This window comes from Castor canadensis, chromosome 2 (assembly GCF_047511655.1).
Source record: "Castor canadensis chromosome 2, mCasCan1.hap1v2, whole genome shotgun sequence".
Lineage (NCBI taxonomy): Eukaryota > Metazoa > Chordata > Mammalia > Rodentia > Castoridae > Castor > Castor canadensis.
Window position 1 is genome coordinate 35,807,853 of NC_133387.1, and position 247,908 is coordinate 36,055,760.

The 247,908-nt window shown below is 36.1% G+C and overlaps 2 protein-coding genes across 6 annotated transcripts in view; one reads left to right on the plus strand and one right to left on the minus strand.

Annotated features, from left to right (window-relative positions):
* The window catches only part of Cttnbp2 (cortactin binding protein 2), a 156,317-nt gene extending 128,524 nt beyond the window's left edge, over positions 1-27,793 (plus strand). The window contains exons 15-23 of one of the 5 annotated variants that reach the window (XM_074064485.1): positions 7,020-7,172; positions 8,004-8,191; positions 12,720-12,898; positions 15,053-15,258; positions 15,612-15,788; positions 18,035-18,098; positions 19,892-20,024; positions 21,274-21,375; positions 27,663-27,793. In XM_074064485.1, coding sequence (XP_073920586.1) covers positions 7,020-7,172; positions 8,004-8,191; positions 12,720-12,898; positions 15,053-15,258; positions 15,612-15,788; positions 18,035-18,098; positions 19,892-20,024; positions 21,274-21,375; positions 27,663-27,668 — 1,208 coding nt within the window. In that variant the 3' untranslated portion in view covers positions 27,669-27,793. Of the gene's footprint in view, positions 1-7,019; positions 7,173-8,003; positions 8,192-12,719; positions 12,899-15,052; positions 15,259-15,611; positions 15,792-18,034; positions 18,099-19,891; positions 20,025-21,273; positions 21,376-27,558 lie in introns of those variants that run through there. The other 4 variants (XM_074064484.1, XM_074064483.1, XR_012444791.1 and 1 more) reach the window with 4 other exon arrangements.
* Positions 27,794-73,511: 45,718 nt separating this feature from the next.
* Positions 73,512-237,790, minus strand: Cftr (CF transmembrane conductance regulator). The gene is made up of 27 exons (XM_074064486.1): positions 237,653-237,790; positions 212,835-212,945; positions 208,804-208,912; positions 196,800-197,015; positions 193,506-193,595; positions 192,441-192,604; positions 191,531-191,656; positions 188,004-188,250; positions 186,084-186,176; positions 179,915-180,094; positions 175,311-175,502; positions 146,271-146,365; positions 142,738-142,824; positions 141,081-141,804; positions 139,069-139,197; positions 134,125-134,162; positions 133,080-133,330; positions 128,612-128,691; positions 122,813-122,963; positions 121,784-122,011; positions 118,767-118,867; positions 106,281-106,532; positions 98,278-98,433; positions 84,404-84,493; positions 77,115-77,287; positions 76,414-76,519; positions 73,512-75,149 (listed from the first exon to the last, which is right to left on the minus strand). The coding sequence occupies exons 1-27, from the start codon at positions 237,703-237,705 to the stop codon at positions 74,949-74,951; spliced, it is 4,443 nt and encodes a 1,480-aa protein (XP_073920587.1). The 5' UTR covers positions 237,706-237,790; the 3' UTR covers positions 73,512-74,948.
* Positions 237,791-247,908: the final 10,118 nt, after the last annotated feature.

Sequence of the window (247,908 nt, forward strand, 5' to 3'; positions counted from 1 at the left end):
GGCCAGAGAGCCACATGCTCCCACCCTAAAGGGCAGGCCAGAGAGTCGCGTGCTCCCATCCATCCTCAGGTGCTGGCGGGGCCAGCAGCCCTCCCCCACTGATTGTGGTGGGGATGGTGCAGCAAGACTCCATTCCCTTTATCGCCAAGCATTTGCCTGGCAGGTCTAAGTACCTGTACTTTTAATCCCCAGGGGCGGGTGCTAGGCACACAAGTCCCCCAACCCACATGTAGCAGTGAACTTGGCTCCTTGTCATGCACCTCCCACTTTTCCCCTCCAAACCACACCAGCCAATTGGGGGTAGAGAAAGAGAGAGAAAGGGAGGAAGAGAGGGAAAGAAAGAAGAAAAAGGGGGAAGAGAAATCCAGCCTGAATGCCCAGGGCATTCCTATTTGTTCTTCGCCACATGGGGGTTAGAGACCTCATATGATCTCCCACAGCACGACTATTATTAGCAAAGGACAGGGGAGGGAGGTGAAGTGTTAGGGGCACTAGTGGGAGCTTGTGAGTCCTGCAGTTGTAATTCTTGTAGCACTCATGCTGCTGCTGCCAACAGTGAGGGTGTGGTCCCTCTCTACCACTCTCAGGGCTCTGAGTGAATCCCGAGCATCAAGGGGATGGATGTCCCAGCATGAAGATTACACACCATGCAAGCCATGGTGGTGTTTGATTCCGAAGTATCAGGTGGAGGGGTGTGAGGACAAAGAAGGATGAATTAAAATAAAAAGGATTAGCAGAGATATCATATTGGGATCTCACCCCTTCCTCCTGGATCGCTGTGCCACAAATGTTATCAGCAAACAGTATTTCCAGATCTTGGTCCTTGTGTTCTGGGTGGAAGAATCCAAGCAAAACACGTGGATGGGATGAAGTAGAATAGCATTATTAAGGGAATGTGAGTTACCAGTTCGCCAGGTGAGGGAAGAGAAGCAAAAAGGGCCAAGTTCTTTGGGTAGGTCATTTTTATATGACCTTGAACTTGGAGGTGGGGAGAGAATAGTCATCACCTAGCTTCTCTGACCTATGGGCTAGGGGGAGGAGCTCTTGAGTTAAAAGGGGAGCAGTCCCAGACTATCCATAACCTGCCTCAGCAGAGTTGTCAAAGAAAGGAAAGCAAGGAAAGGGTGGGAGAGATCAAACAGCGAAGAGGGAGAGAGGCAACGGGATGAGGAAAGATGACTCCATTGTCCACTCACGATCTCAGAGTGAACCTGGGAGAGCTACTGTTGCCCACTGCTTTCCAGGTTGCAAGAGCAGAATGCTGACTCGATCCTACACACTTGTCCAGGGTTTTGGCATCATTGTTAGACTGAAAGAGGTACAAAATAGATAAGCAGGAGACAACTCAAACACCAACACGAGCACAGGGTTTGTTGCTCATCAAGAAGCCCTGTGAAGGGGAGTAACCAGCCAAAGCCAGAATCCCACTGCTGTTTACAGACTTGGGGTAGATAATTGGGGAGGGGTTTGTAGGGGAAATTTTGCTGGGTAGGAAAATTTTGGAGTGGCATTAAGGCTTGCTAGAAGAGATAAGTGGTAGTTAGGTAGATAAGTTGCTCATCTCCAGACCACCAGGTGAGGTGGCATCTCTGGAACTCCAGTGAGGTGAGGGTTTGTCATTTCCTTGAGTATAGGTGTGATCCTTCTAGTCAGTGGTGGGGTGTTTCCAGTAAGCTGCCTGCAATGGTAGGGGTGGAGGGGGGGGCTCTGAGCCTAACATGGCTTCCTTTTTGTTTACCCTAACAGTATCATCTTCCATGAGGCTCACTCACAATACAAAACGATTCATGGCTGTCTCCTGATATTATACAACAAAGGCTCCATAGTAAATGCTAAAGTTCTGGAAGTGTTATGTTAGGAACATTGTGGTCTAGCCTCTCATCTTGCCCCAACTACTGTCAGTGCCTTAAACTCCCTTCACCACCACCATCTTCTCAGTTGGACCCACTGCTATTGACTGGTGACCAGTGAAGATATACTGGAGAGTACATGCTGCAGAGGAGTAAGGGGGACACCAGGGCCCCTGAGCAATGCAAGGACATCTCAAGGGATCCGTGGGCAGGCAGGTTTCCATTCTTTCCTCATGCACAAAGTGCATAGCAGGTAATGATTGTTTAGTGAAGGGGTGAAGGAAAAGGAAAGAGTAGAGAAGGCAGAGCCCTGACAGATCAGAGAGAGCACCTCTAGGCTGTTTTGCTCAAGCTTTCAAAATAATAAGGGGATAAGAATTACCTATCAACTACACTTTTGCCTTTTTACCAAGAAATGAAAGTGATCAAATGACATTACTATAAGTGAGAGAAGTATACTGATTTGTGAGGTATTCTATATGCTTTTAGATTTTAACCTTATTTTCTCTAAAGCTTGAGACTTACATTAATTTGAATTAGGCTTGAGTTGACATGTTGAACTTTTATCTCCTATCAAGCACAGCACATATATTACCTTATTCTCTGACTTTGTAGAAGAAACCCGTTGAAAAGAGTCAGAAAGAATGAATAAAAAAGTATATAAGCAAAAAATACAGCAGGGAAGAGAAGCAGAAATAATTTTAAACTTAGCTTTAAGAATTTAAATTACTTTGTGGTTATTTCAAAATAACATTTTCCTTCTCATACTGCCTTTCATGAGAGAGAGTCACATTAGATGACTGTTATTTGCTTAGAAGGGTGTGAACGAATACTAGAATCTGCTCAAGTTTCTTACATAAGGCATGGAGCTGGGTTAGCATGACAGATTCCTTTTAAAACTGTATGTGACAATAAGTAGTAAAAAAAATTCAAACACTAGATCATCATTTTAAAACAACAATTCCAGTTGTATTGATGTAATACAACTGGAATTTAACAGGAATAAGGTCAATAGTGTGTTCAAAAGGAGTAATGTAGTACACATTATAAAAGTCATGTAATAATATAAGATTTTTCATTGGATTAACAACTTTGTAATAGTATATATTTATATATTTACTATTAAATAGTGAAAATATAAAATAAAATAACAATTTGACTTCCTGAGAGAACTTTCCCTTTTAGAAATAATAAGGAATGGAATTACTGAAATAATGGCAGGAGAATATAATTGGTGTCTCCGTAAGTGAGTGAGTTTACCTCCGTGGACCCTGTTTTCCTGGCGGTCCATTGAAGTTTTGCCCTATGTTTGTCACTTGTACTGAGCATTGCTCCTTGCAGAGCCTAGACTTAAGTGAATAGCATACAAAAGAGGTTGTTTTCAGTCCCCAGTGGGGAGATTATAGACTTGGGTTCAACTTAGATACAGATGAGTTTGGGTTTAACTTGTAAATATGTTACATTAATTTTTTTGAGAAAAAGTGTTACTATATAGCCCTAGGCTGGCCTCAAATTTACAATCCTCCTGTCCTAGTCTCCCAAGTACTGGGATTATAGGTGTGTCTTACCATGGCTAGCTATGTTAATTATTTTTAAACAAACAACTTTCATGGTAGAACAAACTATCCAGGACATTATAATAAGATTGTGCAAAACTGAGATAGCCCTGGACTTCAGAGTGTCAATTAAGATGACCAACCTACAGGAGAGGATCAAGCTGATATAGCCTCTAAAGTTGGAAGAAAAAAAAAGACATGAAGAATAGAGTAGACTTGTTTCAGAAATAGAGCTTTGAAATAGCATAAAGCAAAGGGAATAAATGGCTGACTTTTCTGGCCACCAGTCAAAGGGAATCTGCAGATACAGAATAGAATGTGTGGCCTTCTTTCATGTTTCCACATTAAACCTCGAAACTCAAAAGTGTAATGAAATCTTAATTCTAGAGTTGGTTAATATTTTAGACCTGAAGCCATGCTAAATAACCTGAACTAGACACATGCTTTTTCTGAACTAAAATTAAATTTACATTTGTACCACCTTGCCTGAGGATGTTGACCAGAAGTAGTCAGATGGAGAAGTAGGTGCTGGTGAAAACTTGAGAGAATGAGACCACCAGTGTTGAAGAAAAAGCTTTTCACCAAAGAAGCTCAGACTATTTGATCCCTGATTGGGACCTCATGGAAGACCAAGATGAACACAGACGAGGTAGAACCCTAACCTCATGGTTATTAACACTATTCCCTACACCCGTGTGTCTAAGGTAGATTCTGAGAATCCACCATAAATGTGGAATTCAGTTATTAGCAGTAAAATCCCTGATTGTGGACCCAGATACTGAGTTTATCTTTCCCTATGAGACTTCCTACACTCCTGTCAGCTCAGTTGTTTTGCCTCCGACCCTAATCCTCTCTCCCATCACTACCATCCCTTTTGCAAGCATGCTTTTGGTCATGTGCTGTCTGCCTCCATTAACTGTACAACTTCTTCTCTGGTGGGGACTTCAGCATTGCCTCTGATATTTCCTCTCTGCCTCTTTGTAAGTCAAACATGGAACCTTACTGATGTTTATCTCAGATGCCTTTTCTTTCTGTGCCTTCACCCTAGAGGAGGTTCCCCTCACCTCTTGCCTTCACCACAGAAGATCCTAGTATAGATGTCCCCCTGTTTCTGTCCTCTCCATCAATTTCTTTACACCAGTGAGTACCTCAGAGCAGGAGTCAAATCCCGTTTAGTTTCCTCCTTCAAGACTTCCATTGATGCCGAGAGCTGGTAGTGACTCCTCTTAACATCACATTCTGAGTCTTCTGCTTTTCAATTTTGGCTGGGTTCTGAGATTTTAGAGCTGCAGGTCTCAGTCCTAATGCACATTCTAGTCTTGGGAGGCTTTTACAATGTGCCAGTGCCTTAGGCCCTGCACTGACCAACTAGTCATCTGAAATGAGTCCCAGATGCTTCTATCGTGAGTCCAGAGTAAAAATGCAGCCTGCTGCTCTGATGTTGCCCACAGCAGAGTCACCACCGTGTTGTAACTGCTCTATCCACTGCACTCGTGAGGCACCATCAGCTCGGAGCTCACACTCATGCCACTCTTGCAAGTATTCTGACCTGGATTTGATGCCCCAGTCCCTTCTAAGACTGAGCCATGTCCAGCCTCCATTCTTCTGCAATGTCCTTTCTTAGACCTAGAAAGTTTTTCTCAGACCTGTGCATCTGTTAAGATGCCATTCCTCATCATAGGTATAGTTAAAAATGCCCTTCCTCCCCCACTCCCCATTACAATAGTTACCTCTGGCCATAGCACTGAGCACCAAGAGTACATGCAGCAAGGGGGCATTGTATAAACACTTTCTGAAATGCAATCAAAATTTTCCTTTTAGAAACATCCTAGATGTGCAGCAGCTTCAGAGGTACTGGAAGTAGCCATACACTAAACACAAACCAGGGGGAAACTAGAGTTTTTCAGTCCTAAGTTACAGAAAAATACATAAACCATCAACCTGGTGAGGTTTTTTTGTTTGTTTGTTTTTGTTTTTGTCACTGACTAGAAAAGCTTTGTTAGTTTGTCATTGTTTTCACTGATTATGTGTTTATTATACATTCACAATGCATGCATTTTTGAAATAACATTTGAACCTTGAGAACAATAGGATTTTAACAGTCTTACTAAATAACTAGGTTGAAGGGGGGATGGCACACACATAAGACCCTCATTAATGGCCCCCCACAAGTACAACTAAGTTGGGTGGTGGTTGTTATTGATTCTGTTCTTCTAGTTTTTTAAAACTTAATGGCATCCAGAAAAGCTATTTCAGTCTGAGAAGAGATTCATTTACAGTGTTCAGTGATTTTTTTGACAGTGAAAATGCCTTGTGTCTATAGTAACAAGAAAAAGAAATACAGAATATGTTCTCATGAGTATTTGTGAAGAGTGGAATGCTTGACAGTGTTGCTCTCAATTACTTTAAACTGATCTGTTTTCAAGGTTATTTTGGCAAGACAGTACTTACTAGAATATTCTAAAAAATAAAAAGGTATAGAGGAAGTGGTATACATTTTAACTAAAGTATTAACATATAAGTGCTTAGTAGTTGCCAGGTACTGTGTTGAGTAGTTTTCCTTTCCTATATATGATAACAATCACCCATTTACTCTACATTTCTCAATTTGGGTCACTATGAAATCAACCCCTCCCATCCTCAGTGGAAGAAATACTAAAATAAGACCCAGTAGTCCTCCATTTTTCTCCTTCTCCTCCATTGTTTCTGAAATTTGAGCCAACTACTTTTAGCCTCTATGAAATATTTAAAATGAGGGGAGGGATCTGCAAGTCTATGAGGTCTTGTTTACATAATTATATGAACATCTGATGTATGTATAACTTAAAGATTATTTAAGAGTTTTTAACCTTTTATACTGTGAAAGAGACATACATAATAACACACTACTGATACAGATCAGTGAATAATTTTAAATAAAATAACAACTTAGACTAAAAACTGGAATATTCTCAGCATCCAGAATTCAACTGTGTGCTTCCTCCCCGCTGATCACTTCTGGAGTTAACCACTACTCTATCCTTTGTAATAGTGATAGTAATTTCTTAGCATTTCTTCTTTTTTATTTATTTATTTATTCATTGCTAGGGATTGAATCCAGGGCCTCATGTATGCCAGGCAAGGACTTTACCACTGAGTTATACCTTAACTTTTCTTTAGATTTTTTATTACCTACATATGTGTCCCTAAATTAAATATTTAGTATTGCCTATTGTGAACTTTACATGAAATCATATTACACATATTCCCTGGTGTTTTGCCTCTTAATATGTTGTTTATAACAGTCTTCCATGTTGTTGTTTATTTACAGTTGTGATTTTCTCACTTTCATAACCATTGTATAAATATACTCCTACTCATACATTCCATTGTTGGTGGACATAGGGCTGGTTCCATTTGGAATCTGTTATGGAAGTAGAAGTGATGGTGCACTGTGTCTTCAACTGTGTTAAGTAATATGAAACTTCCAGTCTTTTTACTACCCCAGCAGTTTCAGAGTATGCCTGTCAAACCACATCTTTCTAACACTTTATATCTTCTTTATTTTGAATTTTTGCCAGTTTGTATAGGCTTCCTTAGAAGCTTTAAACCCTAATTTCCTTTCTGACCACAGCTTGTCTGATCCCAATGAAGCAATGTCCCGTTAAGAAGAAAATCATCATCATCTTAGAGAATTTGGAAAAATCTTCACTGTCTGAGTTACTGGGGGACTTTCTGGCACCACTTGAAAACCGGAGCACTGATTGCCCATGTACTTTCCAAAAAGGTAAATATGGTGGAGAAACCAGACTGAGAAGTCACCTTCGTGATACCCTGTAACCTTCCTGTCCCCCAGAGTACAGTTACACGTCATGTTCTTTATTTTTTTTATTATCATTGATTTACCATTTTTTTTCCTTTATTAAAACATTTTATTAACATATATTAATTTTATAGGGGGTTCATTTCAATATTTACATGTATGCTTGCAATGTACTTTGGTTAGATTTCCCCCTCCATCATTCCCCCTTATTTCCCCTCTCTCTTCTTAAAACAATTTCAATGGTTTCATTGTTTTATTTTCTTTTTTTTTTTTTTCATTTTTCTTTTATTATTCATATGTGCATACAAGGCTTGGGTCACTTCTCCCCCCTGCCCCCACCCCCTCCCTTACCACCCACTCCGCCCCCTCCCTCTCCCCCTCCCCCTCCCCTCAATACCCAGCAGAAACTATTTTGCCCTTATTTCTAATTTTGTTGTAGAGTGAGTATAAGCAATAATAAGAAGGAACAAGGGTTTTTGCTGGTTGAGATAAGGATAGCTATACAGGGCATTGACTCACATTGATTTCCTGTGGGTGGGTGTTACCTTCTAGGTTAATTCTTTTTGATCTAACCTTTTCTCGAGTACCTGTTCCCCTTTTCCTATTGGCCTCAGTTGCTTTAAGGTATCTGCTTTAGTTTCTCTGCGTTAAGGGCAACAAATGCTAACTAGTTTTTTAGGTGTCTTACCTATCCTCACCCCTTACTTGTGTGCTCTCGCTTTTATCATGTTCTTTAATTTGCATTTGGTCCATAATATAGCTCGATGCGATTGGACCCTGGCTTTGTTGTTTTAGGAAATGGAACATCTGAATGTTACTACTTTCATGAGAACTGCTTTCTGCTGGGAACCATTGCCAAGGCCTGTCTCCAGGGCTCTGACTTGCTGGTGCAGCAGCATTTCCGCTGGGTTCAGCTGCGGTGGGATTGCGAGCCCATGCAGGGACTGCTGCAGAGGTTCTTAAGAAGGAAAGTTGTAAACAAGGTAACAGTGTCAGCTGCAGCCTATTGGCAGGATAGCAGGGGAGGTTTCAATTGTCAGGAGTTTGGGGCTGGAGTTCACTTAGAATGTGGCCTTAGGCAGCACCATCAGAGACTATTCAATAAGATAATAAGATAACAAATGTGGAACTCATAACAGTGTCTGGACTGTATTAAGGATAAGAAACTGTATGGAAATTTTACTGTGGTTATTGTTATTAGATAAATGCTTGTGAAATTTGTAATAGTTTTTGGATGATACGAAGTACAAGAAAAAGTGAATAGGTTTTTAGCAGTCATTAACTGTTCTGTAGGAATCTCACCAAGTTCTCAATGCTATAGAAGGGTGGGTTGGAAATTAATCACTGTTCTTAAGGAAAACTTCCTTAGAGTCTTCAGAACATTATCCATCCTCTCCAGCAAGGTTTAATATATGACTCTTAAACTATGTTATGGCAAAATTTACAAAGTCACACAAAAAGTTAGAATTCTTTATCTCTTGACACATTTTCAAGAGTAATAATGATTTTTACTGATTTCTTTCACAGAATAATAAGTATAGTGTAGTCTCCTAAATAAAAATAATGTAGTACTGAAGAAATCTCACACATTATTATTTAGTTTAATAGTCTTAAACTCTACTAACAGCTGAATGTCAAGGTGTTTTTGAAATAACAGAACTCAGTTTAGTAAGATTTTCTCATTTAATCCTGCACAGTGGGACATACTGGGAGAATAGTACCATCACTTTATCAGTTTGGTATTTTTGGCTACAAACTTGCCGCTGCTAGCTGCTTCAAAAAAAGGAGTCTCTTTTCCCTTCAGATAACCAGGTGTCTCATGGTAGGTGTTTCAGCACTTCTATAGCCTCTGGTCCCAGGTCTTGGTAACCCTTGATTTTTCCCTTCAAGCCTACAGCATATTCACAGGGCATTAGATGGCATGCCCTCATCCCAACACATTCAAAGGCAATAAGTGGGGTGCAGTGAAGGATGGAGAGCTTTGACTTCCTCAGTTTCCTTATCAGGGAAGAAAGCATCTTTTCTAGAATCATGACTTCTTTTTACTGTTTTAAAAACCACATCTAGTTTCATGTCCAACACCCAGTTCTAGCCTACTGCTTGCTAGACCTTCTCAAGACCTAAGCTCATTACCAAATACTGGAACAAAATTCGGCATCTGTTATGTTACAGTGTGAGTGCCCATGTTTGAGTGCATGGGTAGATCACGGGAGGCAGGTAACGGAAGCATTGTGAGATGGGAATGGCTTTTGGTAATTCACTGATCAGCGTCTGTCATAGTGATTTGAATTGGTCTCAAATTCCTAATTAGAGAACTCTACCCCAAGTTACATTGAAATTAGTTGCATAGTTATAAATATACTCCCTTGGCCAAAGCACAGCCATTGTACAGGCTCAACAAAAAGGAAGAGAAATTGGGTAATGAACATTGTTCCTCTATAGATTTTCAAATCATTCATACTTCCATTAGCTTATTTAAATGACATTGCTAAAGGTAATTCATATAAGTCACAGAAGATACCAGTTTTATTCTGTAGGATTGGCATACCCTCCCTCAACTCTGACACAGTTTGAAAAGGAGCCCTTCTCTTTTCCATACTGCTTGAGAATGTGATGTACTATAATGAATAGAAAGAAGGAAAAGGGGTAATGCCCTTCCTCTACTGAGAATCACTTCAAATAGTCTAATAAAATGAATTCCTGGGGTACATGTACTATTGCAGTACATGACTACTGCAAAACATCAGAAATCTTGTAGCATCAGAGAACCTAATCATTGTAGGCACTTGGGTACATGCTGGGGCTTGATCATTTCTTCATTAATACTTTCAGGGGTATACGAAAATAGGACTTTCAGGATAATACTAAGCTTCCTACTAGTATTAATAGGAAATAATTATGCATTTTTAGCAAGAAATTAATATTTAGTTCTCTTTAATTGTAATACTGATCTCAGAATTCTTGCTGGAAGACTATCAGAGAAAGTGAGGGATACATAATGATTATTTCTGTTGAAGAGAAAGGAAGTTATTATAACAGAGCCCAAAGCCTCATGTAACACAGTGATAACAATTTAGCAGAGCTGCTCTATCACTGCACCACTCTTGCTTTTCCTCAGCCAAATTATTTCCTTCATGTGACTATACCAGTGTTCACATTTGTCCCATGTCCCAGTATCATGATTATTGGTAAAGCCAAAAGGCCTCTCTGTGGTCACATGTAAGGCCTTTTAGATTACACTAGTCTGTGATCTAAAGGGGAAGAGTTACCTGAGAACAGGGAGTCAGGGGATCCAGGCAGGAGCAACAGCAATCACAACAAATCCTGAACATAGGGAAGAAAGGCATGATATGTGGGGAACTAGAGGACAGTGTGATGGTGCAGTTGTTCCTTGGGGGATGTGCTAAGCAGAGAGATTAAATCCTTGAATTAATAGAAGTTACATAGATTGTTTATTTGCAGAACCATGTCATTTTTTAAATCTACTTCAGCATCCATTTTCATGCTCCCCCCCCGAACAAACACACAATCTCCAGTTCCTTCTCCATCCTATGTTTGAAATACCTCTCCTCACCACCAAATGTCCTTTACATCCTGTGAGAGATCAGACATCCCACCACATCTCTTTTTATCTTCCCTGACCTTGCAGCATTGAGTCGTTTCTTCTTTTGGATTTTCATAGCAGCTTATATCTATACTAAACAGTTGTCAGAAGGGATCTGTTAAGAATAATGAGCCTGGCCCAGATTCAAAATTTTACAACTTGTGAAACTTAAGAGCCACCACCAAAGGCAGGTACTTGTATTACCTGTGGGTGGCTGGCTCTCCTCCCTCAGACCTCACCATACCCAGAACTTACCACTGACTCCACAAGCCCAGGGCACACCTTTTTTTTTTGTCTTCTTCTGTAGCTCATGAGTACACAAACTGTGCTGGGGATGTAGCTCAATAGTACATCATGGTCCTAGCATGCATGAGGCTCAGGGCTTCCCCCACAAAAACCCTAGAGTGGCCTCGAACTTGAGATCCTCCTGCTTTGCCTCCCAAGTGCTGGAATTACAGGTGTGGCCTTTTTTTTTTTTTTTTTTTCCATTCTCAGCAGTGGTAATTCATGCTTCTAACAACTCTATTTTTAAAAATAGAATTTTAAAAAATATCTCTACAAAATTTTGTTTGTGTTAAATGAAAATGAATGAAGGAAATAAAAACATACAGTAGCTTGAAGGTTTACTTATTGGAAAGACCCTTTAGGAAAGTCTTCTAACATACTGTCATATAATAACCACAGTCACCATAAAACAGCCAACTTGCAAAATGAGAAACTGCATATAATCACCATCCGTACTTCACAGAGAAGTGGTGCCCACCTGTTTCTTGAGGTCCTCTGGGTAGGCAAATTTCAGTCCCCTTTCAAAATTGTCTTTCTTGGTCAGATACCTACATTCTGATTTTTGAAAGCAGTTCATTGGATAGTCATTAAGAAAATAATTCAATCTTCCTAGGGGGAAAAATTGTTCCCCTAGGGACTAGGTTTAATTGAGTGCTCTGACCTCCTCCTCCTTATTTTACATATGCTCCTGAGGAGGCAGCTGGGGGAAGGGGGAGTCTTGCCCCCTGTCAGTCATCTATACAACTGTGCCTGTTCCTTCTTTCCATTCAGCCTGGCTAACCACAGGGAGGAAAGCGTCCATAGAGATCATCAGAAACACTAAGCTTTAGGAAGAAAAGGGTGTTCTTTAGCTTAAGAATTATCAACTTCATTTTAAGTATGATAAATTACTCCTTTATTGTTTCAGCTAAATGCCATATCCTCATACCAGTTGTTGCTCTATCAGAAATAAATATCCACAGTTAATAGTATATACCTGAAAATTGCTAAGAATAGATCTTAAATATTATCAGCATTAAAAAAATAGTATGTATGTGAGGTAATGAACATATTAATTAGTTTGAGTTAGTCATTTCATGATGTATACATATACAAACATCACATTGTGCACCATAAATATAATTTCTGTTTTGCAATTATATCTTAATATGAAAATAAACCTGGTATGGTGGCCCATGCCTGTAATTCCAGTACTGAGGAGGCTAAAGCTGGAGCTCTCAAGCTTGAAGCCAGCCAGGGCTATATAAACTGTAAGACCCTTTCTCATAAAACAAACTCACTCTAGCCTTGACTTTGTCACCTGTTAATCTTTGAGACCTTGGGTTTCTGCATCTTATTCTTATTTCTCAGTTTCTTACTCTTGATATGTAAAATGAGGATAAAATGCCTACCTCAGGCATCCAGTGAGAATTAAATGAGAAAAACTTTTATCACACTAGCCCATGAACAAACCTAATAGTGTCTGCTATTTGTTATCCCACCTTCAACTGCCTCAAGCAAAGGAAAAGTCAGATTCAGATTTATTTTATACTTTTAAATTTCTGCATTTCAACTTTGAACTTCAAAAGCAAAAGGGAAGCAGTACTGTACTAAGTCAATCCCCTGCATCCCCCTGTCTCCAGTTCAGAGGTCAGGTGCCCTCACCCTGTGACCCCGTGTGCAAGATTGTTGACTGGGCTCTGTCTGTCTGGCGTCAGCTCAACTCCTGCCTGGCCCGCTTGGGCACACCTGAAGCTCTTCTTGGGCCAAAGTTTTTCCTGTCTTGTCCTGTAGTCCCAGGACATGCCCAAGCAACAGTGAAGTAAGTGCCATTTCAACTTATTTGAGTACTTAATAGAGTACATAATAGACCCATGGCAAATTTGGTAGTGTTTCACGGTGAAAATGGGGGCCAGATTGCATGTGCCACCTCCCTGTCAATAGCACGGAATGTTGCTTCTCCACTCTTGTCACAGGGTGGCCAGGCCTTGTCTGTTAGGTAGTTCCTAAGGCAACTGTACTTTTCTAACAGCTGGGTAGCAGGTTTTCCTTTATTTAAAAAATAAATAAATAAAAACTCTTATCAGAGTCATTCACAGCTTGCTATGCAGTCTTGCTGCAAGATTCCACACAAGAAACTGCCTGAAGTATTTTATGCCCACTCTCCAAAAACAAAAAACCCAGCATTCAATGATGAGCTGAAAATCTTCCTCCTTTATTGGATAGTAACTTATGAGAAACCTATACGTAACGAATTAGAAAAATCAGGAGTGAGTGGAAGGGAGGTAAAAGGTAAGGATTTTGTGATTAGCTAGCAGATCAGCATTTTCTGGCATCCTGAACAAAAATCCACTTTTGGAAAGCAGAGGTGCAAATGATATTGCTCCCCTATTGTAAGAAAAACCATCAGTTTAAAAACAGCTAATTGGAAGGAAAGAAATATTAGACAGCTTTTCTTACAAAAAAACAGAAATCCATGTATTGATAGAATTACTCCTCCCTTCATCAGTATTGCAATTAATCTAAGGCTCTTTTACATCCACTGTCAAGATTGTTAGAATCCAATTTTGGCCTTTCTCATGTGGAATGTAAACTCTGATAAGCACTTCAGAGGCTCAGAAATTTTTGCTGATTGAGGGCAGACAAGTTAGACAAGAACTTCATCACCCATAGCAGAGCATGCAGCCTGAGCTACATCTTTATGTAGGTTCCCCTCAAGTTCCACAGGTAACACTTAAGAGGCCCAGGTAATGCTGTAGTAGTATCACAGCTGTGAACACCTCTACCCTAATCTTCTGAAGAGGAATGCTGGCCAATCTATCTACTCTTGCCCCTACAGGAAACATTACCTTTATTGCCCTGGTCAGGAAACACATCTGTCCTCTGCTTCTAAACTCTATCTCTATTTTCCAAATCTAAAAAGATAGTTGAAGCAAGATGGGCAGAAATGCCAGGGACAGTTGTTTCCCTGCTTTTTTTGTTTTTTTTTTAAACCAGCTATCTTTATCCCTTTTGGGAATTGCTGCTATAGTTGTATAAGTTTGATTCATATTGTAAAAGACCAGAATTTTCTATGCTCTGTTGTAGTTTTACCTGTTTTAAAAATTACTTACAATTAGGCATTAATAGAGAAGCTTACAATAGATTGATGCTTTAACAGTTTTAACAATGCTTGAAATTTTATGCCACTGTCTCATAGCTTTGAAAACATATCCTGGGAGATGTAGTTTTGTTTCTGTAGCCTTTCATGATATTAGCTGATTGTTTGGGAGTTTTGAGTTGTACTTACTCTTTTTGTGATTCTGAGTCCTCATGAATGCAAGGCCAGTGCTCTACCACCAAGCTATTTTAATGTTGTGGCAAAGTAATCTTTTTTTGAAGGAATAGTAATTGGCATCGAGTGCTCCATATTTGTGCTACAGTCCCATGGCTTCCAGAAACTGATGCAAATCATCCACCTAAAGCAATAACTGGCTCTATGGGGCTGCACACACTCAAATGCAACAGGGAATGAGACTTGCCTCGGTGCAAGCAGATTTAATTTGCCAGTGATACATCCCAACTTCAGAAACATTAAAATGCAATGTATGTGTCTTATTAAGGAGATGTGGCAAATTATTAGAAGATATTTAGTCATGGATTTTATGAAAATCTGATTTATTTTTCTTTCATGTACCTTTCTTTCCATGGGTTTATTTACTCATGTATTCATTCATTCTACAGATACTTAAGCATTGATTCCAGGATCGAAAGAGATATAAATAATCAGTTTGTGTGAAACGCATTGTGTTTTTGAGGCAAATTCATACTATTTTGGTATTAGTTAATTTCACTTATCACAAAACTACCCAGGAAAATAGCAAGTCTATAGAAACACTAATTTTCCCCCCACGGTCTTCATGCCTATCCTTTGTAGAGTTGTGTGTCATTCAGGAGAGGCCTGTTCCTAACTGGTGATTTGCCCCTCTCCCGCAAGGTGGATGTCTAAGCTGTGGAATGCTGTCATCGCACCCAGAGTTCAAGAAGCAATATTGTCAAGAGCCTCTGTGAAAAGGCAACCTGGCCTTGTGCAGACAGCTGCTAAAAAGCACCCTAGCCAAGGACAGCAGGCTGTGGTTAAAGCTGCACTCAGCATCTTGCTTAATAAAGCCGTTCTGCATGGCTGTCCCCTCCCAAGGTCAGGTATGTGGGACTGTGCCCAAGGAGAGGAAATTCACACCCTTATATAACACTCCTTGGAATTTGTTTTTAGAGAGTTCTCTTTTGTCTCTTTGAAACTAGAGAAATAAATGGACATTTCACAACATGGATCCACAATTCTGTTTCTACTTTTAATTACTGACTCATGTTTGAATGCTGGACTTGCAAGTGAGGTGTGGGCCAGTTCAAAAAATCCAAACTTAGATATTAAGCAGGTCTATGATTTTTAGAGTTCATCTCTCTGAGAGGTGAAAATGTATTTTGCTTTACACTGTGAAACTACATTATCTGTGCCTTCTTTTTGGCAAGGTAAGGTATAATTTGTGTTGTTTCAGAGCTAGAACAGCATACAGCACACTTCAATGGAGGAAGTTTCCCTTTGTCCATAGTTTCAAGTTATAGCAAGAAGAAAGGAGACAGTGGTGCCTGGAGAAAGGTGAACACCAGCCCTCGCAAGAAGCCTGGCCGTTTCTCTTCACCCACCTGGAACAAGCCGGACCTGAGTCAGGAAGGTAAGGGGTGAGCACTCCTGATACAGTTTCTGAATGTAGAAGAGCTTTCATCTTTATCACTGTGCATTCTGTATCCAATGCATATTTTCAAAGACTAAACAAATTATGCAGTAGGTACATTTCCAAAAATGTTTGGGAGCCCTCTTCCTGAAAATACTGGTTTCATGCTAGAATTGCAAAGTTAAATTTATCTCTAATGGTTATTTTAACGGTCATTTTTAAGTTAATTTTTCTTGGTGTCCACAATTGCATTTATGGGACAAAATCATTGCATTGCCATATTTCTCTTTTGTTACATGTAAGCCAGCCTTACATTTTAGAAAATACATACAGAGCTGTGTTTGGAACCAATTAAATGCTTTCTGAGTGAATCAGTCTTACATTTATCTTCTTCATAAACAGCACATACCATGGCTCAGATTCTACTCTGGGCTTCTGGAAATGGAGCAGGAAACTCCTCAGGGAGTTAACATTCTAATAAACCGTTAGTTTCTTTCTTGAGCTAAGTAATTACATAAACTATCAGCACTGTCACTTTATGCTTTAGAGCTGATAAATAAAATCAATAAAGGGAATATAAATTAAAGCAATATTATGAAATTAAGGAACTCAGAAAACTGGACTTTGCTAAATATTTAAAAATTTTTAATTATAAGTGATTTTAAATCCATTTTAATAATTTCATAATCAGTTACATCAAAACATACCGTTGGAAACATGAAAACTTCCTTGAAAGATTAATAAAACTGTACTGCACTAGTTTTCCCTGACTTCAGCTTAGAGATTTATAAAACATAAAAGCTAATTTTACAAAATGTATGTCATGGGCTGGTAGTTTGATTATCTTGTTTATTTCCCATAATGGTAATGTTTTTCCCATATTGCATTGGGTAATTACGACAGTGTTTGAGTTGATTTTGGGTTTTGGCACGTTGTTTACCACATGACCTAGGGATGTAGTTTGGTGGAAAAGTACTTGTCTCCATACACGAAGTGCTGGAAAGAAAAACAAAACACCACAACAGAAATCCTTTTGCATGCAGCTCATCAAGGAACCTGATAAATTAGTAAAGACACAGCCCTTTCTTTCCTGACTTAAACAGAAAGGCCAGTGTTGTTGGATCACATGGCTTCTCCAGAGCAAGGGCCCAAGCCCAGGCACCTAAGGAGTAATTAGGGGAAAGCTACAAGTCAGTGCTTTCAGACAATAAAAAATATGGGTAAAGAAACTAGTGTACCAGTTGTCTTTGGTGACCTGCTTTTAATAGGGATATATTAAACTCAATTTACTTTTCAAAAACTTTTTTTGTCTTTTGCAGTGCTGAGGATCAAACCCAAGGTCTTAGGCATGCCAAACAAGCACTCCACCACTGAGCTGTATCCCCAGATCCTCAGTGTCAAAACCATCCTTTAGAGAAAATATGTGCCAGCAACATTCATACAATTTTAGAATTCACTCAGAAGCAACTAAATGTTTTATTATGTCTATGAATAACCTAGTGAAAAATATCTGGCATTGTGACCAATATACAGGAACCTATACACTTTCCTGAGTATATATAACTGGACCAAGTCAATATTCTTGTGCAAGCAATACAGGCTAATTATTTCTGTTCTGTTTTTCTTAAGTGGATCACAATTTCTAGGATGAAAGACATTGGTATGAGTTCCATGATCCTTAGCATACAGTTCATATTTTCTAATAATCCATACCTATTAAAAGTTAAATTTCTGTAGGTGTATTGGTAATGCCCTATATACTATAATAGATAAACAGACACATCAAAAACTGCATTTGCTTCCACAGTCAGTGATGTCAGAAGGCAATAAAGGGTAGAGAAAGGAAAAGTACCTTTACTTTTAATACCTATACCCAAAAGGCAGGTATTAAACTCTTCTTTTGGTACTTTGAAAATAAAGATTCATAATAGGTCAACTAGTTAGAAGAGCCATTGATAATAGTTCAAAATTCCTGAATTGAGCCTTAGGTGGTGTTATCTTACTAAGTTCATCATAAAAGTACATAGGAAGTTAGTAATTCCCAGACCTTCCAACAATGCTTGCGTCAGTGGTTGTGCTGGAGCCACAGTCCTGGGGGAAATCTCCTCATGAAGAGGATGTTAACCCAAGAACAGCATGAAAATACTGCAGAGCAGAACCCAAAGTCTGTTTCTTTTAAATAGAGTTCAAGATGCTCAGGGACAATAATCCATTCTATTGAAAATAACTATACATATTTTTAACAGGTATAAAAAACAAGATAATACCACAGCTGAATTTTAACAGAAACACTTCTCTGTCAAAACAAAAGTAAGTTTCCTTTCAAGTTTAACTTGTAGCAAACAATAAAGATAAATCAAGTGACTTCAGTCATTTTAAATGCTCCACATTCTCTAAACATTAGTCTGTATAGCTGTTATGCTGTTAATATGATTTTTTTAAAGCCATAGATTTCATTCAGATGCTGGCATTAAACTGAAATGAAGTGAATGAATTAGACCTTCAAATGAAACCTAAAAAATATATCTTAAACTTAACATAAATTAATACAAAACCTGTTTTGCTTTTAGTTTGTTAAATAAAGCTGGAAATATAGGCTTATTTTTAAAATTTTTTATTAGGATATATTCATTATGAGGTGGGATTCATAGTGACAATTCCAGTTAGGCTTGTATTATAAATTAGTTATATCTCCCCCATCGTCTCTCCCCCTCAACCTCCTCCCTGCCTCACTTAAAGCAATTGCAAGAGGTTTCTTTGTTCTGTTTTATATACATATAGGAAGTCTATCAACCAGATACCCTCACTTTAATCTCCTTCATTCACCCTTTCCCTCCCACTAGTACCCCCCCACACATACACTGTACCTATTTTATAGTCTTGTCTTTCATTCTGAATATTTAAGTTGATGTCAAAGGGGTTCCTCAGTGCATCCCTGCTATGAGTATACTTCACTTTGGTCCATTCAATCTCTTCCAGTGCTCCCCCTTACCCTTTTACCTCCCTCCCACCCCTCATTATTCAGCAGGTTTCACTACATATCCTTATAGCCTCTTCCTTCACAGATATTATGTTCTATGATATTAACTGATGCCCCTATCATTCTTTTTTCCTTTCCTTCTTTCCCTGGTTCCATAGATAGTTCCACTAGGCTTCTTTTAAAATCAAACTTGATCACTTTTAATGCGTTTGACCAATATATGGTACAGTCATACATTTGTGAACCTTTAGACAGTCTGCAGATGATTTTTTTGAAATTCATGTAGCATGACTTGTTTACCTTTAAGTGCTACATGTTTGCAGCCACAATTTCAGTTATTTTCTTATGTTTTCCCTATGGAATTATTTATTATTTCAGCTGCCACATTTTTGAGCTGTTAAGGATGACTTGTTTATTTATAGAACAGAAATATTTGGGCAGTTTGCAAATAGGTCCCATAGTAGCCCATTGAATCTTGTCCCCTGTGATTTGACAAGTAAGATTTAGGGCCCTATGTCCTGGTTTTCAGCATGTCAGAAACTAGGAAGGGGAAGAAAGACAAAGGGGATAAAGGAAACTGGATTTCATGCTTCTTTTTGCCAAGCATACTATCATAGCATGTTTTCCTATTAGTCCTAGAAGTAGGTATAAGGAGTCTTTACAGGGAATAGAACCCAGGAACTGAGGTGTAGGAAAAAAAGGCAACCTGACCCATGGCCATATTGCTAGTGAGAGGTACAGCCAAGTTTGAAATTGGTACATTGTCCCCCATACCACAGTACTTAATGTCTTTTTTAACATCTGGCTTGAGAGACAGAGTAGAAAAGGGAAGAGAAAGGAGACCGGAATGGTGTAAGTCCAAGTAGATTTCTCTGTGGAATAAAATTTTATCTTATTGAGAATTTTGAGTGGAATTAGCAAAATCCTGTGGAGATTTTTTTATTAGTATTCTTATCCCTAGTTTGTTGCACTAAATGACTTTTATAAAATACTTAAAAGGATATTAAAATCCCTTTCCCCATCCTACATCAAATTAAAACAAAACAGGTACAGTGTTGATTCCCATATTGGGAATTGGGTTTTTGTTGCCACTTTGAAAACTCCCTTCTGAACTTTGTGCTAGGTCCTTAGAGAATGACCTGTCAGTGCCATTGACTTTGGATCAGAGACTCTCTCTTGGTTCAGATGATGAAGCAGATCTTGTCAAGGAGCTTCAGAGTATGTGCTCCAGCAAATCTGAATCTGACATAAGCAAGGTAAGCCATAGCCAGGGGTGAAGGCAATGACCAACTTGCTCTACACAAAACAGAGACTTAACCTTTATCAAAGAACACTTGGAGCCACATCAGTAAGTTTCTCATTGAATAATATGGTGAACACTCCAAATCAAACCATCCCTCACTTCACTTAAAAAAGCTGTTTTTCCCAAACTATTAGTTACACATTAAGGGAGTTCTGCTTCTCTGAAAGACCTGAAGTTTAAATTTTATGTTAATTGTATTAGGACAAATCACACCAACACATTTGGGAAGGTTTTTTTTTTAAGTGGTGCTGGATATTGAATGTAGGGCCTTGCTCATGCCACACAAGCACTCTACTACTGAACCATATCCCCAGCCCCTTGTGTTTTAACACAGGGTCTTTCTGTGTAGACCAGACTGGCCTTGAACTCATGATCCTTCTGCCTTGGCCTCCCATAGGCAGCTTTTTATATAAGCCTAAATTTGAGTTTCCTCAGACATTCCTTATAGATAACTTTGGTATATAAACCGTCTGTAAGAGGAAATTGTAACAAGCTTCATGGCAGACTCAGATTATAGATAGAACAACAGCACCTTTTTTTGTAAATAAGAAAAGGCATAAGCCTGTATAATGCATATTGTCATGGTCTTTAAGCTGTGAAACTTGAGATCCATATATGGAAATCATTGATTTTAAATCTCAAAAGAAAACATTATTAGCATCAAGTTCAACCTGTTTCGGCACTCTGATATATCTTCAGCAGGTTTGACCAATCTTCCTCCATAAATGCCTTTTACTTGGAAGGGAGCATGCAAAGATAGTCACAGCTTGCACAGATTCCACCAAAGACTCAACAATTACATGTGATTAGAAGTAATCTCTAGGACAAAGTAGAATTCAGTATATTCTTTAACCTTGCTGGAAATGAACTGAAATTCTTACCCACTGGAGAAATAAGGTAATGATTAAAAACTGCAAATTTTGTATCTTCTCTTTATTTGCCAATTGGCCTTTTTGTTTGTTTTTAATGTCTGCAGAGTTCTGCTCTTCTTTTGACCTTTTTCATAAACTCTTTCCTTTAGTTTCACAGAAAACTTCAAGCCATTTATGTGAGCAGTACAAGATTTGGGGTTATGCTCTATAGAATTCTGTCGGGTCAGGGAAGAAGGGAACACTTTATGTTTCCGACTGGGACATGTAGTATGCTTTGAGTGTGTCTCAGTATTACTGCATATACCTGACGGTAAATTGTATGTTTTTCAGATTGCTGATTCCTTGGATGATTTAAGGAGGTTTGATAGCTCAGGAAACAACCCTGAATTTTCAGAACCTTTTAATAATCCAAGAATGCCAGTGTCACAAAAGGTAAGTGTCCCCAAAATGGGACAAAGAAGGATTGTTATGAAATCGATTTCACAAACCTTCTTTCAGTTTGAATCACAAAGTTATTTTTAAATCACACCTAGGAATTGAGAAACAGGATAAAGGTAAAAGTGCTCATTAGTCAAGATAAGGAAGATTGTAGTTTGGATAATATCTTGAAATAATGACATAGAAAGGCATTACTTTCATTCCTTCTATTTAATATTTGAATTTTGTTTTTCAAAATTTTGGGTGTCTTTTGAGGTTTCCCTTTGCTTTCATTCTTTTAATGCCAGAATATAAATAATGTAATTTCTGTCTTCTTGGCTATTCTATTTTAAAGTGTGGTGTTTTTCATTTAAGAACTTGTAAGATTTCTTGACTTTTGAGACATTTATATTCATTATAGCAAAGGGCTGAGTGATCAGATATTACACATTTTTTTTTAAACATTTCATTTTTTTTCAAATTTCCTAACCTGCCAAAAACATGCATTTCATTTTAGTGAGAGACTTTCCTTTAAAAACAAGTCAGAATGGCAAACAGAGAGCCAAGATTCCAATAGATTCTATTAACCTCTTGCAGTTGCTTCCATGACTGTGCCATGTTCCATTGTTGACTGGTTAATAAATGGCAAGAGACAGCACAGCATGGTATTCCTGAATGAATAGAAACAATGAAATGACTCTATGCCCACCGTTATTTTGTGAGGATGCAGATTTTATAAAGGCATTTAGTAATATGTGGTTTGTTCACCAAGCCATGTCGATTGCCATTCACATCCTGTTCTCATCTACTCCCATGGTGGCTTACAAAGACCTGTGAGTGTGATGACAGGCAGGGTGCAGAGCGGGATTATAATGTAAGTATGGTGTGACTATTTGAATTACTAATTTTTACCTGAGCACCTGGCATTCCTGGGCTCCCAGCCTCTGCTATCTCACTGCTTCATTAGATTTCAGTTCTTGTTAGTTATATATGAAACTGTGAGAGCTGTACACATTGAAGGAAGAAGGAAGGAGCTGCAGGGCTGCTGTCCCTAATAGAATAAACAACATGACAGGCTTTGAAGAAGAGCATGACTTCCCAGCTCACTCTATCTTAATGTCTGCCCCCACTCCCCATCAGTTCAGAACAGTTTAGAAGCACAGCTCAATATAAAGAACACTTAAGGGCAAATGACCCTAGAAAGTGACCTAGGGTCATTTCTGAGCATTTTAGTAAGAAAATACCTTGCTTAGAGCTGTACTTTTGCTATCTTTAAAGCCTCAATTTGTATATGACAGCCTGCTCTGAGCTTTGCTTAATTAGAGACCAGAGCGTGTGTTTTGATTCACTAGGACCATTCTACAGGGACCATTCCTTGTAGAATATAGAGGAAGTGACCATGAGGGACTAGGGAGTGGAACAATGAGCCAGTTTCTCCACAGGGCAAAGTCACTGCCTTATATTAAAATATTGGTCTAGTAGAGGCTGGTTGCTGTTGTTTAAATGTTTAATGGAGAAATATTTTGTACCCCTGTTTCTCTATGATATAACTATTCTGGACTGCTCCAATATGGTATTGTCATTAAACATAGTACTGAAAGTGGTAGAAGCTCTAGGAGCGCAGAATAGTTTTGTTTTCAACAAGAACTTTAAAAATAAAGGGGCCCTTTATCCTATCTGTGCTCTTAAGAAGAACTATATGGTTATTTAAATGTGCAGTTTGATGTGAGTGTTAGGACAGCTGTCTCCAGTCCTTCCTTCTTTGCCCGCTGAAGATATTTGGAGGGGCTCTTCCCCAACAACTAGAAGGTGTTCTCCGATCCTGCCAACAGATGGCAGAATGTCACTCTGAAGCAGCCTTCTGAAAGCAGCCAGGCTCTTTCCTTTTTTATCTTCCTGGTAAATCAACTAGCATTTCTTGATTCTATGTCCAGTTTTTTCTGTTTTCAGGAAGTAACCCTTTTTAGAGGTGAAACCACTCTGGGTTAGTTAAAATCACTCTCCTTCACATCCAGAAGGCTGGTTATGTCTCCATCAGAGAGGGGCCTACAGCTACTATTCTCCATCAGAAAAGAATTTCACAATATAACTCCTTTTGGCTCTAACAGTAAAGGACTGTAAATGAATTTATTAAGGGAATGTTAGTTAGAATTAGAACAACAAATGTACACTTACATCATCAATAGAAAGGACAAATACTAATAAATATTTTCCTCTTAAGTAGGTTCAAACCAATCTCTTAAACTAAGGCAAAAGTTCTCCTCTTGAGTAGCATAATGAAATTCATTTGAAGACTTTCTTTTAAATTCTCACTACCTAGAGTCTGCCCCTAGAAGTTCTGATGTAATTGATGTAATTGAAAAACTCTGGGTTTTTCAAAGAACCCTGGTGATCTACGTGTGCAGCCAAGGCTGAGACCCACCACTCTGAAATATACCGTTGGTCTTTCATCCTTATTTTCCACCCAGTTTCTTTCCAAATGTATGGTTAGAAGAGTGGACACACCTTCACATGACTCTGTACCTTTTTACATGTAACCTATTCTCCCCACACCACACTATGTACTCCCCGCCCTTTCACCCATTTTCCTGCCTCTAGCATACACTCTCACCTCTTCACCTTTAAAGATCCATCTCTATACGGGTTTTCCATTTCTTCTTACCCACTATTTTCCCATCCAGAGGGATTGCAGTGTCTGCTTAGCTTCTGGTAGACATTTAATATCGAATGAATGGATTGCTATAATTTAACAATAATTCTTTAAGGATAAATCATTAAAACTACTTTAGGGAAGTGCCTTTCTATACAAATTGGAGCCTTTTCCTTTTTAGTTAAACATGCATAGCAACATTGTTAGGAACTTTATATGTTTAATACAGCCAGCTTTGAAGTTTTAGCCTGGGGATCATTAACCACCCAGTTAACTTTCCTACTCTAAGGATCTTTGGGGAAAATTCCTGGAGACCTATGCTTGGCTGCCAGAGTGTCAGGAACATTGCTCTTTTGTGCAGGACACTATGCACAAGTACTCTTTTCTGTTCATGCACACCCAGCTTTGAATTCCTGTGCCCCACACTAAGCCCAAGTACTTCCCCATGTCTTTATCCACCTCACATCCTATCCTCACACCTCCAGAGACTGACTCAACCTAGACACCCAAACTACATTTTTAACTGTTGAGGTGGCTTTTTGGCACTTCATTTTATGTGGGCATTTCCCCTAGCCCTCATGATGCAAATCAAAGAACAGAATAGGAAAGAACACACTGCATCTCCTTTCCTCCTTTTGGGTGTTGGCACTAACCGTATGAACTGCCAAAGGGAGTTCACAGTAATAGTAAAATTATAGTTTTGATTCGGTATGCCAGCATTATTTTATCCTTTTTATTTTATTACATACTTTTGTGTGTGTGTGTGTGTGTGTGGTGGTGGTGGTAGAGATGAAACCCAAGGCCTTGTGCATGCTAGATAAGTGTTCTACCACTGAGCTACAACACCAGCCCACAGTGTTTTCTGAATACTGTGTATGTGTTGAATTTGCTGGTGTTTTCAATCAGTCTTTCAGTTGGAGTTGGCCTTGGTAGACCCATGTTTAATTCCCATTTTACACACTTAAAGTAATTTCTTATAAGGAGAAAGGAAGTTAGATTATGGTGCCTGCACTGCTTTTTACAATCACATCTTAGCACACGACTGTAAACATCCAACTTACAATAAGCAATACAGTTATTTCTCACTTTCTGGCAACTTGACAGTTGTATCCAAAACAAAAACAGAACATGCTAATCAGATTGAGTTTCATTTTCTTTCATTTTCCACTTCACCTTTAAGTTTCCATAAAGTACAAATGGAAGTGACAAGTATCTACTGGTACATGTGTATCCTAACCAGCTGTGGCTCAGTCTTTTTTTCCTAGGCTTGCTTGGATGTCATTGGTCTTAGTACAACAGACTATAACTATTTCATGATCCCATGCAGAAGGAATTTTTGTCTGGAAACTATTGCTTTCTAATCACTTTTGCAGTCTACTCTTATTTCCTTTCCTCTAAAAACACATGGGATCTGGATCCCTCCTTACTCTTCATTTACTACATACATGATGTTTGGGAAAAAATAAGAGTGATGAAACCTCTAGCCAAAGGCATATTAGAGTTGCACAGCTGTCTTACCATTTAGGATTAGCTGGCTCTGAAGATCTGGTACCTGTAAATTTCACATTAATGATTTAGGGGTGCCTTAGTGGACATGTGCTGGGCTTCATAGAATTATATTAGGATTTTAAAAGGTGGAAATAGAGGGAAAGAGAGATTGGACCCAAACTTAGCAAAACCATTAGTGGCAAACATAGGGGTTTGGGACCTCTATAGTAAGTGAGGACTTAAATGATCCCTTTTCTTTCTATCTGCACCAACACAACATAGTTATCTGCCCATTTTTCAGGCAACCTTGGATTCATTGGAAGAAAGAGGTGTTGTTAAAAGTAACTAAGTTTTCTGCTCAAGGTAAATGATAGCTAGAGGTGGAATTTGGTGAGCTATTTTATTCATGCTAATAATTGAGACACACAGAATGGGCAGAAGGGAAAAATTAACTGTGTGAACAGAGAAGGCTCAGAATTAGGCCACCATTTAATAGGTGAGAAAAGATACAGTGAGGAGTTAATGTAGGGGTTCTCAACTTTGGCTGCACATTATATTTGTGTAGGAAACCTTTTAATACCATGTGTCCATGCAATTCCCCAGACCAATTAAATCTCAGACTTTGTGGATCAGCTAGTTATCAGTCAACTTGAGAACTACAGACATCAGGAAGAATACAACTGCCAGTTGAAGTCAAACTGTTACTTAATATGACTTTTGGTAGAAAGTATTTTGCCTGTTGAATTCTAGTTTTTAAATGTGTAATGGTTACATTGTTGTTTGGAGCATTCATTATTACTATGAAAGAGGGGAAATAATTGATGTTAATTCTTTCAGAGGTACACAGAACAGTTCAGTTAGGAGGTCTCATATCCCATTTGCAGACCGTGAAGCAACAGAATATGATACAGTACAGGACAAAACACCTTTAGTGAAATTAGAGAAACCTGAGATCTTGTTCCAGCTTCCTGACTATGGGCAAATCATCTTACCTATCCAGATCTCACATTTCTCAGAAGCAAAATGGGAGAAATTGGCCAGGGGATCACAAGGGTTCTGAGGCTTAGGAAAAATGGAAAAATGAGAGCATGCAGTTTGTCAGTGTGGAAGATTTTGAATCTCCTAGTCACAGAATTGCTGAGCAGGAACCTTTATTCACTTGAAGAGTAAGCTCCAGTTAGGCAAGAAGGTATCTTTTATGTTCTCTGCTATATGCTACACCAACTAGAGCAGTGCTTGTTTTGTACTAAATGCTCAAACAGTAATCGTTGAAATGCAGAAAAGTAACTTACCCAAGGTGACATAATTTGTAGAGCTTCCTATAAATAGTTGGTGTGTTAGCTTTTTTGTCATAAAATCACCTGAAAAATGATTTTAAAGAAAAGGTTTTGGCTTATGGTTTCAGAGATTAGTCTATGGTAGGCTGGTTGCATTTTATCAGGCCTGTGGTGAGGCAGAACATAATGGTGGAAAGGTATGCTGGAGAAGAGCTGCTCATATGGTGGCCAGAGAGGGGTCTAGGACAAGATATAACCCCCAAGGATACTCCAGTGACCTCCTTCCTCCAAATAAACTCCACTTTTGCAGGTTTCTATCACCTCCCAATAATGTAATCAAATTATTAATCCATCAGTGGATTAATCCATGAGGTCAGAGCCCTCATGAGCCAATCACCTCCCATTGATTGGATCCATTGGCTAGGGACCAAGCCTTCAACATGTGAGCCCTTTTGTGGGGGTAGGGGCAGAGGGGCAGGGTAAACTTCATTTCCAAACCATAACAATTGGACTAGTCCAACCATTTTGGTTCTTTCCTCAGGCTTAGAATTTGTGAAATTCCTGTTGGTAAGGTGATTCTCGACTCATTAACACTCATTCACCAACTGCTATATTTGGGAGGTTTGTGATACCTGGGAGAACCTCATGAAAATCAGGCAGTAGGTCTATTGGATTTAATCATTCCTGAAAATCTCTTTGTAGGGAGACAGAGAAGAGAGAATGAGGACTGATAACAGAAGTTTCTTGTAGTGATAAGCTTGTTTGGTATCTCTTCTCTTATAGGAGGCCAGTCCTCTCAGCAGCCATCAAACTACTGAATGCAGCAACAATAAATCAAAGACTGAGTTGGGTGTCTCAAGAGTTAAATCTTTTCTTCCTGTTCCTAGAAGTAAAGTCGCCCAGTGTTCCCAGAACACCAAAAGAAGCAGCAGCAGCAGTAATACAAGGCAACTAGAAATCAACAACTCCAAAGAAGAAAATTAGAACCTACACAACATGAACAAGCTAAAAAACCTAACCAATAGGCCTGCCTACAATATTCTCACTATCAACTAACTTCTGTATATTTCACACAGAAAATAAGATGTAAATACCTTCAAATGCATAAAATGTTTTCACTGTAATATAAAGTATGAGTGCAGGACCACTATTCAAAATTTTGTAAAGAATGTATTTATAACCCAACATTTTTTTTTAATTCTGTAGGATTAAACTTCAATACCAAGAAGTATGGCAACTTTTCAAGTAGTTTTATAATAGAAACATTGTAATAGTTTTAATCAAGATGTTCAGGGGTATTAAAACAGAACTGTCTGTGTACTGTATATCACTATATATGTGTACATATGTATGAATATTTAAGGAAATACAGAAATCATATTATATACATGTTACAAAATATATACAACCTTGACTTAGATAACATGCACCACCTTAAATGGTGATCATAATTTTATGTTCACCTGATGGGGAATGACTAGAATGGGGCAATAACAAATCATTTTTAAACAGTTATTTTCCATTAAAAGCCATATTAAATATTTTGCCTGTTAAAGTCCAGTTTTACATTTTGGATCTTTTAGTGGTTACATTGCCATTTGGTTGCATTATGTATATATTTATGCTTATGGGTTTGCATTATGACTCTTGTAAAATATGAAATTATAATGCAATAAAAGTGTTATCTTTCTTATAGAAGTTTTGTACCTAAGTGGATATAAAAAAAATCTGTGTAAAGACTTCAATAAATAACTTCCTCTTCAGTATTATTTCTAGTAGCACAACTGATAATAAAATTGTTATTTTCTAGAGGTGTTTCTTCTAAAAATTACCGACGAAATCACTTATTTGCTTTGACACCAAATAAAATAATTGAATTAGTGAAATAATTTTCCTGTACTTTTTATCTATAGCTCTTAGTAGTACATCTGTGCAGCAGATAGTTTGTGTTCAATTTAGGAATGTTCATAAAACTTACGCTCTATACCGTTATTTCACTAACTATTCACAGAAAGACTTGCCACCCTTAGAAAGTGTCAGAGAGTTGGTTGAAACAAAAACATTTAAGTGGAGCTCCAGCAGTAAAACATTTCTCCCATACTTACAAAAATTATGATTTAAAAAATCATACAGCCCTTTTGAGGCCTGGTAGTTATTTACATTGAATTCTACACACCTACACCAATACGTTAAACTTTACAAAAATGTCTGCAAATATTTTTTTAAAAATGTGTAGTGAAGATATGTCACATGGGTGAAGTTTTCATTAAGGATGAACTAGATTTCCACTGTGTCAGCATTCTTCCTGGGTTTCATCTCTACAAGGGAAATCCTGGGGGTGCCCAGCTCCAACCTCATGAACAAGGATGGGTACAGTGGGATGGGAGAACCAGAGCAAGGGGCAGAGAGCAGGGAGGAGAGAGAGACTGAGAAATAGGTTTAGGCTTGAACACAGTGCTCCCTTTATGCTGAACTCAGATTCTAGGTGCTTGGTAGTCGTGATACTCTCAAGTGTTTTCAAAAAAAGGTGCTTATCATGGGAACAAAACTGCACTCAAAATTATAGACCAACATACCTAGATTCAGTTGACTTTTATATACTTTTCTCCTGCTTAAGTACAACTACTTAGATTATATCTGAGTTGGTAGTAATAAGTCATTGTGTTTTATGTCAGCAGCTTTCTTAAAAATAAAGACCATTAGTGTACTCAAACATTAGAGGTGAGAAAAGAAAACGAAACTTGGAAAACATTGAGGTGACCTATACATAGTAATTGATCCAGACAGTTGTGTCAATAAATCTCAACATGCACTTTTGTAATTGGATGGCAAACACTAAAATATCTTATACATGCATTTAGATCAAGGGCTTCCAAATTAAAAGACCTACTAATCCATATCAATTTAGTGAGGCATAATTGCCATTAAACAGAATGGTATAAAATAGAAAATGTCAAACTCACCACCATCAATAAAAGTAGCAACTGTGTGTAAAACTCTTTCCATTATGTGGATGTGTGAGTTTATGTCCATGTAATTTAAGGTATAATCCCTGGGTGATGGTCAAAGTATATGTCAATGCCATATAACAGAACCTACTGGGATTGGGGTGCATGTAAGTAATATGGACTTTGTGACAAACAGTCTTGGGGTAAATTAAATACTACCATTTATTAGCTACTATGTGGTGTAAAACAACTTTATTCAGTTTCTGGCGTAGTAAAATAAGGATCATGACAGTTGCAGGTTGTCACTGAGAATTAAATGAGAGCACAGTAAAACATTCCTACTGACATTGAACCTATCTCAGAACTTTTTGTGGCATTTCATATAAAGCAAATTTAATTGATCTGAAGGAAGAGACTAATAGAATAATAGTTGAGGTCTTCAATGCCTACTTTTACCAATGGAAAGATTATCCATATAGAAAACCGAGGAAATAACAGACTTAAACTACACTTCAGGCCCAATAGATGTAACAGACATGTATAGATACTCCATCTCACAGCAGTAATACACAATTCTCAAGTTCATGTAGAACATTCTCCAGAACAGATAATCATTAATCCATAAAACAAGTCAAATATAAGAAAGTGTAAATCAAGTATTTTTCAAACCACAATGATAGGAAATCAGAATAAATTGCAGAAAATTCACAAATACATGGAAATTAACTCACTCCTGAACTACCAATGCATTAATGAAATTAAAGAGAAATTGAAAAGTATCTTGAGACAAATGAGGATGGAAACAACATACCAACACATGGATGCAGCAAGAAAAGTTTGAGGAGAGAAGTTTATACCAATAAACATCTATATCCAGAAAGATCCCAAATAAAGCCAGTCATAGTGGTACATACCTGTAATCCTAGCACTTGGGAGGCTGAGACAGGAGGATCATGAGTGGGAACCCAGTCAAGAGCTTGTCAAATAAAACCCAAAAGATCCCAAATACCCTAACATTATGTCTTAAGAAACTAGAAAAACTAAGACAAACTAAACCCACAGTTGGTGTAAGGAAGGAAATAAAGGTTAGAGCAAAAATTTCAACTTAACTGTGATATTCCAACATCTTTTCAAATTGTAATAACGAAAGAAATATTGGCAGCAAATTTATGAGTATCACATTTTGTACTATGGGTATATGAAACAAACTGTAGAAATGTGTGACTAAAAATAACTATAAAACACATGAGCAATTTCCATTTTTCTTCTAGCTTAAAATTATTTTCTCCAAAATAGACTTATACATTTCATGTAAATGAGAAAGCTCCTGTTTGCTTGAGTTTTTGTTCTGTGTCAAGGGCTCTAAATGATTAATATTTTATTTTCAACCTGACAAATCCTTCCAAGGGTGTTTAAGTCCAAATATAATAATATTGCCACTTAGATTTTTTGAGCGAAAGCAGTATGAGTTGGTTTTGTCAAACCAGTTTGTTCAGACCTTTCTGACAATTTATTTTGGAATTTTCAAGATTGACCTTCTAAATAATGAAATAGGAACTAGTGTAACATGTAGCACCTGTGTGTTGTAATTTGAGAAGTGAGTTGTCCTACCCTACCACCTTCTCTTCTTATTTCTGAGTCATCTTATTAAAATGTGATATTCTTGGTATTTTGCGATATGGTAAGTAGAGCATAGCAATTGAAATTATAAAGCTCCTTGTTCTGCTCTTGAGTGATCTGTCATTGACAGTATGATACATAACCTTCCTAAGCCTAGGTTTTTCATTTGGAATGAAGTCATATTTAAACTTCTGAAATCTTTGCTTCTATAAGGTGTCAGGTCCAGATACTTTTTTTTTTCTTACAAAAGCACTGAGGGAATAGACTCAGAACCCCTACATTTAGTTAGAAGGAAAGAATGAGACACAATCAAGGAAACAGAACTCTTACCCTCACGTGATGTCCCAGGTGCATGTTCTTGGGAGGAGAATAGTGAAAGAATGTTCTGGGACAAGTGGTAGACAGCAACAAGCTAAGGGGAAAATGGGCCAATATCTAAAAACATAGACAAGAGAAAAAAAGTGGTCTAGTCTGAAGAATAGAGTTTTGGTGAAGAGACATTTAATCTATACGATCCTAGCTAAGTCTAAGAATATTAAGGGGGAAAAAAAGAGAAAATCTTTAATAACAACCAAACAGGAGGTTTTCTTTCAGCTACTTGAACACTAAGTCCATTCATTTCTCACTCATTTCTTTTTACCTGTAATGGTAGTACTGTATACTAGTACTATAATAAGTGTTTGTTAAGAACTATAAAAATGAAGAAGATGATGATGAAATAATGATAGTGTCTTAGCCTAACCACAAACCCAGCTGACTTCAAGTTCTTCTCCAGCAAAGTTGAGAGTTTTCTATCACACCATAGTAGGTGGTGTCTTTTTTAGGCTTTTAGAAATCCTGAAGTCATTACATGGAGTAAGTAGACTCTAGCAAGGCAACAACAAAAGAAATAGAACTAGTGGTCTTGAAAGTGTGATCTGCTTCTAAACATTCACTCCATCATACTTCCTGAATGCCCAAAGAGAGGCCATTCTCCCTGGTCACTGGCAAGCCCCTTGTAGTGGCTTCTTTCTCAAACCATGTTTCCTAATGATCCCTCAGTCTGTGGGCTTTGAGGTATCCTAACCACACTTCCTTTTCCCCTTTACCACATCTAGACAATCTAACAAGAATGCTTGGATATCCCTCTTTTGCCCTGAGGAGAAATTCAGACCACACAAGCCCTAGCCCATACAAGAGAACCAGAACCCTCTATCCAGCCCCAATACTCTTACAACCCCAAGTCAATTGGCTTTCCCCACTGTCACAATCCCTTTTTAGACTTGCTTAAGATCATAGCCTGCTTCACCCAGAAGACCTTATAGGTTGGGTGAGAAGTTCCAACTTCCTCTGTGGGATAACCACAACACCATCTTCCTTCTCATCCTTTGAGGTGTTAAATATCAGTTTATGCCTCACTTAATCCTGTAAATACTTGCACATTAAGTATCTTTGCCTTCAAACCTAATATTTACCCAATGTACTTGAGCATTACCAGCTAATCTTGTGTGCAGTGTTCATGACTGGAATGTCAAGTCAGTCTTGGAAGTCCTGTGCTTTGTATTTTTTTTTTCATAAGAAGCCTACACCCTATAACGCTCAAATCCACCAACTTCCTCTTCATTAGAGCTTTGTATAGAGATAAAATCATTATTTGTTCCTTCTCCTACTTTCCTCAACAGATGTATTTCATTATTGCTTTAACCTTCCCAAAAATGAAGCCCAGATTCATGAAATCACACAGTACATTGGGGGAAGGCGTCAGACAAGTTGTTTGAATGTCTATCTTCTAATTTCAAATCTTGCCACATTTCACATTAGCAATAGTCTACTTGAACATTGAAGAGTCTAATGAGCTAATCTTTTAAAAGCCTTATACTTCAGGAGACAATACTTCTATAGAATTTCATGTGAACAGTAATTCCTTGGGCTGGGAAAAATAGTGACCTTCTAAAAGTGTCTGCCATTCATGTCTAAGCTGAGGAAGAACCAGGTCTAAATTAAAGAGGTATTGCTTCTGCTTGGTGTGGTGGCACACACCAGTAATACCAACTACTCCAGAGGTGGAGATGGGAGGATTGCTCCAGCAAATAGTGAAACCCTATTTCAAAAAACAAATCAGGGCTGAGCACTAGTGACTCACACCTATAATTCTAATTGCTTGGGAGGCTGAGATCATGAGGACCACAATTTAAGGCCAGTTCAGGCAAAAAGTTAATGAGACTCCATCTCAACCTATAACACTATGGTGGTGCACATCTGCCATCCTGGCTATAATGGGGAGCATATCCTGGATCATAGTATAGGCTAGCCTGGGCAGTATAAATGCAAAAAGTTATTCACAAAATAACTAAAGCAAAAAGTACTGGGAATGTGGTTCAAGTGGTAGTACACCTGTCTAATAAAATAATGAGGTATAGCTTTAAACCCTCAGGTGAGTTATTCATATACATCAAAGCCAAAAGACAAAATGCATGATGCCAAAATCACATAGATGAAATATGCAAGTTTTGGTATAATTTCTAAAACTGTGAAAGCTCTTTATTTTAATTGATATCAAAGTCTTCACAATCTGTAGGGGATTCAGATATTTGCTCTTTTTTTTTTTTTTTTTTTGCAGTACTGGGGCTTGAATGCAGGGCTTACACTTGAGCCACTCCACCAGCTCTTTTTTGTGGAGGATTTTTTCAAGATACGGTGTCTCAAACTACTTGCCTGGGCTGGATTCGAATCTTGATCCTCCTGATTTCTGCTTCCTGAGTAGCTAGGATTACAGATGTGAGCCACCAGCGCCACTGACATCTGCATTTTTATTGAAAACTTTTAAAAATAAGGCTTTTAATACCCAAACTAGCATCTCTAGTTGAGGAAACTCCTGTGCCAATCTCCTGTCCTCCCCATCTCCTCTAAATCACACTATGAGACAGCTCAGCTGCTGTGTTGACTAGTAGGGCACCAAATATCTTAAGAACCTTTCTTTGGGGATTCCCCATTTGCCAGCTTAAGTCCGTAGGGTTTTTTTCTTTATAAAGAATATCATAAGGGTCAATTATTCTATCTCATTTTTTCCTAATTGGTTCCTGCTATTCCCAGGAATCCTATGGTTCCCTAAATAACACTCTAAAAGTTAACATAATATTAAGGAAGTACTGGAAGCAACTTGGTATGTAGCATGGATTTTTTTGGAAAAATAAATAAACAAATGAGATAAAAATTTAAAAAATTAAACTTCTGGATAATTCAAAGATGAATTAGGAACCTTACTTCCACCTAGCTGATAATACTCAGTATCAAAAACAACATACAACCTCATGATCTCCAGACAGAATTATTTTAGCTGTAAGGCATTGACCTATTTGATTGCATCAAAGAAACCCAGATGTACTTAATACCAAAATACCTAGCCAATTTATCACTGGATTAGAATTTCAAACTAGCAAAGATCTTTGAGAACTTCTTATGCAAGTCTGTAATTTTACAGAATTGTGAATCAAGACCTACAGGGATTAAGAGATTTGCTTAATGTAATGAAACTTCTTAGTGACATTAGACTAAAGCCCACATTTTATGACTCATTCTGCAGCACTCTTTAGTCATGTAATGTTAGGTTTTTTTGTTTTGTTTTGCCTTTTGTCTGTCCACAATCTGCCCTTTTAAGATCTTCTAATAATATACTCCCAAGTTCCCTTGGACCTCTGTAATCAGGTAGACCAGGTAGAACCAACTCCTCCTAAATTTCAAGAGTTGGCATATGACACAGACCAGGTCAATCAAAGCCAAAGACACTCAACTCTAGGGCTATATTTCATGTTCAGTTAGAGACATTCTCCTCACTACTAATGTTGGGTGGACAGCTTGTAAGCCTGATGCTCCTGATACATCTTGTCAGCTCAGTGAGCAACCTTACCTTAGAAGAGAGTCAGAACAAAAACAAAAGCAAGTAGAGAAAACAAGCTACAGCCTTAATGACAGGGTCAGAGCATCTAAATATAGCAGTACCGTTCCTAGGATAATCACATGACCCAGAAAATTCCTTCTTTTGCTTAATCCAGTTTGGTCAGCCTACTTTCTGCCCTTTGTGATTGGATGTTCTGAGTAACACACCCACTACTTTACCATACCATACTTGACTAAATTTCACACAAAGGAAAGAAAGCCTGTTTCAAACTCAAAGTGCAAATGAAATGTGTTCCTTTCTCAATATGTGTTTTGATATGATTTAAAACTTTGAGGCATTCTATTTTGTTCTGCCTAAATTTTGAAGGAAATGGTATGTTTAGTTAGAGACACTAGAGCAAACGGAGTGTAGGACCTAGTGTATGTTTCTTTATTGCATGGAATTGGAAAAGAGGAAAATCCAAGTTTGAGAATATATTAAAATAAAATTTTAAAATCTTGTCATTGAACACTAAATCTCTTCCTAAAACATTATAAATATCTAGAGACATAAAGTGTTTAAAGGCATATGAAGTTTCCTTTTGAGGTGATGAAAATGCTCTATAATTCACTGTAGTATTAGCTGTATTAGTTGTCCATCTCTAAATATTAAAAACCATTGAACTGCATACTTTAAATGGGCAAAGAATGTCACACATGACACTATTCATATATGTGAATTATGTTTTAATAAAGCTTTTGTGTGTGTGTGTGATACTGGGGCTTGAACACAGGGAATACACCTTGAGCCACTTCACCAGCCCTCTTTTGTGTTAGGTATTTTTGTGATAGAGTCTCACAAACTATTTGCCTGGGCTGGTTTTGAAGCTTTTAAAGTAAAAAAAAAAAATTAACAAAAATTGCAACCTAGGGATAGGGCTATCTTTTTAATAGACCACAATTGTTTCCTTCTTAATACAGCAATAGTATAAAATGTTCTATACAAAATAGGAAGACTAACAGTCTTATCTCTAAAAGAGGTGTTCAATTTAATTTTATTGATAGTATAGCAAAGATGTTTTTAGCATCATTGATGTCTCTTGCTAACATGGTACTTCAAACCATGGACAAGATGGTCAGTTGATGATACAGACAGACTGAGCTACAGCAGTCTGGATCAGAAAGCAAAATCTGATTAATTCAGATATTTTTTTCTTTGGGGCAGAAAACATGGTTTGATTTGAGATGAGATATACCAGGACCAAGCTGAGCCAGAGGCTAAGTATGGAGGTAGGGTTGGTCCAGGACCATTAAGACTTCTCAAAAAAAGTGTCCTAAATCTGTAGCATGTGGCTGTGACCACTGTATTATCTTGCACCCTTTAAGAACAATCTTTGGAGGCTTGAAGAGGGTCAGAACAACTAAAGGTACATAAACTTTAGCTTCATGGCAAATTCCTTTGTCAGATCCCTAGCTCTAGGACTGAGAATTGGACAATTATCTATATTAAATGGCTACAAGGGTCTCTCAGGGAGAAAGAAGGAAAATGAATGAAACTACTAAGGCTTGAGTTACAAGGAAGCACACAGGTAAACTTGGAAATGAGGCAACCAGAATACTTCGATGGTCCATAGACTGGCCATTTTGAGACACCAGTCAAATAATCCTTTTATTTTAAGAAGGAAACCTAAAGGAAGGACATCAGTCCAATGACACAAATGATTTAGCAATCACAAGCAAACTTGAAAGGTTACTGAATATTGTTATGTGAACTTCCTACAACCATGGTTCAATCACTCATGTCTTAGATATTGCCTTGCCAAGCAAGGTAGCATGGAATGTGTTTGGCCATGTTTATTCACCTGGCACTTACCTAATGAAAAGGGATAGTTGTAAGCACTATTTGGAAAATATTTTGGAAAGGACTGCCAAATCATGATTGTAGAGGATTATTGGATCAAAGGTGCAATTGCTTGTTGAAATAGAGCTCTGAATAGCCACTGTGTACTATTCAGACAGGCAGAGACTAAGAATTGTAAACTAAAAAATTGAGAACCCTAACTCAAAGGAGGGACAGCTTGCTTCCCCAGACCTCAAAGAATAATATAAAATGCAAAGAAAAAAATCTTAGAATTAGACTTACAGAGAATGGAAATAGAATTCTCCCATGGGCCAGAGAATGTTCTCACCTGGAAGTTTCCAGCACATTCAAGAAGAGAATAAACCTCATTCATCACCCTCTTTCCTGAGCTGCTCTAAGGTCCTATCCATTTCTTTAGGGCACAAAATTTCCTGCCTAATATCCAACTCTAACATACCACATACTTCTTCTTCTTCTTCTTCTTTTTTCTGGTGGCAACAACCCAGCCTGCTGCCAGAGAGGATAAATAAAACTTCATAATCCTAAAAGTAAACACTGTTAATACAAAAGGATTACAAAAGTAAATCCATTGTGTTCTGTTGACCTTGACTAAGTTTCCCAAAGGTGGTATCTTTTCCTCTAAAGGAAAGGTACCTTGATAGACCAATGATAGCAACTTAGGCAAAAGATTGGAGCTGAAATCCCTCTTTTTAGAGTTTACCTCTAAATAGAGAAAAAAGCCCTCTACAAAGAATGTAAAATCATTAATTATGAAACATCTAAGTACTGGCTATGTGAGTAAACACCATCAGAAAAGTCTCTTAGTGGGGCTTATTATGTTGGACAAGAGTTCCATGACTTTTATTTTATTCACAAAGTCACTGATACTCTGCACAGCATTGTGAAGACTGGAATGAATCAGTCAACTGTGAAGGGTTTTAAATGTGTTCTCTTGACTGAAGTTTACTGTGTAGCATTAACAATGAAGGTAATGAAGCCAGGCATAGCTTGCTGAATTGAGCTTCATCTGAAGAACTTAGAAATAGCCTTGAATAATTTCCTTGCTGTACAATAGGTGCATTTCCCAGAAAAGTTAGCAAATCATTTTGATGTATAATATGGAGGCCCTAATTATACAAGGTTATACTTGCTACAACTTACTGGAAAGGTGGGGGAAGAACTCATCATAGACTTATTACTGAGGAATGAAATCATCATTCAGATAATTCATTGGGAACCAAAGTAGGGTCCAAGCGAAGAATCAACATTCAGGATTTGTTTATTTTTGGAGACAGGGTCTCACTATGTAGCCCAGGCTGGCCAACTCACAATTCTTCTGCCTTAACTTCTCAAATGTTGGGATTACAGGCCTGTGTCATCAAGCTCTAGAATTAGTTTGTTTATTGGTAAAAGGGGATTAAATAATGTAGAAGAACTACTTCCCTCCTTCTTCAAACCAAGACTCTGCCTGTGATTTTCAGACTCATTGGCAGGTGAGAAAACCCAGTACCTAAGACCTAGCACTCACAGTGCTGTGTGTGGAGCATGTGTAATTTCCTGCCCAGGATCACACTGAGTAAGGTTGCCACAGTCCAGTAGAGGGAAATAATTCAGTGCAACAAATGTGCAGAACCTGCAAATGTAGCAAAAGAACAAAAGATAGCATCAGTTGTGCTTCAGAAACAGGGGAAGTTCCCCCAGAACTTCTGGACATATGACATCATAATTTACTGGCTGGGTTTGTAATCAAGCATATTATAGAGCAATTCAGATTTAAAGAGTGACTGAGCAGTTCAATTGCAATCCAGGTATGACATGGTCATCAACCAGCCCAGAAGAAGGCCCTGAACAGGAACCTCTGAGGATAACCACAACCGTGCCTTGTCAGTACAACTGCACACCACCGTGCATTGCAGTTTCCATTCTTGAGGAGACCTGGTATGACATAAACTCTTCATTCCCAAGGTCCCTCCCCAATTCTGCTCTCTCATTTTCCCTCTTCTATCCAGACCAAACAATAATGATTCTTACTTTAAAGATAAATGTGGCCATCAGCTGGAAATTCCCTTATCTGTCTGTTCTCCTTATTCCTTGATATTCAAATACAGCCACAGTTATGTCAGTGTTTAGGAAAATGCACTGCTCAGATATTCTGACGTCCCAAATGTGATTCTGGCAACTCCAGCTGCTAACCTCTGGGTCTACTTCTGATGTGCTTTGAGACCATGCTCCTGCATGCTGCTCCCAGTCAGCAACCCAGCATGGAGGGGAGACTTGAAACTCCTTTTCAATGAGACATAGGGTGTGTTTAATCAGAGACTTTTGCACACCAAAATTTTGGCCTGGCCGAAATTTTATTTGGAACTGTCACAGCTAGAAACACTTCCTATCTGGCCTTCCTTTCTCCCCTTTCCTTCATAAATTTCAGACCTCCACTGAAGAGTCTCCCCACTTTATCTTGCTCCTCCCCTTTATCTTCCTTAAGTGTTTTCCCCAATAAATCTCTTATCCATCTAATCTCAGCATGGTATCTGCTTCTGGAAGAACACAAATTAAAATGCTTCTTGTCCGGCATGGCAACTTATGGTTTAATTCCTTTACTCAGGGAGGCTGAACCAGGAGGGTTGCAAGTTCAAGGTCAGTCCGGGCTACATAATGAAACCCTGTTGTTTGGTGTGTGTGTGTGTGTGTGTGTGTGTGTGTACGTCTTAAAATAACCAAACTTCTTATCACAAAAAATATGAATTTCTTTTTCATATGTACAGCTACTTCAGGACTTTGCTCCTTTGATGCTCTGCTTGGCCTCTTTCATCTGCCTCACTGTGGTTCTCTCCATTAAGTTTCCATGTAAGTTCAAAAAGCCCCTATAAAAAAATGAAAGGAACCACTACCTTCTGATAATTGACATCTCTCTCTCCATTTCACTTCACCTAGCTGTTCATTCCTCTCCTTTATTTTTTAATCAACTCCTTTATTATTTAATCAACACTATAATCTGTGTTCGCCATGTTAGCAAACAAAGTACTAAAATGTTCTCTGTGGAGCTTAAACTTAAAAGGACCATCTGTTCCCTTTTCTGCCTTAGGCAAAAATGGAAATAGTATCCATATTCCCAATGAAAAGATGCATCGTCTGGACCCAGAGTGATAAATTCAAGGCTGCCTAGCAAGTCTGTTGTAAAGGGAAACTAAGACCCAGGATTCTGTTTCATTTAGGCAGCATACCTCATGCTACACAGACAGTAAATGCAGCAAAGCCTGCCTTAACAATAATAGGACACAGACATCCTTCAGTGAGACCTTCTTGTTCTGGCAGCTCTGAGGATAGGGCTCAACTCAAACACCACCTGACAGTGCATCTGTGTAAACAGATCAAAGAGCAACTTAACCTCTTCTGCTGTCACCTGAAAGAATGTTGTCTATGGAGATAACTGACCACACTAGCACAGTGTGACAGGCCATTTAGGGTGAGTCATTCTCCTATTGACAATGAACATTTATGAGCATCTTGTCACCAGAGCAGTGTCACTGCTGCAGGGAAATCCAGATGGAGGAAGTTCTGCCCGCCTTAATTTGACAGCACAAAGCTTAAAGAATTATACACTGTCTAATGAAACACAATAAAGATCCCACTGGGACATTGGAGAGATGCTGTAGTCATTACAGATTCAATTTTTAAAAGCCTACCAAATCACAACATTGGAAATTAGACTTTTATCAGTCTAGAATCAGGACTTCTTAAAAATCATGTAGGCCAGCCACACAAACAAGCACACTGCTTTTACAATCCTTGAAAAACAAACAAAAACTTGCTCTACCAGAAAAAAGAAGACTGGAATTAAAATTCAGGGGTTTTTGTTTTTGTTTTGGTTCTGGGGACTGATCCCAGGAATTCATGCACAATAGCAGGCTAGGCAAGTACTCTTATCACGAGGTATATCCCCAGACCTAAAATGCAGGTATGGCTGAACTCAAAGTTCTTATTTTTACACTATGTTCCAGGAAAGCTGTAAAAGGATAACGATCCTTTTGTTGCTGATCCCATGGGTGGCCTGTGTTTAATTTCAGCATATCATTATCATGCTAAAGTAGAATTCTGTCACCCACTCTTATACCCACATACACAAAAAGGACTTCCCTTCATGACCAGTCCAAATACTTACCCAGCTCTGCTCTGTAGACAACAAATGTGTGTCTTTACACCAAGACATTTTGGCTGGACAGGGCTTGGGGCTAAAGACAACATAGGATTATACCTAGAGGTATAATGGGAGAATGTTGTACATAGAAGGTAATAGGAGCCAGCAAGCAGATACAGCACAGGTGAGATTTTCTGCTCCTCAGAAGAAGCTGTAGAGCTAACAAAAGGAAACTCAGAGTACCAAGCAGGAACTTTTCAGCCCACCTGATACTGCCCTGCCTACCTCTTTACCTTTGTCACCTCTAGAGCACCTTCTGGTTTACTAGTTTTTAGTTGTCCTTCCTCATCCTTAGGCTTAGGACGTCCACGATTTCTATTCCTTCTCCTTTAACATGCCTTCCTCAAGATCTTTATAAGGCTGGCAATTTACAGTCATTTCTTATGAGCTAAAATGTCACTTTTTCAAGGGAGGCCTCCCTGGCTACAAGTTAACCAATGGAGTTGCTTTCCTTCATACCTGTCCTCTCCATCCTACATGTTCACTTCACGGCACTTTCCACTATCCAAGTCCCATCAGCACCCAAACCTGACTTTTTGTCTACGATTGTCCTCTACAGAACAGGATTCATCCTGTGGGGTTCCCTTTTAAATTCAAGAATATTCACATTATTATACTACTCAAATGCTCATTACTTTCCCGTGGCATTTAGAATAGTAGCTCTTAATCTATTTGAGCCCCAGGTTACTGCTCTCTCCCTTCCTTTCCTGGTTCATACTCAGGGGACACAATGATCTCCTGATGTTCCTAACTAGCTCAGGAATTTGCTCTTTTCAGGATCTTTCTACCTGAAGCCTCTCCCACTAGAACGTCAAACCCAGACAAGAATCATGCCATGACTTCCTGCACAGTGCACATCAAAAGATACATAGTTCCCTAACCTTGTTCCCCTCTGACTTTCTTTGTATTTCTCCCCAGCACTAGCTAATGTTCTTTTATTTATCTGAGTCTTTTTTGTGATCTGTCCTTCTACCAATAGAGTGTAAATTCTGTAAAGGCACAGACACGGCTCATTTTTCATTATCCTCAGTGACCAACACATAGTTTTCAAAGAACAAATGAATTATATTTGCTTATCTCTCTCAAACTATGAAGTAAGCTTCTTATAATAGAGACCTTATCTCTGGCTCATTACTGTGTTCTTAGTGCCCAGCATTGTTAATGGCTGTAAGTATTTGTTAATTGAGCAAATGAATGAATATAAATGTGGAGCCAATGGAACTTGAGATATATTGGTGATTAATTACATATAAGTATTGATTAGATCATATTTAATTTTGTTTGAAGAGATTTAGCATATTTAGAAGAAATTTTCAAAACTACTTGCAGTGAGTTGAATCGTGTCCTCCCACAATTCATAGTGAACCAAACTTGTAAATGTGACCTTATTTGGAAATAGGGCTTTTGCAAATGTAATTGCATTAAAATAAGTTCATCATGGATGGAGATAGTCTCAAAGATAAAAAAGAGGAAAAAGGAAAACTCAGATCCACAGAGACCAAAAGAGAGAGAATGTCATCTGATGACAGAGGCTGAGAGTAGAATAGTCCATTTATAAGCCAAGGACGCCAAAGATTGTTGTCAACCACCAGAAGTAAGAATGGCTCAAAATAGAGCCTTCAGAGAGGGCATGGCTGTGACAGTGCCTTAATTTTGGACTTCCATATATATGAGGGAATGACCTTCTGTTGTTTTAATCCACTCATTTGCAGCACTGTATTTTTTACAATAGGCCTAGGAAACTAGCTCACTATGGCTCTGTATATCTAATCGAAAGATATAGTGGTATTGATGTCAAAAGGATGCTGAAAGGTGTTTGATAGTGATAGGGAAGTTCCTCAACTAGGAGTGTTGAAATAGTGTGTAAATAATAACTGGCCTGGCGTGTTGGGCCTTTACCTGAAAAAATTAGAAGTTATTTCCCCAGTGCTGAGCGGAAGGGCAGATTAGGTGCGCAAGCACACTTTGCTACTACTTTTACTGACAGGAAGACAAGAACATTCAAATAGTTGAACATATGAATATTCTGAGATAGCCTTTAAGAAAGTAAAAAATTAATCTAAATGTGACATGTAACACACCAAGATAGGTATAGCAAATTAGATAACAATTTGTAAAGGATGGTGCTTACTTGGCCTATACCCACTAAGTACAAAATCTTAATTGAAATAATCAGTTAAGGTCATAGATGCATATTACTAACAATTGGTAAAGGAGTTCTTCAGTCCAAGACACTATAAAACAAGAATGGAGGATAAACTAAATCATATCTTCCACCAGGGAAAAATAATTTTATACATGTAAAGCACTTCCATGTCTGTCCAGTGCTCCCTTCGCCCAGGAAAATTTATGAGGCTTAATGAGGAAAGAAAGTTGAGGTCAATTGGGATGGAAGACTGACTCCCAGGAGAAAGCAGACATATTGCTGAAGTCTCATGGAATACTCCCAAGATATTTCTTGATAATACAGGAAAGGGGAACAGAAAATAATTCCCTGTCTGCTCAAATGATAGAGCAAGTTTGACTCTCTACTGGAAAATTCTCCTCAAGCCTAAGAAAAATTTGGAAAAATCCACAATTTTCCTTGTAAGAAAGAGTTAGTGATTTAGTGATTCTATTGTGTTGATCAATATGACATAGATATTTTTCTTGGGCGAAAAAAAAAATGGTCAAATAGCAGCTCTTTCAAAGGCTTCAACCTTATCCATTCTATTTGGAATTTTCTGGCATGTGACTTCTTTCTCCACACCTTTTGGGGGAAGAAGTAGCTGCCACATTCAGTCCAAAGTAAGAAGGATTCTTCCAGTATGCATAGTGCTATTAAACAAGTCCCTTGATTTTGAACTTGGGGGCTTAACTCTTTTACCTCTTCATATTTACCTTTGGGGCAGGGATCACATTAGTGGAACTCAATTGTAATTAATTCTAAGAATGAAGATTCTTCAATCAATACCAGGTGATGATATTGCTTTATATTTTTTCTTCAACTCATAGATAACTTCAGTTTTAACACAAATTGTTAGTTTGCTACATTATTATCATTAAAATGACCCATTCTGCTTTAAAAACATAATAGATTCTTTATTCTCCCCTTGCTCTTCTCCAACTAAAGCTAGATCAAACAGGTGCCTCCATCCATCTGGGGCAGCGCTCCAGAGATGGACAGCATACCAAAAAAGAGCTTACTGTCTCACACATGTGGTTACCCACAGTAACCTAATCCAATGAAGCAATCACATTGGGCATAACTGTTTGCCAGAGGAAATAAAATTTGTCACTAAAATAACATATAGTTAACATAAGTGCTATTATTTTTGTCTTTACAGCAAAAAAGAAAAGGTTGACAATAACCTACTTAATTTGAGAGAGAAAGAAGGCAACTTTCACACTTTGAAAGAATGTGGATGGAAATGAATAGTACTCAAGAAGTCCCTGTAGGAGAGTTGCTTAGTTCACATTTACCAATAGCATTCTGGTGGCTTCTTCACTTCATAGCACTCAGTGGTTATTTTACATGGCTGTTCTAAAGAAAAACTCATTCATTCTGAGACTCTATATAGGCCAATCCACCTTTTCTTGGACTTTCACAAAGGCAAAGATTCACAGGACACAGGGTGATGATCTTTCAAGAAGATCCAGCACACATTCCTTCAAGGGCTCTGCATTTATCCTGGGTTCTTATAAACAGAAAGCAAGATCCATGAAAACATAAGTTTGGTGAGAACTGACAAGATAATTTAGTGGATATTCCTCTAACAAAATAGGATATATATTCAAATAAAATAGAAGAACCAAGCCCCTCTGAAATCAAATAGGAACAACATAAAAAGGCAAAGCCTTAAAACAGAGCCAAATAGTTTTATTTTTGGTTTTTTTTTTTAATGCTGAGAAGATAAACATGATGCCAGCTGGTTGTGTTGATTTGTCCTTCATAGGAATATTGTCTCTTCTTGTTTTAATTTAAACATTCTTCCAGCCTCTGCCAACCCCAGAGTGAAGTAAAATATAGTCACCAGGCTTTAATGTGCCTTTTTCCTGGATTCTGCTCTGTATTTATATGGAAACTTTAAGATTCATATAGAGCATGTTATATATTGGCTTTTTTTTTAACTTCAGAGGATAAAATATTATAACAAAAGTCTCAGTATTGGTAAACATTAAAAAAACACCCTCTAAAAATTCAGAAAAAACAAATAAAATCCCTAAATGTCCTTTTGATTTAAAATAAATTTGATTGCCCTTTTAAACCAAAGAACTTAGCTTTCTCTAAGGATGAAAACTAAGGGTAATCTCTTATAAATTACATTGATTGTAGTTTGAGAAAGGTCTTATGAAATTTATAAATGATCCTCAATGCTAGTGGAATTGAAAAGTGATCACTGCTGTGCTCAACATACTTGTCTCTAAAATTGTAAGACTCTTATGTGTGCATGTTACTGAGTCTCTAAAGCCTTTCAGTGTCAGTGAATTGAAAACTTTGAAGTAAATTTTGTTCCCTACTCTGTTGGCTTTGGTAGGCATGGCTGGTTATAATGTTCCATTCCCGTTAACAGCATCGGCTTCAACTTGAATCACGTATTACAAACAGCACATGGTGCAGGTCCTCCTTAACATTCTCTGTAACTCAGCCTCAGGTATCTGGCCAGCTATGAAGGTCACTGATTACATTGAAAGGTCACCACCTTTAACAAACAGCACAAGTTCACATCACTGAAGTCATTTTATTGATCAGAGAATAATATTTGAACTTCCTCTCAGACTTGGTCTTCATTTATTATAATATTGCTTTTGACAGGGAATGAGTCAGCGCTGGAAAGAATGAACAACCTGTTGGAGATAGTTTACAATGGAACTCTGTGTAGAGAATTGGGTCAGTAAAACCTTAGAAAATGACTGGAATTTTTAAAGTTTGAGTGTGCAGTTGTAGGACATTTTCTATTAAACTATCGGAGATTGAAAAAGTATCTGATTTCTGTGAAGTGAAAATTCTGCAATAGCATTAAACAAACTTATTTGGCCATGGAACCACTCAAGACCAGCTTTCAATATTCTGTCACTAAATCAAAGCTAGTGTGTGAGCAACTGTAGACAGCAGAGGACAGGGTCATTGTTAATGCTAATGGAAGAAGATTTCAGAAGTCAGTGGAAAAGTAACCTCAAAGGAGAGAATTACCTCAGTGACAGAATTACCTCAAATACCATTCTGACATATGACCAGTGGCAGAAATCTCTGAAACCTGCTTTGCTGCCAGCACAAAGGATCCCTTTGAGTGTGGTGGTTCAAATGGACTCCTTCCTGCCTATTTTACCATTGTGCATGAGTAAAACACGAATCTGTTACACTAAGTCACAGTTATTTGAAACAAAGAATGAGCCCTCTTTAGAAATGGAATCATATCTTTGAGCATGGAAATGTACATAGGGACAGACTCCCATGGCACATAATGTCAGAGGTGGTCCATGGATCTCTAAAGACTCAGGTTAAAAATTCCTTTTGCTGGAGAAGATACCCATCACAGAGGTGATTTGTTGGTAACCATTTGTACTTGGGGAGCACCACAGGGAGAAGCTGAAAGCTGACTCGATCATATACTTTCCATTGAGTGAGGGAAAGAAAGTAAGACCTCTCTGCCTTCTGACTCTTGGTAAGAAATCTGTAGTGTATCGTCAGCTCAGAACCCCTGGATGCAGGAGGAGCTATGTAGCTGATGAGGAAATTTCTCATTCTTCCTCTTTTAATTTTTACAACATCTTAACACTAAACTCCTATCACTGAAGGTGGTGTGTATAAGGTTCTTCTCATGACCTAGAGGAATCCAACTAATTTAACTGTGCAACATAATATAGGACCTCCCTCTGGGATAACCAACATTCCATATGAAAGGCAACCTCTCTCCTCCTATCTCTTCCCTGTGCATCACAGCAAAGATATATCCAGCCATATTTTATCCTGCTGCCTGCCTTTTGTGCAAAACCTTCTTGTTGTCTCATAGTGTAGGCATGAAAGTAGGTAGTTTCTGAGTCATTGAATCCTGAAGTGAGTGATCTGATTACTTGGAAAATAGGTGCTAATACAGGTTGCCTAATAAAAGGTTAAGAGAGAAGGGAAATGCAGCTCAATTAGAACTTGGACACAATCCTAGAATTTTCTATCAATCCTCCAGTGCACAATGTTTTTGAAATATTATTTGTCAGGTTGGATCAAACCAAAGTCATACAGGTCACTGGAAATAGAAATATCATGCATATCCACAATGAGCAACCCATCATAAAGAGCATTCAGGGTGATACCAATCTCCTCTCCCTACACCTAACAAACAGTGGCACACATCTGTAGCAAAGGCTTATGTCTTGACATGTAAGATTAAGGCAGAATGAAGGCGCTTATGATTTAAGACAATGTTCAAATCATAAAGGAGATTCAATAAAGAGTTTTTAAGGAGAGAAATATGAAGAAAATGAATAATCATTTTTCTAGGATGAATTATCTTAAGGCAGGGGGTTAAAACAAGGTTCTCTCATTTCTGGATTTGATCTTTTTGTGGAAAGCGTCAAGAAGGAGCAAAGGAAGGCTAAGCAGTTTTCTAAGATTATGGGGAACGTGTGTTTTGTCTTCAGAAGAAATATGTTCTCTCTTTATATACACATATGGAACTACCACAATGAAACCCCTTTGTACAACTAATTGATGCTAGTAAAATATATTCTCTCAAAAGTGATGCTAGATATCCCATAGTTACTTAGGCAGAAAACTCTGGCTTTGTTTGTCTGGAGCTGTTTGCTCATCAATAACCATAAAGACAGCAGTAGCAGTAGCAAGAAGCCCACTCTCTCAAGTTAGGCTCCTGAACTTTCACCCCTGTGACTCCACACATCCTCCAATTGGATACTGTCTCTCAAACTTCTTGAACTCTGTCACACCTCCTACTGTGCCTTCCCGAGTCATGACTTTCTCAGCAAAATCTCCTGCATTTTCAAACACACGGCTGACTCTTTCCTTCACCACATCATTCTAATGAAATTGCAGTCATCCTTTCTTCTTGGAACTCTCTCAAATGGCTGGTTTGTTCCCCAAACATCTTGTATCACCACGTGTGGAGGCAAAGAATGATGTCTTCCTTGCTTTTCATTATCATTTCCACACATTGAACCTCCCTACCTCAAAAACGTCCTTCTTTAAAGTTCTGTCATCAGACTACCAACAGACCTGATTAGTCTATTAGTCTACATTAGTCTATTTCCTTTTTTAGTAATGTACTGTATGGCTTTGGGATTGCTTTCTTCCATTTGTTGAAGGTTTTATCTCTAGGTTCAGTGTTACCCTCCCCTGGTATTAATTTTGGTGATTTTAATGCTAGTATAAATAATTATTTCAATACCCTGACTTCTGAGTTTATCAACTTATTTTCTTCTGTGTTACTTTAGCTTCTCACTCCCATGCAGTGCTCTGAGTTTGCCATTAACAATACTTGATACCTGATCGCAGTCTTCAGCATTTTATTCTGTGATCATCTCCTTCTTTCTAAAATTCCAACTCCAGAAAACAGTGGAACTCTACCAATATGACTAATCCATCTAACTACTCACCTTTCCGATATTTCCTATTCCATGTCCTGATTCTTTACCCAGTTTATAATACATGATCATAATTGTATTTATTCCTTTGCATCTATCCTTAACTCTCTCATCCCCTCTCATATTCCTGCTATATGTGCTAGGCATAACCCCAAACCTTGTTAAATTCAGATCACCTATTATAAGATTATGATGGTTAAATACACAACCATTCTGACCAGGCTCTGTTTGGACACGGGAATTATACTGCGTGTGGGTCCTTTCATGCTGTCTGACTATCTTGATGCCTATCTTTGATCCATTCATTCCCATCTCTGATTCCAAAGACCCCCAAATCACGTTTCAACCAGAACCAGGATTCCAGGCGATGTAATTTTCTTTAACCATATGAACATACAGGCAGGACCTACGGCAAGCAGGTCCTGAGCCAGTTGCTTCCCGCTTCCTTATCCAGAACTCCAAGTCCCTTCCTGAGTGCCACCCAAATAGTCTTAATTTTTGTATCTTCCATGACTTTAAAAGATTGGAAGAAACTGTCTTAGACAACAGCCCATATTTCCTTCTCCTTACATCCTCAATATTTTCCTGCCTGATCCTCATTCTCAACTGATGATTTTCTACTTATTTCACTAATTTTTTAAAAAGTTTATCAAAAAGAAAACTTTCAAAAAATTTGAAAGTTAAGATAATTTCCCATCTGCATATCTATCAACCTGCCTCTTCTCCTATTCCTGTAGCTGTGCAGCCTCTCTCTAAACGTGATTTTCCCCTCTTATGCTCAGTGTCCCTTCCCTCCAACACCTACTCATGGAGAAGAGCTGGGCACCTCCCCAACACCAATTTTAGACTCTCTCCCTAGCTCTACGAGCGCCCTTCTCCTTGTACTTGATTGTCCCCATGTCCACTATTCCAATGTTATTTTTTCCACCTTAAAAAGCAAACTTCACTAGACTTTACTTTCTCTATTCAGTTACCACCCAGTCCTCTCTTTCTTTCAGACAAAACTAATGAAACTCTACTCATTGTCTCTAATTTCTGTCTTCTCAATGTCTTGAATCCTACTAAAACTCAAAGAAATAACCGATGGCATTCACTTTTCTAAATCCAGTAGTCAGTTCTCAGTTTCTCAACTTAATTGACCTACAGCACGTGTTTAAATCAATCACTCCTTTCTTCTTGAAACTCATGCTTAGCTTGGATTTTAACACAGTTCTGTCTGAATTCTCCTTTCCCATTTCATCTCAATCTCCATTTCTTTTTCCAAGGTCTCCAAAGTTTGATTGTTTTAGGCCCTCGGTTCTTCTCTTCTACATTCAGTCAGACCCTAGCTCATTCTCAGACTCTACCTACTCTACCTACTGACTACTTGGGGACTGTGATAAAATGCCAGTACTGACTCAATAGTTCTGAACAACATCTGAGATTCTGCATTTTTAACAAGCTTCCCAGTGATGTGGGAGATATAAGTAATAAGAAGCCAGTCCACTATCATGGTGTTAAAAATGACACATTTTGAGGACTTTTGTATTCATCTCAGCCCTGAATTTCTGACATATAATCATCATCTTGGTTGCCATTCCACTTGGATATCTTAAACTTAACATGTGTAAAACATTACTCAAGCCTAACCTCCATTCCTAGTTTCTCCTCTATTCTTCCCAAAAATTAGCAAACAATTTCGTCCTTATAACTTCTCAGATAAAAATCCTAGCAGCCTGCTCTTCTTGTCCTCAGCTGACCAGTTCATCTCTGGTCAAACTTTTGCCATTTTGATATATGGATTATTTTGAGCTAAAAGAAACTGAAAGGTAGTGAATGGAGGAAAAGCTCAAGCTGCAGGAAAAGCCCTCAACTTATTAAAATATAAATGTCCCTTTCTGTAAGGGATAATTTATAGCTTTATAGGAAAAGCTATCTGTAATCTGGAGAGAGCTACTCCTCAGAGATACCTGAGAGACTTGTATGTATCCAAAGCAACTTTTACTGACCCCACATTTCCTCTCTTCACCTTCCTGTGATTTGTCCACCCCCGAGGATCCCAAGCTCAGGATGACATACAAGTCTTAATCATCTGCCATTTTTTGAGGGGGGGGAATGCCAATGGATACATATATAATTAAAACTGTTTTTTCTTTTATATCTGTCTTATGTCAATTTAATTTATAGACCAATGAAATGGCTGAAATGGGTAGAAGTTACTAATTCTTCCTCCCCTACAGAGAAATTATAAGGATTTCCAGTGTCTTTTCTTTGCAGAATAAATATTTCAGGCCAACCTTGTCCAAAGAACAGTGTAATTGACATGAGGAAATGTGAAACGTGGCCAAATAACCAGAAGAAATGTTGCATATGATGCCCTACTCTCAGAGGCAAAATGTACCTTTGTACCTTAAAGGCTCTGAGAAGTCCTGCAGTGACTTTTAAAAGTCCACTAAACATACCAACGTTGTTGACTTATGTCATTTCAAACTCAGTTAGTACATCTTTACAGACTGTGTTATGTAGACAGACTCCCCTTGACTGTTAAAAATCAATGAGAGTCACAAGCCTGAATTTTGGTAATGTTAGAAAACATTAGCTTTATCCAGCAGTGAATTTTCTGGGTTTTTGAGATTGTCTTCCATTTGAGACACCATGGGAGAGCAGAACAAGGCTGGCAGGCTCTCTAGAGAAGAAAACACAATGAGGAAGTAGGTCTCTGCCTCTCTGTGGTGAACTGTCAAATGACTTCCCTCTGATTAAGGCCAAGTCTAAACTTTTCAGTAAGTAGATAAACTTTCTCATAGTTCAAAATCCAGGAGTGAGATGTGATTCCTGGGAAAACCTTTCATCTTTCCATACTGCAGAATTCTTAGAACCTCCTTCATGGGAACTGTGAGAGAAAAACAAGACATATATATAAAAGCTCCTAAGTGTCAAAAAAAAAAAAGCAAAAACGAAAGTTGTTTCAAATAGTTGTCCTGGAGGTGTAAGATCAGAAAAACTGAAAGCCACAGGAATTAATGCTAAGTTGAAGAGCCACATTATTTTGTTTTTGTTTGGTTGGTTTCTTTTTATTGGTAGGACTGGGTTTGAACTCAGGGCTCCATACATGCAAAGCAGCAGCTCTACCACTTGAGCCACACCTCCAGTCCTGAAAGACCACATAGAAGAAGAGCAACAACCCCAGTCCCAGTTTTTATTATTTTCTCATTTCCCTCCACAAAGGGGAAATTTTTCATTTCCCTCCAAAGGAAAGTTTTTAATGCTTAATATTTTTAAAGGTCATTAGAACAATAATAATTTTTCTTATCAATTATTTAGATTAAATTTTCTGGTCACTCTTAGAAATCCTGTGCAAAGTAAAGACTGCTTATATTTGAAAAAAAATTAAGACAATTTGCTGGGGGTGCAGCTCACCCTGCATTCTATCCCAAACACAGATACTCACAAAAAATTAAGACAATGATATTTATCCAATGAATGAGTGCTTGAGGGTATCAAGGACAACATTTTCAGTTGTAGTACTTATAATGTGCCTGTGGTTTTTAAAAGATGAAGGGAAAAAGTTTTGCCTTTAGGGATACAGTTAAACTCATATGCTGTTTGGCTTTGTTCACAGAGAGAACTGTGAGGGAGCACAGAGAAAATTAGACTGCCCATGAATTGACAACTACCACACTCAGTGAGAGGGAAATGAAGCTTATTACACTGTATGTGTGCTCTTGCATGTGTTTGAAATTTTCAAGAAACAGAAGTTTCAGTTGACCAAAGAATATATAACTGTCTTGTAGGCATCTCAGGCTCAATTGGAATGTTTAATTTTACTTTTGGCAAGATTGCTTGGTTCAAGTGCAAGTGTCTAATGTAGGCTCCCAGAAAGGAAGGAAGCTCTGTGTTAGGACATTCAGCCTCCTGCTATGGCTCCTCAAGGTCACTGGAGCATCCAACCCAACTGGGAGAGAAGAGAAATGAAATTAAAATGTCTTTCCTATGACAGACTTGATTACAATCACAAGTCTGCTTACACAAATTTATTTTTCAGAATGTTGATAAACCTCTGGAATTGCACCAGTGAAGAGGCAAAGAGAAAGAGACAATTGTTTTTAAAAAGTAGACTTGTTTTGAATTAGATTTAGAACTTTGACAAAAATAGTAGCCAAGTGATTAACTGTGGCCAAATATATCAATCTTTTCTTTTAATGAAACAAAGACAGTTTATTTGTTTATATTATAATTTTTTGGAAAATTATTTCTTTAATTTCATAGGGATTAATCCCAATGTGGATTATTTTGGTATTTCATCTTTAAAAGCATTTGCGTTGACATTTGTCAATTGAAATACAATTCAGTTTTAGTTTCATTTACATCTATCATTATTATAGTTAAAAATCATTCTTTCTAAAAAACACAGAAGTCAAACTATTTATTATCTGGATAATGGACCATTGAATCTGGTATATTCAAACAACACAATATCCTACAAAAGTAAAGATAAATATATTAGCTAAATTTAACATGGATGAATCTTATATACGATACTGGATGAAAATCTTGAATAAAAAATTCCATCTGTAACTACATCAGTAACAAAGGTAGATGGTAAAGGACTATTTGTTTTCCCCAAACTATTCATGCCATGCTTCTTTTACAATATTCAACATGGCTTACTCAAAATGTCTTGCATGATGGAAGGAAAGATAATTATCAGGGTCTTGGCGAAAGGAAATCATTCAGATGAAATTCTAGAAAAGAAGAAACAAATTTTATAAGGCATAAAGAAAATTCACTGCAACATGTCTGAATACTTCTTAAAGAAAGATGCCAATACAATAATATACTCAAATTCTCAAAAGAAAACAATCTGGTGAAATCAAATCAACATCTCCAAAGACAATCTGAGTGCTAAGGGTGAGTGATCACTTTCTCATAACCTAGCTTATAATCTTGATGTACATGAATATGAGCAGAAGATATAAGAAATGGAGGAACTCCAAAAAAAAAAATCACATGGAAATCTCCTAAGACAGTAAGGACATGTTTCAAGCTTCAGGATGTATCTGGCCTACAGCACTGAAATTTCATGCAAGTGTTAATAGAAATATACAGACAATATCAAAGAAAAATGCTTTCCAATCTAAATAATTATTCTGTGAAGAGATAAAATCTAATCAACATTTCCAAAGAAAAAAAATAAGTGGATAAGGTGAATTATCAAGTTGTCATAACCTGGCTTCTAATCACACTGCCCAAGAAGGTGACAGGGTCACACCAGAATTTATGGTACTCAGGGAACTCACAAAGAATTCTCCTTAGATGTTGAGGGCATGCAAAAAGACAAAGGAAGGGCTTGACGTATGATACCAAATTTTCATCCAAGTGCTGATAGAATTGTACAGACAAAATCAAATAAAATGTTTTCAGATATTAAGAAATAAATTACAGTAATTTGGGTGTGTCAATCACATGTTGAATAGTGTACATGAGATTGCTAAAGTTTAACTGTTACAAAATTGATCCTAAAAATATGGAAAAATACCTAAAGAAATGTATTTAAAGATTGTTTTTTGTACAAAAGACAAAGATTTACTCTTCAGAATAAAAAAGTAAAAAATGATGGCCACATTTCCATGTGACAAATTGGGTAAAGACCAAGTATAAAAATATTTATAGCAACAGATAGAAATTAATTTAAAAAAACCAGTCACTCAGATAATACAGTAGAGTATACTGTGGTTTGAAAGAAGACTTAATGGAAGGAAAATATATACAAGAAACTGGACAAAAGAGGCCATAGCTACTACATTTTCTGTAACATGCCTAAATAATTATTAAAGAAATATGCCAACACCTTGATTCAGTACACTTAAATTTTCAAAATAGAAGTATTTGCTTGAAATCCACTCAGCATCTCCAAACCAAAAACTAAGTGGAGAAGTGAATTACTAGCTGTTGTTCACAGTGCACATGTACATACATGTTTTGTACATCTTTAATGACTAAAATAAGCCCACCATGCCCCTGAGAATATGTAACCCTCTTGGTTGAATTTTTCAAGTGCAATTACAATCTCTGTCAAAATATTAACTTATTTAACTAATCTTCATTTAGACAGAAAATAAGAATCATTTGAAGCCCATTTTATAACTCACTCTACATACTTTGTTTTATAATTTTTCTTGATTTGTATTGGCTTTTACTTTTATTTTTGATTTGAAAGTTATATTGCCTAATAAATACATCATTGCATCAAAAAAAGAATAAAATGTCTTGGAGATTCATTTAAGTCAGTGTGTAAGATTCTGTACTCATTTCTGTGTTTTTAGCAGGTGCTGTTTTGGGAAACTATCTTTAATAATAGAACAAAATCTCCACAAGGGGGCAGTTTTTGAAAGTAAAGCTGTACTTTTTGCACAGATTTTGCACTTCAGTCAAAGGAAGATATGTTGGAATTGGATCAAATCTTTTGATTCAAGTGACTATTTAGCATTATTGCTGCATTAATTTACTTTATTATGTGAAATTAAAGGTTAATATCAGCACGTTCATTTCAACAAAATTTTTAAAAATATTTCACAATGCATCATACCATTTTACAACCAGAGAAAATGAGTTATTAAAAAATCAAATGTGTATTCCCGCTATAATGAATTAAGGATGAAGCCAAAACTTTTGCCAAGAAATATTTATCTTAGAATGTACCAAGATATCAGTTCTTTGTTTCTTGAATTGACAGTGACTCTGAGCTCAGATTCTACACAGTAGAATTAGCTTATCATTCTAAGTCTATCAATGTGGAGTTCTCATGTATTTGTCTTGCATTTATAGATTTTTTCATTGCAGCTTTTTGTAGGGAATTATAATTCTTCACACCTGTTTTAACAGGTCAAACAGGTTTTTACATTGAGCTCTTTCTAAACCTCGTTCTAAATTGTCTTCTACATGGTATGTGAATATTCTTTTTTTACCAACTACTAAAATATTTACTTTGGGGGTGTTATTAGTCTTTCACTCTAACAGGTAGCAATTTCCCAACCCTGGAAGGCCCCGGGTTACTGAAGAAAATGTATTAGCGTTAAGCTTTTGCTTTTTTCTCATACTGAGGTGAAAGTGAAAGGGCTGAAAAATCGATTTAAAAAATGAAAGTAAGTAAAGCCTAAAAACTCAAGACTTTACGAGAGAAAACAAATAGATAAAAATAGAATGCCTGTGGCTAAAATAACCTTATTTAAAAAAAAAAATAAGAGAACTTGCTATGAGGAAAGGTCAAGAGTTGGAATGAGCAATAGAGCTCTGGTGACCAATATGGACTTTCCCTTCTTTTCTCAGTGTTTTTCTTTGATGGGACTTTCCTAACTAGGATTTCTTTTGTCTACTAAGTTTGCATTTGATTCCATCCAGCTTTGCAAAGTTCTGGTTGTTTTTAACGAAAAACGAACTACAAGGATTTCCACTTTCAGTCCAGCATTTCAGTCCAGCATGGAGCTTAGAATTCATCATAATCCCAAGTGAAAAGGTGAATAAACTGAAAAACTTACAACTCTTTTCTGACACATCAGAGAGGGTGGAGCACAGGACAAACCACTGCTTCCCAAACTGGAGAAGCAAATAGGTGGATAGAAGAATCATACTTACCTGTGCAGAAGATGCCAAGCAAAACCCTCCAAAGGAGCCAGTACAATGGTAGGAAAACCTAAACTCTAGGTGATAAATTTCTGGAGGTTCAGAATGGAAAACACTAAGTGTTTTAAACTCTAGGGAGACCTAGTTAGTGGTGAGGGGACCACATTTTCATGGGTATTCCTGTAGGAGCTCTGCCAGGAACATTGGAAACGAATATTGGAGAAAAATCCCCTCTTGTTTTTGCAGGGGGAAGGGAAAAGTAACCATTGTGAAATATACCACAATGTTCTGTTGATGTTAAGAAGGCCTTCCCTTAGGAGAAACTATCATGCCATAGGCTAATTTGCTAGGGTCTTATCAGATATAATCTACCCAAGGAAAGAGAAATAACCATTTTCAGCCCCTTCTAGCCATCCTGACTCCCACCCCCAAAAAAGAGGAAGAAAAACTCTAAGAAGTACTGGTGAAATTCACAGTCCAAGAGCACAGGTTCACAAAAGACCAAGACCTAATCATAAGACTGTAGAGCATCCCTCTCAAATTATTATTATATAATAAAAGCCTATTTGCCACAATTCCTTTTCCCAGGAAATCTTGTCTGACTTTCAACAAAAAATTGTAAAACATACTAAAAAGTGTGAAAACATAGTTTGAACAAGGAAGAAACAGACATCAGAACCAGAGTAGGTAAGAATGTTTTAATTATCAAACCAGGACTTTTGAAACAAGTCATTAATATGCTGATCCTTTCATGGAAAGAGTAAATAATATGTAAAGAATAGGTAGATAATGTAAGGACAGAGTTTGAAATTCTAAGAAAAAGAAAAGTACACACCCAAAACACTAACAAAAATGATGAAGGCCTTTTCTGGGCTCATTAATGCACTGGAAATCACTGAAGAAAGAATGTCTGAACTTGAAGATTTGACAATAGAACTCTCCAACACTGAAAAAAAAAGAGAAAGAAAAAAAAAAAAAAAGCCAACCAGAACAGAACAGCTAAGAACCATGAGACAGACACGAAAGCTATAACATACATAATATAAGAATATCAGAAGAATAAGAAAGAGAAGAAATATCTGAAGCAATAGTGACTGAGAATTTTCCTCAAATTAATCTCATATACAAAACTACAGATTCCAGCAGTTCAGAGAATATAATGCAGGCTGACTGTTAAAAAAAAAAATAGTCATATCATAGTCAAACTTCAGGAAATCAGAGATAAAAAAAAGCTTGAAAGATGCCAGAGGAAGAAAGAATCTCATCTAAAGAGAAGCAAAGATAAGAGCTACATCCATCTTCTCCTTAGAAACCATGTAAGCAAGAAGAAAGTGGAGTGAAATATTTAAAGTGTTAAGAGGAAAAGAACCAAACACACCAACCTAGAGTTCTATACTCCCACATGTGAAAGAGAAATAAAACTTTATCAGAAAAAAGTTGAGGGAAATGTGTTGTCAGGAGACCTGCCTTGCAAGAAAAGTTTAAGAGAAGTTCTTCAGAGAGAAGGAAGATGATAGAGATCAAAATTGACTTATATAAAATAGAGCAAGCATCAAAAAATGAATCATGAAGGCAAAATAAGAACTTTTATTTTTCTTATTATTAATCTACCAGATAATCGTTTGTTCAAAATAATAACATTATATTCATATGTAAGTATATAGATATATATGCTTAGGTATAAAATGAATCAACAGCAACAATAAAAGGGACAGGAAGGAAGAAGAACACCAAAAGAAAAAAACAAGTGGAAAACAAAATTAGGAACAAAGAACAAGGACAAACAGAAAATAGTAAGAAATAGGGTAGCTATTAATCTATATTAATAATCATTTTAAATGTCAGTGGTCTAAATATACCCATTAAAGAGAGATTGTAAGAGTGGATTAAAAATCAAGGCCCAACTTCATGTTATCTTTAAGAAACCGGCTTAAATTTAAAGCCACATAGATTAACAAGGAATGGATACAATTATACCATGCTAACACTCATTCAAAAGAAAGTGGGAGTAGCTACATTAATTTCAAACAGGGTAGACTCAGATCAAGAAAGGTATTAGAGATCAAGAGGAGCATTACATAATGAAAAAGGGATTAATACTTCAAAAAGACATAACACTTCTTAGTGAGTATGCACATAACAGCAAAGTGTCAAAATTCATAGGTAAAAGCTAATGAAAATGCAAGAAGTAGAAGACTCAACTACTGTATTTGGAGACTTAACTGAAGGAGAAGAACAAAGTCAGAGACCTGACACACCTGACTCCACGACTTTGACTTATAGTTGACTTAAAAGATTGAGGCAGCAACAAATCTTTAGGTGGGAACCACCCTTCGTTTTCCCCATTCTGTGCTTAAAGGTCCTCTTTAACTTCTCTCCTCTCCTTTCTGCCTGTCTCAGAGAAAATCTACTCTCCTCAGTGCAGAGGCAATGCTTCTACATTGCATCTGATCTCTCCACCTCCTCAGAACACTGTTCTTCCTTCTTACTTCCTATCACTAAAGTTAGTGTTTATATGGCCTCTCACCTCCAAACTCACCCATTTGCAGCCACATTTCTGCCTTCACTCCCCTGGACCAAATGGCCCTAAGACAAGATTTCTCACAGTGGGCAGGAATGCATCAGCACCATTGGGAGGGTATTAAAACACACATTATGTCCCCACCATCACAGTTTCTAATCAGTCTGTCTAAATAGGGCCCAAGAATGCATATTTCATACAAGTTCTTAAGTGAGGTAGAGAGTGCTGATCCAAGGACCAGATTTTGAGACCCATTGCTCTTGAGGATGACTAAAGAATTTTTCTAAGTATTTAGTTCCTTTGCTGTGTTGGCTTTCAAGATCCATAATCTCCATCATCTTGCTTCAGTCTATGCCCCTTTACTTCCTCTAGGTATCCACAACCAGATTGAACCAGAGACTGCTTTCTGTGGATGCCCTAAGCCTCCAGGCTCTTTGCCTGGAGTACCAGTCTTCACACCTCTACTTGTTCAAATATACAGTTCAAGTCCCCAAGTCTCATTCAAAATGCCACTTTCTATACACACCTGCCCTGAATAGCCTACTTCTCCACCAACTGACACTGCTTCCTCCTCTGAATTCCCATCTCTTAATCAAGGACATGTCAAGGGTTTTTAAGAGCCTATACCTTTTATAATTTTGTAATTTTTGAGGAGAGTAGCTCTTTCCAAAGATTGCAAAAGTATAAATACAAAATTAGGTACATGGCCTTTGGAGGTGGTAAGACAAATGAATTTATTTGAAATAGCAGCTTTGTTATCTTCATAATAAAATAAGTTGGCCTCAGGTCCCATAGGAGCTCATATTTCCTCTTTTAGATTGCCCTCTCCTGAGACAAAGACTTTCTGCCTAATATCTCCTCCCCTCACCTTCTCTTCTCCCTCTCTCTCTCCTGTTCTCTTATCTCTCTCTGATATAAATAGATAGATATCATTGCACTCCTGACTGGCATTATACTAATCAACACAATGTGGTATTGGTAAAGAAAAGAAAATTAGAAAACTAGATCAGAGGATCCCAAGATGGCAGCTAGAGGGAGGAAGCAGAAAGTGAGCCTCCTATAGTGAAATCTTGGAGAGACGCTGGAGACACACTTTGCAGGCATAATCACTGAGAAGAGGCATAACTTTGACCCCTCCACACCTCCAACCGGCGCAGAGAATCTCCACTTCACGTTAAACGGAGAAACCAGGAAGGCCCCCAGGCTGCCAGTCACCGGCACCCAGAAGGCTTGGGAAGATGCAGACCAGGTGAGCTTTGTGGTACCATGGTACTCCCACAGACAAGCCTGGGCCAGAGCAGCATAGCCCCCTGGACAGACTGACCTCCACCCAGGGAAAAAAGAGAAACTGACTAATAAGCAATAAGAACAATAAAGACACGTGGGAAAGAGGGTGGGGAGCACTGAGCGCCAAAGATTGGGGGAAGAGAATCCTTCCCGGGACTGTAAATAAACAAGCCAGTCTGGACTCTGGCGGGAGCGGGGGCGCAAACCCAGCAACCAGGAGCAGGAAAGCTTGTGAAAGCGGAGGTGGGAGGAGAACTGCACAGGAGAGGGGAGAAGACTCACCTCCCACATGAACTGTAAATAAACACGCAGGCCTGAGAACGTGGGTGCAGTGTCACCTTTCCCAGTGCTTGGAAAGGGGAAAGCTTGTAGCTGAGGCTCATGCACAGGAGAAATCTGAGCAAACAAAGCCTGCAAGGCCAGGTGAGTGCTAAGCTCACCCCTGAGATCTGCATAAATAACGCCTCCAGCAACAGCAGGCTGACAGCAGCAGGCAGGCAAGCCACAGTTGCAGAAACCATTCTCAGAACTGTCTCCAGACTTTTTTTTTCTTTGTCTCCCTACCTTTGATGAGAGAACAACCGAATTACACCTGCAAGCTGAAAAACTTACTGAAACTGTATTGCATGTGAACTTGGGACACTTGGTGGGTTTTTTTTTGTGCGTGTGTGTGTGTAGTTTTATTCTACTTTATGCATCCCCTTTGATGAGACAACTACAAAACAACATCTGAAGCACCATCTCCAGGATTGGGGACTGAGGTGGACACCCAAATTATTAAGACTGAAACTTCATTGTATTTGAACTTGGAGGTTTTTTGGTTTTTTGGTTTTTTGGTTTTTTTAAATTTTCTATTTTTTCATTTTATTTTAATACATTTTTATATAGAGATTTTTCTTTCATTTACTTACTTTTTATTGTTATTCTTTTTTTTTATTTTTGATTTTCAATCCTCTGTCTCTCTAATGTCTGTTCAGCTTACTGTCAATTATACACTAAAGCTCCCTGTTTATACCTTTGAAACCTTTTTGTCTAATACCTTGTTCTGTTTTCTCCCTCTAGTCTGAGTATTTGTTTTTCCCATTTCTTTAACTTCTTGCTTTCCATCTCAGCTCACCCTTGCATTCTAAATATTACCATTGTTATTATTACAAGCTAGAAAATACTTAATTGCACACAGTACAGGGACAGTAACAACACCAATGACAATGACAGGAAGACAGAAAAAACAGGGAAATCAGTTTCCCCACAGCAAAAAATTAGTACAGGAACCAGAGGGGAATGAAGAGAACAGAAACTCAGATCCAGACTCCAACAAAATGAAGATAAACTATGCCAAAGGACCCAATGAAGCCCACAAGAATAATTTAAAAGAAGACATACTACAGGTACTCAACGAGAATTTTATAGAGATGATACTGGATAGGGTCAACCAAAATGTACAGGAGACACTCAAGAAATTCCAAGACAACAAAAATAGAGAATTTGAAAAAGCAAAAGAAAAAATAAAGGAAACCATAGAAGCACTGTATAAACACCAAAGTGAAAGAGAGAACACGATGCATAAACAGATAAATGAACTCAGGACAAAAATAGACAACATTAAAGAGGAAATGACCCAGGATATGGAAAACCTCAGAAAAAAAGAACCAAACAGAACTGCAAAACAAAACAGAAGGCCAATCCAGCAGAATAGAACAAACAGAAGACAGAATCTCAGAACTTGAAGATGAAATGGTATTTAAAGGAAAAACCGAAGAACTATTAATTAAACAACTCAAGACCTGTGAAATGAAAATGCAAGAACTCACCGACTTCATCAAAAGACCAAACTTGAGAATCATGGGCATCGAAGAAGGAGAAGAGGTGCAAGCAAAGGGAATGTGTAATATAGTTAACAAAATAATAACGGAAAATTTCCCAAATCTAGAGAAAGATATTCCCATACAGATGCAAGAGGCCTCCAGGACACCAAACAGACCAGATCAAAATAGAACTACCCCGTGACATATCATCATTAAAACAACAAGTTCAGAAACTAAAGAAAGAATTTGAAGGCTGTAAGAGAGAAAAAACAAGTAACATACAAAGGTAAACCCATCAAAATCACAGCAGACTTCTCAACAGAAACATTAAAAGCAAGAAGAGCGTGGGGTGAGATCTTCCGGGCACTGAATGAAAATAACTTCAACCCCAGGATACTCTACCCAGCAAAACTATCATTCAAAATAGATGGAGCAATAAAAGTCTTCTATGATAAGCAGAAACTAAAACAATATGTGACCACAAAGCCACCACTACAAAGGATTCTTCAAGGGATTCTGCACACAGAAAGTGAAACCCAACTTAACCATGAAAAGACAGGCAGCACCAAACCACAGGAAAAGAAAAAGCAAGACAGTAGAGAGTAACCTCAACTTAGGTACACACAATCAAACCTTCAAACAACTAAAACAACTAAATGGCAGGAATCACCACATACCTATCAGTACTAACACTTAATGTTAACGGACTTAATTCACCCATCAAAAGGCACCTTTTGATGAAATGGATTAAAAAGGAAGATCCAACAATTTGTTGCTTATAGGAGACCCATCTCACTGACAGAAATAAGCATAGGCTAAGGATGAAAGGCTGGAAAAAGATTTACCAAGCCAATGGCCCCCAAAAACAGGCAGGAGTAGCAATACTTATCTCTGACAAAGTAGACTTCAAACCTACATTGATCAAACGAGATAAAGAAGGACATTCCATACTAATAAAAGGGGAAATAGACCAAAAGGAAATAATAATCATCAACCTGTATGCACCCAATGTCAACGCACCCAATTTCATCAAACATACCCTGAAAGACCTAAAAGCATATATAAACGCCAACACAGTGGTTGTGGGAGACTTTAACACCCCATTATCATCAATAGAGAGGTCATCCAAACAAAAAATCAATAACGAAATCCAAGATCTAAAATACGCAATAGATCAAATGGACCTAGTAGATGTCTACAGAACATTTCATCCAACCTCTACACAATATACATTCTTCTCAGCAGCCCATGAACCTTCTCCAAAATAGATCATATCCTAGGGCACAAAGCAAGTCTCAGCAAATATAAGAAAATAGAAATTTTACCTTGCATACTATCTGATCACAATGCAGTAAAAGTAGAACTCAACAACAAAAGTAAAGACAAAAAATATGCAAACAGTTGGAAACTAAATAACTATTACTTAATGAACAATGGATCATTGATGAAATAAAGGAGGAAATTAAAAAGTTTCTGGAAATCAATGAAAATGAAAATACAACCTACCGGAACCTATGGGACACAGCTAAGGCAGTCCTGAGAGGAAAGTTTATAGCCATGAGTGCATATATTAAAAAGACTGAAAGATCCCAAATCAATGACCTAATGATACATCTCAAACTCCTAGAAAAACAAGAACAAGCAAATCCCAAAACCAATAGGAGAGAAATAATAAAAATAAGAGCTAAAATCAATGAAATAGAAACCAAAAAAACCATTCAAAGAATTAATGAAACAAAAAGTTGGTTCTTCGAAAAAATAAACAAGATTGATAGACCCCTGGCAAACCTGACTAAAATAAGGAGAGAAAAAACCCAAATTAGTAGAATCAGGAATGCAAACGGGGAGATAACAACAAACACCATGGAAGTCCAGGAAATCATCATAGACTACTTTGAGAACCTATATTCAAATAAATTTGAAAATCTTAAAGAAATGGACAGATTTCTAGATACATATGACCATCCAAAACTGCACCAAGAGGATATTAATCACCTGAATAGATCTACAACACAAAATGAAATTGAAGCAGCAATCAAGAGTCTCCCCAAAAAGAAAAGTCCAGGACCTGATGGATTCTCTGCTGAATTCTATCAGACCTTTAAAAAAGAACTGATACCAACCCTCCTTAAACTGTTCCACGAAATAGATAGGGAAGGCAAACTGCCAAACACATTTTATGAAGCCAGTATTACACTTATCCCAAAACCAGGCAAAGACACCTCCACAAAGGAGAACTATAGGCCAATCTCCTTAATGAACATTGACGCAAAAATCCTCAACAAAATAATGGCAAACCGAATTTGACAACACATCAAAAAGATTATTCACCATGACCAAGTAGGCTTTATCCCAGGGATGCAGGGGTGGTTCAACATATGAAAATCAATAAACGTAATAAACCACATTAACAGAAGCAAAGACAAAAACCACTTGATCATCTCAATAGATGCAGAAAAAGCCTTTCATAAGATCCAACACCATTTCATGATAAAAGCTCTAAGAAAACTAGGAATAGAAGGAAAGTACCTCAACATTACAAAAGCTATATGACAAACCTACAGCCAGCATTATACTTAACGGAGAAAAATTAAAACCATTCCCTCTAAAATCAGGAACCAGACAAGGATGCCCACTATCTCCACTCCTATTCAACATAGTACTGGAATTCCTAGCCAGAGCAATTAGGCAAGAAGAAGGAATAAAAGGAATACAAATAGGTAAAGAAACTGTCAAAATATCCCTATTTGCAGATGACATGATCCTATACCTTAAAGACCCAAAAAACTCTACTCAGAAGCTTCTAGACATCATCAATAGCTATAGCAAGGTAGCAGGATATAAAATCAACATAGAAAAATCATTAGCATTTCTATACACTAACAATGAGTAAACTGAAAAAGAATGTACGAAAACAATTCCATTTACAATAGCCTCAAAAAAAATCAAATACCTAGGTGTAAACCTAACAAAAGACGTGAAAGACCTCTACAAGGAAAACTATACACTTCTGAAGAAAGAGATTGAGGAAGACTATAGAAAGTGGAGAGAATCTCCCATGCTCATGGATTGGTAGAATCAACATAGTAAAAATGTCGATACTCCCAAAAGTAATCTACATGTTTAATGCAATTCCCATCAAAATTCCAATGACATTCATCAAAGAGATTGAAAAATCTACCTTTAAATTTATATGGAAACACAAGAGGCCATGAATAGTCTAAGCAATACTCAGTCAAAAGAACAATGCTGGAGGTATCACGATACCCGACTTCAAACTATATTACAAAGCAATAACAATAAAAACAGCATGGTACTGGCACAAAAACAGACATGAAGACCAGTGGAACAGAATAGAGCCACACAGATATGAAGCCACACAACTATAACCAACTTGTCTTTGACAACGGTGCTAAAAATATATGATGGAGAAAAGACAGCCTCTTCAACAAAATCTGCTGGGAAAACTAGTTAGCAGCCTGCAAAAAACTGAAACTAGATCCTTGTATATCACCCTGTACCAATATTAACTCAAAATGGATCAAGGATCTTAATATCAGACCCCAAACTCTAAAGTTGATACAGGAAAGAGTAGGAAATACTCTGGAGTTAGTAGGTATAGGTAAGAACTTTCTCAACAAAACCCCAGCAGCACAGCAACTAAGAGATAGCATAGATAAATGGGACCTCATAAAACTAAAAAGCTTCTGTTCATCAAAAGAAATGGTCTCTAAACTGAAGAGAACACCCACAGAGTGGGAGAAAATATTTGCCAGCTGTCCATCAGACAAAGGACTGATAACCAGCATATATAGGGAACTTAAAAAACTAAATTCTCCTAAAACTAATGAACCAATAAAGAAATGGGCAAGTGAACTAAATAGAACTTTCTCAAAAGAAGAAATTCAAATGGCCAAAAAACACATGGATTAATGCTCACCATCTCTAGCAATAAAGGAAATGCAAATCAAAACCACACTAAGATTCCATCTCACCCCTGTTAGAATAGCCATCATTAGCAACACCACCAACAACAAGTGTTGGTGAGGATGCGGGGAAGAAGGAACCTTCTTACACTGTTGGTGGGAATGTAGACTAGTACAACCACTCTGGAAAAAATTTGGAGGCTACTTAAAAAGCTAGACATTGATCTACCATTTGATCCAGCAATACCACTCTTGGGGATATACCCAAAAGACTGTGACACAGGTTACTCCAGAGGCACCTGCACACCCATGTTTATTGCAGCACTATTCACAATAGCCAAGTTATGGAAACAGCCAAGATGCCCCACCATTGACGAATGGATTAAGAAAATGTGGTATCTATACACAGTGGAATTTTATGCAGCCATGAAGAAGAACGAAATGTTATCATTCGCTGGTAAATGGATGGAATTGGAGAACATCATTCTGAGTGAGGTTAGCCTGGCCCAAAGGAGCAAAAATCGTATGTTCTCCCTCATATGTGGACATTAGATCAAGGGCAAACACAACAAGGGGATTGGACTATGAGCACATGATAAAAGTTTTAGCACACAAGAGAGGGGTGAGGATAGGTAAGACACCTAAAAAATTAGTTAGCATTTGTTGCGCTTAACGCAGAGAAACTAAAGCAGATACCTTAAAAGCAACTAAGCCCAGTAGGAAAAGGGGACCAGGAACTAGAGAAAAGGGTAGATCAAAAAGAATTAACCTAGAAGGTAACACACACGCACAGGAAATTAATGTGAGTCAACTCCCTGTATAGCTATCCTTATCTCAACTAGCAAAAACCCTTGTTCCTTCCTATTATTGCTTATACTCTCTCTTCAACAAAATTAGAAATAAGGGCAAAATAGTTTCTGTGGGGTATTGAGGGGGTGGGGGGGAGAGGGAGGGGGCAGAGTGGGTGGTAAGGGAGGGGATGGGGGCAGGGGGGAGAAATGACCCAAGCCTTGTATGCACATATGAATAAAAAAAAAAAAACTAGATCAACAGAATAGCAAGCCCAAAAATAGACCCATATAAATATAATCAACTGATCTTTGACAAATGGTACAAAGATGATTTTTTCAATAAATTGTGCTAGAAGAACTCAATATTCATATGCTAGACAAATAATCTAGACATAGACCTTAAACCCTAAAAATTAACTCAAAAATATATAATAGATCAAAATATAAAATGCATGACCATACAACTTCTAGAAGGTAACAAAAAAGAAATTCCTAGAAGACCTTGAGTATGGCAATGACTTTTTAGATACAATGCCAAAGGCAAAATCTTTCAAAGAAGTACTTAATAAGTTAAAATTAATTACAATTAAAACTCTACTTTGTGAAACAAAAACTCAATAGAACGAAAAGACAAGTCACAAATTGGGAGAAAAATATCCAGAAAACACACATCTGATAGAAGACTGCTCAGACAAAAAATTAACAAATAAATCCTAGAACTAAATGATACCATAGAACAAATGGACCTGACAAATGTCTACAGATTATTCCACCCTCCAATAACACAATATGTATTCTTCTCAGCAGTTCATGGACCTTTCTCCAAAACAGACCATATCTTAGAGCACACAGCCAGTCTCAACTAAGATAAGAAAATTGAAATAATTCCCCACATACTATTTGATTGCAATGCAATAAAACTAGATCTCAACAACAAAAGCAGCAGCAGAAAATACACAATTGGAAGCTGAACAATACATTGCTCAACAATCAGTGGGTTATAGAAGAAATAATAGAGGAAATAAAAAAATTTCTGAAATTTAATGAAAATGAAAACACAAGCTATCAGAATCTATGGGATACAACAAAGGCTAAGAGGAAAGTTTATAGCATGAGTGCATATATAAAAAACAAAGAAAGATCTCAAATAAATAACCTAATGCTACATCTCAAACTCCTAGAAAAACAAGAATGAGCTAAACTCAAAACAAGAAGGAGAGATAATAAAAATAAGGGCCAAAGTCAACAAAATGGAGACCAAAAAAAAAAAAAAAAACAAAAAAAACCATACAAAGAATCAATGAAACAAAAAGCTACTTCTTTGAAAAAAAAAAAAAAAAAAAAAACAAGATTGACAAGTCCCTGGCTAACCTGACTAAAATGAGGAGGGAAACGACCCAATTAGTAAAATCAGAAACTAAAAAGAAGAGATAACAGCAAACAACAAGGAAATCCAGGGAATAATCACAGACTACTTTGAGAACTTATATACAAATAAATTGGAAAATCTTGAAGAAATGGACAAATTTCTAGATACACATGACCACCCAAAATGAACCAAGAGGATATTAATCACCTAAACAGATCTATAACACACAATCAAAATGAAGCAGCAATAGAGTCTCCTAAAAAAGAAAAGTCCAGGCCTGACAGATTCTCCACTGGATTCTACCATACCTTTAAAGAACTAACCTTTTCTAAGAAATAGAAAAGGAAGGAACACTGCCTAACTCATTTTATGAAGCCAGTATTACACTCACCCCCAAACCAGACAAGGACACATCTGAAAAAGAGAATTACAGGTCAATCTCCTTAATGAATACTGATGCAAAAATCCTCAATAAAATAATGGCAAATCGAATCCAACAACATACTGTAAAGATCATACACCCCATGACAAAGTCGGCTTCTTACCAGGGATGCTTCAACATATGCAAATCATTAAATGTAATATAGCACATTAACAGAAACAAAGACAAAAACCACTTGATCATCTCAATACATCCAGAAAAAGCTTTTGATAAGATTCAACACCATTTCATGATAAAAGTTCTGATGAAACTAGGAATAGAAGGAAGGTACCTCAATATAATAAAAGTTATACGACAAACCTACAGTCAACGTCATACTTAATGCGAAAAAACTGAAACCATTTCCCCTAAAGTCAGGGACAAGTCAATGGTGTGCACTTTCCCTCCCCCTATTCACCACAGTCTTGGAATTTCTAGACAAAGTAATAAGGCAGGAAGAAGAAATAAAAGGAATACAAACAGGTAAAGAAGTAGTCAAACTATTCCTATTAGAAGATGACATGAATTTATACCTAGTAGACCCGAGAAATTCACCAAAAAACTCCTAGACACCATAAATGGCTTCAGCAAAGTAGCAGGATATAAAATCAACCTACAAAAATCAGTAGCCTTTCTATACACCAACAATGAACAGATTGAGAAAGAATATAGGAAAACAATTCAATTTGCCATATCCTCAAAAAAGAAAAATACCTAGGTCATTCACAAAGGATGTGAATGACCTCTACAAGGAAAAGTATAAGCCACTGAAGAAAGAACTCAAGGAAGACAACAGAAGAGGGAAAAATCTCCCATGTTCATGGATTGACAGTATCAACATAGTAAAAACAGCTTTCCTACCAAAACACTCTACATGTTCAACACAATTCCCATCAAATTGGGAATTTCTACTTTAGGGTAGAAAACCCTAAAGTCCATTTAGAAACACAAAAGACCACAAATAGCCAAGGCAATACTGAGCAAAAGGAGCAACACTGGAGGTATCACAATACCCAACTTCAAACTGTACTACAGAGCTGTAGCAATAAAAATAGCATGGTACTGGCACAAAAACAGATATGAAGACCAGTGGAACAGAATAGAGGACCTGAATATGAATCCATCCAGCTACACCTACCTAATTTTCGACAAAGTTGCCAAAAACATACAATGGAGAAAAGGCAGCCTTTTCAACAAATATTTCTGGGAAAACTGGTTATCTGCTGGCAGAAAACTAAAGCTAGATCCATGTTTGTCACCTTGTATAAGTATCAACTCAAATTGGATTAAGGACTTTAATATGAGACCTGAAAGCTTGAAGCTAGTATAGGAAAGAGCAGGGAATACACTGGAAGCAATAGGCATAGGCAATAACTTCCTCAGTAGAACTCAAATGACTCAGCAACTAAGAGAAAGGATTGACAAATAGTACTACATGAAATTTAATAACTTCTGCACAACAAAAGAAATGGTATCTAAATTGAAGAGGCTATCCACAGAATGGGAGAAAATCTTTGCCAATTATACATCTGACAAGGGACTGATAACCAGAATATACAGGGAGCTCAAAAACCTAAACTCCCAAAAATTCAATGACCCAGTAAAGAAATGGGCAACTGAACTAAACAGAACTTTTTCAAAGGAAGACATCCAAATGGCTAAAAATCACATGAAAAAATGCTCACCATCCCTGGCCATAAAGAAAATGTAAATCAAAACCACATTAAGATTTCACTTTACTCCTGTTACAATAGCTACCGTCAAGAACACCACCAATGACAAATGTTAATGCAGATGCAAAGAGAAAGGAACCCTCATACACAGCTGGTGAAATGTAAGCTAGTACAACCACTTTGGAAAACAACATGGAGGCTCCTTAAAAAATTAAAAATAGATCTGCCATATGATCCAGCAATCCCACTCCTGGGGATGTACCCAAAGGCATGTGACTCAGGTTACTCCAGAGGCACCCAGACACCCATGTTTACTGCAGCACTATTCACAATAGCCAAGTTATGGAAACAGCCAAAATGCCCCACTACTGACAAATGGATGAAGAAAATGTGGTATTTATACACAATGGAATTTTACTCAGCCACAAAGAAGAATGAAATTTTGTCATTTGCAGGTAAATGGATGGAACTGGAGAACATCATCTTTTTTTTTTATTGTTTTATTATTCATATGTGCATACAAGGCTTGGGTCATTTCTCCCCCTTGCCCCCACCCCCTCCCTTACCACCCACCCTGCCCCCTCCCTCTCCCCCCCACCCCCTCAATACCCAGCAGAAACTATTTTGCCCTTATCTCTAATTTTGTTGTAGAGAGAGTATAAGCAATAATAGGAAGGAACAAGTGCTCCTGGTTGAGATAAGGATAGCTATACAGGGAGTTGACTCACATTAATTTCCTGTGCGTGTGTGTTACCTTCTAGGTTAATTCTTTTTTATCTAACCTTTTCTCTAGTTCCTGGTCCCCTTTTCCTATTGGCCTCAGTTGCTTTTAAGGTATCTGCTTTAGTTTCTCTGCATTAAGGGCAACAAATGCTAGCTAATTTTTTAGGTGTCTTACATCATCTTAAGTGAAGTTAGTCAGGCTTAGAAGGCCAAAAGCCGCATGTTCTCCCTCTTATGTGGATTATAGACCTACAGCAAATGCAGCAATATTATGGGACAGGATCACACTAAGGAGAGGCTGTGCAAGGGAGGGATAAGGCAAGGGAAGGAAACCAAAAACGTGAATGAGGTTGATGTGCTCACTGTACAGGAATGAATACAGAAATCTTAAACTAGCTGGGGTCACCATGGAAAGGGGACTAGGAGGGAGAGAAGAGGACTGGAAGAAATGAACCAGTGGGGGTTTTAATACACATTTGCAGGGAAACAACACAAGGAAACTCTCTGTGTAGCTATCTTTATCTCAAACTAGTAAAACGTCATGTTTCTCTTTTTATCTTTTATGTTTTTTCTCCTACAAAATTGTAGAACAGGAAAGTGGAACAGGTTCTGCAGGGGGAAGGGGTAGTGACACTGGTTGGGGGAAGATGTGGCAGAGAAAGGGGTAGGAGGATGAATATGGTGCAAGTAATGTGTACACATGTAAGTAAATGCAAAAATGCTACCTTGTTGAAACTATTCCAGGAATCAGGGGAGGGGAGATGAAGGAGAGCTGCACAGGAGGTGAGTTCAAGTACGATATATCTGATATATTGTAAGAACTTTTGCAAATACTACAGTGTACCCCCACCCAGCACAATAAAAATACTGTAAAAAAAAAAAAAAGGGAGACTGTTATCCAAAATCCACAGACAACTCTTAAACCTCAACAATAAGAAAATAAATAATCCAATTAAAACATGGGGCAAAGATCTTAGCAGACACTACACCAAAAAAGACAAACAGCTGCCAAACAAGCACATGAAAAGATTAGGGAAATGTGAACTAAAACAACGACATACCACTGCACAGCTGTTAGAATGGACAATCCAAAACACTTACAAGGGCCACATGCTATTATAGAAGAGAGACAGAAAGGATGAACTTGTTCAAAGTACACTGCAACACTGTATACATCTGTGGAATTATAATAAACCCTCTTATACTATTAATGCATGCTAATAAAAGATAGTTTTAAAAGAGAATTGTTCATTATTAGTGGGAATTCAAAACGGTACAGCCACTTTAAAAAACAGTTTAGGACTGGGCATGCTTGGGGGAAAAAGTTAGCAAGACTCCCCATCTCAACCAATAAGCTGAGTCTGATAGTACACATCCACAATCCCAGTTATACAGGAAGCATAAATAAGAAGATCACGATCCAGGCAGGCTGGGACTATAACACAAGACACTATCTTCAAACAACTAAAGCAAAAAGGGCTAGTTTGTGGCTCAAGTGGTACAGAACTTGTTTAGCAAGCACGTGGCCCTGGGTTCAAATCCTGATACTGCAAAAGCAAAACAAAAACAACTCAATTTCTTACAAAGCTACATATTTTTACTTTATGATCTAGTAATTATGCTCCTTATTTACTCAAAGAAGCTGAAACTTATATTTACACAAAAACCTACACACTCATTTTCAGCTTTATTCAAATCATCAGAATGATTAAGAGTGAGCCAAGATGTCTTTCAGTAGATGAATGGATAAACTCTGGTACATCCAAACAATGGAATATTATTCAGTAGCAAAAATAAATGAGCTTTGGAGTCATGAAACAATATGGAGGAATATTAAATGCATATTATTAAGTGAACAAAGTCAGTCACATACTGCTTGATTCCATCTTGATGACACTCTAGAAAGACAAAGCTATTAAAATATAGTAAGAACAGCAGTTTCCAGGAGTTCTGCAGGAGGGAGGGAGGGAGGGATGAAAGCAAGGACTTGGAATTTTTAGGGCAGTGAAACTACTCTGCATAATGCTATGCATTTTATTTTACATTTGTTAAAACTCAAAAAGAGCCCCCCCACCACCAAGAACGAACCCTAATGGAAATCACTATCTTCAGGTGCTATTGTTATGTCAATGTAGACTCATTGACGGCAAAGTGTAACACACGGGTATGGGATGTATTGCTAGTTCTGTAAATCTTTTGTGTTCTACAAGCCTCCATTTTTTAAGCAAAAATAACTTCAAAGTGTCCTATATCACAAAAGCAGGAACTTGTAGGGGTAGCTGTACACTCATGCTCGCTCGTGGAAGCACTGTGCACCATATTCAAAGAGTGGAAGCAGCCCAAGTGTCCATTTCCAAGTGAATGAATAAATGTGATATACACATTCAAGAAATACTACTCAGTCTTAAAAGGGAAGAAAACTCTGACCAATGAGATAACATGGTTGAGCATTGATGATTTCATGCTAAATTAAATAAGGCAAGCACAAAATGACTAAAATCATATGATTACGCTCTTATGAGGCACTTAGAGTTGTCAAAATAACAGTCATAGAAGGCAGAAGCATGGTTTTATTTTGTTGACACATAATATTTTCTTACAGTAATAAATATAATGCAATCTCCTTAAGGGTTAGTTTGAAGTTGGGAAGTCGGAGTGCCCTTGATAGGAGTAGGCAGGCTTTTAGCGCCATCTTCTTCACAACTGCATCCAAGAGGAAAGAGGCCATGTGCTGGCTGGGAACCACACAGAAGTGCAACGCCTGCACCCCAGGTGTCTCTCCTAAATCACACCGGTGAATCATGGCTCCTGGCCCACGTCAACCTACCGCTCCCATCTTAACACAATATATCATAAAAATAGCTAGTGCCAAAAAGTCAACATTTCAAATATAAAAATTCTTTCATACAAATATAATTCATGATATAATCATCCTTAAATGGAAATAGTATTAAAATAAATATTTTCTAGAGAAAATTTCATTTGTATTACAAAATTATAAAACAGAAGCATATAAAACTAATCTATGATTGAATCTTCAGGTGTCTCCCATTCTCTCCCCCACTCTGTGTAGAAAATGTGAAAGTCTGAAAATGCATTACCATTGCCCTGTACATCACAGTGCTCAGACTTCCTGCGCATCTGCCCACGGTGTCCATGGCCTATCTTCTTCCTATGCAGCCTGTAGCTGGAGCTTTTCTAGACTTCTCCAGTTCAGAGGTCTTATGAGCTTGTTGCTTTGTGGGGAGAAAAGGCATGTCAATGTATGCCTTGAGGGAGCTCTCCCATCCAGTACTTGGCACAGTTAACAGCCCGTTTCCCAGGTCAGGGATGTAGTTCGATTATCTGAATCTTTGTATGTTTGATAGAACTGGCTGGTACTGACCTTGATTTCCAAAGTCTGGAAGTTCTTTCCTGACCGATCACTAGAGGTTGAAAGGGGCATATTTTAATCAGCTGCCTGATAACTCCCCACCGTATCCAAATATTTGCTTAGAAATAAGACAGCCAGAATACTTGGCAAACAATATAATTGTGTGTCTAAATATCTCAGGGAGAGGAGAGAAAAGGGGATAGAAAAAATAGTCATTCAAGTTTCCAGTTATCATTACTTAATCGTATCTCTAAATGGTATGATCTCATTTCTTCAAAAATACAAATTAATCAGTTTCACTAAACAATAAGCTGAACAACTAAACTGGTTGACCCAGCTGCCTTTCCACTCTTACCAAATGGCAAGTGTTTTTAAGAACAGCCAGCTTGCAAAACCCAAGTGGTAAATCTTCAAGGATTTGAAGTACCTTTCACACAATTAGACCATTGCCAGGAAGCCAGTTACCCAGACCCATAAGAATGTCCTTGATTCCTTTTACCAAAATGTTTCCTTCTTTTTTTTTTTTTTAAAGCATCTTTCATGCTTGTTTTCTAAAGGCACAGGCAACCAAATCTCTCCTTCAATTCTGTGAACAGATGTCCCAGGCAATCATTTGCTCTGTTCTTTAGAGACGGGTGTCTTGGACCTCTTCTTCTGTCTCCTCCTTCAGAGCAGCAATTTGGGATCGAGACTTGTGCTTGCTGGAGTTGCGGTGTGGGAAGAGCTTTACCCTGTCAGAGGAGCTGATGGCCTGTCGGAAGAGGCTCTTCTCATTCAGCAGTTTCTGGATGGAATCGTACTGTCGCACTTTGTTCTCTTCTATGACCTAAGGAAGGGGTCACTAGTTAGATCTCAGACAGATAGCAGGTCAGACAGAGAAGGAACAGAAACTGGCATAGGCTCAAAGGAAAATAAGAGCCAAAAGAAAACAGCATACAGAACTTTGCATTTTCCACAATACTTCATATGTTGTTACAGCCTCTTGCTTTAAGAGATTCTACTATCCATGAAATTAGCTGTAATTTTCTTGGCAGTACTGGGGTTGGAACTCAGAGCCTTGCGCTTGCTAGGAAGGTTCTCTACCACGTGAGCCCCTCCACCAGTCTAGCTGTAATTTTCTATGCAGCAAATGGAATTTTTCCTAGCATACTACTAGGAAGTGCACTTCTTCAAAGAACTTTAGAAGAACCGAAAGTCCTTCGAGAACAACTCAAAAACAAGGTAAGTCCAAAGCACCACCAAGCCTTGAACTTCTCCAACACTGGATCTGCAGCTTAGCAATTCCAAAGTGGCCAGATGTGCCTGAGTCTAATTGCCTGCATTGCGTGTTAAAGTTGAGCCAACCCAAGGCCAGTGGGCAGAGGACCTTACACAACTCCCTGGAACTTGTCTGTGGCAAGGCAAGAGGTGATGAGTCTGCTCCCTAATTTGTCACTTCGAGCTTGTTAATAAAAATGGTAATAAGAATCCTTCACAAAGGAAAGCATTTATCTCCAGGATGGTCAAAAACCTACACCGAAATGGCATGGGGTATTATCCTCAGAACTTCCTTGGCAATAAACCAGAGAGAGAGAATGCATAAATATCACCTGAAGGAACCTGTGACTCTTTCGATAGCACAGTGAGAAGACGACTGACAGATGACTAACCTGAGCCCAAACAGCAGCTCAGTAATAAAATAAGCCTCTCAATTACACATTAAAACCATAAATAGGATTGTAAGACAACCAGCCTCACCTGTACCCAACCAGGGAGAGTTAGTTATTGAATGAAACAGAAGGACTTTTTATTTTTTAATAGCAGGGTATTTTTGTGACTTGGTCCCCAAATAAATCCTCAAAAAGCATAGATATCTAATTCACAATGTCTCTGTTAGTGCTGCTATTTAAAGTGCACTGTCAACCTCCTCTAACAGCACAAATCAAAGCAAAACCCTGTGCAGCTATTTTGAGTAAAGCTGGGTGGTTTTGTGATACATGTTTCAAGTAAGAACCTGTATATTGCTGCAATTTGCAGTAATTATCACGTGGGAGATTGTTATCAAGAATTATAAGGGAAATGAAATTGTAAGTAAATGTATAAAGACTCACCAAAAATCGTTGACATTCTAACATTGCTTCTATCCTGTGTTCACAGAGGATTACTGTGCAATCAGCGAATGCTTGTTTTATAGTTCTTCTAATTATTTGGTATGTTCTAAAAAAGAAAGAAAATTCCACATATAACATTATCACAGAAAATAGATGGTCTGCACTTATTTTTGACAACATGCTTAATGTTTTATCAATTTAGTTCTTTATGTCTTTCTTAAAATACTTTTTAACATAACATTGATAAAGAGTTAGCCATAATCAGCTTTCCAACCATGAAGTAGACACTAAGTTTTCATAAATAAATAGGACAAATATTTCAAAGAAAATTTCATGAATAAGTATGTTTTTCATTATGCAGTATTAATAGCAGTTCTTGATTGTGTGCTATAAGTATATTTATGGTATAAAAAGAATATAAGGATCAGAGTGTGCCCATATAACTAAATAGTTCATTATGTGAAAGGGCTTGTGTGAAATTTTAAAGTACATTAAGAAGAGAACACAGGGCTCTTAAGCAAGGAAATAAGTATTTTTGCTCATATCAAATAGTGACTTTTCCACTGGGCAATTACGTAGTACCTGAGGACTCTCCCTCTACTTGAAGACATGACAGCCTAATGGGAATTCATGTCAATATGAAGTAGAATTCAAAGAGTCTACTCTCTCTGCCATTACCTAACAGGGTTCTTGAAACTCACATGGGATCCAGATGAGCACTGGGCTCATCAAGCAGTAAGATCTTTGCCTTACTGAGAACAGATCTGGCCAAGCACATCAACTGCTTGTGGCCATGGCTCAGTACATAACCCCCATCCACAAGGACAAAGTCAAGCTTCCCGGGAAACTGCTCTATCACAGATCTGAGTCCAACCTGCAGAAGAGAAAGGGAAACACCGGCTTAGAAAGGGTACTTGAGCTACTTCAGGGCTGATATCATTCAAGAGGTTGACAATCCAAAAATATACATAAGAGTTCAGACAGCTTAAATTTCATATCAGCCTCTGCCCACAACTCCCACTACCTGAGTTGATTGAGCAAAAGACTGTTCATAATCTTGACAGCTCTCAAGGATCAGTCAAGAACCCATTTCAGGTTTGTACTTCATTCATTCAGGAAACTTTCAGTGTCAGGCACCCCAATAGGCAGTGAGGAAATGATACATGATAGTTGGCACCTGAAGGCTCCAGAATGCAGGTTAGAAAAGGTAATATGTGCAGAGATCAGTCATTCATGCGATCATGACATCCTATGTGAATGGTAAAGGGTAGCAGGGACTGACATGACATGATATGCCACCTTCCATCTCTACTCTGTCAATAACAGGAGATGAGAGATATCATGAAAGAATCATCTGGGGAGGTTTTTGAAATTACTTATCTCTTTAATTCATAAAAACTGATCATCAGGTATTTAAAAATATTTTAATGAAGTAAAAAAAAACCCTGGAGTTAAAATAGTGGTATATGACAAGGAGATTTAAAGGCTTTTAGACATTGGAATAGAATATGAGGGTTAGGCTAGAGTCAATGGCTTATTTTTTTTGAAGCTAGAAAACAAAAAAAATCCTTGAAAAAATATAAGATGTAGAAACCCATTAAATCAAAATAAGACAAAAATTATTGAAGTCATGGTCCTTATCATTTATTCAAATAAATGTTCATTCAATGTTTCTTCAAATGCCAAGAACTATAAAGGCCCAAGAGATACATATAGGATTGTCTCCTGCCCTTAGAGAGTCTGGATTTAGTCTGGGGGGGTAAGGTATGTTCCCATGTAACTTTAATAGAGGCAGAACTGGATAAAGGCCTTAACAGAGAATCTCATGATTTCAGAGGTGAGTTTAGATGTGCTTTACATCACTATTTAGTTAGCAAAAATTGTGTGCTCATGTGTATACTGCAATGACTGGTTTCTCATCAAGACAATCTCATTTGGTGAGAATTCATTAAAGTTTGGAAAGATTTTCTGAAATGAGAGAATACGTAAGCACATTAGACAAGGGGCATTATACTCTGATGTATCCCCAAAAGACTCAAGCATAAAACCACTTTGAGATACGAGTAGCTGAGGATGGATAGAAGGCATTAGGAAAAGAGTTAGTGGACCTGTGTTCTTTCTGTCTTCAACTTCTAGCTTTTTATTTTATCAGCCTGTGACTTTGCTGTGGTTTCTCTCTTTTTAAAACAAAAACAAAATCCCTCACTTCCAGGTTCTCTTTCAGCTATCCTTCAATATCTACCCACTTTGGCATCCAGAAATCTCAAAAACTTAGTGTGTATTTGTTGTCTTGGACCACAGAACATTTTTCCTTCTTAAAACATTTATTCCTTGGCTTATGAGAAATTGAACACTCTATGGTCATTTCTTCTTATTACTGCATGTGGGAAACTCTCCCTCTTCCTGTCCTTTGAATATTAATCTTCACCCCAACTTTCTCAACTCCTGTCTGAGAGTTCACTCATTTTCAGGATATCAATTATTATCTATAAACTAATGATTTTAAAAAAACCTATCTCCAGCCATGGCCTTCTGAACTCCTCTTTGCCAATTCTATCACAGTGACCTCAGATTAAGTGATCAGTACCTCTTAAGCATCATATTCCAAGTATCAATCAGTCAGAATGTCAACCCACCATGCAAACACTCCAGAGATCTCACTAAAATGAAGGCTTGAGTATAATTTCTGTTTTACCAGTTCTCATTCTGGTAAAAAATAAAATATAAATGCTCTCACATGGCATCTAAGGCATTTGACCACCCACCACTAATTTACCCAGTAACACAAACAACAACTTACATTTCCCTGACATATTCACCTTGACATTCTCAGCCAGGTTTGTACTACTGCTCAGCCTGGAGTATCTTTCTAAATCTCTTGATCATTAGTGTAATCAGGCACTTAGTCATGGTAGGATTTATACAGGTTTCCCTCGTTAGACTATCAACTTCTTGAAGATAAAAATGTACTTTTCAGCTGAGCACATTTGTCAGCCTCAGCACATTCATTCGTTCATTTACTCAGCAAAAATATATTCAACTTCTTGAATGCCGGTAGCCAAACAGAACAGAGGTATGATGAATCACAACTTAAGGATGAATGAATGAGTGCTGGTTTTAGCTCTGCCATTACATAGTGTGATGTAAGACATATCACTTTGCTTGTGAATCTTTTGGACTCTATGAAATCTCCCCAAAATCAAATTATAAAACTAGAAGTCACCAAACACTATTAGATAAGAACTTTATTTCAGATTTATCAGCAGTGTTTAAGGGTTGTTTTCTTTAATTAAATTAATCATCAAGAAAAGTTCTGGTTAAAGAGATCGGGCATGATGCCTGTATCCCCAGCTATGTGTGGGGTAGAGACAAGAGGATCACAGACTTACAGACCAAGATCAGCCTGGGCAAAAGCATGAGACCTTCTCAGACAAACAAAATAAAAGCAAAAGGACTGGGAACGTGACTCAAGTGATGATCACTTGCCTTGTAAGCCCTGAGTTCAATCCCCAATATTGCCAAAGGGGTGGGCAGAAAGAGTTGGGGAGGGAGAGAGGAGAAAAGAAGGAAGAAGGAGGGAGGAGGAGGAGGAAGAGCAAGAGGAGGAGGAAGAAGAAGGTGAAGTTAGAAAAGGAAAGCAAAGCACGGGTTAAAGACAGGAGCTCAAACAAAACTGGCCTTGAATCTGCATTTCTCCACTCATTTACTGATGAAATTAGGAGTGTTACTTAAGTCTCATCACCTCACATGTAAAAAAATGGAAGAAAATTGCCAGGCACCAGTGGGGCATGCCTGTAATCCTAGCTACTTGGGGGCTGAGATCAGGAGCATTGTGGTTTGAGGCCAGCCCCAGCAAATAGTTCATGAGACTCCATTTCCAAAATAACCAGACAAAAATGGACTGGAGGCGTGGCTCATGTGGTAGAGCACCTGCTTTGCAAGTGTGAAGCTGTAAGTTGAAAGCCCAGTCCACCAAAAAAAAAAAAAAAAGGAGGGGAGAAATAATAGCATTAATCTCAGAGTTGCTGTAAGGATTAACTGAGATAATCTGTGGAAAGAGGTATTGTTGGAGCCTGAGAGGAACAGGACATGGCCAAGGACATGGGCTTATTTCCTGAACCACAACCTTAGTGTGACAATCAGGCTTGCAAAGTTTACTCTTCACAAGTAACCTTGGGAAGTAAGATGGCAGGGAGTTTCACATAACTATTAAGTTAAATCATAGCCATAGTAACAGGGTTAAGATTTGGATAAGAATGGAGTATTATTCTAGATTCACACCAATCACACACTAATTTCCTAAGGCCATACTACAAAAACTACTGAGTTACACTTTGCACTTTCCCATGGTAAAGACTGAGCAATGTGTGTTTTTCCCTCCATATGAAACTCTTTACTGTAAGTAAATAATAAGATATTTAAATATATATATATATATCATTGTCAATATTTAAAGAATGGAATTTTAAAAGGGAATGATAGTGAGACTAATCAATCTAGGGGATATTGTGCAACATTTCTCACGTAAAACTCTTCTAGAACCACCTTCACTACAGAAAGGTCAGCATAAGTTAGTAGAACTTTAACAAACTTTTAGAGTACTCATTTCCTGCTAGGTGTTATAATAGGCTTTGGGGACAAAATTGGAAATAAGATAGACAAGCAATTGTTTTGGAAAAGATACACCATTGTTTTTTTTTTTTTAATTACCAACCTGTATGTGCTGATAAGAATAGCTTAAATTTGCCTGTTGATCATGTAGAGTTTATTAAATTCTAGGTACTATGACAGACTTAGGCGTTCAAAGATGAATAACACTAGGTTTATCCTTAAATGAACTTATGGTCCAGATGGGGAGAAAAAATAAGTGGGAAATTTATTGCTCAAGAGATAGGCACAATGGGCAAAGAAAAACAAAAGACTGAAATGGAAATTGCCATAGGCATTATTAATTTAATGATGCTTAACAACAGAATCATAAGTAACAAACACACATACATATATCTATTTCCAATACAATCTTATAAATGGTGTTATCATCAAAAACCATTTTTCAGTAGATTAAAAGCAAATACAAATTTTTATCTCTGATTAAACTAAGATAAATTTAAAATTACTGGCACTGGGCTAGAGGTGGGGCTTAAGTGATAGAGCTCCTGCCTCACAAGTGTGAAGCCTGGAGTTCAAATCCCAGCACCAACAAAAAAATTACTGGAATCTAAACTTTTCTAATTATTTTCATTCCCAATCCAGCATTAAGAGTAAATAAATAAGTAAAAGCAACAACAGTTTGTGAATATAAGGAACTTTATAATAAAAAAAATTCCCAACTTTATGCTGCTGAGCTAATAAACCTCATATACTTCTCATTAAGAAAGAAGAAACTCTATTTTGTAACATACCAAACTAAAAAACGTTGAACAGTCTGTAAAGGACCAGGTATTTTATTCAAAATTTTAGCTTTTACTATTGTTTTACTCTGGAATGTTGTTATAGAGCAAGAGTTTGCTCTTGTGATAAGGACAGAATACATCAGAAAAGTGAATTGTGCTTTAACTGAACAGTCCATTAGTGGGCAATTATAAAAATATATACTCTCGACTCCTTTTGATACTCCTTTTACTTCTTCTACGCAGGCTTCCCAGGAAAAAACTTCAACTTACAAGGCAAATACTTCTGCTGTTCATCCTGCTTCTGAAATAACTTACCTAGCTATCAATGTAAAAGCAAACAATTACCAAAAGGCCTTCATTCTAAAACCAATAGTCAATGGTACTTAGATTACGAATATCACTGAGACAACTTGCTGTGGTGAAACAGCCTAGGAATCAGAAGTCAGAGCTGCAGTTCTGCTCCACATCCACCAGCAATCCCAGTAAAACCTTTTTTTCTCAAACCTCAGTGTCCTCGTTACTAAAATTGAGATGGTAATACTGGCCGAGTATCATTCACAGGCTGTTTTCATGACATGCCACATATCAAGAGAATCCTTTATTTATTCATTCAATCAGTATTTAACTCTCCATGTGTTCAACGCTATTCAAGGCACTAGAAATACCACAGTGAACAGGACATGACCCCTAACCTGAAGGAATTTACAGTCCTGTCAGGAGCATGGACCAGTTATGAAGTAAATCTCCATCCATACTGTAAAGGGGTGAAGATATAGTATTTACCTAGGAAAGGTTCCTTTCTCTAGCTGGAGTATCTAGGTAAGTTTCTGGAAGTAATGTATAAGGACAGTCCTGAATGCTCAGTAGGAATGGCCAGTGACAGGCTAGGAAAGTCTCCAGCATGTGAAAAAGTCCCTGGAGAACAGAGAGCACTAGGTGCTTTACAGAAATTCAGCATTGCTGATGATGGGAAGCACAGGAAAACCAGGAATGAGGTTAGAGAAGTAGACAAAGACCAACATCACAAAAGCCCTCACAGGCCACTAAAGGAGGGCTTAGAAAGATCACCAGAGCTGCAAAGAGGAAGGAGCTGTACTGTTAGGAGCCAACCTGGATTTACACTTTTTGACCCAGTGTCTATCAGATGTAGAGTTTCACACACCCCAAAATATTCCTGCTTGCATAAATTTTGTGATCAATTTAAAGCCTAAGCCTTATGCCTTTTATCCCAAATCCCTTTTTCTACTCTAGGCTATTGGTTAGCTACTGCTTGTGCTACTTTTGGGCCTTTTCAACAAAAACTTACCACTCCTACTCAAAGCACACACATTAAAGTTAGGACGGCATCATCATCTTTGCTTAAATTGTTGAAAAGGAGATCAATTGAAAAATACCGACCAATAAAAATCTAGGCATGTAAACATTTGTATTATATTGGCATTTAAAGTTTTAACCACATATTTTAAAATTTTAGATTATTTTATGATCTTCCTTTTCTACAAATTTTATTGTAGCTGGGCAATACTTGCAGACTTTATAAAGTCTAATGTCTTCCTACCCAAGTTCTTTCCCATCACACTGTGTTCCTATAGTTCACTCTGTGAAATCACATCAAAGATCTTAAAATGTGTCACTTGCAATTTAGTTAATGTTTTCTTTAAAATGTCTGCGTTTATTAGGTAATAAGGAAACTTTGATAATGACAACGGTTAACTTAAGTGCATTTTATTAGGGGCATGTTAAGGTTGGGCAATCAATGGGTAAGTGTTTAGCGCTCACAGACATTTCAAAGCTCCTGGCAAGGTCTACTCTGGAGGGAGACAGAAAAGACGAAGAACATTTGGGATAAACAGTAATTGGGCTACAAAGAGCACAAATGTCGGTAATAGAGGAATTTACAAAATCTACAGCCCAAAGTCTCATGTATCTGATTTAGGTGAGACTTTAGGCTTCAGATTTTTTAAATGATGCTGGAATGAGTTAAGACTTTTGGGACTATTGAGATGGAATACGTTATTTTGCATGTGAGAAGGACATGGATTTGGGGGGCTAGGGATATAGTGCTAGGTCTAAATGATTGTGTCCTTTGAAGACCTGCATGTTGAAATCCTAACCCCCAAGGTAATGGTATTAGAAGTTAAGAGGTTTGGAAGATAATTAGGTCATGATGACTGAGCTGTCATGAATGGGATTAGTGTTATAAAAGAGACCCCAGAGAGTTCATGCACCACTTAAATCACAGGAAGATCCAGAGAGAAGGCATCATCTTTGAATGGTGGGAAGCAGGCCCTTACCAGACATCAAATAGTATCAGCTGGCACCTTGATCTTACATTTCCCAGCCTCCCAAACTATAAGAAATACATTTCTGTTGCTTATAAGCCACCCAGTCTTTGGTATTTTGTTATAGTAGTCTTAATGGACTAAGATAGGGCCTGTGTCCAAGGAAGAGAGTGGGTCTAATACAGGATGGTTCTGGTAGATTAGTGTTCTCCACTTAAAAGTTATGTGTGCTCACACACACTCAAAAGTAAGAGAAATTCTCTAAGCTATGACAACTGCTCTTGAGTGTAAATTATTTCACCTCATCATCCTTACCTCATCTGCAACGTTCCATATTTCTTGATCACTCCATTGTTCATATGGATCCAAGTTTTTTCTAAATGTTCCAGAAAAGATAAATACTTTCTGTAACAACAAAGAAAAGAAGCATGAATAACCTAAAAACCTTTTTTCCTTATTTTATTTTGAAATATTTTAAGCAAAAAAAAAAATTAAAACAATTTAACAAACACTCAGGAACTTACCATCCAGTTCTCTTAAATTTCAATATTTTATTGTTTGCTTTGTCAGTTTAAAAAAAAAAAACCACATGTGACGTCCCCCTGTGAACGTTTTTCTAATCCCAATGTCCTTAAGAACAAAGAAATTGAGATCGTTGTAAGTTGTGGGAAATTTTTTTTTTATTCCTAGAAATATTCCTCACTATAAGCTAATATTAAATGGACAATTAAAAAACACAGTAAGCTTATGAGTTATAATTAACATGTCAGAGTAAATTCCTATTTTGTTAATGCATTTTCTTTGGATTGCTTTGATGAGCCTAGGATTGTGGCAGGAAGGCAAAGAGGGGGAAGGGAGATAATGAGAGACAATGAGAGAGATAATGAGTGCAACAGTGAAACAAAAAAAAAAAAATCAGATTTGAGAAATATCAAGTAGCACCTGGGGTGAAACCAGAGAAGGCTCACCTCACCCTACAGGTTAAAATAGCCAATGAAATAACATCTGACCATGTATGGTACAAGCTGTACCCCGCATTTCTGTAACCTGCTCTAAATGGTATATAAGGAAAGCCCCCTTTGTTCTCCGGGCTCAGCCTTTGGATTTGAGTCTGCTGAGTCTCTGCTGGTCTGCTTAATAAACTTGCTTCCTGAAAGCTTTGGTCCCCAGTCTCTCTGTCTGAGCCCATCTTACATTTCTGGGGGCTGGTATTGGATTCGGAGGGCGGTGTTTTCACCTCCTTGTCACTGGTTCACCTTCCTTGGCCCACTGGCATGGCTGTCCCTGCTAGGCACCACCAGACTGTGGATCCAAGGTGAGAGAGCCTCTCTCCCAAACAAGGAGGTGAGCTTCAGTCTCACAAAGGAACCCAGAAAGGCTTGGGAACCAACTTGGGAGCCCCACTTCTCAGACTGGTAAGAACCCAGGTTCAAATTCAGGCCTGCTTCAGGAGGCAGACTCCTGATCAACTCCCAGCAGAGACACCTTTTGTGTTGAAACCGTGTCTTTCGGGTTCAGGGAATGGGATGGAAATATTGTTATGTGTGAGAGTGTGTGAAAGTGTGAGCCTGCTATGAAGTGAATCCAGAGTTTTAATCCATGGGTCCATGATGAACTCACATGATTCAGGGTGAGCCCTAACAAGACCTCTGATCTGGGGTTTACAAAGACTCACTACGGCTAAGAGACATCTAAGACCCCATGAGGGGAACAGCTGGAGACAGATGAAGTGAGTGGTGTTATTTGTTTTCCCCTGTGTGTCAGAGAAGAGGACCCCTTATCTCCTCTCCAAAACCCTCAACCCTTCCATTTCTGTCTGTCTTGGCATCTGGGAATGGGAAGAATGGGAGGAGGACATAGTAAAAATACCCCCTTAGAGTGCATGCTTAAGAACTTTAAAAAGGAATTTAATGGAATTACAGAATCAAGTTGACTCCTGGCAAACTTAGGACCTTCTGTTAAATAACCGCTCTGCTTTTGGTGTAGGATGGCCCTCAGAAGGGTCATTAGATAAGGTCATAGTCAATAGAGTTTCTAAGGTGGTTGTAGGGGATCCTGGACACCCAGATCAGTTTCCTTATATTGACTGATAGCAGGATGCAGACCTCAGTTGGCCCATGTGGCTAAAGCCCCACCTAGAGGAAGCATGTAGGTTCATGGTAGCCAGGGTGGCAGCAGCTTCCAAGTGCAGGGAAAAATGTAAAAAGCCAGAGAAACCCATATTAACCAGGGACCCCGAGAACTCTGCTTCCTTTTGTGCCACTGTACCCCCTCCCTCACAGAAAAGTCTCAGGCTCTGATTGATCTAATTCAGTCCATCATCCAAGCTCATAAGCCCACCTAGACAGCTTCTTCTGACTCTAAATACAATCTTGGAAAGCATGAAGTAAAGCACGAGTTCCTCCACCTTCCTGATTGCCCTGTGGCCTTGATAGTCAGAGATTTGTTATGCAAACTAAGGGCACAGATAACTTTTAATTCTGATGGCACAGCAGCCTTAAAGCTGAGGAACTGAAGCCAAGATTCTAACTCTCATAGTTGCACAGGAGGAGGAATGATGACACTATACCTCTAAGAAAGAAATTCCTGAGATGCCTGAGCTTCCCTTTAAGATTCCAGGAGTATGGGTCAAGGACAACCTCCCTTGCACCCCTACCGCATGGCTTGGAACATACTTCCAGTGGTGGTAAAATTGAAGCCGGGAGCCATTTCTGTTAGCCAGAGGCAATACTACATTCCTTGAAAGGTCCAAATTGAGATTCAAAAACATCTTGACAGACTACCTCCATGCAGTCATCTCAACTACTGTTACTTTACACCCTGTGGTCCAAAACCCATACATGCTTTTGGGCCTTATCTCAGCTGAGCAAAGTTTTTTGTCTGCCTGGACCTTAAGGACACATTTTTCTGCATCTGCCTGACCTCACAGAGCCAGCCCATCTTTGCCTTCCAATGGGAAAGTCCTAGTACCGGAGAGAAGGGACAATTGACTTGGACTTGGTTGCCACAAGGTTTCAAAAACTCTTCCATTATCTTTGGGACTGCCTTGGCATCCCACCTAAAGGCTTTCTTGGCCAATCAGCATGGTTGCACAATCTTCCAGTATATAGATGACCAACTCAGGAGGATTGTATGGAAGGAACTCGCCTCTTCTCTCTTTTGTGGAAGACAGGATGTATGTCTTCCCGAATGAAAGCCCAGATTTGCCAGGATATTGTCAAATACCTCAGGTTTTACCTGTCACAAGGACAACATAGACTGGGCCCTGAGAGGAAACAGGCCGTCTGTTCCATTCCAGCCCCCAAGACCCATCAACAGATTAGAGAATTTCTAGGGGCTGCAGGTTTCCGCTGGATCTGGTCCCCCAATTACTCCTTCTTGGCAAAAGCCCTTTATGAAGCCACAAAGGGAGGAAAACAGAATCCTATGGTATGGGGAGAGGAGCAAAAAAAGTCCTTAAAGAAATTAAGAGGACACTCACAAATGCCCCTGCAGTGGACCTGCCAGATGTGATAAAGCCCTTTTTCCTACATGTACATGAGAGACTGGAGACAGCTGTGGGAGTCAAGTGGCATATTTATCAAAGCAACTTGATGCAGTTCTCTGAGGCTGGCTGCCTTGCCTGCGCACCCTGGCGGCCATTGCTGTCTTGGTGGCTGAAGCAGACAAACTTACTTTGGGACAAGAACTCACAGTCCCAGTTCCCTACTCTGTTTTAAAGTATGGACAAGAAATTTTGGGAATTGCTAGAAGCTGTATGGACCCCTAAGTGAGTAGCATTTATGCACTGCTGAGGGCACCAGAAGGGGGAGAAAACAGCTGTTTTTTTAAACCAAAAAGCTGATAGGGAAGCCAAGCAAGCAGCCCTCACAGGAGGACCAACCTCAGCCTCATTGACAGCTGCCTTGTTCCTGTGCCCCTTATCTGAATGGGACCCACAGCATACTTCACAAGAACAGGCTTGGTTTGTGAATGAAGAAGGAAATTTCCTGCCAGACAGATGGTGAAAATTTGCAATGGTCGTGTTACAATTCCAGACTCACTGGCTCCCATATTTGTCAAGCAGTTCCATGAAGGAACTCACTCAGAATGGACAGCTCTCAAGACCACCTTGGCCTAGCAATTTATGTTCCCAAGCTCTCCAGCATATGTAAGAGGTACAGTCTGTGTGCCAAAAACAATCCCTGACAAGGGCCAAGAGCACCACCCTAGGTACAAAGTGTTGAAGGAACTCCTTTTGAAAACCTGATTGTGGACTTTACTGAGATGCCACAGGCCAGAGGATGTAAATATTTGCTGGTGTTTGTCTACACCATCTCAGGATGTATGAAAGCCTTCCCTACTTGGACTGAGAAAGCCTGAGAAGTGACCAGGTGCCTGTTAAAGGAAATAATCCCTTGGTTTGGAATACCTGTGTCTATTGGATCAGACTGTAGGCTGGCCTTTGTGGCTGAGGTGGTACAGTTAGAGGCTAAGGGCTTAGGAATAACTTGGCTACACGTGGCCTACCGCTCCCAGAGTTCAAGGAAAGTAGAATGTATGAACAGATTCTAAAATTGCATTGGAAAAACTATGCCAGAAAACCCATCTGCAGTGGGATCGGTTACTGTCCATAGCTTTGCTCAGGATTAGGTCTAGCCTCACCAAGAAGACAGGTCTCCCCTTTTGAAATTCTTTTTGGGCACCCACCCCCTTTAGTCAAGGGCCTGAGAGGGGACCTTAAAGAAATAGGTGACCTCACCCTGAGACAGCAGATGAAGGCCCTTGGGTTGACTCTCTCAAAAATCAATGACTGGATAAGAGAGAGACTCCCCGTTAGCCTGACCACTCCCACACACCCTTATAAACCAGAGGATACTATTTGGGTAAAGAAATGGAATGTTCAACCACTAAAGCCCCCCTGGCAGGAGCACCCCTCCCAGTGGATCAGGGACACTGAGCTGGCAATAGGAGGTGAAATGCTTTAAAATATCTCAGAAGGAAATCACTGTCTCATTGGGAAATCTCTTGTAATAAATAATAATAATAATTAACTTCTTTGGGAATAAGTGAGTTGAAAAAATAATTTTGATGTTAATGCCTAGAATACTTTTTTCTTTCTTTTTGGTTTTATAATTTTTATTTGTTTCTAAACATTTGTATTAGTATATGATAGTTATACAGGGGGGTTCATTGTAACATTTCCATATATACATATACGGTACCCTGGTTTGGCTCATCCCCTCCATTATTCTCCTTCAGTCTTCACTCCCCTTCTCAAAGTGACTTCGACAGGTTTCAGTATTCATGTTCATACAGATATAGAAAGTACCTTAACCATATTCACCATCCTTTATCCTCCACATATTATTATTATCTTCCTCTTAACATGACCTGTTTTACAATCTTGTCCTTCATTGTTTAACTGTCTGGACATTGTTCAGTGAGGTTTTGCCTGGTACTTTCCCTGTAAATATATTGTATTTTAATCAGTCAACCCCTGCTCCCCGCCATTACTCTTCCTTACCCTGTTCCTCCTACCCTGAATTGTTCAACAGTTTTCAGTGCATTTTGTTGTGTCTTATTTTATATAGATGTGATGTATTTTAAATATTATTCACTGTATCATTCTTTTCTTCTTTTCCTCCTCCCTTATGAGTGAATTGAAAAAATGATTTTGATGTTAATGTTTAGAATAATTTTTTCTTTACCTCTTTTTTTATCTTTGGTTGATAATATTTACTAGGGGAAATTGAGAATAAATTTTTCAGCACCTTAGTTTTCATAAATTACCTTAAAGTGAGAAAGATTGCTCAGCACCCATCTGGTCTGAAAAGAACCATACAAGACAAGTTGGCCCAAGATTATGGTGTTTGTATTGCTCAAGCAAAGGGTAATATCCTCAATGCAGCCAAGCTGAAGGAAGGTCACAGTTAGAGACCTTGTATTCCAGGGCACAACATATGGCTTAAAGAGTGGTGGAGGAGGTAGATTCAAGTATGATATATTGTAAGAACTTTTGTAAATGCCACAATATATCCTTACTCAGCACAACAATAAAAAAAAAAAGAAAGGAAAATATTATTGCCAAATATCTCAGGAACTCTCTGGAGAGGGCAACCAGAAGTCTTATGCTGATATTTCTTAACTTGCATTAAAATCACCTTCCTGAAGGGCTCCTACGTTGCTCTACAGAAGTGGACTGAGAAGAATATATGACTCACAGGATCATAAGATATGTGATGGATATTATGTGTATCTACCTCCACATTTCAAAGAAAATGAAATCAATGTACAAAGAAGCTAAAGAGAGTAGACAAAGGGAATTTTTGAGTAATTCTGACCAACTAAAGAGAATAAAACAAAAAGTGACCCTGAGAACTTGAGTCAATTGATTAATTAATCTGCTTTATCTAGTACCTGAAGTTCAAACACTTGCCAATAGAATTTTTCCACTTGCTGTTTTTCTTTTCATATCTTTTTATATTATGGTCCTTTCCATTAAGAGTTTTAGAATTGCTGAGAAGGTCAGAAAATAGCAACTATGAGGCCTAAACAAGTATCAGACAATATATTTAATAATCAGAAAAGTGATCTCCACTAAGAGGCTGGGACACAGACCTCCCCTTTATGGTAGGTTTACCATGGACTATGCTCTGGGGCAGGCTCATTATATGTGTCATCTGCTTCCATCTTCATATCAACCTCATGAAATAAATTGCATTGCTGTACTTGGAAAAGGCAGTTCAGTGACTTTGCAAGTACATGGTAGGAGCAAACTCAGGCATGGTTGTCTCCATACTTGTGCTCCTAATCACTACATCAAAATGCCTCAAATCCTTTGTGTGTCATACCTTCACCAGCACTCTCCACCCAAATCACTCCAGTGATTTAGAGCCAGCAAAGATTAAAGGTTGGGCAGTTTAGCTTTTGGGTACATAAAGATAGTCAAGACTCAGGAGCACATTCTTTACTTGAACACCCTGATTCATCACTCTGGCCACACACTCAGTTCCTGGAAAGATTAATTTCCTCTTTCTATGAAGGATCTGAGTTGAAGGGTTTCATATAGTCAAGGAGACTTATACATTTAGGGGAAGTCCACAATAGAAATGTTAACTTGGGCCAAATAGAATAATGCTGTTATCCTAAAAGACTGCAGGTGAGAGGTCAAAGTTCTCATAGCATCAAAGCAGACATAGTTATTAAAGGCAAAGATTCTATAGTAATTCAGTTCAGGCCAGGTGGGTAGGCATGGCTCTCAATAGGAATCCAGCCTCTTTCATTTCCATATTTTGTCAAATGGAGTAATACTACCTTATTTCTCAAAGCTCTTCCACCACTATGCTGTCCCATTTCAGTATATGGCACCTTCATTTCCTCAGTCGAGGAACTTGAGAGTCACCCATGATTTCCTAGTACACTCAGAGCAAAATACAATATCCTCGAGTTATCCCATGACATTGTATGACGTAACCTCTTCTATTCCTTCTGGCTCATTTAGTGTTCTTCTCTACTCCATTCCCTTTTTACTTCAACCACACTGGCATTTTTCAATTCCTCAGCTTCTTCATGTATTTTATTCTCTTGCCTGAACATCTAATCTTCTACATTTTTCCCATGGCCAATTGTATTGTTCCAGTTCCAAACTAAATTTCATTTCCTCAAGGCATCTTTCTCGATCCTCAAAACCAAATGAGGCTTCCCCAAATATGGTCTCACAATTCCTATATTTTCCTAGCTTTTTGTGAGTGCTAAGATTATATGCACATCTGTATTCTGCTTTTAATGGTCATCTCTCCTATTAGACCATAACTTTGCTGTGTATCCTGTTGTAAGCACAAACTTTGTACATAATAATTAATAGAGCTTAATAAATGTTGCCTGAATGAATGAGTAAACTGATGTTAAGATAAAAAGTACATATAAAAGATCATCAAATAATTCAACATGTTACTTTTCTTCCATTTTGAAGAATAGCTTCTACAAGCTAGTGTCTTGACTCAAGAAGTACTCTTCTCTCTCTATCTCTCTCTCTCTCTCTCTCTCTCTCTCTCTCTCTCTCTCTCTTTCTCTCTCTCTGTGTATGAGGTGTATAGTTGTATTAAAATGTAACCCAAGCACTTACAAGTATTTCAGTCTTTTAATAATACTAACAACCCATTAAAACTTTGATAGCTCTTTATAATTGCCTAAGAAATGGCTTCCCTAACTTCTATTCATAATAGTCTATAGCTTATATAAACTACCAAATGTGTGAATGATATGCATATGCACATACTAATTTTATTTAGAATAGATATATATTCAAAAATTTGAAGGAAAAAAGCTATTAGTTGGAATTAGACAACCAAAAGTTTTAAGTGTGGTAGATTTGTTGCCATTCAGAAGTTCTGTAGGTCTTTTGTGTATAGTCTATCGTATAGCATAAAGTAAACCTAAGTACCCATCAACTTTAAAGAAAAATTCACTGAACAAATTGGTTCAGCTAGAATTCAATCAGACTCTCCATTCCTACATTACAAACAGGATCTGTCACTCTCTTGCTTCCATGGTTGCCAGTAGGTGTTTTAGTACTGTTTTCTAAACTGTTTGAATTTCCACAAACTCATCTCTATAGCTGAAAGATTTTTGGAGATCACTTAAGTCCTTTCCCCCTCATTTATAAATGCAACAGCTAAGTTCCTGAGAAGTTCTATGGTTTGGACACCATGACACAGTCAGATCCATTGTGCACCAAAATATGTCACTGAAACTCACTCACAACGATCCTCTATTACTCTTTTAAGAAACTATTCACTTATAAGAAAGTTAGGGTGTGCAAATATTTGATATTTATTTAACGTCATGTATGGTATAAAGAGCAATTCTTAAGACTCAGGACAGAATAAAGAGATCGCCATTGTTCACCACATGACTAATCGCTTCCCTGAAGCTGACTCCTCAACTCAACTCACTGGAACAGCTGAGCCTACATGGAGTTCTCAGAGTTGGTCATGCATCACTGCAACAGGCACTATGCTTCAGCACTGAACGTCGAATGAAAAAAAAAAAGCAATTTGCCTTTTGTGGTGACTGAATTTAAAATGAATTACATAAGTGGGAGGAATAAATTTCTACCTGTAAACATACAGTGCTGTTTAATTTTGGCTCAGAACTATATTGTGCATAGTTGTACTAATATGTGGCAAAAGGGCCAGGTGTGGTGGTTTGTGCCTATAACCCCAGCATTTAGGAGGCTAAGGCAGGTAGTCTAAGCCTGCTGAGGACACGTAGTAAGTTCAAGGCCTGTCTGGGGTACAGAGTGCCCTGTCTCAAAAAAACCAAAATAACAAAACTGTCCCAAATGCTTATATCGCAAGGGTTGTGATCCCCCTTTTTGATAATGTCTGAACATTTTCTAATAAATCAAAAGCATGCAATAAAAATATGTTCATTGTGAACAATTAAGATCCCCAGATTACATTAGAGAAATGTGTAACAATAAGCACTGCTTTGCCTTTAAGAACAGCCAGAGCAAGGTGAACAAAATAGTTGTCAGTCAAAACTATTAAAGATTTATCACAAATAAAGACTAATTTTATATTAATATACATGTTACAGATTTATATATAAATGATTGCATATAAGAGTCAAGTTATTTGTTATTTAATGCCTAACAACCTTTTTATGTTATAATTTTTTTTGATGACACCTAGGGTTTGAACTTGGCTCTGCACTTGCTAGGTAGGCACTCTACCACCTGGGCCACACTCCCAACCCTTTTTGCCTTAGCTATTTTCCTAATAGGGTTTTGTGTTTATTCCTGAGCCAGTCTTGACCGTGATCCTCCTATTTATGCTTCTCACATAGCTGGAACATAGGCATGCACCACTGTGCCCAACTTTTTATTGGTTGAAATGAGGATCTTGCAAATTTTTTGCCTGGTCTGGCCTGGAGCTACAACCCTCCCAATCTCTACCTCCTGAGTAGCTAGGATTATAGGAGTAAGTCACTGTGCTTGATTACAACTTTTTAGTATACATTTTTTCAGAGATAACATTAAAAATATTTTCCTGATTAGGAAGAGTGTCAAATTTTTAGTCTCAGAAATAGCAAGTTATATTTGTATCCTCACCAGTTATTTTTTCTTCTCCCTTGCATTGAGCACTGAACTCCACTGTCCTTACTTTAGTCCACACTCATACCACATCAGAAGTGGAGAGTTCTGGAATCTTCCCATTTCTCATTCCTCTCTCCAAACACCATCATCCAAACCCTGAGGCTCCAACATCAGGGTTTTGGACTTACCAGGCTCTTCCTCACTTAGGGAGAGTCAGCCCATTCCTCAGTGGACCATGTCAGAACTTGTCCAGGCTTTCCTCTTTTTCATGTGGCCTCCTCTGACCCTTCATCTCCCTGGCTTTTTCCAATTCCCATCTTTGTACATGTTCATAATCCCCCTGCCTGGAACTCCATGCACTCAACCTTTCTAAAACCTACAAACTTCATATCTTTTGGACCCACCAACATTGTCACTTTCTTTGTGAAACTGTCCATACCCATTTGTGTGTTCCTATTGTATATACCCCAAATCTAATATAAAGATAGATGAAATATACCTTACCATCAAAGAGCTATAAATAATAATAACAAACACCACAGCACAGTATATTGTACTTGCTATGTGCCAAGCAGTAGTCTAAGCACTGGACATGTACTTACCTCATTGTACAAATGTACAAAAGTACAATGAAGCGATTACTACCATTATACCCTCTTTATAGCTAAAGAAACTATATTAATTAAATAACTTGACTGAGATGACACAGATTAAAACCCAAATTCTGATAGAACTACAATACCTTGTAAAAGAGAAAGTATTTTGTGAGTCAGCACAAAGCAATGTATATTGAATTCCTCTCATGCAAGTTATTATGTGCTTTTTAGGAGACAGAAGAATTTGTAAGAAAAATCTGTTTAATTTAGCATTTCTGTTATTCTTTTTGTTACTGTGCTTCTATTTTTGCTGATTTTACATTTAAATCTTGTTTCTTTAACTAGAACATTTTCCAAGTATTTACAACCCAGAGTGAAAATTAAACAGACACATGAATTATTCTCACATAAAACATATGAGAGGTGTCAGAGAGATGTACAAACACGGTTCTAGATTCCATGTGGGTATGAATGTGAGAGTGAAGTATATACAGTTGGAGTCAAAATCCCCAAATTCACAAAGTCTTACTTTAAATTAAGCTTTAAGAAAGCTTAATTTTTGTGCCACATATAATGGAGAGAAGTAAAGGAAAAATGAGGAGAAAAGCACAGCAGTGAGAGTAGGAGAAAAGGAAAGGCACCCTGGGGAGGTAGAAATGGTGAAACAGGGCTTGGACTCTGGACACTCCTTCAGAACTACCTACAGCAGTCCTTGGCTAGCCCAGCCCTTGAGCCATGGCTGTGATTAATTACCCACATTTAATTTATCATTTTGGTCATATTCTTTCTTCTTTGATCTCTGATTTATGACAATGAGTGTAATTCTGAGTGTCTCATTAGAAGATTATAGGTTGGATTGGGACCTCGCTGGGACATATTAAGAATGAGTGATGTCTTTATTTTTTATATAACTAAGGAATCTATAATATTTATAATTTTAAGGTAAATAACTATTAAATTGCTAATTGTTGCCTATTAAACTGAATGATAGCTGCTGTATTGTCAGTGTTGTTGTTCATATCCATACCCACATGTTTTTAAAAGGCCCTATCTTATATTCCCCAGAGCAAAGGATGCTCCAAGTCTGTGGTGGGAGTCGCATTTAGTCATGGATTATTTTCAGATTATAAAGTCTTGTTGCAAGAAAAAGCCTAGTCATTTCCTCAGAATAAGCTTGCAGCCTGTCAAATCTGTAACCAAAGCCTTAAAATGTATTTAAAAATTACTTGTATATTTTTTATGAATGAAGAGTTTAACAAGGTCCAACGTTAATGAGCAATTTTAATCTTGGTGTCCAAATTGCCTAAACCAAAGGTACTCTGACTATAAGCCTCACTGCCTTCTCTTACTGATCTCACAATTCATAGGTGAAGTAGAACAAATTAAAGGATGCTATACCTTGCAATGTACACAATAGTCTGTCTACCAGAATGGCATGTTCTCCAAAGTTGCTTTCTACTATAGGAGGGAGGAGAATAGAAAAGAAAAACTGCAAGGACCTGCCAAAATGAAGTGTATTCTGTGATTCCACAGCTAATGTTTCAGGGTCACTATAAAAGAAAGGGAAAGTTTCTCATTGAAAGTCCCTGTTTAAGTGTCTAAAAACCAGTGACCAACTGACCTAGAGTGCTGTAATAGGTTAATGCCAGGAATCTGCAGAACTTGCAAGGCTTGAGAGATAGGAAGAAGAAAAAGATGAAAAAAACAAATAAAAGAAACTTTCCTTGGCTATTTAATTCCCTTTTCCTTCTTTTTTCTTTTAAAAGATCAAACGTCAGGAAAGGAAAAAAAATCCTTTCTTTGAACTTTCTAAGAAAAGTCAGGAAAATAAAGGCATCTCTTAGTTTAGACAACAAGAATACATTAGTAGTTTGTCCTTTTTCTTTCTTGGGCATTTACATAACATTTGAAAGCTGTCACTTTAGAAGAAACTGTACATTCTGTTGAAAAATGAACATCCCTTGTCATACTGAGGGACATTCCCAGAAGCCAGGATCATAATCATACATGTGAGAAGTACAAGCATCACTGAGCATTTCTGATAGAGTCTCTGAAAGTATTTCTTCATTACTTTATATAAAGCTTGAAGTCACACAGGAAAGAAAATGAAATAAAGGCAAGTTTGAAAAACTCATTTCAGAAGAAAGGTAAGATAAAAAATTTCCATAACTTTGGTCCACTGAGTTTTCTTCTAAGTTGTGCATATTTAGTTTCCTAAGCAGAACTCACAAGAAACAAAAACCTCTCTCCCACATAGAAAATAAAGGATTCCCAGAAAAGCTGAAATTAACTTTTAGAGCTTGGCTTTTTCTAATGGACAGATTTGTGTGGGCAACAACAACAAAACCAAAAGCTTCATTGTTGATTAAAAATGGGACTAGTGTTGTTGAATAACAACCCTGTTCTGGCAACAAGATTCCATTCCATGTTCTTCAGCATTTTTATTTTGCCTAATACTATCACCTTGGGATACTTGTATTCCACTGTGTCTTCATCTTTAGATCATATGACAATCTCTTTTTCTTTTTGAAAAGCCAATAGTGTTTCCAAAACTACAACCAGGATTAAACTTCTGGCAACATGACAAAATCTAGACAAATGAATTAAAAAGCATCAGTTTAGCAGTTCCAGTATTTAGGGCCTCATTAGCTTAAAGGAGCAAATGTTTCCACAAAGACAATCTATCAAGAAACTCAAGCTTTTCTCTTGGTCTAGGTTTGTAGTCAGTCTACCTGGAGATGCTCCTGGAATTTTAATTTTGTGTTTAAAGTAGAGTTGTGTTAAAAAGAACCATGTTAGCAGAATGGACTCTGTGCCCAGTAGCACAAAGGGAGGAAAATGATTTATTAAAGCAGTGGGAATACCCATAGAGATAAGAGCAAATGCAAGCAGGAATACAGCAAATGCCTACCAGCTTTGGCAACAGAGAAGACATCTCTTGGTTTTCATTTAGATTATTTTAAACTGGAACTGTTGCTAGTTCCCTCATAAATAAGAGGTTCACTTGTACAAAAATATACATGGTACTGTCAGTGAAGCTAGAGATCCTTTGTTACCCAAAACAAAAAGGGACATTTTATTAAAAAGCTACAAATTAACACATAATTCTTCCTATCAAAAATCATTATATTTTCTATTTCAATTCTACCACCTCATGTTTAAACATTTGTTATTTTCCAAATATCTTTTATATCTTTCAAAGCATTTTCTCAACCAGCTGTGGTTGCTAACTTGGAGCTCAGACTACTGAAGTTGAAAACAAAAAGCAATTGATAAAAACAAAGGCCCTGGACCCCTGCTTCAGACTGTGTTTCTGGGAAACACTATCAAAACCAAGAATATTTTAGAACTATCTGTCACAGAGAATTCCAAACTTCTAGAGATATTTTTGTCCTATGTCATTTTTTCTGGCACTGCAGAAAAAGACAGCAAGGCACAACAAATATATTTTGCAGAGTAATGTAAATGGCTTAAGTATAAGTGTCATTTTAGCTGCTACATCTTTTGCTCACCTGTGGTATCACTCCAAAGGCTTTCCTCCACTGCTGCAAAGTTATTGAATCCCAAGACACACCATCAATCTGGATTTCTCCTTCAGTGTTCAGCAGTCTCAAAAAAGCTGATAACAAAGTACTCTTTCCTGATCCAGTTCTTCCCAGGAGGCCCACCTATAAGGAAAAGTGATGGAATTACTCTTGGGACACACAAATATCATGCCATTAATATAATCTAGCATTGTATTTCAATAAAAATCATTGGAATTGTTTTCTTCTGTCACCAGGGAAAGATTTTTACCTATTCATTCCAACCTTTTCCCACACTCCCAATTTTGATCACTATTGATATAGGGAAGAATAATGGAACAGAATTCAGGAGCAGGCCATATGGAAATAGACTTATTGTTCAGGCTTCATTTATTACTGACCTTTACTAATGACAAAAAGTCTGAAAATACCCATTTTTCATTAAGAAAAAGCAAAGACAGAGTGTTTTAATGCATGTCATTTCTAAGATGGGCTCAAGCCACACAGCCTGATCTAGTTACACACGTGGATACAAACATGAAAATTAATCTAACATAAGTCTAATATTTAGATAGCATCCTTAATAAATTAAGTGAGTGTCAATTTCATGCCTGACAATAAAAAAGAATATGTTTGGGGAGCTGTATTTTCACAGAGAAAGGTTGTGTATAGGCCTCACCATTACTCAGTGGATAAGTTCTTGGACAATTGTCAAATCAAATTCTAACTTCTGACCCTATTAGCAAAAAGGGAATTTTGGGAAGAAAAGGCATAGTAAAGAAAAAAAAAAAAACTATTCTTGCTATCTAAAGACCAACACTATAGGAACATAGTGTAGAATTTAGGATGTCATGCCTTGCATGGGGAGAGCAGTGCTATGGTTGGCCCATAGAGAGCCTCAACTCTGTATCCTGATGTCAGCTCAGTTCTCAACCTTGGAGGAAGGACACTCCTGCACTCATTACCTGACCACGGAATAAACTTCCTGGAAATTCAGCAGCACTGAATAAGTATTCATTTCATTCTCTTTACATCAGACCTTTTAAAAAAAAATCATTTAGCCTCTTTACAGTATAGCTGTACTATAAAGAAAATGTTTTTTTAAAGAAGTGATTTTCATACTATCCAGGTGGAGGACTGTTTGGTTTTGCTTTTTAAATTTCCATTTCACTGCAAATTAAGATCTTAAATATATAATAAAATGTATTTTAAATACTTAGTCTCAATTTTTATGAACCAGTGCATAGACCATGATATGTTGTAAGTATGTATAACAACCAATAATGATAATAATAATACTACTTGTTTGATACTTATTAAGAGCTTGGTATTAAGCTAGGCCTCTAGGATAACTTGGTAAATACTAATGACAATAACAATTGCCTTCCTATCTATCTTAAGAGCTCTACAATGGAATTTTCAAATGTTTGTTCTCTGAGAAAACTGAGAAGGCCAGATCAACCAAATATCATATAGAAGACCTTCATAGGTGTTGCTTGTTCATAGTACACAAGAAACAATTAAGAAAAGTAAATAAATATTACTTGATCATTTCTTGTGTTCACCTCATGAATATAAATTCAACAACGATAGGATCGTCTATCTTGCTTTCCATTCTCATCACCTGACACAATTGTTGGCTTACATAAAGTACTCAGTAAATACTTGTTTGGATTGAGTGAGGGATAGTCAGATGGAAAGATGGGTAGATGCATGAGCAGATGAATGAATATATATATTTAGAAGATTTTATTAATAAGTGGATTTAGTTAATTTTGGTCAATTACCAAATCAACTCTTAGTTTTAAAATATTGTGGAATTACATATGCACATTTCCATTTCTGAATTAGCCCATGTTACACAAACATATTCACTATGTATCATGATTTTTCAAACATAACAGTAAAGCTTTGCATAAACAATCCAGCATAGGTGAGGAATAGTGGAAGAGGAGAAAAGGAAGTTCAATAGATAAAAGTGATTTGTTCTAAGTTCATATCAAGAATATTTGGTAAAAAGTGCCCTGAGGTCCAAATGCCTACATCCATAGTCAGGGTTTTAACAAGTAGACACTTGACTAATTGCCTTTCCTTCTGAAGGAAATACTGAAATTTTTAGAGAACTCAGTTTCTATCTTGGGATAACACTGGACTGAGAGAAAATTTATTAATCTTTTGTTTAGCTTTAAATTTTTTAGCTATTGCTGTGGTTTCCTCATACCATTTAACTGCTAGCAATGAATTAAATCTAGCAAGTTTTTCAACAGCAAGGTATCTGACTAGTTTCTACTTAACAAAGTCTTTTTGTTTATATAATTGGCACATAATAATTCTTTTTCAGGATTTTTTAGGGGTGCTTCCTGCAAATAAGCTTCAAAGACATAACCTAAGTTCAAGTCAATGTTTTCTAGTAACTTCAGTGCACCTTCTCTCTGGGAATTTTGGATCAAGATAAATCAAACTATCATGTGGAGAGTTAAACAGTGTTGAGTTTGGTACGAGTTGTAATTGCACTGTAGCATGAATAAAAGTCACAGAACATTCCTTTCTTACTTGCCATTTTCATACTTCAACAGATGGAAAACTGTTGTAATTATTTTTCATTTCCTTATGGTTTCCAGAAATCAAGATAGCAAAAAAGGTAAAATTTAGATCCACCAGGTGACTACAATTGATCCTTTTTATATGTTCATATGTCTGTATATAATAACACATGTGTGCTTCTCATATTACTAAATGATTCAGCTACTTCACACCAAATCAAATAGGCAGTCAGGTGCTTGGTTGATTTGATCCAAACACCAGATATTCTTATGAAGCATTTCTGGCACTGTCATGTTTTGAAGGGACTACAACTGAAGAAAACAGCTAAAGTCACCCAAAGAATAGATCTTGAAGTACTAATAGATATCTATTTAATCACAGGACTGTACAGGACTATAATACATGCAATATGTCCTCTGATGAATTTGGTCATTTATCATGAAGAACTTGACTCCAAATTAAAAACCAATCTGCATTTTAAGAGGAAAAAAGAAAGAATGGGAAGGTGACATAGCTGTAAAATTTAAACAAAAAAGGAATCCTTTTAAGAAAAAGTATTTGAGATTGAAAAGAAAAATAGATTTTTTAAAAGGCAATGGTTGTGCAATAATTGCTACATTCCTCATGCAATGAAAATAAAAACTTTTAAAGTATAGATTCTGTGAACTAAGAGTTTTGATTAAGAGCAAACAAAAGGATAGGGTTTTTTTCATCTAAAGTAATTGCTATGAACAAAATGTTTTAACATTAAGATTGGAAATTTTTATGTACAAAATATTGATTTTTTCATATATTTCTCAGGCAGTTAAGAACACTGAAATTCATTAAAAATTAAAAGATGTATGGACTTAAGTTCTGAATTTTCAACTGTCTTTTTAATATAAAGAGTAATTAACAGCTGAGTATTCGGTAGCTTTGAATACCCAAAATATTACAATAAATTTGAGTCTGCTTCTTAATTCACATAAAAAATGTGTTTGTAGTATCCTGCTATACTTTGCAAGATGCTGCTACAAATTCCAAGGGCCAGGCTATAGAAATGACATTCTTAAAATAGCTACTCAGAATGACATTTTAAGAACCAATTCTTATTCTAAGGAAGCATATGATCTAAAAATAAGTATAAGACTTATACTTATTCAGTCATTCATTTAAAATTTATTAAGCTAGACAATGTGTTAAATAAAGAGATAAAAAAGTAAAAAGCAGGACTTCAGACTCTGGTCTGACATGTATTGAACTTGGAAATTCTTACTCAATCCTAACATGTAAAAAGCTGAGCAAACTAGAAAATGAGCAACTTTTCCTGGATCCGTCAGAGAAGTTCATTAGAATGCAAACCACTATCTCTCCAAAACTGGAGAGACAGACAATCAGAGGCAAAGAATCACAACTTACCAGATAGAAACTTACTAAGCAGAAACCTGTGAGGGAACCAGAACCAGGGCAGGAAAGCCTAAAGGGTAACTGAATACTTAGTGGGGACTCAGTGTGGACAAGGCTGAAAGGAAAACAATTCCGGGAGACACAGTCATCAGGGACCTCCAAACTTTTTTGAATTTTATTTTCAAGAATTTTAGCTCTGCCACATTTTCCAAGAATATGAAAAAAAAATCCCTTATGTTTCAGGCAAAAATGGGGTTGTAGCCATATTGAAATATATGAGAGCATGCTCTTCTATTCTAGGCACACTCTTAAGAGAAAATATTGTAGCATGCCAAGTCTATTAGAAATTTTTTTTCAAAGCCTAACTTAACATAAAGGAAAGGAAATATTCAGCTTTTCAGCCCACTCCTGCCATCTTGTCCTTTCTAATGGCTAAAAAAATCTGAGTGTGAAATTCAGAGCTAAGGGCACAGGTTCACTAAAAGATTAAGACATAATTGCAAGACTATAGAATAATACCTCACTTCCCAACACCTTACCACTACATTAACAAAAGCCTATTTGCCATAGTTCCTTTTATCTAGCACATCATGTCCACCTTTCATCAAAAAAATCACAAAGTGTTCTGAAAGGCAAAAATAAATGAACAGAAAGCAATAATTTGAAGACACAGAACAAGTGTCACAAGCACAGTAAGATATGACAGAGAAATTGGAATTATTATAATGGAAATTTAAAACAACCATGATTAACATTATAAGGGTTTTAACTGAAAAAGTAGACCACATGTATAAACAGATAGAGACTATAGACAAGTGGAAACTCAAAGGTAGAATCCAAAGAGATTCTAGAGACCAAAAAATACTATAGCAAAAATGAAGAATGCCTTTGATGAGCCCATTAGAAAACTAGACATAGCTGAGAAAAGAATCTCTGAGTTTGAGGACACGCTAATAGAAGCTGCCACTACTGAAAACCAAAGAGAAAAGGACTGATAAAAAGAATGCACAAGAACTGCAAGACAACTGCAAATGTGTTACTCACATGTAATGAGAATGCCAGAAAGAGAAGAAGAAAGAAAAAAAAAGGAAGGAAGGAAGGAAGGAAGGAAAAAAGGAAGGAAGGAAGATTTAAAATAATGACTAAAAATTTCCACCAATTAATGCCAACTACATACCACATCTGCAGCGAACTCACAGAAAACCAAGGAAAATAATGTTAAAAGCAACAACAAAAACTTCATTGAGCCATATCATGTTCAAACAGTATTTTTTAAAAAACAAAATAAAGAAAAATTTTGAAAGAATCCACAGGAAAAATGCCTTATCTATAAAGAAGCAAAGACTAGAATTTTATCTAACCTCTCCCCAGAATCCAAAATGAATGGAGTAAAACATTTAAAGTACTGAAAGAAAAAAAAACACACATCAAAACAAAACTCTGTACCCTGTGAAATTATCCTTCAAAGTGAAAGACAAAAAAGAGTTTATCAGACAGGCAAACAAAAATTGAGAGATATTGCCAATAGACATGTCTTGTAAGAATGTTTATAGAAGTTCTCCAGAGAAAAGGAAAATGAAACTCAGAACTACACAAAGATCAGAAATGTTGATCTATATTAAGAAAGGAAGAATATCAGAGAAGAAATAAGTAAAGGCAAAATGAAATCTGTAATTTTTCTAATTTTTAGTTCACATAACAAAAGCCAATTTGCTCAAAATAATTATAGCAACAATGTATTTGATGTTATATGCATAAGCTTATGCTGGCATGTACATATAAATGAAATGAAAGACAACAATAACACAAGAGACAGGAGGAAAGGTCTGGCATAGTAAGAGATCAGAAGGATTGAAGTTTGAGGTCAACCCTGGGGTGATGGGGTTCTCAAGACTCCATCTAAATCAATAAAAGCTGGGCAGGGTGATGGTTCATGCTTATCATCCCAGCTACACGAATTGGAGGATCATAGTCCAGGCCTTGCTGGGCAAAAAGTGAGACCCTACCTCAAAAATAACTAAAGCAAAAAAGGGCCAGGAGCATGGCTCAAATGGTAGAGCATCTGCCTAACAAGCATGAGGCCTTGAACTCAACCTCCAGTACTGCTGCACCCCACTTAAAACAATACAGAGATGAAGAGAGGAGGAAGGAATTGTGAATATTTTGTTATTATAAGGTATTTGTACTTCCTGTGAAATGACATAGTATGATTTGAAAACAAAATTCAATTAGTGTTAAAGGTATATTGCAAACTCTAGTGAAACCACTAAAAAAAGTTTTAAAATGCTTAAGAAAGGAAAAAAATGGAATGATAAAATGCTTATTTGAACTAATGAAAAGAAAAAGGGTTGAAGATAAAAATAGGAGCAAACAGAAAACAGTAACAAGTAGACACTAATCTATTTATCCCAATAATCATTTTAAATGTTAATGATCTAAATATCTCAATCAAAGCACAAAGATTGTCAGAATGGACGGGGGGGGGGGGGGGGAAGACCCAACTACCTGCTGTCTACAAGAAACCCAGTTTCTTGTAAATTATATAAATTAGTAGAGGGATAGAAGTTGTACCATGCAAAAGTAAAGTTTGCCAAGCATTTCCATCCTAGTTTATATTAACCTATTTGTTGTTATTATATATAATGATGATTGTACTTTTGTCATCCATTTTGGTGATTCCAGGGGAGGGACACTCTCAGCCCCCTAGGCTATGCACTGATGTCTAAAGCAAAACAGATTAATTATGCTTTTCCAGTGCAAGGGAGGAGCCAACACAAATCATTAATCTTACACAGTTCCAACATGTAACTAACATTTCCTCACATTTGATAATGAAGCAAAAATATTAAAAATTTACAGATTTTATCAGGGCTTTCAACTAACCCACATACTCATAGACATTTATAACCACTTAAAACTGATTTTCCTTAACAATAGGAAAAATCAAACAAACCCAACTCTTGATAAATAGGAAAATAATAAGAATTAATTTAGTGATATGTGAATTTCTTTATCCTAAGATGAAAAGTTTAGTCAAAAATTACCAGTGTTCCACTTTAAGCCACTTATCATGGTACACAGGGACTTTTTTCTCATCCTATAATTTTTTTAACAGAACTTGGTTCAATGTATTGAATGCTTATTAAATAGTCTGAAAAGCAAGTGAAAATAGTCTATTTCTATGTCAGTGTTAGTATTTACTGACTATATCTCACTGATTTCTTTGAGAGTCTATTTAAAATTAACTACAAAAAGATGAAGTTTTAAAATTCAGTTTTCTCAAGAGCTATCTTCTTCACAATTTCATTAAAAAGAAAATCAATCAAAAACATATAATATTCCAATGTAGATTTATAGAGTGGTCCAGAATAAGGATTTGAAGACAATGAAAAACTATGTTTATAGAGCATGAAGTATGCAGAAAACAACTATCCCCTTTTCCAAGAACCAATTCAAGGAATCTGCAGGTAATGAATTCCTCCTGTGACCAGCCCAGTGCTGGGATCCATAAGAAACACTTCAAAATAATGCAGTTATTTATGCTTAATAAATAATAAAATTAGTAAGTAAAAATATTGCTTAGTTTTATAATTTTATTAGTGTATAATTTGAAGGCCATGAAATATACTTTATGGCAACTCAAAACATAAACTGGAAAAAGCTAGGAAAAATGTTCCACTTGTTTGATAAGAGTGTCAACCAAATAAAATCAAAGAAGACCCTAATGATGTAGTCAGGAGTGAAATAACCATATTTTTAGGTGGAATAGTTGAAGCATTTTATAATTATGGTTTGTTTAATGACTTCTATGGTAAAATAGCACAGTTAATTAGGTGTTCTGCAAGTACAGTCACTTGTGAGCCTATTATATAGATTCAGGACTCTTTAAGTTAAATTTCATATTAAACATAATGACTCCATATAATAACAACTTGAACTGTGTATGCTCAATACTGGTTCTAGTCTATAATAATAGTGTTCTACCAACACATTGCTTTAAGCTGTTGGGATTCACTCACTGAGACACAGGTATAACAAAACAAGTAACATTTAAATCTCACCCTCTGGCCAGGACTTATTGAGAAGGAAATGTTCTCCAATATGGCATTTCCACCATCCACATATTTTGCTGTGAGGTCTCTGACAGTCATTTGGCCCCCTGAGGGCCAGATGTCATCTTTCTTCACATGTTGATTCTCAATAATCATAACTTTCGAGAGCTGGCCATTCTTGGATGGTTTGATTGATTTGGTAGGTTGACCTTCTTCTGTTGGCATGTCAATAAACTTAAAGACTCTGCTCACAGATCGCATCTGAAACAGTAACAACAACAAAATTATCTTATTTTGTCGGTTTGGGAACTACAAACAGTACCATGACTAGTTTGATGTTTCCTAAAACTACAAAAAAAAAAAAAAGAGTAAATTTTGATGCAAGCTATTTGTCACTTGGTTATTTTTCAGAGTTTTGAATGAAATAACAGGAAATAATTGGATATAATTAAAAGCTTACCCAGAAAGAATTAACTAAGACTTAAATAAATGGGCTCTATACAGACCCGTTCCTGTCTGTTTTTGTGATCATTTAATTCTCAACTACACAAGCCACACATAAATAGCCAAACTATTCTCAAGAGAACAGATGATGTCAAAGGGAAATTTTTTCCTACTAAGAGCAGCAGTATACAATGCTGTACAAGTGGTACGTTATAATAAAATGTACCACACCTCAAAACCCCTGTGAAGATTCTGCCTTCCTCTCCAGCTACTTTAATCACTATCTATAATTCTACATGTTAACTGCATGGTAAGTAGACTCTTGTTTAGTCATTCTAAATAACTTCACAATAATGTTCAAATTTAAGTCCTTGGCATATATCTGTAGCTAAATATTTATATTTTTAATCCAAATTACTTTATTTAGCAATTTCAATTGCTGAGAAAAATGTGACTATATGTAAGAGTTATGTTTAAAATCAAGTATGTATCTGTTCTAGAACAGGTCCTGCTGGGGGGTTGGTATCAGTGGAAGGGGGAGGAGATGGAGGAAGGGTGTAAGAGGGTGGATATACTTTAAACACTGTGTACACATGTATGTAAATGGAAAAATGAAACTGTTGAAACAGGGAAAGAGGGGATAAAGGAGAATGGTGCAGGGGGTGAATTCAGCTATGATATATTTGATATATTGTAAGAACTTTTGTGAATGCACCAATGTACCCCCAACACAACAATAAAAAGTATCTGTTATATAAATCTATTGTTGTGACATTTAATAAAGTATATCTTTAATCTGCACAGAAATGAAGGAGCTCAAGCTCTTTTAAAGGTTTTTAAATTCTTAGCAAAAATCTATTTCTCTGAATAATTATGATTTATTACAATTTAAAATATGATTTTTAAATGGCCTGGCATATAATAAGTACCCAGTAGATATTTGAAAAATTAATAAATGAATGAATATGTTAATGAGTAAACAAATAAGAGTTTGAAGATTTTGAATGACTCATAATTTCTATTTTTAAAAGTTATCCTTAAGCCTTTTGCTTAGCTTTTCTCAGATGTTAAGAGAATATAAGACAGTTTTAGTGCTTTTCTTGAGTCTTAGTAGTAATTGTGATGTTGACTTTACTCAGTCAAGAACTGAATTAACATCCTCCTTTACAATATTAATTTATTATCAATGTATTTATATATCTTATTTACTGCTGAGACTCAGGAAAATAATTCTTTCTAAATAAATGTAGACAGAAATTTATTTGAAGCATTTGTTTTCGTTATTTCTATTTTTCATCATCAAAAGTTAAAATGTGAAAACTTTTTATCTTTAGTATGGAATTATGCAGAGGAGTTTAGAAAATTGATGCTTAATTGAACATTCAAAGCTCATCTTAGCAATTCTAATTTCAATGCCTATTTTCTCATTCCACCGATCAGGCATGTTTTGTTTATGAAGTTCTTTCTTCTTTCCAGTGATTAAACATTTCAGTTTCCTTCATCTTGAAAATATCCTTGAATTATCTTCAATAATCATCCTGTGTTCAGAATAAAACCTTTTAAGTCAAATCTACAGTTAATGGAAATGAAAAGGTCCAAAGCCCACACCCATCACGAATAACTCTGGAGGAAGAAAAAGTGATATAACTACAATTGTTCCCCCATGTACAATTATAAATTCTGAATTCTGAATGACTTTATGGGGCTGTTAAATCTTGATTTAGTTATTCTTGGTTAATTTTGAATTAAACCATACTCATGCATTTCATTGTCATTAACTTTCATTGGGAGCTGCTAGTCTATATAAGGTCTGGAAAATTTAGAACAGTAGTTGTCATTGGGATGGAAGTGCCAGAGAACTAGCTAAAATATATTTATGACATCTTATTGTAGTTATCTTGCATAAGAATAGCATCTCTCTCTTAAAATGATTTCAAGAAATCCACAAAGTTAGCTTAATTTTATAAAATAGACACTTATTTCTGCCTGTGAATTTTGTGAAGAATTCTAAGCGAGTTTTTTTTAAGCATTTTAGTACAGCAAGAAAGATATAAGCTAACAAAAATCTTTCACCCTTTAATACTCCTAGCAACCAAAAAAACATTTAAACATTGCTTCTTAAACTACTCAAAATTATATGTAGTGTTATTAGAAAATACACAAAACTATTTTGGCAGCTTTGGAATATAATATATAATTTTTAATTCATATTAGGTCTAAGCATTGTAAATGATAGTCTCTAGAAGTAAGGTTTACCAAGGAGGGTGAATCTAATGTCAAATATGGAAAATGGAACATACATTTCAAATTTAGAAAATGAAACTTTCCAACTTCCCTTTTTTGGAGTCTACATGCATAAAGGAACTCCAGGCCAAGTTATTCTAGTTATTCCCAGGATGGCCAAATATCCTTGACCAAGAACATGTTACTTCTTAACACTGGGCACTCATTCATACTATTTGGGCAGATATTCTTTCAATTCAATAACTTAGGACATTTTCTGACAGTCGAAAAAGTGGCTAGTGCAGACATTTCATCACAGTCAGTTTTGTAGCCACTGAAATGCCATTCATTATTGGACAGCTAATGTAGCAAATAATATTACATGTTACTAAGTAATTCCTTGTACTTTACAGTACATTGCCCTGAGTGTGACATTCTACCTCACCCTGGATATTTTATTCCCATTGGCCACCTCAGTACCAGAGCAGAGAAAAATCAAGTCCATTAGTTCAAGTTTCAAAAACTGGCTTTTGAAATCAGGCCAGATATTAGTAGTTTGACAGTTTTGAGTCATATATGTCTATTGGCTTTAAGTTTCAGGAGGCTGAGGCAGGAGGATTGCTCTAGCCCAGGATTTGAGGCCAGCCTGGGTAGTAGAGCAAGACACCCCTTCTTAAACAAGCAAAAACAACTAAGCCTGAAAAACTTAAAGCTAATGCTTATGCAAAAATGGTAGACAAAGATGAACTTGTGATGGCTGAGAAATAGCCTCTCTCCTCACCCCACTATCTAACTCAAGAAAGGTTACACATAAATGAGAGCAATTAGGGGATTAGATGCCAGTCCCTCTAACAAGGAGTCCTGTCTTGCAGCTTAACCCTGATTCTAGCCTAAGCAGATTTGGAGGACTTTAGAACATGGGAGGCCTGTGCCTCAATTCCAATGGGGGAACCCAGGAAAAGAAGCATGCTGGAGAAAAGCTTCTGGTGTTGACATGCATAGGCACAACTGATTTGATACAGGTTTATATAGCCCCACATTTGCACAGTCATGCTAAGGAGAAGCCAGATTGAATCTTTTGATATCTTAGGGACATGGAAGAAGCTGAAAGTTCAGCAAAAGTGAACTCACAGTCAGGACAAGAAGGACAAACAACCCTACCTAGCTGGGTCAGACAGGAGCATCAGTGAGTTGGTAACAGTGAGCTTGGACAAAGGACACTATTTGGCCAACACTTCCTCCATCCTGATAACTTGGAACTCTGTAAATGCTATTCAAAACCTGCCCAGTAAGGTTGTTTTTTGTACTTAGTAAAATTCATATTCAAACTGGAATAAATTCACCTACTGAAAAATTAAAGTCATATTTCTTACATATTTTATTTCTTGGTCAAAAATTCATATCTACTATCAGAAATGGATCTAGTGTTGGCAAGTCCTAAAGCTTAGGTAATTTGAGGGATTCTTCTTAAGAAAAAGAATACAAATTATACATATAAAATGAAGTATAGGGCTTTTATGGTTTGGATCTTAAGAGTCCCCAAAAGGCCATGTGTTAAAGGCTTGCTCCTTAACTGATGGCACTGATGGGAGGTGGCAGAAACATTAGAAAGTATGGCTTAGTTCAAGGAAGTTGGTCATGGAGATGTGTCCTTGAAGACCTTATTTTTTTTCTCAGCCCCTTCCTATCCTTCTTTACTATCTTTGTTTCCTGGCTGCCATGAGGTGAGCAAATTTCTCTATTACGCATGTCTATTGCCATCATTTCTGCCTCACCACAGGTCTAAAAGCAATAGAACCAGCTAACCATGGACTGAAACCTTGAGCCAAAATAAATCTTTTAAATTGTTATCTCAAGTATTTTGTCACAGCAACAGAATGCTGACTAACACAAGTACCTTTAAAGAGGTCCATGCAAATAAGAGGTTCTTAAGCGTCTGTCTCACCAGCTTGGTGATAAACCCATTGTGCCTTTTATAGTAACCTTTCAAAACTTTCCTGTAGTGCTGAAATGATGAAATATTCAAAGCATTCTTCTCCAGCTACTGCTTATCACCAAGCAATCACTTAATAAATCTTCGTTAAGAATGAATGAATTCATTGTTCTCCCTCCTATGCAGAAGGCAGCATTTATGCAGTGAAAATGGTCAGACTATGAGGATGCTAGTGCATGTTGTCCAGGCTGTAATTTTATTCCTCAGCTTCTCAGTCTGAAAACATACATTGCTGTTTGGATTAGACAGGAGTCACTACACACCAAATTCTTTTTAGTCTCATCTGCTTGACTTCAATGAACTTTTTGACCTCAATTAATTCTTTTTTAGAATGTCTACTATACATTTTCACATGACATGTGAAAATCACAGTGTCATTGTCTAGCTACCTGGATTGTGCTGGAGAGAAATTCAGAATAACCAATTACCAGACTGACCAACAACTTAACTTTAGGCTGCATAGAAAAGAGTTTCAAGAGAAGGAATGTGTAGGCAGCCCTGTCTAGGCAGAAAGTTAGCCCCAGGAATAGGATATCTCCTGTGTCTACCACCATGTTAGATAATGGCACCTTTCTTAGACTTTGAGAAGTAAAAAGATAAAGCTACAAAGACAGCCAGTACTAAAACACCGAACCTCTTCATATGTGGAAAGGAAAACTTGACATTAACTTGTGCAAATTCTACGTAATTCTATAAAATTGAAATGTAGCCAAAATGAGATGAGACTTTTGCTTGAGAATCATCTGTTTTAAATTCTGAGTTCATTATTTAATTTTATTTGGATCCAAAAATTCCCCTGAACATCTTGAGAAGGAGTCTAGCTTTAAAACAGAATCTCATTATCTTTATAAGTATGTCTAACATTACTAATCTAAGCATCAGGAGAACAAAGTCTTTTAAGAAGAAGACGGTCTTAACAAAGAGAAAGTTCCACAGTCTGGTCTCAACTTTATAAGGGATGCATTTAAGTTAAGAAGAAAATGAATCCTGATTCTCCTGTTCACCCTTTGTGGCCAAGAATGAAAGAGAAGTCTTCAAAAGCCTTTTTGGGAATCTAGACTCCCCTCTCTCACACAGAAATATTTGCTATAATTCCTTATATCTTTCTGCTTGTTTAGAAGCCAGGACATCAAAATTATGCATCAACATACAAACATGCCATACTATCACAAAAGCCATGATAACAGAAAATTCATTTCCTATGCCTAAGATTAGCCTGGCAACACTGAAAAAAATGCCATAACTATTGTAGGAAGATTGTGAGATATAAATGTGGAGTGATCACCTGGGAAACAGATACAATATGAAAAACACACAAAATTTACCAGAGAAGATTTCAAACTGTGAAGTATATGAAAGGAGACATTAAGGTACTTTAAATCAGAGCTCTTTCAAGTACACTCAAGCTAAATGCTTTTTACACTCAAACACATCTGAGACCTCAGGTCATGTAGGAGCTAATAACACAATCTTTGGACTTAAAATAAAATGGGTATCAAGAAAAGTCTATCCAAAATATATTTTTAAAACTCTGGGTTTTTGTTCTGCTTCTATTACTTATGCTGCTATAGCACATAAAAAGTCAGTCAAAAACTATGTTGGTATAAATTGATAGCATTAATGAGTTACTTATACTACAAACTGAAAGCTTCAGTCAATTATTATAGTTTGCTTTCTACCAGTATACTCTAACCTCTATCAAATCACATGGCAAGTCAGTATCACTTTTTTCTGACTGTCAGAGGTGACAGATATGGTGATCTGAAATAAGAGAAAGAAAATCTGTAGCCACTAATAACAAAAGGCACACCCCAAGCAAACACGGAGCTTTTAAATATAATGCAAAGAAAGATTCTCAATTTCCCCTGCTTTGTTAAAGTCTGACACACTCTGAATCTACTACTTATACTGGAATTTACTTGCACCCTATCATGTGTCATTATTTAGAGGCACATGGTAGGCCATTGGCAAGGACATTGGTGAATGCTATTCAATATATGTGATTTCCATTAATAATATTTCCAAGGAAATCTCAAGGAGTCTAAAACAACAAATCAAAACATTCTTATCAAGGTTTTCAATATTATAATAAGACTTTTCTCTAAGTATATTAATTTTTAAATATTATGACTTCCTCAAAGTACTCTGTCATTAAGCATCATCTTTTATATGTCTTATAGAGCTTTATGTATGCTTCATTAATTGACATAGGACAAAAAGCGATTTGTTGGTGGTCCATCAATTCAAAAGTAAATTATATTCCCTAGACTAAAGTTCAGTAGATCTATGGTGCCCAGGCCGCATTCAGAGATATCCACTTGTTTATACATTGTCCAGGGCTGCTTTGCCCTACACGGTTGAGTTAAGTAACTGGCATGAGATCATATAGCATGCAAAGCTGAAAATGTTTCCTATTTCACTCTATATAGGAATCGTTTTCTGACCCTCTTGCCATGACTCACAGAAAATCAGAACTAAGATGAATCTTGGAGAAGCCCTAACCTAGTGATTCTAGTGGATGCATATTAGAATCACCTGGAGCGCTTTTAAAAATGTAGACAGCATGCCCAGCTATCCTGTCCCCCACCAAAAGAATAGATTTCATTGGTCTTAATGAAATGTGAATAATCTTTGTTTTTATAAAGCTTCTTCATGTGCTGCCAGGTTGAGAACTTGTGGTTTAATCCATTCTTTCATTGTACAAATGAGAAATGTTAAACCCAGGAACAAAGCCCCAATCAATTTTCCAAGCTCTCCAAACATTTTTTCCCCCTTAGGGCTCTCATAAGTCTCTTACATTAATTCAAGACTCTAGATCATCATAGTGTCTACTTTTTCTTCATTGGCTTTAGTAACGCATTGTGTCAGAGTTGTTTGATCAGTTCTGGTGGGTAACTTACTCAATGGAGTTGGCACTCATGCATAGGGCAGGAATGTGCTTAGCCTACTTATATGCTAAGCAAGAGTTGAGGTTTTTTTATACAAAAAGATTTCAGAAGAGGGACTGTCAGAACTAAGAGGAACCTTAGAAATCTCCTAACAAAATTGTTTCATTTAACAGATGAGAAAAATGAGGCCCTGGATGGTGGTGGGGGTCCTTGATAAGCTTAAAGCCACATGACTTTTCAATAGCAAGGCCAGAATGGGAGACAAATTTCTCCCTAGTACAGCCACCCTATGAGATGGAAAGAGAATGGTTGAGTGGAAAGAAGTCTTGAGACAGAATCCATGAGAATAAAATATGCTGCACTGATGTATGAGAACAAAAAAACAAAGACATGATCAAGAGACTACTAAAGGAGGTAAAAGAAAAACAGGACAAATGAATCCTCCTCTCAGATTCTTTTATCAGAAAGTGCTTTTAATACAAAAGCATTAGGCATCAAGAACCATGAAGAAAGGCCAGATTGCCCTTCTCCAGCAGGTTTCACATTGGTGATTGTACAATCAGTTACTTGATCTTTACTGGAACCAAAAATAAACAAAGGCAGTGAAAGAACAAAGAAGAAACAGAGGGAGTTTCTATTGACAGAAAACTCTTCTTAGATTGCATCAACCATGCAAGAACCTTTAGGAGCTTCAACTCTTGTTTATTTGTTTGTTTAATATTTCAGAAAAATTGGTGAGTAGAATGGAAACTTTATGTTATTTTAATGGTCCTTAAGACTCTCAGTATATTTTGAGGAGAAACTGTACAGGAATTCATGGCCCAAGAGGTCATACTGGAAAACACTATAGTATTGTGTTTTATGAAAACATGGATATGTCAAGATAGTAGTTGGGTTTAGAGAGCAGCAGAGAAGCCTACATTAAGGATATGAATCTATGACCCACCAAAGAGACTTTCTGTTTTTAATTTCTTTTTTATTATATTATTGTTGCACTGGGGTACATTGTGACTTTTATAAAAGTTGTTACAGTATATCATGGTTGAATTCACCCCCTCCATCATTCTCCTTTATTCTCCCTTCCCCTCAATCCTGGAATAGTTTCAATCAAAGATAGTTTCTAAAACATGACATTAGGTGACAATAGCTAGAGAATGCAGATAGAAGAAATCTACATTATGGATGATTTTTAAAAATCTGCAAAAAAGGAAGGACCAACAAAGGAGTAAGGAGGAGGGCTGATGGAGTGGCTCAAGTGTTAGAGTGTCTGCCTAGCAAGAGTTAGGCCCTAAGTTAAAACTCCAGTACCACAAAACAAACAAACAAAGGAGTAAGGATGAGCAAGGAATAGCAGAAAAATAAGGTAGACAGGCATCAGGATTGGTCCATGGCAAATAGTGCTCAGCAACTATGGGAAGCAAGGACATCAGCTTTTGGCAAAATGTTGGTCATGAGCCAAGTGGGTGATGGAAACCAAATGAAGCAGGTGGGGGGAACAATGGAGAAGGAAACTGAGAGAGATATTCTCTAAAGAAGTTTTGTTTGTCAAAGAAATAGGATGGCAATTGGAGATCAAGGGAGAGTATTTTTGGGCTGTTGAGAAAGGACCCAGAATGAGAGGCAGGGCACTGGAGGAGAGGTTCAATAAAGTGATGCAGCTGGCCGGGAGAAGTGAAGACTTTCTCTCCTGTCACACATATTTATTTCTATGAGGTATGTCATGAGGTCATTAGCAGAAAGTGCAAGGAATGGAATTACTGGATCACTGAAGAGGAGACAGGAAGAGAGGAAAGAAATATCTTTGAGAATAAATAAGTAACCTATTAGGAAAACATAATCAAAAGGTTAATGAACAATTTCCAGCACTAGTATTTGAGATATGTGATCATAAATACAAAGTAAGTTGAAGTAGCAGTTAAGTGTTATCATCCAAATATTGTCTTTACTAGTTGAAAACTAGGTATCTGGGGATAAGGAAAGGTGGGAAATGAAAGAAAAGCCACATTCCCACTTTTATAAATTAATGGTCCTGTAGATGTTTGACTCTGCCTACATGTTTAAACTAGGCCACATTGGTTTAAAAAAAAAGATCTTTTTCTGAATGGTCCTGTACTTTAAAACTAAAATGGTGTATAAAACAAACCATCCTCTTTATTCTCTTTTTAATTCAGTTTGCTCTAAATGCAGGTAACAGTTCAGTAAAGTAAAACAACATGAGATTTTGCTTTGGAAATCATAGGACCTTTGGTGTTAGCTTCACACAAACATAAAATCTAAGAGCATCGCTTTTTCTACTCTCAACGAATGCCAAACTGAAAATAAAAATATCACTATATAGCTTTAGCCTATATAGATAACAGTAATATGATAATATGATGGGAATTAATACTTAAATAAATACCCATGAACACCCAGGAAAGGCCACTACTGGTATTTGGCAGGGAAATGAAAACTCCCATATTTACTTGGATAGTCAAACAAAAGAACATTACTTTTTAAAAACGAAATCAAATACAAATATTAATACTTTTCATATAACATGATTAGGTCCTTGCAAAGGTTCTTTTATGTGGCAAGATGAAAGACACAATGTCAAAGCACAGGTCACAAAGCCCAGGATGCCCATGCGAAAAACTACAAAAGTAAAAATACCTTAAAGCAATTACAGTGGAGATCACCCCTGCAGAGCAGAAATGCACTGAACAAAGGTTTTGACATCACTGTATTATAGGCTATTACACAAACCAAGAAAAGTAAATGACAAAGAGAAAGAAATTGTACATGTACAGGGTAAAGAGATGTTTTTACATAAAGAGATAGGTAATGTACACAAGGATTTTATTTTATTTATTTATTTTTTTTTCATTTTTCTTTTATTATTCATATGTGCATACAAGGCTTGGTTCATTTCTCCCCCCTGCCCCCACCCCCTCCCTTACCACCCACTCCACTCCCTCCCGCTCCCCCCCCAATACCCAGCAGAAACTATTTTGCCCTTATCTCTAATTTTGTTGTAGAGAGAGTATAAGCAATAATAGGAAGGAACAAGGGGTTTTGCTGGTTGAGATAAGGATAGCTATACAGAGCATTGACTCACATTGATTTCCTGTGCATGGGTGTTACCTTCTAGGTTAATTCTTTTTGATCTAACCTTTTCTCTAGTACCTGTTCCCCTTTTCCTATTGGCCTCAGTTGCTTTAAGGTATCTGCTTTAGTTTCTCTGCATTAAGGGCAACAAATGCTAGCTAGTTTTTTAGGTGTCTTTCCTATCCTCACCCCTCCCTTGTGTGCTCTCGCTTTTATCATGGTACACAAGGATTTTAAAATGTAAAGTCAAGGTTGTAGAAATTTGAACAATTAAATTCAAGAACAATTTTTATTTGAAATTCTCTTGCTATATTGTAATAGAAATATTTATACATATGTTTATGAGACCTAACTCCAAAAGTACACTGGACTAAGACTAGGAAGAAAGGAGATGCTAAAAAGAACTAGTCAAATGAAAACAAGTTAAAGGAAAAGAAGCAAAGTCTACCATAAATATGTTAAGATTAAATGACATTTCAATGAATTATTTAAATTATCAAAAAAATGTAAAGACACATAGATAAGAAGAGGGTATTAAAAGGTTTTGCCTTCCTGGAGATATTACTATAATTTTAATCACTATTTCTTCTGATTACAAATTTTATAGTTGAATGAATGTACTAGTTTGAGACCATGTAATGGATGGATGATTTTCAATACAGTTAATCCAAAAATCCTAAATGAAGTCAATGATAAAGTACTCAGGCCACCTATACAGTCTGACTGAAATTGTGCCTTAATTTTTTTTGTAGGGGTAGTACTGAGATTTGCACTCAGGGCTCTGTACTTGCTGGGCAGGAGCTCTATACTCCTCCCATCCTTTTGCTCTAGTTATTTTGGAGATAGGATCTTTTTTCCCCTACTCTGACCTGAACCACAATCCTCCTCTTTTATGCTTCCTGCTGTAGCTAGGTTGATAGGCATGGCCACCATACCCAGCTATTGGTTGAGATGGAGGCTCACAAACTTTTTTGCCCAGACTGACTTTGAACTGCTGTCCTCTTGATCTCAGCCTCCCAAGTAACTAGGATTACAGCATGAGCAAAGGGCACTTGACACACTTTGATTTTTCTTTTTAAGCAACAGTGGAAAATTCTGTGTAGATTCCTTACATCCCTAATTCTTGCCACCATGGGATTTGTATTCTTCATTCAGTGTCAGCACATAAACATCCCTGAAGGCACTATATTCTAGGGATCCAAGACAAGAGAAGCAATACAACCAAAATACGGTCTTTGTACACACTTATAAAGTCTACAAGTGTATGACAACATTGATAAACAAGAAGAGGGAAAAGGCAATGTAAACACTGGAGGAGGAGAGCTGTCACTAAAACTATGGAAAATTTAAAAACAAGAAAAGAATATTTGAAAAGTGTTATGATGCTGACTTTAAGATCCCAAAAGAGGGAAGGATTTCTTAATTAAAATACCAAAAGGATAAGCCATAAAAGGAAAGGGTTAATAAACTGATCATCACTACACTTAAAAATTTATTTTCATTAAAAGACATAATAAGCAAAGCTACTGACTAAAAGGCTGTATTTTAAATATATAAAATTGGCAATGGATTCAAGATACATAAACTCCTACAAATCAATTAAGAAAAACCCCAAACCAGTCTAGTTAAAAACTGAGCAATCCACATGAACAAGCAAAATTAAGGGAAACAGAAGTTCATAGTGGTGATCTACGTGGAAGAAAGATGAGATGTGCCTTAATGAGAGGTAGAGTGGCCTTCAAGTTATCTACAATATTTTAAGACATAAGATGATTTGGGGCATATACTGAGTCCTTACATTATTACCTATACTTTTTGAATTGTCGGAATTTTTTCATAAAACAAAAAATAATGACTTACCAAGCTATCCACATCAATACTGGAGTTTACAGCCCACTGCAATGTATTCATGATATTCATGGCTAAAGTTAGAATAATACCAACTGATCCTTCTCCTTCACCTACGTGAAAAAACATGAACAAATCTTGTGTTATTCCTCTCTTCTGTGAATGACTTGATGCATACCTCTTATGCAGCACATCACATTAAATTCACAATCAGTTTTATGCTGACTTTGACCTTGTTTCATCTACATTTACCACAACATTTATCAGGAGGAATAATATCCTTATACAGTAAACATTCAACCAGTGTCTTAGAGTAACTGAAGGCCATGTGTGATGCCTTGCACCTACATCCAAGCTATACGGGAGGCTTATAGTCTGAGGCCAATCTGGGCACAAAACACCAAAAAGGACAGGGAAGCACTGCTCAAGTGTTGAGTTCTTACTTTGTGAGTGTAAGGCCCTAAGTTCATACCCTAGTACCAAAAAAAAAAAAAAAAAAAAAAAGATTGTTGGTATTGGGTAGATACCACCATGTTTCTCCCTTCAAATATTTGCATGGGCAATGGAAAAGAAAATCCTGTGTCCAGATGATCTCCTCTACAAGAAAGCCAAAAACAGAAAAAGGATGCACTTGAGTAGCATCTGTAGGATATTTAGATGTGCTTTATATGTTTGCAAGGATGACTTTCTCTGCCAATCAGATGCTGTTGGAAGAGAGGGAATTTAGTGCATTAACAGACAGTCAGAAAAACTAATATGTCTGCCATTTGGAAGGAGATTGTCCATTCTGTTAAAAAGAAAGAAAAAAGTTTAATTCACATGGAAAGGACAATGCTATGTGTTTATTAGAGCAAATATTTTTAAAGAGATGGAAGGGATCACTAATAAAAATTCAAAAATATTCCATATTATGGTTATACAAATTTTACAAAATAGATTGTAAAAAATTAGATTTTAACTCCCAATTGATAATTCTTTCATCTATAATGTATGACAAAATTGTCATAAGGTTCAAAAGTTGGGAGAAATACATCCTATTATTAATTGACATTTATATTTCCACAATAGCCCCAACAAAAGGTATGCCATAGAAGAACATATCAGCTTTGTTACTAATAAATAATTTATTTTAAATATTCAAGATTCATCCAGGGTTCCAAAATATTACTTGTTCTGAAGGCTAAGAAGAGAATAAGATAAAAAATTAATAACAACAAGTAATATAAGTTATTGGGCATTTGCCATGGCCTAGGCACTATACTAAGTATAACAGACTAAATGTGTGCTGCATTTAACACTTACCACAAATCTATGGGCTGTGTATTATTACTGTGTCTCTTTACACAGGAGGGATTTAGGGACATTAATTAAAGTATGCAAGTTAATATAGCAGAAGACCCAGGGACAGGGATGATAACAGCTTGGTGACCAACATTCACTCTAGCTGGGCAACTTATTGATTGTGTGGTCTGTAGTATGCTGATTGCTAAATGTTTTGACTATTGCTCATGGAAAACTAGGACTCAATTACTTAACCATTATGTTACAGCATATGATATATTGGTTAAAATTAATTGTTAATAAATCTTCATTCATATAATTCAGCCATCTTTAATCATGCTTCAAATAATTTAAATGAAAATTTAAATATTTTGAATTTTTCTGAAAAGAAACTTTATTTTTAAAAAGTTGCAAAAATTACTACATAATGGGAGATTTTTAAAATTTGCTTGTCCATTTAAGTTCTTTTCATAGATTCATTTCCCATTGTTCCAGCTGAAACAACAATAAATGTGGAAAACCAATTATTCTCACAACAGTTGTGTGGTCTGCAGGTAGACCCCTGAGCTAGAAGGAGCTTGTTTCCTGTTCTCTCTAGGACTTAGTAATTGGACAGAGGAAATCTACTGATAACTCAAGGGGCCAGAATGGAGAGGCCACATCAAGCTCATGGGACATGGCCTTGGTTCAACAAGAAAACTATTCTTCAGAGAGAGAGAGAGAGAGAGCAATGAATGAAGCAGCCATAGCAAGCCAGTAGTTGGACTTGAGAGATGGGAAGGACACATGTATCTGACGTTCCAATGCCTGTTCTGCTCTCTTCAGGGGCCCAAGGCTGCCACTTGCCCTGGGGCTTTCCTGTTACTCTCCAAATGATGCCTCCTTTCAGATTGAGCAAGATTTTGTTCTTATAATCAAACAATCCTTTGACATTTGATCTGAATCTTTGCCCATTCTCATTCTCTCTCTCTCTCTCTCTCTCTCTCTCTCTCTCTCTCTCTCTCTTTTCCTCTCTTTCTCTCTCTCTTTCTCTCTCACTCAAACACACACACACACATGCACACAAACATATTTCAACACTTCTTATAGCTCAGAAATTCAACATGTTAAGTAAAGGGAACTCATTTATCTATACAGATTTTTTATTTGACTTATTATGAAATACATTGTGATTTTTTCACCCCAAAATGCTAAAATTCAGAACCTGTATATTGGAAAAATACAACAATTTGTCTAAGTCATTTTCCTTCAGTGGTACTTTTTCTTCATGAAATATTCATATTAGATAAAAAAATTTCACCAACCAGTAGTTAAAAGGACGAAATTTACCAGAAAAGGGGAAAATAAGAATGTGCACTTATGCATGTGGGTAGTTCTTTCCCACTACTTAGAAAGTGCATTAATAAAGAAATCTACTACTTTTGAAGACAGGAGCCTTTGCCAACCTTATCATGAAAAGATTTTTACTATTAATCACGGATTTGCTATCTGACATTCTGAATCCCAGTTTTTTTAAATGTAAAAGCAGGAATAATATTGTTTATAAATAAATCAAAGAAATTATTTGTTCAATAGAAATTCAAAAAATCATTTGTCCAATGATAAACCCACAAATTTCTGATTAATAAACTCCAAAAATCTGTTTAAAGACATCTAAATATTTTAATCTATAAGAATATGTAGCATTTTATTCATTGACACAGTTTTTACTTAAACGTTTAGCTAAGAAGTTAATGAATTCATAATACCTGTTGTTAAAATGGAAACGAAGGTAACAATAATGAAGAAGATGACAAAAACCATTTCTATTCTCATTTGGAACCAGCGCAGTGTTGATAGATACAAGAACCAGTTGGCAGTATGTAAATTCAGAGCTTTGTGGAACAGAGTTTCAAAGTAAGACTGCCGTCCAAAAGCACGAAGTGTCCATAGTCCTTTTAAGCTTGTAACAAGATGAGTGAAAATTGGACTCCTACCTGTGAAATATTCCCACATAAAACAATGCAAATCATGTAAACACAGAATGCAATGTCACAGTACCATGTTTGTTCCTAAAAAAGACTAACTTAACCAGACAATAGATGTCACTGGCTAGAGAGGTCTTTCACTTAAGTGAAATACTTTGAATAGCTGGGATTCTTAAAATTTCTAGTGAGTTACCCTTCCTTTTTACTTGGCTACTATGGATGCTTATTAGAAGATCATTAATTGTTTATTCACATTTCTGGCTACCACCGGGCATTTTTTAATTATTGTTTTTGGCTGTATGGGGTTTCAATTAAGAATTCATATGACTTGATTTAGCTCATAACCTTCAAAGCAGAAACTCATTAGAAGTTTACTCCTTGAAAATACACCAACGCAAAGGCCGTAACTGAAAAATACGCTTCCCAAAGTGCTCAGTAGAATTTGGGGACACAACAAAAGCTACCCCCAGAACATAAAGAAGGATCTGAAGCCAAAGGGAAGAGTTCTGTCTAGTATGATTTGGAAACCCAGAGAAACTTTTAGTAAAGCAGCACTATCATTGTTAATTTAATTAATGTAAGTAAATTGTGAATCAATGGTCCTCACACTGACCTTTGTAAGACTCTATACACTTGTTTCAAAACGAAAATAAAGTCACATGGTCACTAATTAAAAACAATCCACATGAACTTTGTAACTTAGTTTCCTTTGATATACATACACATTTCAAAAATCATTTACATTATAGAGAGTCCCCCAAAGGTCTTGTGGCTTGTTTCCAAAAGAGCACAGCACATTCCATGTCATACCTTCAGATTCTAGTTGTTTGAGCTGCTGTGAAGTATGGAGGAAGTATGCCCGAAGCATAACAAAAGCTGCTATCACTGGCACAGTTGCCAGGAAGATGTAGGGTTGTAAAACTGAGACAACTGCTACAGCTCCGATCACAATTAATAACAACTGTAGGATCAAAGAAAACATGTCGGATAGTGAACATTTTCATGTCATAAAGTGGACAAGGCACATCAGGGACTTACTTCTACTTAAGTTCTTCCCACTCCACTCCATTCTTACTAAGGGGCAGCTGTGTTCCTGCTGGAAAGGCAGTCATCTCAAAGGAGGGTTTTTTTCTAGATCTTATGAAAATTCAAACAATTGTTTAAGTTGCTGATAGTTAAATTTTTGACTTTTTGAAAACATGGTGCTCTCTGATCTCAGGATATTCTCATTTCCAGATACTTTAAAAGGATTGTATGATAAATAAATTTTAAACGAATATTATATTTTTGCCTTGCCTTTTAAAAACTATTTTGAAAAAATTTCAGTATGCATGAATGTACATTTTAGGATTTATTTTGTTGAGACAAATTTTAAAAATTAAGCATACATCTTGGAGCTTTTTGACTCAAATATCTGGTTTAAATGCAGGTGTAGTCACTTAGGCAAGCTATCTAACTTCTCTAAGTGTAGTTTCCACAGGTTTAATATTGAAAAAATTATATTTAATAAATTTTACTCCCCTCACTAACTCTTGTTCCCATTCTTTGAGATAATTAGAGATTCTCTAGTAGCTCAAAAATGATTTGGGAAGATGGCTAATTTAATTTGAAATTAGTTTTTTCTGTATTATATATTGCTCAAATGAATGTTGCATTTTGGTTAAGCCCACCCATTATAGACATCTCTTCATATTATCCACTAGAAAAATAGAACCTATTGGCAACCATAGCCACAAATTTACCAGTTTAAGATCAAGTTAAAGACTCAAATTCTACATTTCTACATGACACCAAATATATATTTTAAAAATATAGTAAGTGTACTCACATTTACTCTACAATAACCCATTTCAACAAAGAATAAAGAAAGTATTCATCTGCAACAAGTGTCAAATCTAATTGCTGGTACATGCCTATACTCCCAGCTACCTCTCTGAAGCTAAGGCATAAGTTCAAGGCCAATATGGGCAACACAAAGAGATCCTATCTCAAAAATAATAAATAAGCAAATGAATAAACAAATCTGTTAATCAATTTGCTAATCAATGAGCCAGTTCTCCTTCCTTTCCATGGGTGACTCACACATTTTCTAGCTAATGTAATGAAGCACATTCCATTTTGGTATATAGGGTAGGGATGGAATGTAGCTCAGATCTACATAAATCTTTAAATGAGTTGCTATTTCCATAAAACTTCAGATGATCATGCCTCAGGCATTCTTTGCAAAGGGAAACACTTTTATATCTCCAATCATCTAGTTCTGGAATGTGAGCCCCTCACTCATTTAAGAGGTATTTGGACAAATCTTTTGTTATTAGCATATATTAGTTGTACAATGAGGTTTTATTGAATATTTGCATATATGCATATTGGACCAATCTTTGCTTTACCAGGTATTGGACTAGGTACACCACTCAATAATCTAAAGAGAGACTTTCATATTCCATTCTTGGCCTACAAGTACCACTCATGAAATAAGAAAGCCCCAAGTGCCTCCATGACGAACTACAGTATTTGCTTTTTATGTTTTTAAATTGGGCCAATAATTTCTCAAGCAACAGAGCACTGAGAGAGAAAATAAAGAAAAATTAAGTTCCACTCATGTTTAATGAGGGAATATGATTTAACTTAAGTGGATTATCACATTAAATATCAGAATGCTTAAAATGTGATTGCTGTTGCATTGGTAATGTTAGAAACATTCTGTTACTTCATTAGGATCAGGAACTTGTTTGTTGTAAAATGCACTAAGTTAATTTTGACTTATGCTATTTTTACCATATAATGCCAATTGATTATGCTTTAATTGAATGCTGGGTAGGAAAATGATTCTCTGGGTATGAAAAACATTCTAATCTTTAACTTATTTTCTATTAAAAGCATCATTCCTTTGTAAGGATTGTTGATATGGTGGAGATTCTTAGGAATGAAACTAACTATTAGGCTAGAATAGAATCCAAATATAGTTTGGATTTTAAACACCCATACATTAAAAGCCTATTCTCCAGCTTGGTGCTATGAAAGGTGATGGAACATTTAAAGGTAGCACTTCGTGGGAGATCTTTGGGTCATCAGAAGCATAACATTGAAGGAGATCATGGGACCTCAGCCTCTTCCTCTTCCTCTCTTTTCAGTTCCTGGCCATGAAGTAAGAGATTTTGCTCCACCACTCACTCTCACCATGAAGTGCGTCATAAGGACTAAAAGCAACAGGGCCAAACAATCATGGACTGGAACCACTAACACTATGAGCCAAAATAAACTTTCTCTCTTTATAAGTTGACTTATCTCAGGTATTTGTTACAGTAATGGGAAGTTGATTAACACAGGTGGGACTGGTTAGTCACCTGACCAAGATATCACACTGGTTAGAGAAGGATAGAGAAGGGGCATACATTTGGAAAAGATGCCACATTCACAGGGCAGTCAGTTTTCCAGCAACTGCAATCACTCAGAGCATAGCTAAAACCAAAAGGTGAGTGAAAAATAAATTTCAGCCATGAGAAAAATAACTCCTTTTTCTCCAATAGAGGCCATCATAGAGACAAAGGTCAGAGACTAAATTAATGCACAGTACAAAATTAATGCTACTGGTTTAATTTACTTAAAATACTGTAATTATACAAATGGATCTTAAATTCTATCCAAGCTTTTAATGCATAGTAGAAGGGACAGGAGGTGTGGCTCAAGCTGTAGAACAACTTCAGCTTGCAAGCACAAAGCCCTAAATTCAAACCCCATTCCCACCTCATAATAGATTAGAAAGAAGTAATTTCAGGCCAGGTATATTAGTGAGTAGAGGTTAATAAATAAATAAATAAAAATGGAAGGACTTCAGGACAAGATGAAATATAAGCACACATGTCTAATTCCTGCTGGGGATATAGCTCAATAGCTCAGAGGTTGAGCACTTGCCAAAGTGTGTGCAAGGCCCTGGCTTCCATCCCTAGCAACATAAGCGCACACTTGCACACACACACACACACACACACACATACACACACAGAGTCATTTTTAATTCTCATTCATCTTTACCCAAATCCTAAACATCCCTGTGGGGGGGGTGTCAGAATATGAAAAGACTCCAAAGGGTGCCACATAACCATGCTCCTGTAGAGTGGCAGCACACTTTACCCACCAAAGCAGCTCAGATGCATTCCTGACACAGAAGGCCTCACAGAGCTGCCTGTGAACCAGGGGCAGGTAACAATGAAGGGTCACTTTGTAATTGGTTTTTTAAAAAAATTAAAGGCTTATTTAAAACCATGCAATGAACACCAGATATGGCATTTAATTCACAAATGATAGGGATTCCTTAAAAATGTCTAAGCAAGAGATTAGGGGGAATTAATATGATGGATAGAGATGCTCGGGAAGCTGAAAAAGTCGCATTGCATAGATCACAGAGCAGGTCTTACTGAGTAACCACACACTGAGATATGAAAGAAGCCCTTAAATTTGTGAAGCAGAGAATAGAAAGTTTTAGTATTTGGGTGGGTTTTCTTGTTTTGTGTTTTTGGTGGAACTGGGCTTTGAAGTAAGGGCTTCACACTTGCAAAGCAGGCTTCTACTGCTTGAATCACATCTCCAGCCCAAGTTTTAGTGTTTTAAAATACACATGCTTCTGTTTCATGGAAAATATCACTCCCTCAGATATAGAGACAAGTAGGGTAAAGTTTTTCCTCTGTGTGCCTTTAAAACCAAATTTGTCATGTACCTCTCAAATCCAGCACGCCAGCCTGAACCATTTAACTTTGTAACTGAAAGGGGTTTGCAACAGGATTATGTCCCCCCTTTTGCAGGTGGTAAAGCACTAGTATCTGCAGAATAGAACGCAGATCTTCCATTTTTATTATACAGAAAGCAGACTTGTCAGAAAATCATCAAAAGTCAGAAACAGAATGAGAGATTAAGCTTCTTTTAAAAAGAGAAATTTATGGTTATGCCTTATTTTGTGCAATAGACTCTTACCTGAAATGTGAATAAAACGAAATTTGTGTTGTCTGAACATAACTAAATAAATTTAAAGAAACGCTGTGAGGATTTATTTAACAAAATCAAAGTCGATCAGATTTTTACTGTACTTGGATCATATATTATGCTTCCTTAATGTGAGGACCTCTTCTATTATAAATAAAATGGGTAAATTGAGATAAGAGTTCTGCCTAACCACTTCTGAAGCAACAACAAATGAACCTCAACAGCATTTGTGCAGGAACTATTCAAATTGGCATGATAGAAAGGATCTGAGAGTCATCACATATGTCAAAACATTAAATTATAAAATAAATATCTAAAAATTAACTTTCCCAGAGGATGTTTGAGATGAGCTTCAACTAATTTGGGAGATACTCAGTTACACCACAAAAGTAGAAAAATAATTAACAAGGGCACCATTAGCAAGATTTTTTTGCAATCAGATGAAGATGTCCACATCCCAGTTTTTACCTGATTTAATAATTTATATTTGGAACCAGTCATTTACACTCCTAGAACAAGCAACAAGTGTCTAGAGTTTCAAGAAACACGTTGAATACCTGAACACAAAATATGAATTAAAAAATTCCAGCAGATGTTGCTGAGTTACATATCTAAACACAGCAATTAAAGGAAATCCAAAATGCTAAAGGTCACTTGGAACACTAAATGTATTTGACTGTCAATCATTTCAGATGAGGCAAATTCAAGGCTGGTTTTTCTGCATCTGCCAGTGTTGTTTGTGTATACACACGTACATACCAGTGCTTTTTAATTTTTTAATAAGTTCTCTCAATATAGCATCATTTTGGAGGTATATGGAAGGGGCAAGATGTGAGAATGACTTGTCCCAAGATGGGCAGTGTTTTTTCCAAATGTTTCTCCAAACAGATCCTTGGGACTGTGGCATTTACTTCCTGGAGCTTCAGCTAAACCAGGCAGGAAACTCAGAAAGCTGTGCTCAAGCCTAGTCCAATAGTCAAGAGTATCAACGTACAAATCTCCAAAGTCCTGTCACTTTGAAGTCCTAATGCAGTGTCCCCAAGGTCACTTTCATCTCCACTTTCCTTCTTTACTCTCCCTAGAGAAAGCCTCACAGCCTGGCTGCCATTCAGGCTTATCCACAGCAGTCACTCAGGGATGGCCTCACATAGCTTGAATCCTTTATCCTCTCACCTGCTCAACAATTTACTTAACTTCTGTTTCTTCTCTGTGGTCCTTATTGTGTGGAAACTGGGTGGCTAATTTGTGCCAAAGTGTTCATAGGTGAGGTGGGGCCTTTGGGAAGCAGGGAAACTTCAATCACATAGTGATGCCCCAAATGTCATAGCTTGTGGGTAGTGATTTGCTAACAAATGGTCTTTAGTGCCGTCCAAATCACTTCCAAACAGACAGTTATCATATCTAAAGGTGGTATTGCCTCAGGCTTGGGCCAGGTAAACAGTTCTGACTTGCTACTGGATTTATTATATTTGTGCTTATTTTAAATACTTTTGATATTCACAAAATTTATGCAATAGGAAGGACTTCAACTCTTAATCAAATGAAAAATGAGCAAAACTTCACTTAATTCTTTTTGTAATTATTGAAAAAACAACCTAACAAATGCAAAGACAGTTATTTTTTACAAACCTGGATGAAGTCAAATATGGTAAGAGGCAGAAGATCATCCAAAATTGCTATATCTTTGGAGAATCTATTAAGAATTCCACCTGTAACACAAAGAAAATTTCTCAAAAATCAAGTAGCTTTAAAAAGATTTGTCAATACATTTCATGATAAAGTTGTATCACAGCATAAGAATTAAGAATTCAAATAAGAATTAGCATTCAATAATATAAGGAATTAGAACTTTCTTATTTTGTTCAAGGTGCTAAATAACTATGTGTTCAAGTTATTGTCTCTTTGTTTTGAACTTTTATAAAATAAAATACTGATTTCTGTAAGATTCAGGTAAAAACTGATCTGTTATCATTAATTATGTCAGGAATGGGTGCCCATTCTACTATTTCAAACTTACTTTTGCAACTTTGAGTTTAAAGATAATTTCCTGGTGTCAAACACCAGTTGCTCACATAATCCTAGCTACTTGGGAGGCTGACATAGGGAGGATCATGGTTCAAGGTCAGCCCAAGCAGAGAGTTTGCAAGATCCCATCTCAACCAATAGCTGGGCATGGGTGGCATATGCCTGTCATCCCAAGCTGTTTGGTAGGCTGAGATCCAAAGGATCACAGTTCTAGGCCAACCTGAGGCAAAAAAAAAAAAAAATTTGGGAGACCCCCCATCTTCACTTAAAAAAGCTGGACATGGTGGCCACACTTGTCATTTCAGGGACAGTGGGAAGCTTAAACAGGAGGATGGTTAGCCAGGCCATCCTGTGTAAAAACTGAGACACTATCTCTAAAATAAGCAGAGCAAAAAGGCATGGCTCAAGCAATAAGAGTGCCTTCTTCAAAAGTGTGAAGCACTGAGTTCAAACCCCAATACTGCCCCAAACAAAGAAAAGATAATTTCCTGGATCTGCTGTCACCATTTCCTTTGTCTGTATTCCATCACAAGAAGCTCTCCCTCTCCTCTGACTTCCATGCAGAATCCATGGCTGCTCTCCCTCCCTGTCTGCCCATTACACAGACTTCTTTTGCAATATTCTCTCTCTACTCTCCTCATTGACAATCTCAGCATCAGTCTGTCTTAAATCCTAAACTCACATTTGTAAGTCTGATAATTTGTTGCTTCAATGTAGAAAACAGTTCTGTATGGAGTGTCTACTAAGCACCAGGCACAAGATAATGGAGGTGAATAAGCCACACTCCTTGCCCTTGAGGAATTCATTGTCTAGAGAGGAGTTAAACAAGCAATCAGATAAAATGTAATGTGACACTGCACAAACAAAGTAATATTGAATCCTATCATTTGCCAGCTATTAACTGCAGGATAAAGTCCAAAATTCTTAGTTTAATATTTAATGCTTTCTATAACTTGACCTTCACTCACTTGGCTTGTACTAGCTTCCTCTACTCAAACATCTTGGTTTTGTACAACTAGTCTATTCTTTAAACACACTGTACACTCTCCTACCTCCTTACTTTCCCCATGGTTCTTTCTATTGAAAATCATTTCCCCTTACCACTACCTGTCAAAATCTGTATCTCCTCTCAGGCCCAACTCAAGTGCTCCCCACAAGAAAGGACAGGCATTTGCTGCAGCTGGAATGAACCTCCTTCTCCTTGTCTGTAGGTCTGTTTCACAATGACTACAGGCATGCTGTAAATCCAGCTCACTGATGTGTGTGCATGTCCTATCTTTTTCCTAGATTGTAAATTGCTAGAAGTCAATGAGATTGTTCAACATTCACTTGGTATCACCCATAGCCCCAAGCAAAAGGCCTTATGTAGGAGTTATTTGATAACTACTTATTGATTAATAAATTCTTTCACACAGTTCATTAAACATACTTATGTATCTTTCTGTAAATAACCCAAAAGTTGAAAAATAGTCCATGGTATTTAGAATTAGTGTTTAGAATTTAAGTTTGCTTTGGTAAAAAAAAAATCTGTCATCTTAGTGATAATATTTATGTTTCAAATTTATATTTCAAGTGGTAGTATTCTGTCAAAGGACACATTTACACTTGGATCCATTCAACCTACCTTGCTGAGAACCTACTATGTGTCTGTATAAGCTAACAGTCATTTAGAAGTGACACAGGAGACTGAAGCAAGGTGTCAGAGAAAATCAAGGTCAATGTTTGATTACAAAAGGGAACACTGGGGAAAAATTGCAAGAGAACACTGCACTGGTTGTTGCCAAGTATAGTAGAGAATAAATAGGTGACAGAATGAGTTCTAATCAACTATGAATCAGTAACAGACACAGTTTTTTAATAAAAGCATAATCTGTTTATATAAAAATGGAAGGAGTAAAAGAAGGAGATATAGATGTTGTAAGAGCAACTTGCTACTTAACTTGTCAGGAGCATAAGTAAGAAGGAAGACAAACCACACAGAGATGTTTAGAGGTCATCCGGCAAAGCAGAGGACAGCGCAGAAAGTAAGTCAAATGAGAAAAAGGAAATGAGTGGTAGTAATTTAAGCATGAAGTTGAGAAGGCTCAGAACCAACTGTGAGCAGTGTTTAAGGGAACAAGAGACTCAGAAAAGTAGAGGTGGAAAGGAAAGTGCACCCCCTGTGGGAAGAACCCCAGACAGAAGGGATAACATGGAAGCTAACATTCATCTCATTCTGGCTATTCACAGGCAAGTAAACCGCCTGGTTTTATTCTCTTGAGAGCCTGTGAGATCATTGTACTTTTCCCCATCTTACAAGGGAGGAGGCCAGTATTCAGAAGGTAATTTGTCCTTGATCACCATTTTTTTGGGGTAACTAGACCTCAAACAATGTCCCTTTTCTTTCCACTGTATTTCATGACTCATTTCTGGCTCCCAGAAATTCGGGCAAATCCCTACCCTGTCTGGATCTAAGATTTCCTTCTGAAATGAATTCACTGGAACAAGCAAATTGAACATCCCCTTAGGTGTAAAATTCTTAGTTCTAAAACAGAAGATGATAATGAGTGTATCCAAATGATGCAAGCCTATGGTGACACACAAGGGCTTCAGAATAGAAAAATTCTTCCTGCATACCAAGACTGATATTTTGTCACCCAGAAAAAAATGATAGGTTTTTCTTACTTGAGATTTTCTTTCAATGCAAATCATCTAAAAATCTCAATCTCATATTTTATTCCTTGTTTCATAGTCAAAAGTTTCTGTATCCACCTTGTTCCTGTGCCTGTGAGCTTCTCCAGGTCAAACGGTAACTTATTCAGCTTTGCATACCAGTTCCTTCCTGGCTTAGTGCCACACAGAGGGACAGCTTGATGAACTGTTGTAGGAGTAAAACTTGTGCAACTCCTTATCAACCTCAGAGTCTTTAAATGCGAATTTATCTAAAGAGGAATCAGTGGCATTGATTACTTTCAAGGTACCTTATTACCCTAAGTTTTGAAATATTTTGGTCCCTTGTTTCCACTACTCTTATTTGTAGTGACTTTAAGATGGTCTCAAACATAATTTTAAAAAACACTCACAGTTAGGGACTGTACCTCCAGCCTATCATCCCAGCTACTTAGGAGGTGGAGCTAGAAGGTAGCAGCTGGAGATGGGCCCAGTCGTCTTGTCTCCCCAACCCCCACAATACTGTCAGTAAGATCGTATTTCAAAGAACAAGCCATATACAATGACTCATTCCTGTAACCTCAGTTACATGAGTGGCATAGGTAGAAGGATCATGGTCTGAAGCTGACCTGGACCCTATCTGAAGAAAAAAAAAATAGATAAAGCAAAAAAGTCTGACGGCGTGGCTTAAATGGTAGAGTGCTTCCCTAGCCAACAACAAGGCCCTAAGTTCAAATGAATGTATGGATGGATGGATGGATGGATGGATGGATGGATGGATGGATGGATGAATAAATAAATATATTTAGAATCTCTCCCACCCCCCCAAAAAAATTGAAGCAAATTTATCTGATCATCCTTCAACTGTTATGTGAAACTAGTTTGTTCTACTCTATCAAAACACATTATTAGAGGCTGGGGATGTAGTTTAGTGGTTAAGTGTTTATCTAGCATACATGGGGCCCTGGGTTCAATCCCCAGTACCACACACACACACACACACACAAAGTGAAACAAAACAAAAGATGTTATTAACAGAAGAATTTTGAGTTTTCTTTGATCACTTCAAATCTCCTCTCCTTTGAAGAGTACTATATATTGATAACAAGATGCCTGGAAAGAGGCTTGACCAAATATCTGCAAAGAGAAAGACAGGTGATACAGAAGAGACTAAATTTGTTACCCAGTCCCATTAGCATCACATCTGACAACCTCAGTTACTCCAATTAGCTGATACAGAAATACCAGGAGTTACATCTATGACTGCCTATAATATCTGAGAAATGCACCTGCCAATCAGGAGACTCAACAAAAGGCAGATGCCTCTGTGCAAAAGCCAGCACCACTGCTAGAAAGCTAAGGAAAGTGCAGGCCCTCATAGATGATGGGTGGGCAGTTTCATTCAGTATACCTAGTCAGGTACCTGTTTTCAATGTGTTGAGGGTCGACATGGGTGCTTGAAGAACAGAATGCAACATTTTCTGGTGTAAAATTTTCGACACTGTGATTAGTGTATGCACCAGTGGCAAACCTCTGAATAACCCCAGAGCAAGCAAAGAGTCAGCCACTCCCACATAAATGTAAAAAATGTAATAGAAGCTGGTGTTGGTGATAATCACAGCATAACTGCTATTTCCACTTTTAGTAGTGTTCCTTTCATCTTGAGGAGGGTTGCTGTAAAACAAAAGGGAAAATGTTATTTGGCAACCAAACTTGTTGATTGAATTTCCAGTGCATGTAAACAACATAAACAACACTAAATTAGAATCTAAAGAAACACAACACATTGGTTTAATAGTTTGTGCTCTTAATCTCAAGAATTTTCTATTACCAGAAAGTGGGTTAAGTTTTCTTATCATTTAAATAGATATAATTGAAACTTACTTGATCAGAATACTTAGAGTAAAATACTAAATGTGTAATGCTGTTTCACATATTTTATTGCACGTCATGGAAACTGAACACAGCCAATTCCTTTAAAAATGGGCAAAAAGCTGCAGGAACCCCATGAGCTCACAATTTGAACAAAATATAAGTGACCCTCTGGACCCGGGTGTTACATATCTATGGATTCAACCAGCAGTGACCAAAAATATTTTTAATTGCATCTGTACTGAACATGAACAGACATTTTTCCTTGTCATTATTCTCTAAACAATTCATTGTTGCAACTTTTTACATAACATTTACATTGTAGCAGGCATTATAAGTAATCTAGAGAGGATTTAAAGTGTACAAGAAAATGTGTATAGGTTATAAGCAAATACTATATAATTTCAAATAAAAGACTTCAGCATCTGCAGATTTTGTTATCCATGGGACTCCTGAACCCTGTGCCCTTAGAAACAAAAGGATGACCATAATGCTGGCAGGCGGGTGGATAAGATATAGTGGATATTGAAATATTTTATGAGAACCAAGTAATCAACAGAAACAAAACAATCCAAATTAAGACATGCAATACTCACTTTCTGAGTAACCACAACACAACCAAAGAAGCAGCCACCTGGAATGGAATAAAACAGTTGATTTTTTCTAACACCTTTACCTATCCTCCCAAGCACACTTCTAAACTCAGTATGACCAACATCAAAGTACACACACTTTCATTTTCTTTGCTTTCCTGGATCTAGCAGCTACAACAATTGTTCTAAGCACCATTATTTGTGGCAAGAACACATTAATTTTATGGAGTTCATTTTTCCCTGAAGTAAATACTTTACCAATTCTCTCCTCTATTCAACAGGGACTATTGACTGAACGTCACAGGAGATCTAAGACCACAGCTAAATGTTTTAAATAATACTTTACTTTTTATAAAGAGATTAATATCAGTCTGTTGGCAGATAATTAATCTCTTTGGTTGTTATAAATAATTCCACTTGCTGTGCAGTGATGAAGAAGGCTTATAACTGTGAGACCAGTTAGTTATTGGAAAAGGTGAGATTAATATTTATGAAAATCAATTAAAGTTTTAACAGTATAAAATTCATAGTTTATGTATAAAAATAAGGTGCATTCAGGTGAAAGCACATTATTGGTACTAGTATTATTTAGAATGTAAGGCCTTCTCAGTGAAAAAATTTGGCTAAGGGAGAAATGTTCTTTACATATGTAAACAAATAAAAACAACTTTTAAACAACTATGGTTTTTACAGTTCTTTGATATTTAAATTCTTTGTTTTGGGAATATTTTGATTATATTTCTGTTTATATTTTGATATGTTTTTATTCTCATAAACCCTGTGTAAATTTAATCTTATGTTGATGCCATTCCAATTGTAATATTAGCAATGACTCCGAAATTATATAATTTGACCAATAATAATTTGACCAGAGAATAAAATAGAAAAGGAAAGCAATTATGGGTAAGATGATTTGGAAAATGAACACAGAAGAAAAATAAGTAGACGGAAAACAAATATGCTTGGAATAAAATACCTGTAACTCATATTTTATACTTGAATTTACCTAAAATATTTTAAAATGTTATAAACTTTTATAGGAAACTGTAAGCATTAATTAAGAAATTACATTCTGAAGCACAAAACTTTAAAAGGTACGTATATTTTAGCTAGATTCACTTATCAGATGTGAGAAATCTAATGGCATTATTCTTACTTTCCTACTTTTGTTCATTGTGCATATAGCCTCTATGCACTATCTCAATAAAGAGAAAAACAGTTTCCTTGAAATTCAAATAAATTCAAAATGACACAAAACACAGCCATAATTGAATCTTTCAAAAGTCTTTGTTCTCATATAAATGTCTTCCTATTTCTTAAGATTAATCAAATTACTCAAGATCCTGGATAAGGGAATATATTCTGAGTCACTCTTTGATTATTGCATTCCCCGTTGTTCTAATTAAAGGAGTGTCAATAATACTGGTGTTGCCAATAACCTCTGATTGTGTTAAATCTCGGAAATAAATATTTTATAATATTTACTAGTGGAACAATAGCCAAAGCAATATCTGAAGAACTAGTCACCAACACATAAAGCCTGGTCATCATAACACAAACTTATTTCCTGGCTCTCTCCACATCGAATCACCAATCCAAACCACCTATTGACCAGAATGAAACCATTTCCAAGGGCTTGATATAATGACTTGGGGTTTATAGAAACAATTGAGTATATGCTATCACTTCATTTCCAAATGTTTTCAGGTTGTAATGTTCATGCAGTTTTTGATAGAGTGACAGATCTTCTTGAATAAGGGGAAGAAACAAACAGGTCTTTTTCTTCCATTTTCCCCAGAGTTTTGAACATCATTCTACATCATATAGAGCACAGTATACTTTTGATTTTTTTCAGTTTATTTTTTTAAAAGACAGGATCTTGCTATATAGGTCAGGTGATCTCAAACTCACTACAGTAGCCCAGGGTAACTTCACTCTTATGATCCTTCTGCCCAGGCTCCTGAGTGCTGGGATTACAGGCATGTCCCACACTGCCCAGCTAAAATACAATATACTATAATACATAGATTTCAATGCTTCATGGGTTAAATTATGTCCTAATACAGGTTAGGGTAAGTAAAGTGTACTAAGAGGATTACTATCAGCCAACAGCAGAAGTGGTATTATGGAAGTACACTACACCCTCATTTTATTAATAATGTAAAGCACATGGATTTCTCATGAACAAAGAGAAATGCAAGTCATAAAAGAACAGAAGATGACAATTCTCTGGCACAGTCTTAAATGCCCTAGAATGGAAGCACCATACAGGAACTTCTGATGTTCCACTCAGTAACAACCTCTGGCTATTGTGTAAGAACAAGAAAAACATCTCCTAATTTTTTATGTGCATTTTTCTCTATTTAGTCTATGTACAGCCAATCAGGGCCACTAGAAAGACCAGCATAACAGAAATGTTATAGGCCTTTTGCTTGGTTTTAATAGTTAAAAACCTACAGAAAACATTGCTTTGTAGGAAAGACGGTATTAAAAACACAAAGGTAGACTTATTCCCTTCTCAAATGGCACAGTAATGATGAGTGTCAACAAATTGAATAGACTTTTTTTCTTCAATTTAATAAGTTTGAAGAAATAGGGCAAAAAGAGCTAAGTATTTCATATTGCAAAAGGAGGCATACTGAACCTACTCTGTAAAAACATATATCTAAATGGAAATGCAATTCTTATTTATACTAAAAGTATATAGATCACTTTTATCAAGGAAGAAATGTAACTTACCATGTCTTTAGGTTCTCTAAGTATGAGGCCCTAATGAGGGTTTAAAAGAGCTAAACTATCATTCGGGATGAGTACCTGTTCATCGTGTGAAGTAGTGTTTCAATGGTAAATAGAAATGGGTACACTGATATTAAGAAAGAAGCTCAGTCTAAAAGAAAAGCTGTAAATTTTGACTGGAAAAAGACAATAGAATTGTGAACACTAGCGAATATAAACTGCTCCTATATATGATTTGACACATAGCTAAAATTTTTCTATTTTTCTATTACCATTTTTTTTAATTCAAAAATTGGATAGTTACTTTGGCAATGCAGACAGGATGTTGGCTATAAAAGGCACATTGTTTATTATATTATTCTTGCCCACAAAAGGGCATTATTAATCATTTTGACCATTAAGAAGATAATTTTTATAATAATTGTGAAAGCTCAACTAATAATGGGTAGTTACACTGCATTTATTCTCTTGCATAATTTAGTTTCTTGCCTGATGACAAAGGACCATTTTCCTCTTCTTAGGCAAGTTAATAATATTCTATATATGTGTAACAGCTCACCACTTATTGAAATAATTATATGTCATTCTGAAAGGTGATTAAGTTCAATTCTATGGAACTGCATGAGACAAAGTTCCTACAAATCAACAGAAATCACCACCACATTCAGACCCTTTTTTCTTACATAAGTTGAAGATAATAAAGTATGTGATTTTTCAACACAAAGGGTTCAAATCATTAACGATTATAAAGGGCTGGTTGAGATTACATAGGTCTCAGGCTGGGTTTCATTCACGTTAATGTTAGTCATTTGGCAGGAATAGCAGAGATTAATGGGATAAATTTGAAATACATTTCAAAATACTACTTATTACTCATGTGTGAGTTTAACATTACCCAACCTTATATTCTTGTTAAAGTGTAAAAGGAATTATTGAAATCTTCATATCTCTGCTATGGACTTGTTCACCTCAAGCTATCTTAAGCTTCATAATAATGATATGACATTAATGATAGCAGCAATTAGCATTGCTGATTATGTAGTAAACCCTGCATTAAGTGCTTAATTATTCGCAACGTCTCTTTACCCACAAATGCCCTATTAATCTGGAACTATTTCAAACTCCAGTTTATGGATAAGGAAATTAAGTCTCAGAGAGGTAACTATTTTTCTCAGTTTTGTAGAGTGAATAAGACAGAGTCATGGTTCATGTCCATTGTCAATCTTACCCCACTAGTGTTTCCTGAAGATCCCTTTAGGCATTTATATGGCTGTCCTGATCTAGAAGAAAAGCCTTATCTACACTGGGTGATCCTGTGCTGTGGCCTACTGTGGTTTTTGCATCTTTCTCTTTTATTTTTAAATCGGTGATATGAAGGACAGCAGAGGCATAGTACAGGAAGCACAATGGTACTATTAAAACCAACACTTCTGTCAGCAAGGGCATGATTTGAATTTCTGAAAAGGTTGCTTAAAAATGATTAAGTCATTAATGTACATTTATCTCATTTTATGAAACAATAGTCATTTAAAGATTCATCACCTATATATTTAATAATGTAATACCTAGAGTTAAATGAATTTAGAACTCAGTGTAGAGTTATTTTCAGTGCTTAATTTCAATTTATATAAAGGCCTCTGTGAGTTTTTTAATTTCTCTAATAAAAACTCTTCATATCTAGAGGTATAATGTACAACATGAGCACTATATTTTATTTATAGACAATAAAATTTTACTACATTTGGGATCCATGCTAAATGTGTAGATTTTTAGCTGCTCTTGCCACAAAAATAAACAAAAAGAGGGGTAGCTATTTCAAGTTATGGATATGTTAATTTGCTTCACTATAATAGTCTTTTTATAATCAATATGAATCCCAGGACATTTCATACATGTTAAAATATACAATATATAAATATATTCAAAAATCGTATGTATCTTAAATATATAAAATAAAATTTATTTTAAAATAACTTTTCATATATAGTATTTGTGTTTAAGCATATTTTACATGCTATGTATGACATAACAAAATATTAGCAGCAATTCCAGTTGTTGATTTCCATAAGCTAAGAACTATACATGAACTTTACCACTATACACACATATATAAACATGCACAAATTAATATGTATGTGCATGTGAATGCATACACCCTTCCAAGTTGTTCTTAATTTATTTTTGAATGACAGCAATATTTTATATCCTTACCTCAGCCAGAAAAATAACTAAGCACCAAATGAGCACAAAAATTAAGCTCTTATGGACAGTAATATATCGGAGGTATGTGTTCCAAGTGGTCACTGTTGGTATGTTCTCTATATCATCAAAAAAGCATTCCTAAAAGAAAAGATGGCTATTATAATGAGACCATACAATTTCATATCATCACTGTAGTTTATTTCGAATTCATAGAAATAAGGGAATATTACTACTTGGAGCTAAGTGAATTTTCACAATTATAAATCATTATGAATGCCATATGATATCAGTTTATAGTGTGATATCCACTGGAGCAACACAGTTTTTTGAAAACCGAGAAGCACCAAAACTCTTCAAAATTCTAAAAACTATATAGCTGATTGTAATTGTATCATTGCAGGGCAGTTTTAGCATGTAAATACTTGACAGTGTCTCACCTCTTATCAAATGAATGATACCATCAAAATGAAGCTCCCCATAACTGCCTTGATTTAACTTGTTTCTTGGGGTGTGTGTACAAACAGTTTAACATTTCGCAGGCTATAAAGGTGTAAAAGCCAACTTCAGTTTGAACAGACCTCAGTATCACAGGATTCTCTCTCTTTTAGCTCTGATTTATATTACATAATTCTAATTTTGGTTATTTTACCATAAAAGCCTTTATTTTTGAGCAAATACATTTCAGAAATTTGAAAAAGAGATATTCTAGATTGTCCGTAGGGAAAAGATAGGTTTGTTCTCATGATGCCCACAAGATTCATAGAGGAAACACTAGAATCACAAAAAGGGGTCCTTGAAATTGGAAAAGAGAGCACTGGATATAAGTACAGAGTTGGAGTTACATATGGCCTGTACATGAATCCAACTTCCACCACTGTTATCCTAGGAGCTGCTTGAATTGGGACAATGCGTTTAAATTCTCTGACCTTTAGTTTCCTTGTCTGTATATGAAGACAAATGATGTTTAACATGGTGGGGGGGGAGGAGTAAGTATATACTGTCAGGAACTAGAAGCAATTGAGAGATAGTAACCTCACTGTTCAAAGAAATCATTCTTTACAATGAAATGTATAGGCTCAGGATTGGGAAATTTACCTAGATGGGTAGTAAACCACACAGATGAATTATCCTTTACAAAACCTATTTTTAATTATAGAAATAGAGTAAGTGTTTCAAGGATCACTTCTTCCTTCATTTCACAAAGGAAGAAACTCTAGCCTGGAGATATTCAATGACTTGTGACTTGCCAAAGGGCACACTGCTCTTAAATGACCTGTGCTACCAAACATGTCAGTCCACACAACTCTATGATTAACTTTAGCTGCAGCTCATAAATTTTCCAGTAAGCAGAAATCCTTCTATTTTGTATTACTTTCTATTTTAAAAATAAGTCATTTTGCTTCTTAAAAAAATGTAACAAATGTTTCTGTCTGAAGACTGGCAGGACTACATGTTGAACTTCACATATCTTTTTCAAAGCAACCTTTTCAGAAACCCATTGTAAAAAGCAAGTTTGAAAGATCAGAAGCACCATGCTAAACAAACTCAGGTGAGACCAATGTATAAACCAGAATATGAGTTAGTTCTGTCAAGAGACTAGATGTTTATACTCCTTATATAATAGGTTACTGCCATGTAGAAACAATTCTTATCTGTATATAACTGGAGCTATTTGTTTATATGTTTATTTATGCTCCATTTCACCCCATGGAGATAATAAAGTAGACACTCTTTAATTTATAATAACAAATACCATGGGTGTAGTAAAGGATCCAAAACTAAGCATTCGCTTTTACTTAAAACCCATTTTATATGAAGAGATATATCCACTGCAAATGGCAATAGTTGATTCTTTTATATTTGAAGTTGCAGGCATACTTTATAGGTTTTGGACTCTCCAGGTCTTAAGATAAAATTCATCCTAACCCCATAATTTAAGAAAATTTTACCACCTACTCTATAGTACAATCCATTCAATTGCAATCTGGGGATTGCGGGGGACACTAATAATTTATACATACCTTTAAGTCTTCTTCATTAATCTCTTCACTGATGTCTAAGCCACTCTCTTGAGATAGCCGTCTTGAATATATATCCATCTCAGTAAAGCTGGTCTGCGGGGCAAGGGACATTTTTCGTGTGGCGGCTGTTGTCTTCCGGTGGATGCTCTGGCCCTGGCTGACTGAGTGTGTCATCAAGTTCAGAACAGACTGTCTCCTCCGGCCCTGAAATGTGGGGCCTGTGTTGATCACATTGCTGCGAGGTAGGATTGCATCTCCTTGCTCAGAATCTGGAACCAGAGACAGCCTTCTCTCTGACGACTCATCAGAATCCCCTTCGATGCCGTTCATCTGTAATGGAGTCTTTTGTACAATTGAAAATTTCCTTACAGAGTTTATTGGATTGAGAATAGAGTTCTTCCTTTTTTCCCCAAACTCTCCAGTCTGTTTAAAAGATTGTTTTCTGGTTTCATTCCAGGAGACAGAAGTGTCTCCTTCTAATGAGAAGCGGCGTAAGGTCTCAGTTAGGATTGAATTTCTTCTTTCCACACTAAACTGGTCGAAGGAATCAAATCCCATGAGTTTTGAACTAAAGTCGGGCCGTAGATTTTGTAGTTCAGAAAATGTCCCATAAAAATAGCTTCTACCCTCATGTAAAATTAATATTTTGTCAGCTTTCTTTAAATGTTCCATTTTAGAAGTGACCAAAATCCTAGTTTTGTTAGCCATCAACTTACAGACACAGCTTTAAGAATACAAAAAGATAAAAGTAAGATATCAATTTCATAAATACCATATTATAAAATATATGTATTTAACTTTAGCATTTTACTAATGCTTCATTGTATATAATCTCTATCATACCATTTTATTGCTATACTTACAATGAGTCTAAAAGTAAGTGCAGGATTGAAATATTTTAGCACATTATAAAGGAAAGTAAGCAGGGTTCCAGAATATTTTCAAATCTTGAGGATGTGCTAAAATAAAAATTTGAACTAAAGCAAAAATTTTAACTAAATTCTGAGAATGGTGCTTCTAGGAATAATGCAGTCATTTTGCACACACACATATTCTTATTGCTTAAAATTTTTATTTCTAGAATAATGACTATTCTCTTAATAACTATTTTGTAGTCCATGAAATCATTTCATACATACACATATTCTTATTGCTTAAAATTTTTATTTCTAGAAGAAAATAATGACTATTCTCTTAATAACTATTTTGTAGTCCATGAAATCATTTCAAAGGATTGAAACCAAGTCAGATAACTGTTGTTGGGGTACATAGTTTCAGCATCACTACTAAACCATGAAACCATGCAGCATGGGTACTTCCTTGAGCAGCTTGCTGCCTAATGAAGACATAGAATCAAATACTATGACACAGAAAAGTAAGTCAAAATTTTAGGTATAATAACCAAGGAAGCCAGGCACCAGTGGTTCATGCCTGTAATACTAGCTACTCAGGAGGCAGAGATCAGGAAGATCACAGTTCCAAGACAGCTCAGGCAAATAGTTAGAGAGACCCTGTTGTATATGCCCTGAGTTCAAACCCCAGTACTACACAATAAATAAATAAATAAATAAATAAATAAATAAATAAATAAAAAGAATCAAGGAAAATAATAGAAGATATACCACAAAATGATAATAATATAGATAAAATAACATACCTTTCAAATATCTGTTTCTCAGTTAAAACATCTAGGTATCCAAAAGGGGAATCTAATAGGTACAAATCAGCATCTTTGTATACTGCTCTGAAAAGAAAATGGAAATTAAATTAAATTTCCTCAATATTTATCATGTCATTTAGAAGAGATGAATTTTGTAAATACTCCACTGCATATGCTACAGTATGGTAGTCTCTCCCATTCATGTTCACAACATAAGGCAGAAGTAGCACTGTGAGAAACATCTTTCATACATATACCTTTAACAATGTACATGGTTTTAAATGAGGGATAATGAGATAAGCCATGGATGATTTTCATGGCTTTTTACAATACTCCAAGCACATCTGGAAGAGTCTTGCAAACTCTAAAGTAGCCTAAATGAGCAAAAGTTACAAACCGACTTCATACAATTTAAAATATTAACTTAAAAAATAAATAAAACAACTGTTTTTAGCAATAGTGTCTACTTAGAAATAAGAGCCATGCTATTTGCTGAAAATACAACTGTGAAAATTACACAGCCACTACCCTCAAAGATCTTGCATTTTGATGGGGAAAATAAAGAAGAAAGCTATTTCAAACTGTAAAATGCTAAAACAGCAAATAAATTATAGCACTTAAGTGAAATTACTTTTTAAATTTTTTCAAAGTGCTAACCACTATCACCAAATTGATAGCTGTGCCATCATGGTTATATAAGTGATCTCACATTTTGGTCCCTATAATCTCTCTGTACCACTTTCATAAAGATTTCCAAGCAAGGAAAAAAATGAATAATTCACAATAAAAATTTATACCCATATTATTTTACTTTTTAAGTTAAAAAAATAAAATTTTATAAGCAAGTAAAATCCCCATTGAGTTGATGTAGAGTAATAAGATAAGCATAGAGTTTCCATGCGAAGAGGAATGAGATGGTTTCCTAATAACATTTAAATGTTTCAAGTATGATTGTTAATAACTTTACTTCTACCCAAACTACATAGGAGTTTCTGCTCCTGTAGGTAATTTTTGGTAATTTTGCAAAACAAGAAAATTGTATTCATCATTATATAATTAAAAGAAGTAATGAAACAGATTAGAAATAGCAAAAATTCAAAGTAAAACTTAAGAAAAACCTTTATATTATAAGTTATTTTGAAGACAATATGAAAGAACCAAAGGACTCCACCAAAATGTAATCTCAGGGTCTTCCTTTACTCACATTGCTTTCTTTCTTATCTCTCTGCTGTGGTTTAAGTATAGTTTGTCCCCTACAAAACTCATATTGGAGTTTAATCCCCATTGTGAGGTAGGAAAAGGGCAGAAACTTAACCCAACTACCACGCTTAGAGGTGGGAGCTATGGGAGGGGATCAGGATTAGATAAGGTTATCAAGGTTGAGCCCCTATGATTAGATTCTAGTGACTTTTTGAGAAGAGAGACTAGATACAGACAGAGAGAGAGAGAGTGAGAGAGAGAGGAATTCTATTTTTTGACATGTGATGCCTTGCAAAAGACCATCAGCAAAAACATCCCCTTGACTTGGACTATAACATGAGACAAAATAAACCTCTTTTCTTTATATTTACCTACCCTATGGTATTATGTTATTAGTAACAGAAAAAAAGACTATGCACTCTCCACATCTATGACCAGCACAAGATTAGAAACTATATATTATCATCCTAAAGTGAGCAACAAATTGCACACTCTGAAAGGACAACAATGGATATTTTGTAGTAGTACTTTAAACTGTGTGTACCTTACAAACTCTATGTTGAAAGTTTAGAAGTCATATTCCATACCTTACCTAAATTTGAAACAGAATGCTTAAGTCTGATGAGCAGACAAGTTCATCAGCTTCCAATTCTTTAGAAGCTATTATTGTGGCTTTGAATTATCCATATCTATTATTTCATAGTATAATTCCAAGATCAAGGCATAATTTAACGTAAAGAGTCAAGATGACCTTGCTTAAATAGTGACTGTATGCTTTCGCTGTGTAGCTTTTTGTAAGTTAATGTCTAACAGCCTTAACTACTTCATGATTTCTTCTATAAAGAGAACAATTCTTTCTTTGCAGAGCTGTATTGGGAATTTAGATTACAGACACACACACACACACACACAGCCCTTAGAATGGAACCAGGTAATTATAGTTACTCAGTGATTGTCCAGTACCTGTCTCAACTTTTGGAAGCAGGAGAAAGTAAGGGAAAGGAGCCAACACATCACTGAATCAATGTGACTTCTATTTGGCAACACAGTGAAAAGAATTTTGTTATAATAAAACTTGAGGAACATTTGATATCCTACATCACCAATAATTTTTTAAACAGAAAGTTAAAATTTAAACATAATGTTTTCTTCTTGACACAAATTAACTATATTCACTTCTTTTTGACAACTCCTAAATGATTAGACCAAAAGCATCTTTGTCAAGGGACCTCCAACCCCACCCCCAATGTCAGATGTGCTTTTCCTATTTATTTTTCTTGAAAGATTACAGATTTTTAGCCTATTGACATCATTTGCCTTACTATTTTGTTATGAAGATTATAAATGCTATCAAAAAATTTAAATATATGTTTGTCTAAACTAAGGAGCATAAGTAGAAGCCGAAAACAGGTGTGCACACTGTGGAAGCAAGGCGGATCAGGGAAGTACATGATGGGACTAACTAACTTTCCTTGTTCTCTGCAGAATTCCAGTGTTTTCTGCTCATAGTAAACCACGCCTAAAGTAAACAATAAAAGTATACATTTTGAAAAAAACAGCATTATCTTTTCCTTTTTTTTTTTTCTTTTATTATTCATATGTGCATACAAGGCTTGGGACATTTCTTCCCCCTGCCCCCACCCCCTCCCTTACCATCCACCCCGCCCCCTCCCTCTCCCCCCCACCCCCTCAATACCCAGCAGAAACTATTTTGCCCTTATTTCTAATTTTGTTGTAGAGAGAGTATAAGCAATAATAGGAAAGAACAAGGGTTTTTGCTGGTTGAGATAAGGATAGCTATACAGGGCATTGACTCACATTGATTTCCTGTGCATGTGTGTTACCTTCTAGGTTAATTCTTTTTGATCTAACCTTTTCTCTAGTTCCTGGTCCCCTTTTCCTATTGGCCTCAGTTGCTTTTAAGGTATCTGCTTTAGTTTCTCTCAGCATTATCTTTTCCTATCTGAATACTATGTCATAAGTTGATTAGGGCTAGAAAAGGTCATCAAGGCTGAGTCCGCCTTGACTGGATATTGAAGGTTTTTGTGAAAAGAGACAAACCACAGATACACACACATGCACACACACACACACACACACACACACAGATTCCCTGTTTCTTTCCATGAGAAACTGTGCATATTTATAAAATCTGAGTAATGTATCATCTACAGTTCTTAAAAGTAATTCTTAATCCATTATAATGCAAAACCTCCTCCACAAACTTTTAATTCTAGAAACAGATTATAAAACAATAGGGAAATGTCACTTATTTTTATATGCATGATACTTATATCAAATGCTCACTGAACCAATATTAAGATATTCACCTTGCTAAAGAAATTCTTGCACGCTGACCTCCACTCAGTGTGATTCCACCTTCTCCAAGAACTATATTATCTTTCTCTGCAAACTTGGAGATGTCCTATTGTCAAAAACAGAAAATTAATATTGAACCTGAAATTGAAAAGTAAAACTTCCTCCAAATGTAATTGTAAATCAGACCACTGCTTTCATAACAGTTGAAATTTTGAACACTGCATCTCAATTATCTCAAATATAATTGATTAAAATAACATTGCAAAAATTTGTCTTTCATTTTTAAAATGTCATTCATCATTAAATAAAAATTGGAAAATATAATAAACTAAAATACATATGTATTTGTGGGTATATAAATACATGCATAGATTAACCATAGGCCCATTACACAAACCCAAATGCTATTAGCATGCAAAAGTGTACTTCCCTCTAATTTAAATTCACTCTTTAAAGGAAATCTCAAAAAATGAATGAAACTCCTAATAAGAGAAACTAAAAGAACACTATTAACCCCTGGCAGTACCTAAGCATCTCAGTGGGCTGATATTGGTACAAAGCAGTTTCTTTCCTTACTTCTCTCACTCATCCTCCCAAGCAAAAGAACCTTCTTCCTCATCCATTTCTGTGTCCTCTCCCTATACAGTTTACCTCTCCTGTCATCTCCCTGCCACACCAGTCATCCTTTCTCAAAGTTAATTAACTTCTCTGTGAGAACAATCATTGTAGACATTGTAAAAGAAGATTTGAATTTATAAAAAATAGTCCTTTACTCAAGACATTGTAAATCTAATTTGGAAGGTAAGACATAATCTTGAAGAAGGCTAAATGGCAGTACAAATATTTAATCAACTATTTTAAGGTAGATTATAAATCAGGACATAATTAATTGTAAATCTATTGTTCAGATAATACAAGGATTTATACAATAAACAGAAAATGCTAGAGGTATTCTGGTTGAGATGGAGTTTAAACTGTGACTTAAAGAATGAGAAGAGTTAAATGGGTGGTAATCTCTCTTTAGTCCAAAAATCTCCTCCCTCTTTTCCCCTCCCAGCCCATACATCTATTCTTTTCCTTTCTTCTCTTCTCCCCTACTTAAAACTCTCTTCCATCCTCCTCTTCCTTTTAATTATAATCCAACAATAATCCATCAATATTACCTATATTTAAGGCATCAAAGTGGCTACTTTTGCCATTCATTTGTTTCTTTTATCTACTATATGAAATTAAGAACTTCATGCATAAAACTCCAAGCACAAAGCAGATAAAGTAACAAGTGCTTGATTATGTTAAGAACTACTGTCAGATCCTTGTAGTCTGCAGCCATGCTTATCATTGCTCCAAAGGAACTGCTGCTATCAGCATTCCTGACCTCAGTTGACCAAAAGGTCTTTGATAAAAAGTGCTGATGTATCCTTGGAGATGCAGCAGGACCCTGTGGAGTCTGCTATTTGGGCAATAGAGGCATATAACAAAAGGAAATCATTGAAACCTACATAGTGCTATATACCACTGCACATGAAGAGAACCTTCCAGAAATATGAGACAGGTGAAACCAACTGCTTCTTGGGATTAATGGCCATTCTTTTGATCCACTCATCTACATGGTTCCATACAAATGAAAAGGACTACAACTAAGCTTCACACACAGAGGCTGAAATCTTTAAGCCTGGTTTAAAGAACACCTGGTTCTTTAAACCTTACTATGTTTCTCTATGCATCCCACCCTCTGTTCTTATTTTATCACAATTAGCAAGACAGCTCACATGTATATTTCCTCTCTCCTGCTCCCTGTTTCCTTCTCCTAGTCCTATCCCCTTTTATAAACTAAATAATTTTGGAGATTAAAACAAAGAAGGAATAAATGCCTTATATTAATAGAGTGAGTGCAAGCTTTCATAAAAGAGGCAAATTTTCTAATATATTACTAGAAGCCCTGCTGTTTTTCTTAAGAGGTTTTATTCACAGGTTACTGAAATATTAATTTCCCCTTTTTCAAATTTGAATTCAGTAAAATATTATTTAAATCATTTAAACATTTCAATATTTTAAAATTAAAGTATCATTAGTTATCTTGAGGATATGACTATGACAGTTAAATTTAAGGATAGGATCATGCCATTTAGAGGGTACAGAATCCTAGCCTGATGCAAGCATTTAATAATTATTTGCAGAATATGAAAGAAAGGAGACAGATGGAGAAGGGAGGTTACTCAAGCATTAAGTTATAAAGAAAGGGGTTTATAGAAAAAAGAAAATGAAAAAGGTGCACAGAGGACAGAAAAAAACTAAATTGGAAAAGTAATAATTGTCAGAAAGAGAAGTAGGTATCTGCTTAAAAGAAAGAAGATACTGACAGAATAAAAGAGATACAAAAGGTGAAGTGGAAGAAAAGAAACAAGATAAACTACAGCCTATATTTTAGTACACACACTGAATTTGGATGTTCAAAGACAACAAATGCAATTTTATTACATTAATTTTCTTTTTCTTTTTGGCAGTCCTGGGGTTTGAACATAGGGCTTTGTGCTTGCTAAGCAGGTGCTCTACAACTTGAGCCATGACTCCAGCCCCTATTAATTTTCTTAAGAGAGGGTCAACAAAAGACTTTTTTAGCCAAATTTCTCCATTGGGAACCTATTTACCTCTATCTTAAACATGTCATGGAAATTCACAAAATAAGTAATGAAAACAATTTTGACAATTCAAACAGAATATTTTAAACTCTAGAACAAAACTTTAAACAAAATAGAAAACATGTATGCACAATGGCCAGAAAGAAAAATGATGTGTTTTTTGGTCCTGTCTCTACTACCAACTGGCAAATAGCTTTAGGCAAGTATCTTCCAGGACTAAATCTCTCCAACTGTAAAATGAAAAGTACAGACGTTTCTTCCTTAAACTATTGTAAGTATTTGAATTAACTTAATATAAACAGATCGGCTCATAATATACAACAAACATTTGGTGACTCTTGAAAGTTCATAATGAGATATTTACTAATGATCTCAGTATGGATGCGTTGACCTTGAATAGAATGTTTACCCAATGTGATTATATGCCCTGTTCTCCCATTAGAGGAAAAACAGATTCTTAATGACATAGGTTTTGTGAGTATTTTAAACAAAGAATATACAAGGGATGATGTAAAGGAAAAGGACTGGACTTGGAATCAGAAGCCATGGGCGCAAGTCCCAGATTTGCATGATCTTGGCAGATATACTCTTGTGGAAACTGCTATGTATGATGCCATGTGCTTTTAAACAGAAAGTCAGGATTCCAAAAGGTGAGATATAAATAGACATGATGTTCCTAGCCAGGATCTTGACTTCTTTCCTCCCCTTCCAAACATCACTGAAGGTAGACAGTTAATTTTATTTCACAATGCTAAATTATGCTATGACTTTTTAAAGTTTATCTCAATACATTGTTATAAAGGATTTGAGAGAGGGGATACAAGTTCTTTTCCTTCTTTTTCTGAGAAACATCATCTTGCTTTTAGGATTTCTATGGAATAGTTAATTTAAAATTTCCACTAGAATATGTTTCAGCAGTAAAAAAAAAACCAGAAATTTTAATCCCAACACTTTTCTGCTAGTCGACTAACATACTATGAATGAAAAACACCTACTTAGATACATAAGTATTTCAGTAATCAATAGCACAATAACCTTGATAAATCAGAATCAGAATACTACAAAGAGAAAGTAGTTCTATGCATGCTGTCTTCAGGCAATTCTCTAAGACGTTGCTTCTGTTTGTAGTCTGAGTAAACTAGAATTACAAGGTTTTATACTTTATATATAGCTCTATTAGATGCTGTGTGATTTTCCCTGGCATTTGATACAACCCCCTTCTAAAGAAAACTACCAAAAATATCATCGAACATTGTCTCTATGTGTTTGTGACTTTCTATTGGTGAGATATATTCTCCTAATCAAGATAGGTAGGTCAAAGGCACATGTTTTATTTCTAAAACATAAAATCAGATTCCTTTGCAAAGCAACTAAATGAAATTGCATTTTCACCAGTAAGTTTTGATAGTAACTCTTTTCCTCATGCTCACCACCAACAATACATATGATCACATTTTGATTTTTTCCAACTTGCCATTTTAATTTGTATTTTCCTTAATTTCAATGAGATTTCAAATATTTACTGTCCTTATGGATTTTCTCTCCTGTGAAATGCCTATTTTTATTGGAAATTGTTCCTTCTTACCAACTTTTTTTGTTTATAATAGATTTTTAGCAACCTTTTTGGCTGCATATGTTAAAAATATTTTTCCATTTCTCTTTTCACTATTCATATATAATCCATCATATGCAGTTTTTTAATTTTTCATGAAAACAATGCATCTATCTAGAATTCTTATATTTGTTAAAAGTTGCCATACAACCTTCAGATAATATAGAGTATTCTAAATTTTCTTTTCACATATTTACTGCTGTCTTTTAATTAAAAAATTTACTCAAGATAGAATTTATATTTATGCATAGTATAAAATATTTGTACCGTATCTACAAATATGTGTTCATATGCATGCATTTATAGACCTTGATCCCACATTGCCTTTATGGTACTTAGATAGAAAGAGTTATTTAGCATGAGTAAAGGGCATGATTATTCTCTTTTTGAGCTAAGTTACTAATTCTTATCTTATCAAGAACATAAAATATATGTGAAAGACATGGAGTTTATAAAAATGTTCCACTTCCAAAGATTTATTCTCTCCAATCCTTTTATATAACATAACAACAGATGACTTATTGAAAATGCTTATCACAGCTCATGATCCTGAAGTATAAGAAAACAAACTTTTTTCTCAGATGATAAAATTCAGCCACTTAACTTTAAAGACAGTAGATTCTGTGATCCACTTTAAACAATTCAAGTAGTTTGTTCATTCAAGATGATCATGTCATGTCCTTGTTTAGAACAAAACAGCAGAAAATAAGAACTATTGGATCCATGTGAAATACAGAATAATAAAAAATGACATGCAAGATTTTTCTCAATTTATTTCTTTACCCATACCTCTTGGCCCTTCTCTATGATCACTTTACCCTTGGGTTAGCCACACTGATTTTTTTATGGTACTAGGGTTTGAACTTGGAGCCTCACATTTGCTAGGCAGACATTCTTCCATTTGAGTCACACCCCTAGCTCTTTTGATATTGGGTCTCACTTTATGCTTGGGTCAGCCTAGACTGTGAGCCTCCTATTTGTTCATCAGCATACCTAGGGTGACAAGAGGGCCCACGGTGCCCAGCCATTTTTTAAGATGAAGTCTTGCAAATTTTTTGCCTGGGCTGGCCTCAAACCATATTCTTTCTAATCTCTATCTTCCAAGTAGCTAGGATTACAGGCTTTAACCATACCATCCAGCTACCACACTGAAGCTTTATAGTTCTCCAAAATTACTGTCTTTTGTCATTCTGTAATTTTGCATCTCCTCTTCTCTCTATCCAGAATGTCTCCTACTTCTTCATTGAGAAAATTCCTTCAAGGTCAATAAAAATTTACTTTCAGCTCCCTGACAGTTATGCCTTTCTATTCTTATGTGCCATTTATTTTCTTCTTGTCTGTTAACACATCTCTACTACTGAAGATTGCAAGCTTCTCAAAGACAATAGGAAGACAGATTTGCTCTATGCTTTGGAAGTTAGGGCAGAACATATATGTAGATATACATGTTCCAAGCAGTGATGAAGTATTTTAGGTAACAGATAAATGGTTAAAAAGAAAAACAGCTTCTAATTTTAAGAATTTATAATCTAGTGGTAGTGTAGAGGAAAATTTAATGAAGAAATTGGCTTTGGACTGAGCTTTTATTTCATGAATGGAACATCACTTAATTTTTCCTCTGCCCAACCTTACTGATCCCAACCATCTTTCATCTTTGTGGCCAGCCTACAAGCCTAGGATGTTTCACTAGAGTATACTCTCTAATCCTAAGTACTAATAAAGTTAAATCATAAAGTTATTGTCATCATAAAGTAGGCACAGACATGAAAATAAACAACTAACTGAATGAGGCCAGGTGTAGTGGTTAAAGCCTGTAATACTAGCTATTCAAGAAATAAAGATCAGGAGGATTGTGGTTCAAGGCAGCCCAGGCAAAAAAAGTTCACAAGATCCCATTTCAACCAAAAGCTGGGCAGAATGGTGCATGCCTATTATCCCAGCTATGTGGGGAAGTACAAATAAGGAAAATCATAGTACACACTGGCCCAAGCATAAAGTGAGACCCTATCTCAAAAATAACCCAATGAAAAAAGAACTGGCAGCATGGTTTAAGTAGTAGAGTACCTGCCTAGCAAATGCAAGGCCCTGAGTTCAACCCCAGTACTACTCTGAAACAAAAATAAATAGAAGTCTTTAAAAGTAGCTGAATGGAATAGAATAAATTTCCATAAACAAACTCACATATAGATGTGAACTGGAATAATGCTAGTAGAATGTTAATTTGTATAGGAAAGGAAAGACTACTCAAAAAATTATCTTGGGATAAATAGCTTTCCAAAGGGAAAATAAAATTAGATTCCTAATTCACACCATATACAAGAAATTAATTCTAATATCCTAGTCTTGAAAAATGAAAAAGAAAATGTAAAACTGTTGAGTAGATAGAACACATTTTTAAATTTTTATTAACAAGGATGTCTTAAAGAGAAGACCCAAAATTACAGACCATAAAGGAAAACACAGATAAAATTGACTAGATGAAAATTAAAAGACTATCTATGCAAAGGACATAACACTAGAAGATGGTAATGAAATATATATAACTGTGTTAGTCCAGATCCTCAAAATTATAGATGCCAAAGTGGTATTGAATGTGCAAAGACTTTATTAGGGGAAATGTTTGTGTAAAAGGAAACAGAGAGTGAGTCAGAGAAGGCTGTATGATGTCAATACAAATCTTATCCCCATGTGAAACAGGAAAGGATAGAGGGCTGGATGAAGGAACACTAGACCATTGTGAGGTATAAGGAATGTTTGGCCAAACTATCTGGAAATGTGTGAGTCAAAAATCAATAACAAAGTATAATGTCTCCCAAATGCAGATCTGCTTTATTGTTCCTGCCACATTCTTTCATTCATGTGAAATAGTTGGAACAACTCAGGAAAGGATTTCAATACACCACTGGAGCCTCATTGAGTTAAGTACCCTGTAGCATTGGTCTGTAAAATACATCTGGTGGCCACCATAATAGCCTACATACATAATAACTTAACTTGGCCACCATAGTAACTGTCAAATTGACAAATGATATTAAAATATAATGGTTAACAAGCATGAAAGTATGTGTAATATCTCAACTAATCACTGAACTACAAATTAGAATAGAAATAGAACAAGAGAGAGTCTGATTTACAAATCAGAAAGGCAAAAATTAAAGTCAATAACAAGAGCTTTCAAAGATGTGAGAAGCTGGTGGAGTGTTTCAAGTGGTAGAGCACTTGCTGCTTAGCAAGCATGAAGCCTTGAGTTTGAACCCCAGTACCACCAAAAAGAAAAACAAAAATACAAAACACAAAGTAAATGAGGAAATGAAAATTCTCATAAATGGCTGTTAGCATTGTACAGCTACTTTAAAGTTCAAAAAATTTTAAATATGTATAAATATCCTATGGCTTTTCAATTGAATTGCTAGGTTTTTAATGCTGGAAAACTCTTGTATACAAGAGATTTGTAGGCAGAGGAGACAAATTCAAAGATTTTCATTGTGGTATTAAACAATTTAGATCTTCATCAGTAGTAGAATGGTTAAGTAAAATATGACACATTGTGAGTATAACACAGCAGTGACAAAGAGAATGAAGTAGATTCCTTTTTTCCATGCCCTTTCTTTTATGTTATTCACTTGTAATTACTTTTACCATAATTAATTTTTTTAACTTCATATTTTATTCTATGTTATTCTTCACATTTTTTTCCTTTTTCCTTTTTTTGATTTTTTTATTAATTTTTCAGATGTATATACATTGTTTGGGACATCCCTTCTCATTTTCTTTTCTTTTTTTTTGTGGCACAGGGTTTGAACTCAGGGCTTCATGCTTGCTAGGCAGGCACACTATCATTTTCCTTTGTATTGTCATTGCTGATGTAATAGCGTCAATTGATTTTAATTATATTTCTGTATCTATTTTGGTTTGGTGCTATGTTGTTATGGCAGATTTTTTTCTACTCTGTAATTAGTACTGGCTTCATGAGATGGCTGTTTACTAAGAAGAACCCCAAATAAAACCAGAAGAGATATCCACCCTAATAGATGCACAAGTTAACTTAGAAACAGAATGTGAAAAAAAAGGAACATGACTCCTCTAAAAGTTAACAGTTCTTCAATAATTGAATCCAAAATTATTGAAATGTTAAAGAACTTAAAAGTCTACTTTTTAAAATGACCAACAATCTCAAAGATAATTCAAATTAGCAAATGAATGAAGTAAATTCAAGACTTGGATGAGAAATCCAACAACTTGGATGAGAAATTCAGCAAAGGATAGAGATTCTGGGGGAAAAAAAAACAGAAATCTTGGAAATGAAAAGCTCAATGAATCAAATAAAAAACAAAGTGGAAAGCAACAACAACAGACTTGATCAAAGCCCTGAGTTCAAACTCCAGTACTGCCAAACAACAACAACAACAAAATAGACTTGATCAGGCAGAAGAAAGAATATTAGGGGTTGAAGACAAGGTAAGGTAATTATTACATTAAGGCAGCAATAAGGAGAAAAGAAATCACAGCCACAAAATCCAGTATCTCTGGACATAATTAAGAGATCATGACTCCACATCTGTGGTATAGAAAGGGGAACTGAGATATAAACTGAAGGCATAGAAAACATATTCAATGAAATTATAGCAGAAAATTTACCAAATCTAGGGAAAGAAATGGACATCCAAGTACATGAGTCTTTTAGAGCCCCAAATAGAATTAGTAAAGAACCTCTCCACATCATTGTATAGTTAAACTTCCAAGAGTACAGAACAAAGAAACAATACTGAAAGTTGAAAGAGAAAAGCATTAAATTATTTAAAAAGAAAATCTATCAGAATAACAGCAAACTTAATCAGCAAAAACTCTATGCAGGATACATGGACTGATGTATTTCAAGATCTGAAACAAAATAACTTTCAACCAAGATTACTATATCCAGAAAAGTTATCCTTTAAAATCAAAGAAATAAACAATTTCCATGATAAGTATAAATTAAAGCAATTCATGATTACTAAGCCAGATGGCAGAAGTACTTAAAGAAATACTACACAAAGAAGAGGAGAAATATATGCACAAGCATGAAAGCTCATAAAAGAAAGATTTCACTAGTAGAATAGATAAGTGAATTAGAAATATGAAAAAAAATTACTATCTCAGTAATCCAACAAACCTCTAAGATGAAGAAGGGAGAAGTTAGTACATACCTCTCAATAATGATCCTAAATGTGAACAGTTGTAACTCTCTAATATACACAGATTCATTAAATGCATTAAAATAAGACCCAATTATATGATGCTTACAAGAAATTCACCTCACTAGCAAGGTGCACAGAGACTGAAAGTGAAAAGATAGAAAAGAATATTTTAAGCAAATGGAATCCAAAAGCAAGCAGGAGAAGCTATACTATATCAGAAAAGGCATACTTCAAGCCAAAATTAGTCAGAAGGGATAAAGAAGGTCACTACATATTAATAGGTAACAATCCATTAAGAAGATATGACAATTTAATAAATATATGCACCAAATATAGGGGCACTCAATTTCATAAAACAAACACCACTGGACATGAAGAACAGATAAGTTCAAATTCAATAATACTGTATCTTGTCAATAGATAGATCATCCACATAAAAAAATCAACACAGAAACTTCAGTGTTATTCTGCACTATGGATAAAATGGACTTAAAAGACATCTACAGAACATTCCATCCAACAATTGTAGAATTCACATTCTTCTCAGGAGCCCAAGGAACTTTCTTCACAACAGATCAAAATCCCAAAAAAAGTTGAAATAATTTCATGTATCTTATCTTAGTGAAGAGAAATCAATAGCAATAGAAACTATACAAACGCATGGAGATTGAACAATATACTTTTGGATGGTCAGTGGGTCATTGAAGGAATCAGGGAGGAAGTTAGAAACTTCCTAGATTCAAATGTAGATGAAAACACAACATATCAGAACTGATGGGATATAACAAAAGCGGTTCTAAGAGGGAAGTTAATATCTGTAAGTACCTATATTTAAAAAATCAGAGAGGTCTCAAGTAAACAAACTAATAATGAACCTGAAAGTCTTAGAAAAACAAGAACCCCAAATTACTAGATGGAAAGAAGTAGTAAAGATTAGGGTGGAAATTAATGAAATGGAGACTAAAAGATTGCAAAGAATCAATGAAAGAAATAGTTGGTTCTTTGAAAAGGTAAACAAGATTGACAAACCTTTAGCCAAATGAATGAAAAGAAAGAGAGAAAAGACCCAAATCAATAAAATTAGAGATGAGAAAAGGGAAATTACAGTAGACAACACTGAAATCCAGAGGAACATTAGGGAATATCTTTGAAAAATTATATTAAAGTAAATTGGAAAAATCTAAAAGAAATGGATAAATTTATAAACACATATGAACTACCAAAATTGAACCAAGAGGATACAAACAAGCCAAACAGAACTATAATAAGCCATGAGAGTAAAGTAGTAATAAAGAATCTCCTAGCAAAAAAAAAAAAAAAGGCCAGGACTAGATGGATTCACTGCTGAATTCTACCAAACCTTTAAAAAGGAAATAACATGCTTCTCTAACTATTCCATAAAATAGAAAGGGGAGGAATGCTTCCAAACTTATTCTACTTAGTCATATTATCCTGATACTAAACCTGGATAAAGACACAACAACAACAACAACAAAAATAGACCAATTTTGCTGATCAACATAGTTGAAAAAAATCTCAATAAAATACAATGAATTCAACAACATATCAAAATGATCATGCATCATGTTCAATTTGGTTTAATTCCATGTATGCAAAGATGTTTCAATATATGCAAATCAATGAACATAATACAGCACATAAATAGAATCAAGGACAATAATCACATGATCACCTCGACAGATACAGAAAAAGATTGTGACAAAAATTCAACATTCCTTCATGATGAAAGGCCTAAAGGAACTCATAATAGAGGATAATATCTCAACATAATAAAGGCTATGTACAATAAATCTAGAAGCAACATTACACTAAATGGGGAAAACTGAAAGGAGTTTCTCAAAAAATCAAAGAGACAAGGATATCTGCTCTCTCCAATTCTTCAATATAGTGTTGAATTCTTAGCCAGAACAATAAAGCAAGAAAAAGAAATAAAAGGAATGTTAATAAAAGAAGAAGTCAAACTAACCCTGCTTACAGACAATAAGATTGTGTACTTAAAAGGCCCTAAAGACTTCACCAAAAAACTGAGATCTAATTAACACTTTCCTGTAGTACCAGGATACAAAATTAATGTACAAAAATCAATAGCTTTTCTATATAATAATGATCATGGTGAGAAAGAAATCAGGAAAAAAATCCCATCTATAATAGCCCAAAAAAACTTGCAGTAAGCCTTACCAAGGAGGTGAAAGACCTCTACAATGAAAACAACAAAACACTGAAGAATTAAATTGAAGACACTAGAAGATAGAAAAACCTCCTGTGTTCATGGATCAGCAGAATTAACATTGTTAAAATGACTAAACTACTGAAAGTCATCTACAGATTCAATGCAATCTCCATCAAAATTCCAATGACATTTTTGCAGAAAAGAAAAAAATCCTAAAATTTATATGTAAGACCCCAAATAGTGAAAGCAATCCTGAGCAAAAAAAGAAATGCTAGAGGTATCACAAAACCTGACTTCAAATCAGACTACAGACAACAGAGTCATAGTAACAAAAAATAGCATGGTACTAGCACTAAAACAGACAAATAAGGTAGAATGCAGGACTCAGAAATGAAGTCATCCACATACAGCCATCTAATTCTTGACAAAAGTGCCAAAAACATACATTGGAGAAAAGACAGCCTCTTCAATAAATGGTGCTGGGAAAACTGGATATCCACATATAGAAGACTGAAACTAGATCCCTATTTCTCTCCCTATCCAAAATCAATTCAAAATGGACCAAAGACCTTAATGTAAGATTTCAAGCTTTGAAACTACTAGAAGAAAACATTTCAAGACATGGCCAGAGGCAATAACCTTCTGAATAGGACTCCAACAGCTCAAGAAATAATAGCAAGAATTGACAAATGGGATTGCATTAAATTTAAAAGCTTCTGCACAGCAAAGGAAACAATTACCAAAATGAAGAGACAGCCAACAGTGGGAGAGATTATTTTCCAGCTAGTCATCTAACAAGGGATTAAGATCTAGAATACATAAAAAACTCAAAAAATTAAACATCAAAAGAACAAATAATCCAGTCAATAATTCTGCAACTGAACAGATAGTTCTCAAAAGAAATATAAATGGCCCATGAACATACGAAAAAAAGGTTCAAAATCTTTAGTCATCAGGGAAATGCAAAGCAAAACTACACTAAGATTCTGTCTCATTCTAGTCAGAATGGCAACAATCAACAAAACAAACCACAAATGCTGGTGAGGATGAGTGGCGGGGAGAAGGAGTCCTTGTACACTATTGATGGTAACATAAATTACTCCAGCCACTGTGGAATTCAGTATGGAGGTTTCTTCAAAAAAAAAAACCTAAAAATAGGACTACCATGTGATACAGATATATCACTCTTGGCATATACCTGAAAAAGTCAAAGTCAGTATACAATACAGATACCATTTTTATTTCAGCACTATTCACAATAGTCAAGTTATGGAATCAGCCTAGGTGCCCATCAACAGATAAATGGAAAAGAAAATATGGTATATAAACAATGGAGCATTATTCAGTCATGAAGAAGAATTAAAGTATGCCACTTGAGGAAAAATGGATGGAACTGGAGATCATAACATTAAGTCAAATAAACCAGACTCTAAAAGACAAACATCACATTTTCTCTCATATGTAATCTAGATTTTTTTCAAAGACTTGAAAGCAGAAGGAGAACTATTTGGAAAGAGGAAGACAACCAGCAGAATGGGGAGGGAGGCCAATGCAGGGGCGTGAATATGATCAAAGTATATTGTATACACATATGAAAATGTCAAAACAAAATGCATTATTTTGTACAGTTAATATATGCTAACAGGTTCTTTAAAAGTATGATGTGCACAAATTATGCCATGTATATAAACTTTAAAGCTAAACAAACAAAACTACTAAATACGTTCATAAATAACCATATGTATATATGCATGTAAATTCATTTAAATGGATTGGAATAGTATATACTTCATTCATAATAGTGATTGCCAATGCTTGGAGTTTTATGGAAGAATGATGGTGAGAGGAATGAAGTGAAAAATCCTACTAAGAATTTGCTAGACCCCTAACTATGCAGTTGAGAAAGTAGGGGTGTAGTCATGTGAGTGTTCCTGTCTAAAATGGAAGTCAGTGGCACAGATTACCTTTCAAAGTACAAAGAAAAAAAAATTCCTACCTTTGAAAAACTTTAATAATCTGAGCCAGGGTTTCTAGTCTCTTTTCTGGACTGAGACCATTTGTGAAGAGAAGGTGCACATTTGCATAACTTCAATAAATGTCTTAAAGGTCATAATTAACATCAAGCTACAGTGACTGAAATGAAGCCAGATAGTAGGGTGCATGAAGAGAATTCTGATTAAGCCATTATTCTAAAACCAAAATACATTAACAATACCAGTATCCTGCTCTCAATGTGAGTACCTGTTCTGATTACCTAGTTTATTGTTCGTTTGCAGATTTCTTTATTAATGTTTGTCTTTCTCTATTTGATTTAACATAAAGCACTCTGTTTTGTATGCACTGTTAAACATTTATCTCTGCTTGCTGACTATTAAGGGCACTCAAACCTGGTAATATATTTATCTTAAGGGTGTTGCTTTTCTGACTTCACAGTAGGTTTTCCCTTGTGTGAAAAGTTATAATGCAAAAGAATGTTATACGACTTGGTGCTACTACAGGTTTGTTATAAGGCCACATAAGAGCACATGCTGATTAGAAAAGTCCTGCACACACAGACAAATGGTATTTCTTCTTGCTCACACCACAAATTCTCTTAAGTTCATTTGGAGTTATCCACAAAAAATACTGGAACTCATCCATTGGAATTAAGCACTGGAGATGATTTGACCTCTTGCATAAAAATTAACTACTAGGATTTTTAATGAACAAAACATAGTCATAAATCAAATAAACTTTTGTGATTATTTAGTTTACTTGTTGGAAGAGACCCTGGAAAAACTTTTAAACTATCCACCACAGTCACTTCAATTTTTGCTCATTTTTTCAGCATAGTTTATCTACAGATAAAATCAAATATCTGAATCATTAATTCTTAAGGTATGGCCCTTAGATCAATTATCAGAATCAATTAGGGATCTTATTAAAATATGATGCACATACTCTCACCCAGAACAATTTGGACGGAGCCCAGGAATCTGCATGTTAACCTGTGATGACAGTGCCTACCAGTGTTTGAGCAGCTCATCCTCTTCTTTTGGTTGAGTTTTTTACAATGCACTAGTCAGAAAGGTTAAATGCCACCTCCAAAGGATTCTCTGCATACAGCACACTAGCTTTGTTCAAGTTGTAAAACACTTGAAAATACTTAGATAAAGAGTACTAGAGAGGTCAAAGTAATATTTTAGTAACTGCAATAAAGATTAGCTTATTTTTTTTATTAAGGAAGGTATAACATAACCAATGTGATATAAGACCTTTTCACATGCTTACTATTCTATTTTTTTCAAAAATATGCTAAGAGTTATCATTCTAACATTATTCATCTGGACCAAAAAAACCAGAATTAGAAAGCAGGAACTGCTAAAATAAAGCTCTTTAACTCCAAGTTGAACATGCAACAGGGCAACCACACAGGTGGGATGGGGGAGGGGGGAGAAATAGAAAGAACTTCAAAGAAAGGGTGGAGTGTTACATTTAATGGTTCTGTGTACTTTTGCAATACTTACTGAGTACATTTGAGCTTCCTGTAGCTTTGAAGATAGGAAAATACCATAAACTTTATTTTATGGCTGGCTTATCACTTTTAGAACAATCTTGACAATACAGATGCTTGTAGTCCAGGAGGAAACCAGGGGTAAGGGAACATTAGAGTAATGCTGTCCAGTAAAGCATATCTTTAACAGTAAATCATTCCATGGTTAATGTCACTGTTATTAATATTTTAAAATTATTAAATACTTATATCATGCTTTATGCACAAAGAAATTGGGCAAGGGAGATATGGGGGAAGGGGGTGGAAGGAACCAATAGGGAAGGGTAGACAGTGTGAGAGAGCAAGAAAAGTACTGAAAAGGAGAAAATAAATGAAACATTTTTCACATAGCTGCTGTATATGTTAGTGCTTATTCCAGAGAGGTGCATAGCTCTGTGTGATATATAAACAGAGGGAAACTTCCTCAGAAGAAAATACACACTAATGAGCTCACAAATTAAAATTGGGGTGTTTACTGAGTAAGATAATTCATTCTTCTAAGTCAAATATGATTACAAGTAGAAATATAGAGGAGTACTGGCTGAAGACTAAGCCCTGCTAGAAGGCCTGAGAAGCGAGATTTTTTAAATTAGGATATATTTGTTGTATAGGGAGGATTCGTTGTGATAATTTCAAATAGGCTTATATTGTACATTGGTTAGATGACCTCACTATCTCTCTTTCCCAAACCCCTCACAACCGCCTTTAAGCAATTGCAAGAGGTTTCATTGTTCTATTTTTTGTATAGGAATATGAAGTCCATCAATCATGTTCCTTTACCTAATCTCTTTAGTTCACCCTTCCCCCAGTCACAAGTACCCACACACACACTGTACCAATTTTATAGTTCTGTCTTTCATTATTAATTTCTAAGTCAATGTTCAAAGGGGTTTCTCAATGTATCCCCACTGTGAGTGTACTTTACTTTAGTCTATTCAACCCCTTCCTTTACTCTCCCTTACCTCCTCTTTTTCAACAGCTTTCAGTACATATTGTTAGTCCTCTACCTTCACAGATGTTATGTTTTATGATATTGTTGATGCTCTATCTTTCTCTTTTCCTTTCCCTCCTTCCCCAGTTCCATACAGTAGCTCAACTATTACAAAAATTTTCCTGCATATGAGTTTATATATGATCAGGTTTGTTTTTATGTATATGTTTAGCTTTTGGATTTATCCTCCATATATGGAGAGAAAACATGTGACTTTTATCTTTTTGAACCTGGCTTACATAACTTAACATAATGTCCTCCAGTTGCATCCATTTACCTTCAAACCACATGATATCATTGAGAAGTGAGAATCTTTAATCAACTTGAAAAATAAAAAGATTTTCTTCACTTACAGGTGTTAACAAATTTTATAGCAGAAAACTCAAATTTGAATACAATTTTTACTGGAACCAACAAAACTACAAAAATGGGTGTTATAGTCATTATTGTCACTAATCCTGGCTCCTGTACAGCTAGAGGGCTCTATGAGAATTGGGTTTCACCAGTTATATGAAACATGAAAAATATTTGAAACATATAATCTTATTTAATTCATTCCAGCTCTACATTAGACCAATTTAACTGGAGATTTCTGGATAGCATATTTCAGAATCTCTCAAATTACCCATGAAATATAGTTTTTTTTTAATTTTCTCTGAATAATTTTGATTTAGTTGGTCTAAGAATTAGCATCTAATTCCTTAGCTATCTCCTCAAAGTTTGACCACCCAAAATGTTGGGACAAATCCAATCCCTAAAAAAGATGTCTTCTCAGTACTTCATCAGTACATTACTGTGTTATCTTGGACCTAAGCCTGCCCTGGATTTCCCAAGATGTTTTCCAGGTCCTGGTTAGTGAGTCTCCTATTTCATAATTCAGTTCCTTAGGAGAAGGAGATGGGCTTCATACTTACTCCCCCATTGCCTCCAAAGTTCTTACCATGATCCTTAGTCTCTCAAGAGCTGCCTTTGCACCAGGAGCTACTCAACTTTCCTTGAGAGGCTTCGTCCCTGTGCTGACTGCCCACCTGCTCTTGCACATCCACATTTTAAATTTGAGGTAATGAGGCATGAAGAAGAGATTCTGCCCCAAGGGATGAGGAAAAAGAGAAGATAATTTGGCAGAATATCTGAAAAGAAATTTCCTGACTTATTTTGAACATGTTAGAACAGGTGGGTGGTTTTCCCAAGATACACTTATTTAGGATTGTGGTGGCTTGAAAGTATTATTTCCATGAAAATAAATACTGTGTCATGGAATTCTCAATACATTGTATCAATGTTATCATAACCACCTTTACAAATGGAAAATTCACAAATTCATAGTCTTCTTGTTTTTGTTTGTTGGTTTGTTTATTTGGTTGGTTGGTTTTTTGGGGGGCTTTGTTTTTTGTTTTTTTTTACAGTACCAGGGCTTGAACTCATGGCTACCTGCTTGCTAAGCAATCACTCTACCACTTGAGCCCTTTTGTTTTTTTTTTTTTTTACTGATTTGAGATAGGATCTTGTGCTTTTGCCTGGACTGGCCTCAAACCACAATCCTCTTCTCTCTGCCTCCTGAATAACTGGAATTATAGGCATGCACCAACATTCCTGGCTCAAATTCATAGTGTTGATGATTTATACTGTTAACAATCATAGTGAAATTAACTAGCATGAAGTTCTCACTTAAAGTCAGCAATATTCAAAGAGTAATTCACTAGATTTTAAGATAGCTTCTATTCTAACATCTGAGTAGAGAGCATACCAAAGACAAATGGTCAGAAGATTTGAATTCTATTGCTAGTCCCAACAATTTTGAACTTGTGATCTTGAACAGGTCTCAAACTTTCACCCATTTTTCTTTAAAATAGTGAAGATCTAACCACATCTTCATTATTCTCCTCAGTTTGTATATTGACACAAGATGAATCTGCCAAACATATTGTTTTGATTAGGACATATCCTCAGTAAGGAAAAGCAACTGTGGAGGACACTACAGACCCACTTATTGTCCTCCTGGGCACTTTCCCATGTTACCAAGGCTAGAATGCTAACCACTCAATTTAGCTCAAATGCTCTGCAGCTAGAGTACTTACTGTGTGAGAACTGGGTTTCTCCAGCTATGTGAAACATGAAAGTAAAGTAGAAGTCTTTTGCCTCGTTTTTGTTTGGTTGGTTTTTGTTTTAATTTAGGACATTGGGGGACAGACACTATCACCTTCATTAGGAAGATGACTATAATAATGTGATAAGGACTACACTGAAAACATAAAGAGAGACACATGGAAGCCCAAATAAAGGAGTATGATGACAAGGTTAAGGAAAGTACTCTCACCAGTACTCCACATACCACCCTCTTTTTGTGGTTTTTCCTGTATTTATCACTGAAAAAAGCATTATTAAATTTACCTATTATAAGCCATCTCCTGTATTTATCACTGAAAAAGCATTATTAATTTTACCTATTATAATCCATCTCCTCCATTTACCACTGGAAAAAAGCATTATTAATTTTTACCTATTATAATCCATCTAGAGCTAAGCCACCCAAGACTAGGGATTCTATAGCTGAACAGTGTGCCCTCTGTTTCTAGAACAATGCTTGTCACATAGAAGCTTAACAAACATTTTCAAATGAATGACTAAATATGATTCCTCAACTTCTCATTACACCTGACCTCAGATTTGTATCCATGATGCTTTATCCTTATCTACCCTACTTCATCAACAGTAGGTCACCTTCATCTGCCTGTGTCTAACCCTCCCAACACAATCTACAGCTTTGGCCTCATTGCACTGTAAGTCACCCCTTCTCTTCTGTCCCAAGTCTGCAACTGTCCCCTATTCTTGAGCTCCTTCCTATTGTAATTCAGACATGTTTGTTAAATTTTAATTTATTTTTTCTTTAATTAGGAATCAGATTGAGTACTTTTGTTCAATGACTTTGTATGTTTTTTAATAAATTTTATTCTCAGATGCATTGTTCTTTTTACATTAAGTTGTCCATCTCCTCATTAATTTTTGTAAAATTAAGAAAATTTATCTAGCAAGTTCTTATTAATCTTACGTGACCTCTCCAAGGAAGTTCCCATTGTTGAGCATTCTCCTTTACTTAAAACATTCTCTTTCCTTCCCTTCCACAACACCACACTCTCCCAGGTTTATCCTTCCTGACTTTCAGTCTCTTCAGCCTCCTTCCCATGACCCTTTCACCTTGCTACCTCATAAGGATTGATATTCTGTCTTCATGCCAGTTTTTTTCACTGTACTTACTTTAGTGATATCATCCACTTCTGTGACTTCATTTACAATCAACAGACATATCTGTATCTAACCAAAAATCTTTTCTAAACTCTAGACTCAGAAATGTTCCTTAAAGAGTTCCCTAATCACCTCAGCATTTCCAAAATGAAGTACATCATTTTCACCATGCCAACATGCCTCAGCAAGTGGTACCACCATCCATCCAACTGCCCACAATAGGAACATGGCATAGGGAGGGGAGAAGAATGGGAATGTGTCAGGTAAAGTGTTCAGTGTTTCAGTTATACAAGATGAACTAGTTCTGGACATCTATTGTATGTGACTTTAGTTAATACTGTTGTATACTTGAATAAGTTCTGGACATCTATATATGCCATGGTTAATAATGCTGTACTGTATCCTTGAAAATTGCTCAGAATAGATCTTAAAAGTTCTCAAAACACACACACACACATACAGACAAATGGTAACTATGTAATTAATGGATATATGAATTAGCTTGGTTGTAGTAATCATTTTATATTGTATGTAGCAAACATACACAATTTTTACATGTTAGTTATACCTCAATTAACTGGATAAAATTCTAAAAATAATTATACAAAATAAAAAATGTAAAACGACATTATCTTTGACTCATTCCTTTTCCTTACCTTCCATATCATCAGTGACTAGGCCATTCATTCTTCTAATTGACTCAAGAGACACTTTGCTTCTCTTTTCCTACTTCCTTTGACATAGCAGATCATCACCATCTCTTACCTGAAACACTGCACCAAGCTCCTAAAATTATTTCCCTGCCACCAGTATTGCCCCTCCTTCAATTAGCATACTCTATGTTGTAGTCAGAACCATCCTTATAAAATGTAAATCTTACCACATCACAACTCCCAAACCCTTCCATGAGTCTTGTGACCCTTAATATACAGTTCAAGTTTCTTAATGCAGCATAAGTTTCTTCTTGATATAACTGTCCTATTCCAGTTCAGCTCTCACCATATTGCCCTTCCTTTCTAGACTCTAGCTATACTACACTACCTATAGGTCCACCAAAGTGACAAGTGCTCTCTTGAATGCAGGCTCATTTAATTCTTGACCCCAGCCATATAGAACTGACTATAGGTCTCTGAGTGTACAATGTTCTCTTTTGACTCTAGGCTGTCTACATTCTATTCTCTTTCTGGAATGTTCTCCCTATTCTTCTTCACTTGTTCTCACCCATCACCTCTCAGTTTAGATGTCACTTCCTGCATGGATGCCTTTTGTGACCTTTTAGTGTTACTTGTCTATACTTATATAAGTACTCAACACTAACTGAAAAAGAACATATTAAACTGCATTGGTTTTTACTTGTTCATCTTCTCCACTAGAATGAAAGCCCTTTGAGAACAAGAATTGTGTCTTGTTCACCAATATATTCCTTGAGTTTGGCACACTCCCTGGTTCAATGTTTGCACTCATAAATATTTACTAAATGAATACGTTATCTTTTCCACCAAAATCTCTGTAAGTCAAAATCTCATTACAGACAGGGACTTTGTCCTACTGGCAGGCAGAATACAGAGTGCTTAACATGGTGTTGTGTTTAAGTTAGGAATTCATCAGATATTTGTTAAAATCCATTTGTAAATTCATTCTTAATTCAAATCTGAATCAAAGGTAAATAAACCTTGTAAATGAAACTACTTTTAATTTCATTTGATACTTGGTTCTGAAAGATAACGATACGATCTTCCATTCATGGAATATTTTGTCTAGAAAAGGTTTATTCTCAATTTTTAGAAACACCCTCCCTGGTAAGGACTTTCTGAACATTTCTCGGTGGCTATAATGTCAGAAGCCTAGTAAGATCTGTAGATCTAGTTGAAGATGTTAATTTTAGCCAGAGATTTCTGAAGTCCCTACTATGTCATCAAAGGTTCTATTTAAAAATCAAGGATAAGATCTTCTCTTGATTTCTTTCAATTATACATCTCTTAAATATGAATCCCAGTTCTTACACAGGGTTGCAACATTGGACACATACATAATGTTTTTTATAATATGGAATTTATTTTTTGAAATTTTCATGATTTTTAAAAATTTTGTGTTTAAATGTGAAGGCCTCACTTAAATGTCCTAACTTCATTATCCATTCATCAGATAGCTTGGTCTCAGACAGTTATAATTATATTTGTATGCTATTTTTCTGTTGTCTTCCCCAAATCTTACTAGGAGGGCCATTTTGGTTTTAGAGACGTAAGAACTTTCATTTGTTAAACTAATAATTAGCTCTAGAATTGTGATCTTAACCCCTAAAACCAAGTCTGCACTTCAGCAATCAGCACATTTTTACTTTGACTGTAAACTCTAGGCAAAGTTGTCACTAGATAAATTGAAAGAGCAGATTCAAGGGGTCAATTCACGCAAAGTGCTTAGCACAGCGCTGAATGTATATTCTGTTCATAGAAATTATTTAGCATTTATACTTTAAGTTCCAAGGCTCAAATGAAGTGAAATAGCAGTTTAATTCACAAAATACTATGCCATTCCTACTTAGTTCTGGTTCAATAGTCTTGTAAAATAAACATGGTAACTTCATATTAAAGTAAATAAGTATCAATGCTTTCCACTTTAATTACCTATCAGTAGAAAAATATATGTAGTTCAAGATACTGTCAATGTGACTTATCTTGGTTTAGGGGACATAGTTCAATGTGTTTTAAATAATGTTTTAAATGTCCATTTGTCTTGGCTACTACTGAATGCAAATGCTTGATGTGGATTGACCACTCAAAGGTTAAGTTTCAGCTTTTTACAGGTTAGTTTTGGCTAGACCTGGAGATCCAGAGGTCAAATTCAAATTCAATTAGTCATTTGGTATCTGAATAATGGACTTTATTTTCCAGAACAGTCATTAACTCATTTCTTTGCTTACTTTCCTCCTAAGTTTTTTCATGCTTCTTGCCAATTTCCCTCCCAAATTTTTTTTTTCTTTTAGCAAATTCTTGCCAAGTTCCCTCTCATTTTTTTTCTTCTAGTGACTTAGATATGAAAACTATAGACAGTGGTAGAATAGAAGACACTTGGAGATTTTACCTTCTTCAACTTATATAGTAAATATTTTTATCACAATGGGTATGTAATAACTGTCATGACAGATACTTACTTAATGAGGATCATTTTGTGGTTTGAAAAGTATCGCAACAACTTTGTGGAAATCAATTACATATCCTAAGCCCCAACCTCCCTCCCACATTCCCCACCCCTACTCCCCACCACACTATTATAAAAGTCAATTACTCTTCCAAACCCAGGTACTTTTACAAGAGAGTGAGTCACTGAATAAAGACAGTTCAATTACTTGTTATCCAAATACTGGCTTGCCTAGGATTCTCTCTCTGTCAACCATGGGGTTATGTGGTAGCCTATGATGTTGGTGACATGTTAGGAGAAGCAGGCAAGAGAACAGTATAGTCTGTCTCTCTTTCACTAATGAAATATGAATATAATTTCATAAAGGATAAGTAATTAACTAGGACTCAATTGTATTAATTCCTCTTTTTAAGCTAGCACAGTCTCCAGTGCTGGTTATAGTAGCTACAAATATGTAGGAGGACTCAGGAAAGTTTGGGTACATGGAGAAAAAAAATGAGAGAATAAGTTAAAGGCCACAGGGTCATATAACAGTATTTTAGAAGGAACTATCAATTTGCCTAGGAATTCATTTTACTAAAACCTAGATCTAAAATAGGTTTCATAAAGCAGGACATGGAAATACGCCCAAAAGAGGAGGAAGAGATGAAGAATCTGAACTTGACTTGCCCACCTGTGGCTGCACAATACAAATTAGTCAACCAACACAGATCTATCTTCATGCCCTTTTCCGTGATAATGTCTTTGAGTTATTTCACTGAGTAAATAATTTCCAACAACAAACTGAAATCAGAAAACTATGTGAAATATGTCACGCATGCTATTTCCTATCTAAGCAAATTTACACCTACCTGCTTACTCCTATGACACTGAGCATCATTACATATACAAGTGCTATGAAGATATTAGTGCTCAACAAAACCACAAACATGAGGAAGACACTTGTGTCCTCCTCTCCAGCTCCAGCTCTAGATGTAACACATTAAGAGACAGATTGACTTCAGCAGTCAAAATGAAAACACACTAACTCATGAATGTTTTGGTGATAGAGTCCTCAGAGAGACTGTGTTGAGGAACTCTTACGTTGGCACCAGCTACTTACACATCAAGGACACTATAGGTATCTGGTGTTCCTGTGATCAGAATTATTCCACATTTTAAAAATAAAATCTTCCATTGGCATACAAGGATCATACTGTATTCAGTTTCTCACTGGACCTTATCAAAGGTGAGAACATTTATACAACTTAAGTCTCTGAAAATAGAGAAAATTCTACTCTTTGACTGTCAAGATAGAGAAGCATTGCCTGTTATTTTTGTTACTCCCAGCAGTCACATGTCATCATGTAATCATCTGTTCAAACTGAGACTGAGGCTCACCAAAAAATATTTTCTGAGCAAAATTCTTGCAACAAAAACATCTATCTACTTCAAGACATTTCTGAAACAGTCATCCAACAAGAATTTGCTTCTCTATCAACGTGCTAGGTAGAGTAAGTCAAGGTAATGTTTTTGGAGTTGCTGTGCTCAAGGAATTTACCCTGTAATTGCTAAGATAAGAATATATATCAAACATTCAGCACAGAGAAAATGCACATACTAATTTACTCATTGTACACAACACATTTGCCAGTTTAAAGAACAAGGAATTTAGGAAATGCCTGCGTTTTTGCCTGTCAAACAGTAAATAGAAAGGCCTAATTCAGTCACAAAAAATTAACAGGACAGTTAGGAGCAAGGACTTAGAGAAACTTTGAAATTAAAAGGGGATGTAGGAGAATGTTGGAGGGAGTGAATTCAAGTATGATAAATTGGTCAAATTTCAAGAACTTTTGTAAATGCCACAATGTACCCCCAGCACAACAATTTAAAAAATCACTTAAAGAGAAAAAAATTTTTTTAACGATTCTGCGAGATCTTTTCTAGGGGTAGGCTACAGTGGATGGGTGGTGGGTATAACGAAAGGGTGAATGAGGGTAAATATGGTGGATGTATTCTTATACGAAAATAAAAGAACAAAATCTGTCGAAATTGTCCTAAGAATGGGGATAGGGAGAGGAGGGAGAATGATAAAGGAGGTCAAAGCAACTAAACTACATTATAATCAGATATATAAATATCAGAATGCATACCCTGTGTACAACTATTATATACTAGTAAAAAGGTGAATTTTTTTTGGCACTGTGGGCAAAGAGGGAGAAGATTAATTATGTATTAAAAAACAAAACGGAGGTCCTGGCACAGTGGCTTGTGCCCATAATCCAAGCCACTGAGGAGGCAGAGATCAGGAGGATCACAATTCAAGGCTAGCCCAGGCAGAAAGTTAGCAATATTCCAACAACAAATGCTGACTGTGGTGGTTCACACCTATAATCCCAACTATGTAGAATGCCTACGTAGGAGGATCACAGTGAAGACCCGCTGGGACAAAAATGTGAGCATCTATCTGAAAAATAACTAAAGCAAAGAGGGCTAGTGGCCTAACTCAACTGGCAGAGTGCTGCCTAGCAAGCTGAAGGGCTTGAGTTCAAACCCCAGTACCACCAAAAGAATGGGGGTCATCGTCATTGTAATGATTATTTATTAAATCTTACTTAGTGGCATCCTCCATCAATTCTCTTATCCAAACCTATGTCTCTTGGCCTTGATCACATGTCTCAGTTCTATGTAGTTCACTTTGTGTCCTTCTTTCCTAAACCCAAAGCCCATCTACCTGTCCCCTTTTCTGACTTCTGTTGTGCAAGGAATCCTTAATTGGAAGACAACTTTTTTACTTGAGAAAAAAATTCATTCTTTCCTGAAAGTCCATTATTCCTGATATTCTTTCCCCCAGATGCAAAAAATACATAAAAATGACATTCCTTATCTTCTCACAATCTCTGTGCTTAACCTTTACCTCTTCTTGACCATCATGATTATTATTTACATTACTGAAATAGGTTCCTCATTAGTTGCCTCCCAGTCAGAATAGCAAATAGTACTGACAATAACAATAATAGTTATTTTATTTATTAATAGTATACAAACTTTCTATGTGCTAACAGAATCCCCACAACCTCTATAAAATATGTAATATTAGCTTCATATTGCAGAAAATTAAACAGAATATATCAAAGCTAAGTAACTTTCTTGAATAACTGGCTTTGTTATACTTTAAAATCTGTGCTCTTTCAGTTACCCCACAAAGCTTCTAATTATGTCCACCCTAATTCTGGTATTCATTGTCACAAAGTGATATATATAAACTCTAAAGTGATTATATCATTCCCCTACTTAAAGTTCTCAATACCAAATTCCTGACATGGTTCTTCAACTCCATTCCTGTCCACTCATGGTCCCTGAATTACACAAGTTGCTAGTAATTCCCTGCACCAGCCAAGTTTTTACAGGTTCTGTGTTTCTGATTATACAGTTTCCTCTGGCTGGAATACATTTCTTGTTTACTCATTCTTCAAATTCTTCAAGGCATCTTCTTTTAGAGACAGACTCTGAACTGCACAGGTAGACTAAAAGCCATCTATTGGGCTTCTTTCATACCCTAATAGCACATCTAGCCCACACTTGCCATATCATTTTGCAATGGGGTCTTTATGGATATTTTCCCTCAAATCAGCCTATACATCCTTTGGTAAAAGGGACAGTAAAGCTTTTATTTTTTTGCCCAATAGGCCTCACAGCAGTGAACAGTGTCCAACATAAAGATGTCACACAAGTAATGTTTGTAGGTCTGAAAGGGACACAAAAAGTGGGATACTTCCCAACCCCATCGCCATTTCTTGAGTAGTGAACCAATGTGTCCAAATTTCAAAACTTTAAGAATTTATGTTGTCTGGTTTTTCCCACCGACCACCTCAAATTTTGTTGATTGTGTCATGCAGAGCAACTGCTATATTTCTATATGATCATCTTTATAATGTTCTGTTATGAACAGTTTGTTGATATCAAAATTCACATTCATAACTTTGCATCACACTTGATTTCATGGTTCTTCTGTCCTTAATTATACTAATCTCTGTATTATCTCCTCAGTAGTTACCCACTAGCAAGAATGCATCTCAGAGGCCTTTCTCCTGCCATGCTCAATATTCCATAGCTCATAGGGAGGTAGAAAGAAGTTAATATTTACTGATTGAACTTTTTGCCAGATGCCATGCTGGGCACCTTATACGTACATCTCATTCAGTCTTCTAATCATCTAACCCAGAGACTTTTTTTACTTATCAATCTCTGTAACTTTCTCTATACTTTATTGACAGCTCTGATGTTCTTAATCAAAAATCCCTCTGAGGCTGTAAGTTTCATTCTTGTCACCCCTGAAATTCCACACTGAATTATTCCATCAGAGGACATTAATCTTGGTTCTCTATTTGGAAGTTGCCCCTTAGGCAGATCCAGATAGAGCCCAGTCTCCTCTTTTTACTTTTATATAAATCTGTTTCATTTTCTCTTAGATTCTTTATTGATCTCTCTCCCACAGAACGTGAACTCCCGAAGTACATAGCTCATGTTCTATTCATACTTTCATCTCCAGATCCTGGTGTATTCTGTAAAGTACAACAAGTCCTAATAAACATTTGCTAAATGAAACTTTCTCCTACTTTAAAAGATTATTTAGGCATAAAAACCTATTATATGATTCGCTTTTGTGAAATGTTAAGAATAGGAAAATTTAAAGAGACAGAAAGTGGATTAGTGGTTGCTTAGGTCTGGCAGGGAGAAGGTTAGGTAGAAAAAGGGAGTTGATTATTAATGGGTATGGGGTTTCTTTTAGGGAACACAACTGGGATGATGTTTGTATAATCCTGTGAATACATGATACATTGAATTATACACTCTAAAATTAATTTAAGGTGGGGCATGCAATCAGAATAAATGAAAAATATGTTCTGCTGCTTCTTTCATTATTTTTTGACAGCTTTGTTAAGGTATAACGCACATACTATACAATTCTTCCTTGTTAATGCAGGGCATTCTATAATGAACCTTTAAAAAGTAGACACTATTTTATTCAATTTGTTATTCCCAGGCCCTATCCCAGTGATCAGGAGTTCGCAAATACCTGTTCCATGAATGAGATGTTCAAAACTCAAAATTTATTACTAGTGATATAGCTAAGCTATATTTGGTTAAATATATTTGATAGTTTTACTTGGGTGATACAAAACACCATTTATAAAATCATTTCTATGGGAAAATATATACTCAAAGCAAAAAAAAAAAATAAAGCTTACTGGAAACGCCAACACCTTTCCACTCACAAGGACTACCATTCCTAAACCTCAGTTTCTTCTCAGATAATTACCTGGTTCTCTAGCAACACTTTTTTTTTTTGGTAACAAACCCAGGCATTATAACACCCAAGTTGTGAAATACTGTTCCTAAAAGAATGACTTTTGAGGAATGATGGATGTCTTCTTCAACATAAGCCCAATAATTTTATCAGAGAGCTTTTCTTTTCATTTTGCTCTCAGAATATACAGAAAATAATAGTAGTGAAATATAACTACTGTCAAATGTGTCAGTACACACACGGAGAGCCCTTTGTATCCGTATACAACCCTATCTAATCCACAAGTAACCCTTTGAACGTTTTTGTATACTGTATTATGCTTCGTTTTATTCTCACTGAAATTTTTCACAGAAGATTATGTAAAGGAACTCACTACTACCAAATGCCTTCTATTAAAGACACTAGTTTTGAATCAGGACCACAATCCAGACAATGTCACCAATAAATTTCATGATAATATATCCTCTGTCTTAACATTTACATAAATAATTATTGAACCCACCATCATACAATTTCAAGATACACATACTGACTTCACCTGGAATACTGAGTGGATTTCCAGACAAATTAACCCATTCCTCAAATTGCTATCAAATCAGCTAAGGCCATCATCCTTCTTTTGCCTCTAGTTCAGAGACTTGGGTATGGCTATATGTTCAAGGCCAGAGATAAGATATAATTTTAAGATAAGATAACTTTATCTCTCTAATCCTCTACTAGCAGATCAATGGTCATTCCATTAAGCTATAGTGTTACCGAAATTGTTAAACTCTTCTTACATAATTAAAATTGTTTCATTCTTCTTATGTAATTCTTGAAGTAAAAATCACATGCCATACAATTGCCACTGAGGACATTTTTCTCATTAATGTGTAAAAAATTCTCATCATTTTATGAAGAGTTTTATTGTGATCAAGCCAGCCCATCATTTAAAAAATAAATTTCAGGGCTAAGGGCAAAGCTCAAGTGGTAGAGTGCCAGCCTAGCAGGTAGGAGGCCCTGAGTTCAAATCCCAGTACCACCAATAAATAAATAAATAAACAAATAAACTGCTTTTGTTTTATGTATTTGCAAGCTTCTTAAAGCAGAGTCATGTGTTCTCTTAAGTAATCCACTCACAGTAGCTTTCTCCTAGAAGAAACCTTAATGTGCATAAAGAGAATAGAGAGCTAAATATATAATTGTTCAGTCTGAAGGTTTCATGTGCATAATCAGCAGTTTTTCACATCATTGCTTACCTCTTCCAGTTGGCATGCTTTGATGACACTTCTATATCTATACTCATCATAGGAAACACCAAAGATGATATTCTCTTTGATGGTGCCAGGCATGATCCAGGAAAACTGAGAGCAGAATGAAATTCTTCCACTGTGCTTAATTTTACCCTCTGATGGCTCCAATTCTCCCAGAATCATCATTAGGAGTGAAGTCTAGAAATAAAAATCATTGTTACTAAGCTGTTTGATCAAATCATTCAACTCAGGATTCACTCACCTCCAGTTTTCATTCTAAGTGAAGGAATCTATTCTGAGTTTTAAGTAAAGGAATGTTTTCTGAGTTTTAAAGCATCTGTTAACTCATTTGATTCAAAGTCTTTGATGTTATTTCCTGATCCAGGCACTCTGCTATGCACAAAAGATACAAAGAGAATGAAAGAGACCATTACAACACAGAGTGACAAGGGTTAGGATAGAGGTTCACAGAGAAGGAGACCCTATTTCAGATAGGTGGTATGGGTTTGGAGGGGGTCTAGGAAGATTAGCAATAGCTAACATTTGTTGAATGCTCACTATGTACTGGGCTGTCAATGTGCTTTAAACTATATTATTTATTCTTCACAATAATCATACGAAGTAGATTCAGCACTATCTTTGACTTGTTATGGAGAGATTTGGTAAGTTCAGGTAATATTGTTCCCATGGGCCTTTCTTGAAGTACAAGATCATCCAGGATATAGTCCCAAAGAACTATCATTGAACAAAGATGTGAATCAAAATTACAACTATTTGGAAGAATTAGAATCAAAGAACAAAAGTTAAATATGTTATATGCTCTGACAAAAAAAGAGAAGATATACATAAAAATAAAGTTTATAAAACAAAGGAAATAGAGTATGGGTGTAAGATATAGAGGAAATTTGCTGATTGCCTTGTTAAAAAAAGCAAGAAGTCAAAGGATATCATTTAAAGTTAACAAATCAGTTCAAATAAGCATAAGCATATTAACAAGTACAAAAACAAACATTGAGAAAGATAATAAAAGGAGGTTGCCAACCTCAAAGAAATGAACTAAAGATACAGGGAATGAAATATTTGACAGACTTTGTTGTCATTATTATTATTACTATTACCACTAGAATAAAAATGTAGACTTTCCTAAAATATCAAAATACAGTCATCCTTTGATATCCTTGGGGGATTGGTTCAAGAAGCCCCTGTGAATAACAAAAACCACAAATGTTTAAATCTCTGATATAAAGTAACATAGTATCTGCATGCAACCTGTGCACATCCTCCCATACACTTTAAATCATCTCTATATTACTTATAAGCTAATACAGTGTAAGTGGTTTGTAAGTCATTGTTATACTGTATTATTAATACATTATTATTAGTAATAATGACTCCAAAAGTCTATATATGCCAGTATAGGCACCATTTAAAAAATATTTTAGGTTTGACTATATATGTATCTATATATCTATATATATATATATGATGTTTTCATTCAATTTCATATCTTCCTAAACTCCAAAATGTTTAAATAACTTTTGTAGACACTTGTAATTTGTTTTAAAAATAAGCAAAATCATGGACTAATAGCTTATTCTATGCATCCGATGCCCAATTATAAGACCAAACTTTAGCACCAGCAGGAGGCAAGGATAGAGGATAGAAACAGTATGGAAAGAAGATGTGAACAAGGTCATAGAACTGCTTTGGTTGTGGTTGGGAACAAGAAGACTGAAAAATCCCCAGACCTAATAAAATGTGACATACCAGCTTTCAGTCAAAGGCACCCATGGTACAAACTTCTACACTAACATCATTTCATAAAATACCCAAGGAAGTTTCTTAAGTGCAAGACATTTCCCCCAGTTAAATTTTGATCACTGTGATAGTCCTTGGAATATAAAAATGAAGAAGACAACTTCAGACAATTATAGGAGAGTGATAAAGTTAATCGTGACTTTATTGTTTTATCAATAAAATAATATACCTTAATTGTTGAGAGTTTGGAAAATCCAGAGATGTAAAATACATGCAAAACCTCAGAAATAACAAGTTGGCATATTTGTCCTTCCAGACACACATATATACATGCACAGATATATTTTATAAAATATGGGTCATAATATACACACCATTTTCTAACCTGTTGTCTTTCTCTACCTAACGTATATCATACAGAGCCCTCAGAGTCATTTTTTAACATCCCTTTTATTGACTGCCATTATATAGCTACACCAAAATTTATCTAAATAATCCTGTATTATTAGACACTTGTGGGGTTTTCCTCACAATATTGGTCACTGAGATCAATGTTGTGAAGCTAACCTTGCTGATTATTTTTAGGATGTTTTCATGCATACATATCAATATTTTATTGTTCCTCACATCTCTGTGTATATAAAAAGTAGCATGCTGCACACATAGTTTTGTTTCTTGCTTTTCTCACTTAAGTATGTATTTTGGAGAACTTTCCATATTCAAAGAGTAGAGAACTTCAACATAAAAACATGTTGCTGTGGTCTGCTGATGATACTTATTCAAAATCTATAAAAACATATTAGGATATGTCAAACAAGTAGAAGAATTCTTAGGTTATTTTTAAGACTGGTACAAGTTACCAAATGATGTGGGATGAAATTATCTTAAAATGTTACTACTTTATGTTACACAACCTTATATTTTAGCTAGATCTTTTGTCCAGAAGATAATAAAGTACTCCATTCCAATACTACAAGAAGTAGCCTCCTCGGCTGAGTTAGTGAACTATTTCTCACAAGTATGTAATTATTCCTAAGGGACCATGGCCTTCGCCTAACTGTCTTCATAGCTACTTCTCATAATATGCAATGGTAGCTCAAGCCAGTAATTATCTAAACATCAGTTTTAATAGAACTGCCTGAAATGTAATTGCTAGTAAATCTGTGATTTATAATTCCAAAGAAATTTTTTTACACATCTTTCAGAATTTTGTTTGTTGTTTGTTTTGTTTGTTTGCAGTACTGGGGATCAAACCCAAGGCCTCGCACAGGCTAAGTAAGCACTCTACACTGAGCTACACCCCAGTCCTCTTTAAAATTTTATTTTGAGACAGGGCATCTCTAAGATACCCAGGCTGGCCTTAAATTTGCAATCCTCCTGACTCAGTCTCTCAAGTTGCTAGGATTATAGGCATGCACAACCATGTCTGACAGAAGTGATCTTAAGTGCACAATTAATTTAAAAAATTCTATGAAGCACAAATATTACCATCTCAAAAGCAAACATCCTGCTTTACAGCATCTGTACCTTCTTTTGTATCAGCTTTTCCAGGTTGGCAAAGTGGCTCAAGTGGTAAGAGCGTGTGCCTAGTAAGTATAAGACCCTGAGTTCAAGACCCAGTACTACCAATAAAGAAAGAAAGAAAGAAATGAAGAGTATCAGCTCCTCCTTTGGTATAATTTTCTTTTCATAGTAAAAATTGCTAATATATAAGAAATAGAGGGGAAAACACTCTGGGAAAGAAGGGTTTTTTTTGTAAGAGAATGCACAATATAGCTACTTTATTTAGAAAGGTCTGATGTTGGAAAACAATTGGAGAGAGAAATAAGCAAATTGTATTAATGGCATTGGAAGCACCACATACACTGACTGGATACTTTCTGTGGCATTTTGTTTCCAAGTGTCAGACTAACTTCTTCAAAATATAGCTCTCCACAGCTTAGATATTAATAAATAACTGCCTTTTAGAAGTTTTTATTTCTTCATTTATATTCTATTATTTTACCTTATAGCAACATGGCTTTTTCTCTATTTCCTTCCTTCCTTACTTACTTCTTTCCTTCCTTCTTACCATCTTTTCTTGTGTCTTGGTTAGAATTCTAGAAAGAACTTTGAAAAGTTTCAATAGATCACTTAACTTTTTCTTGTATTTCTAAAACATACCACAACTAACATGGTAGTGAAATGAGGACAAGCACCTATTTTTATAGACCTCCAAAATAAATGCTGCTGTCCTTAATAGCCCACGCCATTGCACTTTCTTATCTCTAATTTGATTTCTTCATATCTTTTAAATATATTTCCTTGATTGTTAAAAGAGAACAACAGTGTATCATTAATGTACGATAGTGATACACTGCTTATATCTTTCAAGATCACTATTATGCCTCGTCTTCTGACAATCAAGTTTGGTTCTTGATCTGTTTTCCCTTCTAACCTACTAGATTTGGCCAGATGTATTCCATATACACTGAGACTATATAAGTATAAAATGTTCAGCTGAGTGGAGAGGATGATCACTGTGTAGCATCTCTGAAAAAAGTCTCTGTGCTAAAGACTGGTAAAAATGGATGGTTAATTTGCTCAGTAATGTTATTGAAAGCCCAGCTTGTGCAATAAACTGTGCTGAATTCTATGTAAAATATAGAGTTGTAGAAAAAAAATCACTGGAAATAATATAAGAAAAATTTAAAACTAGAGGAAATTATCAGTGGAACAATTTATATTAGAAGGGACACTATAGCCAAGCATATCCAATTTCCCCAAAACATTGGGGAAGACAAACCCAAAAAAAAAGAAGGAGAATTGCATGTCAAATTAAGTTCTCAATGATAAAGAAGGAAAGGAACTACCTTGCCTGCTCCAGTGGATCCAGCAACTGCCAACAACTGTCCTTTCTCTATCTTGAAGTTGATGTCTTTCAGGACAGGAGTGCCAAGAAGGGAGAAGTTACTGAAGAACAGGTTGCTATCACCATTGGAAATCTTTCTGTCATTGTTTAGTTTTGCTTTCTCAAATAATTCCCCAAATCCCTGTCAAAAAATAATAAAAGATAGGGTTTTGGGGTATTTTCAATAGATACTTATCTTTTGCATGATTAGTTTGAAGAGCACATGGCACATGAACTATTATAAAATATACATATGACTTTACAGAATATAATTAAAAAGTGTATGGTTACCAAAGGACATGATCCAAAACATGTGAAAATTGTAGATATAGTATTTGAGAGAAACATAGGTGCTTTTTCTCAGAACTTTGCCTATTATCAAGTACAATTTAAATTTCATTAAAGACTTTCTCCTATAAGCTGGGTACATAGACATTATTATTTAATTCCAGCATAATGTATGAGGTATATTTTACAGACTTACTCTTACGCTTTTAAAGCTATAGAGTGACTCAGAAAGAAGTCATAGCCAGTAGGCAACAGTGGAATTACAACCCAAATCTGACTTCTACTCTATCACATTGGTAGGTTGTTCCCCTGAGAAGTTCGAAGCATTTCTTTAAGTAATATTGTTGACTATAACTGATGAGGTTGTCCGAAGATTCAAATGAATTCATTTGCTTCAGGGTATCTGGGAAGGAAGAATTCCCTTTTGAAAATACCTTGCCCCTCTATTGCAACCATGGAAGCTATGGGGTAATGGTTTTCAATCTAAAGTAAACAGCCCTAAAGACATGTCAGGAGGAAGTGGGGTGCCTAGATTTAAGGGAATCTGTCTCCAGATCCTCCACATTCGAAGGTACTCTTTCCAAAATTAACCTGACAGAGAATTTTTCTGCTGTCATTACTCCTGAGTCATTCCATTTCATCATTGTCCTTCTGTCACCTTAAAGAAAAGTTATGGCCTTCTCACCTACTATGAACATGAGTGCTAACCTCACTATGTAGCACCCTCCAGAGTATGGAAACCTTTGAGAATTGAACATGGGGACCGTAAAGGAATGATTTCCTCTTGAAAGAGGCTCCCACAAAAACAAAGCCAGACATACTGAAAGAGGCAGCATCTTATTTCACCTAGATTTCAGACTTAAGGAAATCTATGTGATGTGTCTTACCTATTTGGAGTCAAATTTCAGAATAAAGCATTTCAACTAATAGATTTTAATAATTATCAAATACAGATTATTATTTATCTGTATATAAAGTCTTGCTTTTTCTGAAAGCAAGTAATTTAGCTAACTGGCTTGACAATGAGAACTGCCTTCGCAAATTTATTTATTTTCCTCAAACTGCAAATTGTAGCTCCAAAGTTTTGACAATGGACAATAAACAGGAAATACCAGCCTTTGCCACCACTTAAACTTATGTTGAAAATTTTATGTCAACTAAAACTGCATTTGAAGTATGTAGTTTTCCAAAATTCTTATAGAGTATAGATAAGCAATTAAGCTTGAAGGCTACTGTTTGAGCTCTTATGATTGAGTGTCTAATATTCCCTTCAGTCACCAGACAAATAAAAGCAGAACTTTTAAGAAGTCCTCAAAAACAAGGCAAAAGCATCTATTTTTGCCAAGTTCTTTTCTTTGGGGGGAGAGCACAGTGCTTGGTTTGAACTTAAGACCTCACACTTTTTAGGTAGGTGCTCTACCACTTAGCCCACCCAGCCCTTTCTTATTTTAATTATTTTTTACAGTCAGTGTATCCCATGTGTTTTTGCCAAAGACCAGCTGTGATCCTCCTACCTACATCTCATGTGTAGCTGGAGTTATAGATGTGCCCTACCACTCTCAGCTTCTTAGTTGAAATGGAGTCTGTCTTATTTTTTGCCTGGACTGGATTCAGACCATGATCCTCTTGCTCACCATCTCCTAAGTAGCTGGAATTACTGCACCCAGCCCACATTCATTTGTGAGCCACTGTACCCAGCCCATAATCATTTATTAACATAATAATTATTTATTGAACACCAACTCTGCATTACAGACCACTTCAAAAATCTCACAAAGGAGAATGATACATGAATAGACATTAGTATTACAATGTGAATGGTCCTACAATTAAAAATCATAGCAGGTCTAATGGAGTATATTTGAGAGAGCTATGGACTATGACATATATTCTAGCTCCAAAGGATAGAAGTAGATTTTCACAAAACCAAAAAATGCTTCTCTGTGATCCAGGAAGACAGATCTCCATGCATAATTACTTAGTGTTAAAAGAACAAAATATGTCTTAGGAGTGGAATGGTGAGAGCTAGCTGTTAATGGGCTTGAATGGTAATGCTTAGAAGTAGGATTTTATCTAATAAGGACTTGGATGGAAGATTGCTGTTACTAATAACTCTTATTTCTAATTTAGAGAACACTTATTTCAGGAAATTGGAAAGGAGAAAATAGAAATCACCTCAGTTGTACCACTGAGAAATAAACCAACTTAATATTTCAGTTGATACCCACTACTCTTTTACATATATAATATATATATATATTCATGTACATTAAATTATATACATTATTTTTGATCCATAAAATTAACTTTAAAGTTTATAACCTGTTTTCTGATGTAATATAACACAAATATTTTCATATATGCCATTAAGCATATAATTTTTAATTTCAGGAGAATATCACAGATTTTAAACTATAAATAGTTATCAACAATTCTATGATGTACAATTTGCTATAAATCTTTTTTTGCTCTTGTTGTTTCAAATAAATTCCCACAAGTGGAAGTTCCAGAGAATAAGTATATAAAACTCCAAATCTTTCAAAATATAGTTCCAAGTTTTCCTCTAGCAATCTATGAGAATGCTAGTTTTGCCCTTGGGTTTTAAAGTCTTTGTGTGTGAGTAGTTTTATATGTGAAAATGGAATTTCATCATGGATGCTAGTTGTATTTATTTGATTTCTAGTACAACTGAACACTTCTATGTTTTGGGCCTCCTAAATTGGGAGGGAGGGGTTATGATCCGCTCTGTCTTTGTCCCAGCCTTTCTTTCATCTTCTTAACTAGATGAGTAAATATGACAAGTCCTAAGACTGAGCTTCAGTTTCCTGAGTTATCAAGGGCACTACACAAAATAATGTATGGGGAATCATTCTGTACACAGTAAAGCAGCACTTTTTCTTTTTTTCAGTAAGTGTCAGTATGGAAGTTGGAAAGGGTTTGGGAGACAGAGACATGTAGGCTGACATATTAGCTCTGCCTTACCTAGTGGAGCAACCTTGATCTGCTAATGTAATCTCTCTAAGCCTCCCTTTCCTAATACGTGACTTATAATCATTACTGATTTGTAGGTTTGTCATGAGGGAGGAGCCATGTAACTCATCAGGTACTTGTCTCTCAGGTGATGCCATCACAGGAGATGGAGACTACATGGGAGCAAGTGGGATAATGATGCTTGGGGAGTGACGAATATGGAGTGCATGGGGAGATGGGAAAATTCAGGAAAGAAACTGGGACCAGAGATTTGCATTTGAGAGTCATCAGCACATGGATGTTGGTTGAGGCTGAGTGAAGTCACCCACAGAGAACATGAAATGCTAGAAGACACTCAGGGGGACCCCTAACCATAGAAATGACAGGCAGGGCAGACTTAGAAGTCATGATCTGAGGTTAAAATAATCTGGAAAGAGTGGCTTACTAAAGCTAAATTAAGTGATAAATTTCAGAAGAAAAGGACAGTTGTAATAGACTGATGACAGTGAGTTCCCGGTTGCAATGGAAGAAAGCCCACAGGGAGGCAGGGAGAATAAATTTGTCAGCCAAGAAGAGTTGGTAAGGTTGGGAAATGAGGTTGCCTGGGCAAGAACCAGAGGGGAAATTTTTAGCTTGGAAATATTTAAATGTGAAAAGGAAAAAGTAATTCCAAGGGTCACGGGAGAAGTTGGAAACCCTCTCATGCAATGAGGTCTCTATTTTCTCTATGTATTTTAGAAGGCAAGGTCATCAACTGCAGGTGGGCAGATCCTGACAGAGGTTGGGTGTTTCAGGAAAGTATTAAAGATCTGGAATAATTTATAGGGAAGTGGTAAAAGAAGTTAACTAAAGACAAATGGAAGGATTTTTCCAGAAGGATTACAGGCCCAATTGATATTGAAACAATAAATATACAAAATATATTATATATATATATATATATAAAATATATAAAACTACAGTTTTATATATTTAATTTCCCCAGATAACACTTCTTTCTCTGAAGCTGATAGAGCAAATGTTTTCCAGGAAAAGTGAATTGAATGTGTAGCTGGAAAAAAGTGGACTGGACTTGGAACAAGCAAAGAATAAACCAAGAGGGATCCAAAAGGGAGAATTAGAGAAACTAGAACTCTTAATAAAACTGAAAGGCAGTAAAGATAGGGATTAGAAACTGAGATAGTTGGAGGGCTGGCAAATTCTGGACTGACTTCAAAATGTGACAGTTCCTAAGTGGGGCAAGTCTGATGCCAAAAGCTCAGTATATGACTGAGAGAGATTTCTGAAGAAGTCACTGGAAAATACAAGTTCTAAGAACAGTATGGGAGGCTCATCCATGTGCATGTTGAAGTCTCAGACAAGACAACAGAGGCTTAACAAGCACTACTACTATGACTTTAAGAAGCATCAGAGAGTTTGACAGGTGATGGTCACACACTGGAGGGGAAGATAAGCCAGATGGGAGACAATGGCTCTATGAAATGGCTCTAGGCTGTGAGAGTGCACGTCATTTGTGTGAGATGAGCCAAGTCCCTTCATTTTTTAAAGCCTCCATTTTCTTAGCAGTAAAATGGAAATATTTATATTATTTAGGTCATATGAATGTTGTGAAGATTAAATGAGAAAAAGCCTATGAGGTACTTATCCTACTATCTAGCTCAAACATGCTGCCTGCTTCATTAGATGGAGTGAACAAGGAATGGAAGGGTTTTGCACCAGAGTAGGGAAAAAAATCTGAAAGTAGCAGTGAAAATGTCAGGCTTCATATTTTCCTACATGTTTAAAAGGGCATGTAGGAATTTGAAATTCTTAAAGGAAAGTACTAAAATAAATCTGACCCTCCCACTTTTCACAAAACAATTGCTAGGCATATAAAATTTGTTCTCTTACTGGTATCTTTATAAAAATGAAGTAAAAGGATGCTCTGGTCATCTAGTTACTGATATAAATAAATCCAATGTAAGATTGTGAAAGATTTAGAAACAGGACATTAGTTTTGTAAATCCTACCTTTACTGGACAGACTTTAAGTGATAAAGAAATAGAAACTCAGTAGGCGTTTTCAAATACTGATTTTTTGATTTTCAAAAAATCAAATACTGTGTCTTTATTTTTTTTACTTTTTGCTTTTTTGAGATGTGTTCTCACTGTGCAGCTCAGACTAGCCTCAAACTCATGAATCCTTCTGCCTCTGCCTCCCCAGTGCTGGGATTACAGGCATGCATGGCCACACCTGGGAAATATTGCTTCTTTACAGCCTAAAAATTACAGTAGTTTTTTTCTTTTTTAACAGTTTGTTTTATGATGGAGAAATGTAAGATAATTTTAGTAGTCAATAGAATAAGTAAAAATAGTAAAAGAGATTGATATATTTCCCCTACATCTTTTTTTTGACTGGTGTATGTGGACACATTTGACTAGAACTTGGGATCAGAGAAAGCAATGATCATTGAGGAACCAAGACATGTATAGAACTCTATTGAACACTTTACATAAGTCATCTCAGTCTTCACCACAAATTTTCAAGGTAGATATTAATATTCTCTATTTTACAAATGAAGAAGAAGGAGTTCCTCAAGTTTAAAGTAACTCCTTTCGTTATGGAGAATAAATGGGAGAGACAGGATTCAAACCTAGCCTTGAATATTATAATCTTTATATTACTGCCTGATCTATTATGACTTAAAAAGAAATAAAGAGACTTTTACACTACTTTTAATGTTCCTGGGCCTCTGTTTCTTATTTTATAAAAATAAGTGGAAAATCCTTTCCAGTTCTATCAGTTCTAACCCTGTTTTACATCACGATGAAATCTAGAGTCACAAAGAAAAAAGACCCAAGTATCTAGAGAAAACAATTTTTAAAAATTCTTACCTCTTCCCAAAAGGCTGTTACATTCTCCATCACTACTTCTGTAGTTGTTAGGTTATATTCCAATACCTTATACTCTTGCTTTTGTAAGAAATCCTATTTATTTAAGAGAGCAAAGACATATTGCAGAACCAAAATAGCACTAATGTATTATTACATCTATTTTACATTCAACAGTGCATCTTGTACATGGATTGTAACAATTAAAGTAGATATTATTTCTTAATAAAATAACTTTATAGCAGCATACTAAAGTTAATTTACCAAGCATGAGGATTGGTCTTATTTGAAACACACTCTGAACATGCTATTTTGTAAAACTTTTCATACATTAGATTTTAACATACAGCTGATTCTGCCTTACATTATTACATGTTAACCTTAGAGATGAAGTTATAAAGCAACCTTGAGCCTCAGTTCAATATCAGGACAAAGGAAAAAACATGTCATCTTTCTAGTATCGTCCTAATGAGAGACATCTTAGCATCACTTCTGTGAGTTAAAAGGTAAACACTTTATATAACTGCTTTTAAGGCCTCCAGCCATGTTCTATGAGAAGGGCTTTATTAGAAACTCAATGATACTTTTCCTAGGGAAGGAGGGAACATAAGAAAGAATTAAGTTAACACATCCTGAAGTCTTCACCATATTAAGTCCTGCAAAAAACCTGGTCCTTGTCTGGCTTCCCTTTCTTGTTTGCAACCCCCTCTCTTTCCTTCTTTTGGTTTCAATTCCAATTTTGTTTTCCCATGTGTTTCTGAATTCCTGTTCAGTGACTCTGTGACACATTCTCTGAGTCTATTTCTCTCTCTCTCTATCTCTCTCTCTCTCTCTCTCCCCTCTCTCTCTCTCTCTCTCCCCCCCACTCCCTCTCTCTCTCTCTCTCACACAGACACACAGAGTTGTGATGGGGTTAACAGAGGAAATAATATTATTCCTGGAGTCAATATGGTTCTTCGTCCAGTTACCACTGTCTAAATCCCAGATCTCAAACTCAGTCTCAAGAGTCAAACTCAGGTGATCTAAGTAATGAAGGGGGTGACAGAGATTGTGATGACCTGAATAAGGCAGGTACTCTGTGAGGAGACAGGTGCCAGAGCTTATGAGGAAGGAGGATCAGATAACAAAATATTCCAATTTTTCAAAAGAGGCTGAGGTATGGTTTTGTGTGCATTTGTGTTTGTGCTTGGTATCTCCCAATTTCTAATTTCTGGCACCTACTTCAATTTTTTTTTAATGTAGAACCCAAACAGAATAGATCTAAAAGTCAAAATTAGGGGATGGACACCATTTGCAATCTCTGGCCTAGATAAATAATGACAAAACTACATAGAAGTGGCTCAACCTTTACCCCTCATTTGTCTTTCTGGCACAGTGATTTATTTTCTGTGTTAAGTACATATTTTAAAGTGTAATAAACATTTTATCTGCTTATTTGTTATACTTATTCATTCAATTAGCTCTGCATAAATTGAATCTCATCACCTAAAGACTTTGCTAGGATTTTAAAATACTTAATGTGGCATGAAATGCCATACTCATCCATCATACCATCCAAGGAAATGCTGGGAAACATCAAAAGTGAGCATTCCTAGCACTGACTGGAAAGTTTTCTAACTTCTGAAGAAAAAAATTTGGTTTTCAATCTATTTACACATTTACAAAGTTCATTAGATCGGTCACTGACTACTTGGATGAAATTTTCCAGATTATAGAAATAATTAAGTTTCTTTGACTTATGAGAATCTCATAGGTCATTATTTTATTTCTCTAGGCTTTCATTACAAGAGCTCATTACCATGTAGGAAATTATATCCGTTAGTAGGTTCAAGACCAAGAATTCATCTCTAGAGGGTTTACTTGCTAGAAAATTCCAAACTGTTTCAAAATCATAGTACATCATTCACAGTTATGGCACGTTACCTGTATTTTGTTTATTGCTCCAAGAGAGTCATACCATGTTTGTACAGCCCAGGGGAATTGTCGAGTGACTGCCATACGCAGGACAATGCAGAATGAGATGGTTGTGAATATTTTTCGAAGGATGATTCCTTTGATCAGTGCATAGGGAAGCACAGATAAAAACACCACAAAGAACCCTGAGAAGAAGAAGGCTGAGCTATTGACGTATCTCACATAGGCTGCCTTCCGGGTGAATTTCAGTTCTGTTCTATAAAAAATAAAAAGAAGATGCAGGGTGTTATTTTATTTTTCAAATATTAGGCATGTTGGAGCATAAAATCTAAACATGTGCTCTAAAGTCTTTCTCCCTGTTTTGTGATCCTGGCTTCACCTTGTATGAAGGTGATCTGCGTGACTGTGGGCAAGTTACCTTATCTAAAAAAGGAGATAGTAATAAATTTACCAGTGTTTGACACAAATATCTCTAAAAATTATTTTTAAATTATAATTTAATTATTATCAAATGAATTTTATCTCTTCATTATAACTTGTATGATTTTTGAGACTGATGATTTTTGTTTGTTGGTTGATTGTTTTGAGTAATTAAGTGTGGAAAGGAGGACAATGTCAAAAGATTTATAAAAAAAAGTCTATTTTGTGATTACCTAATGGAGTCTTAACATTTTAGAAATTCTAGCTTAACTTTGAATAACACTGAAAGCATGAGTAAAAATCTCCCAAGAAATTTAAGAGGCCTTCTCAGACTCACCTCTAGAGATACTGATTGAGCGAGTCTACAATGGGTTTCCAGAAGCAGCATTTTAGAAAAAGAAGTCAAATATTCTGTGGCAGATGTTTCTTAAGAAATTAGGGGAGTAAATACTGCATCCTCTGTGTCTCCTTCATTTCAGTGTGATTATTTGTAATCATACTTCATTAAAGTTTCAATCCTCTAGTCTGAACTGTAAGTGCAAATTATTTTTAACACATATATAAGGCTTCAGTGTTCCAAAAGGCAGAAAACAAGGAGTGTAGAGGCTGGTGAGGACAGAGGACAATGCTGCCTTCAAACTCAGTCTCATTCTTTTAGGAGCTGTAAAAACCGGAATCCCTTGTGATGTAGAAACTAGAGTTGTGATCCTTCCCAAGCAGGCAAAGAACAACAAAGCTATAGGCAAATAGATGACTTTGGGAGAGGGAACAATAGCCATGCTGTGACAGAGTGCAGGAGGGGGCTGAGGGGGGCACCTGGCATTCAGGTGCTACTTACACACTCTTGTGTAGTTCAGAGAAGCAATACTCACTCTCAATGGGTAGAACTCAGAGGGAGTATTTTCTCTTTTTAAAATCTTAAAAGAAAAAATATGTAATCCTGAGCACCATGATGGAAATGAAGTTCAACGTGCCCAACCGAGATTGTGATCAGTCTAACAAGGTATAATGTTTACAGATTTCAATATTTTGGCACTGAAGACAGATTGATTTTGGAATCTCACCTGGGTTTGAACTCTGGCTTTGCCAGTTAAAGCTATGACATCTTAAACAAGTCATTCTTCCTTCTGATTTAACATGACTCTACATCAAAAGAAGAGAAACATAACACCTCCCTGGTGGAGGAATTAAGCTTAAATGAGTGTACTGCACAAGGTTTAATACTTAGAGCCTGCAGCATGTGTCCTTTCTCCTCAACAGGAAAAATATGTATACTGAGTAGTTTGGTATTTATATAATGATAGGAGATACTGCTTACAAAATAGTTAACAAAGGTGATACAATTGTTGAAAATCTATGAGAACAGTTGAGAAAAATAGGAAGAAGTCATACAGGAAAAAAAGTAATGGATCCAAGAACACTTATAAGAATCATCCAGAAAGCAGTACTCACAATAATAAAATCCCTAACACTTTATGAGTCATAAAAATATTTTATCAGGTTCTTATAAAAAATTGAAAGGGACTTTATTACCAAAAAGCAATAGGAGTAGCTTTTCAAGGAGCTTTGCATGGCCTTTTGCCCAGTTCAACAAAGCCCTGGGCTGAGATAATCACCCCTCTGAAGACTATTCTGTCAATCTCTTCCAGAACATTATATTTGCTCTTGAGTAGAAGTGATTCCTGCTTTCCTATATTTACGTCAGCACTTCCCAGCCTTTTCAGGTAACAATTTCAGCTGGATTATGCAAGTTATAACCAGACATTTGTTATCAGAATTGGTCAACAGAAATGCAAATGAGGAGGGATGAATTTTATCTTTTGGTGGGGGGGAGGAAACAATGTCAAAAAGAGTCAGCCCCAAAAATGACCTGGCCATGAGTTCATTATGAAGCCTGAGCAAACCAGATCGTCTGAAAACCTCTGCATCACGCATGTGATACTTACGTTTATAAGCAAAGTGTGATGGAGCGCTCACTCACTTGTTACCACAAAAAACAACTTTTACTAACTGAACAATTCCCCCATCTTTAAGGATGTTTCTGAAAAGAAAATGCAATTCCTTTCCTGGATTTATCTTGAAAGACATAACAAAAACAGGTGACCAATATTTGGGAAATAAATATCCTTTTACTCTTTCTATTTACATGGCAAAGGACTTAAATTTTCAGCCTTTCACTTGTTGTTCCAATCACACACCTGCTGCTCAATTCATTCAAGCAGCCTGAATACGTACTAATCTATATTCACACCACCCAAAAGGGTACTCTTCATTTTTAGTATATTTTCCACTGTGAAACTTTCATGTGACATATGTCTTGAAGTCAGTTGTTTTTTTAATGACGTATCTTCCACCAGTAAGTCTTAGAGAAATTTTTTTATTATAGTTTCAAGAACACAGAACTAAACTAAGGAAATTGGCTTCTGGGCTACAGAAATGTTCTAGTTTATATATTGCCCCAAATTATCTTAGTAATTATATTTCGGTTTGTGCTATACTTGTTTTTACTGGATATAATCTTTGCTAATCAGTGGAAGGTAATCTGAGGTGAAAGAAGACTAGACACAGGTGCCAAATATGGATTCTAGCTCAGGAATGGCTTTCATTACATGTACTGACCTAGCTCAAGTGGAAAGTCAATAGGAATACAATTTATGGATATTACCCTGTGTAATTGCTCCTAAATTAAGGAAAAACAAACACAACTTTCCAAATAAAGAGATTGTTTTCACTTTTTGGTGTGTCATATTACATTAAGTAAAGTATCATAATAGAAGATCATTTATTCCGTTCAGAATTATCATTTATTTGGTTCAGAATTGCACATACTAGCAGTTCCATTTAAAGTCTCAGTTACCTTCTAACATCATGATTATTTTAATCAAGTAAGCGTATTAAGCAACTATGAGACATGCAGGTATAAATATCCTTACAGTACAAATAACATACTGGATCAACTATGTAAAACTATAATCCATCAAAATAACTTTATGCAATGAGTGCCTCAGTAAGATCATTTGGTTGTCAGAAAGTTCAAATATGAACTAAAAGTCCCCTGTAATAGAGTCATTTAAAAATACTAAGATAATATTGTTAACAATATCATAAAATCTTACTGTCTTAGATTTTCAATCATTTTTTCCATCGCTTCTTCCCAGCAGTATGCCTTAACGGACTGGATATTTTCAATCATTTCTGAGGTGATCACGAGTCTCTCATTGATCTTTCCAGCTCTCTGATCTCTGTAAATCAATGAATCAATCAGTCGTTAAAAACAAGTCAAATTATCCCCTAGGAACTACTCAAATTTTTAAGAAAAACTACACTTCTTTTATTATACAGTTGGTAATTAGTTTTGTTATCAGATAGATGGCAATCAAAACGATAGTTAACACTTAGTAAATGCTTCCTCTGTGATGCCCTAGATCCATTCCACCATGTTCTTAATCCTTGTCAGTCTGTAAGCGAGAAATTACCTCCATTTTAAAAACCAAATGAAAAAAATCTGTGCAATCTGAGATTTAAGCAAAGAGTATCTGACTCCAAAATTTGTAAAATTTCTGCCATACTCTGGGTGAAAAGTTCTATAAGTCCTCTATTATAAGCACTGACTACTATTACTGATTCATCTGCAATAAAAAGTAATTAAGACTCTGGAATGATGATCCATGCATTCTCTCTCATTCATATAAATGTTGTACCCATTACTGTTTCAATTTTATGAACTATAAAGAAATTATATATAATGACAAGCAAAAAAAATGGTCCCATTGATTTAAGAAGTGTTATTTGCACAATTAAAATAATGCCTTTTGGGGCTGAAGGGGTAGTTCAAGTGATAGAGTGCCTGCCTTGCAATTACAAAGCCCTGAGTTCAAACACCAATACCACCAAAAATAAATAAGTAAATTATGCCTCTTTTAGTGACTAAATCAGTACAGTGCATAGCGAAGTTTGGAATTTACTAGAATGCCTTTCTTAAAAGCCTGATTTAAACACCTTCAAGCCATGACAATAGATTACTACCTGTACTTCATCATCTTTCTCCCTAATCCTGCTTGAAGGAGGGCAAGAACTATCAAGAAAGCCAGGCCACAGAAGGCAGAGGCCTGTAGCAAATCCCAGAGCAGTCCCATCAGGACAGTCACTTGTAGAGGAGCAATCCACACAAAATGTGCCAAGGCAAGTCCCTGGAAAACAAAAGCACGGAGAAAACAAGTGGCATGTTATCCTCCACCCCCCAAATCAAACAATTACATATGGAAGAAAATGAGCACTTGGAGCACATGTAAACAACTCACGGTTCTGAGCACATTACCGTCTAGGTATTCATTACATGGAGCACATAGCAATGGGCTTACACAGTCTACACGGAGACTAGGTTTCTCTGAGAAATGAAGTTAAAGTCACTGCATTTCAAGGTATGCTTTTAGTCAGTTGAACTGAGAATGGTTGAACTGAGATTTTTAATTTTAAGTATCACGTCCAGAATTTATTTTAAATCACATCTTTTTTGAATAAAGCAAGAACCCTCATCTAGAACATGAGAGAACAAAGGACTCTTTCTCCGAGACTCAGTCCATACCCAACTTCATAGTTCTATTATCTGACAGAGATATTTAGTATAAATATATACCCAATTCAGCAGTAATTTATTTAGCACTTGTTATGGGTCCAGTACTAAGTTAAGTACTAGAAATGCAAAGATAAATAAAACATAATATCTGTCCTCAAAGACCTTGAATTTGTTACATAAAACAGCACAGAACAAAAATTCCTCAGAGTATCAAATTCAAACAAAGTAAATAACCAATTTGAAGTATTAAAAGGAAGCCAGGTCTGATAAGGATTAAGTTTTTAAAAATCTTATTAAAAGCAAGCTCTGGTGCGTGTGAGTTGGGCAGACCCACCAGACCTCAGAGTGGTACTCTGCTACATGAGTTACCATTCTCAGTTTCCAGAAATAGCCAAGGTATAGATGGGTAGCCTGTAAATAACCACTATTACTGTTGTCTGGTGCAGGAAAACTCCACCTTTAGTCTGTGTGATTTCTAAGATAATGCGTAACAGATGTAATCAATAGGTACATACTTCATCAAATTTGTTCAGGTTGTTGGAAAGAAGACTAACAAGTTGTCCAATACTTATTTTATCTAGAACACGGCTTGACAGCTTTAAAGTCTAAAAGAAAAATGGGAAGTTAGATGATGTGATCAAACAAAAGACAAATATATTTATAAGTAACATTATAATAAAGCTGAAGAACTATGTTACTGTGCATGTACTTTAAATGAAGATGATAAAAATATTTTATATTCATCTTGCTTTATGTCTTCTCAAATTTATAAATATTTCTATTAATAGAAAATATTATACTGACATACTTCTAGTTTGTTTTATTTTCCAGCACATAGACAGTAATAACCATTTTTCTCTTACACAATAAAAAGTAATATTGTATTTAAATTTCCATTTACATTATGGTAGGTTAAGTTTTTGTTTTGTTTTGTTTGCTTTGGTTTTGCTTTTGTTTTAAAAACTAGACCCTAAAGCACGGAAACATGAGATTAAAAATGTAGCCTTAAATTTTTTATGAAGTCCTAGTTAATTCTTTTGAATAAAACTACTGTTAAAGTAAATAAATGTATATTATGAAAAATTGAATTATCAACAATTTTTGTGAAAGATTATGTTAACAATACAAAATCTTGAAATTTTCCAAAGAAAAATTCTGTTGTATGTGCAAAATACAAAAGTAAATTAATTATTTGCTTATTTATCTATAAATTAATGATTTTAAATTACTAGATACATAAATTATGCTATGAAAGATCACAGTAACACTTTGCCTAAAAAGTTAAAGAAGAATCAATTTTCTATTAGATAGCTTTGCTTGGAAAACACTCATCTATTATTTGTTTCAATTAAATCCATCACAGATTTATTGACCATTTAGTAGATGCTAATCATTGTACTTGATATCTCAGAAATTAAAATTCATTAAAACAGAATTCTTGCTTCAAGGCATCCAAGTACATAAATAACTAAATATGACAGTGATAAATGAATTAAAGAAGGTAGAAAGTAATAAGGTGGTGAAGAGAAATTTCACACTTCAGGTTAGGAAAATCTGGAAAGACTTTATAGAGTCAGGTTCAAATAACGGATAGTGCTTAGATAAGCAGAAATGAAGAAGGAAGTGCAATGGTTACATTCCAAAATGCTATCAGATCAATAACAGAATGGGAGTGGGAATCCACTGAGCTGGATTACATAGGAATTAGTAGCAGACTTGGTCTCTGGTGAATTTGAGATCTGCACAGGGTAAAACATGGAGATGTGTACACAACAAGCAGTTAGTGAATATTTGTTAATTTAGTTGTTTCTACATCCTTGAAATTCTTAGGCAAAGCAGAATTTTGTTTGCATTTAAATTCATTATTTCAAGGATAATGTGCTATGTTTGTGGAACTTGAAACAAAGCAAAAGAGTGCTCTATTAAAGAATTTGAAATATTTTAGGAAGGGTCTTACATGTCCCTGCCATGAGGATGAAACAGGTCGGATATGGAAAAGGGTGAGACCAGGAAGGAACCAAGACAAGGTTCACTTTAGGGATCAAACCAGAGCCACATGGAGATGCAGTAGCGTTCTTTGGTGATGATTCCAATGTAAGCAAATGAGTGTGGTCCCGAGATAAAGCAAACTGGTTAAGAACAAAGTCATTCCATATTGAAAAAGAAATATATCTACACTAGCCTGGAACTCTTCAGTAATGTGTTCGGGTTCTGATGCATATTCTGTATTTGTGCTGTTACACGTGGACTTGTCTACAAATCCCCTGCTCCTTATTTGACCTCACATCCCCTTTGCTTCACTGCTGTATTTCAGGACTTCATGTGCCCTAATGGTTGGAAACCCCTCTACTTTAGAGACTGTGATTTACCTGTTTTGAAATTTTGAAATAGATTTTATATACTGTTTTAGGTCTTTGTTTCCTTGTTCATAAAATAGAGGTAACAGTAGCTACCATATGGAGCTGCTGGGTAGATCAAACAAGATCATAAACCAAAATATTATCTATTATCATTATGATGTTTTTAGAAATATGTCTTAAACTAAGTTCAATTATCTTTTATAGCAAACTGTGTAGATTCTACATACCAAATAATACCTAATAATTTCTTATGTGTAGTTTCTGTGTTGACATTCAATTTTTGTTGATTTGTTTGTTTGTTGCCCACATTTTCCTGGGACTTGAAAACTGATGAGGTTGCCACCAGGGAGATTCAATTAAACTATTGACTCTTTTTTGATCTCCTGCCTCCATAAAAGGCTGTTTTGAACAATAAAATATGGTTATCAAAATTTTACAGCACAACTGACCTTGCATGTATATCATAGAGGTGTTAAGGGTTATTTACTAGAGGTGAATTTCAGATCCACAGCCGTTATAAAGCGCAGTATGTGAAATTTTTACATTGGGGGAAGAAAGAAGATTAAAGCAGTATCAAGACAGCTTTCTTTAATGACTTGGTATACCAAGCAGATATACATGGTATTGTATCAGATTGGTGAAATCACGTGCCCTTGAAATGACATTCAGTTGTGTTTGTCAGGTAGTAAAAGTTCATTTGAATTCACCTGAACCATCCCTCAGCAACTTAAGGGTCTTGGCTAGACAATACACACAGAAAGGCAGAGTAAGTTCTCATGATTTCAATGCTGTTTCAAAACCTTTGAAGTTACAGGACTCCCAGGATAACAAAGATCCAACTCAAAATAAGGCAGTGAATAAATGTTACCACTTGTAACTGTATTGCTACTTCTGACAACTAGTTAAGGTGGAAACTTTTATTGCTTGGGTTGTCTTTAACAATTATAGATTATATTCTTGTTAGTGAACATAAAGACAGATGGCATTTCACCATAAGATATTTTGTTAATGGTTTTATGCAGACTGTGTGTCATTTAAATGAAGAAACATGGATTCAAAACCATAGTGGCTAGATATCTAACTCAGCAGTAGAGCACACAAAGAGGTCCAGCACTGCAAGAACAAAAATCCTCCAAAATTCCCCCTGAAATAATGGCACATCTAAACTAAAACCTTCGATACAGGCAGTTAACAGAATGAAGCAAATCAAAATATCAAGGGAAACTTAAAATATCACTTGTTCCTCCATTTCTTTCACAGGCACATGAAAACAGTTTCAGCATTTATCCTTCCTTATGTACCAGCACACTATCTAATTCAAGGCGTTTAAATGTGTGCCATACAGAATACCTGGGGACTGTGCAAGCTAGCTCAGTGATAGTGTTTGCCTATCATATGCAAGGCTCTGGGTTTAATCTCCAGCACTGCAAAAAAAAAAAAAAGTATTACCTTTTTATAAATCAAACTGAACATAGCTATTCTCATCTGCATTCCAATGTGATGAAGGCCAAAAATGGCTGGATGTAGGAGCAGTGTCCTCACAATGAAAAGCAGGCATAAGCCTATGGCTAGGTAGATGGCGATGGAGCGTTCAGCCTGGTTATCTGGATCATAGGAAGCTATGATTCTTCCCAGTAAGAGAGGCTGTACTGCTTTGGTGACTTCCTGCAGAAGGGGAAAAACAGAAATTCAATTTCATTTCCCTGATTTGGAATGCTCACAATTTCAACACAAGACGTTTCATCTTTAGAGAAGGAGTTACAATGGGCTTATACAAGGTCAATCCATCTGTGAAACTCCTGACACTATTTTTATCTGGATACTTTAAACTAAGATTTGATTTTTGGTTTATAGCAAAACTAATTTGGAGACAAGTGTATGCATAAGGTATTTGCTAAAAAGTAAGTGAATAGTGACCATAAAGTAAATGTGTGCTTTCTGAAGTGATTTGTTAATTAGTAACACCTGAAAGGCACTAAACAGTTTCTAAAACATTTCCCACTTGATTTCATGACAACTTTTGGAGTCAGAGAAGGCATTATTATTTTCATTTTGCAAATGAACAAACAGAGGCCTTAAAGACTAAATGACCAAATGAAGTAATTTCAAAGTAGAAACTACAAGTGTTTTTGAGCAATGGCATTTTTTTTTCAGAATGAACATAGCTGCTCAAGGCAGCTACCACAAAGTGGAGCAGGCAACAAGAAGAGCAGTACTGTCACCAGTACTGTTTAAAGTTAGCCAGGTCCTACATGATAAAAGCGAGAGCACACAAGGGAGGGGTGAGGATAGGTAAGACACCTAAAAAACTAGCTAGCATTTGTTGCCCTCAACGCAGAGAAACAAAAGCAGATACCTTAAAGCAACTGAGGCCAATAGGAAAAGGGGACCAGGAACTAGAGAAAAGGTGAGATCAAAAAGAATTAACCTAGAAGGTCCTTCAAGCCTAGCAGTTTCCAACAGCCCAACAATTCCTCAAAGGTTCTCAAGTGACTACTAAATCAAATTGTCCATCAAATTCATTACCACTTCTGAATATATGGGAATAGATTGAACCCAGGAGGTCTAATTATTACCCATCTTGAAATATAGCCTTCAAGTGGGAAAGATATATAATCTCCCATTTTATCTAACAATGACTTACTGAAAGGGAGATCTACAGCTAAATCATGTAAGTAGATGATGTTATGCTAACTGGTTCCATTTCAGATGTAGATTTCCAAGCCTGGCTGCCTCCCCACCTGAGTGTTGCTCAACCTTACTCTCTCAGCCCTTTTCTTTTTTTTCATCTCTACATCCTTTTCTAAACCTCAAGTGCCCATTACCACCAGCTCTCTCATTCTCAGTAGATTACCATGTTTTCATCATCAACTTTATCCCCACAGGAAATCGTAACCTACATAACGAGCTGTCATTGACTGACCACTGGCTTTGTGTACATACTACTTCATTTCATAACTGTATAAACAAAGTATTCAAAGCTGTTAAAAAAAGCTTCAGAAGTAATCATAAGCATGAATTATTATAATTCGTTCCTCTCACTTGACAATATTTTTAGTGAGTTTGAGTTACAGCAGAACAGACAGGTTCTGAAAAGAAAATTGCTTACCTCCTACCTAGATCTAACATACTGAGTTAGCCATATCCACCAAAGGAAAGTTGTTTTTGAAAAAATAAACAGTTGCCCGAATTACTGCTAGTGTCTCACTTTATGCATGTTCCATACTTTTATTGCCTAACTATGCACTTTAAAAATATATACGTAGAATTATTTTTGAGATTTTAAATTTTATGTAAATCATACTATACTTTTTGCAATTTTTTCTTACTTAATGCTGTGGTTTCATTGTGTCTTCAATGATATTTGTATAGGTAACTCATGTATTATAAGTGTCATCCTATGAATAAATCTGGTTATTTGCCGTTGTCTATACTGGAGTCATTGTGCTGTTTCTACTCTTCAGCTATTAAGATCAGTGCCAGCACTGCAATGGCTATTCATATAAAGTTCCAAATGTACATGCCCAACTTTCTCTAGACCAGATGGTTTTATTTCAAAATCATCCTAAAGTTGGGAAAATGCACACTTAGGAAATATCTTGAATTTAAAATTACATGTATCAGTGTATCTGCACTGCAAATATAACTTTTCCTACTGTACTTATGATGACAATATTTCATCCTCAAAATTATTTTTAAATCAGTATTTTGTCCCAGAATTTTCTAGATTATATTGTCTTTCATAGACAAATGTCTTTCATAGACAAATTTTGGTTCATTACTCCATTATTAGTGGGTTTACACTTGGCTAACGAGCTCTTTTGAGTTGTAGGTGCTACTCACGTTAGAAGAAATCTTATGAGGTCATGAAGCAGAGAGCAAGAATCAATTATGCTTTCCATAAATACACAATAAAGCAGAATTCTTGTTCACTGTGAGACAATAACTAGAGGGGTATGATTCTTTACTGTTTCCTATGAAATCAACTACTTATATCATATTTATCATAAATACTTTCTCCCTTTCCCAGGATCCATTTGAAAGGGATAGGATATGAGAGAGAGAGAGAGAGAGAGACCTGTTAAAAACTATATATGTAAACATTTCTAAGGAGTAGCTCCTGTCTATGGAATGCTAAAAAGACCATTCTAAGAAAACAGATGATTTAGCAATGAACTGTAACACAGAACTTTTCAAGTTAGAAATGTATAGGCTTGCATAAGATTATTTCCTATTGAGTAACTTGAATGGAATTCTCTGCCAGTGGATCTCCATTATATTTTTCCATACCTTGTCAACTCTCCTTCAAGAGATTTATTTGCTGAATTAGTATTTTATTGCAACTTATAATAAAATAATTAAAATTCACATCAATCTGGATGGGATGCTTATCTTACATACTGTTACCTCTGAATTAACTGTCATCTTGCCTCAACCAAAAGAGGCCATACTCATCTTTAAACAAGTGGCTATTTCACAAAGACATTAGTAGTATAGCTCTGGGAAGCATATGCTCATACAATAAAATAGGTTGATTTTACTGAAAAAAAATTATAAGACTTTGTGCAAATAGCAAACCAATATGAACCTCACCACAACATAGATCTGCTACCATTCAAGTATAAAATCAGCATGTTGAAGCTCCCTCCCTTCTACACTGTTGTCTAATCTGTCTTATGCAGCATGTTCTCTGATATTTACAATGGAACCATTTACAGGTATCACCTGATTTTTTTTTTAATTTGGAAAAAAAAAATGGTAACTGATACCTAGCTTAATCTATGAAGTGTGGTCTTTTCCAAAGATCACCACTAGGAAAACATAGTCCTATACATTGGTACATGAAAGTTGCATGTATTCTATTTCTCAGACTATTTTCATAAACACAAGAAGTGTTCTGATTTGCCAAATCATGAAATTTACAAGCAAACTGAGGCTTGTGTGTAATGAGGAGGAATGCCAAATTATTGGAATACTTAATAAAATATTTTATTACTTTTTATCAGATACAAGTCAAGATGGAATCCACTTAATGGTTCACTTAGATAATAGAAGAAGTCTGATATCAATGTTATATCAATGCTTAAGCCAGTGTGATGGTGAAATGAATATTGAATTCAGGGTCATGAAACTCAAGTTCATATCCCAGCATAGTGGCTACACTGTCACCTTAGTCACTTCCCTTCTCTAGACATTTTTTCTCACTAATAAACTGAGAGGTGGAGTAAGCTGGTCTTGAAGGTGCCCTCCAGTATTAACATCTCTGATTATATGATCTGTATCTGTGAAGTCCCAAGGCAGAGATCAAAGATTCCTTGGGTGATTGTCCTGGTCCACACCTTGCCAGAATTGTGGATGTTTTCTGTGCAGAGGCATGCAGCTCTGAACACTGTGAGTTCAGAAGACCATTTGGGTAGAGGGATCAGGTAAGAAAGTGATTCAAGTGATTGCATTCCTGGTGGAAATAATACTAGGTCTCAACTTAGACCAGCCTCCCAGGGAAAACTTGGAAGCCTTAAAAATACTTCCTGGGAGAAATACCTAGTCTCTCACAGGACTTTCCAGACCAGAGCTCAAAGTTGCAGTAGATGAATATAATCCATTTCTGTTCTACCTGCATACCAAGGTTAAGGTTGGAGGTTTACAGAGGTGGGGAAATTTGTTTTTGCTGGATATTCAAATCATAAAGAAAAGTTCAGGTAACAACTTAAAACTGGACTTAGGCTTGAAATTATATCAATTAATCACCAAACAATTTTCTATTAAAAGTAGTAAGTTTAGGGGCTAGAGAGTTAGCTCAGTGGTAGAGTGACTGGCTACATATGAGGTCACAGGCCTGATAATCCTGACCTGAAAAAAAAAATACAGATTCAAGTTTAAAGTATAGTTGTTTCTAATACAAAGAAGAATGTTTAGTTGAGCTTCTAAGGTTACTTTGTTCTCTCTTGTCTGTGGTCACTTAGTAATATCATCATCATCAACTCCAATTGTTTTAAATATACTTTATAGGTCTTTATTCCAAGAATATTGGGATAGGTAATATTGAGAAATCAATAAACAAACTACCAATAGACTAGAGAAGAACCCAGTATTATCATAATAACAACAGAAAAGGAATCTGGTAACCCTCAATATAAGTCTAATAAATGTTCTTAATAAACTTGAATATAAAGATACTTTGTAACCAAAAAAAAGAATTACTCTGGAAACAACAATCAAGACCATTGTTCATAAAACTCTAGGAACATTACCTCTAGAGTCAGGATAACAATAATAAGGATACTGGCTATTATGACCACTTGGCATTTTTCTGGAATTTCCAGCTAATGCAACTCAATAAGAAAAATGACTGGGCTATGAATATTGGAAAGGAGAAGCAAAAACATCATCAGTATAGAATATTATTGTCTGTACAATAATAAAAAATAACTATATTAAGATTCCTATATGCTAAAAATAAGTATTAATAAAATAAGTATCCCATTCATAGTAACAATATAACAAAAAGATACATTGTAATGCCAATATTTGACATTACAATAAGTATGTCATATATAACATACAAAACAAATATTTTTGCAAAACATTGCTAGAGCATAATTTTTAAAGTTTCAAATAGGTTTAAAACTTTCTAAAAAAGGAAATAAATATTACAAAGATCACATTCTCCTCTAACTTATTTTATAAGGTTAATGCAATAGTAATCAAAATTCCAAGTGGATGTTTTGGAAGTTACATTTTAGCACCAAAAGATCAGGGACTGTCTATCTTAATTTTTGCAACAATCCCAACACCATATAATATTTATCACAGAATATCCACCCAACAAGCATTTCTTGAATCAACAAGTGAAATTATTCTAAATTTAATTTGGAAAAAAAGAGAGTAATCAAAAACATTTGAGGAATAAGAATAATGTGTGAGAGAGTTTACATTACTGGATATTAAATCATAAGCTATGTGGCATGACAAAGAAATAGACTGATTTATGTGGAAACTCCAGAAACAGATCCAATTCATGTAACAATCTAATATATAGTAAAGTATGGCATTTTAATCCAGTGGAGAAAAGGGAGATTATGCAATAAATGATGAAAAAACTAGATCTCATCTTTTTAAAATTAAATTTGCATTTCATACATACATCAAAAGCAATTCTAAATGGATTAGACATTTAAATGTAAAAGTTGAAGTAATAAAAACTTGGATAGTTTCTTGTATAATATTTTGACCTTTATGAAAATATGATGCTAAAGCAGAAAACAAAACAATTGCATAGATTAAGCAGCACATTTTTAAAATTGAATTTTAATTGTTAAAAAATAAATAATAATTAAATAGAAACAAAATTACAAGTCAAATGACAAACTAAGGAAATATTCTGTTATACACCAATAAGAAAAAGATAAATACACCAAAATAGAAATTAATAAAGAACACAAAAAGGCAACTCACATACAAAAAAGAAGTATAAATGCATAATTAATGTATAATTAGGAACTGAAAGTAATGCCAATAAAAATAACACCCAATGGCTCATGCCTATATTCTTAGTGTCTTGGGAAGCTGAGATCAAGAGGATCACAGTTCTAGAACAACCAAAGCAAAAGAAAAAATTTCATGAAACCCTATCTCTACAGAAAAAGTTGGCCATGGTGGTACATGCCTGTCATCCCAGTGATGGTAGGAAGCATAAACAGGAGGACTGCAGTCCAGCCTGGGCAAAAAACAAGACCCTATCTTCAAAATAATCAGAGCAAAAGGTTCTGGAGGCATGGCTCTAGTAGTAGAGTGCCTGCCTACCAAGCACAAAGCTCTGAGTTCAAACCTCAAGATTGTTAAAAAAGAAATTCTTTTTTTCACTTAGCGACTTGGAACATTTAAAAAATGGTAGTATCTCTTGTCAGTGAGGCTGAAAGTTCATATTGCATACTAGGAAGGCAAATAATATGTCTCCTGTAGATGGCAATTTATTTGTATTTGAGCACTTAGATGCAGTCTAGACATCCTGTTCAGTTTTGGAATGTAATTAAAGGAGTGTGTATTAAAGGACTATTGATTGTAATAAAAAATGGAGATAATATAAATATCCGACAATGAGGAACTGATCAAATAAATTATGATACAGCCATATGATTCAATAAATACTAGATAGAAAAACATCTAAGACATGGAAAGGCATTCACAATATGTTAAGAGGGGAAGTAAAATGTAGCACATTATATAGAGGAATGATCCCTCCCCTTCCTCAAAGGGGGAAAATGAAGGGTAAACATCAAATTTAACAGTGTTTATCTAATTATTTTCATAATCAGAAAAAAATACGTAATAGAGATGGGCACGGGTGGCTCACACCTATAATCCTAACTTCTAAGGAGGCAGAGATCAGGAAGATCACGGTTTGAAGCCAACCCAAGCAAATAGTTAGCAAGACCCTACCTGGAACACACCTAACACACAAAAAAGAGGGTAGTGGAGTGGCTCAAGGTGTAGGCCCTGAGTTCAAGCCCCAGTGTCAAAAAAAAAAAATGTGATAGAATGAGAAAAATTAGGTAGAAAATTTCACATACCTTGTGACAATAAATAATAAAAAGAAAACATGTAAAAAATGAAAAACAGTAAATATTCATGCCCTCTGAAATTATCAAGAAACACCATAGTATATATTAAAGCAAAGACTTAAGGTCTGCTTTTGACATGGTAAACATGAGTGTCAAATTCTTATTTATCTTGATACTTTAGAACTTGATGGTAATTTTTGGTTTCATACTAGTTTTCAGGAGGAAGAATTTTCCATATTTGGCATAGTAAATAAAAACTTATTTATGTTTAATCCACTGAAGAATTGTTCAAGAGGTTTATTTTTAAATATTTCTTTCACCTTACCACAATAATTTATAGTTTTTGCAAAAATATATGTGTACCATAACCAGAGTAGGGTCTAAAAAATATACTTTTGAGTCATGTTTTTATGTTTAATGCCTAATTTAAAATAGATTTTTTGGTGTGTTCCATTTAGTGTTTACCAGTTTCATTATCACTAGTAATATTCACTAGAAACTTGTTATATTCTTCATATTCTATAAGAAATAGTTTCTGGATTTGCCAAGATAACAATAATAAGTAATGCTATCATTACTTATTATTAGCTATCATTCTTAAACACTGGCAAAGTATTTTCTCGTGCCGTACAAAAATTGAATTGTTATTTCAAGACTTACTTATAGCATATCTAGATAAATAAATGAAATTAATGAGTACTTGTACACTTAAAGAATCTATTTTTAAAACATAGTAATAGTTAGCAGATATGAATCACTTAACTATGAACCAGGATCTCTTCTATGTCTACGTGCTTAATTCATTTATTCTCAAATGAAATAAGTGCTACCATTATCTTTTCTTTATAATAAAGAAAGAGATAAAAAAATTTAAACAACCTGCCCAAAGTTACACAGCAAGTAACTGGCAAAATTGGAATTTGAACCAGACAGCTTGACTCTAATTCTCCCATCCTCTTACTCATTACCCTAAATTGACATGAAAATGTGATAAAATAATCTGGCTCTTTCTCAGTTGCTCAAAACTTCATGCATCACAATCAGTTCAACATCAACCTAGCAAAACAAGTTATAAGTTCGTATCAGTATAATTTAACATAAATATCATTTCTCTAGGCCCATTTTGTAGACACATAATTTAAGGGAAGGGAAGAGATCATAGAGATGGGACATTACCCTGGCACCACTTTGAGTGTACAGCTAAGAAAACTGAGGTCCTGACAAGTTCCTTGATTTGCCAAACATCATGCAACAGGTTTGTGGCATGGCAAATTTTTCTTTTGGGAAAAATTCATGCTTAAAAGTGTCACATATATTTTATGTTTCACATCATATTCATCAGTATCAGTAGGATACATCAGTAACATTAGATTCTATATATTGAGAGAACTCATAGCCTCCTCTTTTCTAGTCCAAGTTTTAAGAACCTAATCACCGGCAGTTCCAAATTTACAAATCTATTTTTGTTCCACAATTCCCCATGTAAGAATAGAGATGCTTCTGCCTTAGACACTGCATTCTACAGAATGTAGTGGTGTGTCTACAGCCATACCACCCTGAAAGCACCCGATCTCATCAGAATGGGTTTGCCTCCAACTCCAAAAGCTTATATAATACAAAATACTCTTGGATCACCCTCTATTCCAACAGCACCTGTAAAACCTTAACCAACCTTTACACCCATGTTTCTAGTGGGAAATCAGGAACATCTCCCCCTGTCTTGGCCCATCTTTCACTGTGATATCAGAGAAGCCAACCAGAAATGAGGGCATGTGAGGAAGAGAGAGAAAGATGAGACAGGAATTCTACACAAATCTGGAAGATTTGCTGAAGAAAGCAGTTGTTAGGGAGCCAATCACATGGCAGGAACATACATAAGTCAGTGCCTACAGCAGAGCCTGTCTGGGTACAGAGTTCCCCAAAATACCCTTCCTTCTTTAGCAGTAGGCCTATATTGAAAGACTGCCTTTGTCTGAACATAAGGAACAAAGATCTTCCTTTACAACATGGTCTGTGAGACTCAAGAACTCTGGCAATATGAGTAGCAGTACTTCATTATGCACTTAAACTTCCTGAGCCTTAATAAAGAAAAGTAGTCTGACCCAAGTTGAACCTCAGTGTGATGGTGGAAACATGCCAAGAGCTGTGTAAGAACCAAGAATAGTTTTGAAGAATCACTTGTAAACTTCTTAATATAACAAATGCATTGTGATAATCACATTCTCTCACTCATACACTTGAAGATTCCTCCTGTTAAGTTTCCCTCAGACTATCCTTAATTGACTCACATTCAGTTTTTCAACAGTCACTTTCTCTTCTGTGCTGGGAGTCTTAAATAATAAAGACAATGTGTTATCTAGCTGCTGAGTCAGATGAAGAAAAAAACAAGTGCAAGTTAATGGTGACATGCCGTAGCTAATATGATTTAAAAGTGTATCAATATTGCCGAGAAATAAGCTCCTTCATGATGGCATTTCCTTTTTTTTAAACTTTCACTGTTAACAGAAAATTTTATAGCACTTTTTTCTATCAGTCTTGAAACCAACCAACTACTTATTATACCACGATTATTCTGATGTAGAGAGACTAAGAATATACAGACATTCTGAAAGTCTGTCCATCTCTTTCTAATAGAAGTGTTATACCAAGTTCAAGAATGCTGACTAAATGGAAAAAAGGAATGCCCAAAAAGAAATCTTACAAATAATAAGGCATTCAAACATGGTTACTTAAAATGATAAAGGTCTTATTATAATGACTAAACTTTCTCCCCTTATTTTCTTCCTATAAAGGATAAAAGAATGAAGTCAACAGAAGCTAGGAAGGGTAATGGAAGAGGTTAGCTAATAGGTACAAAATCACAGCTAGAAAGGAAGAGTAAATTCTAGAGTGACTATAGTTGACAATAATTTATTGTATATTTTAAAATAGTTAGAGGAGAGGATTTTTTAATGTTCTCACCAGAAAGAAAGAAAGCATGTCCCCACCAAGGAAGAAAAAGTCATGGATATGTTGCTTATCCTGTTAGATCATGACACCTTATATCCATTATTGAAATATCACACTTTATCCTATAAATACGTGCAATTTTAATGTGCCAATTAAAATTTTAAAGAATAAAAATTTAATTGAAAAAAATTTAAATAGAAAAGATGCCTGAAAAGCTACACTTATCTAATAACCACTGTGGCTATCTAAATTCTTTGAGAATTAGTTTCCAACATTTTCACTTCGTAAAAACCTACAAACATCACACCCACTTGGGCCCTTCCCAGTGTAAATATTCCTTTGCATGCTTTCCCACCTTACACATTTCAGTTGCTTTTTTCTGTCGAGATCCTTTTGTCACCAATATTCTATTTGTTTCCAGTAGAAATTAAGCTGGTGGAAGCAGAACTTTCCCTTCCAAAGTTCTGTTGGTCCTAGAGATTAGCACATGGTCTCTTGCACCAACCATCCATGGATAATTAATATACCATGAAAGGCTCTAAAATATCTTTTCCTGCCACATTTTTAATGTTAAGAAATTTAAGAATAACTTAGTCCCTCTTCACACCTACTCCATTTCCCTGTCCCTTAATACTGTCTATAGTTTTCACCCCTAGCACTACTGGATTTAGATTTAGATTTTTAAAAAATTGTTTCCTAATACTCTGGGTGTTCTCATAGAAAAATATGATCTCAACAACATCTCAAAAGATAATTCTTGAGCTATCTTATTCATATTTACCAATAAAATATTTTTCACCCTAAACATTTGCATAATGTTTATATGTATATATATACATACACACACATATATACATACACATCTAATCTCTTAGAAGAAATTCTTTTGGCTTTTTGAAATAATAGATCTACTATGTATAGATGCATTGATAGATAATAGATTATTAAAATATAATAATGAATCTATTAAAGTATATGTAGATAATATATATGAATCTACCCATAAATGTATATAAATAAATATATGCCCATATATATATATAAATCTATCCATATATATGTGGATCTATAAAAGCCAGAAATTTTCTTTTAGAGATTATCAAGAGCATTAGGAACATTCTGGACCTAATTATAGTCATCTTTGTCAAGATACATTTTTAAATGCATTTTTCTTGGCCTGTATGAATTAAAAATATTAAAGCAGTTCAATTCAGAAGGAATTTGAAGAAGACACTGCAGCACTGTTAACTCCCCAAGGCAGAATGGCTGGTATAATGACAATCCATACAGTTCGGAACATTCCAGAGCAATATTGGGCACAGCCATTACTGAAAGACTAAACACATTTTCCACTTGTCACCTTCTTTTACAGGTTCTAACCAAGGATTCAAAGTGACTCTTAGATAACGTGAAGTCCCATCTGAGATCATCTGGGGAATATCCAAGGCCTTTGAACATTATAAAGGCTAGGTTTTTAGACATGCCACTCTCTTTGCACTAATGAAGATATAGGACGCTGACAAAATATATTACAAGTATACCTAACTACCAAATTTTAAATTTTTGCTGTTTTTCCTGAATATGATTCAATAGTCAGACATGAATTCAAAAGATTACAAGCACTCATATATGTATTTGACTGAATTTGACCTAATTCTTCCCTTGACATCACCTCTTGACATTCTGTTGAGTATAGAAAAATAGAGGCACCAATATGTAATTTTAAATAAGTAATTTATTTTACAATTTTTAAATTGTAAATTGACAGTTTAGTTCCAAAGGATTTTTCACTTACCTTTGCTATAGTTTCAGGTAGTTTCTTAGTGCTTAAAGTTGGATTAGTACTTTATGTCTTTACCCTGTTCACCAGTTTGCCCTAGTCCTTCTACAATCATAAAACTTCATTATTTTTTCAATAATACATTTACAAATGAGATTCTTACCCCTAAATATAGTAAGATTCCATAGAACACAAATCTCCAAAAAAAGCATCGCCGAAGGGCATTAATGAGTTTGGGATTTTTCTTTGAAGCCAACTCTCTATCCCATTCTCTGCAAAAGAATACAAAAAATGGGACAAATGAGTTGCAGATGCAAATATTTGAGCTGTCCTAATTCCCTTAACATAGCTAATTCCACACAAGTATATCCAAAGAGATTAGCCCAAGTGATTAAGAAGACAAAACCTTGTGAAGATTCTCCAATACCAACTGCTCAACCAGATATTTGGCAGATTTTGATACTAGCTGATTGTATTGAAGTTATTGCCACTACTGTTAATAAAAGTCATTTTCTTTTTCATGAGGGAATAAAATAACTCTAAATGTTACCCTCATCTTAGCTTTCAAATTGTGAAGACAAAAAGTTCCATAACCACAGGCGGAAACTAAAGAAATGGATAAAGGCTTTGCATTTCATCTGTGGCTATTCCCATTGCTATCAAGTTACCATAACTAAACATGGTTCTACGTCACTCAAGAACACACAACTGAGATTTGAAGACAAGTTTGGCAGTCTCTGTGAATGGATCATGGCTTCATTCTAAAGCTTGCTAACAAAAAATTATCTGGAAAGCTAGTTACCCTTCCCTATCTATCCAACTCCCCATACTCTTCCCCACCTTTTTGCTGGCACACAAGGAACTTGCCTTGCATCCATAAGATTTAGTAACTTGAAATAGCATAAGAAGGTAAACAGGGAGTAGAATCATCTTCTTCATCAAAGGACTGGGTCCAATGGGAAAGCGAGAAAAAAGTGGCTCATAAACCAAAGAAATGGCTTCAAGGTGAAGAAGTAGACAATGGCGATGTGATGTAAGAAACTTGTCATTATGTTTGATAAGCAAGAGGCCCCCAGTGACCCTGGTAATGTAGTTTTAGAAACACAGTAGGAGTAGACACCATATTTCAAGGAGTTGAGATGTAAATGAACAGTACAGGAGTAAAAAGACTAAGAGAGCAGAGAAATGATAGCCAGGAAAGGAAAAACAATAAGAAGTCACAACTTGAGAGGAGGGTAAGTTATAGAAGTTTTTAAAAAAAAAATAATGGTCAGGACCTGAACAGTGAATATCTAAGAGGAAGAGTGACGAGCGAGGACAGGTGGAGCAGACCCCATAGCACCATAACAGGCTCACATCGGGAGGGAGGAGTTCTATGCTTGCACAGTTCAGAGCTACTTACAATCATGGAATGGACATGTGCTTTTTACACTGCAGTGACACAGGATTCAACGCCATGGCCACAAATCGAGCCAGAGGAGCAGAGGCGTCTCCGCTACAGGGTAATCACCTGGAAGCCTTGGTCACAAGGCAGTTGTGAAATACAAGGACAAGGCTACTTCCCAAGGGTGCAGAGGTACACACACAGGTACACAGGTACACAGGTACACAGGTACACAGGTACACAGGTACACAGGTACACAGGTACATAGGTACACAGGTACACACACAGGTACACAGGTACACAGGTACACAGGTACACAGGTACACAGGTACATAGGTACACAGGTACACACACAGGTACACAGGTACACAGGTACACAGGTACACAGGTACACAGGTACACAGGTACATAGGTACACAGGTACACAGGTACACAGGTACACACACAGGTACACAGGTACACAGGTACACAGGTACATAGGTACACAGGTACACAGGTACACAGGTACACAGGTACATGCAACTCTTCCAGAGGTCTCAATAAATTCCAAATACAAATTTTAAAAGAAAAGATATACAGTAACTATCACTATCATAAAGCCTAGAATTTATAGACATCTTGGCAGAAAGTTGTTGAACTGAAACAAAATAGTTACAAAAACTAAATCAAAATGGGAGACACAATTAAAACTGATGAGAAAACATGTCAGTCCAGGTAATCCTGCACAATTCAGGTGTATGTCTTCTACTCGGCCATTTAAAAAAATAGCTAGAACATAAATTTCTTAGTTAACGTAATACTAGACTGATTAATCTTTCTTTCGGCATTCATTTAGAAGTTACAAAATGATCTACTATAGCATTTTGAATTTGACAATAGATCTACAATGTATTGTGTTCATACATTTTCTCTCTCCAGCAGTTTTACAGGTTTTTATACAATGCTAGTCATTTCACATTCATTCATTCATTCATTCAACAGACATGTATTAAGTAGGCACTGTATGCCAGGCCCCATTCTAGGCCTTTGGGAAAACGTAGTAAACAGAACATCTCAAACCAAACAAAAAAGCCCAAAGGGCTAAAATATCCTAAACGTCATGGCACTTACACAAGTGGTTTATAACAGAAGTTGATCCTTGATCTCGGAAATGTGAATCTTCTTTGCCTACTAGCTTAATTTTTTTGAATAAAGTCAAAAAAAAAAAAGGTTTAATATCTTACCTATCTAACTTTGCCCTGAAAATGGCAAAGAGGAGGGAGTGAATTTAATTAAAATAATGTAAACAAAGTACAAAGTACAAATCTACAAACTTTTAGTTTTGGTACAAATACCTTTTCTTCTCTTCTCCCTCCTTTCCTCCCTCCTCTCTCTCTCTCTCTCTCTCTCTCTCTCTCTCTCTCTCTCTCTCTCTCTCTCTCTCTCTCTCCTCTCTTGCTCTCTTCTCTCTCTCTCTTTCCTGTTTTTCTCTCTCTTTTTTCTCTCTCTCTTTCCTGTTTTTCTCTCTCTTTTTTCTCTCTCTCTCTTTCCTGTTTCTCTCTCTCTCCATGTCCCTTTCTCCCCACTCCAGTCCCTCTCATTATCTAGTATCAGACCCTGTACTGCTGGCACAAGACCCAATCTTGTTCATTCATTCATAGACTGTGATTGGATCCAGCAAGTGAGCATGTATTCAAGAGTCTGCATTTTTCCCATTTGGGCAAAGACAAAAAGTTCTGTCTGTGATCTGTAAAGGCATGAACAAAGAGGACCCCCCACTTGAGAAAGATAACCTGAGGGAATAGCCAGCATAAGGAAAGTCTACCAGGTGATGTTTGAGTCCCTGGTTCCATTCATTTCCTTCAGTCAGTCTTTACCAAATATTCACACACTTTAGGCTTCATGAGCCAAGGCCTTTCCTTTTTGTATTTACTTAAATTAGTTAGTTGAGTTTCAGTCACTGGCAATAAAAGGATCCCAACCAATACTCTTAGAAAGGGGGACTCCAATAAATTAATTACTGTAGTGAGCACTGTTCTTAGATGCAACAGGACAAACCTGGTGGGAATCATAGCTCCAGCATTCATAAACTGAAAATTACATGATCTTTCTGAGCCTCAGTTTGCTCTTCTATAGCATGGAGATAATGATACTTTCCTCCCAGAGTGGCTGGCAGGATAAATTATACTTTATATGAAACAATTACTTGAAAATAAGAAATTTTTACATTTCTTCGGTGCCCAATAGCTGTTACCTTAAGATTTCCCAGGAAGTGCAGGTGTATCACATGTAAAGATTTTGAAAGCAAACCAGGCATGGTGACACATGCCTGTAATCCCAACACTTAGGAGGTAGAGGCAGGCAGGAGGATTGTGTGTTTGCATCCAACCTTGGCCACATCACGAGACACTGTCTCAAAAATCCAATAGCTGGGGATGTAGCACATTGATATGCCCCTTGTATATGTAAAAGCCCTGGGTTCCATCCCTGCCACTGCAGAAAAAAATTAGTTTGGAAGCAAATATGCATGACTTGCTTCATGATGTTATTTTAGTCTTCACAAAGTCTATCTCATGTTCTGTTAGCACAAATAATTTCTCAGAATGCAAATATGCATTTTCAGCAAAAAAGTCATTTCTCAAAAAAATATTTTTCTATTATGGTTTCATTATTTAATTCCTGAATTAGCTAAAATTTCAGCAAGAATATTAGATGTTCTTATTTTAAATATGCCATTTTAAGAATAAGCCCTCTAGTTTGCTATTTTTCTATTCTCCAAACAGTAATATGAATGTCTCTCTTGAAGGAATAAACAATGTGCAAGAGCATACCTTTCCAGCTTTTCAGATAGATTGTCAGCAGAATCAGCAGAAGGAATTTGATATATATCTGATAATTCCAATTTCTGTCTGTACCCTTTCTTCAAAATTGGTCTGGTCCAGCTAAAACAGAGAGGAGGGACAGATTTAAATATTCACTTGATTTGATCTCCAACACAGACATGCAATCTTCCACCAATTCACTTCTTCTGGTATGTATAAAATACAGTATGCATGTGTAAACATGAGAATAAAATAAGCCAACTTATATAAGTACCAGAATTCATTTCTTACAGGATACATCCATATAAAAATTAAACACCTCTAAACTAATGTGACTGTCTCTTTGCTGAAGGGATCAGGAATCTCATACAATCTTTTCCAACAGAAAGGCAGACTACTAAACAAAAGACATTTAATCAACACTCTTCTATAATTTTGTTGCTATAGCATAAGGTACTCCTAGTGTGCTGTTAAAGGAATTAACCATAGCTAGAAGATGAGCAGTTTATATCAATTTGTTGAGTTGATTATCATCATCACTTCAGGGTAGAGATCATAATTCCTTATGTTTTATCTCCTCACCCCACCATAGTTCCACACACTCTGCACTTCTAGATATCTAATAAATAACAGTTTATGATAGAAATTAATGAAGCTAACATGGGAAATAATTAAGTAGTGTACTCCAGTATTTACAAATATGTTGTTTCTAGCAATTGCATAGGAGAATAACCTTCACAAAGATTACAAAATCCAAAAAGAAAGAGGAAAATGAATTTTGACATAAATAAATCACATATAAAGAGAAATTTCTCAATGAAATTTGAAAGAATGAGATTCTTCTCAGGCAAAATTTCAGGTACTTACTGAAGAAGAGAATCAAATGGTGACTGGGGCATGGCTCTGGTGATAGAGTACCTGCCTAGCAAGTATGAGGTCCTGAGTTCAAACCCCAGTACTGCCAAAAATAAATAAATAAATGGAATTGAAATTGGATTTAGTAAGTCCTAAGCCTATGCTTTCTCTCTCAGTATGTTCCTTTGCTCCAGGGAATTCTAAAATTTAGTGTCATTGAGACAAATTGGTAATGTATCAAAAATGCATGTGAAACCACCGAAAGTCAAGATCTACAACATAAGATAAGTTCTTCATAGGAAAAATGTTCATGAAAGTCATTCAAAATAAAATAGAGGATTGCCGTTCAGAGATCAAATACTTTTATATTGTTCCAGGGAAAAAATTTGCAGAGGGCTCTCATATCCACCCTCACCAGCCCCCTGACCTAGAGGTCCAGGTCCTTCTTTATACTTCCTTGGTCTATGTCTTTTTCAGTAGGCCAGCCCTATGTTCCCAATGGTTCTACAACTTGTCTTTCATTACGATTCAACTGAATTATGGCCCATCCCTAAGACTAAGTAACCTTATCAATTATTTCTTGCTAAGATATTAATGAGTGATATTAACAATTTGTCACTTTTTTCCATTAACTTGTAAATCTGCATTTTTAACAAAAGACTGATTTGACAAATGAATAATTAGTTTTCGTTTTTGCTAAAAACTCTGATCTACTATTTTTCTCAGAGAACAATCATGCACACAGATGAGGCCAGGTCTAATGCAGGCAGCAGAGGTGCAGTGAGCATCATGTGAGAAAGGGTGGCAGCCCACCTGGTGCTCACCATCCCAGTATCCCACGTGCTGGAAAGCAAAGTCGGAAATGTAGTGGTGGTGAAGCTGGAAAAATCCAAAAGCAGTAATTTAAGATATGATTGAGGTTATAAGCCTTTGTAAACTTGAAACCAAGCAGTGAAAAGGTGAAGCAAGAGTTTACTATTTGAAAAAAAAAATGTGTTCTTTCCAAAGAGCTTTTACAACCATGACCATGTTGTGGTTTTAATTTTTAAAATCTTATTAAGTAGGTAGAACAAAAAGGGATCATTGCTCTATTCTAAGGAAAAAGAAATGGTAATGAGATGCTCAGCTTCAGTGAATCACTAAATGGCAGAGATTTTTCTACATTTTTCTAACTTCATTCTTTCCTATACCATGTTTAGCTTTTCCTACTAAAGAAAATTAAGCATGGTGGGTTGTGTTAGACACATAGCTGGGAAAAAACTTTGAAAATGAAGAGAACAAAATCAGATAGGCTGGAGACAGAGGTATGATGTGCACGCAAATATTCAACAGTACTCCAGAAAACAAAAGCAAACACTGACCCATGGCATTGACCACTTTCTGTGATGTATTACTCTCACTTTGACCTATTTCTAGCTACCAAGTATGAAGTCATTGAGCACAGAGTTGGCAAGAGACATGCAGATACACATTATAATATAATAAATAATTATAAGTAATATGTAGTATAGTCCACCACTCAGTTTCATATTATAATTATAATATAATAAACATAAGCAATTATATAACAAATAACATCCATCTACCATTCAGATGTAATTAACACAAATAACCTCAATGGCAGAGATAATAGGAAAATGTACAATAACTAGAAAGTGTTAACTTTTTAATCTTTGTTTTAACATAACTTATTTAATTGTACATTTAAATAATTTAACACTTAATAACAGCTATAGTTATACTGGGAATGTAGTTCAATGGTAAAGCACTTGCTTAACATGTGCAAAGCCCTGGGTTTGATCCCCAGCACCAAAAATTTAAAAATTAAAAAATAACATCTGTGCTTAAGAGCTAGTTCTTAAACTTAAAATCAGGTCTAGCTGACCTGATTTTTTTTAACCATCAGGTCAGCTAGAAAAAGTCAACTATGGCAGACTAGTGACTGTTGGATGTTTGAAAGGCTTGGAATAAGGATAATGGTACTGGGACAAGCAGAGGATCTATAGAAGATTTAGTAAAAAATAGAAAATAAGCTCCACTAGTTAATAAACCTTGTGTCTGCAATATGTTTGAAATTATTAAAGTAAATGCTTTTTAAGTAAGCAGAATTTCACTTTCAATATCATATGCAAGAGAGCATTTTTCAAGAAATTAAATTTGGGTACTGTGGCTCATGTCTATAATCCTAGCTACCTGGGAGGCAGAGATTGGGAGGAATCACAGCTTGAGGCCAACCTGAGCAAAAAGTTAGTGAAACACGCATCTCAATTAAAAAGTTGGGTATGGTGACATGCACCTGTCATTCCAGCTACATGGAAGGGTATAAGGTAGGAAAGTTATGGCTTGAGGCCAGCTTGGCCAAAAATGCGAGGCCCTATGTGAAACACATCCAAAGCATAAAAGGACTGAGGAGCATAGCTCAAGTGAGTGATAGAATGCCTGCCTCACAAGCAGGAGGCCCTGAATTCAAAAACCACTACTGCCAAAAAAAAATTAAAAATAAACCTCCTCAATGTCTCTATAAAAATATAAACAACTCTCCTAATCCATATCCAAAGCCTAGTGACCATTCCCTAAATGAGTTTCCAGCTCATTCCAAAGTAACACAATTTGAGGGCTGCTTTTATTAAAAGCTTCCTGTGTTATCTGTGCCTAACTTAATAAGCTATGCTACACCATGACATCTGCATTTAATTATCAAGAGAACCATAGTCCAGCATCATCAAGCCAAACAAAGTCATTAGTATAAAAATCCAAATTCACATCTGTACTTATTACTATTATTTACTATTTCCTGGCAGTTCCACCAGAACAAACCTATATTTGTGTTCCAAAATTGAAATTTTGTTTAAGATAAATTATGAAAGCCAATTATTTGTTAACTGGAGGTTGCTACAATTGCAACAGAGTTATCTTAGAGGAAGATTTTATTCTGTGAGATTAAACCTATGAAATTTCTCCTGTCAAGTCTTCCATGCCTAATTCAGGCCAGTATTAAAGATATAAAGCAAAATAAAACAAACAACTATACAAAGACAGTTTATGAAATATTAATTAATGCATGCCTGTAACCACTCTTCCTTTGGAATAATCCTGAGTCTATTTAATAGACTTGGACAATTTAAGAGTGCCCAGTCAGGATTTTCAAGTCAGTATTTCTTCCACTAGAAATCAATGGGCATCCAGGTGTTACCCAAGGCAGAGCAGATCCCTCTGGAACAATCCAAATCAAGACAGTTTGTCCCTTACCCTCTGCTTTCCATTGCCCCTGTTAGCTTTTTTCTCATCTTTTATAACCAGTAACTACATAAGGATGATTAGCTGAGAAACTGGATTACTTAGAAATTCTGATCATTTTCACAGTTCTGGCTATTTCTAACAGAAACTAGCTATAATATAGTAAAGGATCATAAGGAATACAGATTTTTAGAATTTGTAAGTTTTAAAATAATTTTGAAAAAAAGAAGCCTAGTATCCCTGATATTCTGTTACGTTCACTTAACCATGAGAGGCTTCAGGTTTTAATAGGAGAAAAATACTATTATTTTATTTTTTAAACATACATATAAAATAATATTGTACTTAGTTCATTTCATTTCTTCAGTTAAAACTTCCAATTTTTATACAGAATGACTTGAAATTCCTCATAATGAAAAGAATTAACCATTACAACCACTATTAAAGCTTAGATTTTCTCAAACCCTGTGCTCTTAAAGCTACATAATTGAAGCTTATAATCATTTTTCCATTTGACATTTGACTTTTACTAATCCAACAGAGGCATCTGACATTTTCATCTGCTGAAACTGGAGATGAAGGTCATATATCACATATTTTTAAGTCAAAATGGTTTTGTTTGTATAAAACAACCATGACTTCACAGTATTAAACATTACTGTTTTATTTAACTAGCCAAATAAAATAAAATAAAATAGCAAATGCAAAACACCAATTATACAGTATTGCTCACACAAACTCAAAGTCTCATAATTTTTTTCTGTTTTAGGTAAAATAATTACTACTTAAGAAACTAAGTAGAAAGCACTCAAAACTATTTTGAGTAATCAAATTCAAATACACTAGAAATTTTCTTATTATTCAACAAATATCTCACATACTCTGGATAATCCTAGCCAACAAAAAAAATGTTGAAGATGACCAGAAGAGAGAGGGGGGAAGTCATTTTTTTTTTTTGAATGTCCCCTTCCAAACTCTTGTTAAAATTTTTTTTTTCATTTTTCTTTTATTATTCATATGTGCATACAAGGCTTGGTTTATTTCTCCCCCCTGCCCCCACCCCCTCCCTTACCACCCACTCCACCCCCTCCCGCTCCCCCACTCAATACCCAGCAGAAACTATTTTGCCCTTATCTCTAATTTTGTTGTAGAGAGAGTATAAGCAATAATAGGAAGGAACAAGGGGTTTTGCTGGTTGAGATAAGGATAGCTATACAGGGCATTGACTCACATTGATTTCCTGTGCGTGGGTGTTACCTTCTAGGTTAATTCTTTTTAATCTAACCTTTTCTCTAGTTCCTGGTCCCCTTTTCCTATTGGCCTCAGTTGCTTTAAGGTATCTGCTTTAGTTTCTCTGCATTAAGGGCAACAAATGCTAGCTAGTTTTTTAGGTGTCTTACCTAAGTTATGGAAACAGCCAAGATGCCCCAGCACTGACGAATGGATTAAGAAAATGTGGTATCTATACACAATGGAATTTTATGCAGCCATGAAGAAGAACGAAATGTTATCATTCGCTGGTAAATGGATGGAATTGGAGAACATCATTCTGAGTGAGGTTAGCCTGGCTCAAAAGACCAAAAATCGTATGTTCTCCCTCATATGTGGACATTAGATCAAGGGCAAACACAACAAGGGGATTGGACTATGAGCACATGATAAAAGCGAGAGCACACAAGGGGGGGGGGGAAGTCATTTGAACGGATTATGGTAATATACCCCAAACTACTGAAGCATACCTCTACCATTTTGCTTTATTTTGATAAATAGTTATGGTAAGGAAAACAAATTTAAGAGTAAAAGTTTTCTTCCTATAACATGCATTTAAAAATTGTTGTGTTTTTTTTTTCTAAAATGTACTGACTCTTCACTTAGGCCCAGAAGGTAATTAAAAGCAGGAGGAAAGCCTGTCATTCCTGCCTTCATTTTATGTCTATCTCCATTGTCTTAAAACTTTGGGTCACACTCCTGCTTAACTCCGCATATAGGGATGCTAATCATTCAGAGTGTCTATCTAAAAACTGGTGACACCTAAACTCTCTCATCCCATTGCAAGGCTGAAGGCACAAAGATAAGAGTAACTAAGGTATCTTAATGTCAGCTTTTACAATGTTCTGTTCCAGACCCCTGAGAAGATACCTGAAAGTCTAATCACTGTCCTAAACTTACAGTCACCATGAATTCCAGGAACAGAAATTGTTACCCCGATATACTGCTGGTAGGAATGTAAAATGATCCATCTATTTTGGAAAATAGTGTAAAAACTTCTCAAAACACTAAACATAAAGTTAGATGGCCCAACAATTCCACTCCTGGATATATAACCCCAAAGAAATGAAAATGCATATCCACCCAAAAATTTGTAAACAAATGTTCATTGGAGTATTGTTTGTAATAGACAAAAAGTAGGAAACCCCCAAATATCTATCAATTTATGAATAAATAAATGCATATTTCTAAAAATCAAAAATAAAAAGAATGGTACAATGGTGATGATCCTTGAAACAATTATGTTAAGTAAAAGAAGACATCCACGAAATCATCCACAAAAGACTACATTGTTCCGTTTATATGAAGTTTCCAAAATAGGCAAATCCATAGAGAAAAAAGTACATTACTAGATGTCTACGGCCAGAGGTGGAGGTGGGAGGTCAGAGATGGGTGGATGGGGGCTAAGTAGGGATTTCTACTGGAAATGAAGCTTCTGTTGGGGTTATAAAAGTTTTCTTTCCTTTTTTTTTCAGTATTGGGAAATATAGGGCCTCGCACATGCTAGGCAAGGCTCTACCAGTTAAGCTCCATCCTAGCCCTTCTGTTTTATTTTGATTTTGGGTTGGGTTCAACTTGCTGTATAACCTGGGCTGGCCTCAAACTTAGGATCCTTCGTCTCTGCCTCCAGAGAGGTGGGATTAGAGTCATGTGCTACCACACCTGGATCAGAGTTCTCTACAGTTGTGGTGATAGTTACCCAACTGTGAACACACTGAAAATTCATCGAATTGTATACTTTAAATGGGTAAAATGTTTGGTAAGTGAATTATATCTCAATAAATCTATGATTAAGTACAATAGCACATAGAAATGGTTTGTGTTGATTTCAAAAAATTTTTCTAAACTTTGACTTCATACCCCTAGGTCCTGTGAAAAATTATCATTGACACACTTAGCCTTTTCAAATATCTAAACGCCTAGGTGGCTACTGCAAATGACTGTGCATAGCTCAGGAGAACATCTAAGGATTGGTGACAAAGAGCATGAGTTATCGAAATTATTTATTTCCTGTCCCCCAGAAGCAAGGAACTTAATTTCTGAAACTACTATGAGTTCAGAAAAAAAACAAACTAAGAATGGTGATAACATTGTAAAGAAACCCAGGAATGTGCACCATTGGCATTGAAAGGCCACTTCTAACAGCCACACCTATTTCACCCACATGACTTGAGTTTCAGATCTGAGCAACTGAGAGGCAATAAACAATGCTATGAAAAAAATCCCGCTCATCTTGAAAGATAACAGAAAAGACAGCATTTTAACTTATAGTTGGTGCCCATCTACTATGGAAAAAAACCTTGGAGTGTCTTTCCTGATTTGGGTTGATTTTTGTTCTATCTTGGCATGAAGCCACTTACAAAAGCCACAAAACTGACTGTAGCTGGAACAACTGGCACAAGAGATAAGGTGATTAACTGTCCTATGAAATTGCTGCATCCTGTATGAGTTCACTTTCAAGAGCTCTTTACTAACCAAGAAAGACAAGTAATACCATTGCGCTCTGATTTCTGATTTTATTTCCATTGGCAATAAGAAATATATTTGAAACCAAGAAAATAAGGAAGAAGGGAAATAGAATGGCCTTAAGATTTTACGGTAGAAATGCCACTGGATTACTGGCAGGTATTTTGAAAAGCTTACAGAGGGAAACTTGTGTGACTGTCAGAACATCACCACCATTACTGTTAAACAATCACATTCCAGAGAACAGAGCAGATAAGCCATTTTAAGCATCCCCAAGGGAAGCTAGAGGGAAAAAGAAACACAGTTCTACCTGTCTTCTGCCTAAGGCAGGATCAAAATATACTGTGCATGAGTGATATAAGGATATCTCCCACATAATACATAGATTCAACTTTGCTGATATTTGTTTTCTAATCACTCCATTAATTTAGTGTTCCCTTCTTTTTTCAAGAACCCCAAATCTCTTATTAAAGCCTTTTGTTCATTTAACTTATACTGACACCATCACGAGGACCCAAAGTAAACACATTACAATGGGTTTCTCTGTCCTTAGGCAGGGAAATATCCATGTCCTTTCTGAGCCATGATTGTCATTCTGGAACTAAGATATTTGGTTTTTCTGCTAAGGTATTTCTCAACGTGATGACACTTCTGTTTTTAGGGGTCAAAGAGCCTCTGGATAGTAGAGTCAGGTATTTATTTGGCACGAGCCATGAATGATGGGCACAATGCATGATATACTTTCTCATCACCTTCAACATCAAAATTATTTAATGACCTCTCATTATGTATACAAAAATATCTTCATTTATTAAGTCCTTTCTGACATTTGATTGCCACTTTCTTCCTAAAAGTAACTTTTCACAAAATTAAATTTAAAATAAAATTTAAATTTAAAACAAAATTCAAATCTAAAATAAAATTTAAATTTAAATATAGTGTGATTTCACCCATCCTGTTTGTTTCAGGATGTTCATTTATTTGCTTATTTTGCTTGAGGGATAAAATGGTAAAATGGAGGTGGGAAGCAACTTCAAAAATGATTTTAAGATGAAGATGATTAAGAACCAAAGGCAACATCAGGAAGACAAAGGAGTTTTGGTTGTTATTATTGGTTTTTGAAACAGGGTCTTGCTTGGTACAAAACCCAAGCTGACCTTGAACTCATAATTCTCCTACCTCAGCCTCCAAAGTGCTGGAATTACAAACATGTGCTACCATGCCTAGCAAAGCTGATGACTTTTTAAATTCAATTGTGATAAAGATGGCTCTAGGATTCCGCTTGGAATCATCTAGCCAGATGACCAGTCAACTCTGAAATTTTTCTCATTAATCTTAATCTCCTATTCCTCCAAATTTTGTGCATGCTCTCTTCCCTGTGATACCATTATGCTACTGTAACAAATTATTACTTCTCAGGAGGGTTCAAAGAGCATCGTGACATGGGATTCAGGCTTCTCAGCTTCAGATGATTTTCCATCTTCAAACTAAACATAGAATTTGGTTATTAGTGGCATTTTAACCATCTAAGCCTCCATGGTGATCACCTTACCCTCTAAAAACCAAATTACCACGTACTGCAAATGAAAAGGTAAATTTAGTATCTTCTTTATTTCTTCCCCTTTGGGGGAGAAAGGAAGCATGTATGACTCATAATTTAAGTTTCAGATTCTGTTCATGAGTTTGAGGAGCAAAGATATTGCTACTTTCATTGTTTCAAAGCCTTGCTATCACTGAGATACCCAACGCCCTCCCCCATCTCACTGTGACATTGGCAGGGAACAGAGTCACCAGTGGGTTTAAAGTTTACCATGGAAACAAGACTACTTTCACAGTCTTGCTTGAAATCATCTTCACTTAATCTTTATCTTTTTTTTAAATTTATTTTTTAAAAAATTTTTGGCAGTACTGGGTTTTGATCTCAGGGCCTTACCCTTGCCAGGCTTAATCTTTTTAAAGAATATAAGCAACACATATCAATAAAAGCAAGTAAAGATCAGATCTGCAAAACCAAAAACTCTAGATTGATATATTTTTAAAGAGCAGAACACACAATAATAGATGATTGATTCATAAATTGCTCCTAATAAGCAATTTAAGAGTTCATATGGTCAATCAAATAATTAAAAACACAAACCATGATAGGTTCATGAAAATTACTTTATAGGCATTTTAGATTTTTTTACCTCAAAATGTCAAATCTCTTGCTTCCATTCCTGCTTTAGGAAAATGAACTTTAAAGGAAACACCAAGCCAGACACTCTTCCTTTTGAACACTGCAGGAGCTCCCACTGGATAAAACCATTGGCTATAAGCTGGCGTTTAATTTTTAAAGGATTCCCTATTGCCATCACCACGCATGGCATTATTTGGTTCAGCCAGAGCACAGTGAAGAAAAATTAATAACGTCCTTTCCAGGATTCCACATAAATTATGTATGTATGAACCTTTATCCAGTCTAGGTTTAATTTCCCTCCCATGTGCACCATTCTATCTTATACTTCCTTCACATAAGACTCTGCAAATTCTCTACTCATTTGTTTACCAATCTCCCATGTCCCTAAGTGCAATAGATTGTAATGTCACAAGGGAAAATATCATAAACTTTTTTTAACTCTTGTATCTACCATAAAGCATAGCATATAACTGATGTATAGATTTTTAAATTCGTGGATTAATATGACCACATTATACTTTACTAATTTATTTATCTTGTAAGACTAAATTGTTGAGGACAATATAGGTGTAACATTTATCTTTCTGTCTCCATTATCTTGTCCAGTGACTTGGACAGATTAGAAACTGAGTGAAGTAATGTGCTAATTAATTCCATTAACATATTAAGTTTATACCCCACAGGAGCACACTGGTAGCAAATAGATGTTTCTTAGACATTACTCCTGATCAGAGAAATTAATTAATTAATTCTATAGCAAACTTGATGCAAATGTGAGGTGTCTATAGTTGTTCAGGGATCATTCCATAATAGCATTAATTAGTTTCCAATAATTGTCTTCATATGTAACATTCTACATTATCAAAATATTCTTAGCCTATATCTTAGTAGAAATACACCAAAATTTCATAAATAGAAAGTCATTCTTCAGTCTCCTCAAGAGCTCCCTTTTATTGTGACCCCCTACATAGTTCCCATATCATGTCACTTGACATCTTGACATCCTCTGCATTGTCTCCATATTATTTATGTATAATTATAGATGAAGTACATATAATTTTTTAAAGGTTTCATAAATTACTATAACCTGCCACACATATGGGACTCTACTGTTTCATATTACTTCCATATCTTATTCTGTTCCTAAAAACTGTTATCAATTGTTATATGTTAAATTATCCTAACCTCTATACTTCACAATTGCCTTATTTGGAGACAAGATTTTTATTGAGGTAATCAAGTTAAAATGAGGTCATTAGAGTTGACCCTAATCAATATGACTGTTGTCCTTATAAAAAGTAGAAATTTAGACACAGAGACAGATACACAAAGAGAACACCCTGTAAAGGCAGAGAATAAGCTGTTGTCTCTGCAAGTCCAAGAGTGCTAAGGATGTCCAGCACACTAACAGAAAGGCATGGGATAGACTCTCTCACAGCCCTCAAAAGAAACCAAATCTACCAACACCTTGATTTCAGACTTTCCACTTCCAGACTATAACACAACAAATCTCTGTTGCTTAAACCACTCAGTTTATGATACTTCGTTATGGCAGCCCTAGCGAACACAACACATTGGTCCTAAAATCAGGGAACTTCCATGTTAGAACAATGCACAGAGTGGGTAATCTATGTATTTAATATAAATTTAACAATTAGGGATGAAAGTCAATAGCAAAGCAAAGGTTATAGATATGGAAACACACAGGAATTTGTGGAAGCTTGCTCTCCATAGTTCAGTGAAGGTATTGAGTCTAGTTCACTAAGAGAGGAGGGTTAAATTTAGAAAAAAGAGGTACTTTCTTAGAGCCTGGACAGAGAGATTAAAAGTGGTAATTATAATAATGCTCTGTGACTGAGAATAGTGTTTTCCATTTATTAAAGGTCTACTCTATATTTCTGGCATTATTTGCTATCATGTAATGCATGGAAAGTGGTTACAGAGAATGATGGTTGTGTCTACCGAAGTGTGTTTGAATCATATTAAAATTTAAAACAGTGAATTTTGATGGGGCTCCACCCCATCAGTTGAAGGCCCTAATTAGGCAAAAAAAAAAAAAAAAACAGCTTCCCTAATCAAGAGAAAATTCTCCAGAAAACTGCCTTTCAACTCAGACTGGAACATGAGCTCTCCCAGGTCTCCAGCCTGCCAGTCAACCCTAAAAACCTTAGATTTTCCAGCCTTCAAAATCATGTGAGCTACTTCCTTATAATAAATCATACGTGTGTGTGTGTGTGTGTGTGTGTGTGTGTGTGTGTGTGTGTTTACTATTGGTTGGTTCAGTTTCTTTGGAGAGCCTTGACTAATATGCAGAGTTATCACTTAATGAAAGTTAGATATCATAATAATATTAGGCCATTTCAAGATAAGAATAATTTATTGTACCAATTAAAATAATTGAGTATCAGAAAGATTAATAAATTGCCTAAGATCTCATTGTTAATAGGTCACAGACTGAGGATTCCAGCCAAGTCTGCTTCCAAAGTACATGGTTCTTCACTATAAATTGCTACCTGAGGACTGACAATGAGGACAGACATGAAGTAGAATGTGTGGTCATTTTCTATAAGTCCAGGTAGGTGGACTTCCTTTGGGGCTCAAAGGAAGTCCGGAACAATCAATATAAGAGAAAAATTACTTCAGTGGATTTGAAACTATGACCCCCAAAACCTATCATTATCCAGAGATAACTCAAGTTTTTATCTAATATGTCAATATTTTAACATTTATTATTATTATTAAAGCAGGATTAAAAATCACTTATTCTCAATTGTGTTAATGTCAATTTTAGCACACTGGAGTCATTTAAACTTCCTGTTGGGCTACCAGACTAACTGATTTAGTGTCCACTATGTAGGAAACTTCCCCAACATCTCTTTAAACATACCTAAGCCTACTACCATCTTTACTGTTTATTTCAGCATTGCAAAAGTAAGCCCATCATAGCTCCAACATACCTGCGCACACAAGGTCTCATCACCACATAACAAATAATTGTATAACAGTCAGTAAATGATAGATAACAAGCTATGTCATGTTCATGCACTCTAAAGTGACATTGATTATGATACATCATCAATTTAGTACTCTTTTTCAAAAGAAATACATTACACAAAGTTTTTAGAAATTAAAAATATTATATACTCATGCAATTACCTAATAATTTCTTCTTTGACATCACACTTAAAGTTTTAGACTAAGCTTTATTCGCATTCCAATCAAAAATACTTCTGAATCACTCCTGGCCTTTCATATGTATGAATAGGGTTACAGTGACAAAGTGCATTCTTAACACCTTCACCTGTGGGACAGGCAGTATAATTTCAAGGCACAATAAAGTGCCGAGCTTGGAGAACTTCCACTGTAATTACACTGCATGGTATTCCAGACAAACTTCAAACTGCATATTACCTGTTTATTTCGAAACTAGATCACAGAGTAATCTTTCTCAAGAAATATCAAGCAACAAACTAAATTTAAGTCAACCTTGTAGGGTGTAACCAACACAGAACAATTCAACTGAGATCACAGGAATATATATCTTTTATGTATTCCCATACTATAATTTATCTTGGCCCTGATAACTGAGAAGTCAACTTCAGAAACATAACATTGTGAAAAACACAGATATGTAGGATCAGGAAAATAGTGTATAAATGTTATATAATCATTTGAATCTCTATGGAGGGAGCTAACTATATTTATGGAAGCGCTATTGTCTTTTATTGTCATTTCTATTTGTGTATACTACAATTCTATGAAAGATTTAATTTTAAAATTGGAATATACTGATAAAAGTACCTATTGTTTTTTTAAAAAATTGTATGAACCATTGCACTAGGAAAATTCAAAATTTCTATACACAAAGTATCAAGGATCAAGTTGAAGAACAATCTACCAGGTGATTTTGCCACTTCCTTCAGCCCTGAGATGTAAAATGAGAAATAAAATAGAAAAATAGAGGACATGAATGATAAAGAGCTAGAATAGTGATCACAGTGGAATACCAAAGGGTGGGGGGTTGTGAGAGATTAGAGTGATTGCACTAGGAACACAGTTGAGAGAGTGAAGTCTTCAGGGTTAAAGGAATGGGTGTGAAAACTCAACAGAAAGGCTGGCTTCGTGTGTTTGGGGAAGTAGGGAAATGATAGGAAGCTGGAGTTGGAAGATGAAAAAACTGAATGGTGATGGCCAGTACCTGATGGAACAAATCAGGTATGAGCAGAGTCTGGGTCAAGTTTTTTGCAACTAAACTGTTGCTGTGTGACAATGTATACTGGTATGCTTTTAGGTAAACACATTTTTCACCCTTCAACCAGACATTTAGAGTTTTAAAAATCTCATTGCCCTAAGACTACATCTTCCAGCCCCCTATGAAGTAGTATGTCACATGGACCTACATAAAGCAGTAACAGTGGATAAGCAGAGTACATGCTTCTGTGGCCCTTCCAAGAAGAACTAATGCTGATGCCTTATTTAAATATTATTATTTATAACCATTACATTAAAAAACAATAAATTTCAGAGGTAAGAAAGTTTATAAAGAAATCAAGTGAAGTTATGCAATGCACCAATTCCATTCCAGGTTTGTGTGTAATATGGTGTGCTGGTTAAGAACAGAGACTGGATTTAGACCAATCCAATTTCACATTCTGATTTCACAGTGATTAGTTAGGTGATCTTCCATGAACTTCTCCTAAACCACATTTTTCTTGTATGTAGAATGCATCTAGAATTGGTCAAAGGAATTCTTTGAACTGTTAATAATCATAATCCTTGGTATGTGCTTAACAAAGGCCAAGAGGTAGTGGGAGGCAAAACTTCAGATTTTAGGAACTACTTAAGAGAAAATTTCAATTCTGTGACAAGTTGCACTATTTCTATGCTTCTACAGTTAATTTACTGAAGAGTGGTTAGCTTTTCAAAACTCTTTTCCTTGGACCCTAAGGTTAATAAAGAGGGATGTTGAATGAGAGAGAAGGTTAATAGAGCCAAGTGAAGTTGAAGAACTTCTATGACCTGTTTTGTGATTTTCTTATGGGACATTATACAAATTTTTGGTAGAATTCTATCTTTTGTCGTCACATCTATACTTCTCTGATCTTTTACTTACGATGTAAGAAATGATTCTATAAATGCATGAATTACTGATAATATTTTTATTATTATCTTGTTTCCTTTTTTCTTTCAAAATAAGACCATGGGTCAGAATCTTCTGGAAGCCTTTATGAACTCTGTACCAATCCCTAACCTAGGCCTCCTGAATCAGAAACACAATGGGTTGAGGTTTGCTAAAAAAGGACCCACAACTTTGGGTTTTTTGTTTTGTTTTGTTTTTCTTTTGTTTTTGGTGGTACTGAGGCTTGAACCCAGGGCCTCAGGCTTGCTAGGCAGGTGCTCTACCCCTTAAACTACTCTGCCTATCCCACAGTTTTATGAATCACATCCCTTAAAATTTTTTGCTTAAACCACGATGTTAATTAGGGTCCTGTGCCACCACCATCAAAAGTGGTCAAAGGGGAAGACGTGGTTGTCATTCTTAAAGGAACAATTCCTGGATCCTACTTTAGACATAGTAAGTCAAAATCTCTGGGGTTGGGACCCAGATTTCTAGGGGATGATAATGGTGATGTCAACCAAGATTGAGAAGTACTAGTTGGACTATCTAAACCCATTTTCTTAAGATTGACCTAATGACCTAATGGAGCTCAGATTTTAGTAGATAAAATGAATCACCTGGAACACTTTAGAGACAAAAAACAGATTGTAGCAGTTGTTCTCTCCCTAAGAGTCCTAGTTGAAGTGGTATCTAGGATCGTGCATGTCTACTATAACACACAGAGAGAGAACGGTGTACATACTGTTACACACAGGAACTATACGACACTAAGTATTTTAGAGCAGATGATTAGCAGACCGTATTTTGAGAAGCACTGTGGTAAAGCCATAGAAATTATTGTTAATTATGAAGTGAAAGCTTCTAATATTAAGATTTTAGGCATTTACCTCAAGAATTTCTTTATCTTGTTTCCAGCTAGATTTCTTGCTCAACAAAATAACTAAATATTGAGACAACTATTGAACAGATTTGATGGGTCATTGTTTCCTTGCCCAGAATTTGACTCTGCTCTTCAGAGCAGTGACTGTAGTGATAAAGTATGAGCCAGGAAAGACAGGAGCCTTTCTGTTGCTCTTGGCTGTGGCAAAAACAATTGGATCACCAAAGCCTTGCTTGAGTTCAAAAAGGCTACCAAGTTACCAAGTCAATACTTCAGTGAATTCAAAAACTATGAATTAAACCCATTGTATACTTCTAATGAAATACCATATGCTTACATTTAGTAGGGAATTTGGGTTTTTCAAAACACATCAAACAATTCTTGTTGTCAAAGAATAATTGATTTATTAAGTGAGATGTATATATGAGATGTACTTTATACAGTCAACAATTTTATAAATCAAAAATGCCCCCTTCGATAAATGAAGTAAGGGTAAAATCTATACGTATGTTTGATGGCCATTAATTCCAAACAGAAAACTTGTATCATTAAAACTATTAACATGAAAAAATTGGCATACAAATGCTAATATTTCAATAAAAGCAGAATAAATGGAATGTTTAATACATTTCTATGTCCTAAGACTCCAAACTACTATATTCTTGGTAAGTATCTGGGGCTCAATATTAATGTTAAATAAATGCATATACATATGCATGCGTAAATAAGTTAATGAATTAATAAATAAAAAACACATTTATATTTCAAAGTTATTGCTTTCACCTTAATGAGTTCATTTTAGAGTGATTACCTTTCTAACTAATCTGATGTTAGTAGGACTGCTATCTCTGAGATTTAATTTCAACAATTTTTATAAATTATATAGTGAATAAAATTTTAGATCTCATTATAATTATATATTGAATACACTGAAATAAATAATTTATATAAATATTTAATGCCCTATTATATTACTAATTCTGTCCAAGTTGCCTTCATAATCTAATTAATCTATGGCAGATTTATCTGCTATGTGCATTTTTGTTCAAAATGCATATGTATAAGCTATACATTGACTTTTATGGATAAAAGACCTTGTCTATTAGGTATTAGGGGAAAAAGTGTAGAAAAGAAGCAAATGTGAGTTTTTGAGTGTCAAATTTATCTTTGAGTTGACAAGTAGAAGTTTCTTTGGTAATAAGTATTTGGTTAGAGCTGGGGATGTAGCTCAGTGGTAGAGTGCTTGCTTAGTATGTGCAAGGTCCTGGTTTGATCCTTAGAACTTCTGGGAAGAAAATAAAAAAATATTTGTTCAGCCTACTTATTAGTTTGCTGAAAAATGTATCCAGAGGCCCAAGTCTGTGTTCAAATAACCATATTAACTGACCTCAAGCCATATACCTCAGATTCCTTTTCATTTAAAAGGATGTAGAGGGTCTACACAGGATTCCATACCGAGTATTCTCCAATTCATTTTCCTCACTTCATAAGCAGCAGCACCATCCACCTTATTATATACATTATTCAAGTTCTTGGTTCTTCTCTCTCCTGAATCTCCTGCTTCTCTAAACAATTAACAAACCTGTTGATTTTACCTACTAATTTTTTTTCAAATTCACCCCTTTCTATACCTTCTGCCATTCTTTCCATTCATCATATCTTTTACAAAACTGCAACAACCTCTGAATAGGTCATATACTGCCTTGCTTAAAATCTGTGGTCTTTCTCTTGCTGTATGAGTAGGCTCAAATAAACATTACCAAGCCCCTTGTGACCTGGCCTTTTCTAGTGTTCCTAGACCCATCTCCCACAAATCTCGGTCACACATTTTCTGAATGAATTTCAGGACCTTCTCTGAATTCTTTGAAGGTACCTTGATTACTCTTCCTGCTCTCAACTCCACCTTCTTTGTCTGGGTAACTCCTATGGAGTAACTTCCTTTAGGTGTGAATTCAAGAGGCACTTCCTCCTTCCTTGACCAGCCTTAGTCTGGCTTAGGTGTTCCTGCTGAGGGCATCTACAAATCCTTGAAATCCTGGGTTTCAGAGAATTTGTTCCACGAAGGCAGCAACAATTTCTTTTCTATCCACCTCTACATGCTTAATGCCTGGCACAGAATATAGAGGTGGTGAATAAAAAAATGAGAACATCTCCCAGCTGCTCAGAATCATGACCTGCAAAGGAAATATTGCTCTTACTGAATCCTTGAAGAAATTATCTGACTATATCAGAGTACAGCTTCAGGGTTGACAGTCTGAACTACCCTGAAGACTTTGCAAACTCCTTCAAGACATCTCCTTATCCTATGAGCAAAGAAAGAGCAAGTGGGTTATCCTACAAATGTTGAATTATAAGGGTCACAAGGAAAATTTGATGGAATAATTGCTCTATTAAAACTCTACCCACAGTTCTGCTTCCTTTGACTCTTCATTTTTTAATCATAATGATACCACCAATCCATGACTGTTGAATGTCATCAATATATAATATATTTAGGTGTCTAGGGTTGATCACAATGGAATCATTCTCATTCTCATCACAAAAAGATATTTATTAAGCTATTCAATCTAAGAGTTTTGAAATGGTCTGAATACTATACTAAAGAAGTTAGACAAGTCTCCAGAACTTGATAATTTTGAATAGTCATTAATGTCAAAAGATAGTAAGAAGTTAATGGAGCTGAACAGAAAATAGCAAACTTGACAGACCTTGCAACTGGGATACAGCTGGGAAAACCAGATCTTTCAGAGCTCTGTAAGAATGTTATTCTCTACATCAAGAGATCTAATAATAAGTTGAATTTTTACAGACTTCTTGCTAAAAGAAACCCAAGCTCTTTGCTGAAGCAAAGCTCTATGGTAAAAAAATAATAATAATAACACTTTGTACTGCTAATTTCACACTGAAACAACTACAGGGATGTACATTGAATAAATGAGAGCATCCTCCAAGCTGCTCACAATCATGACTTCAAAGGCAATATTGCTCTGTTGGGGGGAATTCCCTGACTATGTCAGAGTACAGCTTCAAGTCTCAGGGACTTATTACAATGAATGTGCATTCATTATTTTTTTTTTTTGGTAGTCTAAGGTTTTAAACTCACATCCTCACACTCTCTAGGCAGGTGCTCTACCACTTGAGTCACTCCACCAGCCCATTTTTATGTTGGGTATTTTTGAGATGGGGTCTAGCCTTGGACCACAACCCTCCTGATCTCCCCCTCCCAAGTAGCTAGGATTACAGGTGCGAGCCAATGGTGCCAGGCTTGCACATTCGTTCTTAAAGGGTGCTGAAGAGAAGAAACTGAAATGGTAATGTTTGCTCTGAGATAATGCAGTTGACATATTTACAAAGTAATTACTGTCCATTTCTCCCAAACAACCAGACTTCTATCATAGTCTGTTTTCCCCCCTTGACCTCATTACATGGCAGGGATTTTTGCACTTGGGAAATGCCCTACACAAGATGCGTCAGGAATGAGAAGATCAAAATGGCCAAAATTGCTCCTGAGTCAGAGGTGTTTTTAAAGTTTTGACAAATAACACAGAACTACATGCTAAACAGCTAACACCCCTCCCTGATTGTTGGCAATCCTATACTTAGAGCAATATCACACTGAAATTACAGGTTCTTGTGAAAGGACACTAACAATAATAATATATTTTATAGCAGTGTTCATTCAGGGAATTTTTTTAAAAGTTTCAACATTTATGTATTGAATACTATCACACTAAGTCCTATTTCCTCCCTTAAAACATAAACAGAGAACTGGGAAACCATGATTTCCCTTGCGTATCAGTAGGCACTAAGGGGTATTTTATTGCCACATCAAACATAAAGTATTGGTGAAGCAGTTAAGAAAAATAAATTCCACTGCTTTCTTAAGTGAGGAATTGAATATTAAAAGTATACCATATACTATGTATTTAAGTACATAGGAATATCCATTGGAATTCACTTCAAAAATCAAAGGAGAAATTTTTTTAACACTTGCAAAATCAACTAAAACTAACTTAACCATATAATTATATATAAATATCTCATATGTATACATATAACTACAATTTTTGTCATACCATGTGGAGGAGTACTTCTGGAACTACTACCCAAACTGACATGAAATTAACACATATCCCAAACTGAAAATCTGAGCTGTATAATAACAAAATATGGTCAGCAAAAGAAAAATGTATAGGAAGGAATCCTGAGGGACTGTGATAGAGAGTCGATATTTGGGGCAACATTGTTTAAGTCCCAGAGATGGCCTCCTCCAATTACCACAGGAGATAAGGTCAAGAGAGGGGATGGAAACTGGAGACATAAACCCACGCATCTATGGCCAACTGATCTTTGACAAAAGAGCCCAAAACACACGATGGAGAAAAGACGGCATCTTCAACAAATGCCGCTGGGAAAACAATATCCACATGTAGAAGACTGTTTTGATGCAATCAAAACAACACTTAGATTTCATCTCACTCCAGTTAGAAGAGCCATAATCAATGGTAATAACAACAATAAATGCTGGCAAGGATGTGGTGAAACAGGAACCTTTATGCACTGCTGGTAGGAATACAAATTAGTACAATCACTATGGAAAGGAGTATGGAGATTCCTCAAAAAACTAGAGATAAAACTGCCATATGACCTAGTGATACCACTCGTGGGCATCTACCCAAAGGAACATGAGACAGGGTACAATAGAGACACTTGTATACTAATGTTTATTGCAGCACTATTCACAATAGCCAAGCTTTGGAAACAACCTAGATACCTTACAACTGATCAAGAAATTGTGGTGTATAGGTACACAGTGGAGTATTACTCAGCCAGAAGTAATAATGACATGTAGTTGGAAGATAAATGGATACAATTGGAGGACATGATATTAAGTGGAGTAAGCAAGGATCAGAAACACAAAAGCTTCATGTTTTCTCTCTATGTGGAAGATAGATCCAAAGATAAACATATACACAAAAACAAGCACGATCATATACAAACTTAGATGTAGAACATGTTTGTAACAGTGGAACTACTCTATGGAACTCATGGAAAGAGGGAAAGGAAAAGAAAATGATAGAGCATCAGTAATATTGTATAACATAATACATGAAGGTAGAGGATATAAGGATGTGTATTGAAAGCTGTTGAAAAACAGGGGATGGGTGGTAAAAGGGTAAGGGAGTGTAATGGAAGGAGTTGAACAGACCAAAGTAAAGGGCACCCACTGTGGGCATACATTGAGACACCCCTTTGAACATTAATTAAATATTAATAATGAAAACCAGAACTGTAAAATAGGTACAGTGTGTGCAGGGGAGGTACTAGTGAAACGGGAGAGGGTGAAGGAAGGAGATTAAGGTGATGGTATATGGCAGATGGACTTCATATACCTATGTGAAACAGAACTAAGAAACCTTTTGCAATTGCTTTAAGTAGGATGGGGAGGGGGTTGAGAGGGAGAGACGATGGGGGCAATGTAAATAATGTACAATATAAGCCTAATTGGAATTGTCACTATGAATCCCCCTCTGTATAATGAATATATCCTAATTTAAAAAATAACTTTAGCTTTCATTGTAAACATGTTTACAAAATGTCAATATAAAATAATTGTGATGGACTTTTTCAACAATATGCCTTAATTTATAAATTTGGTCTCTTCAAATTTATCCTCTTTATGAATATTTTATTATATACTTATATAATGCTTTGAAAACTCAAGCACTTATATTTGTCTACATTAAGAATTATTTTTAAGTTGGACATCATGGTGCACGTCTGTAAGTCCAGCATTTGGGAGATGGAGGCAGGAGGATTAAGGGTTCAAGGTTAGCTCAGGCAATAGAGCAAGTTCAGAGCCAGTGTGAGCTACAAAGTGAGTTCAAGGTAAGCCTGAGCTAAATAGCAATACTTTATCTCAATTGAAAAGGGAGAGAGAGAATTATCAGGGTACCAGTGGCTCAAGCCTGTAATCCTAGCTACTTGGGAGGCTGAAATCAGGAGGATCTCAGTTGAAGACCAGCCTGGGTAAATAGGTTGTGAGAACCCATGTTCAAAAACTAGCCAGCGCAAAATGAACTGGAGGTGTGGCTAAGGTGATAGAGCAGCTGCTTTGTAAGCATGAAGTCCTGAGTTCAAACCCCAGTTCCAAAAAAAAAAAGAAAAGAAAAATTGTCTTCAATGTTTGCACTGTAGTTTTGAAGGATAATACTTAAACTTAGCACTTAGCTAGTAACAAAACAAATTATGATGAAAAATTTGATTTTGAGACATAGTCAAAACTGCTTTGGAAGCAAGTCCAAGTGGCCTCTCTGGGTAATATGATTTTTTAATCTAACACAAATTACAACTATAAAATAATAATAAAGAATTAAAGTTAAGACTGAGTGCAGTGGCTCACACCTGCAATCCCAGTTACACAGGAGGCTGAGATTGGGAGAATCAAAGTTTGAGGAAAGCCTGGGAAGAAAAGTCAGTGAGACCCCCCCCCATCTCAACAAAAAAAAAGCTGGACACTGTGGCACATGTCTGTCATTCCAACTATGAGGGCAGTCTAAGTAAGGGGATTGCTTTCCAGGCTGACCCAGGCAAAAAACATAAGCCACTACCTGAAAAGTAACTAGAGCAAAAATTTTGGGTTTTCCAGTGACAAAACCTAGATAATTAAAGTTGTATTTAATCCAACCCATAACACAGACCATAATACTTTTACTCTTTTAGGACTCTGAAACTAAAAGGATCATATTCAGAAAGTTAAATTCTAAGAGATTTAAGAAGATACCTTCTTAAATATCTGGCAGAGCCATGTTAAATGAGTTTTTCCTCCTAAGTTAAGTTCTCCAATAGGCCTATTCATTGTACATACAAACTGATAGTCACAAAATTATACTCAATAGAGCTAAATTGATCACCTTATATAAATAAGGTACACATGGTGCTAAAAGAATGTAAAAATGTGGTCAATGATAATAATAATAATAACAGCAGCTAACATTTACTGAACTAAACAAAGGACATGTATTAACCCCCATGTCACAGGTTCTATTAGTCTCCAAGTTTTCAAGGTCAAGTCACACACAGTTAAGGGAACTTGCCTCAACTCACACAGCTACTAAGTAGATCTGGAACCTGAGTCAGAATAGTAGGAATTAGACAACCACTCTTGACCACTAAAAAATACTGCCTAGCCTGACAGAGAAAATGAGGCTTTTACACTTCACAATTATAGTTCAGGAGGAAGTTTATAATCACTGGCACTTTAGGTGATTGTCGGTTTCTATAAATAGTAGGAACTTAACTTTTAAAAAACAACACCTATTCTTAGAGCAACTTATTACAAAATAGTCTGAAGAACAGAAATGAGTATGCTCTTAACAAATTTAGTAGCCATTGTAATTTCCTTTCCAAGTCAACCTAAGAGTATTTTCCAAACTACACTAAAATGTATTAGGTGATCTGTTAAAAGAAAAATTTTAAAAATACTTTGGTAGGTGAACAATTTTGAAGGCCCTTATGTATTCTCCTGAAAACTGCATTTTTAGAATGAGTGGCATGGCATTTAGGTTCCTCAATGTACTCCTATAATTTATGCCAATTAACATTTTGATTTTGTAAGTAATAGGAAAATAGATCAATAGATAAACCAATTTTATAGACCAAGTAACCAAAGGTCCTATAAAGGTCAATACAAAAGGAAATTCCAAGGAGTAAAGCCTTCTCTTCCATCCACAGGGAACAGCTCTCTTTCATGGCCAATGGCCTCTTCTTAGCACCTGAGTTCCAGGTTTACCAAACATGCAGAGAACTGACTATTAGAGATACATGAAAGCTGACCACACACACACACCTACATGGGTATATTTATAATATATTGGTTTTTCTGATACATTCCTGTGCTGATTCATTGGGGAAGTATGAGTCAAGAAATGTCCCATGAGAGAGCTGTACCTTTTCACTCATTCACACAAATGTAATAATAGGAACAAAGTAGATACAATATACAGAACACTTCAAGTATGAAATGCTACATTTAATTACACTTGCCTAAGACTTTGAACTTAAACCCTACTTTAAAAAAAAATCTCATTAGAGGAAGTTTGCAAGCTTTTATGGCTCATCACATACAAAGTAGAATAAGAGCACGACTTGTTAAATGTCAGTAGGATAGAATTTTAGTATGTAGACCCACAGCTTCACATTTCCATGGTAATTTTTAAATTCATAATTGCTAGTGTTTGTGCTCCCTTAAGATAAATATTTCAACAGATTTGCTTTCATTCCTTAAGAATAATGGAATTGTGGTAAGCACCATTAGATTTACTCATTATCACAACAATGAAAACGTTAAGTACATAATTCCCACCTTCTCTTCCCAAATACTTTTTTTCAAAATCCAGTCAACAAACGTTTCCTAAGCACCTACTACACCCAGGTATGACACTTGTATGTGCGCCAAGAACACAAGTTTCCCAGGTGTGAAGGGGTGAAAACAAAGACCCAAACTAAAAACTTGATAATTTATGTTTTTTCAGAAAAAAAAAGAAATTAAGATGAAAATATGCTATTTGCATATTTTGAATCTGACTCAGTTGCGAGTAGATTTTTCTCTCTATCCAAACAACCGGCTTCTGTTTATTCTTTTATCTCTTCTTAATGCCATTTTATTACATTGAATCCACATTTTCTTTCAAAACAATAAATGACAGCGCATTAAGAAAACCAAAAAATCCCCTATTCCTCTTTCCCCAAAACTCAGTCGGTATTCACTCCCTTCTCTTCCACGGGCACGTGACCTTCCAAAGATCCTCTGGACACCCTCTCACCTGAAAAAAAGTTTGGAGATGACGCTGGCCTTTTCCAGAGGCGACTTCTGCATGGTCTCTCTGGGCACTGGGGTCCCTGCCGGGTCAGGCTGGGCGCAAGCTCCTTATGTCAAACGCCCTACTCCTCTCGGTGCCTGCCGCTCACCCCTTTTTCTCTGACCTGCCGTGATGTCACATGCTCCCGACTCCCCCCACCCACCCCTGTCCCACACGCCTCCCAGTTCTTTGGGCTTCTTCCCCCGCCTCCGCTGCCCAGGTTAAAAGGCCAGCGCTGCCCCGCCGGCTCCGCATTTGCTCCGCGTCCTCTCCGCCGGCGCGCACCCCGCCCGCTCCCCGCCCGCCCCTTCCTCCTCGCCTCCCGCGCCTCCCTTCCCCGACTCCGACACCCACCTCCCTCCCTCGCCAGCTGCCGCAGCTCGGCGTCTCTGCCACCCAGCCCGTCCCGCCCGCAGGCGAGGACCCTCGCAGCCGCTCTCCAGGTCCCATCCGCGACGCTTGGCGACTGGAGCCACCGGCTGGAGCCGACCCGCCCCGGGGACTCATTCCGCAAGACCCAGGACCCGCAGCCGCCAGCGTCCCTGAGCCCTCCTCCGCCTTCTCGGGTTTGCGTGACGTTTGCAAGGTGCATTTTGTAAAGGGAACGAAAATGTCTCTCGAGTTGCAAAATACAGCGGTGGAAAGCTGGGCAGGTCTGCGGCAGGGTCTGATATGCCTTTGAGAGTCAGAGGGAAGAGTCAAGCTTTGTGCCATTTCAGGCATAGGTGAGCTCGGAGTGTGGCACAGACATCTTACGTGACACATACATTTAAATCCTGCAAGGAGGAAAGAGCAGATAGAGTTTTGCCCTTTTCCCGCCCAGGATTTGCTTATTGTAAGTATTTCAATTCAGCTTGTGTGTTTTAGGAGGCTTTGTGTGTATGTCTTACAGATAATGACAAGTAGACAGTATGTAAACTAACCCGCCCTCCTATGGATTTTCTAGTCTTGCTCAGCAAAACATCTTGGCTAATACACTGAAAGGAATCCAAAGAGTCTTTGAAGCGAAGGTAGCATGGTATTCACTTTGACCGGGCTCAGAAAAACAAAACAAAACAAAACCTGTCTTGCACTGTCCGAGAGCATTTCGCCTTTCCCAGGCATGGGCGCTTTCCTTCCTTCCAAGGTTTTAGTGTGAGGACTGTGTGTAAAGTGCCAAGTCTTTACCTCCTGAACCCTATTGTGCAAAAGCACTGCACATTGGGTTTGAATTGAAAAATTAAAACAAAAATAAAATAATTGACCTGATTATTGCCTAAACAGCTTGTGAATTATTTTATTGTTCACTTGTGGTCACCCAAATACAATACAAATAAAACACAATGCTACAAAGACAGGAAAATGCATTTAAGTTAATGAATGTGGTCAGCAGGTTTTTATAGCTCTGCCTTGCATGTCAATGTCACTTTTTTCTTATCTTAAACTGGGTTTTTACGAGCATTTTTTAAGATTTTATCCTAAATTTAATAGAAAAAGAACAAAGAGATTAGCTAAATTGCATAAAGTTAGAGAACAGAAAAAGACTTCAATGTTTCTAACTCATGATCCATTGCTTCAAATCCTGTACCAACATTTTCCTCTCTCTCCAGTATGACAAAAATCGAGTCTCCATCTTCACTATTGACTTTTCCCAGGGATGTGATTGAACTCCCTCCATTCACTCCCTCCCCCTACTCCGTTGTTTGCTTTGTACCTGCTAGTGTGACCTATCAAATATAATACACATATTTTGAAATGAGTCTGTAATCAGTTCCTCTTTGTTATCAATGATCATATGCCAATAAAGAAATTAAAGTTCCAAAGGTCATAGAAGCTGACCAAGGGATAGCTCTGACTCAAGGAGACCCCCAAATATTTGGCAATTAATCTCCTTCCTCTGGAAAGCATCAGCAAAATACTGACTTGAATTCTTACTATTTGCCAGGCATCATTCATATAAACCTTATGACAACAATGTTAAATATATATTATTATCCCCAGTTTTCAGTTGAAACAGGCAAATAAGTGCTTGCCACGGTAGAGCTTAGACTCACACTCAGATCTAATAACAAACCACCACTCCCTACAGTAATATTACTTCCAATCAAATCATCCGTCATGTATTTACATACTGTCACTTCCGCCAGCCCAGTCTTTCTCCTAACATTAATTTCATGAAATCACTACTTCCACACCTGTCTAACAATGAGACAGGAAAGTTGAAATCTACAAACCAACTAGCCACTAGAGTTTATTTTTAATAAATGATATATGTGTCATATTCTATCTTAATAGTGTACACTCACATGTGTATAGGATTTTTATCCTAAAACATCATAGGCCAAATTTGTTTTAGCAGAAGTAGGACTTCATCATTCACTTTAACATTATTAGTAGACATATTCAGATCAACTAATTGGGATGTGATATTCATTTAGATACATACCTAATGTGGGAAAGCAAATATATGCACCAAAAAGTATTCAAATATAGCTGAAGGTCACCATTGAAACCCTAAACATGAGTCTCAAAGGAAATCAACAGGCCAGAGTGAGGGTGGAGGAAACACTGAAACTCTTCTCTACAAGCTACTCAAATGCCAGCATGTATTACTTTATAACAACATTATAATGGCTTACATGGTGGGCATTTGCCATATAGAATGCACACAATGACAAATATATAGCATGATTTGTGTCTTTTAACCCCTGTAACATTTCCATGAACTAGGTAACTCCATTATCCATCTACTACAGAGGAATGACTTGAGGTACAAAAATTTTATTAATTTTCCCAAGCAAGTGGCATGGTTAATAATAACAGAGGTGGATTGGGATGAAACTAGGTGGCAGAGTACCTGCCTAGCTTATGCAAGGCCCTGATTTCTATCCCAGCACGGTAATAATAATAATAATAATAATAATAATAATAATAATAATAAAAACAGAAGAACTGAGATTTGAACCTAAACGTTCTGTTGCCTGAGCTCAAGCACTTAATGACTATATGTCCTTCTATAGAATTTCCTAATGTTTTAGGAAAAACTGACCATAATATAAAAGAGTGAGTGGCCACTTGTGTGGTGTCATTTTAATGACATATTAAAAAGAAGTAAAATGAGGAGGTGGAGGAAGAGAAGGAGAGAGAGGAAGGAGTACAAGAAAGGAGGAAGAGGAGAAAAAGAAGCCGACATTTATTTAGCATCTACTATGTGCTCAGCAGTGTGCCAGGTGCTTCCTACAAACAATCTCCATATATGAGCAAATAATGAGCAAGAACCTTCCTGCCATATGTTACCCAGCCAAACAATGGCTGAAGTCTCCCCATTAGAGATCATGAGAGTGAACACTCACTACACTTTACTTATCCATCATGTTCAGCTGCACTTGAGTGTGTTACTCAGAATCTTTCCTGAGGGAACTTTAATATAGATAAGTAGTAGCAATCATGAGTGTACTCCTTGTCAGCTTCATGTGCCTAGGCCATGTGTAAGGTAGAGGGTAGCAGCACTGTGGCACTTCCACAATGTGCCACAATGATAACCCAGGATGCAAATGTGTGTCACAGTCCTACAAACTTGTTTCAGGACCAGAAAGAAAGAGGTAACCTGGCATGTTATTAAGTCAGTTGATCATCTATTTTTACGTCGCTCAACATTGTATTTGGCCTGACAATTCTGTTTATAAACACACAACACACACACACACACACACACACACACACACACACACTTCGATTTGTATACCTGTATAACTCATTCCCCACAACCACCTTGGAAGCGAAATTAATGTCTTCTTTTTCCTTTTTAACTCACACTTTATTTAATAAGAAGCATAAAAAAAAAATCAGGCAGCCATTCTCTCTTGGGGTTACTGATACAATAGTTGAAGATGCCCAAGAGATGAACACTTGCTATCAATCTTTCAGCAAGTGAGAGCCCAGTGTAGGGCAGATATACAGAATAAGGCAGTATTTCCACCCTTCAAAACTCAGAGTCTCCTCATGGTCATCGAGTTCTCTGGACATGGTAGCAAAATATTTGGAGAGAGCTTGGGCTTTAAGGCAATAAAGAGCTAGGTTTTCAATCCTGGCACACTACTTACTTACACACACTTACTATGTGATCTCAGATAAGTTATTTAACCTTTTGGAGTCTCAGTTTCCCTTTCCTGAAAATAAAGTTAGTAATCCCACCAAATAGGATTAATGAATGATTTAAAACAGTTCCCTTGACCTCAGTACTATTGACATTCGGGGTTGAATGATTCTTTGATGGGTTGGGGGATATCCTGGGCAATATGGGATGTTTAGCACCCAAAGAGTGCTACTAGTACCACTTCTTTCTCCTCAAGTTGTGACAGACAATACTGTCTCCAGAGATTGCCAAATATCTGGATGTAAAAAATTGCCTAGTTGAGAGCTGCCAGATGAGATGAATTAAGTGTGATATAAAGGACTTAGAACCTAATAAGTACTCATGGATATTAGGAATTATCATTACATAGCACTGATCAGAAAGCAGTATAGCATAGCAAAATGGAATACTATAGAAAGTTGAACTGCCTGAAGTCTATTAGAATTCTCTGGAACATAGAGCTCTTATTCCTTCTGGAGTAATTTTTTTACATAAGAGGTATGAGAAAGGGGGAGTGTAAATCAAGTACCCATACAATTATAAGACAATTTTTATTATTTAGATAATTTAGAGGCAAAATTGCATTTTATGTGGTAAAAATGTCCTTATTCCCTCTGCCCCGAAATGACATTTGAAAGCTCTGTTTCTTGGTTCCTCTCATTTTCATCTCATCAACAGTGTATGTTGTAACAACTGTATCCAGATGGAATTTGGGACCCTGATGGGTCTTCAGGAACTTAAAGGTAGTTCCTCATGAAGGAAATCCTTAAGCTGTAAAAAAATGGGAGCTTTATTAATATGAGTAACGAACTGGAACAATCAATGTACAATATTCAAAACATACCTTTGTCGTGAATATACAAGCTAACAAATCTGGGATTTCCTAAAACTGTGTACATAAAATGTTTCATTATTTATATTGTTTCTTTTCTCATTTTCCTAATGAAGCTTTTCTAGCAACAAGAGAATTCATAACACCAAATTAAATTTTCATTGGTGGTATCATACTGAAAGCCAGATGCTATCTGTAGAATTAAAATCATGATTTTATGAATGTGAACCCTAAGAGGAATAATGGTGACTTTTTTCTAGGTTAATTTGTATGCTACATAGAAGAACTACATTTAACAAGGCAATGGACAGTAAAAAGAACAGTGGATTATGTACTTCTTTATAACTGTTTCTCTCTGAGCAGATAATTTGTAATAAAAACAGGCATCCCAGAGCATTTGAAATACAGAAAAGAAGACAGATGGATGGAATTTTATTGCACATGAGCACTCAGTAATCCTGAAAGTTTTCAGTATCAAAGCCCTGTATAGTATTATTCTCAACTTATATCTAATAAAAGTTGATATGCAAGTTCACCTGGGAAGAAAAAACGTCCTCCCTCTACCATTGCGCCATAAGAGACTTACAGAATTGGTACTGAATGTTAGCGTGGACATTTCCAGCTATAATTTTTTTTCAAAAAAACATTCATTTGTGGTCATTTCTTGAACAAATTTATGATGTTTTTTAAAAACTGAGAATAAGATGTGAAGTCAATTACCAAAGGAAGGTTTTTGAGCCTGGGAAACTAGAATTTAAGAATCCAAAGGTTTAGGCTCTCTTTTTTATTAACTTATGCTGTATAGACGGAATCTATGAGATCTTGTTATTTCAGCTCTGTGCTAGCCATTTATTGATCCTCAACTTCAGTATGATTATTGCAACTATGATGATTAATTTACATAGTCAAAAGGACAACCCATTCCTGGTTCAGTGACTGTGTCTCTTCTCTATCCCTGGGTTTGAGAGAGTAACTGGGATTTCCTTATTTCCAAGACTGTCAAAAGCAACACTGATAAGATGATGACAAAATCTTTTGGTACACTCATTTATATGTACATTTAAAGCCCTGTGAAAGCCTTTCAAATTTTTTCTGGAACAAAGCTTATTATGCTTACAAAGTAAAATCAAACTGATAAATTTGTATCATGTTTTTTATCTAAATAAATTTAATTTTTACAAAGTTTTATGTAAACATGTATATTTAATTTTTAATAGAAGCAAATTAAGTTTTGTATGATACTATCTTTGCAAGAAAAAAGTTGTAGGTGTGTACATTTTTGATATATAAATTGCTTTATATGCCACATAGGAAAAATCCATAAAATTGGTACATTTTATTAAGAACATCCCATTATACAAGTGAAGAAATTGAGGTATTGAATCCCAAATGTCATGCCCAAATTCAAGAAAGAGCACCAAAATTTGAACAAACCCAATTGTCTGGTTCCAGAACTGAGCTCAATCATTACGTTCTGCCTGAATCTACACAACATATCTTTTACAATTTGTCCTCTTGCATCTTTGTGTTGGACTTATTGAAAAGAATGTGTTTCTTTTCTTCTGGTTTTAAACTTAAAGATATGTGAGCTTATTTACTGGGTGATGGTGACATACACATTGTGTATATGTGTGCAGAAATATTGAAATAAAGGCTAAACATGTACCAAAATCATCTTGTGACATGTATTTCTAAACTTGTAAAATTTTTTCAAAATAAAATATATGCATGCAATGAAGACATTTTCTAACTAATTCTACAAATGTTTTTGGAAAACCTATGGTCTATGCTAGGCAGGAGATACATTAACAAGATAGAACCATGCTGTAGCTTTCAACTGGCTTATTAGAGCTAAATTTGACCAAAACTCTGACAAAACAAAACATTAGTTGCCTGAGCCCAGAGAAATGTATTAGTCAGCATCAATGTCTCTTTCATTTATTCTGTATTCTCCCCAGCCCTGCACCCTGCAAAATCTGTGATTACTCCCTGTCTCTTTCAGTTTCCTTCCTTTTGCCCTCATTCCAGGCCTGCATTCTTCCCCAATTCCTGGATTTAGTACAGAAAACAAAATCTTCTCAAGAGTCATTTTACATAGTCACAAAGATGCCTTATTAGGAGTAGAAAAAAAAAAACCACATTTGTCAGGTAACTTTGAATGCTTATATAATTAGATCCCTGCTCATTAGGAGTTAATAGTCTTAAAAATCTCACGAATATTACATATCTTGTGTAAGTGCCATAGTTCCATTGCATTTCATTTTTGCATATTAAGAATATTAATTTTTAAGCTGGGCCTAGTGATGCATGCTTATAATCCCATCATGCAGGAGGCTGAAGCAGGAGGATTGAGGCCAGCGTAGGTTACATAGTAAGACCCTGACACATGAAAGAGAAATCAAATATAATTAAAATTTTAAATGTAAAAGCATAAAACAAAACACAATTTTTAGAACCTCCTCCTTCCTTAAAAATGATTCAATATGCTTCAAAAATAGAAATATCTCAGTACTTTTTCTCTAAGAGGATGCTACGGTCCCCACCTGAGAAGCCAGGCTAAGCCATGTGGGGAACAACAGGTTCTGGAGCCTCTGTCAATACACAGCCCTCTCCAAAACAAAGCAGGAACACCATTCACATTCCCCTCATGTCAGACAACTTGCATGTTCTGGGGAATAGAAACCTTGAACCTTTCTGCTCCTGCCTCATGCTTGGCACTGTGGGAACCCAGTGACTGACAGCTCCCTGGCACAATGCCAACCATAGTGGAACATCCAGTCCAGGATTGCAGGCTTGTTGCCAACTACCAAGACAGCCACCAGCAGTGATTGTACTCTATGCTTTTCAACACCCAGTTTGAAAAATGTCATTTTTTTTCTTTTTACAAAATCAAGACTAGGAGGGTGGAACAGGTCCTGTCTGGGGATTTGGTACCAATGGGAGGGGGAAGGAGGTGGGGAAAAGCTGTGGGAGGGTGAATATGGTGCAAATACTAGGTACACATATATGTAAATGGTAAAATGATACCCTATTGAAACTATTCAAGGAATAGGGGGGTGGTAATAAAGAAGAATTATGGAGGGGGTGAATTCAAGTATTATATATTTGATATATTGTAAGAACTTTTGTAAATGCCACAATGTATTCCCACCCAGCACAATTTAAAAAAAATTTTTTTAAAAAGATCCAGTTTGGTCATGATTCTCATTGTCTTTATGAATTTCTTTATTTTGTTAATTATCAACTAAAGCAAATGACTCTTGGAAATTATTTGTACGGTCTAAAATGGAGTGGCAAAAAATATCCTACTTGATTATTATTGCATTCTATTTTGCTTGCTTTCTAGAAAGTAGAGATAAAAAATTGTAAAATTAGACTTAAACATCTGGGAAAAAATACAGAGCTCTACTTAATAACCTAAATATATTCTCATAAAACCCAAACAAATTCAGGGCTTGTAATGATTTGGATAATTCAAGAAAAATGCAGTACTTTCTGTAATCTCTTTCTGTATTCGCTCATTATTAAATTTAAGAAATACTTTCCTCCGGCTGAGCACAGTGCTCATGCAATGTAAACTCAGCTACTCTGGAGACAGAGATCAGGAGGCTTTCAGGTTGAGACCAGCCAGAGCAAAAAGTTAGACACCTCTCAACCAATAAGCTAGGTGTCAACCAATAAGCATGCCTGTCATCCCAACTATGTGGGAGGTGTAAATAGGAGGATCATGATCCAGGCCAGTCAGGCAAAAATAATGAGACCCTATTCAAAAAATAACTAAAGCAAAAAGGGCTGGGAAGCATTACTCAAGTGGTAGAGCACCTGCTTAGCAAGTACAAGGCACTGTGTTTAAACCCCAGTACCATATATAGGTGTGTGTATACATATATACACATTCATTATTTTTTCCTTTAGCTGTGTGAATAAACAAACCTTAAATCACATCATTTTAAAAATATAGTCTTGTGGTTAGCCTGAGCAACGTAGTAAGCCTCTGTCTCATATAAATGTGTGTGTGTGTGTGTGTGTGTGTGTGTGTGTACACACAGCTATCAGATGGCCTGGCACAGGGGTTTAGAAGTCTTTTCTGGGATGTAAGCTAAGGTTTCCTCTTTTGTAAAGTGAAGGAAACAAGAGCTTCCATTACACAAGGTCATTGTGAGAATTAAATGAGTTGATACAAAAGTTAAAAATTTAGCACATTGACAGACATAGGTAAGTGCTTAATAAATTACGTGAGCTTGCATTTCAAATTACACATTCTCAATTAATGATTTGTTGAGTGCTAAACTGTCTCTGCCACAATTATTTTTACATGAAAAAATGAAATGTACATGCTAGCATTCTTTATGATTTTTTAAATGCATATTTCATTTTTTGTGTAATTACTTTCTTCAGAAATAAGGAACAGTATAACTCAACAATAAGAAAATAACCCAGTTAAGAAGCAAAGAAAACATCTCAACAGACACCACACCAAAGATACACAGATGGCAAATAAGCATATGAAAAGACATACAACATCATTTGTCATTAGGGAATTGCAAATTAAAACAACAATGAGATACCATTACACACTTTTTAGAATGGCTGAAATTTAAAAAATGATAATTGCTCATGAGGGTTTCAGTGAGAATGCAAAATGGTACAACTAATGGAAATACATTTAGGCAGTACCTTATGAAGCTAAATATGCTCTTACTGTACAATTTACCTGTTACATTTCTATGTAATTAGCTAGCTAATTTGAAAACTTTATGTCCACACAAAAATCTGAATGCAACTGTTTGTAGTAGCTTTATTCATAATTGCAAAAAGCTAGGAGTAAACAAGATACACTTCAATCAGTAAAGGGATAAACTTGTCTAGCTACGGAAAGTACTAATCAGCACGAGAACAAGACTTTCAGGCATATTTCAATTTATATAAACTGTCTTCTTGACATTGGTCTTCAGATTTTAGAAAACTGCCCTGCCTCTTTTCCATAAAATCCTACACTGATAACATTTGCATATTGACATTTAGTTTTCATAAGTTTAATTTATAATTTATTTTAAATTTTTCATGTGTTACTCCTATAAATACACTTTAGGCTAATCAAATGCTTTTGCTTTCAATAATTTTAAAAAATATTAGCTAACCATGAGAATATGACAGTTATGGGTATGAGTCATATTTCCTAATTCACTTCTGATCATAAGAAAACCCTTAATACTTATAGACTTTTTAATGTATAATACATTTTTAAACATAAATAAATTAACAGATTTTAAA

What these genes read in the sequence shown, in the direction of transcription:
- Cftr (XM_074064486.1), bottom strand. Translation starts at nt 237,705, where the DNA reads ATGCAGAAGTCGCCTCTGGAAAAGGCCAGCGTCATCTCCAAACTTTTT. An exon ending in CAAACAACTAGAATCTGAAG is followed by an intron (nt 122,012 to 122,812) that starts GTATGACATGGA and finishes AATATTTCACAG; the next exon opens with GTAGGAGTCCAATTTTCACT. An exon ending in CCTTTGGAGTGATACCACAG is followed by an intron (nt 84,494 to 98,277) that starts GTGAGCAAAAGA and finishes TTGTTGTTACAG; the next exon opens with AAAGTATTTATCTTTTCTGG.